Source organism: Mustelus asterias, chromosome X (assembly GCF_964213995.1).
Source record: "Mustelus asterias chromosome X, sMusAst1.hap1.1, whole genome shotgun sequence".
In the NCBI taxonomy this organism is placed as follows: domain Eukaryota; kingdom Metazoa; phylum Chordata; class Chondrichthyes; order Carcharhiniformes; family Triakidae; genus Mustelus; species Mustelus asterias.
Genome location: NC_135834.1, coordinates 1608724 through 1862307, shown reverse-complemented (window position 1 = coordinate 1862307; position 253584 = coordinate 1608724). Strand labels below are relative to the sequence as shown.

The 253584-nt window shown below is 46.1% G+C and overlaps 1 protein-coding gene and 1 pseudogene across 2 annotated transcripts; one reads left to right on the top strand and one right to left on the bottom strand.

Annotated features, from left to right (window-relative positions):
• The first annotated feature begins 28198 nt into the window (after positions 1–28198).
• On the top strand, positions 28199–196278 carry LOC144482009 (vitamin D3 receptor-like). Of its 2 annotated transcripts, XM_078201260.1 has the most exons (12): positions 28199–28310; positions 34591–34691; positions 40975–41053; positions 75876–76044; positions 97519–97649; positions 119786–119970; positions 124055–124187; positions 131644–131815; positions 138346–138497; positions 148045–148161; positions 152601–152699; positions 192692–193783. In XM_078201260.1, the coding sequence occupies exons 4-12, from the start codon at positions 75893–75895 to the stop codon at positions 193228–193230; spliced, it is 1680 nt and encodes a 559-aa protein (XP_078057386.1). In that variant the 5' UTR covers positions 28199–28310; positions 34591–34691; positions 40975–41053; positions 75876–75892; the 3' UTR covers positions 193231–193783. The 2 variants fall into 2 exon arrangements, with proteins under 2 accessions (XP_078057386.1, XP_078057387.1); XM_078201261.1 differs by lacking the exons at positions 28199–28310; positions 34591–34691; positions 40975–41053; ... (6 more) ...; positions 148045–148161; positions 152601–152699 and adding an exon at positions 184071–184181 and having other exon boundaries at positions 192692–196278.
• LOC144482047 (U2 spliceosomal RNA) lies at positions 81714–81923 on the bottom strand (annotated as a pseudogene).
• Positions 196279–253584: the final 57306 nt, after the last annotated feature.

Sequence of the window (253584 nt, the reverse complement as noted above, 5' to 3'; positions counted from 1 at the left end):
GGGGGGAGAGTGGGTGTTGGGTGGGGGGGGGAGAGTGGGTGTTGGGTGGGGGGGGGAGAGTGGGTGTTGGGTGTTGGGTGGGGGAGGGGGGGAGAGTGGGTGTTGGGTGGGGGAGGGGGGGAGAGTGGGTGTTGGGTGGGGGAGGGGGGGAGAGTGGGTGTTGGGTGGGGGAGGGGGGGAGAGTGGGTGTTGCGTGGGGGGGGGAGAGTGGGTGTTGGGTTGGGGGGGGAGAGTGGGTGTTGGGAGGGGGGGGGAGAGTGGGTGTTGGGAGGGGGGGGGAGAGTGGGTGTTGGGGAGGGGGGGGGAGAGTGGGTGTTGGGAGGGGGGGGAGAGTGGGTGTTGGGAGGGGGGGGGGAGAGTGGGTGTTGGGAGGGGGGGGGAGAGTGGGTGTTGGGAGGGGGGGGGAGAGTGGGTGTTGGGTGGGGGGGGGAGAGTGGGTGTTGGGTGGGGGGGGGAGAGTGGGTGTTGGGTGGGGGGGGGAGGGGGGGAGAGTGGGTGTTGGGTGGGGAGGGGGGGGAGAGTGGGTGTTGGGTGGGGGGGAGGGGGGGGAGAGTGGGTGTTGGGTGGGGGGGGGGGGGGAGAGTGGGTGTTGGGAGGGGGGGGAGAGTGGGTGTTGGGTGGGGGGGAGAGTGGGTGTTGGGTGGGGGGGGGAGGGGGGGGAGAGTGGGTGTTGGGTGGGGGGGGGAGGTGGGGGGAGAGTGGGTGTTGGGTGGGGGGGGAGGGGGGGGAGAGTGGGTGTTGGGTGGGGGGGAGGGGGGGGAGAGTGGGTGTTGGGTGGGGGGGGAGAGTGGGTGTTGGGTGGGGGGGGGAGAGTGGGTGTTGGGTGGGGGGGGAGAGTGGGTGTTGGGTGGGGGGGGAGAGTGGGTGTTGGGTGGGGGGGGGGGGGGGGGGAGAGTGGGTGTTGGGTGGGGGGGGGAGGGGGGGAGAGTGGGTGTTGGGTGGGGGGGGGAGGGGGGGGAGAGTGGGTGTTGGGTGGGGGGGGGGAGGGGGGGGAGAGTGGGTGTTGGGTGGGGGGGGGGTGTTGGGGGGGGAGAGTGGGTGTTGGGTGGGGGGGGGGGGGGGGGAGAGTGGTTGTTGGGTGGGGGGGGGGGAGAGTGGGTGTTGGGTGGGGGGGGGAGGGGGGGGAGAGTGGGTGTTGGGTGGGGGGGGGAGGGGGGGGAGAGTGGGTGTTGGGTGGGGGGGGGGAGGGGGGGGAGAGTGGGTGTTGGGTGGGGGGGGGGGGGGGGGGGGGGGAGTGGGTGTTGGGGGGGGGAGGGGGGGGAGAGTGGGTGTTGGGGGGGGAGGGGGGGGAGAGTGGGTGTTGGGTGGGGGGGGGGAGAGTGGGTGTTGGGTGGGGGGGAGGGGGGGGGAGAGTGGGTGTTGGGTGGGGGGGGGGAGAGTGGGTGTTGGGTGGGGGGGGGGGGAGAGTGGGTGTTGGGTGGGGGGGAGGGGGGGGAGAGTGGGTGTTGGGTGGGGGGGGGAGAGTGGGTGTTGGGTGGGGGGGGGGGAGAGTGGGTGTTGGGTGGGGGGGAGGGGGGGGAGAGTGGGTGTTGGGTGGGGGGGGAGAGTGGGTGTTGGGTGGGGGGGGAGAGTGGGTGTTGGGTGTTGGGTGGGGGAGGGGGGGAGAGTGGGTGTTGGGTGGGGGGGGGAGAGTGGGTGTTGGGGGGGGGGGGAGAGTGGGTGTTGGGGGGGGGGGGGGAGAGTGGGTGTTGGGAGGGGGGGGGAGAGTGGGTGTTGGGAGGGGGGGGGAGAGTGGGTGTTGGGAGGGGGGGAGAGTGGGTGTTGGGAGGGGGGGGAGAGTGGGTGTTGGGGGGGGGGGGGGAGAGTGGGTGTTGGGTGCGGGGGGGAGGGGGGGGGAGAGTGGGTGTTGGGTGGGGGGGGGAGGGGGGGGAGAGTGGGTGTTGGGTGGGGATTCTGCCGCCTTCTCTCCTCTGCTCTGATTGAGTCGGGCACAGAGGTTCATGGATGGCCTCCCACCCCTACTAATTAAGGTCCTCATTATGCAGTAGTCGGCATTAACCCTACCGGGTTTGCTTACAGGCTTCCATGTGCCATGGTGGGGAGTTGATCCAAAGAAAAAGGGACCTGTCATTGGGAAAGGCTGCCTGCTGAGAGCCAACCCCTGCCCTTGCTGCTGATCACCTGCAGCCTCCATCCTACCATGAGTCGTCTGTGGCCTGGGTCCTTCGATGAACCTGGGCCAGGCCTCAGCTGAGACCATTGCTGGCAGCAGCTGCTACACTGCCAGGTAATGTGCAACGTATTGGCTGGCAGCACTCGGAGGTGGGATTTCTGCACATACCACTCCTCGACCCCTTCCAAGGGGTCCACATTATGTCACTTTTTTTCTCCTGTTAAGGAGTTAACACTTTGCTCGTATCCCAACAATGCTTCTTTTAGCTTTGGCCAGACTTTGGATGGTGATTGGGAGGATCTGTCCTGACCCTGAGTACTCTGCACCAGATTTCAGCAGTTTGAATTGACTGGCCTTCGGGATTCGTTTCCACTTGTTGTCCGACTACGGTAACCCCTTGGGTTGTTCAGCTCCACTGATTAGGCTGACTAAGAATATGAGGGTCAAGTTACTTGACCTGTTCTTTGGATGAATAAGCGAGTGGAGATTTTCTGAGATACTGGAAGCCTTTTAAAGCCATCCTTGTCTTGTCAAATAATCATTTCCTCATTCTTGCTTCGTTTTAGGGCTACTAGTCACGATAGCAAAGTATTTCAAGCATCTTACCTGGAAACTGATTAAAGAGGCAATCTTCTTCCTGTACTTGTGTACTACTGATCCTGTACAGAATGTGCCAACTCCACACAATCACCCGAGGCCAGAATTGAACCCAGGTCCCTGGCGCTGTGACGACAGAATGACTTTGCGCTGGAAATTTAAGGTCTACTCTTCAACTCTTATTTAGGAAAGGACAAACGGCTGTAACTTACAGCTCTATCAACCTTTAGCGTAGGTTTTTTTGATGCACTATTTAGATTTGAATGGGGTCCAGTCGCCCTGAATAGAGACACCCCACAACATCAAAAGGCTGAATTAGAGAGTTGTCAAGAATCTTGCATCCAGCAGCTTGGAGCAAAATATTCACCGGAATGTAACAATATAATGGATACAGTGATCGGCATTCCTTCAGTTTGATTACTTTTTGTGTTCTGAATATTCCCAAATTTGATGCAATCCTTTTGCTTGTTTGGTAGAAATCCCCCTCAAAGCAAGAAAGCAAAGGATTTTCGTCCTTTTGCTTATCCCCAAGAGCATTGGAGGTCCAGCTATTTTTTTGAATTGAAGCAGTTAAAAACCTTACACAATACTGTAGTTAGACTCAGTCAGATGTGGGAAGCATGCCCAGAAGACTGGCTGACAGCCATAACTCTCAGAAGAAGCATGCTGAAGGAGGAGAATTTCCAGAGGTTCAGTGTCTGAAGTAAAAAGTTGCCAATATTGACTTCTTCCTTTCCTCCTTGTGTTGATTCCCACAATGTTTTCAGACATGTTATCTTAAAGTGGTGAGTGTTGTTAATTCTATCGTATGTGTGTGCTTCATGGGTTGACTTAACAGAAATCCATTCAAGGAAGAGAGACACAGCCTTTCCAGGACATTTGATTAAGTGCCTGTTTTGAAACACTTCAGAGTTTTGTATTTTAACAATGGACCCATTTACCGCAAATGATCCTGAAGAAAATAAGAAAATTTCAGCAGGAGAATGTTTGTGAATATTTTGCTCTATGGTCACAGCTGCTAGATGCAAGATTCTTGACATCTCTATGATTCCACCTTTTGATGCTGTGGTCGATCAGGTGCCTCTAGTCAGGGTGACGGGACCCCATCCAAATCTAAATGCATCTCAAAAAGCCTGCATGAAAGGTTGATAGAGCTGTACGTTACAGCTTTGTTGGCGGCACGGTGGCACAGTGGTTAACACCGCTGCCTCACAGCGCCAGGGACCCGGGTTCAATTCCCGGCTTGGGTCACTGTCTGTGTGGAGTCTGCATGTTCTCCCCGTGTCTGTGTGGGTTTCCTCCGGGTGCTCCGGTTTCCTCCCACACTCCAAAGATGTGTTGGTTAGGTTGATTAGCCATGCTAAATTGCCCCTTAGTGTCAGGGGGACTAGTTAGGGTAAATGCATGGGGTTATGGCCTGGGTGGGATTGTGGTCGGTGCAGACTCGATGGGCCGAATGACCTCCTCCTGCACTATAGGATTCTATGATTACAGCCATTTCAGTCTTTTCCGAAATAAAAGTTGGAGAGTAGACCTTAAATTTCCAGGGCAAAGTTCTTCTGTCCGTGCTTAATATATAAATGTTGTTGAATTTATATTTTGCAAACTCTCAATCTTGAGTTACTTCATGGAACAGCTAACTAATAGTTAAAATGACCATGTCAATTGAAAAACATTACCTTTTAAAACGTCTGCAGAATTTGCAGTACTCAGCATTGTTCACATTTTTGAAAATATAATTGGATTTGTGAACAAAACGGACTCGTTTGCGGCAAGTGCTCTTAATGTGAATATCTTTAAAATATTGATAGCTCTCAGATCCCCATCATACTTCAGATAGATTACTCTTGGGTCTGGCTTTTGAATGCATTGATGTAACTGTTGCACAGTGTACCATATGCATGACCCAATTTACTCATTAAGCAAATGTTTAGATCCATCTTGTATGGTATTTTTCTTTGCTTTTCCTGAAAAAGGAAGGCAAAAAAACATTGTGCCATGCAGATTTGTGAATTTATTCCCATAATTTGCTTTATTGCTGTTTGTTAAATTTGCCAAAGCGGCTAAATATTCTAAATGATGGCATTACTCTTTTTTTCAATCTAGAATGTGTTTGAATCATTCATAGAATGACCTCCTTCTGTGCTGTAGCCATTCAAGCCCATCATGTCAGTGCTGACTCTCAGCAAGAGCAACTCAACTGGTCCCACTCCTCCATCTTTTCCCCTTTGCCCCGCAATCTTTTTCCTCTTCACATTATGATCCCATTAAATCACGGTTGAATCTGTCTCCACCACACTCTCTGGCAGTGTATTCCAGATCCTAACCACTCGCTGTGTAAAAATGTTTTCCCTCATATCACCATTGCTTCTTTTGTCAATTACCATCAATCAGTATCATCAGGTTCAAGATTCATTCACCAATGGGAATGGTTTCAGCTCCAGATTCTCCAAACTATCCACATAACTCAAGCCCTTCATCCTGGAACCATTCTCATGAATCTTTCCTGTACCATCTCTAAAGCCTTCACATCCTTCCTAAATGGTCATGCCCAGAACTGGGTCCTTGGATTGAAGCTGAACTCATAACTTTATATAGGTTTAACATAACTTCCTTGCTTCTGTATTCTATGGGCAGAATTCTCCCATTTTGAGACCAAGTCCCATGGTGGGGGTGGGAATGTGGAGTGTTTCCCACTGCGGAGGCTGGCGGGAAAACTCCCCAAATCTTCCGGCTCGGACTTCTTCATTAATTATGCATCTGGGTATTTTATCTTGTATTTGGTGTTGGAACAGATCTGGATGGTGCATAGTCTGTCATCCTATCTGGGCGCCATATTGAAAAGGCGCCCAACATCACTGACCCACTACTGAGTGGACCTCCTGAAAATGAAGATAGATTTCCAGGAACATTCAGAGGCTGGAAGATGGACCCCCTCCAGGATACCGAATCAGGAAGGTCCATCTGCAGATACTCCCCTTACCCACTGTTGTGGTGTTCCAGGGTTGTGGGTGGCCTCCATCCTAAACTTTATAAGACCCTTGTCAGACCCCACCTGGAGTACTGTGCCCAGTTCTGGTTGCCTCATTACAGAAAGGATGTGGAAGCCATAGAAAGGGTGCAGAGGAGATTTACAAGGATGTTGTCTGGATTGGGTTGCATACCTTATGAGGATAGGTTGAGGGAGCTCGGTCTTTTCTCCTTGGAGAGACGAAGGATGAGAGGTGACCTGATAGAGGTTTACAAGATGTTGAGAGGTATAGATCGGGTGGATTCTCAGGCTTTTTCCCAGGGCTGAAATGGTTGCTACAAGAGGACATGGGTTTAAGGTGCTGGGGAGTAGGTACAGAGGAGATGTCAGGGGTAAGTTTTTCACTCGGTGGGTGAGTGGAATCGGCTGCCGTCAGTGGTGGTGGAGGCAAACTCGATAGGGTTTTTTAAGAGACTTCTGGATGAGTACGTGGGACTTAATAGGATTGAGGGTTATAGGCAAGTCTATTTATAAGCCTAGGTAGGTAGGGACATGACCGACGCAACTTGTGAGCCGAAGGGCCTGTTTGTGCTGTATTTTTTTAAATGTTCTACGTTCTAACTCTGGAAGCAGCCTCAGGCTTTGTTCAGATAAGTCCCAACATCTGCACACTATGTTGTTCTGCAAGTGTTTCATACCAGTGTGTTTTCCTGCCGGCATTGTGGAGAATCTTGTGTGGGAGGGGCAGGGTTGGGCTTTCATCTGCATCCCATTAATGGAGCGCAAGTTCATGCTGACCTCTGGTGGGTTTCTCATCCACCAGTGGAAGATCCCGCTGTAAATTCACATCGGCGTGAAATTAATTTGTCATATTCTCCCCCACCCCCCGCCATCGAACCTGCTGGCGAGGGCTTAAGCCCCATGTCCCTAGCTTTATGAACTGCTCTCTCAACCCGTTCTGCCACCTTCAACAGATTTTGCACATTTACTCCCAGGTCCCTCTGCTCCTGCACCCCCTTTCAAATTGTATCCTTTTATTTTACATTGGCCGGAATTCTCTTCACAAAGCAGTGCTGCAAGCAAAAGAGAAAATTCCAGCATCTGCAGTAATTTGCTTTTATCCAGTGCTGCAAGCAAATATTTCCCCATGCAGAGTCTCCTTCATCTTGCCAATTCATGCTTTGCCTTCTCATCATCAAATGAGTTGAATGGCTATTTGCCTCCCAGCAACTAAGAATGGGCAAGATGTCAAAGTATGGTGCAAAAGAATAACATTTAAGCAATTGAACTAAAGAACAAGAAGATATATTCACAATGCCCTCCAACATCAACAGGCTGCTGCTCAGCCAGCTCCCATTCTCTCTGCAGCCATGGTCAGTGCATCACAGATTGGTGCTGCTCAATGATGATACTTTTCATTGGCAGCCCCTAGGATACAACATCTGTGTCCAGCTGAACAGAGCTTGGAGAGGGCTTGGAGAGATGTGCTCTTTCTGTTGTTGTCCCTGTCTCCACCGGGTTCATGGAAATGAGCGGCAGCAAGTGAAAGCCTAACCATCTGTTTAGCTGGTCCCAGTGTGAGTATCTGAGCTGGCTCATGGTCAGCATGAGTCCTGGGACAGTACACTCTCAGAAGGAATCATTTCCTCTGGGGACCCATTATCCACTGACTGCTATTGCACATGTGAAGGCATTGATGGAGAAAAAAATATATGAATCAGTGCTGGCAAATATAGCAAATTATTGTTATGATGTAGATCTTATTTCACTCGCTGTTGAAATTGGGCAGCATGATTTGAGTGTTATGTAACGCATGTAGCTGCGAGTAGAGTATGCTGAAATTCCACTGATCTGCAGTTGTCAGCTGGTAGATCTGTGGGGGGACCACCTCTGGTACTGTCTAAGCCCCCTGTGTTCTGTGCTCTTTTCTGCAACAGGGGGAATTATATAGAGTAAGAAGTTTAACAACAACAGGTTAAAGTCCAACAGGTTTATTTGGTAGCAAAAGCCACACAAGCTTTCGGAGCTCTTAGCCCCTTCTTCAGGTGACTCACCTGAAGAAGGGGCTAAGAGCTCCGAAAGCTTGTGTGGCTTTTGCTACCAAATAAACCTGTTGGACTTTAACCTGGTGTTGTTAAACTTCTTACTGTGTTTACCCCAGTCCAACGCCGGCATCTCCACATCATGACTACCATCGACACCGCGAATTATATAGACCCATTGGTGACTGAAATGGCATGTGTTCACTCAGTGAATGCAGTGCATTTGAATAGGATGGCTATCTCGGAGAAGCATTTCAAGTTATTTAATGATGAGGGTGAGTGCTGGTGCTGGATGGGAACACAGGGATATATGGAATATACAGGGATTGGGAAGGGTGGCTGTTGATAGAAGGGTGGCGAGGTTTCGGGAGGAAATTCCAGAGTGTAGGGCTGAGATGGCAGAAGGTTAGCTGCTAATGATGGAGCGAAGGAATCGGGGGCTCATAAGAGGTTAGAATCTTCTTCCTTATCAAATCTCTCTCTGGCCTTGTGTCACCCTATCTCTGCACTTTGCTTCAGCCTTATTTCCTCTCCCATACTCTACTTTAGTCTTCAACTCCAGCTTTTGGTGGCAGCCCAACCTCCCTGACTGCACCATGAGTGAGTGATCCTTTAGCTTAGACTTGGCAATTCTTTTCCACATCTTTGTTTATCACCACTTTAAATCTTTAAATTAAACATCAAGGTTGCCCTCTCGCCCTGTCTCTGGAATCCCCCAGAGGGCCTATCTCTGGCACTACCAATCTTGCACAGCTCACGTGCCGGGGGCATCGCCATGTCCCTCGCCACCCAGGGGCTATACTCACGTCTGTATCCCCAGTGTGGTCGTCATGACTGTTTTTCATTTTTGAAAGGGCAGGGGAAGATCTCCAACCAAGATCTGGCCACCACAAAGTCCATTATGGCCCTCTCACAGGAGTTAGAACATAGAACATAGAAAGCCACAGCACAAACAGGCCCTTCGGCCCACAAGTTGCGCCGATCACATCCCCACCTCTAGGCCTATCTATAGCCCTCAATCCCATTAAATCCCATGTACTCATCCAGAAGTCTCTTAAAAGACCCCAACGAGTTTGCCTCCACCACCACCGACGTCAGCCGATTCCACTCACCCACCACCCTCTGAGTGAAAAACTTACCCCTGACATCTCCTCTGTACCTACCCCCCAGCACCTTAAACCTGTGTCCTCTCGTAGCAACCATTTCAGCCCTTGGAAATAGCCTCTGAGAGTCTACCCTATCCAGACCTCTCAGCATCTTGTAAACCTCTATCAGGTCACCTCTCATCCTTCGTCTCTCCAGGGAGAAGAGACCAAGCTCCCTCAACCTATCCTCATAAGGCATGCCCCCCAATCCAGGCAACATCCTTGTAAATCTGTGAGAAACCTGCTGGTGCCTTTGATCCCTGCCATAAATTCCATTCTTTGGCCACTGTTTTTGTCCCTGGCACCCTTTCTGAATCTGAGCCAAAACGTTTGCAACCTGGTGCTGTGTTTGACCCAGAGTTGAGCTTTCAATCGCCTCTACATTCCATCAGCAAGACTGCCTATTTAAACCTCTGAAACACTCTTACTCCAAACTTGACTCTTCCAACGCTCTCCTAGCTGGTTTCCCACTTGCTTATTTGAAACTGCTTAACTGCTGCTGATATGTTAACTCCCACCAAATCCTGTTTGTCCATCACCACTGTAACATTGACTCCTGGTGCAGTAATGCCTCAGCTGGAAATTATCATCCTTGTGTTCAAATACCTCCTTGCCCTCTCTGAATAACCTTTCCTCCAGCAGCACGGCCCTCCAATTTCACCTATGTGCTTCCCCAATTCTGCTCTCTGACACATCTCTGATAATCACTCCAGCATTGGTAGCCATATTGTCAGCCTGGATCTGAAATGTCTCAACTTGTTGAGACTCTGAATTGGATTTGATTTGATTGAATTGGAAAAGTATATTTTAAAAAAAGCTCAAAGCTCTGGACGTTCCGCCTGAAAATGGTCTTTAACTTAGCTCTGTCCTGATCTCACTTTCTGTGGCTTGGTATCAAAAGTATTGATAACACTCTTTTTTAAAAAAATTTTTTTATTAGTCACAAGCATTAACACTGCAATGAAGTTACTGTGAAACGCCCCTTTTCAATCACCATGGATGTTATGCTTTGTGAATGCAGATTGTTTTAACATATTCCCAGCCTAGCTGTTCCACCTTGTATGAATGTTCTCCCCTTCTTTCCTGGGTTTTCTTAACTGAGCCACAGTTCAACAGGAATAAGCCTCCCTGTAGTGCCTCAGCCAAAAAAACAGTCTTCATGTTCGAGCCAAGATCGTGTCAGTATGTTATGTGTGGAGGATGTCACTGATAACTTTGATTCTGTTGCACCTGTGGATAATGTGCTCTGAGTGTTTCCTTTCATTGCCCAATTTGAATAGTTTAATTTAAAAGTTGTCTTGTCATACCTCTGGGCTATGAAATAATTTGCAAGATGGATGGTTCCCCCTCAGTTCTGTCTCCTTCAAGCCTGCACCAGCTCACTATACTGAGTGGAAAACAAAAAAAGTTAATCTCCTTTAACAAACAGTTGATACAGTTTGGGTTTAAAAAAATCTAGGTGCTCTGTTCCTCACTCTTGGTTGTTATGAAAGGTGAGTGCATGATGCATCCCTTTCGGATAAATTGAAAACCAATTTCCTCATATGTTTGTTCTGGTAAAAGTTTACAACATTGCCCTTTGCTCCGTTTTCAGGTTTGTTTGAATATTGGCCTTCTCCCTAGCTATATTCATCACTGCTGGTTAGGAAGGCCGAAGGACAGCACTCATGTTGTGATGCATCATCCAGCTACATATTGTCCACATGTTTTGGTTCACGGAATCCCTACAGTGCAGAAGGAGACCATTCGGTCCATCGATGGCAGTCACACCCAGGCCATTTCCCCGTAGCCCCCCGTATTTACCCTGTTAATTTATCCTGCCCAGAACTGGGCACAGCATTCTAGCTGAGGCTGAACCATTGTTTTATAAAGGATCACCAGAACTTCCTTGCTTTTGTACACTCTGGCCCGATTTATAAAGCCCAGGATCATGTGCTTTATTAGCCGCTTTCTCAACCTGTCCTGTCCCCTTCAATGATTTGTGTACACACCCCCACAGGCCTTTCCTGCTCCTGCAACAACTTTCGAGTTCTATCCTTCATTTTACATTGCGCCTCCATATTCTTCCTGCGCAACTTCTGCATTCAATTTCATCTGCCAATTGAATTGATTTGATTTATTGTCACATGTATTAGTATACAGTGAAAAATATTGTTTCTTGTGCGCTATACAGACAAAACATACCGTTCATAGAGAAGGAAAGGAGAGGGTGCAGAATGTAGTGTTACAGTCATAGCTAGGATGTAGAGAAAGATCAACTTAATGCAAGGTAGGTCCATTCAAAAGTCTGACAGCAGCAGGGAAGAAGCTGTTCTTGAGTCGGTTGGTACGTGTCCTCAGCCTTTGTATCTTTTTCTTGACGGAAGAAGGTGGAAGAGAGAATGTCCGGGGTGCGTGGGGGTCCTTAATTATGCTGGCTGCTTTGCTGAGGCAGCGGGAAGTGTAGACAGAGTCAATGGATGGGAGGCTGGTTTACGTGATGGATTGGGCTACATTCACAACCTTTTGTAGTCCCTTGCGGTCTTGGGCAGAGCAGGAGCCATACCAAGCTGTGATACAACCATTGCCACTTCACTCCTGTTCCATTCCACCAGCCTGTCCAAGTCCTCTTGAATGTACCACTATATTCCTTCCACCTCACAAAGTTTTGTATCATCAGCAAATTTTGAAATTGTGCCCTATATACCAAGTCTAGGTCACTAATATAAATCGAGAAAAGCAGCAATCCGAACACCAACCCCCAGGAAACCCCATTATAAAACTTCCCCCAGTCTGGAAAACAAAGTACTCTCTCTTTTCTGTCACTGAGCCAGTTTCCGTGCTGATCCTGTCCCTTTTAAGCCACCTTGAAAAGGAATAAATTGGACCAGAATTTCTGAGCTGAAATAATCTCCTAGGAGTACTTCTATGTACTCTAGTACACTATGAACTAGTTGCAAGCAAGCATTGCTGTATGATCTGTAAGTGCCTTTTATAGATGCTGTGTTTCTGAGGGAATATTATACCTGCCTAACCCATTGCCGTTCCTTCACTGTCACTGGGTCAAAACCATCAAAGTCCTCCCCTAACAACACTGTGGGTGTACCTACACCATATGCAACGATTCAAGAAGGCAGCTCACCACCTTCACGAGCAACTATGGACGGGTAATAAATGCTGGCCTAGCCGGCAACACCCACACCCCGTGAAAGAATGGAAGAAAAACAAGAGGAGCTTGAAATGCTGACATTGACCTTGTAGCAGTAGGCTGGATAATGTCACAATAACTATGCATTTAAGGTATGTGATCAATAATCAATGTAATCAATACTGCACAAAAGTTGTGTATGGACTGTCACTCTGTGCTTGCTAACGTGCATCCAACAATCCTAAATTTAAAAATTCTCATCCTTCTTTTCAAAGCCCCCCCCCCCAATGGCCCTGCCCCTCCCTTCCTCTCTCATCTCCTCCAGCCGCACAACCTTCCAAGATATCTGTGCTCATCTGGCCCCTCAGTTTCTATTATCCCTCCATTGGTTATATGCTCTGGAATTCCCTACCTAAATCCTTGATCAAGCCATTGGTTATCTGCCCTAATTTCTCTTTAGTTGGCTTGAAACCTGTAGCACGACAGCAGCAGGGTGAATTTACAGTGGTCAGGTTGCGCCATGCCAATGTACGTCACATAACAACCAGATAGGAAAGAAACCAGTAAAGGGAATATTTTCTTGGTGTCTCTGGCAGAGAGCATGTGCGTGCAGCAAATATCTGATAATTGAGCTGGTCGGAGTGCATTCCTGAAAGATTCAGCTATTTTCTTTTATCGTTCAACTTGAGAACAAAGAACAGTACAGCACAGGAACAGGCCCTTCAGCCCACCAAGTCTGTGCCAACACAGGTGCCTCTCTAATATTTTCTTGCCTCTACATGGTCCATAACGTTTTCGTTAAAGAGAAGAAGGTTAAGAGGTGACTTAATAGAGGCATACAAGATGATCAGAGGATTAGATAGGGTGGATAGTGAGAGCCTTTTTCCTCGGATGGTGATGGCTCGCATGAGGGGACATAGCTTTAAATTGAGGGGTGAGAGATATAGGACAGATGCTAGAGGTAGGTCCTTTACTCAGAGTAGTAAGGGCGTGGAATGCTCTGCCTGCAGCAGTAGTGGACTCGTCAACAATAAGGGCATTCAAATGGTTATTGGATGAACATATGGATGATATTGGAATAGTGTAGATTAGAGGGGCTTTAGATTGGTTTCACTGGTCGGCGCAACATCGAGGGCCGAAGGGCCTGTACTGCGCTGTAATGTTCTATAACCCTCTATTCCCTGCCTATTCATGTGTCTATCCAGATGCCTCTTGAACATTGTTATAGAATCTGCTTCCACCACCTCCTCCAGCAGCGCGATCCAGGTATTCACCACCCTCTGTGTGGAAAAACTTGCCCCATACATCTCTCTCAAACTTTCCCCCTCTCACTTTCAACCTATGTCTCTGAGTAATTGACCCTTCGGCCCTGGGGAAAAGACTCTGACTATCCACTCTATCCAAGCCTGTCATAATCCTGTAAACTTCTATCAGGTACCCATTCATCCTCCGACGCTCCAGTGAAAGCAATCCAAGTTTGTTCAACCTTTCTTCATGGTCCATGTCCTCCAAACCAGGTAACATCCTGGTAAATTTCTTCTGCACCCTTTCCAATGCATCAACATCCTAGTGTGGCGACCAGAATTGTACACAATACTCCAAATGCGACCTAACCAAAGTTTTATACAGCTGCAACATGATTTTCCAATTCCTATGTTCAACGTTCCGACCCATGAAGATCAGCAATCCATATGCCTTGACCACCTGAGTTGTCATCTTCAGGGAACTATGGAACTGCACACCTAGATCCCTCTATGCTAATATTTCTAAGGGATCTACTTCTGCAGTAGACCTTCCAAATCATGTTACCTCACGTTTGTCCAGGTTAAATTCCATCTGCCCAATTCTTTCGGCCCAGGTCTCCAGTCGATTTTATATCTTGCTGTATGGTCACTATCCGTTACTCCCCCAAGTTTTATTTTCCTTCTATTTAAATGCAGATGGTACAATGTTAGGCAGCATCAGTGGACCGAGAAGAAGAGTTGTTGTTTCAGGTCAATAACCTTTCATCAGAACTGGGAAAAGTTAGAAATGAAATAGGGTTTAAGCAGCTGAAATGGGAGAGGGTGGAAAAAGGAACCGAATGGAAGATCTGTGATCGTGTGGAAGATTGGAAAGATTAGATGACAGAAGGGTTCATAGAATCCATAGAATTCCTGCAGTGCAGAAGGAGGTCATTCTGCCCATCGAGTCTGCACCAGCATCTTAACCAGATCCACCCCGCGCCCTATCCCAATTAAACCCACCATTTTACACCACTAATCCTCTAATCTATAGCATGGCCAATCCACCTCACCTGCACATCTTTGGACTGTGGGAGGAAACCGGAGCACCCAGAGGAAACCCACGCAGACACGGGGAGAAAATGCAAACTCCACACAGACAGTGACCCAAACCAGGAATTGAACCCGGGTCCCTGGAGCTGAGAGGCAGCAGCGCTAACCACTGTGCCACCATACCGCCCATCATGGTGCAAGGCTGAAGGAAGTCGTAATGGGACAAGTAAAGAGGGAGGGCAGGGAGAGCCCCCCAAAATTGTAAGTTGTAACTCCGCCTTTGATCGAGGTACTGTTTTTTAAAGGGCACCCCAATCTCAAATCAATGTTAAAGAGCCAAATAATTTTGGATGCACCTTACAGGAGCTGCTCAAAGGTAGCAACTGGTTTGGGGATATCAGTTCCATCCACATAAATCCCATGCTTACGCCGGAACTTATTTATCTTTTCTCATTGCTGATGTTCCAGTTCCTCGGCACTGGATTCTGTGTCCCCATTGCCAGTGTAACCCTTAATCTTCCTACCCAGTGATGACATCAACATTATCCCATCTTCATCCACAGTGTTGGCAAAAATGTCACATACTGTTTTGGTTTCTGTGTTCCTCTTTTTGTTCCTTTTACTCTTTTCTGATCGACTTGTCTCAAGTTTTTTTTTCCCGAGGGATATAAATGCATCATCTTCACCCTGTGGTGCTGCTTGACTTTGGTTAGGAAGGCCGAAGGACAGCACTCATGTTGTGATGCATCATCCAGCTACATATTGTCCACATGTTTTGGTTCACGGAATCCCTACAGTGCAGAAGGAGACCATTCGGTCCATCGATGGCAGTCACACCCAGGCCATTTCCCCGTAGCCCCCCGTATTTACCCTGTTAATTTATCCTGCCCAGAACTGGGCACAGCATTCTAGCTGAGGCTGAACCATTGTTTTATAAAGGATCACCAGAACTTCCTTGCTTTTGTACACTCTGGCCCGATTTATAAAGCCCAGGATCATGTGCTTTATTAGCCGCTTTCTCAACCTGTCCTGTCCCCTTCAATGATTTGTGTACACACCCCCACAGGCCTTTCCTGCTCCTGCAACAACTTTCGAGTTCTATCCTTCATTTTACATTGCGCCTCCATATTCTTCCTGCGCAACTTCTGCATTCAATTTCATCTGCCAATTGAATTGATTTGATTTATTGTCACATGTATTAGTATACAGTGAAAAATATTGTTTCTTGTGCGCTATACAGACAAAACATACCGTTCATAGAGAAGGAAAGGAGAGGGTGCAGAATGTAGTGTTACAGTCATAGCTAGGATGTAGAGAAAGATCAACTTAATGCAAGGTAGGTCCATTCAAAAGTCTGACAGCAGCAGGGAAGAAGCTGTTCTTGAGTCGGTTGGTACGTGTCCTCAGCCTTTGTATCTTTTTCTTGACGGAAGAAGGTGGAAGAGAGAATGTCCGGGGTGCGTGGGGGTCCTTAATTATGCTGGCTGCTTTGCTGAGGCAGCGGGAAGTGTAGACAGAGTCAATGGATGGGAGGCTGGTTTACGTGATGGATTGGGCTACATTCACAACCTTTTGTAGTCCCTTGCGGTCTTGGGCAGAGCAGGAGCCATACCAAGCTGTGATACAACCATTGCCACTTCACTCCTGTTCCATTCCACCAGCCTGTCCAAGTCCTCTTGAATGTACCACTATATTCCTTCCACCTCACAAAGTTTTGTATCATCAGCAAATTTTGAAATTGTGCCCTATATACCAAGTCTAGGTCACTAATATAAATCGAGAAAAGCAGCAATCCGAACACCAACCCCCAGGAAACCCCATTATAAAACTTCCCCCAGTCTGGAAAACAAAGTACTCTCTCTTTTCTGTCACTGAGCCAGTTTCCGTGCTGATCCTGTCCCTTTTAAGCCACCTTGAAAAGGAATAAATTGGACCAGAATTTCTGAGCTGAAATAATCTCCTAGGAGTACTTCTATGTACTCTAGTACACTATGAACTAGTTGCAAGCAAGCATTGCTGTATGATCTGTAAGTGCCTTTTATAGATGCTGTGTTTCTGAGGGAATATTATACCTGCCTAACCCATTGCCGTTCCTTCACTGTCACTGGGTCAAAACCATCAAAGTCCTCCCCTAACAACACTGTGGGTGTACCTACACCATATGCAACGATTCAAGAAGGCAGCTCACCACCTTCACGAGCAACTATGGACGGGTAATAAATGCTGGCCTAGCCGGCAACACCCACACCCCGTGAAAGAATGGAAGAAAAACAAGAGGAGCTTGAAATGCTGACATTGACCTTGTAGCAGTAGGCTGGATAATGTCACAATAACTATGCATTTAAGGTATGTGATCAATAATCAATGTAATCAATACTGCACAAAAGTTGTGTATGGACTGTCACTCTGTGCTTGCTAACGTGCATCCAACAATCCTAAATTTAAAAATTCTCATCCTTCTTTTCAAAGCCCCCCCCCCCAATGGCCCTGCCCCTCCCTTCCTCTCTCATCTCCTCCAGCCGCACAACCTTCCAAGATATCTGTGCTCATCTGGCCCCTCAGTTTCTATTATCCCTCCATTGGTTATATGCTCTGGAATTCCCTACCTAAATCCTTGATCAAGCCATTGGTTATCTGCCCTAATTTCTCTTTAGTTGGCTTGAAACCTGTAGCACGACAGCAGCAGGGTGAATTTACAGTGGTCAGGTTGCGCCATGCCAATGTACGTCACATAACAACCAGATAGGAAAGAAACCAGTAAAGGGAATATTTTCTTGGTGTCTCTGGCAGAGAGCATGTGCGTGCAGCAAATATCTGATAATTGAGCTGGTCGGAGTGCATTCCTGAAAGATTCAGCTATTTTCTTTTATCGTTCAACTTGAGAACAAAGAACAGTACAGCACAGGAACAGGCCCTTCAGCCCACCAAGTCTGTGCCAACACAGGTGCCTCTCTAATATTTTCTTGCCTCTACATGGTCCATAACGTTTTCGTTAAAGAGAAGAAGGTTAAGAGGTGACTTAATAGAGGCATACAAGATGATCAGAGGATTAGATAGGGTGGATAGTGAGAGCCTTTTTCCTCGGATGGTGATGGCTCGCATGAGGGGACATAGCTTTAAATTGAGGGGTGAGAGATATAGGACAGATGCTAGAGGTAGGTCCTTTACTCAGAGTAGTAAGGGCGTGGAATGCTCTGCCTGCAGCAGTAGTGGACTCGTCAACAATAAGGGCATTCAAATGGTTATTGGATGAACATATGGATGATATTGGAATAGTGTAGATTAGAGGGGCTTTAGATTGGTTTCACTGGTCGGCGCAACATCGAGGGCCGAAGGGCCTGTACTGCGCTGTAATGTTCTATAACCCTCTATTCCCTGCCTATTCATGTGTCTATCCAGATGCCTCTTGAACATTGTTATAGAATCTGCTTCCACCACCTCCTCCAGCAGCGCGATCCAGGTATTCACCACCCTCTGTGTGGAAAAACTTGCCCCATACATCTCTCTCAAACTTTCCCCCTCTCACTTTCAACCTATGTCTCTGAGTAATTGACCCTTCGGCCCTGGGGAAAAGACTCTGACTATCCACTCTATCCAAGCCTGTCATAATCCTGTAAACTTCTATCAGGTACCCATTCATCCTCCGACGCTCCAGTGAAAGCAATCCAAGTTTGTTCAACCTTTCTTCATGGTCCATGTCCTCCAAACCAGGTAACATCCTGGTAAATTTCTTCTGCACCCTTTCCAATGCATCAACATCCTAGTGTGGCGACCAGAATTGTACACAATACTCCAAATGCGACCTAACCAAAGTTTTATACAGCTGCAACATGATTTTCCAATTCCTATGTTCAACGTTCCGACCCATGAAGATCAGCAATCCATATGCCTTGACCACCTGAGTTGTCATCTTCAGGGAACTATGGAACTGCACACCTAGATCCCTCTATGCTAATATTTCTAAGGGATCTACTTCTGCAGTAGACCTTCCAAATCATGTTACCTCACGTTTGTCCAGGTTAAATTCCATCTGCCCAATTCTTTCGGCCCAGGTCTCCAGTCGATTTTATATCTTGCTGTATGGTCACTATCCGTTACTCCCCCAAGTTTTATTTTCCTTCTATTTAAATGCAGATGGTACAATGTTAGGCAGCATCAGTGGACCGAGAAGAAGAGTTGTTGTTTCAGGTCAATAACCTTTCATCAGAACTGGGAAAAGTTAGAAATGAAATAGGGTTTAAGCAGCTGAAATGGGAGAGGGTGGAAAAAGGAACCGAATGGAAGATCTGTGATCGTGTGGAAGATTGGAAAGATTAGATGACAGAAGGGTTCATAGAATCCATAGAATTCCTGCAGTGCAGAAGGAGGTCATTCTGCCCATCGAGTCTGCACCAGCATCTTAACCAGATCCACCCCGCGCCCTATCCCAATTAAACCCACCATTTTACACCACTAATCCTCTAATCTATAGCATGGCCAATCCACCTCACCTGCACATCTTTGGACTGTGGGAGGAAACCGGAGCACCCAGAGGAAACCCACGCAGACACGGGGAGAAAATGCAAACTCCACACAGACAGTGACCCAAACCAGGAATTGAACCCGGGTCCCTGGAGCTGAGAGGCAGCAGCGCTAACCACTGTGCCACCATACCGCCCATCATGGTGCAAGGCTGAAGGAAGTCGTAATGGGACAAGTAAAGAGGGAGGGCAGGGAGAGCCCCCCAAAATTGTAAGTTGTAACTCCGCCTTTGATCGAGGTACTGTTTTTTAAAGGGCACCCCAATCTCAAATCAATGTTAAAGAGCCAAATAATTTTGGATGCACCTTACAGGAGCTGCTCAAAGGTAGCAACTGGTTTGGGGATATCAGTTCCATCCACATAAATCCCATGCTTACGCCGGAACTTATTTATCTTTTCTCATTGCTGATGTTCCAGTTCCTCGGCACTGGATTCTGTGTCCCCATTGCCAGTGTAACCCTTAATCTTCCTACCCAGTGATGACATCAACATTATCCCATCTTCATCCACAGTGTTGGCAAAAATGTCACATACTGTTTTGGTTTCTGTGTTCCTCTTTTTGTTCCTTTTACTCTTTTCTGATCGACTTGTCTCAAGTTTTTTTTTCCCGAGGGATATAAATGCATCATCTTCACCCTGTGGTGCTGCTTGACTTTGTTACCCGCAGCCTCTTGGCATCCCGCTCGAAGTGGGTTCCGGCTCCCAGTGCCCGGAACAACTCCAGCGCCTTCATAGAGTGGCAGTCCCCCGTCCCTCCCTCCCTCCCCCACACACGTGAACAGAACCCCTGCTATGGGGTCGCCCACAGGCCCTGCCCCCTATAGGCCCCATCCCTGACATTGCTGGGTTGGCACTGCCAGTGTTATGTACCTGCCTATCCAGGGGCTACACTGGCCTCCAGTCCCTTGGCATGGTCATCACGTCTGGTCTCCCGTTTTTGCACACCAGCAGTGATTCCCGCCGGCATTACGTCACGTGAACATATGAAGTTCCTGGGAAATACAGCATTAAGCCAGTTTTGAATATTTAAATACATTTAAATGAATAGTGATCAGATGCTGATGTCGCTGGGAGGGGGGATCTCATTCTCATTTGAATTTGAAAGGGTGCGAAATGCCTATTCAAAAGATGAGGTGCTGCTCCTCAAGCTTACATTGGAGAGTCATAGAGAATCGTAGAATCCTACAGTGCAGAAGGAGGCCATTCGGCCCATCGGGTCTGCACCGACCACAATCCCACCCAGGCCCTATTCCTGTCACGCCATGCATTTACCCTAGCTAGTCCCCCTGACACTAAGGGACAATTTAGCATGATCAATCCACCTAACCCGCACATCTTTGGACTGTGGGAGGAAACCGGAGCACCCGGAGGAAACCCACGCAGGCACGGGGAGAATGTGCAAACTCCACACAGACAGTGACCCAAGCCAGGATTGAACCCGGCACCCTGGCGCTGAGAGGCAGCAGTGCTTGCCACTGTGCCAGCCGGTGGAGTCGAAATGTTAACTCTATTTTCTCTGTCCACAAAGGCTACCAGACTTGATGAGTTTTTCCAACGCTTTCTGTTTTTATTTCAGAATTTCCAGCATCCACAGTATTTTGCTTTTATTATATGGGAGTCCTGCAGGAAGCCAAGAACTGAGAGGTCAGAATGGGAGCAAGGTGGAGAATTAAGATGACAGACACCAGTGTCATGTTTTCTGAACAGAGGTGTTTCACAAAGCAATTGGCTAATCTGCATGTGGTCTCCCCGTTGTTGAGGAGACCACATTGTGAGCAGTGCACACAGTATACTGAATTGAAAGAAGCCAAAGTAAATCACCTGGAAAGAGTGTTTGGGGCCTTGGATGGTGAGAAGGGAGCAGATAAAGGAAAGGTGTTGTATCTCCTGTGCTTTGATGGAAAGGTGTCATGGGAAAGGGCATGATTTGAGAAGTGGACCAGAGTGCCATAGAGGGAGCACATTGTTGGATTCGATTTGTGCTGCTTTTTGTGTACAGGACATACCTGGGGAATTTTCCACATTACTGGGTAGTTGCCAGTGTTGCAGCTGTGCTGGAACAGCTTGGCTAGGGGAGCGGCAAGTTCTAGAGCACAAGTCTTCGATACTATTGCCAGTGTTTTGTTGGAGCCTACAACCTTTGCAGTATCCACTGCCTTCAGTTGTTTCTTTATATCGTGTGGAGTGAGACGAATTGGCTAAAGTTTGGCATACGTGATGGTGGGATCATCCACTCGGCACTTGAAGATCATTGCAAATGCCTTTTGCATTGGCATGTTGGCCTCCTCCTTCATTGTGGATGGGCATGTTTGTGGAATCTTCTCCTCTGGTTAGTTGTTTAGTTATTCACCACCATTCATGACGAGATGAGATAGGACCGAAGAGATTTGATCTGATCCATTAATTGTGGGATCACTTCGTTCCATCTCCAGCATGCTGCTTCCAGTTTTTAGCCTGTGTGCAGTACTCTGTTGTCGTTGGCACCTGTCGCTCAATTTGAGGATGATGTCTGCTCAGGGTGCAAGTTTGTACACGTGATACAACAGGCTAATTCTTGACCTGCAGATCTTTGAGCATATGGGGCCAGATATCCCACGGGGTAGTGGGATACGGTCCCACAAAGTAGAGGGACACGAGTGCAGAATTTGCTTTCTTTCCTTCTCTGCTGCTGTTCTCCCTCATCATTAAGGTGTTGTGACTCAAAGTGTGATGCAGTTTGATCGGATTTGGAAAGGGAAGAGTGCAGTTGCTTTCATGAGCAAGTTTTAAAAAATATTGCACCTAATCCGCAAGTGTCATAAAGTATATCAGTTTTACTTTGGGTCAGTTGTGATGTATTGCTTCTGTTAATTTGCTGCATAATAGTCATTGGTAAGCTATTGTGTTTGGGCTGCAATGGGCGGCACGGTGGCACAGTGGTTAGCACTGTTGCCTCACAGTGCCAGGGACCTGGGTTCAATTCCCGGCCTCGGGTCACTGTCTGTGCGGAGTCTGCACATTCTCCCCTTGTCTGCGTGGGTTTCCTCCTGGTGCCCCGGTTTCCTCCCACACCCCAAAGATGTGCAAGTTATGTGGGTTGGCCATGCTAAATTGACCCTTAGTGTCAGGGGGGGGCAGCTAGGGTAAATGTATGGGTTATGGGGGTAGGGCCTGGGTGGGATTGTGGTTGATGCAGACTCGATGGGCTGAATGGCCTCCTCCTGCACTGTAGGGATTCTATGAACATTAGTAAACTTGGGATTTGGTCCATTATAAGCAATGCTACAGGTGATCTAGTAACATTACATTGCAGGGAGCTGATCAAATAGCTGCGCGCTACAAATAACCTGAAAATTAGTGAAAAAGTTCCCTTTTGTTTGGCGATCTGACGACTCAACATTGAGCTTAGGGTGCACAGCACAGAAACAAGCCCTTCTCAACTGGCCTATGCCAGCATTTATGCTCCATGTGAATCTACTGCTACCCATCTTCATCTATCCCTATTAGCAAACTCTTTCATTCCTTTCTCCCTCCAGCTTCCTCTTCAAGCGATTATGCTGTTCACCACAGTGGCAGCAAGTTCCAAAAACATTTCTCCTGAAATCCTTATTGGATTGATTGGTGATTACTATATATTGTCGTACGAGGACCTTGCCTGCACAGGGTTAATATGGGACTGAGTACTATTCTGCCCACTCAGTGATGTAAGAAGGTACATGACCCACGCCTTGAGTCAGTGTGGTGTTGAGCAGAGACGTGTGAAGATCTAAACATGGGCTGGAATTCTCTGGCTGTTCAGGCCAGCGAGGGCAGAGAATGAAATCTTCGTTCACTGCAGTGGGACCAGAGAATCCCGCCCATGTCGATAGCTCCTTACCTGTACCCTTTATAATTTGCTGTTAACATACAGAAGACTACAAACACTTCCTTTACAGACATGTTCTGTAATCAATGTCATCACAACATGATCTCTGGTTTTGGTTCACTGAAAGTGAAAATGTTTACACCTAACAAGTGCTTCCATAATTTTAAAGAATTCTATTGGGTCACTCTTCAGCCTCCACTTTCCCAAATAAAACAGCACCAGCCTGTTTAGCCTTTCCTGATGGACATAACCTACCAGTTCTGGTATCATCCTTGCACATTGTTTTTGCATTTCTGCTCTGCCTCTGTACCTTTTGTAATATTGGAGGCCAGTCAGAATCCCTACAGTGCAGTAAAAGGCCATTCGGCCCATTAAGCCTGCACCGACTCCAAAAGAACATCCCACTGAGGCTTCCCCTCTGCCCTATCCCCACGCATTTGCCATGGCCAATCCACCTAACCTACACATCTTTGGACACTAAGGGGCAATTTAGCATGGCCAATCCACCTAACCTGCACATCTTTGGGCACTAAGGGGCAATTTAGCATGGCCAATCTACCCTAACCTACACATCTTTGGACACTAAGGGACAATTTAGCATGGCCAATCCACCCTAACCTACACATCTTTGGACACTAAGGGACAATTTAGCATGGCCAATCCATCTAACCTGCACATCTTTGGACACTAAGGGGCAATTTAACATTCCTGAGTAACATTCACTTCAACTGTCTCCAGTTTTGGACCTGGCCTAAATATAAGTGAGCTGTTGATATTCTGAGCTAAATGATCCCACAGTGAAGGCATCAGATCCAAGTTTGTAGTCGTGCTGCAGCCAATCATGAATCCTGGTGGACAATTAGACAACTGATGGAAGAACATAAGAAATAGATGCAGGAGTACATCATTTGGCCTGTTGAATCCTGCACTGCACTAGATTTGTGTGCCCAAGTTTCTGGGTGGCGCTTGAATCTTTGAACTTTTTGTGTCAAGAGGCTGCAAACTGAACCACAGCTGCTACTCACTCTGCTTCCCCCCCACACCCTCAGAACGCACAGTTTCAGAAGGGCTAAGCAGCTCGAAATAGACTTCCCAATGGTCATTATTCCATATGTTGTGCATAATCATGGAAGAGGAGCAAGAGAGGCAAGAGGTGACATGGCAGACAGCAATCATGATTGCCTCTGGGAGTAAAGCATAGCCACAGTTTTATGTTCATTTTTACGTTCTGGCATAGACAAATGATTGCTGCAGGATATTTCAGTGCAGGACTCGGGTGGAAAGATCAGCATAATTATTGCCTGAATAGCTCTTTGAATTTCCTGGCCAACAATGTGTGTGTGTACTGTATATCACAAGCTGCTGGTACTAACTGATTTTCAGTGTTTTGATTTAGGATTTATCGACCAAAAGGTAATAGTCATTTCAAAACAACCTTTTTCAAATGTCCGGGCCCCCAAACTTCAAACTGGGTAAGGCAGTTGATCATAGATATAAATGCAAATAGAACACAGATGCCTGAACTCGCTGCTGGATTGTCGAGGCTTGCACGCTGCATATGGCCCACTGACTGTAATTTTGACACTCCGGATTAAGTAATTCCCACCAGAAAGCTGAGTGTAGTTGGTTTATCGAGAGCAATATTCAATTAGCAGTGCAATTTCTGTCCTTGTAGGTGGACTGTCTGTACATGGACCCATGTTCTGCTTTTATTTCATCAGTGCCATCTCAGCCCGTATATTGCTCGCTGATACAATGCAACCAAACCTCTTTCTGGAGGTAGTAATTCAGTTGTGTAATCTTTTTGCAAATTGAACATATTTTATGTTTTTAATAATGGTAGTCTTTTTGAGTGAGATTGCACAAACATTCACGGGTTAGGCCACTGCCAAGGTTTGAAAAATCAAGAACTTGTGAGTTAAATAGCATCGAACTTTGGTACTAAATGCATTAGATTGTAGAAGGGCGACCAGGGACGGGAAGGAGTTACACAATTCTACATTTCTGAGCATGCGCTTTGATGTGGTGGCAGTGTGACTTTTGATTTCAATGTCATAAACATACAGCAACGTGGACATGTGTACACTGAGAGATTGGCAGGAAGAATCAGAAAAATAGCTCGGATTGAGAAAGATTGGATACTTCCATCCTTTCTTTTGGAAACCGAAGATAATGGTTTTTGGTGAACTGTGTGTCGAGCATCGCCTGATGTTGCTCAGGTACCCCACTCTGACATGGCGATCTCTGTACATTGGCTGCAGAGGAAGACAATGGATTGAGATGGTGTTAGATTAGCCAGCCTCTGATTTTCCTGGACCCTCTTTCTTGACGAGCTGTACTTTCTGTTTCTCCTCACCTCTTCAGTGCCCCTGCAAACAGCAGCATCCAGAGGTCATAGTCATCAGTCTCCCAGTTATGAATATCAATGTTCGCCATCTTCATATCTCACTTGCAGGTGTCCTTGGAGTGGAAATGTGGGCATGCAGCATGTCATTACCGAGAGGTCAGTTCACATACAGAAGATCTTTGGGTATACAGCCATCGTCCATCCAATGAACATGGCCAAGTCAGTGCAGACATCATTGGCTTTGCAATGAGTGCATGCTGATGGAATTAATATACTCCAGGGCCTCCGAGCCGATCACCTTGTCCTGCCAGAAAATGCTGAGGATATGTCTGAGACAGTGAATGTGGCTCAGCCTTTTGTCCTGCCTAGCTCATGTTGTCCAGAGGTGAGGTGACAGTAACTGTCCTTGACATCAAGGCAACATTTGACTGAGTGTGGTATCCAGGAGCCCTGGCAAAATGGGAGGAGTCACACAAGAGAAGATTGGTTAGTTGTTGGAAGTCAATCACCTCAGCTCCAGGAGTACCTCAGGGTTGTGTCCCAGGGCCAACCATCTTCAGCTACTTCATCAACGACCTGCCCTTTCATCAAGATCAGAAGTGGGGATGTTCGCTGATGACTGCACAATGTTCAGCACCATTCGTGACTCCTCAGATGCTGAAGCAGTCCATGTCCAAATGCAGCAAGACCTAGACAATATCCAGGCTTGAGCAGATAAGTGGCAAGTGGCATTCGTGACACAAGTGCCAGGCAAAGATCATCCCCAACAAGAGAGAATCTAACCATCATCATCCCTTGACATTCAGTGGCATTATTATTGCTGAATCCCCTGTGATCAACACTCTGGGGATTACCATTGACTAGAAACTGAACTGGACTAGCCATATAATTACTGTGACTACAAGAGCAGGTCAGAGGCTGGGAAACCTGCGGTGATTAACTCACCACCTGACTCCCCAAAGCCTGTCCACCATCTACAAGACACAAGTCAGGAGTGTGATGGAATACTCTCCACTTGCTTGGATGGGTGCAGCTCCAACAACACTCGAGAAGCTCAATACCATCTAGGACAAAGCAACCCACTTGATTGGCACCACATCCACAAACATTCACTCCCTCCACCATTGACGAACAGTAGTAGCACGTTTTTACATCTACAAGATGCACTGCAGCACTTCACCAAGATTCCTTTGACAGCAGCTTCCAAACCCATGACCACTGCCATCTAGAAGGACAAGGGCAACAGATAAATGGGAATATAGGGAGTGTATGGAAGGTGCTAGATTCTGTTGACATATCACAGCAATATTCAAGTCTTGAGCTTTAAATTAAAAGACAATACTGGATTACCATTGATCCATTCCTGCAATGGTAGAACATAAAGTGAATGGAAGGGTAAGCTTCATCATTTCTCCATTACACATGGGATACAAGTACTCAATAGAACCGTTGCAGAATGAGATATGCTTTGCATCAGCCAGAGTTGTTTCATTTGAAGTGATGATTTGGCCAGCTATATAAATTAAGTTCTGATCATGGCCTAATAAGTGGACACCTATATTGAAGAGCAAACACATTGCTTCGCCAGATATTTCTGTAATCTTCGTTCCTTGTGGTTTGAAGCGGACCATTTTTATCCACAGCTGTTGCTGCATCTGCTTTAGTACTGGCACAATAAATATTTCAAAGTAATTTTGTGTGTCGATAATCTCCATTGAAATATACCAGCAGCTTCTGTACTGTAACGGACTTGGTGGCTCAACTTTGACCTGGACACATGTTGGCCAGATTCAAAATTATTTGCTGAGTGTCTTCTCTGCTTTCCCACCATGTCTCTCCTAGCACCCGTCTTGTTATCCGGACATTTTTAAAAGAAATTAAAAAGGCATCATGCCATGCTTAGAATAGTCACTAGGGTGAGGTTGTGGAGAGCTGCCAAGTCCCTCTAGAACTACCCCACAATTATGTCTTCAGAAGAGTGAACATTTGCATTCAGTTTTTTAAGACCTAGAAATAAACCCTGATGTCAGTAAAAGAACCGTTAAAATCTCAAATACTTCACTAAGGCTTTTGGGAACGGAAGCCTTGCCTGTCTGGCCTATGTGATTGCAGTCGCACACCAACATTGTTGATTCTTAACTGCCCTTTGAAATCAATCACACTTCTACCTGGGAGGAGACTCAGGGTAATTAGGGATGACCAATAAACAGCAGCCTTGGCAATGAATGTTCCCTGAGAATGAATGTTCAATTGCAAAAAGAGTTTATCTTCAGGACTGAATGTGTCAAGATGCCGTTATTATAGGTAATCGAGGCTTTATTTTTATTTATGATGTTAGTTTTGAATTCTCTGAAGACTGGGGCACGGTTCTAAAACTTAAGTTCTATTCGCTGCCTTATTTATTTTGCTTGCTGCCTCTGCCGCTCCCCGCAGCTAAAGGAGAGGGAGTCTGGTTCTATACTTTGTTCCAAGTGAAGACCTGATGGTTTGGAAAACACAACATTTGGATTGTTTTTAGATAAATGAATACCCCTGATAGTCGGAATGCAAGTTGTGCCTTTCAGAATATGAAGGAAATTTGCACAAGTTGGCCGCAAGTCACAGTGGGAAGAAGTCTACCTCCTCCCCTCTTTCCACCTCCATCTCCCCTTTCCCCTGCCAAATCGCAGCATATAGTGGATAAAAGCCAACAATTCACTCCTAGCTGTATAAGACTAGTGCATGTACTTGTATGTCTACTGTAAAGAATCGCTGATATTTGAGAGGGAGAGAAGCAGTTCTGGTGATTGAAGCAGTCTAGCATTTCTAGTACAGCTGCTGTGTAAATAGTTTGCTGCTTCCATATGATACAGCAGTATCAGCTTCTATGCATTGTGCAATGTAACTGCCAATTATAAATAGCATCCACTGCAGACTAAATTATGCAAGCTCACCTTTATGCTTCTGCAAAAAGAGCAAGGACTGATGCAAGTGGTTGGATTATGCAACAACAGTCTCTGATAGCTCAGACTCTTTCAAAGAAATTCAATTTTTAATGTTCGGCGAGAATTATTATATACACCAATTTAAAATTGTGCGATTGATGTGAGATGGTGCAAAGAAATAGGGTTTGGTGAAATTTGGGTAGACCGTGATAGTGGATGTGAATTCAAGTTGTGGCAACGTTCTTATTACACCGTGGTGTAGCTAAAAGCAATGTTTTCTTTATTTGACAGGTTTGAGGTCACTGGTGTTAATATTTTAATCCAAAATCACAAGCACTTGAAGGTGAGCAAATCGTAATAAAGCAAATCGTAACACAGCAAATCAATCGCCTACTAAATAAAGGTAAGAATAATGAGAAGTCAAATTTCCCTCTGTTATTTAATAGTCTGGCTGATGGCAGAGGCTTTGTGCAAATACGGGGTGAAATTGGACTTGTTTACCATTTTTTTTTTGGATGCTATGAGGCCCTTAAAATTAGAAAATGGTGTCCGCGGCATGTGTGCACCCTTCTGGCGTGAAGTGTGCCAGATGCCAAGGTCATTAAAGGTGTGCATGTGCTACCCCCAACGTTCAGAAGTATGCAGAACAGGTAGAACATGGTGTTAGCCAGTGTGCTGCTAATTTGATGCCAGCACCGCCATTTTGGAACTCCATGCTACATCCTCTCTCCTTAGAATCATAGAAACCCTACAGTACAGAAAGAGGCCATTCGGCCCATCGAGTCTGCACCGACCACAATCCCACCCAGGCCCTACCCCCATATCCCTCTAACCTACGCATCTCCGGACACTAAGGGCAATTTTTAGCATGGCCAATCAACCTAACCCGCACATCTTTGGACTGTGGGAGGAAACCGGAGCACCCGGAGGAAACCCACGCAGACACGAGGAGAATGTGCAAACTCCACACAGACAGTGACCCAAGCCGGGAATCGAACCCAGGTCCCTGGAGCTGCGAAGCAGCAGTGCTAACCACTGTGCTACCGTGCTGCCTCTTAATTTCCCACAGCTGAACACACATTCAGTGACATGAGGGGCACCCCACCAGTGCTAGTCAAAGGGATCATCAACTACTTGCAGATTAGTTGCTGGCTTATTAATTCTGGTTGTTACTGCAATTCTCTGCATTTTAGATGCTTTTCCGTACTTGCTAAAAGTTTCAGTAGTCTACAAGGAGCAGTTTGGATAGTGCTGATATACTGTTTTGGTGACTTAAATGCATAAGCGCAAACTATGGGTGGCCTAGCAGGGCTTCCTCTTGGCATTGAGCTTGACCAAGGCAATGAGCAATGTTCACACGGAGCAGGACAAGCTGCTGAAAGCGGAAGGAGGAGGAAGGGAGAAGGGCCTCAGCAGAAGCCCATGTTGGCAAAGGGTCTTTAAGAAGCAGATATGTTGGAGAACAGATTGCAGAAGTGCTGTGACACCTTGCAAGCCCTTTTGCACACTGGCAACCAGAGCTATGACGGCAGCACTCTGAGCTTCCATGGCAGCAAGCTGAGATTGGAAGGCAGCAGTCTGAGCTGTATTTGTGCTGCAATGGATTTGACATTGGCTATCAGGTGCTGCATCATGGCTGGTTCCACAAGTATACTGCTGGAGATTGCCACCCATTTCAGGTTATAAAGGATGGAGCTGGAGACTGTCCACAAAGTCATGAGCCAAGTTGGGGCTTGACTCCTCTATGTTCTTTGGTGTTGAAGTGTACCAAGCATTTTAGTTTGTACTGTCATGAAATGGAGGCTGATCTCTTTCCCCCCTCCCCCACCCCCCACCTGAGAACTGACACCGAAACACCCAAAGAGGAGTGCCTCGCCCTATAATCTGTAAAACGTGTGTGGGGGAAGTGGTGTGACCTGCTCTTCAGCAGCTTCTCGTGGTTAAATAAAAATAAATCCCTGACACTGTCTCTAAAGCCAACACGTAACAATGTATTTATCTAACTGACAGTGAGCAAATTAACTAAACTATTAACAAACTGAATAAATCCCTTCTAACTATTAACTACTCCTGAATAAAACAAGATTCTAATGGAATGCTGTTCCAATAAATACAATTCCCACTCATTAACAAAATATAATTTAGTCACTCTCTAAATTACAACCAGGTTTTGTCTCTTCCAGAATATTCTGGGCTTTCTCTGTAGATTCTTCTGTCTGGAACTTCTTTCTTCTTTGGAACCTTTGCTATCTAGATGGTGCTTTCTCTGAGACATAGATGAAGCTATGAGAGCCAGCGATTCTCTCTTGCTTTCACTCTCTCTCTCGCTGTTTGGCCTTTCGATCCAAATGTTTCAGTTTGGGCTCTCTGTGTACTTGCATTTTTTTAACTCTCTAAGCACAGAATAAGCACCACCTTTTTAATAGGACCATGCAAAGCTTTCTCCCTAGCATTTTACAATTTTACCAGCACCAATCTAGAATTACTCTACCCAACTTCGCGACAGTACATCCATTGGTTTTCTTCTGTGCCCTGGCCCATCAAATTCATCATCTGATTCCTGCAACCTTACTCTCTGATGAGCTGGAGCCTTTGCTATCATTCTTCCGACTGCAGTCAATTTGTGTCTCACCACATGTCGATCCCTCCTCTGTCCTCGCCACTAAAATGCACACAATCTCAGTATCTGAGTGGGTGAAAGCAGTGAACCTTCTTTATCGCTGTCATGTTGCCCTTTCTCCACTGTCTGGAGGGATTGCAGTTCTTGGGTAGCTGAAATGAAGAAGGGACAAGGATTGAGTTGCAGGGAGGGGAGATGAGAAAGTAGGTGCACGCTGACACCATTAGCAGCTTGAGTCAGAAAAGATGAGATGAGAGAGGATTAGAGATGTGCAGATACCTTTACTATCAATTCCTCCAGCCCTGCCGTTGACTATAACTTCAATGCCCTTTCCCATAATGACCAGCATTTCTTCTCCATGGGAGTTTGGGTATGCAGATGCACCTCGCCCACCTCCAGTGAGTTCCTGCTGCCTCCTATTATGTGCCACCTTCTGCAAGAGAAAGTTCAGTGTGTCAGTGAATGTGTTGCAATGTGTTTGGGTGTGATGGCTAAATAGCTGGCAGTATCTGTTAGAGTTAAGTGTGTGAGGGTGAAGCATATGAATTCTGATTTCTGAGTTTGAGTTCTGATTGTTGTTGGGAGCTGAGTGATGGAGGTGTCGTGAATTGAGCGGTGACTGAGGCTGGTTGGTAGGATGTGATACTTGAAGATGCATTCACTGACCTCGGCCATTCATGTAAGGTCATTGAACTTCTCTCAGCACTGCATTTAGGTCCTTGGGAATAAGCTCTCAATGTTGACTTACACCGCTATCAATTCCCACTGCCTTCTCAACATGTATCTTGAGGGCCTCCTGCTTCATTGTAGATACAGGATATTTCTTCTCCTTACCACCACTTGCACCAAGACCCTCGATGCAGTGCCTGTGAATCCAGAGGCCTTCTCTCACCCATCAGCTTTACTTCACTCTCCCAGGTCCAATTCACTTGTAGAATGACCTCCAGCACCTACTCCAGTTCCAATGCACCTCCCCTTTGAGGTGCAGGTTGGTTTTAAGTAGTAACAATATGGACTGCACACATCAGCTCAATGAACACAACAAACAGCGCAATTCACACTGTTTGAATTGAGAGGTGCATTCTAATGAGCAAGTAGCACAAGTTAACTTACTGATCGGGCATGGGGTAATTGTGCATTGTGACCCCACACCCATTTTCAGAGGTTTTCCAATTTGTTTCTCAAAGACTTGAACCCAGAAGAATTCAAGTGGTGCAAGTTTCTTGTTTGCTGCATTCCTTGCAGTAGGTTCTGAAATGCTCTTCCAGTATATCAACAAATAATGAAAATCTTCAATGTGTGTAGGATACAGAATGGGGAGAGATGACCAAGTCATGTCAACCCTTGGAACCTCACAAATGTTACAGTTGAGAATAAACCATCCCTTTATATCGTGTCCTGTAGTTCCGCTACATTTGCTTTGGAAACCAGCGCCTTTTGATAAGTCTTGAGCAAATCATATAGTCCTCAGCTCCGTTTGGAAGGTTACAATCTCTTTTTGACTGAGTGGTCAACTGTGTAGTGAATTGCTGTCGTCAGTTCAGACTGGAGAAGTTTATACCAATTGTTTAGCCCTTTTAATACTGATAATTGAAGGTAGCTTAGAGTTAGGAAGCAGAGAACGCCATGGTTATTTATACTGGTTGGATGATAAGCAGTTGTGCAGTGTTGCCTTTCACAGAGATTGAATTGGAGAGTCCCAGTGTGAGGTAAGCATCCCTTGCACCTTCTATGAATAGCATGTCTAGATTTGGTGTCCCTGTAGCAGTTCAGGTCAGACTGTTGGTAAATAAGTGACTGACTAGGTATCCATGTATCAGTTCCAGTATGAACAAACTTCAGTCAATCAACGTACTAATACAGGTCTAACCACCTATCTTTGATAGGCCAAGTGTGAGCAGTGGGATTGAACACCCTCTGTGTTTTGCTATTTTAGAGCAAATGAAAGCATCAACCTTCATCCTGGCAGGTGTGAGTAAGACGCTGGTTAACGGCACCTCATTTGGACAGCAGTGATACTGCTTGTGTATTATTCGTATAATAAATTAACTGCTGACGGGAGTAAAGGTTGTGATAGATGTAGGCTCCATTTTGAACAACGTTCCTTCATATCTGTAATTTTAGATGGAGGAGGGCACTGGGATTTTTGAAATGCAAGCTCTTGCAGCTGTCTGCTTTGTTCTTTTTACTCAGATGTAGTGTGAATATTTTCTTTGTTCGCTGCCACAAAGTATTGTTGTGATGATTTCAATTTGTCAATCAGCCCCAGATTTCTCTCATTTTCAATTACATCATTTACTTTCCATTGAAGTAATCAACACTTCCTGAATTTCTGGCCTCAAAGGTATATGGGAACCTGGGCTTCATAAATCGGGGCAAAGGAACTTATGAATTGTAATAAAACATTGGTTTAGCCTCAGCCGGAGCATTGTGTCCAGTTCTGGGCACCATACTGTAGGAAGGATGTGAAGGCATTGGAGAGGGGCTTAGAAAAGTTTCATGAGAATGGTTCCAAGGATGAGCGACTTCAGTTACAGGGATAGTTTGGAGAAGCGAGGTTCATTCTCTTGAGGGAAGAGACTATTGAGAGGAGATTTGGTCGTGTTCGATATCATGAGGGATCTGGACCGAGTAGATAGAGAGAAACTGTTCCTATTGGCAGAAAATTTCACGGCAATGGGGTAAGGGCAGTCGAACTAGCTGAGTTGCTCTTGTTCAGAGTTGACACAAACATGAAGGACTAAATGGCCTCCTGTGCTACTATGATTCAATATGTGGTTGGCAGGACCCTCGATCATGTTTGACACATTTCCCGCACTTCTTTTCACCTCCCTCCCAAAACTGTGATAGGATTCCCCCATTCTCGCTTTCCATCTCATCAGCCTCCATATTCAAAGGATCTTCTGCCATTCTGCCACCAAACACACCACCACCTCCTCTGTCAGCATTCTGAAGGAACCCTTCCCTCTGCTACACCCTGGTCTACACCTCTATCACACACACACACACCCACACACACACCCCCACCCCCCTGGTCCAACACCTTGTTCCCTTCCCATGACAATGCAACACCTGTCTTTTCACCCCCTCTCTCCTTACTGTCCAAGGCCTCAAATGTTCTTTTTGGTTGAAGCACTGATTTGTACCTCTTTCAATTTAATGTGCTGCATGCGGTTCTTAGCATATGGTCTCCTTCACACTGAGACGACCAAATGCAGACTGGGTGAGCGCTTTTGGGAATGCCCCCATTCAGCCCAGATGTGTGACCCCAACCTCTCCTTGCTCCTGTGTGAACATTTCTCTGCTCTGCTTGCTGTAATGTTCCAATGATGCTCAACACAAGTTTCAGGAACAGCATCTCATCTTCTGATCACAAAGGTCACTTTACAGTCTTCGGGACGACATTGAGTTCAACAGCTTCAGACCATGAACCCTGTCACCATAAGTGGATTCCTTTATTTTTGCCTTGTGCCAGTCTGAATCTCGTTTCTCATGTCTACTTTCAGACAGAACTGTTCATTATTTTGCCATCAACATTCTCTGACTTGGGACAAATGCTTTGTTTCTTTACCACAACCCATACCACTTCCTTTGCCTTTTGTTTCCTGTCATTTTTGTCATTTAGTTATTTCTACCTTTTCACCCTATCCCATGCCCTTTTGTTCCTCCCCACCCCCTTTCAACAGCATTAAAACCATCATATTTATACCTTCCTTCAGTCCTGAAGAAAAGTAATATTCAGCTGAAAGCATTAATTCTGTTTCTTTCTCCCTGCCTCCCTCTGCGGCGGCGGTGCCCCCCCCCCCCCCCCAAATATGCCCCCCCCCCCCTCCCCAAGATGCTGCCAGACCAGCTGAGTATTTCTGTGATTCAATGTGGAGCATGGTGAATTTTAGTTGCCATCTGCCTGTCCAATTCCCAGGTATATTTAAACCTTCCTCATACTCATTCTGTTCAGCTGTGGAGTCGACCACCTCCATTGGCTTTGTATCCGGTGCAAAGTTAGCCAATCAATGATGTATTTATTGTGCAATGTTTTCACTGATTTTCCACTTATTTTCAGTATCAGCATCTCCAGCGGAATCAGAGGCCACACTGTCCTCCCGAGTCTCTCCACTGTCTTTTCCCTATCCAGCTCCTTTGTGAAATCCCCAAAGAAAACCAGTAAGTTAGATTGACAAGATCTGCCTATCATGAATCCATATTGTCTCCCTTTAATGATTGTATTTCTATCCACACACACTGTGAGCCTGGACAGAATTTTCCCTCTGTGGGGGCAAAGTGGCATTTAGCCCACCGGTGGAGATGATGGGTTTTTGCACTGTATTGTTTGCCACTTAGACAAAAAGATTTTCGGCTATGAGATTCACGCTGGCTCGATGGTGGGCGGCCTCTGATGGTCTGCCCCGCCATCACCTCCGCGTATTCATGATGAGGCAGCTCCATTGAAAAGCCACCCCAAAGCTCGCCAGCCACTTCTCCTTGGTTGATGTCGATGGATGGCTGCAAGGAAGCTGCCTCCAGGTTCTCTGTGATGCTTCTCCTGCCAAACTGCTGGATGCAGTGGAAGCTCGGTGTGACATCCTGTACTCGCGCACAGCTAGCAGGGATACCGACCCAGCACGGGAGGTGGCAGTGCTGGTCAGTGCCAATGCTCTGCAGAGGCATCCGATGCCACAAAGAGTGAATAATCGCCTCAGTTTTGCCAGGGTAAGTCACTCTTTATCACTCTCAGCTCACACCCATTACATGTCCACAGGGATCGCACTCACTGCCAGCTCAAGGGACATCACCACTCGCTCTCCCACACATCTTCATCTCCCCTGAGAGCTGTCTTCTCATTTGTTCACTGCTCCCACTCACCACCCACACATGCCAGGCATCCTCAGCATCTACTCTGGCGCACCTCCTGCTTGCACTTCCATCTGCTTCCATGCAGGACAAGTTAGCAATAAAAGGGGGAGATTCTAGATAAGTGGAGTGATGCCTGAGATTCAAGTCCTCACCGACTTCACTCTCCAGCTGGCCGGGGAGTAGTCGACCGCTCCTGCGCCAAGGATGAGGTGGGTGGTGATAAACCAAGTGAGGATCCAGCATATCACCATCCTGCACGCAAAGCTGACATAGTCATGTCTCCTGTATTGGGGGTCTCTATAATGAACTCTCCCTTCATTACAAACACATCATAGGAGTAGCCCAGGCCATCCACCAGCCAGGTCCAAGAAACCTCCAACACCAGCCCACATTATTACTTGGATGTGGAGATTGAAGAACCGTCACAGCTTTCAGCCGCACCCTCCACCAATGCAGGGACACGCATTTCAGTGGGACCCAGCTTTCGAGAGGCCTCAGGGTCACAAACTGGGAAGCACCTCGCTCTTTCTGATCCACAGCAGGCAGAGGCAGGGACAACCCACGGTAGTGGCACTCAGAGGATTGCTGGAGGCCAGGAATCTGCTGAGCTCCAGCGAGGTGACGAGCCTCTGGACTCGGATATGCCTCAGTTACTGATGCGTGACACCCTCAGTGGACTGTACCGCAGGACTCCAGCAGCCCAAGCCACGCACTGGAACCACATTTCCAGCATCCCAATGGTCTGATCCACCAAAGTGTGAGTTACAGCATGAGCCTCCGCTGCATTCTGGTCTGTACACAGGCATCATCAGCCTCTCCTCAGTGAGTATCTCCTGTCCCCAAGGAGCCAACCCTGTCGCTGCTGTGAGCCCTGAAACATGGCGGGGATCTGAGAGCAGCTCGGGATGTACACTGCTAGGGAACCCAGCTCACACCTGGAGGGTGAGCTTCATGTTGTCTCAGAGCAGCTGAACATTCCAGGAGCGGAAGCAGCTCATGAACTCCATTCCTTGATACCCAGGGATCGGAGAGCCACGTGAGTGCAGTCGATGGCACCCTATAGAAAGCCAGGTATCTACGCGAGTCTTGCATCCTGGCTTGCCCGATCTTGGTCGAAAAGGGTAGTTGTGTGCTGTGCCCTAGCGAAGAATGCGTTTGTCATTTCCTGGATGCACTTGTGTGCAGAGGGTTGCGAGATCACCTGTGGAGCCCTGGAAGGAACCAGTCACATCGAAGTTGAGGGTAGCTGTGACTTCCAAAGCCATAGGCAGTGGGTGCCCTACAAGTCCCCATGGCTCCAACTCCAGTAGAAAGGTGCATAGGTGAGCCAGCAGATCCCTTGGCAGGCAAAGTCTTCAGTGACGGTGGCCCTCGCTCATCTGCAAGAAGGTCAGGTGCCATCTGTAGACGCTGGGTCGAATGACTGCTCTCTGGATACCTCGTCTGCCTCAGAGCAGGCCCTGCCACCCCTTCCTCCTCCGGGTTCTCCTCTTGCCCCTGGAGAGCCACGTTTCTCCATTGACGTCTTCTCTCCCCTCTGAGCCAGAAGAATGATAGCCAGTTCCACAGGTTCCATATCTCCTTCGTGCTAATCACCGCAAAATAAAAGAAAGAGACTTCACAGTTAGCATGTCTCTCCATAGGGTGCACCGTTTGCCCAATCACCTTTTGGAGTTACGTTTCGCCGGCCACTGACTCGTGCTGGTCACCACATTGACCACTCCTTTATTCACTCCCTGAATGGACAAGACTCCACACCACTCTTGCCCCGTGCAACTTACTGAGCGTCCACAGCTTTGGCCACTCGACTGCTTCCTGAGTGCTCATCTCAGGCACAGGCATTGTCCCAAGCTTCATGCCAAGATCTTGCACTCCCCCCGGTCAATGGGGGGAATCTGTCAAAACGCACACCTTGTGGGTTGGAGTGCTCTCTTCAGCCAGTGTGCCTTTGCTCACTGTCGAAGGGGAAGTATGTGCTTGCCCAGTTGGACAATGGTGCAGGGAAGCCAGAGCAGCCGTTGAATCTGGGGGTCAGAATGCCAAGTGTTAAGTGCTGAGTGGCAATCGGTGGTGCACACACACGTCAGTGATGATTGAGAGGGCGTAATTTGGTGAGCAGTCAGACTCCAGGCGTATTAATTGAGTCGTAGCTGTACAATTTCAGCTACAATGGAATGTTTGATACTGACATGTCTCACCATTAGACCCGTCCTTATCAGTAATGAGCCTGCAGGAACCAACGAAATACAATTTGGACTTGGGATCCCTCCAGTGCAGAAGGAGACCATTCAGTCCATCGAGTCTGCACCAACCACAATCCCACCCAAGCCCTATCCCTGTAACCCCACATATTTACCCCGCTAATCCCTCTAACCTAACCCGGGACACTAACAGGCAATTTAGCATGGCCAATACACCGAACCTGAACATCTTTCGGACTGTGGGAGGAAACCCACGCAGACACGGGGAGAACCTGCAGACTCCGCACAGACAGTGACCCAAGCCGGGAATCGAACCCAGGTTCCTGGAGCTGTGAGGCAGCAGTGCTAACCACTGTGCCACCCATATGAAGTTATTGTGAAAATCCCCTAGTCGCCACACTCTGGCGCCTGTCCATGTACACTGAAGGAGAATTTAGCATGGCCAATACACCTAACCTGAACATCTTTTGGAGTGTGGGAGGAAACTGGAGCACCCGGAGGAAACCCACGCAGACACGGGGAGAACGTGCAGACTCCCAACAGTGATCCAAGCCGGGAATTGAACCTGGGTCTCTGGCGCTGTGAAGCAGTAGTGCTAACTACTGTGCCACCCACACTTCTCAAAATCCCAGCCCTTACCTTTAATAAAGGTTTCTATTAGGTTATCCACAGGTCTGTCATTTCCTGAGTCATTTTTGATACCTTTTCAAAAAATGGGAGTGTCATTTGCCTTTTTCCAGTATTCTGGAAATATGGAAGGTTTATGCCACATTCCTTTCTTCTCCCATTATTCCCTCAAGGTTCCTCAAATCTGACTGGACCCTCCAATGTATTAAGCTGAAGTTTGCATAGCTGTTCAGCAAAGAAACTGGTTGTAATGTGAATAGTGCCGCAACTTACCCTGCGACACCAAGTTAATTTTTTCAGGAAATCAGTATCTTTCCCTTCTGTGAAACTGAAGCCAAGGAATTTTCTCTGAGTTAGAAGGATTCAAATCCCATGCCAGAAACTGGTGCACAGAATCTCGGCTGATGCTCCAGTGCAGTACAGGTGAAGTGCTTCACTGCCTACTCTCAGGTGGACCTCAAATAGTCAATGACACAGTTGAAAATTAGCAGGAGATTTGGTCTGACCAATCATTATCCTGCAACCAACATGACTAAACAGATGATCCAGTTCCTTTTTTTTTGCTGTTTGTGGGATTGCTGCTGCATTTCCTACCACAGTGACTAAGTAAAGACTTTTCACAAGACACCAGATGTCTCGAAGCATTATGTAATAGAGGCACCTTTTGAAGTATAGTCACGACTGGAATAACTTCAAAGATGTGCGTCATTGTCTGTCGGGGAATTATACGCTCCCGTCACAGTGGGAGCGGGACTGTAAAATGTAGCAAGCCATTCAAAAGTCAATTGGTTTCAGCAAGACCAGAAAATCCCACCTATGTAAAATTCCACCCATAAAGTGTCCCGAGGGCATAAATAAATGCAAGCACTTTCTTTCTCGGCATTTGTTTTTAGCCTGTCATGCTCTCCACTCCTTATTTTCCTCTTGTATAACTGAAAGGACCTATTATCATCCTGCACTTTCTCTTGCCATATTCGGTTCCAAATTTGTCTTTGTCGTTTTGATGTGTTTGCACGTCAGGCATTTGTTTTTAGTGTTGAATCAGACATTTTTCTGTGCCTTTTTCTCTCATGACTCTGTTTTTCCCTTTTGAGCTGCCAGAGAGTTAAAGAGTCATAGAGGTTTACAGCATGGAAACAGGCCCTTCGGCCCAACTTGTCCATGCCGCCCTTTTTAAAAAAAACCCTAAGCTAATTCCAATTGCCCGCATTTGGCCCATGTCCCTCTATACCCATCGCACCCATGTAACTATCTAAATGCTTTTTAAAAGACAAAATTGTACCTGTCTCTACTACTACCTCTGGCAGCTTGTTCCAGACACTCACCACCCTCTGTGTGAAAGAATTGCCCCTCTGGACCCTTTTGTACCTCTCCCCTCTCACCTTAAACCTATGCCCTCTAATTTTGGACTCCCCTACCTTTGGGAAAAGATATTGACTATCTACCTTGTCTATGCCCCTCATTATTTTATAGACCTCCTATAAGGTCACCCCTCAGCCTCCTACGCTCCAGAGGAAAAAAGTTGCAGTCTATCCAGCCTCTCCTTATAACTCAATCCATCAAGTCCCGGTAACATCCTAGTAAATCTTTTCTGCACTCTTTCTAGTTTAATAATATCCTTTCTATAATAGGGTGACCAGAACTGTACACAGTATTCCAAGTGTGGCCTTACCAATGTCTTGTACAACTTCAAAAAGACGTCCCAACTCCTGTATTCAATGTTCTGACCGATGAAACCAAGCATGCCGAATGCCTTCTTCACCACTCTGTCCACCTGTGACTCCACTTTCAAGGAGCTATGAACATGTACTCCTAGATCTCTTTGTTCTGTAACTCTCCCCAACTCCCTACCATTAACTGAGTAAATCCTGCCCTGGTTCAATCTACCAAAATGCATCACCTCGCATTTGTCTAAATTAAACTTCACCTGCCATTCGTCAGCCCACTGGCCCAATTGATCAAGATCCCATTGCAATTGGAGATGACTTTCTTCACTGTCCACTATGCCACCAATCTTGGTGTCATCTGCAAACTTACTAACCATGCCTCCTATATTCGCATCCAAATCATTAATATAAATGACAAATAACAGTGGATCCAGCACTGATCCCTGAGGCACACCGCTGGTCACAGGCCTCCAGTCATGTTCAACCAGGCACTGGTGCCTTTACGCTTGGTATTTTTGTTTTGCTTTGCATGGGTACACATTAGTCCATTGCATTCAAAATCACCTCCTTGAAGGAACTCCATGGTTCCTCTACTCTCTGAGCCATATTCAAATCTGGAATGCACATTCTGATGAGATTCATGAAGTGTCGAAAGTAGATCCTCTTAAAATTTGAGAATTGTGTTTGGTTTTAGTAATCTCTCCAATTGTTGCAATGAACAGAAGTGATCGTATCATCATCATTAGCACTTAAAGCTGGGCCTATATTTGCATTGGAGTTTTGATCATCCTTCTTGATCAAACACAGGACATTTTCTCTCCTTTGACTTTCACAAACAGAGTCACAAAACGAGCTTCCATTAGCTCTGCAAATCCCTTCTCAGTCTTATCAGTAAATACTTTATTGTGGTTTTTTGGTACGTCGACATTTCCAAATCTGATAGATGTCCATTACCAGTTGCCCCTCTCCTCCCATCCCACAGTTCCCAGATCAAGGCTTTCACCCTAGCCTAGGGTCCAGTATACCTTCAGTCCAAGTTTAACACTGCTGCCATGCAGTCATTTTACCGTAAGTGATTCTTTGTCCTTTTTCTTTCAGGTTCTCTCTCACTTGTGCCTTGTCAAGGAAAGGGTGTTATTCCTGCTGCTGTCTAAACCATTCATTCTCTTCATTGGAGGTATGAGTCCACTTCCAGACATTGCCTTTCTGTTATGGATATACATAGAGTATGTTCAGAGAAGTCTGAACTGTAATAGCGATAGTGTGACATAGGTAAAAGACTACTGCAATCTGATTGTATTGCTAGTGGGATATAGAAGACTGGTGCACGACGTTATATATTTTGTTTTGCACATTGTGCTACCATGGCATACTGATGTAGTTTTTCCTCGGGACCAACACTTGCTAAGTAGTTGTCAATGCTTCTTTGTGAACCGTCTTGTTTGTCACCACACTGATCATTAGTATTGCTGTTGGCCAACGTAGAATAAAACTACCTCGTAAGCATTGCACCATTTTATTTAAAAACAGCACGTGGGTTGGTGCACATTCACTTCTGAAGTCGAATTGGAATGGCGGTGTGTGTACTTGGTGTGAAATATAGGCCAGGATTCTCCAATCTTTGTTCGCCCTCCCATTGCTGCTAATGAGAACACAGAATTTGGCGCTCGGCCAAGCCCAATTCACTGCAGTGGGACCAGACAATCCCAGCTGCGGGTGAGGGCGGAGGTTTCCGGCGATAATGTTTGATCTTTCTAGTCTGAAATGGTAAGGGTGATGAATATTTAAAATGGAGATTGGGTTTCTTTATAGAAAGGGGAGATCTAAGGCATTGCACCTGTAAGCCTCAGGATTTGTTTTACAAGTATTTTGGTGACCAAATTGCCCAATCGTAGAGTGATATGTTCACCAGTTTGAAACAATTAGTGTGTGTGTCGGGCTGTAATGGGAAAATATGACGTCCTAACCAATAAAAATCCTCATCAGAGGTAATGTACTACACATGAGTTGTCAGTGAAACACATGCCCTGCATATCAAATTTAACAAACAGATTATAGATGACATGTGTGTGCAGTTCCTGCCTGTAAAATTGGACTTCCAGGCAAATTTATTCTACCCTTCTTTTCCAACTGATTTGAATTGCATCCACATTTCTTCAACCTATGCAGGGAGGGGAGCGGGAGGTATGGTGGAACATGGAGGGAATTAAAATATTTGAAATGAAAAGACCTTGCTAAAGTACAAGGTGACGGAATTCAATGTTTATACCTGAGGGTCACTTGGTGCCCAAGAGAGGGAAGATGCTGCTCCTGTTCTATTGTTGGGAGCCATGGTGGCACAGTGGTTAGCACTGATGCCTCACCGCACCAGGGGCCCGTATTCCATTCCAGCCTTGGGTGACTGTCTGTGTGGGTTTCCTCCGGGTGCTCCGGTTTCCTCCCACAACGATGTGCAGGTTAGGTAGATTAGCCATGGGAAATGTGTGGGGTTATGGGGATGGGGTGGGCCTGGGTAAGATGCTCTTTCAGAGAGTCGGCGCAGACTCGATGGGCCAAATGACCTCTTGGTTCTATTCTGTGGAACAGAGTAGGCAATTAAAGACCGCAAAGTAGATGGGAATGGGAAATAGTGATGAAAGTGTCTGGTAAAGCAGTCCTCATCTGAATGTGGTTTCTCCATTGGAGACAAAAAATGTGAATTGCTGCTTTGTGTGGGAGGCATCATAGAATCCCCACAGTGCAGAAGGAGGCCATTCAGCCCATAGAGTCTGTGCTAACGCTCCGACACATCATCTTATCCAGGCCTACCCCCTGCCCCATCCCTGTAACGCCACACATTTACCATGGCTAATCCACATAACCTGCACATTTTTTGGAGTGTGGGAGGAAACTGGAGGAAACCCACACAGACACAGGGAGAACATGCAAACTCCACACAGACAGTGACCCAAGGCCTGAATTGAACCAGGGTCCCTGGCGTTGAGGCAGCAGTGCTAACCACTGTGTCGCATATTTGGGACTCTGACTATTGATAAAGCAGGAAGTGAATCACATGTGCTGTTTCTGCTATAGTTGCATTGGAAATTGCTCGGGAAGGATGGTTGGAAACAGGGGAAAAGTGAAAATAAGTATTTTGTGACGGGAATGGGTCCAATTCAAAAGTGAGGGGGGAAATGTGTTTGATTATAGGATTATGCTGTGAAACGGGCAAATCTAGAGGCTGCTGGGGTTGTAGTTGAAGACCAAGAAGTTTTGTTCTGAGAAAAGAGTGTGTGGATTGGGGTAAGGGGTGACAGGAAAAAAAAACAGGAACTGGGATGGATGTGGTGAAGAGCATTATTGCCGATTGTGGACTGAAGGACCCGAGTTCGATTCCCGCCTTGGGTCACTGTCTGTGTGGAGTTTGCAGATTCTCCCTGTGTCTGCGTGGGTGTCCTCCGGGTGCTCCGGTTTCCTCCCACAATTCACAGTTAAGTGAATTGGCCATGCTAAATTCTCCCTCAGTGTACCTGAACAGGTGCCGGAGTGCGGCGACTAGGGGATTTTCACAGTAACTTCATTGCAGTGTGAATGTAAGCTGACTTCTGACTAATAAATAAACTTTAAAAGATAACTCTAAGATCTGGTACAAGGGTGAAACCATCAAAGTAGAAGTGGCAGATACAAACTGGGGGGAAGGGATTGATCTTTTCGAGCAACAGGTTATGAATAAGTTACACTCCCAGGTAGTTATTGGAGTTTGTAGCACTGGCTATGGGCAGAGTTAAATGAATTTTTGTCTCCATATTCACAAAGGAAAGGGATGATGCGGGTATAATAGTTTGAGAGGAGCAGTGTGAAACATTGCATCAAATAATTATAGTGAGAGAGGAAGTGTTAGAGGAGTTGGAAACCTTGAAAGTGGATATGTCGCCAGGGCCAGATGGATTGTTCCCATAGATATTGAAGGAGGTTCAGGGAGGAAACAGCAGATGCTCTCAAGATTATTTTCCAATCTTTACTATACACAGGTGAGGTGCCAGAGGAATGCAAATGTGGTTCCGTTGTTTAAAAAAAGATACAAAGGATCTGGCTATTATAGGTCAGTTTGTCTGTCTTCGTTGGTGGGCAAATGGTTAGAATCAATTCTGAGAGATCCGGTAAACTGTCACTTAGAAAGACATAGTCTAGTCAGGGATAGTTTGCATGGCTTTGTTAAGGGAAGGACATGCCTTACAACTTTGATTGAATTCTTTAAGGAAGTGACGAGGGGGATGGATGAGGGTAGTGCAGTGGATGTTGTCTACATGGATTTTAGTAAGGCATTTGACAAGGTGCCACATGGCAGACTGGTCTAAAATGTAAAAGCCCATGGAATACAGGGTAATGTGGCAAATTGGTTCTAAAGTTGGCTTAGTAACAGAGGGAACCAAGAGTAATGGTCGATGACTGCCCTTGCGAATGGAAAGCTGTTTCAAGTGGTGTTCCGCAGGGCTCCGTTTTGGGGCCCCTTCTGTTTGTTTATTTGTTAATGATTAGGACTTGAATGTGGGGGCACAATTGGGAAATTTGCAGACGACACAAGAATTGGCTGTGTAGAGGATAGCTGTAAGCTCCAACATGATATAGATGGGTTGTGGAATGGGCAGTCAGGTGTGAGTTTAGTCCTGTACCTAGACTGCACACACTTTTGATCACCACATTGCAGCGAGGGTGTGATCACATTAGAAAGGGTACAGAAGAAAGTTGCAAGAATATTGCCAAAAATGGGAAAGCTTTAGCTATGTGGAAAGAATGAATAGACTGGGTTTGTTTTCTTTGGAATAGAGGAAGCTGAAAGGAGATTTAACTGAAGGGTATATAAAATTGAGCAGCTTGGGTAGAGTGGATAGGAAGGACCTATTTCTGTTAGAAAATAGGTCATTAACCAGGGGACATAGATTTTGAAGTGATTGGTGGAAGGATTAGAAAGGAGCGAAGGATCTTTTTCCTCCAGAGGATGATGAAGGTCTGGAACACTGCCTAAGAGGATGGTGAAGGCAGAAACACTCATTACATTTAAAAAAGAGAAGTGCTGTAACTTACAGGGGTATGGACCAAGAGGTGGAAGGTGCCATTAGATAGCTTTTTTTTTGGCCAGCACAGATGTGAGGTTTCCTTCTGTCATAAGTCTTTCTGTGTAAATAAAAGTAGAATGTATGACTTGAAAATGGAAAGAGTTATGTCTCCAAGCCCTATCTTAATTATCCACTGCTTAATCTGAATCTCTATAACCTCTATCCCTGCTTGACCTGAAGACCAGGGGGGCAATTCTCCCAAAAAAATTCTAAGTGTTGAATTTGTGGAACAATTGGAGCAATTCATGCTGTTTTTTTTTTCAGTGGGAGTTCACACTAGAATCTCTCACGCTCTGTGCACTGCGGTGACCACCAGTGTGAATATCATTACATTAAAGTGGGCAGGGAGCCCGGGACCCCCAGTGCTGCCCCCCATGGCCTGATCGCGCCCCCACCCCCGCCCCAGTGTCGCTTTTTTCCCCCCCCCCGATCACTGGCCGCCCTCCTGCCCCCACGTAGAGTGGCAGTGGGACTCCCCCACCCTCATCAATTGCCCCCTACATCCTACTCTCATAGGCCCCGCTCCATGGCACTACACCATGCCCAGTGGGCAGTGCCAAGGTGCCCCTGGGTATGGGCACCTTGCCCTTGGGCAGTGTCGGGCGCAGGCTGGCAATGCCAGGGTGCCCATGCCCAAGGGGCACCATCTCTCCCTCTGCTGCCCAACCCCCAATTGCCCCCCACCCCCCCATCATTCCGACGGGGCCATCCCGATATTTCCCCGAAAGTGGGAAGCTACTTTAAACCCTGCTGGAGTGAAATACTCTGATGGTGTGGGAGAGGCTCGAGGGCCCGGAGAATTCAATCCCGGGCCCACTAATCACATTAAAATAACTTCCCTGTCTTCCCTCCGGTTTCCAGCGTGGATCTGCCGGCACCGGCAATCTGGGGCTGGGAGATGCGTGCATGGCAGTAACACTTCCGTGAATCCCGTGCATGCCCGGATGCGAGATTCTCCCAGCCCATTGCACTGGGAAACTAGCGCGGCGGCGTGGGAGAATTGCCTTCGCACACTCGGCGGACAGAGGGGATTTTCCGCTCCTGTTTTTGTTGGGCGGGATTAGCAGCAGGGATGGAGCGTCATGCACGATATTCAAATCGCGTTTCACCCCGACATAAAGACGTGACGTGATTGTTCCCATCAGTAATGAAACAGGACCCCTGATGTTGAGCATCAATACATTCACATCTCATAATCAGACCTCTAACGCCTGAATAATTCCCCCTCCCCCCTCCCTGTAAGAAAATCCATTCACGTTAATGTGAGGGAAGGTTGGAGTGAATTACGACTGGTCTGCCACAGTGTGGACCTGGTGGGTAGACATCGCGGAGGAGCGCGGAGATGGGGGGAGCTGGGGGTCAAGAGAGTCGGCAGCGTTCCATATAAAAGCAATGCTACTGGGCCTGCCCCACCGACATGATGCCATGGGACCCACCCCTCGCCTTTTTTAATGTTCCACATGATACCATAGAATCCGTATGGTGCAAAAGGAGGCCATTCGGTCAATCCATCTGACCTGCACATCTTTGGACACTAAGGGGCAATTTAGCATAGCCAGTCCACCTAACCGGCACATCTTTTGGACTATGGGAGGAAACCGGAGCACTCGGAGGAAACCCACGCAGACACTGGGAGAACGTGCAAACTCCGCACACGCTGAACAGGCTGGGATTTAAAACAGAGGGCAGTGAGTCTTCCTCAAAAGACAGTGGAAACAGAGTTTTGAATGTTTTCAAGGCGGAGCTAGATAGATTCTTGAAAAGGTGGTGGTGGTGGGTAGCTGAGAGGTTTCTTATTGAATAGCCGAGAGCAGGCTCGAAAGGCTGAGTGGTTCACTCCTCCTCCCAATTTGTATGGTCATAAGAATTAAACCCTGAACACTTGGCTACATCTCAGGCAGGAAAATAAACATAGTTAACTGAGAGCAATCTGAGGAAACAAAATTTCCTCTGCACTTTCTCTCTGCATAAAATTTCCCCTGTGGTCCAAAGGTAGAAGTCCAACCGTCAGAGAGAGCAGCTGTAGCAGTGACTGTCCAGAAGTAACATTAAGAAGTTCTATTGGACAAATGTTGCCTGGAGCTGTCGCAAGAAAAAAGGTTACATGGGCTTTTCGTAGAATGAAGCAAGGCATGGCCAATTTATACATTATAGCCTTAATCTTTGTTTAAAATAATTATTCCATAGCTTTGACACATTAATTTATGTGCGTTCCTGTCCTGTTCTGCAGTCTTTCCACTCTGATACTTTTGCAACAATTCTGTGGAAAAGTTAAATCCTGAAATACTGTGTATAAATTGTACTTAAAGCCCTTTTAATATGCAAATTAATCTATTTTTCCTTGGTTTAACCAGATTCCCTTGATTTCAATAACTTGTATTATTAAAGTTAGTTTAATTTGTTCTATATATTGACTTGCGGTTACATACCCTATGTTTCATGAGAATATTCTCAGTAGCTCTGAGATGCAGGTGAAGCATTGTAGCATACCTAGGCCTGAATTTCAAGTAAAAATAAACAACTCTCATTTAAACCACTGAAGGAACAATAAAAGGGCTCCTACAAGACAACCGGGTGCCAGAATGAGAACTGAGAGTTACAGAGAATATGATTTAAAAACAAACCACTCTGAAAGGTGCACTAACATCACAGTCATGACGCTGTGTCTGGAGTATTATTGATCCTATGTATAACATTGCAGTATGCTGTCATGACCACAGAAGTAAAGGCGGAGGCGTGTTATATATTAAAATGGTAGCACGGTTGCTTTAAGAGCAATGATGGTGATGTCATTAGTGGCACCATTTTGATGGTGATGTCATTAGTGGCACAGGCTGCTGCTTTTCATTTCAGTTTGTACTCTACAGGCAAGAAGGCCTGGAATAAATTTGTTGTTGTTAGTTTGAATGTATGTGCGCAAGCCATGTATTTTTCTTTCTGTGTAAAACCCATAACAGAGTTGGTGGAGTCTGTGGCACCCAAAGTAAGCAATGTTACTTTGGTAATAAAATTTGAAGTGCCAACTCAGGATTCTGAGTTTTCGAAGACTAAGTTTTGTAAGGGACCTGTTTTCTGCTCTGAAGAATCATAGAATCCTTACAGTGCAAAATGAGGCCATTCGGCCCATTGAACCTGCACCGACAGCAGTCCCACCCAGGCCCTATCCCTGTAACCCCACGTTTGACCCTGCTAGTCCCCCTGACACTAAGGGTCAATTTAATGGCCAATCAACCTAACCCGCACATCTTTAGACTGTGGGAGGAAACCGGAGCACCCGGAGGAAACCCATGCAGACACGGGGAGAACGTGCAAACTCCTCACAGACAGTGACCCAAGTTGGGAATCGAACCCGGGTCCCTGTTGCTGTGAGGCAGCGGTGCTAACCACTGTGCCATTGCATGCTGTAGGTCTGAGACTTCACTTTAAGCGAGCACGCAAGTATGTGAACTAATCCTGACCTATTTCCAGAGTTCTAAAATTCTTACCTTGTCTTATCGAAGGTATGTATCTGTTGAGAGCAATGTATAAAATGTGGCAATCGCAGGATATATTCTGTCAAATATCAAACCGTGTTGGCTGAACGTATTTGGACTTGAATTTCTCTAATTGCTGGTGAAGACTCACTGTAGTAGTTCAGATCCATGCAAATAGGAGTTTGTTTAAAGTGCTTCCATCTGTGAATTTTCAGTGCTAAGCCAGTATGCGTATTTGCCAAGAACTGTTTCCATAAACCAACAAACCTCTGTCTGAACTTTTGTATAAACCAACAATTTTCCCATTAAGGTATGTAGGGAATGAATTCCTGGTGAACCTAATTTGCCTTAAACAGAACATTTCCATCAACCAGATGTCATTAACCCTTGTGTACTCTGATTATGGCATATTAGTATATATTGGAGTGAAAGCTACACAGTGTTTTCATAGTAATTCAGAGCTTTTTTTTATATAGCTTTTACTGAGAAGTCAAAGTGGAGAGGAAAGGATGTCATCAGATCAACATAGGGAATATGTTGTCATTTATCTCAAGAGGCTTGGAATACAAAAGCAGGGATGTACTTCTGAGGCTTTATAAAGCACTGGTTAGGCCCCATTTGGAATACTGTGAGCAATTTTGGGCCCCACACCTCAGGAAGGACATACTGGCACTGGAGCGGGTCCAGCGGAGATTCACACGGATGATCCCAGGAATGGTAGGCCTGACATACGATGAACGTCTGAGGATCGTGGGATTATATTCATTGGAGTTTAGGAGGTTGAGGGGAGATCTAATAGAAACTTACAAGATAATGAACGGCTTAGATAGGATGGACGTAGGGAAGTTGTTTCCATTAGCAGGGGAGACTAGGACGCGGGGGCACAGCCTTAGAATAAAAGGGAGTCACTTTAGAACAGAGATGAGGAGAAATTTCTTCAGCCAGAGAGTGGTAGGTCTGTGGAATTCATTGCCACAGAGGGCTGTGGAGGCCGAGACGTTGAGCGTCTTCAAGACAGAAATTGATAAATTCTTGATTTCTCGAGGAATTAAGGGCTATGGGGAGAGAGCGGGTAAATGGAGTTGAAATCAACCATGATTGAATGGTGGAGTGGACTCGATGGGCCGAATGGCCTTACTTCCGCTCCTATGTCTTATGGTCTAATAGAGGAGTTGTGAATTCCACCTACCACCCCAGGCAGCACGGTGGCACAGTGGTTCACACTGCTGCCTCACAGCGCCAGGGACCCGGGTTCAATTCTGGCCTTGGGTCACTGCCTGTGTGGAGTTTGCACGTTCTCCCCGTGTCTGTGTGGGTTTCCTCCCACACTCCAAAGATGGATTGGCCATGGTAAATTGTCCCTTGGTGCCCAAAGATGTGTAGGTTAGAGGGATTAGCCATGGTAAATGTGCAGGTTAATGGGGATTGGGCCTGGGTAAGATGCTCTGACGGAAAGTTGGTGCAGATTCAGTGGGCCAAGTGGCTTTCTGCACTGTAGAGATTGTATTGGATAAATTTGAGCTTATCCAAAGCTCTCCTGTATGGATCCTAGCACACCAATACTGTTCACCATCTCTCCTTTGCTCGCTGATCTATATTAGCTCTATTTTAGAATCCTCATCCTTGGCTTCAACTCACTCAATGGCCTTGCCCCTACCTATCTCTAGTCTCCTCCAGCCCCACATCCTTCTGAGATCTCTGCACTCCTCTAACTCTGGCCTTTTAAAATCCCTGATTTTAATCATCCCACGTTTGGTGGCCATGCCCCCAGCTGCTTACGACTTGAGATCTGGCATTTCCTCCCTAAATACACTTTGTTTCCTCACTTTCCTGCTTAAAATCTATCTCTTTGACCAAGCCTTTGGTCACTTGTCCGAATGTCGCCTTATGTGGCGCTGTAGGTATTTGTTCCTATTGGCTCATTACTACGTGACTACAGCAGGGATTCATAATGTCTTCGGATGTGGAGTGGGAAACAGAGGGAGAAGCAGCAACAATGGAAGAAATCACACCAGAAATAAAGACTCGGGCGAATTTTCCCGTCCTGCACACCACAGGAATGGGAACAGGCAAGGGGCGGACCATGGAGAGGTCAGTTGACCCCGGGCAGGATTTTCCGGTTTTGAGGCGAGCGTGGCCGACAAATCCCGCCCTCGTTTCATTTTTAACCCAGTGCTTCCAGTGCCATGTCTCCAAATGCACAACAAAAGCTGGCGACAAGGACTACTGACATGCACTTGCAGAGCTGCTCGAAGGTGTTTTAGCAAGGGAAGAGTTGGAAAAAGAAAACCTTTCACACATGCTTGCCGGAGAACTGGCGTGGACATGAGTAAAAGATGCTCTGTAAACAAATTCTCGAGCTGGTTGTAGCGCAAGCTCAAACTAGTACCTTGTGTGCAAAGAAAACGGAGGCAGCTGCTGGCAGTGTGGTTGTGAAATGTGCAGGTCGGAAACTGGCATTAGTAAAAAAAAATGGGGGGCGTTTTCGGCGTCATTAGAGCTCTTGACAAAAATGTGGAGCGATGGAGCTCTAATACCGAGCATTTGGACTATTTTGCGCAGGCAAATAAAATAGCTGAAGATGTTATGGTGCCCACTTTCCTGAGTGATGGGAGTAAAAAACTTTTATTCTCCCCCGCAGATTACTGCAACCTGATAAACCATACACTCAGACATGCAAGTAAATTGTGGATTTTGCAAGCACATTTTTCATCCAAACTCTTGGTGATAGCAGAGCGCTTTGGAATCCATAACAGAGAAGGGGCATCAATCGTGCAATTTGTGGCGGTGCTCAAGAGACTTGCAGAATATTGTGAATTTGGAGGCATGCTTAATGACACCATTCGTAGCAGACCTATTTGTGGTCTACACAGCGAAGCAACACAAAAACATCTGTTAACTGAGAGTAATCTCAGCCTGCAGAAAGCCATTGAAATCGCTGTTTCTGTGGAGCTAGTTGCAAAGGGACAAAAACGGAAAATGCTGGAAAATCTCAGCAGGTCTGACGGCATCTGTGGGGAGAGAATAGAGCCGATGTTTTGAGTATGGATGACCTTGACGACGGGTCATCTAGAGTCGAAACGTTGGTTCTATTCTCTCCCCATAGATGCTGTCAGACCTGCTGAGATTTTCCAGCATTTTCTGTTTTTGTTTAAGATTCCAGCATCGGCAGTATTTTGCTTTTATTATGGTTGCAAAGGGAGTCCAGTAATTGAGTTTGTGTACTCAAATATACGAAATGCCCCTTGAAATGGTTTCCTGCCACAGTCCTTACGCAGACTGGACCTGTCTCTTACACTGTCCAGACCAGGGATGACATTATCTGGAGGAGGCATGCAGACCAGTTGCTGGCTGGAAAACATATCTGATAAGAATGGAGCCTGTTGAAAATTCAGGTTCAGACTTGCCTAGTCAGGACTTTGCAGCAACACCAACGCCACTGGACATCATTGAGGAAGTCAATACCTCACCCTCTGTTCAGACGCAGCAACCTCGAGATCCACCGTCAGCACCTGTTAAAGCAACCACCGATGACATCACTGGGAAGATGAAAATGCCAGAGGTTCACCATCAACCGTTCTGAGAGCGATGACCTCCAGACTGTCTGACTTATTAATAGTGACTGACATTGACTGTTGTACATGTTGAACTTTTTTTGGGGATGTTTAAGTTAAGGGGGGAGGAAATGTTATGTATTTTTCCTATTGGTTCATTGTGAAGCCCTGCTGCCGTAATATATGCAAACGGTGGTGATGTCATAAGATATAGAGTGAGAAACAGAGAGAGAAGCAGCAACAAAAGAAGAGATCACACACCATAAATAGTCGGTTTATTTTTAACTCCGTGCTTCCAGTGTCACGTCTCCAGATACACATCTGGCTTGGTGTCTAATTATGCCTGATATTGCACATGCAAAGCACCTTGGGATGGTTTAACTTCATTAAAGACTTGGGTGCAATCTGTTTCATTTGTTTGATTTCATGAAAATCCATTCTGAAAAGTATAGAGAACTGAGGGACTTTGGACTGTATGTCCGCATATCCCTGAAGGCAGCAGGAGAGAGGGTAAGTTGATTAAGAAGGAATTATGAGCCAAGCATATGCGAGAGTAGGGACTGTATGAAATAGTAGACGTAGCTAGAGTACTGTGTATAGTTCTGGTCACTCTATCGCAGGAAGGATGTGCTCACACTTGTTTCCTTCTCTATGAACGGTATGCTTTGTATAGCGGCAGGGTAGCACAGTGGTTAGTACTGGTAATATCCTCGTAAATATTTTCTGTACCCTCTCAAGTGTTTGATTTGATTTATTATTGTCACATGTATTGGGATACAGTGAAAGGTTAGCTTGGAAGTATTGTGAACTGAGAGGAGGATAGTGATAGCCTTCAAGAGGACACAGACATGTTAGTGCAATAGGTGGACAAGTGGCAGATGAGATTTAGTGCAGAGAAATGTGAAGTGATTCATTTTGGTAGGAATAGCAAGGAAAGGTAATTTAGGTTAGTACACAGTTGTCAGGGGCGGCACGGTAGCACAGTGGTTAGCACCGCTGCTTCACAGCTCCAGGGTCCCGGGTTCGATTCCCGGCTCGGGTCACTGTCTGTGTGGAGTTTGCACATTCTCCTCGTGTCTGCGTGGGTTTCCTCCGGGTGTTCCGGTTTCCTCCCACAGTCCAAAGATGTGCGGGTTAGGTTGATTGGCCAGGTTAAAAATTGCCCCTTAGAGTCCTGAGATGCGTAGGTTAGTGGGATTAGTGGGTAAATATGTGGGGGTAGGGCCTGGGTGGGATTGTGGTCGGTGCAGACTCGATGGGCCGAATGGCCTCCTTCTGCACTGTAGGGTTTCTATGATTCTATAGTGCGCAAGAAACAATACCTTTCACTGTATCCCAATATATGTGACAATAATAAATCAAATCAAACACTTGAGAGGGTACAGAAAATATTTACGAGGATATTACCAGGAATGGAGAATTTAAGCAATTTGGAACGATTGGATAGGTTTGGTTTGTTTTTTAAATAGAGAAAGCTGGGGGGAGATTTAATTGAGGTATATAATTTTACGAGGGGCATGGAGAGGAAGGACCTATTTTTCTGAGCAGAGAGAGGCCAATAGCAGGGGACATAGATTTAAACATGGAAGAATAGAGGGTTCGGACATCTGCTTTTTGTGATATATATTAATGAGCTAGACTTGGAAATATCGGGCACAGTTTCAAAATTTGAGGATGACGCATAGCTTGGAAGTATTGTGAACTGAGAGGAGGATAGTGATAGCCTTCAAGAGGACACAGACATGTTAGTGCAATAGGTGGACAAGTGGCAGATGAGATTTAGTGCAGAGAAATGTGAAGTGATTCATTTTGGTAGGAATAGCAAGGAAAGGTAATAGAATTTAACCCGTTACTTTATAAGAGGGGTGCAGGAGCAGAGGGGTGAGTGTACACAAATGACCGAAGGTGGCAGAGGAGGTTGTGACAATAATTAATAAAGCATACGGCATCCTGGGTTTTATAAATAGGGGCACAGAGTGGAAGAGCAAGGGAGTTGTGATAAATTTAAAAATACACTAGTTCGGCCTCACAGAGAGAATTGTGTCCAGTTCTGAGCATCACACTTTAAGACGGATGTGAAGCCATTAAGAGTTTGCAGAAAAGATTCACAAGAATGGTTCCAAGGATGAGGAATTTCAATTACAGAAACATAAAAAACAATGGGAGCAGGCGTAGGCCATTTGGCCCTTAGAGTCTGCTAAACCATTCATTCTGATTATGGCTGATTGCCCAACTCAATAACCTAATCCCACCTTCCCCCAACCCCCCAAAACCTTTTGATTCCTTCAGCCCCAAGAGCTATATCTAACTCCTTCTTGCAAACATACAGGGGGAGATTCTCCCAAAAACGTTCCAAGTGCTGAATTAATGGTAAACTGATGTAAATCACGATTGTTTTTTCAGTGGGAGTTCAGACTCATCTCCCACACTCTGTGCACTGCAGAGGTCACAATCAGGAATATCATTAAAAGCTCGGGGAGCGGGGCCTATTCACACCAGAGTCTGACAGTTCTGGGCCTCTGCGCTTGTGCAGTGGCCTCTATCTGTCAGCCTGCACTTTGCTGGGCAGCTTGATTGCTGACCAGCCCAGGACTCCTCCCCCCCCCCCCCCCCCCCCCGGTCAACCTCCCTCCAGCCCCGACCAATCCCAGTGGCAGAGAGTCCCCCCTTGGCACTGCCCCATGTCTGATGGGCAGTGCCAAGATGCCCCCTGGGCATGGGCACTTTATCCCTTGGGCAGTGCCGGGGGCACAGGCTGGCACTGCCAGGGGGCACCATCCCCCCGCTGCCTGACCCTCAGGGGGGTCCCCGATTGCCCCTCCCTTCACTCCAGCGGGGTCTCCCGCTAGTTCCCTGAAAATGGGGAGCTCTTCTAAACCCTGCCAGAGTGAAATTGTACTGACGGGTGGGCGATCTATCAGGCCCGGAGGATTCAGTTCCAGGCCCGATAATTACATTCGAATAACATTTAAATAAGATTGCAATTATGTGCCTGCTGTTCCCACCAGTTTCCAGTGTGCCCCCAACAGTGGCGGATATCCGTCACTGGGAGATGCACGCGCGAATCAGCGCACGTGTGATTTTCCCGGCCCGACCTGCAAAAAATTAGCGGGTCGTGATCGGAGAATCGCGGCCACAATGTTTTGGCCTCAACTGCATTCTGTGCAGTTGACACAGCCACCATCGGGAACGTAGATTGGAGAAGTTCATCGCTCCTCGGAGAAGAGAAGGTTAATGGGGGATTTGTTAGCGATATTCAAAATCACAAGGGGGCTGAACAGAATAGAGAGAAAAAACTGTTCTTGTTAGCAGAAGGATCAGAGGGACATACATTTAAGGTGACTGGTAAAACGAGCAAAGAGGAAAAACATTTTTACGCAGCGAGTGGCTAGGATCTGGAATGCACTGTCTGAAATTGCAGATTCAATCAAAGCTTTCAAAGCGGAATTGAATAATTACATGACGAAAGGGAAAATTCCAGGACTACGGGGAAAGGTGGAGGATTGGGTCCAGGTGAGTTGCTCTTTCTGAGAGCTGGCACAGAGAAAATGGGCCAAAAGGCCTCCTCCTGCATTGTAACCATTCTATAATTCTAGAGAATTAGCTGAGGAATAGCTTTTTCACCCAGTGGATCTCATAGCCACTGCCTGAAAGGATGATAGAGGTAGCATTTTTACAAATTGCATTTAAAAAACACTTGGTTGTGCACTTGGGATGTAACCTACAGGGCCAAAGACCAAAGGTGGGATTAAACTAAATGATTCTCATTTGGCTGCCACGACACTGGGCTGGATAGCCTCCTCCTGTGCCATATATCTTCTTATGTTCAGATATGTTGTTTAAGTGTTCTGCATTGGTCACCATAGCTTTACATTGTGAACAGATGCAAAGTAGAATCCAGTTTTCAGAAGCAGTGGAAGCATAACTCTGTGTGAGCTCCCTGTTTATACTGGAACTTGGGTTTGTGCGTGTGTTTTATGCATGTCTTACTTTTAATTGATGCATATGAATGCCTGCCAAATCTTGATCAAATGAACCACTTCACAAGTTACCTTTGCCCTCATCCAAAGGTTTTATTTTCCCCGTGTATGATGCCTCATTTTTCCCTTTGAAAATGACTTGTGGCAAGCCAGACGGCAGTGTTCATGTTTGCACTTTCCAAAGTGAAGCAGTTTTCCAGGACGTCATGGTACAGAGTACACCTTTTTCCCTGTGCAACTATACTCCTCTCTCTCTCCCCCCGCCCCCGTTCTTCTCCTCCTCCTCCCTCTACGTATTTGAATCCCTGTGGACTCTAGATTGAGAGCTGTGTTTCTTAATTTGCAATACTGTGTTTACCAGTTCAGTTTTGATTTGAGTTTATAATCTGAGTGAGTAATCCATCTGAATTAACTGACCTCTTTCTGCATTGGTGACTGTAAAAGCTGCAGGAATAATTTGAAATGGAAGGTAGCTCTGGTTATATATGGAAGTACAGATAACACATTTACATACAGGGGACAGCCAAGTGAACCTGGAAAGGAAATCTGAAGGGCATCACATATGTGAGTCATTTCAGTCACTCCAGCTCCCTAGAGAAAGGAAAGCTTTTAATTTTTCTGCGTACTGACTGCCACTCCTGCACACGCAGAGCAAAAGATTGAAATTTACAGGAGGCAGCGGGTGACTGGGTGACAGAGCGTGCTGCTGAAGAGTCCATAACAGAGGGGAAATTGGGACCAGGTGAGCTGACTTCTCAGTACACAGCTACCCATTATCCTTCATTGTGGTGTGCATAGAAAATGACTGTACCTCTCAACTTTCAATCCCCAAGCAGTGACTTGAATTTTCAGCCTAGTTAAGTGAATGGGCATAGTATGGGCACAGTGGTTAGCACTGCTACCTCACAGCACCAGGGACCCGGGTTCGATTCCGGCTTTCACTTCTGGGTGACTGTGTGAAGTTTGCACGTTCTCTCCGTGTCTGCGTGCGTTTCCTCCGGGTGCTCCGGTTTCCTCCCGCACTCCAAAGATGTATAGATTAGGTGGATCGGCCATGGTAAATACACGGGGTTATGGATATAGAGCGAGGGAATGGGCCTGGGGCAGATGCTGTTTCCAGAGGGTCAGTGCAGACTCGATGGGCCAAACGGCCTCCTTCTGCCCTGCTGGGTTTCTATGGTTTAGTGCAATTATTTTAACTATATGTAAGCACTCGTATGTGTGAAAGAGAAAGTGAGAGCAAATGTTGTGAACTTGACAAAGCAGTAGAACCTCTTCCACGATTTCAGAAAAGGTTGCAGACTTAGGGCTGGAGTTCTCCAACCTCCCCCACAGCTGGGGTTCTCCAGTCCCGCCACAGTGAATGGAGTTTTGGCTGAGTGCCAGATTCTCTGTTCTCATCGGCAATGGTAGCGGGAACAGTTGGAGAATTCCGGCCTTGGCTTCTATTCCTTTTTCTTATTCCTCTCAGTGGGTCTCAACATGGATTGTAAAGAGAAATAAGTACAACTGTTATATAGGGAGGAGGAGGCAGCAGGAATAAATGTTGCACTCATGAGAGTGGCACAGTGGTTCGCGCTGCTGCCTCACAGCGCCCAGAACCAGGGTTCAATTCCCGGCTTGGGTCACTGTGCAGAGTCTGCACGTTCTCCCCATGTCTGCGTGGGTTTCCTCCGGGTGCTCCGGTTCCCTCCCACAGATGTGCAGGTTAGTTAGACTGGCCATGCTAAATGCACAGCGTTATGGGATTAGGGTGGAGGGGAGGGCCTGGTTAAGATGCTTTTTCGGAGAACTGGTGCAGACTCAATCGACCAAATGGCCTCCTTCTGCACTGCAGGGAATCTATGGAGATGGACAATATGCTTTTGTATAATGAATCGCTGCTTAATTCTTTGTATTGCTCTGTCTGTGTGCTCTGGGTTGGGATTTTCCTGCCGAAATTCCTGCTGATAGTGGACCTTTTGCTGGATCGCCTAATTTTCCATCCTGCTCATGACGGATCCTGCCACAGGCAGGACCGGAAAATTCTGGCTCTAATCTGCTGATTAGTATGGTACTGTGATTCAGCGTTTTCAGACGCCTCAGAAAATGGTTCTGTTTGCTCTCTGTAATTTGCTCTGAATTGGATTTACAGTGAGCATGAATAGGTTCAGCAGTAATTATCAGCACCATAAAATTAGCTTCAATCCTGAAAGGGGTTTTCAACTAAATGACTTGTTTCTTCTTTCCCCTGAAGGTCGAAAGTTGATGATTTAAGGAATTATGTATGAGAGAGGATTTTAAATTCTAAATCCTGCTCGACTTAACATGAGAAGAATTGCTCATACCCTTTCCTATTTGCTGAGCAGGTATATAGGACAGAAGGAGTTACTTAAAATGCTGCCTGCTTGCAGATGGCTGCTTATTGCTTTGTCAATTTGACTCAAAGAACAAAGAAAATTACAGCACAGGAACAGGCCCTTCGGCCCTCCAAGCCTGCACCGACCATGTTGCCTGACTTAACTAAAACCCCCTACCCTTCCGGGGACCGTATCCCTCTATTCCCATCCTATTCGTGTATTTGTCAAGACTCCCCTTAAAAGTCACTACCTTATCCGCTTCCATTACCTCCCCCGGCAACGAGTTCCAGGCACCCACTACTCTGTAAAAAAAATCTGCTTCGTACATCTCCTTTAAACCTTGCCCCTCGCACCTTAAACCTGTGCCCCCCAGTAATTGACTCTTCCACCCTGAAAAAAAGCTTCTGACTATCCACTCTGTCCGTGCTTCTCACAATCTTGTAGACTTCTATCAGGTCTCCCCTCAACCTCCGTCGCTCCAGTGAAAACAAACCAAGTTTCTCCAACCTCTCCTCATAGTTAATGCCCTCCATACCAGGCAACATCCTGGTAAATCTTCTCTGTACCCTCTCCAAAGCCTCCACATCCTTCTGGTAGTGTGGCGACCAGAATTGAACACTATATTCCAAGTGCAGCCTAACTAAGGTTCTATAAAGCTGCAACATGACTTGTCAATTTCTAAACTCAATGCCCTGGCTGATGAAGGCAAGCATGCCATATGCTTTCTTGACTACCTTCTCCACCTGTATTGCCACTTTCTCAGTGACCTGTACACCCAGATCCCTTTGCATATCAATACTCTTGAGGGTTCTGCCATTTACTGTATATTTCCTATATGTATGAGACCTTCCAAAATGCATTACCTCACATTTGTCCGGATCATAGAATCCCCACAGTAATCCTAAAATCCCTACAGTGCAGAAAGAGGCCATTCGGCCCATCGGGTCTACACCGACCACAATCCCACCCAGGCCCTATCCCCATGCATTTACTCTAGCCTAGTCCCCTGACACTAGGAGTAATTTAGCATGGCCAATCTTACACATCTTTTGTACTGTGGGCGGAAACCAGAGCACCTGGAGGAAACCCACACAGACACTGGGAGAACGTGCAAACTCCACACAGACAGTGACCCAAGCTGGAAATTGAACTCAGGTCCCTGGAGCTGTGAGGCAGCAGTGCTAACCACTGTGCCACCGTGTAATGTTTGTTCATGGAACAAAGACTTTAAATGAGGTTTAATGATGCATAAATTAGAGGGATTAGCGGGTAAACATGTGGGGGTAGGGTCTGGGTGGGATTGTGGTCGATGCAGACTCGATGGGCCGAGTGGCCTCCTTCTGCACTGTAGGGTTTCTATGATTTCTATACAGGTTGTATGTTCATGTTCCTGGATACTCTGCATAATCATTCACGGTGTAAAATCTAATGTGTGGGCCACACTCCTGGAATATTACATCTTCAGTTAAAACCAGAAGTTATCGTAGATACCCTACAGTACAGAAAGAGGCCATTCAGCCCATCGAGTCTGCACCGACCACAATCCCACCTAGGCCCTACCCCCATATCCCTACATATTTACCCACTAATCCCTCTAACCTACACATCTCAGGACACTAAGGGCAATTTTAGCATGGCCAATCAGCCTGACCCGCACATCTTTGGACTGTGGGAGGAAACCGGAGCACCCGGAGGAAACCCACGCAGACACGAGGAGAATGTGCAAGCTCCACACAGACAGCGACCCAAGCCGGGAATCGAACCCAGGTCCCTGGAGCTGTGAAGCAGCAGTGCTAACCACTGTGCTACCGTGCCGCCCGATGATGATTTGTCGGTTCTTCAAATGTGTTTGAAGGATACAAGAATATGCACAAGTTATCATTTCACACACCAGGGGCTGGATTCTCATGGAGTTGGGGTGACTCTATGGAGGAGTCTAACAATTGGCAGCCAGGATCCAAATCGGCAAGAGCTGTTAATCATATAACCATACCAAATAGAAGCAGCTGTCGGCCATTCGGCCCTTCGAGCCTGCTCCACCGTTCAGTAAGATCAGGGTTGATCTGCTTGTGTTTGCACCGACCACAATCTCACACAGGCCCTATTCCCATAACCCCACATAGAATCATAGAATCATAGAAACCCTACAGTGCAGAAGGAGGCCATTCGGCCCATCGAGTCTGCACCGACCATAAACCCACCCAGGCCCTACCCCCACATATTTTACCCGCTAATCCCTCTAACCTACACATCCCAGGACTCTAAGGGGCAATTTTTTTAACCTGGCCAATCAACCTAACCCGCACATCTTTGGACTGTGGGAGGAAACTGGAGCACCCGGAGGAAACCCACGCAGACACGAGGAGAATGTGCAAACTCCACACAGACAGTGACCCAAGCCGGGAATCGAACCCGGGACCCTGGAGCTGTGAAGCAGCAGTGCTAACCACTGTGCTACCGTGCCGCCCTCTATTCATTATCATCATGGCTGATCGTCCAACTCAATAGCCTAATTCTGCTTTCTCCTCATAACCTTTGATCCCATTCGCCCAAAGTGCTATATCTAGCTGCCTCTTGAATATATTCAATGTTTTGGCATCAACTATTTCCTGTGGCAATGAATTCCACAGGCTCACCATTCTTTGGGTGAAGTAATGTCTCCGCATCTCTGTCCTAAATGGTCTACCCCGAATCCTCAGACTGTGAGCCCTGGTTCTGGACACTCCCACCATCGGGAACATCCACCCTGCATCTACCCTGTGTAGTCCTGTTAGAATTTTATAAGTCCCTATGAGATCCCCCCCCACCGTCTGAACTCCAGCAAAAACAATCCTAACCTAGTCAATCTCTCCTCATACATCAGTCTCGCCATCCCCAGAATCAGTCTGGCAATGGCCATCTCCAACAAAAAAAACACATAACCATCACCCCCTGACATTAAAATGGCATTACCATCACTGAATCCCCATCAACAACTGGGGGGATATATTTACAATGCTAACTCCCCCTGACACTAGGGTCAATTTACCATGGCCAATCCACCTAACCCGCACATCTTTGGACTGTGGGAGGAAACCGGAGCACCTGGAGGAAACCCACACAGACACGGGGAGAATGTGCAGACTCCACACAGACAGTGACCCGAGGCGGAATTGAACCGGGGTCCCTGGAGCTGTGAGGCAGCAGTGCTCACCACTGTGCCATCAGCCGCCCCTTTAGACCACTCTCACTCGAGATGTCTTTCCCCTACTAATCCACCCAAATTGATGCTAGATCCTGATCTCTTAACCAACTATTCAAACAATGCCATTCAGCATTAACAGTGCTATCCCTCTACCTTTACCTAGCTTCCTATTCTTCTTGAATGTCATATGGCCCTCCATATTCAAGAGCCAATCCTTGTGATTCTGCAGTCACGTCTCCATAATGGTTATCAGCTCCACGTGCACTATCAATTACTTTGTTATGAATATTACATGCATTCAGATACAGAATCCTTCAACTGAGTGGCCATTTCCAAGGGCAGTTGAGCGTCAACCACGTTGCTGTGGGTCTGGAGTCGCATAGAAACATAGGAGATGGGAGCAGGAGGAGGCCATTTGGCTCTTCGAGCCTGCTCCGCCGTTCATTACAATCATAGCCGAACATCCAACGCAACGTCCTAATCCTGCTTTTTCCCCATAACCTTTGATCCCATTTGCCCCAAGTGCTCTATCCAGCCACCTCATGAATACATTCAATGTTTTGGCATCAGCTACTTCCTGTGGTAATGAATTCCACAGGCTCACCACTCTTTGGGTGAAGAAATGTCTCCTCACCTCCGTCCTAAATGGTCCACCCTGAATCCTCAGACTGTGACCCCCTGGTTCTGGACTCCCCCACCATCGGGAACATCCTCCCTGCATCTACCCTGTCTAGACCTGTTAGAATTTTATAAGTCTCTATGAGATCCCCCCTCATTCATCTGAACTCCAGCGAAAACAATCCTAACCTAGTCAATCTTTCCTCATACATCAGTCCCACCATCCCCGGAATCAGCCTGGGGAACCTTCGCTGCACTCCCTCGAGAGCAAGAACATCCTTCCTCAGAAAAGGAGACCAAAACTGTGCACAATACTCTAGGTGTGGCCTCACCAGGGCCCTGTATAGTTGCAACAACACATCCCTGTTTCTGTCCTCGAAACCTCTCGCAATGAAGGCCAACATGCTAGAGGTACCAGGTAAGGATGGCAGATTTCCTTCCGTAAAGGATGTTTCACTCCAGTGGAGTTTAGAGTAGCTCCCCACTTTTGGGGAGTTACCGCCTGACCCTGCTGGAGTGAGGGGGGGGGGGGGGCAGCCGAGGCCCCCCCGGGGGAGGGGGGTCGGGTGGCGGGGGAGGTGGTGCCCCCGGGGCATTGGCACTCTGGCAGTGCCAGCCTATGCCCCTGGCACTGCCAAGGGACAATGCTCATGCCCAGGGGCAGTTTGGCACTGCCCACCGGGCATCATAGTGCCTGGGGCCTCGGAGGTGAGCCTGGGGGGGGAACTGATGAGGGGTCAGGGCCTCGGGGTGGCTGGGGGGTCCCGCTGCCACTCTGCATTGGGATCGATGGGGGCCGGAGGGAAGCACATGTGATTGGGGCGGACTGGGAGGGGGTGGCTATCTGCATTGCGGGGGCTTCGGGGGGGGGGGGGGGATTGACACTGGAGGGGGTGGGGGGACTGGAGATGGGGGCTGTCCGGGGCGGGGCCAGGAATGGTTGTTGCCGGGGGGGGGGGGGGTGCTGGGATCGGGCTGTGGTGGGGTTGCAAGGGGTAGCACTGTGGGGGTCCCGGGCTGGCCAGCGATCGGGAGGCTGACAGTTTGGGGCCACTGCGCCTGCAGCTTTCAGCCTCCTGGGCGGGAATAGGTCCTGCCCCCTGAAATGAAATGAGATTCACGCTGGCGCCTCTGCATTGCACAGAGTGTGGGGGATTCATAGAATCATAGAAACCCTGCAGTGCAGAAAGAGGCCATTTGGCCCATCGAGTCTGCACCGACCACAATCCCACCCAGGCTCTACCCCTATATCCCTACATATTTACCTGCTAATCCCTCTAACCTACGCATCTCAGGACACTAAGGGGCAATTTACCATGGCTAATCAACCTAACCCACACATCTTTGGACTGTGGGAGGAAACTGGAGCACCCGGAGGAAACCCACGCAGACACGAGGAGAATGTGCAAACTCCCCACAGACAGTGACCCAAGCTGGGAATCGAACCCAGGTCCCTGGAGCTGTGAAGCAGCAGTGCTAACCACTGTGTTACCGATTCTAGTGTGAACTTCCACTGGGGGCAAAAAAACAGCGTGAATTACTCCAGTTTTCACACAGATTCAACACTTAGAATTTTTTCTGTCGAATTCTGCTCCCTTTTTAAATACCAGATGTAGCTGAATCCTTTGACAATTGGTAGCTTGATTCAGCTAATTATGGAAGGAAAATTGATTAAGGTTAGAATTGCAGCTTGAAGTATGTATGTAGCGGTGACCAGATGCTTTTTGTGGCGATTAATTTTCCTCGTGGTTTATAGACTGTCCACATATTCTTTCGCACTTAAAATATGCTGTTGTCAGGTACCATATAATGCACACTGCTGTACTCGAGTGGCAAGGCCTCACAATGCTGCACTTTATGATGCACTACAGTGCGCTATTGGTTCAAAAACATGCATATGATTTAAATAAGGCAGCATTTCCATGCCGATGTCAGAAGTAAAACATACGTATCTGTTTATTCCCAGAATGTTCGAACCTTAAGAAATATGTACAATTCTGTAGTTTCTCACACCTAATAGTCAGAAGGTTCAGAAATTCCTTGTCTGCATGATGTGAATGAAAATATTCAACTTGTCACTGCCTGAAATAAATCCCTGAAGATTATTCTATTTCCAAAGTCGCCACTTGAGAGTTTATCCTGCAGAGATGCAGCTGCCTGTGGTTATTTCCACAGGTGAGAACTTAGAGTGACATGTCATTTGACTTAAACTTTATTGGATTAATTTTAATATGGGCTATTTACCTAATGCGTTGATAGTGTAATGTCACTTTTCCAGTTTGACATGCTTGTGTTTCTTCAGGTTTATGCATACGTGTGCTCTCCCCAAGTGACTGCTTAAGAGTTTATCAAAAACAGTTTTTTTTTTGCCACAACCTTTCTTTCTGAGTTGGGGAGAGAGAAAACCTGTATTCCTTCATGTAAATGACACATTAATAACTCATAGCGCTATTCATGATTGCATAATGGGTTTTGTGAACAAATAAACTTTCCTGAACACTTGTCATGATGACTGTGCATCACCCCCGCGAACAAAATATTCCTACAAACAAGCCTCCTCTTCTCCTGGTCGACAAGCATGTGACCTTGAATGAGTTTGCATGTTGTGCAGGTTTCATGTGGCCCTTTTGGATTGGCTCAGAAAAGCATCAAGCAGCTGGGTCCCCATTTCGGCAATTAGCCAATCTATATCTGAAATAGTATCTTTTAAGATGCCCTACATGTGTGCAGTTGCAATGCCGAGGTATTGTGCGTAGACACAAAACTGGAGACATATAAAGACTTCAGTTATTGCCAATTCAAGATCTTGATTAGTTTAATTTCATATTTTGTTCTTGTATCTCATTTATATGAATTCTGGTTGTTTTAATGGAGAGCCAGATTTGCCAGTATGATCCAGGTCCTTGCATTCCGAAATTACTCTGCTTTGTACTGCAGACTGGATTTAGTGCAGTTCTTCAAGTGCGTATGTGGAATTCAAACGTAGCAAACCTGTTTGAAACTGTGCAAGGTGATCATACAGATAGCAGGCAATGTCTGTGACTATACTACCTGTATGCAGCGTAATGTCGGGAAAGTTGCATGCAGGCCAGTAGTATTTATCCCATGTTGCTGGACTGTGTGACTGAATTCGGCAGCCACAATAAAATGGTTGACTCAATAATTAACGGGGGGAAGAGTCGACTTCAATGAGGCAAGAACATAACTGGGCCGGTTAGACTGGCATGAAAGACACCTATGTCATACTCCTATATTGACTGCAGCTCAGCCTTCAACACCATTATTCCTACAAAACGCATCCCCAAATTCTGTGGCCTGGGGCTCTGCTCCTCTCTCTGTGGCTGGATCCTAGACTTCCTAACCCATAGACTGCAATCAGTAAGGATAGGCAATGACACCCCCTCCACGATTATCCTCAACTCTGGTTCCCCACAAGGCTGTGTTCTCAGCCCCCTCCTATACTCCTTATACACCTATGACTGTTTGGCCAAATTCCCCTCCAACTCCATTTTCAAGTTTGCTGACGACACCACTGTAGTGGGTCAGATCTCAAACAATGACAGAGTACAGGAATGAGATAGAGAATCTGGTGAACTGGTGCAGCAACAATAATCTCTCCCTCAGTGTCAACAAAACAAAGGAGATAGTGATTGACTTCAGGAAGCATAGTGGAGGGCATGCCCCTGTCTATGTCAACAGGGCTGAAGTGGAAATGGTCGAGAGCTTCAGGTTTCTACGTTTCCAGATCACCAACAACTTGTCCTGGTCCCTCCACTCCGCGCTATAGTTAAGAAAGCCCACCAACTGAGGAGGCTAAGGAAATTTGGCATTTCTGCTACGATTCTCACCAACTTTTACATTTGCACCATAGAAAGCATGCTTTCTGGTTCTATCACAGCTTGGTATGGCTCCTGCTCTGCTCAAGACTGCAAGAAACTACAAAGAGTTGTGAACAAACCTCAGTCCATCACACAAACCAGTCTCTCATCCACTGACTCCGTCTACACTTCCGCTGCCTCGGAAAAGCAGCCAGCATAATCAAGGACCCCGTGCACCCCAGACGTACTCTCTTCCACCGTCTGACAACACATACCAACGGACTTGAGACAGCTCTTTCCCTGCTGCCATCAGACTTTTGAATGGACCTACCTCATGTTAAGTTGATCTTTCTCTACACCCTAGCTATGACTGTAACACTACATCCTGCACCCTCTCCTTTCCTTCTCTATGTACGGTATGCTTTTTCTGCACAAGAAACAACACTTTTCACACCAGATGTCAAAGTAGGTGGATGAGCACAAGACTGATGGGCTGGCAGGACTTGGTCTGAGTTAGAGTAATGGGCAGCAGAGTTTTGGATGAATGTTTGGCCAGGAGAGTGTGGAGTCGTCATGTCAAATGGTATGACTGCTGCCTTTTTGAAATCCTGTTTCTTGATCTATTTCCCAGCAGCCTCTCTGCAGGATTTGAGTCCCTTCTGTATGTCACTGAATTCAACATGAACAGCCTCTGGCTGGTGTCTTTTCCAAGATTTTCTGGATCGGGTTCATTATGTCTGAGTGCCAACGTACCCCTGCTCCATGTTGCTGCTTGTGATTTCTTCCCGATGAGTTGATGCTCTGGCAGATGATTACCCATCCCCTTGTCTCCCTGTCTCTGTCCAGTTCTCGGTGATCACCTCCTACAACATGTGTTCTGGGAAGCCTGCCTCCCTCCCCGTACGGTGCAGAGTGTCTCCAATTATTTCTGAAGCTCACTAACATTGTGAGTCAAATGAAACCATCTGGAACCATTTCCTCTACACCTGTGGTTGTGCTGGACACTTGCCGGAAAGCCTCTATGCTGTTAAAACTTTGCACCACCACTGCCTTGCCATAATAAGTGGACTCAAGCTCATAGGTGAAAGTATTCAGCCAAGTACGTTTTTATATGATATCGGAGTATGATAACCTGTGCGCAGTGCCTCCCTGAAATGTTTGTGACTTCTCATTTGTGCTGAGACTGGAGCATACTTCTGCAGTTCCATTTCAACTGAAGAATGCAGACTGCTTTAGTCAGCATAAGTAAGCATAGGTAATCTAGGGGGGTGCCGAGGTGTAGTGGTATTGTCACTGGCCTAGTAATCCAGAGACCCAGGGTAATGTTCTGGGGACCTGGGTTCAAATCCCACCACAGCAGATGGTGAAATTTGAACTCAATAAAAAATCTGTAATTAAAAGTCTACTGATGACCATGAAACCATTGTCAATTGTCGGAAAAACCCATCTTGTTCACTAATGTCCTTTAGGGAAGGAAATCTGCCGTCCTTACCTGGTCTGACCTACATGTGACAGTAAGAAGTCTCACAACACCAGGTTAAAGTCCAACAGGTTTATTTGGTAGCAAATACCATAAGCTTTCGGAGCAGAGCTCCTTCGTCAGATGGAGTGGATATCTGACGAAGGAGCTCTGCTCCGAAAGCTTATGGTATTTGCTACCAAATAAACCTGTTGGACTTTAACCTGGTGTTGTGAGACTTCTTACTGTGCTTACCCCAGTCCAACGCCGGCATCTCCACATCATGACTACATGTGACTCCAGACCCACAGCAATGTGGTTGACTCTTAAATGCCCTCAATGATGGGCAATAAATGCTGACCCAACCAGCAACGCCCACATCCCATGATTGAATTTAAAAAATCTAGCTTTGTTCCAATCCTTGTCGAGATGATTAAACAAAAGAATAAGAATCACCAAGTGGCCACCAGAAAAAAATCGATAAACGAGATTTCACCTTTTTGTATTTTAATTTCATTGCCAAATCAAAGTCAATATGAATGATTACACAGTGGATAGAACAAAGTTAGATCTTGCTTTATTCAAAAGTTGGAACTCTGTGGTGAATGTTCCATTGCAATTATAGGCCAAGTCCAATACGTCCAAAGCACAGGCAAGATGAAACGGACCCAAAACCTCCCAAGGGCACAAAATGTCAAATGTCATCACTGCGATTTCCCAGGTCAATCTTTAAAAATAGTGCTCAGCGTCCACCCAAATAGGTATCACAATCCAGTGGTATTCACAGCCACAGGTAAGTGTCAATATCCATGCAAAGAGCATGTCTCCCACGCAAACTGACAGTTTCACAAACGGGCAGAAATTCTGATGACTTTTTTTCAAATATAATCGACAAAGAGTAGTCTCCGCCATGGTCTGAGTGCTATCAGTGTACTGACCAACCGAGGGTGTACTGACCAACCGAGGGTCCACTGCCTCTTTAAATAAATTGTAACATGCATTGCAATGGGTCAAGGTGTAACAGTTTCTCTTCCATCCAATTCATGGCATCAGGAGTAAGGTACAAGGACCTCTATTTACAACCAGTATATGCCTCTTCTAATCGCTGTTGAATCCCCACTGTGTAATTCATTTCAGCATTGACTACATCGCTTTGTAGCATATTAATAAAATGGGCTTTCACCACACCTTTTGGGCGAAATTCTCTGGTCCCATCTGTGGCAGGACCTGTTGCAAGTGAGAATCAAAAATTTGTGATCCAGCCACAACTCCATTCACTTTCAGCGGCACTGCAAAATCCCAGCCACGAATGAGAATAGAAGATTTTGGCCATTGTAACCAAACTTGATGTTGATACGTAGGTTTTTCCATCTGCTTATTTTCAGCAGTCCCGTTCCCTCAGCAACTGCTACCACTTTAGAAATTCCTGAAGTGAGAAATTTGGGTTCAATGATTGAGCTAGTATTGTTGGTTAGAACCCTTGTGCAGATTTTTAGTTCTGCGTTTGAGTAGGAGTATTTTTTTCAATTAAATTAGTAAAACTAAATCTTTGCATTATACAAAATAGCAGCCTTGCTTTCAACACACTTACAATATTTTCTGCTTTGACAAGTTGCCAAGGAGTTAAAGATTCAGCTCTGAGTTGTTGTTCTGGTGCATTCTATTCTGGCCCTGTACGTTCAATTGTTTGTTCGCCTCAAGAAGGGCACAGGGAACTGAAAATCACTTTGCACGATTCTGGAAGAAAATGCTGTTTTATTGACGTGCCTGATCTCCAGAGGAGCAGCTGTGGGTGTGCTACACTGTCCCATCCACTAGGAATGGGAGAAATCAGCCATGGGTTCTGCTCCTTTCCAATGTCTAATGATCAGGGGGTGGCACGGTGGCACTGCTGCCTCACAGCGCCAGGGACCCCGGTTCGATTCCTGGCTTGGGTCACTGTCTGTGTGGAGTCTGCACGTTCTCCCCGTGTCTGCATGGGTTTCCTCCAGGTGCTCTGGTTTCCTCCCACAGTCCAAAGATATGCGGGTTAGGTGCATTGACCCGAACAGGCGCCGGACTGTGGCGACTAGGGGAATTTCACAGTAACTTCATTGCAGTGTTAATGGAAGCCTTACTTGTGACTAATAAATAAACTTTAATTTAACTTTAATTAATGATGTGTGTATGTATTGGGCATGGGTATGGTATTTCTTTTGTCTCAGTCTGTTGTTATTCACCTCAGTACAGAATCATAGAATCCCTACAGTACAGGAGGCGGCCATTTGGCCCATCAAGTCTGTACGGACCACAGGCCCACCCAGGTCCTATTCCCATAACCCCACGCGTTTACCCTCTAATCCCCCTGACACGAGGGGCAATTTACCCACGCAGACACAGGGAGACCGAGCAGACTCCACACAGACAGTGACCCGAGGCCGGGAATTGAACCCAGGTCCCTGGCGCTGTGAGGCAGCAGTGCTAACCACTGTGCCGCCCAGATGTGATAAAGATACAGATGTGAAGAATAGGTAGGTCGATGAAAGATTAGAATGTAACTGTCACCTGGAACTACACTGCAGCAAAAATTACTGCCTTTGGGCAGAAAATTCAAGTGGGTGGGGGACAAATTAGAATGGAAAAAATACATATTATTGGAGAATGTGATTGAACAATATTCTTTATGGAGAGCGTGATGAGCCGAGAAAAGAGACAGGCAGGGCCTGAAAATACCAGCGCCTGCCAGTGTCTGCTTAGCAATGCCATTCCTGGCGCCAGTAATGTTCACCAGGGTGGGGAGGAGAGTATGACAGTGATCCCATCCACTGGCTGATTGAAGCCAATTCAAGTTACTAAAGAGCGCATGATGAATTTGATAAAGGGAAAGATTGGAATTTTTATGGGATGCAAGGGTTATTTGTGCTGCCTGTTGCTGACCAGATGAAGCGAGGTGGGGAACCAGTTGTGACCACCCCAGGCACATAAGAGGTCCAGGGGGGCAGAGAAACGTTTAGCCTCTGGAATGGAGGTGTCCTTAGCAGGAGGAGAGTGGACAGTCAGTGTTTTGGCATTGAATGTGGTTGTCTCACTCCATCGCAGGGCCAACGAAACATGAGGTAAGGCTGCCAATCGCAATACGATGGCCACCTGTCTAACGGAAGCTGGCAGTGGAGGCACGACTTTCAAATTTTGGGCCCAGTAGCAACGAGGAGCACTATGTGGGAACCCTGAGCAGCAGGGAGGCATGGGAGAGGATGGAAGGCAGGGAGACCCTGGAGGCTAAACCTTCAACACAAAATCTAAAGCAGATGATCAGAGTCTTGTGTCCTCGTTATCTCACACTTCAGAGCACTGGTCACCATAATTGATTTGTTTCAGGAGACCAGCCTGTTCCAACCAACTCGATAGGACCTGAACTAGGAGACCCCCTCAAACCAATGCAGTACATCACATATGTATTTAATTGTTGCGTTGCCTTTTCTTTTATTCTTCACCTTGGCCCTGAAGACGAAGTCTAAAAGAAAAATTAAATCTCTAATCGTGTTAATAACATAATCATAATCTATCCATAATCTTTTCAAAGTTCAAATACATTTTATTACCATTTGTTACAGTCTGATTTTGATTTGATTTATTATTGTCACATGTATTGGGATACAGTGAAAAGTATTGTTTCTTGCGCGCTATACAGACAAAGCATACCGTTCATAGAGAAAAAAAAACGAGAGAGCGCAGAATGTAGTGTTACAGTCATAGCTAGGGTGTAGAGAAAGATCAACTTAATGCAAGGTAGGTCCATTCAGAAGTCTGACAGCAGCAGGGAAGAAGATGTTCTTAAGTCGGTTGGTACGTGACCTCAGACTTTTGTATCTTTTTCCATGAACAAGTAGTCTTCTGATAATGAGGGGGCTCTTCTAGCTATTGTGTTGGTCATGTTCTTGATTTACTGCCAGCCTTTGAGTGTATTCATTACATTTTGTCGGGACAGTCGACAAGATCCTTGCAGCTGCTTCAACTTGTGTGTTCCACAACTCATCCACAGGCACATCTGCTTGGGAATATCTGGTAGCTTCACCCACTGATCCACAGCAACTGGTACTTTGGTTCATATCTCACAACTGTGCTCCCCATTTCCCAACGAGTCTTGGTCGTAAACAGTGTACAAAGTACCTCCAATTATCCCAACCTTTGTAAAGAACCTGTTGGTTGTGAGGAAAGTGACCGCCATGAGCAAAGCTGCTGCTCCCGCTGAATCATAGAATCCCTACAGTGCAGAAGGAAGCCATTTGGCCCATTGAGTCTGCACCCACTCTTCAAAAGAGCATCTTACCCAGGCTCACTGACTTCCCCCCTCCTATCCCTGTAACCCTGTGCATTTACCCTGGCCAATCCACCTAACCTGCACATCTTTGGACTGTGAGAGGAAACCGGAGCACCCGGAGGAAACCCACGCAGACACGGGGAGAACGTGCAGACTCCACACAGACAGTGACCCAAGCCGGGAATCGAACGGGAGTCCCTGACGCTGTGAGGCAGCAATGCTTATGAGGATAAGGTGGGAAAGTGGAGTTGAGGATTGTTGTAATCATGATCTAATTGAATGGCGGAGCAGACTCGATGTGCCAAATGGCAGCCTTCTGCTCCTATATCTTATGGTCTTATGAAGTTGTCTACTCTCAGTGGAAGAGCTCATGTGCTCAAAGCTCTGAGTCATTGTGGATGGACTCTGCCATTTTCAGCCCATGACCCGCACTGCCTCAGGGAACTCTGACATGTGGGAACACGGCTCCTGCTGCTAATCTAGTTAGAGTCTCCTTTGCAGTAACTCCTTGAGTCCCTGGACTGACATCCAGCTCAGCAGGACTGTGTCTGCCTCCATCCTCTGAGGAGGACTAAGCACGGCTGCCTCTGCCTCTGGCACCTCCTCCTGCACGTTACCCTGTGCTGTCATATCTATACACACACGAGGGCCCACTGAGGTGAATGTATCTCTGCGGGTGAGCTGACTTCTTCAGCTGTTCTGGGCCCGTAGAGGGATGGAGAGAGGCTGCCATAGATTGGATTACTGCTCCTGTGGGAGACACAGAATGATGAGAGCTAGCTTAGGAGAGTAGAAACTGCAGTGAGACTTCCCAGGGATGCCTATTAGATGGGATGGAGTGCTCTGCACCCCCTTCGTGACTGCTTTGCCCTGTGTAATCACCAGGTTCACCCGTTTCACCTCCCCTTCCACTACTCCCGTCTATGTCCGTCGCTGCCTGCTCCATTTGGGATGATGATGTGTTTGAAGAACATTGTTCCTCATTGGTCTGAGCCCTTTGCTGGACATTGTGCACCCATTTCTCCTGCAAGGACAAAAGGGAGTGAGATAAAGCATTGTTGTTCTCTCTGGGCAACATTATCGGCCCCTGTTCATTTGGAACTGCATGTCCCAGTGGTGACAGGTCATCAACATCACTCCAGCTGTGAGCCATTCTGAGGGGTCAGTAAGTGCCCTGGACACACTCCTTTCACATTCAGTATGTACCTGAGATTACTCAGGTGGCGTGCCTGCGGAAAGCTGCAAACCCTGACAGCTCCCTGGAGGGTCGGGGTTGCACTAATACCTTGCCAGAATCTCTGAGGTTGTTGAACCTTTTGAGCTTAGATTTTACAGTCTTACTTCTGCCAATAACAGAGGCAGCTATATGAATTCAGGCATTTACAGTTTCAGCTGAGGACCTCCATCCTCTCCCTTCCAAATGTCCAACATTGCACCGAGATGGACATTGATGAAGTGAGTAGACACACTGCCCTGGGTAGCAGACATCCAGCTCCCCTATGCCATCTCGTTTACCTCTGGTGCTTTTGCATAAATTTCAGTTATCTCCCTTAGGACAACCAGCAGCCTATGGGGAATCAAAATCAGTCCCACACTTAGAATCATAGTGCAGAAGGAGGCCATTCTGCCCATCGAGTCTGCACCGACCACAATCCCACCCAGACCCTATCCCCACGCATTTATCCCAGCCAATCCCCCTGACGCTAAGGGGCAAATTAGCATAGCCAGTACACCTAACGTACACCTCTTTGGAAGGTGGGAGGAAACCCACGCAGACACGGGGAGAACGTGCAGACTCCACACAGACAGTGAGCCAAGCCGGGAATCGAACCCGGGCCCCTGGTGCTGTGAGGCAGCAGTGCTAACCACTGTGCTGCCCAACTCTGTTCCTGCCCCCCTACTGGCTCCAATTGGACAGGAATTCTGTCTCCATAGTATTAGGAGCTCACCCCTGTGCAAATTTCCCACCAGAGTTGAGTTCCTGACCCCAAAATGAACCTGACTCTTGTTTCCTGCCTCTGTGGGGAAAATTCAGCCTCGGATGTTGACAGAAGGAAAGTCATAAATATATGCGAGACAGAGATCGATTGCTTCAGGCTTCTCCTGTCCATCTGTATAAGTCATTTGGACTTTGCCCTCCTGAGTTATTCATGCTGTGAAAGTTAGATCATTAGCACTCCACGATACGATGTACTTTTCACCTTAGTTTTCATATTATGTCCTTGATCTTCCGACGATCAGTTACAACAGATGGAATTAAAAGATCCTGTGTCTCGAGGATAATGTCGAGTCCTGTGGTGTTCATTAAAATGCTTGGACATGTTTATGTACAGCAAGAAGTGAGTGTTTAACAATAACAAATCAGATGGTAAATCATAATTAGTGCAGACAGCCATTTGGTGCAAATAGCTTCTGAATAGAAAGCAAATGAACAATCGAGCCTTCGCAATAAGCAGTAAGGATTGTAAGCACTTAGTAGCAATTATCCCAAGGATTATGTGGGACAGTCTGTGATAAGGAATATTGTAGAATGATTTAAGGGGAGAGAAAATGGAAGCTGTGTTATTGGGCAGAATACACTCTCATCATTTGGGGCGGCACAGTGGTTAGCACTGCTGCCTCACAGCACCAGGGACACGGGTTCAATTCCGGGCTCTGCTGACTCTGTGTGGAGTTTACATTCTCTCCATGTCTGTGTGGGTTTCCTCCGAATCCTCTGGTTTCCTCCCATGGTCCAAAGATGTGTGGGTTAGGTAGATTGGCCATGCTAAATTGCCCCTCAGTGCCAAGGAGATTAGCACGGTAAATACGTGGGGTTACGGGGATGGGGCCTGGGTGGGATTGTTATCGCTGCAGACTTGATGGCCGAATGGCATCTTTCTGTATGTAGGAATTCTCTTCTATGACCAGGGATGAAAGCAGATTAAGAAACACAATGAATGGGAAGGCAAGAACCATACTTGCCTTAAACCAGGATGAACCCTCATGATGTAATTGAGGAAAGGGTACCTGAAAGCAACAGCTGGAGCTTGTCAATCCAAGGACGGACGATGGTGGAGTTTTGAAAAATGATGGACTGGTGCAGTATTGAGGAAAATACAAATAGGATTAAAATAATTAAAACTCTGGAACATTTAAGCCCTGGAACTCGCTCCCCAAACCTGTCTGCCTCGCTTTCCTCTTGACAGAACATTTGGGCACTTGTCCAATATCTGTTATGACTTGGTGTCAGTTTTTGTTTGATCACGCTTCTGTGAAGTACCAATGGAGAGGGTTTCAGTGATTTCAGCTTACTGGGAAGCTTCAGCAGCTTCATATCAAAGCTGTGTGCTTACGTTGGGGCTGAGTGCACGACATTAATGTGTACATCTAGGGCAGTACTTCCAAAACCTTTTCTCACTGTTTCTCACTATTTTAATGCTCAGGCTTGGTGCGACCCCACAATTAGTGAGGGAGGGGAGGGAGGCGGGGGCAGCACCAAAATAAGGCAAAACAGCAAGATAGTAACCGTCCTTAGTTTATTGTTACTGGAACAAAGCAAGCAAGCCTTTGGTACTGGATTATTGAAGTAAACAAAACAGCATATAAGAGACTTTGTTACTGTATCAAAGTGTCACAATAAAACAAAACTGCACAATTGTCTTTACTACTCTATCAAAGTGTCAAAATGAAACAAAATAGCAGCATGTAATAGCCTCCAGTACTGTAATATTGACGGGAAATGAAGAGCAAGGAAAGGCAGAGAGGCAGCTCCAACTGGTGCTGATGAGATCACGCACTCTCCATGGCCCCAGCACACAATGATACTGAAAGCAAAGGGAAAGTTTTGACACAGCGTTGCAAAAGCAAAAGAGTTCTGAACGAGACAGCCATTTGTATTGAAACACTCGTACTGTTCAGTTGGAGATTAGAAGCACAAACTATTATCAGATGAGTTGCAGGTGCAGGTGTGACAATCTGGGTGGGAGGGAGGGAACTCTGCAGGGGTCAGTCTGTTCTGGATTATTCCGTTAAAAGGAAGCTGCATGTTCGCAGCTACCAGCAGAGGACCCGACACAGCACCACACTATATTCTACAGGATAACCTGCCTTGTAACTACATTTTATCTACAATTCACATTTTGTAACTGTTAACATCCATTCTTTTATTTAAAAAAGGCCTATTTTTCTTTTTGCAGTAACAAGAATTGTAGAGATGGAACAGATGGCAGAGAGTTCATCTGCATATCAGCCTGAAGATGACGACTTTGATAGAAATTGCCCACGGATCTGTGGGGTTTGTGGGGACAAAGCGACAGGTTTCCATTTCAATGCCATGACGTGTGAAGGCTGTAAAGGCTTCTTCAGGTAAGATACTTTGTTACCTACTAAATGGGAGCCATCCATTGTCAAAAGGAGCTTTCTGAATTCAGTCTATCAAAATGATGGTTTGAAACAATGTTGGATTGCTGTATTTACCAAAATATGATTCCAGATCTGTGAATTCCAGAGTGCTGAGGGGGCTGACGACCACTGGGACAATTTAATTCCAATTTGGAAATCTCAGTGTTCATGAAAGAGTGCATTACAAAAATGTCAAAAAAGAAAGTCTAATTTCAGAATATGATTTTGTTGCCATGTTCCCTACTCCCTGCTCAATCAGGATTCAGTTTGTCTTTGGATAGCTGAGCTGAGCTGGCATTTACTGTATCAGATCAAGAATTCTATAGAGATCAGCAAGTGGCATTCACATTAGATTATGTTGCATTTTGGTTGCTTAACTGAACAATAGAGGAGCTCTTTTTATGTGTTGAAGCTTGAATTGGAATTAACCAGTCAATCAGAAAGCTAGATTGTTACAAGTTTGCTGTAAAAAGCTGGTAATGTCGGGCACTGGAATACATACTGCCGCTGAGCAGTGTATTGGTAAAGACTCTAACTGAGTCTAACAAACCCATTTTTGCAGAATTCTTCAGAATATATGCAGCTGGCAAAATAAATAGCCCAGGCCTCTGGCTAGTTTCTTGATTCTTGCTGAAAACAATTATTGCCTTCACAGTAAAATGTCACGAAAATATATTTCTGCCAAACTCATACTTGCAGTAACTTGCTCTTTCAAGTTCTGTTACCCTAAAGTCTGAGCCTTTAAGAAAGGAATAATTACTGTATGCATGCCTTGGACAAGATAAATGGCTTAATCTGGGGAGATGCAAAAGCAGTAGTTCTCTGCAAATTGAAAAGTAAATCTAATATTTAACTGTCGAAAAATTATCATTTCCTTGCTTATTGATTGTGTATATTAGTAATGAGGGAATAGGGTATTAGTCAGCACAGTGCACAACTTCCAGCATATTTGGTCAGATTGGTAACCTTCAGAGTCATAGCCGCAATCTTCAAATAGTATACTCCTGACCTTGGAGCTGCCAAGCACCTGTTTACTGTTCCGCATGGAAAAGTTAGTAAGTCGATGCAGAAGTTACTCTGTCTGGGCTGCCATTGTCGATTTTCTTACTACCTGGTCACAGGAGGGCAATGGCAGAGGTCGCAAGCAAGCAAGACTAAATCGGTTAGGATTATGTTCACTAGAGTTTAGAAGAGTGAGAGGGGATCTAATAGAAACTTATAAAATTCTAACAGGGTTAGACAGGGTAGATTCAGAAAGAATGTTCCCGATGGTGGGGGGAGTCCACAACTCGGGGTCACAGTTTGAGGATAAGGGGTAAACCTTTTAGAACTGAGGTGAGGAGAAATTTCTTCACCCAGGGAGTGGTGAATGTGTGGAATTCACTCCCACAGGAAGCAGTTGAGGCCAAAATGTTGTGTGATTTCAAGAAGAAATTAGATTTAGCTCTTGGGGCTAAAGGGATCACGGGATATGGGGGGAAGGGGGGAATCAGGATATTGAATTTGATCAGTCATGATTAAAATGAACAGTGGAGCAGGCTCGAAGGGCCGAATGGCCCACTCCTGCTTCTAGTTTCTATGTTTCTTTGCAAGTTGCCTGCCAATCTCACAACTGGGTAAGGTACCTGGCATGGTGATACCAATGTGGGAAATTAGATCGCTAAATTGAAAAATGTCTTGCTTGTAGATGTCTCTGTGACTTCCCCTGGAAAACCATCATTTCAGTCGAAGATCAACAATCTGTATCAATATATCCCTCTATGTAAATGAATTAAAGGACAAACCAGTGCTAGAGAGGCAAAGTACTCTTCCACTGTGAAAATGTAAAATAAACATATCTGCTCTTGCAAGAAATTTGATATTGATCCTGCAGTTCAGATTTCATTCCCTCCAGAACGAGTCCAGTGAGGTCACTTATCGTCCTGAGCTGGCAGGGTGCATTGCTCAAATAGCCCTCCAGTTCGAGTGTGAAATGGTGAAATATGGGTGCAACACGAGGTAATTCCCTCCCGAACTCGTAAAGAGGTTCAGATCAGTTATGCCCAAAGTAGGATCTTGAGTTTCGATGCAGTCTGTTGAAGTTGCTTGCCACCCCTGATTTTTAAGACAAATATTGAATTTCGCCATTGCGCTAGCAATAATATATCTATCATTCGTTCTATAATTCTGGTATCTAAATCAGAGTTGATCTGCCCCACTGTTTAAAAGCATGGTCACAAGATGCAAGGCATGCTGATTACAAGTCATAAAGCCATGCAGCACAGAAACAGGGCCTCGGCCCATCATGTCTACGCCGACCATCAAATACCAATTTATACTAATCCCATTTCCCAGCACTTGGACCATAGCCTAGTTCTGTTCATCGAAAAACCTGCAGCCCTGTATCTTAACTCTCATCAGGACCAACCCACCTACCATCCTTTATTCTCTGGCCCACAATGGCTCCAGATCTGGCAACGCCTCAATTCATTCTTTTTTTCCCCCCAAATACTCCATGGCCTCACTTCTCCCTATCTCTGTAACCTCCTCAAGCCATACAACCTTCCCAGATCTCTGTATTGCTCCAAATCTGGTCTCTTACATAACCTCTCTTTTAATTTAACTTTATGCAACAACCTACCATGCGGCACCTTGTCAAAGGCCTTGCTAAAGTCCATGTCGACAACCTCAACTGCACTGCCCTCATCTACCTTCTTGGTTACCCCTCCAAAAAACTCAATCAAATTTGTGAGACATGATTTTCCACTCACAAAGCCATGCTGACTGGCCCTAATCAGTCCTTGTATCTCTAAACGCCTGTAGATCCTGTCTCTCAAAATACCTTCCAACAATTTACCCACCACAGATGTGAGGCTCACTGGCCTGTAGTTCCCAGGCTTTTCCCTGCAGCCCTTTTTAAACAAAGGCACAACATTTGCCACTCTCCAATCTTCAGGCACCTCACCCGTGACTATCAATGATTCAAATATCTCGGCTAGGGGACCCGCAATTTCCTCCCTAGCCTCCCACAACGTCCTGGGATATACCTCATCAGGTCCCGCAGATTTATCTACCTTGATGCACTTTAAGACTTCCAGCACCTCCTTCTCTGTAATATATACATTCCTCAAGACATCAATATTTAATTCCCCAAGTTCCCTAACATCCATGCTTTTCTCAACAGTAAATACTGATGAGAAATATTCATTTAGGATCTCACCCATCTCTTGTGGATCCGCACATAGATGACCTTGTTGATCCTTAAGAGGCCCTACTCTCTCCCTTGTTACTCTTTTGCTCTTTATGTATTTGTAGAAGCTCTTTGGATTCTCCTTTGCCTTATCTGCCAAAACAATTTTGTGTCCTCTTTTTGTCCTCCTGATTTCTCTCTACTCCTACACCCCCTATATTCTTCAAGAGATTCACTTGATCTCAGCTGCCTATGCATGTCATGTGCCTCTTTCTCCTTCTTGACCAGGGCCTCAATATCCCGTGTCATCCAGGGTTCCCGACTTCTGCCAGCCCTGCCATTCACTCTAAGAGGAATGTGTTTACCCTGAACCCTAGTTAACACACTTTTGAAAGCATGCCACTTACCAGACGTCCCTTTTCCTTCCCACAGACTCCCCCAATTAACTATTGAAAGTTCCTGCCTGATACCATCAAAATTGGCCTTGCCCCAATTTAGAATATTAACTTTTGGGACAGACCTATCATTCTCCGGAGCTATCTTAAAACCAATAGAATTATGGTCACTGGTCCCAAAGTGATCCCTCACTAACACTTCTGTCACCTGCCCTTCCTTATTTCCCAAGAGGAGGTCAAGTTTTGTCCCCTCTCTAGTCGGGCCATCCACATACAGAATGAGAAATTCCTCCTGAATACACTGAACAAATTTCTCTCCATCCAACCCTCTAATACTATGGCTGTCCCAGTCAATGTTGGGAAAATTAAAATCTCCGACTATTACCACCCTATTTTTCTTGGAGCTATCTGTAATCTCCTTACATATTTGCTCCTCAATTTCCCGCTGACTATTTGGGGGCCTATAGTACAACCCTATCAAAGTGATTTCCCCCTTCTTATTTCTCAGTTCTACCCATATAGACTCAGTGGGCGAACACTCGGATATTATCCCCTCTCAGTATGGCCGTGATGCTTTCCCTAATCAAAAGTGGAACTCCCCCTCCTCTCTTACCTCCTGTTGTATCTTTCCTATAGCATCTGTACCCTGGAACATTGAGCTGTCAGTCCTGTCCCTCCCTTAGCCATGTTTCAGTAATTGCTATAATATCCCAGTCCCACATACCCACCCATGCCCTGAGTTCATCTGCCTTGCCCGTCAGGCCTCTTGTATTGAAATAAATGCAGTTTAATCTGGACTTTCCTTGCTCTCAGTCCTGCTTTTGCCTGATCTGTCTGGTACTAGGATTACTGACACTGCCTTTATTACTTAATGTGCTCTCTTTAACTTCTGTGTGGTTCTCAAACTTCTCTTCTGTCTCCCTACTGCTTTGGATCCCACCCCCCTGCCAAACTAGTTTAAACCCTCCTGAGTGGCTCTAGCAAATCTCCCCGCCAGGATGTTAGTTCCCCTCCAGTTCAGGTGTAACCTGTCCCTCTTGAACAGATCAGCCCTTCCCCAGAAAAGATCCCAATGATCCAAAAATCTAAATCCCTGCCCCCTGCACCAGCTCTCAAGCCACGCATTCATCTGCCTAATCCTCCTATTCCTACTCTCACTAGCACGTGGTACCGGTAGTAGTCCTGAAATTACTACCTTCGAGGTCCTGCACGTTAGCCTTCTGCCTAACTCTCTATATTCACATTTCAGGACCTCATCCCTTTTCCCACCTATGTCGTTGGTACCAATATGTACAACGACCTCTGACTGCTCACCCTCCCCCTTAAGAATGTCCTGCAATCGCTCAGAGACGTCCTTGACCCTGGCACCAGGGAGGCAACACACCATCCTGCAGTCTCGATTGCGGCCACAGAAACGCCTGTCTGTGCCTCTAACTAGCGAGTCCCCTATTACTACTGCTCGCTTGCTCTTTGCCCGACCCTGTCCCACAGCAGAACCAGCTGTGGTGTCACAGGCCTGGTTACTGCTGGTATCTCCCCCTGACAGGCTCTCCCCCTCAACAGTGTCCAAAACGATAGACCTGTTTGAAAGGGGAATAGACACAGGAGACTCCTGCACCACCTGCTTGCCTCTCCTGGTAGTCACCCATCTACCTGTCTGAACCTGTGGTGTGACAACATCCCTGTAACTAGTGTCTATCACACTCTCTGCCTCCTGTATGCTCCGCAGTGCATCCACCTGCCGCTCCAACCGAACAATGCGGTCTGTGAGGAGCTACAACTGGACACACTTCCTGCAGACAAAGTTGTCAGGGAGACTAGATTGCTCCCTAATTGTCCACATCTGGCAGGAGGAGCATGCCACTGCCCTAGCTGCCATTTTGCCCTTATACGGATAAAAAAAAATTGCAACTCCCCTCTCCCTTGCTTGTGGTCCTCCTGTCGACTTTTGTTTTGTACTTTTCCAATTCAATCAAATCAAATCCAATTCAGAGTCTCAACAAGTTGAGACATTCCCGATCCAGGCTGACAAGACAGGGCGAGCGACCAAACCACCCTGTCCTGGGCCTGATCTACATGAGCCAAGCTGATTGGAGAAGGGGGAGGTTCCTCCTCCAAGGCTTGAGCTCATTTGCATCTTAGCCAAAAGGCCGAGATGCCGCTTTTAAAAATTGCTTCATATGAAACATATGAAGCTTCAATGTAACCTAATGACCTCAACCAAGTGCAGCATCCAATCCATACTACACTTGATCTTAGCCAAAAGGCCGAGAAGCTTTTTTTTTTATTTCAAAAATATACTTTATTCACAAAAAAAACTTTCAAATACGACATTTCAAATGACAGATCCAATAGTTACAAACAGTCCAATAAATTAATCATTTTTACCCTACAGTACAGTGCTTATTTACAAAACATTACATTTCATTACTTAAAACTATGTACATACGTCGTCAGAGTTTACTGTGTGCCGTTATTTTTCAGATTGGCACACAGTTACGCAGGCCGAGGGTATTCTCAGTTACCCGGCCCTCGGTCTGCCTCGGTTGAGACGCTTTACACGGTGGCCTTTCCCCATTGTGCCTTGGCGGCGGCTGCCCCAAGCTTGAGCGCGTCCCTGAGCACGTAGTCCTGGACCTTGGAATGTGCCAGTCTGCAACACTCGGTCGAGGACAATTCTTTCAGTTGGAAGATCAGCAAGTTTCGGGCGGACCAAAGCGCGTCCTTCACCGAGTTGATGACCCTCCAGCAGCAGTTGATATTTGTCTCGGTGTGCGTCCCCGGAAACAGCCCGTAGAGCACAGAGTCCTGCGTCACCGAGCTGCCCGGGACGAACCGCGACAAATACCACTGCATCTCACTCCAGACCTTCTTTGCAAAGGCACATTCCACAAGGAGGTGTGCGACCGTCTCATCAGCCCCGCAGCCGCTTCGAGGGCAGCGTGCGGTGAGGTTGAGACCCCGGGCGTGCATAAAGGATCTGATGGGGAGTGCCCTTCTCACCACCAGCCAAGCCAGGTCTTGGTGCTTGTTTGTGAGTTCTGGTGATGAGGCATTCTGCCAGATGACGCTGACAGTCCGCTCAGGGAGCCATCCGACAGGATCTGCCGTCTCCTTTTCTCTCAGGGCCTCAAGGACATTACGTGCTGACCACTGCTTGATAGCCATGTGGTCAAAGGTGTGTTTCCGGAAGAATTTCTCCACAAAGGACAGGTGCTGCGGTACGGTCCAACTACTTGGAGCGTTCCGCGGCAATGTGGCCAGACCCATCCTCCGCAACACTTGGGACAGGTAGAACCTCAAAAAATAGTGGCACTTGCTGTTCGTGTACCGAGGGTCTACACACAGCTTGATGCAGCCGCACACAAAGGTGGCCATCAGGATGAGGGCGACGTTGGGAATGTTTTTCCCTTTGGTTGAGGAGGAGGGAAACACTAAAGTAGTGTTTGGGGTTTAACTGTCCCTTCACAGCAGCTCCTCCACAAACCATCTTCTGGTCACAGTGACTGCACTTATGCAAATGTGACCTGCAACCGCCAATCACCTTCCCCAGTAAGTTAGTTTTATACTCAGTTATGCTCAGCTCCGCCCTCCGACCGCTCCCTGCAGACTAGGTACAGTCACCATTGGCGACTGTACTGTAAGCTGTCCAAGCCCTAAGCTCTGGAATACTTTCCCAGGTGGAAGTGCGAGTTGTGAGGAGAATGCAAAGGGGATTTGACGAGGCTATGTAAGTGAGCACAACATTGGAAGATGGAATGCAATGTGAAGAAATGTGAGGTTTTGCACTTCAGTGGGGAAAAGAGTAAAACAGAGTGTTTCTTAATGATGAGAGGTCAGAAGTGCCAAACTTCAAAGGGACTTGGATGTCCTTGTTCACAAGTCACTGAAAATGTAGGTACAACAAGCAATTAAGAAAGAGAATGGTATGTTGGCTATTATTACTCCGATACTCAAATCCTCTTGTAAGATGTCTTACTATAATTATATCGGGGGCTTATATAGTCTTATCCAAAAATTCTAAGTGCCAAACGAGCGTGGAGGCGGGAGAGAATCATAGAAATCATAGAAACCCTACAGTGCAGAAGGAGGCCATTCGGCCCATCGAGTCTGCACCGACCACAATCCCACCCAGGCCCTACCCCCACATATTTTACCCGCTAATCCCTCCAGCCTACACATCCCAGCACTCTAAGGGGCAATTTTTTAACCTGGCCAATCAACCTAACCTGCTCATCTTTGGACTGTGGGAGGAAACCGAAGCACCCGGAGGAAACCCACGCAGACACGAGGAGAATGTGCAAACTCCACACAGACAGTGACCCGAGCCGGGAATCGAACCCGGGACCCTGGAGCTGTGAAGCAGCAGTGCTAACCACTGTGCTACCGTGCCGACTTATTGGGCGCGCTTCCAGTACAGCATTTGGAGAAAAATAAGAGCTCGGATGCGATTCTCGCCAGCATGAGGGTGTGGAGCCTACTCATGCTGGGAAGCTGGCTGCTGAGCTCCAGGGGCACCATTGTGCAGGCACCCTGATCTCACTGGGAGATGTCACACCAAGGTTCAATACAGTTTAGCATAACTTTCTTATTCATTCATAGCATGTGGGTGACACTAACTAGGCTAGAATTTGTTGTCCGTCCCTAATTTCCCTTGAGAAAGTGGTGGTGAGCTACCTTCTTGAATGCTGCAGTCCATCTGGTGCAGTTTGGGTATCATCTTTCACCCTTGTGAAGCTGGTTACATGCCTTTCTGCGCCCTCCTCATTCATGCACCGTTCCTTGCGTGATCCTGCTGCCCCTCTGGATATTGCAGCTCTGCCCCAATTGCTGTGCCTCTCTCACTCATGCTCCTCTACATTGGTCTGAAAACTGAAGAACAATTGTTCCCTGTAGTGTTCACTTCTCAAGGTCTCTCACTCCCCTTGCTCTGCAGATGAAAGTTGCACCTCAGAGCAAACACTCTCAGTCAGTGTATGCCTCTGATGTGCTTACCAAGTTTGCCCAGCCTCCAGCCTGTCACTCCTGCATTTTATTCACACTGACCCTGCTTGCACTAAAATAGCTGCCGAGCTCCTGTCTCTTTATGGGTGGTGATGCTCTGAAGCTTCATCCTTCATATGCACCCTGGTAAAGTTTCACCTAGGTACCTAGGGACCGAGGTGTGCAAGTCCACAAATCCTTGAAGGTGGCAACACAGGTGGAGAAGGTGGTGAAGAAGGCATATAGAACATAGAACATAGAACATAGAACATTACAGCGCAGAACAGGCCCTTCGGCCCACGATGTTGCACCGACCAGTTAAAAAAAAAACTGTGACCCTCCAACCTAAACCAATTTCTTTTCGTCCATGAACCTATCTACGGATCTCTTAAACGCCCCCAAACTAGGCGCATTTACTACTGATGCTGGCAGGGCATTCCAATCCCTCACCACCCTCTGGGTAAAGAACCTACCCCTGACATCGGTTCTATAACTACCCCCCCTCAATTTAAAGCCATGCCCCCTCGTGCTGGATTTCTCCATCAGAGGAAAAAGGCTATCACTATCCACCCTATCTAAACCTCTAATCATCTTATATGTTTCAATAAGATCCCCTCTTAGCCGCCGCCTTTCCAGCGAAAACAATCCCAAATCCCTCAGCCTCTCCTCATAGGATCTCCCCTCCATACCAGGCAACATCCTGGTAAACCTCCTCTGCACCCTCTCCAAAGCCTCCACATCCTTCCTGTAATGTGGGGACCAGAACTGCACACAGTACTCCAAGTGCGGCCGCACCAGAGTTGTGTACAGTTGCAACATAACGCTACGACTCCTAAATTCAATCCCCCTACCAATAAACGCCAAGACACCATATGCCTTCTTAACAACCTTATCTACTTGATTCCCAACTTTCAGGGATCTATGCACACATACACCTAGATCCCTCTGCTCCTCCACACTATTCAAAGTCCTCCCGTTAGCCCTATACTCAACACATCTGTTATTCCTACCAAAGTGAATTACCTCACACTTCTCCGCATTAAACTCCATCCGCCACCTCTCGGCCCAACTTTGCAACCTGTCTAAGTCTTCCTGCAAACTACGACACCCTTCCTCACTGTCTACCACACCACCGACTTTGGTGTCATCAGCAAATTTGCTAATCCACCCAACTATACCCTCATCCAGATCATTAATAAATATTACAAACAGCAGTGGCCCCAAAACAGATCCCTGAGGTACACCACTTGTAACCGCACTCCATGATGAATATGGTATGCTTGCCTTTATAGGACGGGGTATAGAGTATAAAAGCTGGAGTCTGATGATGCAGCTGTATAGAACGCTGGTTAGGCCACATTTGGAGTACTGCGTCCAGTTCTGGTCGCCGCACTACCAGAAGGACGTGGAGGCGTTAGAGAGAGTGCAGAGAAGGTTTACCAGGATGCTGCCTGGTATGGAGGGTCTTAGCTATGAGGAGAGATTGGGTAGACTGGGGTTGTTCTCCCTGGAAAGACGGAGAATGAGGGGAGATCTAATAGAGGTGTACAAGATTATGAAGGGGATAGATAGGGTGAACAGTGGGAAGCTTTTTCCCAGGTCGGAGGTGACGATCACGAGGGGTCATGGGCTCAAGGTGAGAGGGGCGAAGTATAACTCAGATATCAGAGGGATGTTTTTTACACAGAGGGTGGTGGGGGCCTGGAATGCGCTGCCAAGTAGGTTGGTGGAGGCAGGCACGCTGACATCGTTTAAGACTTACCTGGATAGTCACATGAGCAGCCTGGGAATGGAGGGATACAAACGATTGGTCTAGTTGGACCAATGAGCGGCACAGGCTTGGAGGGCCGAAGGGCCTGTTTCCTGTGCTGTACTGTTCTTTGTATCCTCTGCCAAATACCTGATAATTGGTTCCTTAACTGGATCAATTGCCGACCAAAGACCGCAGTCTCCATCCATCAACCTAGCAAAATTCACCAGCCGCATCAACAAGTTTGAGTCCTGCACTAATGCATTCCTTTGCCATTTTGCATTTCCACTCACCTCCCAGCCCGTTTCCAAGGTGCAGGAAGATTGGAGGCAAGTACACCCTTTTCCCACTGCACCGAATTTCTACTCTTCCCCAAATTCCCAGCTTTTACATCATACAAAGATGCCGGAAATCCGAAAAAAAAAAAACCTAATAGGTGCTGGAAATGCTCAGCTGGTCAGGCAGCATCTGTGGATAGAAACATGGTTAACCTTTCAGGATGAGAGGAAATTTCATCAGAACCAATGTTTACACACTCCAATCACAATGCAGTGCAGTTACAGCCAGTGTGTGCATCAGCAGGTACGGTTTACGTTTGTACCCTTTTCAAGCCATCGGCAGATAGGTGATAAACGCTTCTCCTCACACTAACACCTAATCAAGCAATCACTGAAAGCTGATTGTCTGGTAACTGCCACTGACGGGCAGTTTCTTTTCCAGTTTTTAAAGTTCCAAGTTAAATTCAAAATATTAAACAAAATTTCAATTTAAGCCTATTTACCCACTACTTACCAAAGAATATCAATGTCCCTTATTTATTTCATTCTCTCATGGGATGTGAGCATCGCTGACAAGGCCAACACTTGTTGTTCAACCCAATTGCCCTTAAGCTGGTGGTGGAACAGCTTTCACAATCTACACTACACTGTCTGTTCTGATGCACTCTGTCTATACAACCCCTGTTAATCTTCGGCAGCCTAGTAAAGTGTGCCTATTACTGTTTTAAACCCTTGAAATGCTGTTTTGTGTTCTGCAGTCCCATCTATCTGGCATTTGAGAGCCTTTCTCTGAGACGGGTAGATTTTCGTCATCTCCCTCGCCTGTCTTTACCTTCTTGCTCTTACTAACCTCATCCTTTTCCAATCACCATTCAGTGCCTGAGCAGAGTGAGCCAGGCAACCTGCTGCCATCACTCATTAGCTGCTCAGCTAGTCTGGAGTGACTTGCCGAATGATTCTTGGAGAAAATCGGGAAGTACCTTCTGTCCCTTCCTCAAACACTCACACAGCAGTCACAGGTTTGGCTGGTAGTAAGTTTTGCACCAAAAAAGTCAGGGTATTTCTTAAATTCTCAAAAAGTCAGGAACAGTGGAGGTTCAAAGAGATTTAGGAGTCCAGGTACAAAGATCACAAAATTGTCATGGTCAGGTAGAAAAGAAATTGTCAAAGTTGTCAGCCGTGGCTCAGATGGTAGAACTCTCGCTTCTAAATCACAAAGTTGTGAGTTTACGTCCCACTTTATTGAACACAAAAATCAAGGTTAACATGCCAGTGCAGTACTGAGGGAGTGGTACACTTTCACAGGTGCCATCTTATAGATAAGACATTAGACCAAGGCCTCATCTGCCTGTGCAGGTGGATGTAAAAGATCCCATGGACTATTTTGAAGAAAAGCTATTCTGTGTTGTGGCCAGTAATTTGTCCCTTAATCGCCATGACAGAAGCCCAGGTTATCTGCTCTTCTTGTATCGCTGTTTGTGGGAGTTTGCTGTGCACAAATTGGCTACTGCATTCCAATAACGATTACACTTCAAAAGGTATTTCATTGGCTGTAAAGCATTATGAGACTTCGAGAGGTTATGAAAAGCACAATATCATTGCAAGTCTTTCTTTAAAGGTGGTATGGGATTGTTAGCTTTTATAACTAAAGGACTAGTATATAAAGGGGAGGAGGTTTTGCTGACGCTATACAAAGCCTTGTTCGACCACATCAGGTGTACAGTTCCAGGTACCACACCTTAAAAAGTATAGATTGATCTTGGAAGGAGTGCAGTGCACAGCTGGTTCACGAGAATTTTACCAGGACTGCAAGGGTTAAAATATGAAACGAGATTACATAAACTAGGCCTATATACCTCGGAATGTAGGATATAGAGGGCTGATTAGATTTAAGGTTTCATAAGGATTTTCAAAGGAATTGTTGGGATAGAGAGAAGCTTTTTTTCTGCTGACAGGGTAGTCTAGTACAAAGCAACATAAACGTAAAATCAAAGCCAGACCATGCAGAATCATAGAATCCCTGCAGTGCAGAAAGAGACTATTAGGCCATCGAGCCTGCACCAACTCTGACAGAGTCTTGCCTAGGTGCCCTCCCCTGCCCTATCCCTGTAACCCCACAGATCTACCATAGTTAATCCATCTTGGGACACTAAGGGGCAATTTTGCATGGCCAATCCACCTAACCTGTATGTCTTTCGGACTGTGGGAGGAAACCGGAGCACCCAGAGGAGACCCGCACAGACCTGGGGAGAAAGTGCAAACTCCGCACAGTCACCCAAGCTGGGAATTGAACCCGGGTCCCTGGCGCTGTGAGGCAGCAGTGCCAACCACTGTGCCACCATACACTGTTAGAAAACATTTCTTCACACAAAATGTGGGAGAAGTGTGGAACTCTCTCCCACAAAATGCAATCAGTACGAGCCCAATTAATCATTTTAAATCTAAGATTGATCGAGTTGGGTATTTGTGATAGAGAGCCAAAGTGGACAGGGTATGATTGAATGGTGGAAGAGTCTTGAGGGGCTGAAGGGCCTACTCATGTTCCCATGTGCTTATTATCAAGCCTGGCACAAGTTGAGCCTGTCGCAGGATATACTATGACAGCACTTGGCTTAAATTCAAGGATGTTCTATGGAAGACTTGCACTTGTGTTCAGCAAATTATTTATGGCACTGTCTCAGCTCTGACTTTTCTGGGTGGCATTCAATTTCCTAGAAGACTGGAGAGGTGCTGTTGCAATTACTCATGCAATAATTATCGAATTGCATAATGTTTACTAGTTAGTAACTACAGCACATTAAATACTGGCGAAGATCCAGGCTACTCCCACTGTCTTGGGTATCTTGCATTAGAATCCATTCAACCGAACTTTCCGTGTGGCATTTTACCTGCCATAGTGCTGTGCCACTCCTGTTACGCAGAACGCCACACTGCTGGGGCAGAATGGTTGGTGTTTTCCAGTTCCATGCCAACATTGCCTATAAGGACGGCACGGTGCTACGAGACTTGGGCAGCCTGCACTTCAGACATTGATCATTACTGCGCCTGGAGTTGGGGAACGCAGGTTCTACAAATTATTATTCACAAATAATGAGAGGCAATGCGGGCACGCCTGTGCTTGTCCCAAGATCTTGTACATCGCAAATGTCACATTCTTCATGAAGACCTGATACCACGTGAGGCTGGAGGCTTCCCTTTGCCAGTGGCTTTGAGAGTGACGGTAGTGCTCAATTTTCTTGCCTCTGGGTCTTTCCAGTCACCAACAGGGGATCTGTGCGGCATCTCTCAGTTGGCAACTCATCAGTGCCCTTTGCAGGAAGACACGTCACGATGTTAGATTTGTTCTGGATGAAGTTAGCCAGTCTCTCAGATTCACTGGCTTTGCAGCCATGTCAGGCTTTCCAATAGGCTGCACCCATGAGGTTGTAAGGGCTGCATGGCAGCAGCCCTTAATGTTTATAAACCCACAACGGTGACCATTCCAACAATATGTGACCTTCGGAAGCACACACTACGTTTATGCACCGTATCCTGGGAGTTGCCACGACTCCTACATCCTGAGCCACTCCCAGATGCCCGAGATGAGCTGCCAATACATCTGCAGGGATGGTTACTGGTGGATAAGGGGTACCCATTGAAATGATGGCTCCGGTTTGTTGGCCTCAGAGTTATTCCAAGCAGAAGTACAATGTTGCTCAGAGCTCCATACATCACTCATCGAGCAGACCATCGGATTTCTAAAGATGCACTTCAGAGGCTTGGACTACTCGGGTGACTCACTGCAATACACTCTGGAGAGAGTTTCGCACATCATCGCAGTGTGTTGTACCCTTCACAATCTGCTATGAAATCAGTGAACGGCAGAGGATGAGAGCTGATTGGAAGATGAAGATGCAGAGGTCCAGGAAGCTGAAGGGGCTGCTGAGGGACAGTGAGATTGCGCCCTGGAGGAAGGAAGATGTGGGAGACCCGCCTGTGATACTTGTCAGTAATTAAAGTAAGTTAAGGGTCACATCTCTCTGAGCCCTCTGCCATTCCCTTTCATTTCAAGGGATGTCCAAGCATTCGCAGTGAGAATGAGTCTCGCATTCGGATCTGCACATTCTGGCCTGATGACTCGCTAGGTCATGACCTGCGCTTCAGCAATGCCCTGTGAATGTACTCATTCTGTGAACTCAAAGTCCATTGAGGAACAATAGTGCTGTAAGACAAGACCTGATGCTTCTGCCACCATCGAATGATGCTAACACTTACGTGACTGAGATGAGGACCAGCCAAGGGATCTCACCAAAAGTGCATGTCTTGGGATTGGGCACTACTGCTCAGGAGACCCAATGCTGCTAGAGTATCAGTGATGATGAGCTTCCCTTACTCATTGCTGTCCGTTGAGGAAGAAAGATTCAAAACAGTTCCATCATACACTTTGAATAAAGATTCAAACACACTTGCCACAGTCATGTCTGGAGACTAGTTGCACTGAGGTTGACAGCACAGTCATGGTAATCTCCGAGTGGGACGCTATCCCACTATCACTCTGAATGGCAGGATGGCTAAATCTCGAATAAGAGAATTCATAATACCTTCAACTGACCAGAACGTTCACCTACCCAGCAAGTGAGAAAAGTGCCATTTATTTACAGTGATAGTATGCCTGTAAACCAAAAGTGACATCAACATGTTTTAACTTGCCTAACCCTGCCACTGCACCTTGGTGCAACTCCGATATCCGTCTGCTGACTTTGCTATGTCCTGGTTCTTGTATTGACCTTGGCGAATGTCCTCAGGTGGCCCGAGGCCTGGAATGCCCCAGCCTGATAAGGATCTCCTGCTCAGGGACAGAAGGACCCTTGGCAGCTTGCACTGCTGGAATGGGTGTAGGCAGAGGCAGAGGGGACTCTGTGCGGCTCTATTGTCCTGAGGGGAGGCCCCAGGGATATATGGCTGACACTTATCCTCCCTGTGGGTGCCACAGGACCCTGGCCTGACTCCTCCAGGTGATGGAGCACCTAGAGGGAGGTCAAGGTGCCCGGTCTCCATGTCACTTACATCCTGATGCTGCCCACCAGGGTTTGTGGCCATGGAGTGCAGAGACAAGCACAAATCCAACAGGACCTGCTGGACCAAGGTCTCCATCATAGTCACCCATGCTGGCCTCGAGGCGCTTGCATGTTGCAGCCACAACATCAGACAGACTTCCCCCTCGTTCACCCTAGTCTGCCGAGAAACTCTCGAACCTCTGCCTGATGTTCTGCTGCCTGCTTTTGTACCTCCAGCAGTTTCAGCTCAGCCACTGAAACTCTGCTGGAGAGTGTGAATGAGCACAGCGACAGCTCTTCATTAACACTCATTCTCCAGCAGTGATCTGGCAGTCACTTCCCGAGGCTCATTATCTGACTGGGACTGAGCAGGTGACTAGTCTGCAGCTGCCCCTCCCTCCGAGAGCCAGAGAGCTGGACTGTCCGTGTCTCTGGGACTGAGCAGGTGACTGGTCTCCCTCCGAGAGCCAGAGAGCTGGACTGTCCGTGTCTCTGACTGCTGTGGGGACATGTCTGGGATGTAATCGCCAGAAAGTGATTGAGTCTGATCTGGAGCTACATCCCATTGAGATGTGTGTGTCTCTGTGCTGCTGGAGAGTGAATGAGCACAGCGACAGCTCTTCATTAACACACACATTCTCAGATGGCCTCGGGGCTTGGAGAGCTGCTCAGCTGTGTGGATGGCCTCCATTTGCTCGTGTGGAGAAGAATAAGAGTTTCAGTGGCTGAGCTGAATACACTTGACTGACTTTGATTGTCGGGATTTGATGGAGTTGAGATCCATACTGGGTTGTTGGGAGTGACCAATCTGTGCTTCCCTACAGGAGCGATCACTATCGTCCCCAGCAAGCTCCCTCCTCGGGTTCGGTGAGGGTGATGATCTCTGTTGTCCCTGCCCAGGTCTGGATTCTCTCCACTTGTTGTGTGCCAGCTTGCCCTGGATGAAGATGAAAGAAAGGCATGTGATCAGAGGAATGGGGCAGAGGGTGGGTCGGATACATGTCCCCTGTGTGTGGTCAGCCCTCCCCAGAAGCGCCAGAGGATGGAGTGTGAGCAACATGATAGCTGGTGGTGATGTGGAAGTGTCTGTGAGAGAGTGAGTGGTGATATGTTTCCCCTGCTAATGGATGTGTGAGATCCGTGAAGATGCCATGCTGAGAGTTTGATAGTGGAGAGAGCTGAGAGGGGATTTACCCTGACGGAGCAATGAGATCATTTACCCGCTTCCTGCACTGCATGGCACTTTGGGCGTGGTTGCCAGCCACACTGACCTCCCGGTGATGGCCTACCAGGCTGGAGATGAGAGGTTGTTGTACTTCTTGGAGCCATCCCTTGGGGTCGAATGCCTCTGCCCTTGGACATCTCGAATCAAAGCCTCGAGGGCTTGGTGGCTGAATTGGGGTGCAGACTTCTTCTTGAGGCTTACTGGTCTTTTGCCTCTGGCTGAATGCCATCTTTAACAGTCTCATAAAGACATGAGATGTACATGCTGGACTGACCTTTAAATATGGCGCCAGGTTCTTCGAAGCCACCAGCTGACAGATGGGTGGACGAGTGAGCTCCCAGACTTTCATGTGATTTGGCCCACTAGTCACCTGCCCACAGTTGATTCCGAGAGTGGAATCGGGCATGCGTTCCTGCCATTCCAGTCGGCAGGCAGGGCACTGCCGGAACCACCCATCACACACTTCAACAAATAAATGCAAAAAAAATTCCACCCAACAAGACTATTTTCCCTAGTTGGCTCACCCCTCACACCCTTTCGCTCTTGCCCTCACCCTTATGCATGCATGTGTGCCCATGCCCCTCCCCTGCCCTCTTGCACTGCCCTCTCTCCTTCATGCTATAATGCTTCCATGTAACAGCAGCAAATATGATTCTTTTCGCATAATGAGTACTAACTATTGGCTTCTCCATGTTGTAGGCCCACACACACACAAGCTGGTAAGAGGACTGTTTTGTCACTCGCACTATTATCAGCCTCCAGCTAGATATGTTAAAACAGCTCGAGACAGAACAACAAAGAAAATTACAGCACAGTAACAGGCCCTTCGGCCCTCCAAGCCTGCAGCGACCATACTGCCCCCGCCTGAACTAAAATCCTCTACCTTTCCGGGGACCATATCCTGCTATTTCCATCCTATCCATGTATTTGTCAAGACGCCCCTTAAAAGTCACTATCGTATCTGCTTCCACTACCTCCCCCGGCAGTGGGTTCCAGGCACCCACCACCCTCTGTGTAAAAAAAAAACTTGCCTCGTACATCTCCTTTAAACCTTGCCCCCTCGCACCTTAAACCTATGCCCCCTAGTAATTGACTCTTCCACCCTGGGGAAAAGCTTCTGACTATCCACTCTGTCCATGCCTCTCATAATCTTGTAGACTTCTATCAGGTCGCCCCTCAACTTCTGTTGTTCCAGTGAGAACAAACCAAGTTTCTCCAACCTCTCCTCGTAGCTAATGCCCTCCATACCAGGCAACATGCTGGTAAATCTTTTCTGTACCCTCTCCAAAGACTCCACATCCTTCTGGTAGTGTGGCGACCAGAATTGAACGCAATATTCCAAGTGCGGCCTAACTAAGGTTCTATAAAACTGCAACATGACTTGCCAATTTTTAAACTCGATGCCCCGGCCGATGAAGGCAAGCATGCCAAATTCCTTCTTGACTACCTTCTCCACTTGTATTGCCACTTTCAGTGACCTGTGTGCCTGTACGCCCAGATCCCTCTGCTTATCAATACTCTTAAGGGTTCTGCCATTTACTGTATATTTCCTATCCTTATTAGACCTTCCAAAACGCATTACCTCACATTTGTTCGGATTAAACTCCAGCTGCCATCTCTCCGCCCAAGTCTTCAACCGATCTATATCCTGCTGTATCCTCTGATGGTTCTCATCGCTATCCGCAATTCCACCAACCTTTTGTGTCGTCCACAAATTTACTAATCAAACCAGTTACATTTTCCTCCAAATCATATATGCATATATATACAGCAACGGTCCCAGCACTGATCCCTGAGGAATGCCACTTGTCACAGTCCTCCATTCAGAAACGCACCCTTCCACTGCTACCCTCTGTCTTCTTTGACCGAGCCAGTTCTGTATCCACCTTGCCAGCTCACCTCTGATCCCATGCGACTTCACCTTCTGCACCAGTCTGCAATGAGGAACCTTGTCAAAGGCCTTACTGAAGTCCATGTAGACAACATCCACTGCCCTACCCTCATCAATCATCTTCGTCACTTCCTCGAAAAACTCGATCAAGTTCGTGAGACACGACGTCCCCTTTACAAAACCATGTTGCCTCTCACTAATACGTCCACTTATTTCCAAGTGGGAGTAAATCCTCATGACGAATCCTCTCCAATAAATTCCCTACCACTGACGTAAGGTTCACCTGTAATTACCTGGATTATCCTTGCTACCCTTCTTAAACAAAGGAAATGTTGTTATTTTTTTTCTCAACAACCTTTTTTTAAAAATTCATTTGATGTGGGTGTTGCCGGCTGGGTCAGCATTTATTGCCCATCCCTAATTTCCCTTGAACTGAGTGGAAGGCCATTTCAGAGTCAACCACGTTGCTGTGGCTCTGGAGTCACATGTAGGCCAGACCGGGTAAGGACGGCAGATTTCCTTCCCTAAAGGACATTAGTGAACCAGATGGGGTTTTACGGTGATGGTTTCATGAATTCCAGATTTTTAAAAAATTCAATATCACCATCTACCATGGTGGGATTCAAACCCATGTCCTCAGAGCATTACCCTGGATCGCTGGATTCCAAGTCCAGCGGCAATACCATTATGCAACTGCCTACCTGATCAGTAACTTGCTCTGTGAATATTTGCAGTTAGGAGGCCACTGCCTGTGACCACTCCACGGCACTCTTTGACATAAGGGCGGCACGGTAGCACAGTGGTTAGCACTGCTGCTTCACAGCTCCAGGGTCCCGGGTTCGATTCCCGGCTCGGGTCACTGTCTGTGTGGAGTTTGCACATTCTCCCCGTGTCTGCGTGGGTTTCCTCCGGGTGCTCCGGTTTCCTCCCACTGTCCAAAAGATGTGCGGGTTAGGTTAATTGGCCAGGTTAAAAAATTGCCCCTTAGAGTCCTGAGATACGTAGGTTAGAAGGGTTAGTGGGTAAATATATAGGGATATGGGGGTAGGGCCTGGGTGGGATTGTGGTCGGTGCAGACTCGATGGGTCGAATGGCCTTGTTCTGTACTGTAGGGTTTCTATGATAAGTTGTTAAACTGAGACCATGGGAGCGAGTCTCCCAAAATAATTCTAAGTATCAAAGTTGCATAAAAATTGGATTAATTTTTTTCAGTGGGAGTTTCAAAATGAATGTCCCACACTCTGTGCATCACGGAGTGCACTAGCGTGAATCACGCTAAAAATCTGTGGCCGGGGCCTATTCCCACTGGAGTGGTGGCAGCATAGTGCTCAGCAGGCCACTACATATGCGCCGATCTGTAAGGGCAGAGATCGGCGCGTTTGTAGTTGCCCGCACGCCAGCCTCCCAATCACTGGCCAGCCTCACAACCCCGCATCGCTGCCTCTCCGACCCCCACACGGCCCGATTGCCCACCTATGTCTGCCAATCGGTGTCTCAGCTGAAAGACAGCACCTCCAACACTGCACTTCTCCCACGGTACTGTACTGAAGTGCCTGCCTAGATTATGTGTTTAAATCTCTAGAGTTGACTTTTAGGAAATCTGCTGTCCTTATCCGGTCTGGCCGACATGTGACTCCAGACCCACAGCAAAGTGGTTGACTGATCACGAGGGGTCACGGGCTCAAGGTGAGAGGGGCGAAGTATAACTCAGACATCAGAGGGACGTTTTTTACACAGAGGGTGGTGGGGGCCTGGAATGCGCTGCCAAGTAGGGTGGTGGAGGCAGGCACGCTGACATCGTTTAAGACTTACCTGGATAGTCACATGAGCAGCCTGGGAATGGAGGGATACAAACGATTGGTCTAGTTGGACCAAGGAACGGCACAGGCTTGGAGGGCCGAAGGGCCTGTTTCCTGTGCTGTACTGTTCTTTGTTCTTTGACTCTTAACCGCCCTCTGAAATAGCCGAGTGCGACACTCACTTCAAGGGCAATTAGGGATGGGCAACAAATTCTGCCCCAGCCAACCACTGCCCACATCCCATGAAAGAGTCAAGAAAAAAATCTAAAACAGGCTAAACCAGTCATGTGGGAATTATATTAAGCATTAGGTGACGTACAAGTTGGGATTGTTGATGTGAATCAGCAAGTTGTAAGTGACTGTAGAGTGTAGTTCATTGTAAGAAATTTGTGGCGTAATGAGACATTAAATAAATTCAATTCCTTCCAGTTTGTCTTTTGAGTAACTGGTGGTACGGCAGCTAAATTGGATTGGCTTCTGTCACTCACTCGCTCATACACAGCTCAGCAGAGGTCACTGGGATACCTCTTCGCTTTCCCAACATTTTGTGTTCAGCTGAGACCTGGGGCGGAACTTTACAATCTCGCTCAAGTGAGACCAGAAATCCCCACCCGAGGTCAACAAACATTTCTGTTCCCGGGCCCTCGCCCGCTTTGATTCCGTGGCGGGCGAGGCGGGAGAGTTCCGGCGCTGGATCTCACTGGGGAGTTGCTGTTGTTTATTCCATCCGAACATTTTATGGTTTAATTGTTGATGCTTCCTGATTGTCTGGTATCATGTTTTTCATATATTGCAAAATTGTAGTCACAATCCTCAAATAAGGATATTAGTGTTGGACTGTGCCTGTCCTTCGTAATTGTTTATTTGTCGCCTAAATCACTGAGTTGTTTTTTAACTTTCCTCCCTCACCAGGAGAAGCATGAAGAAAAAGGCCAATTTTACCTGTCCTTTTAATGGCAACTGTTCAATTACAAAGGATAACAGAAGGCATTGTCAAGCATGTCGACTCAAGCGGTGCCAGGATATTGGCATGATGAAAGAATGTAAGTAAACGCACTTGGAACAGAGGGGAAGCTTTGAATGAAACTGAAACTGAACTTATGAATGAATACTCAGTTGAACTTGTTCTTGAGAGACACAATTTCCAATAATCAACTGTATTTAATGCAGAGGCAGTGGCCCTATCACCAGCTGGAAAGGGGGTGATGACCATGCCATGGTCATTTCCAGGAGCCCCAAATTAATGGCAATCTGCCGCCTGCAATCGGGTTTCCTGAAGTCTCAAAGGGGAAGATCCAGCTTCCAAAAGCTGTCTGCCGATCCGAGGAATGACAACTCTTCAGTTCCAATAGTGCCACCAGGAGTGGTGGCCACTGCTTTGACCGCAGCAGTCCCCAGAGCAGAAACGTCACTGGAGGCCCCCAAAGAGAGGCGAGTAGGGTGGGCTCACTGAGGCTTGTCAGACCGGCCCGAGTGATGGGACTGAAGGGAGATTAATGTGAAGAGCAGGAGATCTTCCTGCAGGGCAGTGGCTGTAACTGGCTAATTACGGACCTGGGGACAGGAAGGCTGACCTCAACCTTCCCTGCCCCGACTTAATCAGGGGGTGGGGAATCAGAAATGTGATGGGGTCTCCACCCTGTGCCTTGCTGCTTGATTATACATACCTCCTAGCCCACTCCCAGAGAGAGGAGAGGGCTATTAAGTTCCACCCAATATTTTAGTTCCAATTGCTGTAAGATGGAATCCAGAATATTATGTGTAACGGTCACTGTGAATCAAGGCAATGTTCTGATCACCTAGCTGAAGAAACACAGCTCTGTACTGGATAGAAATCTAGCTCTGAAGAAGAGTCATAGGGTCTTGAAACTTTAACTTTCTCTCCACAGATGCTGCCAGACCTGCTGAGCTTTTCCAGCACACTCTGCTTTATATCTATGATAAATGGGTTTTATTGCTAATTTTGATTGTTAGCTGATCTCGGCAAGGGCATAACAATTGGTCTTTGTTGCAATTTTAGTTTCTTCACATGTTTTCTCATTGATCAATCAGCAGATTCTATAGGTGGAATTTGACCCCCTATGATCTGGGAGGAGAACGGTTTCTCTGCACTGGCTTACCTGAGAGCTGGCAATTACCCCATGTTCAGTAATCTGCTGAATGAACCTTATGCTGTTTTGCACCATGCAGTCAAATTCCCTTCAAACTGATCGATATTGCCACACAGATCGCAGAGTAAAGCCACTGTTACTGCTGTACACTTGAGCAAGAACTTTGTACCTCAGATTGGCAATTCTAGTTTCCTCTTGTTTCCCAGGTGGTTTATTTTTCGGTGATCATTCCTCCTTCATGGATGCTGTTCGATCACCATGTGTCATCAATACCGAACTCCTAGTCTAACTGTTGGTCCCAACCCTGTTTTGGCTTCTGACCACGACTGGGTCTCTGACTTTTTCTAGTTTAAACCACTAATGGGCCTCACCACCAGGGAGCTGAGGAGGAGAGCTACAAATCAGGAGGTGACCTGAGTTGAGTTTGCAGCTAAAATGGTAGCTGTGATGGCAGAACTCATTTGGGAGAGGGCTTGAACCTCAGGCAGCTGAAAACCTCTCTTGCACATTCTGTTCTCAGTTGCCTTGTGGCTGGTTTGAATAAGTTGCTGCTCTGTGAGGGAAAAGAGGCTTTTGTAAGTTTTGTCAAGGGTTAACAGTGCAATCTGAATTGGCAGAGAGGGAGAGGTACGTAGCAGTTGGCCGGGTCTGGGGATCACCAAAATGCAGATGTTCATTCTGGCACTTCTGCAGCAGTCCTCCTGATCCTTCTCAACCTCCTCCTGCCTCCTGAAAGTAGAGGAACAGGAGATGTCCTAAGGTAGAACCTATGATTTGATTTGATTTATTATTGTCACAGGTATTAGTATACAGTGAAAAGTATTGTTTCTTGCGCGCTATACAGACAAAACATATCGTTCATAGAGAAGGAAAGGAGAGGGTGCAGAATGTAGTGTTACAGTCACAGCTCGGGGTGTAGAGAAAGATCAACTTAATATAAGGTAGGTCCATTCAAAAGTCTGACAGCAGCAGGGAAGAAGCTGTTCTTGAGTCGGTTGGTACGTGACCTCAGACTTTCGTATCTTTTTCCCAACAGAAGAAGGTGGAAGAGAGAATGTCTGGGGTGCGTGGGGTTCTTGATTATGCTGGCTGCTTTCCTGAGGCAGCTGGAAGTATAGACAGAGTCAACGGGTGGGAGGCTGGTTTGCGTGATGGACTGGGCTTCATTCACGACCCTTTGTAGTTTCTTGCGGTCTTGGACAGAGCAGGAGCCCATACCAAGCTGTGATACAACCAGAAAGAATGCTTTCTATGGTGCATCTGTAAAAGTTGACTGATCAAGGAGATTTTTAAAAAGCTTAAAAAGTTAAAGATTTGTTTAAAACAAAACTGAACCAACAAAGCAACTTTTATATGAAAATACTCTCGACGTTCTGACACTTCTTTCTTTTTGGTTGCTGTTGTACTTTGTGACCTTCTGCTGTTTGGCACCTCTGGGCCTCCAAATGAGACTCCAATGCATCTGTCCCAGAGGCACTGTTTATTTGTTGCATATTAATTGGATTTAATTGTATTCAAGTTGTGGGAATTCTCTTGTCCATTTGTATGCAAGAGTAGATTGAAACTGTGCATGTTGGTTTAGGAAATGTATGTCTTCGAAGTGTGCTTCCATTCTATCCTGCCTCGCTATCAAATAGAATACTGTTCATCATGACAACAATCGGATGGTAGAGGATGAAAATAGGCATTGTAGAAACCACCATCTATCCAACATCATTTTCCAGCCCACATTTGGTTTGACTTTGTGATGGAAAACAGAAAGCACATGTTTGAGTGAAGTGATGATTTGTGGAAAGCTGTTTTGGGAAAAGCAGTACCTACAGAAGAGGCTTTATTTAACATTTTAAACTTTACAGAGTGAGCTTACCTTGATTCTTTCCATCTGTTTTTGACTATTAAAACGTTTGATATTTCTTGAGCTTTTTCTCAATCTCCACCGAGGGAAATCAAGGGAATGTTATGGCAATGAGGCTAAGCCAGAGTCTGCAGCAGTACATTTTCCATTAAAACCAACTGGCCAGCATGCTGCACATGCTCTCAAATACTGACAGACCCTCTTTCCTGTTATTAGCGTAAGGCGATGCTTTGGATAAGCTTCTAACTCGCAATTCGATATCTCCCATTTAAAATTTGCACAATGATGCGTTCACAATTCTGATGAGGGAGTTGAGGGGCAGCCACACAGTCCAAAGATGTGCGGGTTAGATGCTTTGGCCATGTTAAATTTCCCCCTGGCGTCCCAGGATGTGTAGGTTAGAGGGATTAGTGGGGTAAATATGTGGGTTTACGGGGATAGGGCCTGGGTGGGATTGTTGTTGGTGCAGATTTAATGGGCCGAACGGCCTCTTTCTGCACTATAGGGATTCTATATTTCTATGATTGTTAGGTGTTTAGTTTAGCCTCCCAGATAGCGAGATATTGAGGAGCAAATATGGCCACAATTCACAGAAGTGTGCAAAAACAATAATAATAGGCTAATTATATGAGGTGATTTCAACTTTAGAAGCATTAACTGGGATAGTCATTGTGTTAAGGGCTTGGATGGAGCAGATTTCTTGGACTGTGTACTGGAGAACCTTTTAGATCAATATGTGGAGGGTCCAACATGGGAAGGAGCTGTGCTGGACCTAATTCTGGGGAATGAAGCCAGACAGATGGTTGAAGTGGTGGTGGGGGAGCATTTTAGTGATAGCGATCACAACATGGTACAACTTAAGCTTGTTATGGACAAGAAAATAGACAAGTTGCAAAAAAAGGTTTTGATTGGGGGGGCGGGGAGAACGGATTTTAGTAATACAAGGCAGGACCTGGCCAAGCTAGACTGGGAACAGCTATTAATGGGGAAATCTGTAGAAGAACAGTTGGGGGGCATTCAAAAAGGAAATGGGTAAGCTCAGCATGTTCCCTCTCGGGAGATAGAAAGGAGTAACTAGCCCAGAGAACCATGGCTGACCAGAGATATTCAGGATACGCTGAGAAAGAAAAGAAAAGCTTTTAGCAGATACAAGGGGAGCAAATCAGGGGAGGCATTGGTGAGGTACGGAAAGCGCAGGGTGGAGCTTCAGAAAGCAATTAGGAAAGCAAAGAGGAGATATGAGAAAGCTCTGGCTGGTAAAAGTAGGGAAAATCCCAAGATATTCTATAAGTATATCAATGGGAAGAGGATAACCAGGGAAAGTGGGGGGCCCACTAGGGAACAAGGAGGCAATCTGTGGGTGGAGCCCGATGACATTTGTAGAGTGTTGAATGAATATTTTCCATCCGTCTTCACCCAAGGGAATGAAGGTATAGAATTCAGGGAGAAAGACTGAGAGATTCTTGAGCAAATTGACATAGGGAAGGAAAGGGTTTTGGAGATGTTGGCAGCCTTAAAAGTGGATAAATCTCCAGGTCCAGATGAATCGTGCCCTAGGCTGCTGTTGGAGGCCAGGAGATTGCAGGGGCTCTGACCCAAAATTTTCAATCCCTCTCTGGCCATCTTTGTCAGAGGGAGGTCATGCCTAAAATAGTTGATTTAGTTTTTTGAGGTGGTGACCAGGTGTGTAGATGAAGGTAGTGCAGTTGATGTAGTTTATATATATAGTTTATACATCCCAGGGTATTGAAAGAAATGTCAGAGGTAATAGTGGATGCGTTAGTGATTATTTATCAAAACTCGTTGCATTCTGGGGTAGTGCCGGTTGATTGGAAAACGGCTAATGTTACGCCGCTGTTTAAAAAAGGAAGGAGACAAAAGGCGGGTAACTCTAGGCCGGTCAGCTTAACGTCTGTAGTAGGGAAAATGCTGGAATCCATTATTAAAGAGGAGATAGCAGGGCATCTGGATAGAAATGGTTCGATCAATCAAACGCAGCATGGATTCATGAGGGGAAAGTCGTGCTTGACGAACATGTTGGATTTTTATGAAGATGTGACTAGGGCGGTTGATGGAGGAGAACCGGTGGATGCGGTGTTTTTGGATTTCCAAAAGGCGTTTGATAAGGTGCCCCATAAAAGGCTACTGAAGAAGATTAGGGCACACGGAGTTGGGGGTAGTGTGTTAAAGTGGATTGGGGACTGGCTATCCGACAGGAAGCAAAGAGTCGGAATAAATGGGTGTTTTTCCGGTTGGAGGAAGGTAACTAGTGGCGTGCCGCAGGGATCGGTACTCGGGCCGCAACTATTTACCATTTATATAGATGATCTGGAGGAGGGGACGGAGTGTAGGGTAACGAAGTTTGCAGACGACACAAAGATAAGTGGAAAAGTGAATCGTGTGGAGGACGGAGAAGATCTGCAGAGAGATTTGGACAGGCTGAGTGAGTGGGCAAGGATATGGCAAATGGAGTATAACGTTGAGAAATGCGAGGTTATACACTTTGGAGGAAATAATAACAAATGGGATTACTATCTCAATGGAAACAAATTAAAACATGCTACCGTGCAAAGGGACCTGGGGGTCCTTGTGCATGAGACGCAAAAGCCCAGTCTGCAGGTACAACAGGTGATCAAGAAGGCAAATGGGATGTTGGCCTATATTGCGAGGGGGGTAGAATATAAAAGCAGGGATGTCTTGATGCACCTGTACAGGGCATTGGTGAGGCCGCAGCTGGAATACTGTGTGCAGTATTGGTCCCCTTATATGAGGAAGGATATATTGGCATTGGAGGGAGTGCAGAGAAGGTTCACCAGGTTGATACCGGAGATGAGGGGTTTGGATTATGAGGAGAGGCTGAGGAGATTGGGTTTGTACTCGTTGGAGTTTAGAAGGATGAGGGGGGATCTTATGGAGACTTATAAGATAATGCGGGGGCTGGATAGGGTGGAGGCGGAGAGATTCTTTCCACTTAGTAAGGAAGTTAAAACTAGAGGACACAGCCTCAAAATAAAGGGGGGTCGGTTTAAGACAGAGTTGAGGAGGAACTTCTTCTCCCAGAGGGTGGTGAATCTCTGGAATTCTCTGCCCACTGAGGTGGTGGAGGCTACCTCGCTGAATATGTTTAAAGCGCGGATGGATGGATTCCTGATCGGTAAGGGAATTAAGGGTTATGGGGATCAGGCGGGTAAGTGGTACTGATCCACGTCCGATCAGCCATGATCTTATTGAATGGCGGGGCAGGCTCGAGGGGCTAGATGGCCTACTCCTGCTCCTATTTCTTATGTTCTTATGTTCTTATATGGGTTTCAGCAAAGACTTTGACAAGGTCCCACATGGGGAATTTGTAAAGAAGGTAAATGCACATGGGATACTGGGTAAGTTGATAATGTAGATTTGAAATTGGCTCAGTTGGAGGAAGTTTAACAACACCAGGTTAAAGTCCAACAGGTTTATTTGGTAGCAAAAGCCACACAAGCTTTCGAGGCTCTGAGCCCCTTCTTCAGGTGAGTGGGAATTCTGTTCACAAACAGAACTTATAAGACACAGACTCAATTTACATGAATAATGGTTTGAATGCGAATACTTACAACTAATCCAGTCTTTAAGAAACAAAACAATGGGAGTGGAGAGAGCATCAAGACAGGCTAAAAAGATGTGTATTGTCTCCAGACAAGACAGCCAGTGAAACTCTGCAGGTCCACGCAACTGTGGGAGTTACAAATAGTGTGACATAAATTCTGATTCTAGACGTGCCGGATCATCGACACGGATGCCATCATCTCACGTGAGAACACCATCTACCAGGTACACGGTACATACTCTTGCAACTCGGCCAACGTTGTCTACCTGATACGCTGCAAGAAAGGATGTCCCGAGGCATGGTACATTGGGGAAACTATGCAGACGCTGCGACAACGGATGAATGAACACCGCTCGACAATCACCAGGCAAGACTGTTCTCTTCCTGTTGGGGAGCACTTCAGCGGTCACGGGCATTCGGCCTCTGATATTCGGGTAAGCGTTCTCCAAGGCGGCCTTCGCGACACACGACAGCGCAGAGTCGCGGAGCAGAAACTGATAGCCAGGTTCCGCACACACAAGGACGGCCTCAACCGGGATATTGGGTTTATGTCACACTATTTCACATAAATATTTCTGCTTTTTTCCTCCTGAGTCTTTATCATGCGATCCTAGAATCAGAATTTATGTCACACTATTTGTAACTCCCACAGTTGCGTGGACCTGCAGAGTTTCACTGGCTGTCTTGTCTGGAGACAATACACATCTTTTTAGCCTGTCTTGATGCTCTCTCCACTCCCATTGTTTTGTTTCTTAAAGACTGGATTAGTTGTAAGTATTCGCATTCAAACCATTATTCATGTAAATTGAGTCTGTGTCTTATAAGTTCTGTTTGTGAACAGAATTCCCACTCACCTGAAGAAGGGGCTCAGAGCCTCGAAAGCTTGTGTGGCTTTTGCTACCAAATAAACCTGTTGGACTTTAACCTGGTGTTGTTAAACTTCTTACTGTGTTTACCCCAGTCCAACGCCGGCATCTCCACATCAGTTGGAGGAGACAGGGTGATGACAGAAGGCTTCTTTAGTGGCTGGAAGCCAGTGTCCAGGAATCTGTGCTGGGTCCCTTATTATTGGTCATTTATATAAATGACATAGATGACTATGTGGGATTAAGTTTGTGGATGACACAAATGCGGCGCTCCGAAAGCTTATGGTATTTGCTACCAAATAAACCTGTTGGACTTTAACCTGGTGTTGTAAGACTTCTTACTGTGCTTAAATAGTTAGCCAGGAAATGTTAGACTGAAAAATCCTAGTCTAACTCCTGGGTAACCATATCTGATTTCCCTTTCTGATCCGCCTACCCACTCTCACTCATTAGCCATTCTACCCACCTCACCCACCGGCCGCCCTATCTCCTTATCACCTACTCATTCACCCATTCACTCACCAGTTCACTCAGGCACTCTTACACTAGCACACTGAACCACTGTTTAAACGTCTCAGCTTTTCAGTGTGTTTATAAACACTTAACAGAATATGGCAACGGAGAACAGTTGGATTTCAGGTCTGCATTTCTGAAGAAGCTGGGATATCTCCTACCCCCACCGCCGGCAACATCATCGAGGGCTCTCTCTCTTTGCCCCCGTCCCCCAATACCATGAAAGTATTGATGCTGTTCCCCACACCCTCCCATATCACACGTAATGGGATACCCTCTCCCGCAATGCCACTCCCCAGAGGGCCCACACCTGGCACTGCCCCTTGGCATGGGTTGGCACTTCCAGGTTGGCGCTGCCAGGTTTGCAGTGAGATTTGAATATTCAATGGGGGGGGGGGGTAATTACATTGCAATGTATTCCAATTCATTAAAATTAGGTTCTCGCCTTCATGCGTGTGAACCTTGTGACATCACTGGCGAGGGGTGGGGTAAATCGGGAAACGCAATTCTCACTGAAAATCAGCCCCAATATTTCTTTCTGTATGCTTTGCCCTACATTGTGGGGTACAGTTCAGTGGCCTGCAGACCATTCTCACGAGAGACTTCTTCCTGTTCCTCATCTCCACCCAAACAGATTCTAGGGGCACCATCTTCCGGCTCTTCACACTGGTGAGATCTTCTGGTCACGCCAACAGTGCGCCGCGCCGTGTGTTTCCCAGTGGCATGGAGTGCGATCAATGGGAAGTCTCTCTGACAGCATCTCCTGCTGCTGAGAAAAAGACTGCGGGGAAGCCAGAAAATCTGTTCTCCTGCACCAATGCCATTCTTCATTAAAGTAAAGTTTATTTATTAGTCACAAGTAAGGCTTACATTAACACTGCAATGAAGTTACTGTGAAAATCCAGTGATAGTGCTATCCCTCCACCTTTACCTAGCTTCCTCCTCCTCTTGAGTGTCATGCACACTTCAATATTCAATCCTTGTCATTCTGCAGACACCTCTCCAGAATGGTATCAGATCATATTTATTTGTTGCAATGTGTGCTATCAATTCATTGACTTTGTTATGAATGTTATAGATAAAAGCCTTTAGTTTGTCTTTTTGCTATCTTTCTAACACCAGGTAACACATCTTTGAATACACCGGTCTTGACGCCTGGTGTATTCTTTGGTTTTATTTCTCTGTCCCTTTCTGCTATTCTATGATCCTCATTCCCCATAATATTATTGTATCCTATCTTGAATCTATGTCTTGATTTGCTACACTTGCCCAAGCTAGATCCCTCCCCTCCTTTTATTTACTTTAATCTTAGTTCAAAGTACAATAACCTGCTGATGTTGCGGTAAAGTCCGTTTGCCGATCCCATATTTTGTTTTCTCCGGGTCTACGATTAAAAGCAGAGCTCAGTGCTACTAGATCGCCAACCCCTCACAACAAAAGTAAAAGCTAAAGGAAGTGTCACAGTGACTTCCTGAAACCCGATGAAATAGCCTCGGTTACCTCAGCCGCTTTTTTTGTTCCCCCTCTTTTTAAAAAAAATGCCATAATGCTTTGGAACAACTGAGTGGCTTGCTTGACCATTGCCGAGGACAGTTAAGACTCAACCACTTTATTATGGGTCTGGGGGACACCATGTAGGCCAGACCAGGTAAGGGCGGCAGATTTCCTTCCCCAATGGATATGAGTGAGTCAGATGGATTTTTACAACAATCCAACAGCTTCCTGGTTACCATCACTGAGAAAAAGTTTTAATTCCAGATTTATTAATTCATTGAATTGAAATGCCACTAGCTTCCATTTGAACCTGTGCCCCTCGAGCTTTACCCTGGGTCTGTGGAGCATTACCACTACCCCACAGTCCTTTTACTGTAGCTTGAACTCCCTCCCTAACAGCACTGTGGGTGTACCTACACCACATGGCCTGACTGATGTCCAATAACAATCCTGGAACTCCCTCCCTAACAGCACTGTGGGTGTACCTACACCACATGGACTGACTGATGTCCAATAACAATCCTGGAACTCCCTCCCTAACAGCACTGTGGGTATACCTACACCACATGGCCTGACTGATGTCCAATAACAATCCTGGAACTCTCTCCCTAACAGCACTGTGGGTGTACCTACACCACATGGACTGACTGATGTCCAATAATAATCCTGGAACTCCCTCCCTAACAGCACTGTGGGTGTACCTACACCACATGGCCTGACTGATGTCCAATAATAATCCTGGAACTCCCTCCCTAACAGCACTGTGGGTGTACCTACACCACATGGCCTGACTGATGTCCAATAATAATCCTGGAACTCCCTCCCTAACAGCACTGTGGATGTACCTACACCACATGGACTGCAGTGGTTCAGGAAGGCAGCTCACTACCGCCTTCTCAAGGGCAATAAATGCTGGCCCAACCAGGAATACTCGCATTCCCAGGAAAAATTAAAAAGAGAGAGCTCACAAAAGATCAAAAGTGAGAGAATCTGGTAAGATGTTTAAGAGATCAACCCAGGTATTTTACCATGTCCCTTGATTTCTTCCTGGGAGATACATGACATGTTTTCTATTAACATGGGTTTCATGAGACATTGGAGAGCGGGTAGGTCATTAAGCACCTCAAGCTTTCTCTGCCATTCAGTATGATCATGGCTGATCGTTGCCCTCAACTCTACCTTCCTGCACTATCCCCATATCCCTTCATTCCCTTAGCATTCAAAACTTGATTAGAACGATAGAAAAGTTGCAGCACAGAAGAAGGCCATTCAGCTCATCTTGTCAATGCCAGCCCAAAGACACCCAGGGCCGTGGATGTCGTCTATATGGACTTTAGTAAAGCGTTTGACAAAGTCCCTCATGGTAGGTTGGTGCAAAAGGTTGGATATCATGGGATAAAGGGGGAGGTGGCTAGATGGGTGGAGAACTGGCTTGGTCACAGAAGACAGAGGGTGGTAGTGGAAGGGTCTTTTTCTGGCTGGATGCCTGTGACTAGTGGTGTTTAACAACACCAGGTTAAAGTCCAACAGGTTTATTTGGTAGCGTGTGCTTTTGCTACCAAATAAACCTGTTGGACTTTAACCTGGTGTTGTTAAACTTCTTACTGTGTTTACCCCAGTCCAACGCCGGCATCTCCACATCATGACTAGTGGTGTTCCGCAGGGCTCTGTATTGGGACCTCTGCTGTTTGTGATTTATATAAACGATCTGGAAGAAGGTGTAACTGGGGTGATCAGTAAGTTTGCGGACGACACGAAAATGGCTGGACTTGCAGATAGTGAGGAACATTGTCAGAGGCTACAGAAGGATATAGATAGGCTGGAAATTTGGGCAAAGAAATGGCAGATGGAGTTCAATCCAGATAAATGCGAAGTGATGCATTTTGGTAGGACTAACGTAGGGGGGAGCTATCCGATAAATGGCAGAACCATAAAGGGTGTAGATACGCAGAGGGACCTGGGTGTGCAAGTCCACAGATCCTTGAAGGTGACGTCACAGGTGGAGAAGTTAGTGAATAAGGCATATGGCATGCTTGCCTTTATAGGACGGGGCATAGAGTATAAAAGTTGGGGTCTGATGTTGCATAGAACATTGGTTCGTTGGTTTGGCCGCATTTGGAATACTGCGTCCAGTTCTGGTCGCCACACTACCAGAAGGATGTGGAGGCTTTAGAGAGAGTGCAGAGGAGGTTTACCAGGATGTTGCCTGGTATGAAGGGGCTTAGTTATGAGGAGAGATTGGGTAAACTGGGGTTGTTCTCACTGGAAAGACGGAGGATGAGGGGTGACCTAATAGAGGTGTATAAAATTATGAAAGGCATAGATAGGGTGAACGGTGGGAAGCTTTTTCCCAGGTCGGTGGTGACGTTCACGAGGGGTCATAGGTTCAAGGTGAGGACGTATTTTACACAGAGGGTGGTGGGGGCCTGGAATGCGCTGCCGGGCAAGGTGGTGGAGGCGGACACACTGGGAACATTTAAGACTTATCTAGATAGCCACATGAACGGAGTGGGAATGGAGGGATACAAAAGAATGGTCTAGTTTGGACCAGGGAGCGGTGCGGGCTTGGAGGGCTGAAGGGCCTGTTCCTGTGCTGTATTGTTCTTTGTTCTTTGTTCAGGTGCCCCTTCTAATCCCACCTTCCTGCACCTGGTCCTTTTCATAACGTTATTGACCTCTGTTGGAAATACTCAATGACTGGGGTGGAGAATTCCAAGAATCCCTTTCTAATATCTACTAATGGTAAATAAATTACATGCATTCCTTACTTTTATGGGTCATCTGATTTGTAATAAAAGAAGTACCAAGAGATATAAAAAGCAGCAGCTGAGTGCTGCCAGAAAACATTACTTCAGCATCCATGTTTAAATCAGTACTGTTTAGAACACCCCTCCTTTAGAACTTGATATTTATCCGACAGTGTTTGTTTATCAGCTCTGAGTATAAATATAAAAAATCCAGCTAACGTAAGAATGTACTTTTGCGTTATTCCCATTTGATCTTTCTCTCAGCTGTAGTATTGTACTTGCTGAGTGTGAGAGATCAGACAGAAAATAGTTCACATATTTATGCTTTCAAAGTTACCTCAGAAAGTGCTGGAATTTATGCAGTCCCTTGTTCTAATTGTTATACAAACAAATTCTGGTAACATTTCTCAAATAAAAGTTATTCGGGGATGGGGGCAGTTATTGTCAGTAATTTTGCATTGGAGGGGGAATAATTTCTCAAAGTAATAAATATAGTCATATGCATACCAGCTGTTACCCTAGCAGGCGATTTTGCACTCGCGCTATCTGGCAGCGAGAATGGCGATGTGCAAAATATCGCAAGAGTTGGGAAACACGATTCTCGTTGACAAGATCGCATTTCCCCATTGGTGACATAATGATGGGGACCTCATTTAAATGCATCTAAATACATTTCCATAACATTAACGGGCCTCCCTGCCACACGACGCCCCCCCCCCCCCCGCAGAACCCAATTGGGAGGGGTGGTGGGGGGGGGGGGGGGGGGGGCGGGGTGGAAGACCGCCGAGGCCTTTGAAGCGATAAGGGTGCGGGTAGAAATCCTGCCCTTCACTGCTTCATTGTGAATGCGGTCATTTTAGCCCCCTCTATCTCCATGGACTCGAGCCCATTTTTTAGGAGACATAGCTCACGGCACCTCAAGGAGTCTAATCTGGAGTCAGGAATCTTAATAACAGTTGAATTAAAAAGCTTTTCACAACTTCATATGTTATTTTAAAGTAAATAATATAATTATGTATGATAAGTTACATACATTTTCAGTGTTACCATTAAATTGATCAACATTATGAAAGTGTTCAGGTACATTGGAATACTTTATCCACCGGATAAAGTGCTCTTCTGCATCAACAATATTGAGACTAAGATCTTAAATTATCATCTGGACCTCTTGGTTTGATTTTTGCATTGGTTTAAAGTCCAAGCATCTGTTGAACTGGGGCAGACCAGTCCCTGCCCTCCATCTCTATGCTGCACTGGTCTTCATGGACAGCACCATGCTGCTAGACCCATGGACTCTCCTGTGTCACCATCTCTATTCAGTACTGTGCCTGGCGTTGGGGGAGTCTCCTTCCCCCGAGTCTCCTGGTGCCACACACTAGTGTCTATCTGGCCAGCACTGTGCTGTGGGACTCATGCAGCCACCGCAACATAGGTCCGAAGTTTGACCGGGGCTGTAGTCCGGGGGTGTAGTATGAGGTCAGGAGGGGGGGGAATTAGGGGGTGACGGCCTGACAAAACAAGGGGGGGTGGTGCAAGGCGGAAGGAGGACTGTGCAAGGCGGGGAGGGTATGCTGAGGGCTCATGATGGCATGCAGAGGGGCAAGGTGGTGGATGAAGATGATGAACAATGGAAGGCAGAGGGAAGACCGAGGGGAGGGAAGCTGGATCCCAACAAGGCTGCATGAAGAGCTTACAAGCCAGGGGTCAAAATGATGCCATTTGGAAGGGAATGGATGAAGACACCAGAGATGGTGGGTAAAGGTCCAAGTTAGGCATGGGCGCCTCGCAGATGGGCTCAGGAAGAGGGTGGTTGAATTGAGAGGGTAGCCTTTTCCCTCTGGGTTGCTTACATCCTGCGTGGTCTGGTGAAGACAAGTGGACTGGAGAGAGTGATTTGAATGATGCTGGACTGGTATTTAAATATGGTGCCGGGACCTTCAACTCGTCAGTTGATGATGGGCGGACAAATCAACTGCTGGCCAGCCAGGAGAGTCAGCGGGAAACTTGCATAATTATTGAGGTTCCAGGTGCAGAATCAGGTGCGAGATCCTGCCATTCTGGTTGGTGGGATAAACACAGCCAGAGCCATCTGCACTTAGCCTCAAAATGGGAGAGTTCTCCCTTTGGTTCTGATTTCCAATTGGGATCTTAATTTATCTTCAGCAACTTAATATTGCTAGTGTTTAAATATATGAGGTTATGACAACATAGAAACTAGAAGCAGGAGGAGGCCATTTGGCCCTTCAAGCCTGCACCACCATTCATTTTCATCATGGCTGATCATCAAATTCAACATCCCGATCCCCCCTTCCCCCCAAATCCCTTGGTTCCTTTAGCCCCAAGAGCGATATCTAATTTTTTCTTGAAATTGGACAAAGTTTGGCCTCGACTACTTTCTGTGGGAGTGAATTCCACACATTCACCACCCTCTGGGTGAAGAAATTTCTCCTCACCTCAGTTCTAAAAGGTTTAACCCTTATCCTCAAACCATCACTCCCTAGTTCTGGACTCCCCCCACCATCGGGAACATTCTTTCTGAATCTACCCTGTCTAACCCTGTTAGAATTTTATAAGTTTCTATGAGATCCCCTCTCGCCCATCTGAAGCTGTACTTGTTAGTGTTATTTTAGCTTGTAAGGTTAGTGAACTGTCGGGCATTATTGTTGATCAGTCATATTTGCTATTTTGCTAGACCGGTCTTTCGAGCTTAGCTGAAGTGTATGTCTGATGGTGCTTCTCATTTTCATTCAGATCAAAATATTGTTCCATTGTTTTTTCAACCAGTACATAAGTCATATGTAAATAGTGGGGGAAAAAAAACGTTCTCATTATTTGTGCGGCACCAAGGTTTTATGTGTCCCAGGCAGATTGACTTTATGATTGACCAAGCTCGGGTCTCTGTGGCGGCTGTCCATTTCTTGGCGCTTGACCAAGCTGTAGTTCACTTGGTGCTGAGTTATTTAAATATTTAGTTAATAGGTCCTTTGATCAATTCAGCATTAAGTTGCAAAACTGTTGGCATAGCTTTGGTTGCTTCAATCACACACATGTCTCCTACTCAACAGCAAAAATGGAAGTGAACAAGATTAGAGTGCAGACTACAGTATCTTCATTCTTCAGAGATTGATATTCTCTGATTGCAGACATGTTTCATGATGCCAGATCGAGAAGGCTGCTCAGCAGACGTCACACGGCAGGCTTTTCACAATTAGTTGTCTCTTTTTTTTAAAGAAATACTTGGCAGCTAACTTGGAAAAAGGTTATTTAATACTCTATAGCAAGGCATTGTGGTTGAGATGTCATGTGTAATGTATACGAGAGGCGTGTTAGCATATTTTAGTTAGAGAGCCAAGAACTAGAATATCTCTCAGGTCTATGTGGGAGGCAAGCAGTTGCCGATGGTGATTTGCTGCAAAGTATACAAGAGGTGTCAAACTTGCATATGTGTGTGTTTGTGTTCAATCCAGTCTGTGACTTCCCAAAGTAATTTAATGTTACATGAGCCATGAGAGATGGTTGCATTGTACAGTGTACATGCACCATGGCTGCTATGACGACCACAAAGGTCATCAATAGATCTACCTGTGGGCTTTTTCTGGAATATGAGCTGCGTTGTTGAGCGAACGGAGGCTCATCCAATGGGAAATGGGTGGGGGGAGGAGGTGTGGTGGGGGGGGGAGGAGGTGCGGTGGGAGGGGAGGGGGAAGAGCTGTGTGTGTGTGTGTGTAGGGGGAGAGAGTGTGTGTGTGTGTGTGTGTGTGTGTGGGGAGGGTGTGTGTGTGTGTGTAGGGGGAGGGTGAGGGTGTGTGTAGGGTGAGTGTGTGTAGGGTGAGGGTGTGTGTGTGTAGGGTGAGGGTGTGTGTGTGTAGGGTGAGGGTGTGTGTGTGTAGGGTGAGGGTGTGTGTGTGTAGGGGGAGGGGGGTGTGTGTGTAGGGGGAGGGGGGTGTGTGTGTAGGGGGAGGGGGTGTGTGTGTAGGGGGAGGGGGTGTGTGTGTAGGGGGAGGGGGGTGTGTGTGTGTGTAGGGGGAGGGGGGTGTGTGTGTGTGTGTAGGGGGAGGGGGGTGTGTGTGTGTGTGTAGGGGGAGGGGGGTGTGTGTGTGTGTGTAGGGGGAGGGGGGTGTGTGTGTGTGTGTGTAGGGGGAGGGGGGTGTGTGTGTGTGTGTGTGTAGGGGGAGGGGGGTGTGTGTGTGTGTGTGTGTAGGGGGAGGGGGGTGTGTGTGTGTGTGTGTGTAGGGGGAGGGGGGTGTGTGTGTGTGTGTGTGTAGGGGGAGGGGGGTGTGTGTGTGTGTGTAGGGGGAGGGGGGTGTGTGTGTGTGTAGGGGGAGGGGGGTGTGTGTGTGTAGGGGGAGGGGTGTGTGTGTGTGTGTGTGTGTGTGTGTAGGGGGAGGGGGGGGTGTGTGTGTGTGTGTAGGGGGGGGGGTGTGTGTGTGTGTAGGGGGAGGGAGTGTGTGTGTGTGTGTGTGTAGGGGGAGGGGAGTGTGTGTGTGTGTAGGGGGAGGGGAGTGTGTGTGTGTGTAGGGGGAGGGGAGTGTGTGTGTGTGCGTGTGTGTAGGGGGAGGGGAGGAGGTGTGTGTGTGTGTGGCGGCGAGGGGGAGGAGGTGTGTGTGTGTGTAGGGGGAGGGGAGTGTGTGTGTGTGTAGGGGGAGGGGAGTGTGTGTGTGTGTGTAGGGGGAGGGGAGTGTGTGTGTGTGCGTGTGTGTAGGGGGAGGGGAGGAGGTGTGTGTGTGTGTGTGTGGCGGCGAGGGGGAGGAGGTGTGTGTGTGTGTAGGGGGAGGGGAGTGTGTGTGTGTGTAGGGGGAGGGGATGTGTGTGTGTGTAGGGGGAGGGGGTGTGTGTGTGTGTGTGTAGGGGGAGGGGAGTGTGTGTGCGTGTGTGTAGGGGGAGGGGAGGAGGTGTGTGTGTGTGTGGCGGCGAGGGGGAGGAGGTGTGTGTGTGTGTAGGGGGAGGGGAGGAGGTGTGTGTGTGTGTGTGTGTGTGTGTGTGTGTGTGTGTGTGTGGGCGGCGAGGGGGAGGAGGTGTCTGTGTGTGTGTGTAGGGGGAGGGGGGTGTGTGTGTGTGTGTAGGGGGAGGGGGGTGTGTGTGTGTGTGTGTAGGGGGAGGGGAGTGTGTGTGTGTGCGTGTGTGTAGGGGGAGGGGAGGAGGTGTGTGTGTGTGTGTAGGGGGAGGGGGGTGTGTGTGTGTGTGTGGCGGGAGATGCGGTGTGGGGTGGGGGGGAGTTGCAGGGGGTTGGGAGGGTTGGGGTTTCAGCTTCTAACTTTACCCAGGTAGGTAGAAAAATCTGATGCGTCTTCATTTTAACATGAACGAGATGGGGAGAAGAAGCCAGCAAGATGGAATACTCGAAAATCAGGAGGGGAGAATTCCGAGTAACTGTCCGTCTGGATTAGGAAAGTTGCAGTGGCAGCAAGAGATTTGAGATGAGGATTAGCTGTTGGAAGGCCTGCTTTTGCCTGTATCCTTTCTCAGATTGGGGTTTTCGAGAATTATCGAAGGGAAACAGAAAGCCAACTTTTCATTTGAAACAGTTTTTTTTTCTCTGCAGTTGCTGAGCAGAGTCTGAGTTGAAACTGTCCAAATAGTTTCCACATAAGATCCTTACACCTGGCAGAAAGAGGAACCTTCCATTCCATGATTTTGAACTGTGTTGCATTTCAAAGGATCAGAAATTGTTCAGTTGCAAGACATTCCTGTCACAAAAGGGAGAGAGAGCAATCACTTCCATTTTGTTTGTACCTTGGGAAGGAGCCAGGAAATTTCAACACCTGGCAAGCTGCAGAGAAACCTTTAACCGCTAATTGACCTCAACAAATGTCTATTTTAATCAATTAGACTTTGTAACCTGAAAGGGACAGGCAAGGTTACATTCAGCTGAATTTCAATAGCAGAATAATGTGTTGCAGTGTGACACTCCTTATCCTGTGACCAACCATACCAGATTCATTCGTTCAAGGTCTAAGATGCTAAAAGAATATTTTCCACAGGTTGAGTGGAAAAGTTTTTTTTGATCACCTGGTTAATTATTTATTGTTTTTGAGCTGTTCTTGCACCAGATACAATTTTCTCACCTTGTAACAAGTATCTTTCATAGAATTCCCATCAATCAAGTGAATATGGTTTCTGGTTTCCCCAGGTTTGGTGGGGAACTAAAGCTCAAATAGTTTGCATATTCCAGCATGTGGTCGTCACAATACAGAGTGCAGGAGGACATGCCAGGAGCAACACCAGGCATGCCTAAAAATGATTCATAGAAACTCATAGAAACCCTACAGTGCAGAAGGAGGCCATTCGGCCCATCGAGTTTGCACCGACCACAATCCCACCCAGGCCCTACTCCCCAATATTTACCCGCTAATCCCTCTAACCTACGCACCTCGGGACTCTAAGGGGCAATTTTTAACCTGGCCAATCAACCTAACCCGCACATCTTTGGACTGTGGGAGGAAACCGGAGCACCCGGAGGAAACCCACGCAGACACGAGGAGAATGTGCAAACTCCACACAGACAGTGACCCGAGTTGGGAATCGAACCCGGGTCCCTGGAGCTGTGAAGCAGCAGTGCTAACCACTGTGCTACCGTGCCGGAACTGAGCCAGGGTGGTGACGGGGGTGCAACTGGATAAAGAAAGTTTCCTTGTGTCTGCTGTGCGCTGGGGTGGTCTTTAAAAATGGTGCCAGCATAAGTGATTCACTGAGTTGATGATGGGCCGGGCAAATTGGAGGCCGGGATGGCTCGTGGGGGACAATCGATACCTGCTGAGGACTTGGTTGGGGGCAGGTTGACATAGGGTCCGGTGGGTACTGGGGATATCAGGGCAAGCCGAAGGGCCTCTATTGCACAGCACGATACTCTGTGCCTCTATGCGTGCGGTCGGGATACGGTCATCCCTATTGGTGGGGGGGGGAGAATCACAGTCCGGTTTAGTCACAGATATGAAGTGCAGTAACATTTATTCGTGAAGCTAACAGTACAATAACTGAAGGGGTGATATTTAACTGTGCGATGTAACAGGTGTGTGATTATATTCAGTGCCGAGTGTCCTTAACCTCGCCATTGCAGCCCTTCACCCGTGCCCTCTTGGTGACCCTGTAACTTTTTAATCTTGTGAGGCCTATTGCTGTGTCTCGATGTCTCTCCAGATGTATATCGAAGGGGAGGCACTCAGCTGTGTTCTGTGCCCTGTAGCCTGTGCTGCCCTTGGCGCGCGTCCCTGGGGGGCTGAGACCTGGAGGGCCCCGGCCAACTTAGGATGACATTGATGTATGTGCCACCCAGCTCATTCAGCTGGCCCTGACATGCTCCGGTGTGAGGAAGGGGGAATCGGAAGGTCTGTGGATGTCTGGTGCCTCTGGGTAATCTCCAGCCTTACCTGGCTCTGCCAGATCCCAACTGCGTCTGTCCCATGGTGTGTGAGCCCCTCAGCGATGGCCCTCTGAGACTTGACCGATCGCAGAGGCCAGGCACCTGGCTTGGGGTCAGCTGAATCCTCGCCTCCGGCAGACCTCTGTGTGTCCGAGGCCTCGGACACTCCCGCCTCCACCCGATGTAAATCTATGGTTTTGTTGTGCACACCAGTAAGTGACCCAGAAGCCTCACCGCTAACATGTCCCACCGTGGTGATAGTATCCACGCTGGTAGATTGTGTAGTGGATGCCTGTGTTGAGTGAATTGTGCTGGCCTTGGAGATAACTCGGGCCATCACAACTAATTTGGTGGATTCTTTGAGGACATTAAGAGCGCGGTGGACAATGGTGGATGTGGTGTATCTGGATTTCCAGAAGGTATTTGACAAGATGCTGCACAAAAGGCTGCTATGTAAGATAAAGGTGCACGGTGTTACAGGTAATGTATTAGCATGGATAGAGGATTGGTTAACCAACAGAAAGCAAAGAGTGGGGGTAAATGGGTGTTTTTCTGATTGGCGATCAGTGTTGGGACCACAATTGTTTACGATTTACATAGATGATTTGGAGTTGGGGACCAAGTGTAGTGTGTCAAAGTTTGCAGATGACACTAAGATGAGTGGCAGAGCAAAGGGGGTGGGGGGACAACGGAGATGTCTGTTGACCCCGGATGAGAATTTCCGGTCTCGCTCAAGTGAGGCCATAAAATCCCACCTATTGTATTTGAGTCACTATTCTTGCAGCACCTGGAATAGATGATCATTTCTCCCTCTTCTTGCCCTTCCTATCAGCCTTTCTTTTTTATGATGTGTGTTGTGATCAACAGGTTATGTTTTTTACGTCTCAAATATTGTAAGTGAAGAGAATGTAGAATCATAGATCCCGACAGTGCAGGAGGCCATTCTGCCCATCGAGCCTCAATTTTCTCAATAAATCTCTGTGGGCGAACTTGAAACTGGGAGATTTTCAGACGCACCTTTTGGGTGTGTTTTCAGCACCTCCCCCCCCCCCCCCCCCCCCCCACGGGAGCTAGTGCACACGTGCAGGCCTCTGATGCTGCACATGCGTATTAGCAGGAGCAGGGGTCTGACAGAAAAGAGAGAGCTGTCAGGCCCCTGCTAGTGCAGGCTGCCTGAAGCAGCTGTTCCCCCCCCCCCACTCCAATCACGGGGCCCACGGCCGTAGATGCTGCCCCCCCACCCACCGGCCAGACATATCCCCTCCCCCACTGAACATGGCCCGCTGCCCTCCCTCCACCGATCGCTGCAGAGTGGCAGTGGGGCCCCCCCATTAGCCCCGCCACCTGTCACTGGCCGGTGGGCATTGCCCAGGTCCCTGACTGGCAATGTCTAGGTGCCAGGGTGGCACTGCTAGACTGGCACTGCCCATGGGGCACCCCACCCTTGCCCTCGGCCGCCCTGGGGGGCTCAGTGGCCTCCGGTTCCACCGGCGAGGCCAAGTCGACCACTTTCTAGGAAGCACTTAGTAATGACAGGATTGCGAAGTGCTGTATAAATAAACAATCGTAATCCTTCCTTTGAAGGAGGCCGTAGCTCTAACTCCAGGGCCTTGTAAAAGTTAATGAAATAGAATGTAAACAAAGCGCTTCAAAGTTTTTACAGCAACCTAGCCAGTGCACCCTGACACATCTTTGAAATTGACTTGCAGAGTAGTTTAAATGTTTTACAGTGCACAGAGAGCAGACTAACCACGTGGCCTCCATCCCAGGGGAGATTCCCAATCTGAATCCCTTCAGTCCAGCCTGAGTTCCCCTCCCCCAGCTCCCTTCGAGGACCCCTCTCTGCATCTTGCATCAGATGCTTTGCCCTTGGGCACCTGAGCGATACTCGCCCCCTTGCAGTCCATGGCACTTGATCCATGTTTTTTCGGACCTATAGTGATTTGTGCCCATGTTACTTCCCAGTGGTGAAGTCGCGGGGAGGGGGAGATAGTCGGGTGGGAACATACCTGGAGCCTGCTGCATTTGACTTTAATTTCACCAATGAGATTAGAAGGTATACGAAGGAGGTCAGATCAGGTTCTTGCCCTTTCTGGGCGAGATTCACATCACACCAGCTGTAACGGAATGGGGGCATCGGAAATTGATTTCCACCCAGGCGTTTTAGCCTCTCGCCAAATTCACCGGTCCAGCAGGATTTGCGCCTGGGGCTAGCAGGGCCAGAGAATCACCCGCCATTGAGTCCTCGAGTGTTGATCTTATAGTTGTCTGTATATATATCGGACGTTTAGGATGGGTATGGGCGGCACAGTGGTTGGCACTGCTGCCCCACAGCGTCAGGGATCTGGGTTCGATTCTGGCCTCGGGTCACTGTCTGTGTGGAGTTTGCATGTTCTCCCCATATCTGCGTGCGTTTCCTCCGGGTGCTCCAGTTTCTTCACACGGTCCAAAGATGTGTGGGTTAGATGGATTGGCCGTGATAAATTGCCCCTTGGGGATTAGCAGGGTAAATACATGGGGTTATGGGGATAGGGCCTGGGTGGGGTTGTTGTTGGCGCAGGCTCGATGGGCAGAATGGCCTCCTGCACTGTCGGGGATTCTATGATTCTACATTCTCTTCACTTACAATGTTTCCCTTTTATCTGCCCAGTTATTTTAACAGATGAAGAAGTTCAAAGGAAAAAGGAGATGATTTTGAAACGGAAGGAAGAAGAAGCAATAAAGGAGGCTCAGAAACCAAAGTTGTCCGATGAACAAGAACAGCTTATTGCCTTGTTGGTTGATGCCCACCATAAAACCTATGATCCTTCATATTCAGACTTTGCCCAGTTCAGAGTACGTATATGGTTCAAGACCAGACACGCAACAAAACTCCTCAGTGTCAATATATCTTTGATAGAGATTACAGGCAGAATCTGTAGGGATTTGACTGATCGAACTGTCTGAAGTATTTCCACACACGAGCATTACACATTGATCTGGAGGGTTGAGTTTGGAGGAGGAAAAAGCTTGAAATCTTACTGGCGATAGTTTTGCGTGATGATACAAATCCCTGTAAAGACCATTAACATTTAAAAAAGACATTTGAACATCCAGTAACCATCTGAAACACATGACACCTCAAGGTTTCACATTTTTTAATAAAAACAAGCTTTCTGAAAACACAAACATAGCAAGCACTACTATCAGAACATGTCAAAACTATAAACTCAGTTCCAGAAATTCAATCACTTTAATTTGTCATCAGTCTTCCAGCTATTGTCCAAGGTGCAACGTTTCTGAGGAATCCTTCCGTTGTCTCTTGGCTAAGCACTCAACAGTACTGTAACTTTTCTTTGAAGCTTCATGACTGTGGCCTTCTCAGCTCAAGCTTGGGTCTCACTATATTTGTGCTCAGTGATTTAATATCAGGAACACCCTGGTTCCTGATATGCTCCATGTCCTGGTGTAGACCAGACACCGTCGCTTGAAAAATTTCTCAATCTATCTGTCTGTCTGTCCATATCTATTTCTGTCTCTTTCTATTTTGAATCTCTTATTTCTATCTCTTTCTATTTCCATCTGTCTCTGGGCACAATTCTTCTGAAACATTTCTGTGTGATCTCCAGCGGGAAACGCAGTGCGATTTCTGCCCTGTGGGTCTGTGGGATTCCGATCTCAATCCACCCACACTTGGGCATTTTTTTTTTCAGAGCTTGGGGTGATTTGCGCCGTAGGGACATCAGCAGGACCCAAAGACGGCAGCAGGACCAGCTCCTCGGAGATGAGGGGTACCCCGAAATAAAGTTGAAGACCCGTGCCCTCCCTGCAAAGCATTGCAAACCCCACACACAAGGGGGACGCCCCCAACCTTTGGCCACGGAGGGGCAACCTCCACCCCCACCACTAAATGGTTGGGCCACTCCCGCCACATAGAATCATAGAATCCCTACAGTGCAGAAGGAGGCCATTCAGCCCATCGAGTCTGCACCAAAAACAATCCCACCCAGGCCCTATCCCCACAATCCCACATATTTACCCCACTAATCCCTCTAACCCACGCATCCCGGGACACTAAGGGGAAATTTAGCACGGCCAATCAACCTAACCCGCACATCTTTGGACGGTGGGAGGAAACCAGAAAACCCGGAGGAAACCCACGCAGACATGGGGAGAACATGCAAACTTTACACAGACAGTGACCCGAGCCGGGAATCGAACCCAGGTCCCTGGAGCCGTGAGGCAGCAGTGCTAACCACTGTGTTGCCCCCTTTTTTTTTTTTGCAGGCATCAGGGTAACCTGGCCCCTCCCCAATTGTTGCCAACATCAGGCCCACCCCAAGTGAACGACCCACTATGGGTCATCATGGGCTGCCCCCCCCCCACCACCCTCAGGTCCCTCCTTCAGGTGCTGTCCCGGCACACTAATGGTTGGCGCTGCCAGTGTGCCAGGAGCTACTTCAGACTTGAAAAACATCCACTTAAAAAAAAACTGGGGTCAGAAAGAATACCTGCTCTTTCTAGGAATTACTTAAGAACAGAGAGAAACCCCCCCTATAAAAAACAAACTGCAGTCAAACAGAACACTTGCTCAAAGGAGGAAGCACTTCAGAGTTAATGGACCATGAAGTGCTATAAAAACAAACAAAGCTAAATTATCCTTTGAAATAACCTGGACATGTCAATCAAAAGGCTTGTAAAAGGTAATGCACTGTGAACGTGAATGAAAACAACGCAGTTTTGGCAGCTCAGCAAGCAGAGAGGCTTTAAAAAGTTTAAGGGGCAGAAACATGCAAAAAGCACTTCTAAACTTTTTGCCACATCAGAGAGAAAGCTTCTAACTTCAACCTGACAGCTGGTTGAAATGGACAAGCTAAAAGCGGGTTCAAAGATTTTCAATGCTTATAGAGAGAAAACTATAGATGGGGCGGGGGTTCCCATATCTGTAGCTGAAGGGGATACATTTTTTTGAACTGCAATCCCTTGCCAGCATTGCCACGGTAACGGCGAGCACCACACCTCCAGACTTTTTGTGCACAGTGTGCCAGAATATCTAGAGGGAGAACCCGGCAGCTGGAGAGCCGCCCATTTGTTTTGTACCTCAGTCTATACTCTGTGCATTGGGTGGAAAATTACACCCAATTGCCAGCGTTCTTTGGCTTCCCCGCAGTGTTTTCCTTGGTTTTCCTGGTTCTGCCGCTGTTAATGAGATTGATCTCACCCTACGCCGCGACGAAACGTGTGGTGGGGATGCGCCATTGGTGGGACCACAAGAACCCGCCAGCGTGAAGAGCCAGTAGATCAGACCCATGATCTCAAATGGAGTTAACAGCCTCTTCTTCAGACTTGCTGCTCCCACCGCGAAACTCCCTTATTTACAATGGTGCTTTTAGCTTCTTTGTTCTGGGAACTATATGAATAAATTAAACCCCTCATGAAGGCTGCTGTAGACTTCCTGTCCCCACCAAAAGATGGGTGGAAGTTTCCTGCCTCCCAACTCTGACCTTATTGAACTGTAAATGATCTGAGGACTGTTTGAATTGCACTTATTTCAGTGTTGTTTATCAGTTTCCCGATCAGATGTTTTCATTTATCTTACATTTAACACTTCAATCTCTAAAACTAAAAATTAGACCTCTAAAACACATGAATTATGGAAACAGATATTCGCAACAATGAAAACTTAGTAATTTTATTCAAATTAGAATGCTTTTAAAAATAACTAAAGTATTTTGATTTTCTTTTTGATATTAAAATAATTTGCAGTAAGTAGCAAGTGGCATGAAGGGTCCTTACTGGGAGGAATTAATGCTGAGGAGAAACAGAATTGGCACACACCTTCTAAATGTCACGGTCCTGTCTTTGGACTTGATAACAATTTAACCACTCCGTGATTGAGACTCCTTGAGAAAAATTCCCAGCTCACAAAATCAAAGAAATATATATATTTTCTCCTGTTAAAGAGTAGGATAAAAACTACTTTGTTTCCTAAAGGACACTAGTGAACCAGATGGGTTTTTCTAACAATCGCTGATAGTTTCCTGATCACCATTGCTGACACTAACTTTCAATTCCAGATTTTATTGAATTTAAATTGCGCCAGCTGCTGTGGTGAGACTTGAACCCATGTCCCCAGAGCATTAGTCTGGATGACTAGTCCAGTGACGTCACCAGGACACCGCTGCCTCCTTCTTTGTTATCAGAGTCACAAATAACAAGCTATGTGACTGCAACAATGGTAAACACTTCCTTTTCCAATACCTCTGCTCCATTATTCAGCCGGGTGTCATTCAATCGTAGTTGGGGCCAGGAGGGGAGAGGGAGTGAGTAGAACACACTACAAAAATCCAACACCCCTGCCCACGCACCATAGAAATCAGCCCTCTGCTTTTCAGATGAGGCACTAGATTGAGTCTCTATGCGCTTGCGCAGGTGAACACCGAGGGATGCCCTCACAGGCACTATTCAAAGATCAGGTGTCTTCTCCGAATGTCCCAGCCAACATTCATCCCTCGAGCAGTACCACCAAAAAACAGATTCATCAATCGTTCAGCTCATTGCTGTTTGAGAAATCTTGCTGTTCACAAACTAACTACTTACAAAACAAAATTGACTTGTGAGACGACTTGGGGAGCCATGGGACATGAAAGGCATTATATAAATGTAACTTTGTACATCTCCAATGATTCTTGATACAGCAGGCAAACGGAATAAACTATGGCCAGAATTCTCCGACCTCGCCCGTGACTGGGATCCCCCGATGCTGCTGCAGGGAACAGAGATTTAGCTGAGTGCCAAATTTTCCGTTCTCACTGGCAGTGGGGTGTACAAAACCAGAGAATTCCAGCCTACATGTCATTCTGACAGCCCCTTTTCCCTACTCCCATAAAATGTGGGTGATAACCTTGGAAATAACATTGTGTCTGTCATTCTATTACAGCCACCAGTACGGGATGATTCTAAAATGGATGAAGAGTCCTCTTCTACTGATCCATCACACAATCTCTGCTCACCAGATTCTTTTGATTTTAATTTCTTCGAGCCCTCCTCGGAACATTGCAGCCCAACCATGGGTATGTCCTTTTTACAAAGTATTTGTAGCATAGAAACAGTCCATTTAACCCAGCAGGTCCATGATGGTGTTTATGTTACACACAAACATCCTCCCACTCTTCTTCGCGTAACCCTATCAGCACGTCCTTCTATTCCTTTCTCATTGAGTGCTCATCTAACTTACCCTGAAATGCATCTATGTTATTGACCTCAACCTTTCCCTGTGGTAGCAAGCTCCATATTCTGATCACTCTCTGGGTAAAGAAAATTCTCCTGAATTTCCAATTAGATTTATTTGTGACTATATTATATTTCATGGCTCCTAGTACTGGTCGCACCTACAAGTGGAAACATATTCTATGTGTCAATCTTATCAAACTCCCTCAAATTCTTAAAAACCTCTTTTAAGATTTATTTTCAGGTAATTTCTTTGTCTTCACCTTTCTAGAATAAAGACCAGCCTGTCCAATCTCTCCAGATGGGTATAAGCTTTGAGTTCTGATATCATCTTTGTCAATTTTTCTTGCACCTTCTCCAGTGGCTCTATGTCCTTTCTATAATATGGAGACAGAACTGTTTACTTTGCTCCTGTGGTCCAACCAATGTTTTATACCGCTCTGCTTTTCAATGCTATCCCTTCAGAACTGAACCCCAGTGCTTGGTTTGCGTTGCTACTTTTAGAGACTGGGGGGCAATTTTCCCATCCCATTGCGCTAATTTTCTAGCGCAGCGGGCCGTGAGAGTCCCGCGTCGGCTGATTCGCGGGGTTCGCGCGAGCATTCGCACCCCGTTTGCGTCTCCCAACCCAAGTTTTATGGCGGTGATGGAACCACACTAAAAATCAGTGTAACCGTTATTTGCATGCTTTTACATACCTTACCATCTGGTTAGTGGGTCCAAGACAACAATCTTGAACAAGTTTGATGGAGCTGCAGCCCCTGGAGTGCTGGGGAGGTTGGAGGTAAGACCTGGTGTTTTGCTGCTCGCTGTGGGGAGCTTCCTGCCGATGTTCAGGTGCTGTGTCCTGGCCCTGTGGGGTAGGGTGGGGCCCTTAATGGACTGCTGACCAGGCTGTTCTTTGCAGACACTGTGCTGTTCCTCTGGGTTGGGGTATGGTGAGGGACTGGACTGAGTGCTGGGGTTTTAGGGAGCGGGAGTGGGGGGGAGTGCACCATGTGCTGCTTGAGGGCTCATCAGTTGAAGCAGCTGCTGCTCCAAGCAGGGGCGCTCAGGTTAACACAGACACCCATACTGCATATACTCTGCAGTGAATGGGAACCCATCTTGTCACAGTCGGGAGTTGTTCCCTGCCCCGCGTCCCTGACCTGCAACACATGCCTGGAAGGGAATGCTGTAGTTACACTCATGGCAATGGCTCCAGGGGGTGCAATGGCCACGCCCGCACACCAACCTGCATACTCTCCCTGCCAGCCGTGCTCACGATGCCAATGGCAGGCAACCAAATCAGCTGATGCATGGCACCACAGATTGTGTTGTATTGCCAGCATCTACAAGTGGGGGTACTGGACCCAGTGAGGGATTGGAGAGGTGGTGGTGTTGGGATAGATGCAAGCAATGACTTGTACCTATCATCTTTCTCTCCCTGAACCCCACTGTGCAGAATGGATCTGGGACTGGCTGATTTAGAGCTGGCCATCATGGTGGCGGCTGGGGAGGAGGCGGCGGCTCGGGCGGTGGAGGGTGTGGGGAGGCCACCACAGGAGCAGCCAGTGGCAGGCCCTCAGGAAGGAGGGGAAGGAGCTGCCGCTGTCGGCCATGAGGTGGGAGAGCAATCCCTCGAAAGGGTGGCCAGGAGAAGGAGGATGCAGAGGTTAAGCGGCACCAGACCTGGCATTCATTTGAGGGGCTGTCGGTGGTTATGTGCCATCGCCAGCTCAGACTATCCAAGGGCACAGCCCTGGCGCCTGTGTGAGGTGCTCGCACACCTGGCACCTGAGGTGAGGGACGGCAACCCGCTCCCAGTAGAAGTCAAGGTGACGGCGGCACTTCTACGCAACAGGGTCACATAGCAGTAAAGGTTGGGAACACAAGTGTGTGGGGCAGTGGGCCGGGGCGTGACTCTGGGGCGGGGGGGGGGGGGGGGGGGGTGCACCTCGATGCATGGGATTGGGGAACACTCAGCTCTGTGGGGGGAGAATCAGAGATAAATTAGTCACTGCTGTGAGGGGCAAATTATAGCTTATTATGCTCTTCACATTAAACAAAACTTAACCCTGACTGCTGCTGACCTTCACCATGTCCTCTTAGTGAACCTCCTACTTTCAGTTCTTGTGTGACCTACTGCTTCTTCCAGGTGTTCCCCCAGTATGTACATCGGAGGTGGAAGTCCCTGGCATGGGCTCTAGCCCTTCCTCTTCCCTCAGGGTGCCGAGAGGCCCCCGGGACACTCCATGGGACGCCAGGGTAGCTGGACTGAGCTCCAGCGTCACCTGGCTCTGCCCTTCAGGTGTCTGTGCATGGTTTGACATGGTTAGTCCAGCACATGTGCAGGGTAACACAGAGCGGCGACAGTTTAAAGAGCGGGAACACAGAGCGGCGACAGTTGGGAGTTTGGGTGGAGAGGATGGCAGTTAGGGCAGTTCAATGCTCCTCTTGCAGGATGTGGGAGGCAAGGATCACCATTAGTGACCCTGCAGACTTCACCTGTGGGAGGTGCACCCAGCTCCAGCTCCTCACAGACCCGCCTTAGGGAATTGGAGCTGGAACTGGATGAACTTCGGATCATTCGGGAAGCGGAGGGGGTGATAGATAGCAGTTATCGGGAAGTGGTAACACCTAAAAACGAAGCTAGCTGGGTGACAGTCAGGAGAGGGGAGGGGAGGAAGCAGTCAGTGCAGGGATCCCCTGTGGTTGTTCCCCTCCAAAATAAGTATACCATTTTGGGTACTGTGGGGGGGGATGACCTTCCAGGGGTAAGCCACGGTGACCAGGTCTCTGGCACGGAGTCGGGCTCTGTGGCTCAGAAGGGAAAGGGGGAGAATAGGAGAGCAATAAGTAGTGGGGGACTCAATAGTTAGAGGCACAGACAGACGGTTCTGTGGGCGCGAACGAGACTCCAGGATGGTAGTCTGCCTCCCTAGTGCCAGGGTCCTGGATGTCTCTGAGCGGGTGGAAAGCTAAAAATGGAGGGTAATCAGACAGACGTCATTGTCCACATTGGTACAAATGACGAAGGCAGAAAGAGCAGGGAGGTCCTGCAAGAGCAATTTAGGGAGTTAGGTAGAAGGCTAAAAAGCAGGACCTCTAGGGTAGCAATCTCTGGATTGCTCCCCGTGCCACGTGCTAGTGAGGCTAGGAACAGGGAAATTGTGCAGCTGAACACGTGGCTGACGAACTGGTGCAGGAGGGAGGGTTTCAGATTCGTGGATCGCTGGGAAGTCTTCCGGGGAGGATGAGACCTGTACAAGAAGGACGGGTTACACCTGAACTGGAGGGGCACCAATATCCTGACTGGGAGGTGTGCTAGTGTGGTTCGGGTGGGTTTAAACTCATGTGGCAGGGGGGTGGGGATCAGAACAATAGGTCAGCAAGCATAGAGACTGGGGACGAGGTTGGGGCCAAGACGAGGCTATCCAAGAGGAAGAGCAATCTAGGGGAGGATGAACTCAGTGGGCCTGGAGGTCTGGAGTGCATCTGCTTCAATGCAAGGAGTGTAACGGGCAAGACAGATGAACTTAGAGCCTGAACGCATGCGCGGAACTTGGATGTGGTTGCAATGACAGAGACTTGGTTAAAAGAAGGACAGGACTGGCAGCTGAATATTCTGGGGTACAAGTGTTTTAGGCGAGACAGAGGAGAGGAGAGGTGGGAGAGTAGCAATGCTGGTTAGGGAGTATATTACAGCGGTACAGAGGGTGGACAATATGGAGATTTGATAGAGGTGTATAAGATTTTGATGGGTATAGATAGAGTGAATGCAAGCAGGCTTTTTCCACTGAGGCTAGGGGAGAAAAGAACCAGAGGGCATGGGTTAAGGGTGAAAGGAGAAAAGTTTAAAGGGAATATTAGGGGGGGCTTCTTCACGCAGAGAGTGGTGGGAGTGTGGAATGAGCTGCCGGATAAAGTGGTAAATGCGGGGTCACTTTTAACATTTAAGAAAAACTTGGATAGATACATGGATGAGAGGGGTGTGGAGGGATATGGTCCAAGTGCAGGTCAGTGGGACTAGGCATAAAATGGTTCGGCACAGACAAGAGGGGCCAAAAGGCCTGTTTCTGAGCTGTAATTTTCTATGGTTCTATGGAAGGATCATGTAACGAGACACTGTGGGTGGAGCTCAGAAACAGGAACAGGAAGGGCGCAGTCACTATGCTGGGGGTATACTACAGGCCTCCCAACAGCCCACGGGAAGTTGAAGAATGGATATGTAAGGAGATTCTGGACAGGTATAGAAAAAATAGGGTTGTTGTAGTGGGAGACTTTAATTTCCCTCATATAGACTGGAAATCCCTTTGAGCTGGAGGTCCGGACAGGGAGGAATTTGTAAAATGTGCCCAGGAAGGTTCTTTGGAACAATATGTTGATAGTCCAACTAGAGATGGGGCTATACTGGACCTAGTACTAGGGAATGAGCCCGGTCAGGTCATCAAAGTTGCAGTAGGGGAACATGTGGCGAACAGTGACCACAATTCTGTAAACTTTCGGATAGTCATGGAAAAGGATGAGTGTTGTCCTATGGGTAAGGTGCTGAATTGGGGGAAGGGTAATTACAGCTGGATTAGGCAGGATTTGGTGGCTGTTGATTGGGAGAGGCTGTTCGAGAGTAAATCCACATCTGGCATGTGGGAGTCTTTTAAGGAGCAGTTGATAGGACTACAGGACAGGCATGTGCCTGTAAAAAGGAAGGACAGGAAAGGTAGGATTCGAGAGCCGTGGACAACCAGGGAAATTGTGGGTCTATTCAAAAATAAAAAAGAAGCATACATAAGGTCCAGGCAGCTAAAAATGGATGAAGCACTGGAGGAATATAGAGAAAGTAAAAAAGAACTCAAACAGGGAGTTAGAAGGGCAAAAAGGGGTCACGAAATGTCCTTGGCAGACAGGATTAAGGAGAATCCCAAGGCATTTTATACATATGTTAGGAATAAGAGGGCTGTCAGAGAAAGAGTCGGACCTCTCAAGAACAAAGGAGGGGAATTATGCTTAGAACCCAAGGAAGTAGGTGAGATCCCAAATGAATACTTTGCATCAGTATTCACAAAGGAGAGGGACACGTTGATTGGTAGTGTCTCAGAGGGATGTGTAGACCCGTTAGAACAAATCGCAATTACAAGGGAGGAAGTGTGAGGTGTTTTAGGAAGCATTAAGGTAGACAAACCCCCAGGGCCAGATGGCATCTGTCCTAGATTACTGAGAGAGACAAGAGATGAAATTGCTGGGCCTCTAACAGAAATCTTTGTTTCTTCATTGGACACAGGTGAGGTCCCAGAGGATTGGAGGATAGCAAATGTGGTCCCATTATTTAAGGAGGGTAGCAAGGATAACCCGGGCAATTATAGGTCAGTGAGGCTTGACGTCCGTGGTAGGGAAATTGTTGGAGAAGATTCTTAGAGATAGGACCTATACACATTTAGAACTGAATAGTCTCATTAGCGATAGACAACATGGTTTTGTACGAGGGAGGTCATGCCTCACAAATTTGGTTGAGTTTTTTGAGGAGGTGACAAAAATGATTGACGAGGGAAAGGCCGTGGATGTCGTCTACATGAATTTTAGTAAAGCGTTTGACAAGGTCCCTCATGGCAGGCTGGTGCAAAAGGTTAAATCTCATGGGATCAAAGGTGAACTAGCCAAATGGGTACAGAACTGGCTTAGCCATAGAATTTCCACATTTCCACCCCATCTGACGAAGGAGCAGTGCTCCGAAAGCTTATGGTATTTGCTACCAAATAAACCTGTTGGACTTTAACCTGGTGTTTTTAAAACTATTACTGTGTTCACCCCAGTCCAACGCCGGCATCTCCACATCTTAGCCATAGAAGACAGAGGGTAACAGTGGAGGGGTCTTTTTCCGGTTGGAGGTCTGTGACTAGTGGTGTTCCGCAGGGCTCTGTACTGGGACCTCTGCTGTTTGTGATATATATAAATGATTTGGAGGAAGATGTAGCTGGTCTGATTCGTAAGTTTGCGGACGACACAAAGATTGCTGGAGTTGCGGATTGTGATGAACATTGTCAGAGAATACAGCAGGATATAGATAGGCTGGAACATTGGGCGGAGAAATGGCAGATGGAATTTAATCCAGATAAATGCGAAGTGATGCATTTCGGTAGATCTAATGCAGGGGGAGCTATACAATAAATGGCAGAACCATCAGGAGTATAGACACACAGAGGGATCTGGGTGTGCAAGTCCACAGATCCTTAAAGGTGGCAGCACAGGTAGAAAAGGTGGTGAAGAAGGCATATGGCATGCTTGCCTTTATTGGACGGGGCATAGAGTATAAAAGTTGGCATATGATGTTGCAGTTATATAGAACGTTGGTTAGGCCACATCTGGAATACTGCGTCCAGTTCTGGTCGCCACACTACCAGAAGGACGTGGAGGCTTTGGAGAGAGTGCAGAAAAGGTTTACCAGGACGTTGCCTGGTATGGAGGGTCTTAGCTGTGAGGTGAGATTGAGTAAACTAGGGTTGTTCTCCCTGGAAAGACGGAGGTTGAGGGGCGACCTAATAGAAGTTTATAAAATTATGAAGGGCATAGATAGGGTGAACAGTTGGAAGCTTTTTCCCAGGTCAGAAATGACAAACACAGGGGGTCACAAGTTCAAGGTAAGGGGGGGCAAGGTTCAATATGGATCTGCGGGGGACGTATTTTACACAGAGGGTGGTGGGGGCCTGGAATGCACTACCAAGCAAGGTGGTTGAGGCAGACACACTAGGATTATTTAAGACTTATCTAGATAGCCACATGAACAGACTGGGAATAGAGGGATACAAACGGATGGTCTAGTTAGGAACACATGATCGGTGCAGGCTTGGAGGGCCGAAGGGCCTGTTCCTGTGCTGTATTGTTCTTTGTTTCAGAATGAGATGGTCACTCATCCTTGCTGCCCGAAGAAGGTCATTCAGTTTCTTTTGCCACTGTTCCCCGGATCAAGGTGTCAAGGTCCTGGAATTAACTGCAGCTGCCACCTCCTCCCACAATGCCTTTGTGGCGTGGCCCCTGGGGCGATGTCCCTGAGTGGAGAACAGCAGCTGGTGCCTCTCCTCCATTGTGTCCAGCAGGCGGGCCTGGTCAGCCTTGGAGAACCTCAGGGCAGGTTTCTTTCCAGCCATCATCCTGGCGTGACTGGCTGTGTAAAAATGGCGGCCTAGTCTTGGAACAGCGAGGTTGGCTGGCAGGTTGCCCGCTATGTGTAAATTAGCATCTCCCAGCTGATAGACGCTGATACAGATGTATCAAGGCTGTTGCAAGGATAATGATCTATTGCATTTTACTCCCTGATTTGCACAGATATGTCAGCGTTAACAAAATCTGATTTCTCCAACATCTTCGGGACATTTCAAAACGGCAGTGGAAGTTCCAAGCAGCCTGAAGATTTACCCATGCTGCCTCACTTAGCTGACCTAGTCAGTTACAGCATACAGAAAGTAGTTGGCTTTGCAAAGGCCATCCCCGGATTCAGGTATGTTATTTTTTCCTGATTGTTTCCGTGTGATTATTAATACAGTAAAATCTACCTGTGAACGCCAGATCTGAAGTCAAGGGACCAAGGAGAGCGATCTGTAGCCAATGTCTAGTTAAGAATGTTTGATGTTGCTTGCCTGGTTGGGCCAAGCAAGAATGCCATGCCATTATGCCGAGGAATCGAATAACAAAGCACCATGTTCTCACTACCCTTTCTGAAATCTGTTATTGGGCCAGTTTATTGACAAAAATCACATGTTTCGTGGTAAATCCAAGCTGCTACCTAACAAACATCATCATAATTGTCATCTTGTTGTGTGACAGCCATGACTCAGTTAGTAGCACACTTGCCTCTGAATCACCAGGTTCTGGGTTTAAGTCCCACTTTGATACTTGAGCACAAAATTCAAGGGTGACACTCTAATGCAGTACTGATTGAGCATTGCACTGTCAGAAGTGCCATCTTTCGGATGAGGCGTAAGCCAAGGCCCCATCTGCCTGCTTGAGTGGACATAAAAGACCCTGTGAAGAAGAGCAGGGGATTCTCCTCGGTGCCTTGGTCAATATTTATCACTCAATCAATGCCACATTAGGCTGGGATTCTCTGACCTCGCTCGTGACTAGGATTCTCCGCTCCCACTGCGGTGAATGGAGATCTGGCTAAGCGCCAAATTCTCCATTCTTGCTGGCAGCGGCGACGGGGCGTGAATGGCCGGAAAATTCCGGCCGGTATTTGGTCATTTATCACTTTGATATTTGTGGGAGTTTGCTGCACCTAAAATGAGCTGCCACATTGTCTGCATTAACAACACTGATTACACTTCAAAATGTACTTCATTGGGTAGCTCTTTGAGACATCTAGTGGCCATGAACAGCGCAAAATAAATGCAAGTCTTTTCTTTCTTTGAATATAATGAACTGCCAGGGGGTTGTCAGGGGTGAATTGATCAGCATGTTGGATCAGCACACACGCTTTTCACATTTAAGTTACATTCGTTTAGCATTCCTGCTGTTTGAGTCAGGAGGTACTCCTCCAAGTTTGCCATCAGTCGCAAATCTTGCAATTTTGCACTGTACTCTGGTATCCAAGTCATATATATTGCAGCAGTGGTTCCAGCACTATTGAAGAAAGAACAGGAGTTCTCCCACATGTCCCAGTCAACATGCTTTCCTCAGCCAGCACCATCCAAAGCAGATTTATTGGTCATTCATCTCATTTTCTGTTTCTGTGACTTTCTTGTGAGTAAATTGGCTGCCACCCTTGCCTAGTTCACTATTGACTTTCCAAAGTCAATAGGTGCAAACTAATTGCAAGTTATTTATTTCTTCCATCTCTGGGACTTGGTTCAAATCCAGCCTTAATCAGTGAGGTGAGGCATTCCTCTCTGCTGGTTACCTTGGAATGATCCAGGGCTTATTCACTATTAATGGCCCCTGATCCATTTCCTGTCCATCCTCACCTCAACATTGAAGCATGCAATGATTTATTTTGTCTTCAAAAGCTTCCTCCCATTCTGCCTAAAATTCTGTAGTTTCTCGCCAGCGCACATCTTATCCATGACATCCAGCTCTTGCTCCCTTGACTTCTTACCAATCCAATCCTTAATCACTCAGTTGCCTCTCCTTGAACTCATGAATGCTGACTTTACAGATGACGCTCTTTCCAAATGCATTGACACCATCTTTCAAAATTGCCTTTATAACCCCTCTTTAAGAAGTCTACTTTGGCCCTTCCACCCTTTCCAACTACTACACTAACCTTTTCCTCTAAGGTCCTCAAATATTGTAAGTGCTCACCTGTCCTATACCTGCCTGTTATAATTCCTGCAGTCTAGTTTCAGTTCCACACCCACAGTGCCAAGACCGCTCTGGACAAAGTCACCAATGACATCCCCTGTGATAATAAACTCAGTGCATTATTCCTTCTTGTTTCTTTTTAAAACTCCTCCATAGCCTTCAACATGTTTGACCATTCCACTCTCTTTCATCCTTTCTCCTCTGCACCTAATCCGGCGCTGCAACCTTCAGTCCCAAATTCCAGTTCAGCTGTACCACTCTTATCGACTGTGCACCTCCAGTCTCTTCACAATACCATTGGTACCTGAGCATTTGACAACACCACTTTCAAGAATCTCCTTTAAAGTTTATCATTCAAACCAAGCCATAGGTCATCTCTCCTAAGGCATGCTTGGTGCCCGTTCTTCTTGCCTTTTGGAATGCGTCTTTGAATGCTTTGCCACATTAAAGGCGCTATGCAGTGCAAGTTGTTGTTGTATGAGCTCAACATGGAATACGTGTGGCCTGCCTCAACCAGTTTCCATTGGGTGATGGTCAGTACATCAAACCGCATGCAATTTAGCAATAACAGCTCTTGAGTGACAAACATAAAGAATAAATCACCATTTTGCAACGAAGTGTATGATTCTGATGTTGGTAAGATGCTGCAAAGTACAATTGACAGTGGAACAAAAGAGATCTGTTGATGATTTCCCCACCTCAGTGAGCAAAATAATTCCTCACCCCTTTCAGAAAACCTTGGTCAGAAATGTTAATAGGTTGCAATCTATTGACTAGATGCAATCACATTTTGCAAATGATCATCACTTGCTCAACAAAGTAGAATAAATTGATAACCTCATAGTGAAGGCACTCCTCGGTAGCAGCAATAATAATATGATTGAATTTTACATGAAATTTGAGGGAGAGAAGAATGTGTCCAAGACTAGTCTTTTAAACTTAAAATAAGGGCAATTATGAGGGCATGAAAGCAGAGCTGGCTATAGTGAACTAACAGATGTGCTTAAGGGTTAATTCAATAGAGATTCAGTGGCAGACATTTAAATGGATACTTCAAAATACACAGAATAGACACATTCCAATGAGAAAGAAAAGTTCTGAGGGGACCTGTGGATAACGAAAAAAAACTTAAAGACAATATTAAACTTAAAGAAAAAGTATAAATTTGTGCAAAGGTAGATGACAGGTCAGAAGATTGGGCAAAATATAAAGAACATCAAAAAATGAAAAAAGATTGATAAGGAGGGAAAAAGTAGAGTACGAGAGAAAGCTAGCTTACATAAAAACGGATAGTAATTTCTATAAATATTTAAATAAGAAAGAGTTAACAAAGTGAATGTTGGTCCTATAGAAAGTGTGTCTGGGGATTTGATAATGGAAAGCAGGACGGTGACAGATGAATTAAACAGGTATCTTGCATCGGTCTACAAGCAACATCCTAGAAAAACTTCTAAATCAGGACATAGAATCCTAGAAGGAGGCCATTCGGCCCATCGAGTCTGCACTGACTACAATCCTACCCAGGCCCTATCCCCATAACCCCATGCATTTACCCCCTGACACTAAGGGCCAATTTAGCATGGCCAATGCACCTAACCGGCACATCTTTGGAGTGTGGGAGGAAACCGGAGCACCCGGAGGAAACACACGTAGACACGGGGAGAACGTGCAAGCTCCACCCAGACAGTGAGCCAAGCCGGGAATCAAACCCGGGTCCCTGGTGCTGTGAGGCAGCAGTGCTAACCACTGTGCCACTGTGCCGTCCCTGACATGGAAGGGAGGGTGGAACCCAGGAAAATTACAGTCACCAGAGAAGTAGTATTGAGTAAATTGTTGGAGTTGAGTGCTAACAAGAGTCCAGGTCCTGACGGACTTCATACTCGGGTCTTAAAAGAAGTGTCTAGCGAGATAGTTGATGCATTGGTTTGAATTTTACAGAATTCCCTAGATTTGGGGAAAGTCACATTAGATTGGAAGGTAGCAGATGTAACTCCATTGTTCAAAAAGGGAGGGAGGCAGAAAGCAGGAAACTCCAAGTTAGTTTGTCTAACATGTGTCATCGGGAAAATGTTGAAGCCATTATTAAAGATGTTATAGCAGGGCACTTGGAAAAGTTCAAGGCAATCAGGCAGAGTCAACATGGTTTTGTGAAAGAGAAATCATGTTTGACCAATTTATTGGAGTTCTTTGAAAGAGACACGTGCTGTGGATAAAGGGTAACCGGTAGATGTACTGCACTTAGATTTCCAGGAGGTATATGATAAGCTGCCACATCAAAAGCTATTGTGTAAAATAAAAGCTCATGGTGCAGGGGCTAATATTTGGCATGGATAGAAGAAGATTATCTTGCTAACAGGAACTAGATATCCATAAATGGGCCTTTTCCTGGTTGGCAAGATGTGATGAATGGTGTGCCACAGGGATCAGTGCTGGGGCCTCAACTTTTTGCAATTTACATGAATTATTCAGATGAATGGACTGAAGGTATCGTTACTAAGTTTGCTGACGACACAAAGGTAGGTAGGATAGTAAATTATGAAGAGAACAAAGCGGCATAGATAGATTAAGTGAGTGGGCAAAATCTTGCAAATGGAGTATAATATGGATGAATGTGAAATTGTCCACTTTGGCAGGAAGAATAAAAAAGCATATCCTATCAACAGTGAGAGATTGCAGAGCTCTGAGATTGCAGAGCTCTGAGATGCAGAGGGATCTGGGTGTCCTAGTGCATGAATCACAAAAGGCAGGTACAACAAGTAATTAGGAAAAATAATAGAATGTTATCACTTACTGTGAAGAGAACTGATTAGTGGGGAGGTTATGCTTCAGGCTATTGGTGAAACCACATTTGGAGTTTTGTGTACAGTACTGGGGTCTCCTTATCTAAGGAAAGATGTAAATGCATTAGAAACAGTTCCGAGAAGGTTTACCAGACTAATACCAGGAATGGGTGGATTGGCTTATGAGGAAAGGTTGGAGAGGTTAACTTTGTATCCACTAGAGATTAGATGTAGAAGAGGCAAATGGATCGAAACCTTTAAGATCCTGAGGGGCAGAGGGTGGAAGTGGAGAGGGTGTTTCCCCTTGTGGGAGAATCTCGAACTAGGAGATCACTGCTTAAAAATAAGGGCAGTAAGAAGTCTAACAACAGCAGGTTAAAGTCCAACCAACCTGGTGTTGTAGGACTTCTTATTGTGTTTACCCCAGTCCAACGCCGGCATCTCCACATTAAAAATAAGGGATCAGAGATGAGGACAAATCTTTTTCTCCGACAGAGCCATGAGTCTCTGGAGCTCTCTTCCTCAAAAGGCAGTGTAAGCTGGATCTTTGAGTATTTTTAAGGCAGAGCGAGATAGATTCTTGATTAACGAGGAGGGTGAAAAGTTATCGAGGGTTTGGCGGGGATGAGGTTACAATCCGATCAGCCACGATCTTATTGAATGGCAGAGCAGGCTGGAGCGGCCGAGTGGCCTATTTCTGCTCCTTGTTCATTTGTACATATGCATGTGTGTAATCTTTTAGAATAATACTTGATACGCAACATCACTGAGCGCAAGAATTGGCTGCTATTTGCTGCGTAATTGATGATTGCAAGAAAGCTAACTGAAAATCCATATTTTTCCTGATTTTGCAAAGCTGCCTGCAAAATTCCCAACTTCTAACTTTGCCTTACTGTAAATTGTAATGTCTGTGAAAGAGCTGTCAAACAAAAAGCAGCCACCACCAGCTTATTTGTGTCCTGTCCGCTCAAGCTCTCCTTTGCCCTTCTCTTCCATCACTTAAATGGCTTTATAATGCGCTGTAAAACTAAACCAAATAGTTTTGTTTTCATTTTGCACCTTCCTTTCCTCAGGGCAGTGACCTTTGCTGGGGGTCAGTTCTGCTGCCACTGGTAGCCCTTCAACTCCTCACAGAATTGAACCTAGTTCACTGTGTGATCCGAGACAGCAAGTAACACAAAATTAATTGTGAAAGCATCATGGCCAAGCCTTATTGTGTCCTCCCTGACCATTCCTACACACTTTGACAGTGGGACTCAGATTGATTTCTCTGCTCCGTAGCCCATGGACACTGATGCTAATTGTAACACTCACACTGCCGCCCCAACGGAAATGAGCTCACTCAATATAGGAGCTGACCTGGGACCTTGTTGATGTGTGTGGCTCAGTGCCATACCACAAGCCCATTTCACCTCTTATGGCTGGAAATCTCCGACCTCGCCCGCAGCTGGGATTCTCCGGTCCTGCTACAGTGAACGGAGATTTGGCTGAGCGCCAAATTCTCCAATCCCGCTGGCAGTTGGGGGGAGGGGGATGAGACCAGAGAATTCTGGTCTAAATGTGCATTAAGCCTGTTATTTTACATATCTGTGTTTCTGATTAGCAAATACTGAACAGTAAGTAACCCACACAATGAGTGCATTTCAGCTTTGAATGACACCCCTCCACTTCCCAAGCCCTAGTACTCCAACCCTGAGCTGCACCACTCAGAGACTACATCATTTCTCTGAAAGAGGTGAGGGAAACAGAAAATTAAATAGAGACCATCCAGTCAAGGAAGACACTGGCAAAGGAAACAAAATGGCCACCTGCCCTAAGTGACAGAGATATGGGACCTAATGATGGAGAGAGATGTATGCCCATTACTGGATAAATATCAATAAAAATTAACTTGCAACAGAAATTTTGATGCGGAAATATTTACTAAGGAGACAACTTCTTCAATCTGCAGGGAGTTGTCTGCGGATGACCAAATTTCCCTTCTGAAGTCAAGTGCAATTGAAACTATTATGCTACGATCAAACCAGTCCTTCACATTGGAGGATATGTCCTGGAACTGTGGAAATGATGATTTCAAATATAATTTAAGTGACGTCACCAAAGGTAAGCAGTTAAAGGAAACAAAAGCATATTCATTCTACATCCTCCACACACAAGTGCAACCGGGCTTTACAGATTCTGGGAAACCACATGTTGAGAACTCGCGATGACATTGTAGATGCACGGGGTCACCCATGTTCCCCTCCAATATTGTATAAAGTTCCCAGGACTCGCACCTTTGTGTGAGTTCACTTCTCCCTAGCTAATGGTTTTGTGCGACTGGCATTTAACCCCTCATTTTCAGAATTTCAATACAAAGTTTCCAATCTTTTACAGAAGTAGGGTAAATGAATCAAACATGCCAAATTTGTTTTCTGTTCATTTGATCTGGCCTGTCTTGTTTTTTATCTGTTCCTAAGAAGAGTCAAATTGGACTCAAAATGTTTCACTTCCCACAGATGCTGCCAGACCAGCTGAGTATTTCTAGCACTTTTTGTTTTGATTTCAAGTTTCCAGCATCCGCGGTATTTTGTGTCTGTTGTTCTTGTTGCTCTTCCAGATTTCCCAGGAGCCAGTTGGCACGTTCCGACAATTAGTTGTCATTATCAAGACAAAAGTTAGGAATCCTACTTCCCAGCGCTAATGGTTGCTGGCTGTGAAAGTCTTCTACCCCAATCGTCCTACACTTGCACTTGCGACAGAAAGGACTTATCTTTTCTGTGATTCCAACAGGTGAAACTAGGCCCGTACTTGGATCCTCCAATCTGAGTGGGACTGGGCAGAAGGCCTAAGGCGCGCTTCTGGGTGGAACTCTAAATGGACAGCCCACCTCCCATGCCCCACACCCTCTCCATCTCCAGACCACCCCCAATTAGATAGATTGAATCTTTCTTATACCTAATATTAGCAGAACCATTTCTTTGTCACACATGAACCCCCCCCCCACCCCTGCCCCGCACCCAACATCTTCCCATTCCATCGCCACCCCACAAGAAATTCCTGCTCAATGCAAAGGGGTGGAAACTGACGTAATTGGTTTACAGAATAACAATTGTTATAGCACTGAAGGAGGCCATTCAGCCCATTGTGTGTGCGCCGGCTCTTCAAAGGAGCAATTCACCTTGTGCTACACCACTGTCTTCTTCCTGTAACATGCTTCCTTTTCAGATACTCATCCAATCCCCTCTTGAAAGCCTCAATTGAACCAGCCCCCACCACGCACTGCGTGAAAAGCTTTCTCCTCATGTCTCCATTGCTTCTTGCCAATTACCTTAAATCTTGTCCTCGATCCCTGGACCTGCAGCAGAGGAAAATCAGCTGTGTGCACTTCAGATCATATGCTAATACCAGTAGCCACTCTTGTGATTCGTGCAAGAAAAGGTTTCCTCTGATCATTACTTGGTGCGAGATCATGAATCTGTTCTAAAAGACTGAGGGTGGGATTTTCTGCCCCCTGTCCATCCCCATGGCATGTTTTGTGGCAGCAGAGGCAGCCCACCATTGGCTGGCGGTGAGATCTTCTAGTCCCACTGCTGTCAGCGGGGTTTCCCAGTGTTTTCACCCCCTGCCACCAGGGAAGCCATGGGAGAGGGGGAGGTGGGGAAGGAGAAGGATGCGGCGTCGACGGGAGAGGAAGATCCCACTAGGAGGAACAGCTGGAAAAGGAACCGCCTTTTCCCAGAGAGGACACACATTGCTGGCAAAATAAGGCTCGTGTTCGCATAAAAATGGCAATGCAAAAATGAGAATTCTGCACTCTAGGTTTTGCTCCATCTGCATCCTAAGGGTTAAATGGCCCACCCTTTAGCATTGATCCATGCAATACATTGCCTGCAAAGCAAAATCACTGTAGTTGGAGCAGCGTGTCTGAGAAAGGCTTTAAATATTGTGCAAAATGCAATAGCAAACTCATAATCGCTGATGCTTATAATCATGTTGTCCCCTAAAAGCCAGATCACAAATTGCCAGTTTGTCTTTGCTTCAGAAAAAGTGCTTATACAAAATGGACGCAGTTTTCTACATTATTCAATAAGTCTTGAGAAATCCAACCAAGCTGAGTTGGCCTTTGCAAGTTCATGAGCAGAAGCCAGTTTAGAGGAAATGCTAATACAGTCCTTTCGCGGACTCTCCAAAGATCCTTGGCACTGAATTCCATATAAACCAAGGACAGATTACACCAATCTTTCCAAGTCTCTCCCCCCCCCCCCCTCCCCCCTCCCCCCCCAACCCCTCTACTTCGAGCAGGAACTGCTCATCTTGAACTTCCGAGCTCTTCCTTGGACAGTACTCGTGAGGCAATAGTTTTAGTGGTCAGCACTGGGTACACTGCATGATAATCAAACAAATATCACCCTGAGGGAAAGTACCATGCAATGGGTCTGCCTCTGTACACCTCTCCAACCAGGGGCTGCGTAATCCATTCTGCTTCAGTGGGTATGACTGTATGTGTACCAAATCCTTCTGCAATATCCACAGACTCCAGTGGAGAAGGGTATTAAGAAGCAAATATGACACATGGTGTATTGCATGTTGATTAAGATGCATCATTCCAGCTTCAGGGATGCAAACTGGGCACCCAACCGAGTTTGGCCAAACCTGTCTATCTGCTCATCTTTAGGCCAAGCTGCAAGTATGCAAGCGTATATTCAAATGTCACTCACAGGTATTGGCACCAGGGATCGCTAGCCCCAGAGTGGAACTGTTCCTCCAGATATTACATAGAACATAGTATTACTGTTCATGGGATTAATCATGGCTGCATATCTCATTTGGGTAGGTAATATAGCAATAGATGTTCCTAGTTGTCTCGTTGTTCATTGCCATTAGCAAGAAATGAATGAGAAGATGGTTCAGGCCATCTTCAGGCATTGGGCATCTATGGACGAACCTGTTTGCCTTGACAAACAACAATCAACTCCAGTGTTTATAGTGTCACAGGCCGCGATTCTCCCGAATCAGGACTAAGTGCCCATGCCAGCAGCAAAGCCGGAGTGTTTCATGCTGGTGCTGGCAGCTGTATGCAAATGTATGCGTCCCACGAATCTTGCCGGCCAGCCGGCTTTAAAAAGTACGCCCTGATCTCCATGGTTGGAGACGGGCACTGACACCCTGGCCTGGCACCTTGGACTCCAAGGGGGGGGGGGCGGTCAAGGAGGTAAGTCCAGTGCTCATAATGCCATCTGCCGTGGCAAAGCTGCAGATGAAAGATCCCCCAAGGGTCCTGGGTTGGGTATGCTTGGGCTCAGGACAAGGTGTTGATCTTGGTACTGTCCCTGCGATGGGGCTTCCATGGCTGGACTCCTTCTAGCCCGAGCAGACCTGAAGACCACCCCTGGCATGGTGATTTCATGATGTGGAGATGCCGGCGTTGGACTGGGGTAAACACAGTAAGAAGTTTAACAACACCAGGTTAAAGTCCAACAGGTTTATTTGGTAGCAAAAGCCACACAAGCTTTCGAGGCTCTAAGCCCCTTCTTCAGGTGAGTGGGAATTCTGTTCACAAACAGAATTTATAAAGACACAGACTCAATTTACATGAATAATGGTTGGAATGCGAATACTTACAACTAATCCAGTCTTTAAGAAACAAAACAATGGGAGTGGAGAGAGCATCAAGACAGGCTAAAAAGATGTGTATTGTCTCCAGACAAGACAGCCAGTGAAACTCTGCAGGTCCACGCAACTGTGGGAGTTACAAATATTGTGACATGAACCCAATATCCCGGTTGAGGCCGTCCTTGTGTGTGCGGAACTTGGCTATCAGTTTCTGCTCAGCGACTCTGCGCTGTCGTGTGTCGCGAAGGCCGCCTTGGAGAACGCTTACCCGAATATCAGAGGCCGAATGCCCGTGACCGCTGAAGTGCTCCCCAACAGGAAGAGAACAGTCTTGCCTGGTGATTGTCGAGCGGTGTTCATTCATCCGTTGTCGCAGCGTCTGCATAGTTTCCCCAATGTACCATGCCTCGGGACATCCTTTCTTGCAGCGTATCAGGTAGACAACGTTGGCCGAGTTGCAAGAGTATGTACCGTGTACCTGGTGGATGGTGTTCTCACGTGAGATGATGGCATCTGTGTCGATGATCCGGCACGTCTTGCAGAGGTTGCTGTGGCAGGGTTGTGTGGTGTCTTGGTCACTGTTCTCCTGAAGGCTGGGTAGTTTGCTGCGGACAATGGTCTGTTTGAGGTTGTGCGGTTGTTTGAAGGCAAGAAGTGGGGGTGTGGGGATGGCCTTGGCGAGATGTTCGTCTTCATCAATGACATGTTGAAGGCTCCGGAGGAGATGCCGTAGCTTCTCCGCTCCGGGGAAGTACTGGACGACGAAGGGTACTCTGTCCACCGTGTCTCGTGTTTGTCTTCTGAGGAGGTCGGTGCGGTTTTTTGCTGTGGCGCGTCGGAACTGTCGATCAATGAGTCTAGCGCCATATCCTGTTCTTATGAGGGCATCTTTCAGCGTCTGGAGGTGTCTGTTGCGATCCTCCTCATCCGAGCAGATCCTGTGTATACGGAGGGCTTGTCCGTAGGGAATGGCTTCTTTAACGTGTTTAGGGTGGAAGCTGGAGTAGTGGAGCATCGTGAGGTTATCCGTGGGCTTGCGGTACAGTGAGGTGCTGAGGTGACCGTCCTTAATGGAGATGCGCGTGTCCAAGAATGCAACCGATTCCGGAGAGTAGTCTATGGTGAGCCTGATGGTGGGATGGAACTTGTTGATGTCATCATAGAGTTGTTTCAGTGATTGTTCACCATGAGTCCAAAGGAAGAAAATGTCATCGATGTATCTAGTGTATAGCATCGGTTGAAGGTCCCGTGCGGTGAAGAAGTCTTGTTCGAACCTGTGCATGAAGATGTTGGCATATTGAGGTGCAAATTTGGTCCCCATGGCTGTTCCGTGTGTCTGGATGAAGAACTGGTTGTTGAAGGTGAAGATATTGTGGTCCAGGATGAAGCGGATGAGATGTAAAATTGCATCTGGAAACTGGCAGTTGTTGGCGCTGAGTACTGAGGCAGTTGCAGCAATGCCATCGTCATGGGGGATGCTGGTGTAGATGCTGATGTCCCGAGGCATGGTACATTGGGGAAACTATGCAGACGCTGCGACAACGGATGAATGAACACCGCTCGACAATCACCAGGCAAGACTGTTCTCTTCCTGTTGGGGAGCACTTCAGCGGTCACGGGCATTCGGCCTCTGATATTCGGGTAAGCGTTCTCCAAGGCGGCCTTCGCGACACACGACAGCGCAGAGTCGCTGAGCAGAAACTGATAGCCAAGTTCCGCACACACAAGGACGGCCTCAACCGGGATATTGGGTTCATGTCACAATATTTGTAACTCCCACAGTTGCCTGGACCTGCAGAGTTTCACTGGCTGTCTTGTCTGGAGACAATACACATCTTTTTAGCCTGTCTTGATGCTCTCTCCACTCCCATTGTTTTGTTTCTTAAAGACTGGATTAGTTGTAAGTATTCGCATTCCAACCATTATTCATGTAAATTGAGTTTGTGTCTTTATAAGCTCTGTTTGTGAACAGAATTCCCACTCACCTGAAGAAGGGGCTTAGAGCCTCGAAAGCTTGTGTGGCTTTTGCTACCAAATAAACCTGTTGGACTTTAACCTGGTGTTGTTAAACTACTTATGGTGATTTCAGGCAGCTCTGTGACCAACATTTTCATTCCTGTCAACTGTGAAAATTCTGAAGTGGCCAGGTCATTTTAACCTCCATGCCCCCAGTCACCTGGCAGGATGTTAAATCATTGCAGCACTACATTCTGCAGCAGAGATTTCCCTTCCTCCCTGTCATAACCCCACACCTTTACCATGGCCAATCCACCTAACCTGCACATCTTTGGACACTCGGGCAATTCCGCATGGCCAATCCACCTAACCTGCACATCTTTGGACACTCGGGCAATTCAGCATGGCCAATCCACCCTAACCTACACATCTTTGGACACTCGGGCAATTCAGCATGGTCAATCCACCCTAACCTACACATCTTTGGACACTCGGGCAATTCAGCATGGCCAATCCACCTAACCTGCACATCTTTGGACACTCGGGCAATTCAGCATGGCCAATCCACCTAACCTGCACATCTTTGGACACTCGGGCAATTTACCATGGCCAATCCACATCTTTGGACACTCGGGCAATTCAGCATGGCCAATCCACCTAACCTACATATCTTTGGACACTAAGGGGCAATTTAACATGGCCAATCTACCTAACCTACACATCTTTGGACTGTGGGAGCAGCTGGAGGAAACCCACGCAGACACAGGGAAAATGTGCAAACTTCACAGACAGTCACCCAAGGCCAGAATCGAACCAGGGTCCTTGGCGCTGTGAGGCACAACGTCTGACTGGCCTGTCTGTATCACCCTGTCATCTAAGGCTTTCCCCCTCGCTATATACCACACCACCAATTTTCATGTAATCTGCGAGCCCCCACATTCCCATCTGGATCATTAATGTACACTACAAAAAGCAAGACACCCAGCACTCATCCCTGAGGTACACCACTCGACACAAACTTCAGTCACAAAAACAACTTTCAACCATGACCCTCTGCCTCCTACCACTAAGCCAATTTTGGATCCAGTTTGCCAAATTGCCTTGAATCCCATGGGTTTCTTCATTTCCTCCCGCAGTCCAAAGATGTGTGGGTACGCTTGATTGGCCATGCTAAATTTATCCTAGTGTCAGGAGGATTAGCAGGGTAAATGTGTGGGGTTACGGGAATAAGACCTGGGTGTGATTGTGGTCGTTGCAGACTCGATGGGCTGAGTGGCCGCCTCCTGCACTGTAGGGATTCTATGATTCATCAGTTTCCCATGCAGGATCTTGTCAAAATCCTTACTGATGTCCATGTCGACTACATCAACTGCACTGCCCCCATCTACACATCTAGTCATCTCCTAAAACAATTCAGTCAAATTTGTTAGAGAGAATCTTCCCCTGACAAAGCCACGCTAGCTGTCCTCAGTTAATCCTCAGAGTTTTTTCCAATAATTTCCCTACCACTGATGTTAAACTCACTGGTCTGTAATTACCTGTTTTTTCCCTACTTCCTTCTTGAATAATGGTACCACATTAGCTGTCCTCCTGTCTTCTGGCACCTCTCCTCCTGTCTTCTGGCACCTCTCCTCCTGTCTTCTGGCACCTCTCCTGTAAGAAGTTTAACAACACCAGGTCAAAGTCCAACAGGTTTATTTGGTAGCAAAAGCCACACACGCTTTCGGAGCTCTAAGCCCCTTCTTCAGGTGAGTGGGAATTCTGTTCACAAACAGGGCATAAAAAGACACAGACTTAATTTACATGAATAATGGTTGGAATGCAAATACTTACAGCTAATCAAGTCTTTAAGAAACAAAACAACGTGAGTGGAGAGAGCATCAAGACAGGCTAAAAAGATGTGTATTGTCTCCAGACAAGACAGCCAGTGAAACTCTGCAGGTCCAGGCAACTGTGGGGGTTACAAATAGTGTGCCATGAACCCAATATCCTGGTTGAGGCCGTCCTCGTGTGTGCGGAACTTGGCTATCAGTTTCTGCTCAGCGACTCTGCGCCGTCGTGTGTCGCGAAGGCCGCCTTGGAGAACCTTTCGTCGTCCAGTACTTCCTCGGAGCGGAGAAGCTACGGCATCTCCTCCGGAGCCTTCAACGTGTCATTGATGAAGACGAACATCTCGCCAAGGCCATCCCCACACCCCCACTTCTTGCCTTCAAACAATCGCACAACCTCAAACAGACCATTGTCCGCAGCAAACTACCCAGCCTTCAGGAAAACAGTGACCACGACACCACACAACCCTGCCACAGCAACCTCTGCAAGACATGCCGGATCATCGACACATGCCATCATCTCACGTGAGAACACCATCCACCAGGTACACGGTACATACTCTTGCAACTCGGCCAACGTTGTCTACCTGATACGCTACAGGAAAGGATGTCCCGAGGCATGGTACATTGAGGAAACTATGCAGACGCTGCGACAACGGATGAATGAACACCGCTCGACAATCACCAGGCAAGACTGTTCTCTTCCTGTTGGGGAGCACTTCAGCGGTCACGGGTATTCGGCCTCTGATATTCGGGTAAGCGTTCTCCAAGGCGGCCTTCGCGACACATGACGGTGCAGAGTCGCTGAGCAGAAACTGATAGCCAAGTTCCGCACACACGAGGACGGCCTCAACCGGGATATTGGGTTCATGTCACACTATTTGTCTCAAATAGCAGCACTCTGAGCAGGTGCTGCTTATCAAGCAGCACCTGCTCAGCAATAACCTGCTCAGTGACGCCCAGTTTGGTTTCCGCCAGGGTCACTCAGCTCCCGACCTCATTACAGCCTTGGTTCAAACATGGACAAAAAAGCTGAATTCCAGAGGTGAGGTGAGAGTGACAGCCCTTGACATCAAGGCAGCATCTGTCCAAGTGTGACATCAAGGAGCCCGAGCAAAACTGGAGTCAATGGGTATCGGGGGGAAACTCTCTGCTGGTTAGAGTCATACCCGGCACAAAGGAAGATGGTTGTGGTTGTTGGAAGTCAATCATCTCAGCTCCAGGACATCACTGCAGGAGTTCCTCAGGGTTCGTGTCCTAGGCCCAACAATCTTCAGCTGCTTCATCAATGACCTTCCCTCCATCATAAGGTCAGAAGTGGAGATGTTCACCGATGATTGCACAATGTTCAGCACCATTCGCGACTGTGTAGGAATCCAAAGGCTCCCACAGAGGTTCTACACAAGTTGGCTCCCTTTAAATTACTGCTTATGCACAGCCACACAGAAATGCGTAAAGGGTCCACGCGCTTAAGTTGGCTAAATGCTAAAAGAAAAATTAGAGTGTGCAATTCTTGGGAAACCTGGCAGTTGAAGAGAGACGGGAGCTGTCAGATCCAGAAGGTAAGTGCACTTCCAGCACTGCTTGTGGGTCAGGTGCAGGAATGCTTTTCCCACTCACCCAAGCAAACTTTCAGCTAATATCTCGACCTCCCCTCAATCCGCAGTGCCTCCCTCTTTCTGCCTGGTCCCCACAAGCTTTCCCCCCTTCTTGCAACTGTGCTCTGAGCCCACCACACCAACCTCTAATCCTTCTATCTGGTAGCCTGCCAGCCTCTCTGGCTGGTTGCTCGCTGGAAGCAAAGGAAAGGAATTCTAATGAGCGTCTGCCATGAAATTCAGCCTGACCTCCATGCTCCTGGCAGTTCCAAGTTTCTCACCCACAGACACATGCACCAACTCCTTAGAAATACTGGGGTCTAAGTTTCAGTTCATCTCAAGTCAAAGCAAGCTGATGCAATGGGATTTTGAAGTCCATTGCAAAGGGAGGATTCTACATGTTCAGTACATGACTCTTATCAAGTCAGGCAGTCTGCAGGAACAGAAAATGATTACAACTTCTTTTATGATCATTTATTTGAAGGATTATTTGAGTCTTCCAACCGAAAGTCAAGGAATGAGGGTGAAAGAAGCACAAATTAATGATTCACTTGGAACATTGGCTGACTGATTTTCTTCCCAGTAAAATTTAACTTTCAGATGTTTCCCTAGTTTTTGTAAAGATTGACATGTGTATCCAAAGAGAGCTTCACTTTCCTCTTCTCTTTCTAGCTGGTCATTCCGAGGAGTTGCTGGAGCCACTGATCAAGTTTCAGATTGGCCTGAAGAATCTGAATTTACATGAAGAAGAACATGTTCTTCTGATGGCGATCTGCATTCTCTCACCTGGTAAGGATGATAGCAAAGCTTCAATAACAAAGCAGAAATACTGCCATTAACACAAAATACAAGGTTAGTATGGAAAGCAGGGCTGCTTGCCCCTGATGGCGGAGTGACCCACATAGACCAGGCAAGTGTGAGAGACTGAGAGTGTGGGCGGAGGGAAGTGTGAGAGACGCCCTCGCGCTCCCCCTCGCGCGCGCACCACACCCCCCTCTCCCCGCACGCCCCCCCCTCTCCCCGCACGCCCCCCCCCTCTCCCCGCACGCCCCCCTCTCCCCACACGCCCCCCCTCTCCCCGCACGCCCCCCTCTCCCCGCACGCCCCCCCCTCTCCCCACACGCCCCCCCCTCTCCCCACACGCCCCCCCCCCTCTCCCCACACGCCCCCCCCTCTCCCCACACGCCCCCCCCTCTCCCCGCACGCCCCCCCCTCTCCCCGCACGCCCCCCCCTCTCCCCGCACGCCCCCCCCTCTCCCCACACGCCCCCCCCTCTCCCCACACGCCACCCCCTCTCCCCGCACGCCCCCCCTCTCCCCGCACGCCCCCCCTCTCCCCGCACGCCCCCCCTCTCCCCGCACGCCCCCCTCTCCCCGCACGCCCCCCCTCTCCCCGCACGCCCCCCCTCTCCCCGCACGCCCCCCCTCTCCCCGCACGCCCCCCCTCTCCCCGCACGCCCCCCTCTCCCCGCACGCCCCCCCTCTCCCCGCACGCCCCCCCTCTCCCCGCACGCCCCCCTCTCCCCGCACGCCCCCCCTCTCCCCGCACGCCCCCCCTCTCCCCGCACGCCCCCCCTCTCCCCGCACGCCCCCCCTCTCCCCGCACGCCCCCCCTCTCCCCGCACGCCCCCCCTCTCCCCGCACGCCCCCCCTCTCCCCGCACGCCCCCCCTCTCCCCGCACGCCCCCCCTCTCCCCGCACGCCCCCCCTCTCCCCGCACGCCCCCCCTCTCCCCGCACGCCCCCCCTCTCCCCGCACGCCCCCCCTCTCCCCGCACGCCCCCCCTCTCCCCGCACGCCCCCCTCTCCCCGCACGCCCCCCTCTCCCCGCACGCCCCCCCTCTCCCCGCACGCCCCCCCTCTCCCCGCACGCCCCCCCTCTCCCCGCACGCCCCCCCTCTCCCCGCACGCCCCCCCTCTCCCCGCACGCCCCCCCTCTCCCCGCACGCCCCCCCTCTCCCCGCACGCCCCCCCTCTCCCCGCACGCCCCCCCCCCCTCTCTCACACACACACAGTCTGCTACTTGATCTGTCCCTCTTGTAACTAAACTTCCTTTCACAAGTTCCTGATCCACTGTCTTGAATATTTTCTAAAAATGAAACTACTCCACACTTATGAGTTCACCATTATCTACCCTGCCAGTTCCAACCTCAAAAAACTCAAGCAGATTTGTCAAACACAATTTCCCTTTCAGAAATCTGTGTTGACTCTGCCTTTATCATATCACGATCCAAGTTACCGCATCGCAGATTCCAGCTTTTTTCTGACTAATTCTTCTTTCATATGGCTGGGTACAGAGCAACCGCTAGAATACTTTTACATCAAGCTGGTCAAGCCAGGAGATTCCATCAGGAGTGTATCACTGTCAGGCCTGAGTCGGGCATTGAGTCACAAAAAGGATTTTTAATGTTCCATTTGTGTATCAGCTATCCCCGTCTGCCATGCTTTGTACAGATGGGGTGTAGGAATGCCCATGAACTTGATGGGAGGTTGGAACCAGGGACCTTGTGTGCCGGGTCTTTCACAAGGCTTTAGTTTCTGATTTGTGAGGACCATTTGTTTTCCAGGCTTCTTCAGGGTTGAAATTGCATTGCCTGAGGTTGTGTACATGGGTTCAAAAGGGGCTAAGTGACTTCAAGTGTAGATGAAGAGGCGTTGGGGAGGCCCTGGGGGATGGGGAGGCATTTGTTTTCCTCAGTTCGCTGAGCGTCACAGCAGATTGTGGGGTGGGGGCACAATATAAGCCACCACAAAGAGCCAGGGTGTTCGGATTGACTTTACGGTTCCAGTGATGCATCTCATTGCAGTGTTCAGTTGTACATCAGCCAGTCAAGTGTGGCGGCTACTTGTCCATACTGGTGAACAGTACTCCGCTGCAGAGTAAATGAGAGCCATCACTGAAGCCTGTAGTACTGGGGCATCGGGGGGGGGGGGAGCTGATTAGGGTGTGGGGGGGGGGGAGCTGATTAGGGTGGGGGGGGGGAGAGCTGATTGGGGTGTGGGGGGGGGGGAGAGCTGATTGGGGTGTGGGGGGGGGGGGAGAGCTGATTGGGGTGTGGGGTAGGTATACTGGGAGATCGGGGTGCCCTTAGTGCTCAGCAGCTGGCCTCACAGGCAAGCTGAACCTCTCCGCTACCACCACCACGCCCCACGCCAGTGGGAGCCGCACGGGGTGGGGGTAGGGTGGAATTCATTTGTATATTGCGGCGGCCAGGGAAGAAAATGGGAGCTGGGGGTGCCAGCAGTGACCGTTTGAGCAGGGAGATGGGTGCTTGCACTGACTGTGTGGGTGGGGCTTGCCAGGAAAGGGGTCTGATGTTCAAGAGGAAGGACTGTTGGGGGAAAGAGAGGCCGAATCTGAGGCGGCAGAAGGGGTGTCGACTCCGATCGGGCGGGCAGGACGAGGGGAGGGTGTGAATGCCAGCTCCAGTCAGGAGGGTGAGGGCATTGAATTCTGACTCCGATTAGAAAGTTAAAGTTTATATATTAGTGTCACAAGTCGGCTTGCATTAACACTGCAATGAAGTTACTGTGAAAATCCCCTAGTCGCCCACACTCCTGTTCGGGTACACTGAGGGAGAATTTAGCACGGCCAATCCACCCTAACCAGCACGTGTCTCGAACTGTGGGAGGAAAGCAGAGGAAACCCACGCAGACACGGGGAGAATGTGCTGAGTTCAAATGAATATAGTCGAAGGCTAATTTTAGCTTAAGTCATAGTATCTTTAACACATTAAAGCCAGCCTCTCCCAGAATGGAATGGAATAGAGTTGCTATTCTGGAAGAATGACACTGAAGTTCCTCCAAACCCAGCCCCTGTTTTTAGCTTTTTGATGCCTTTTCAGTTATTTTTGTCCAACCATAATTGCTGATGCAGAGCTTTTCACAAGTGGGTGAAGAAATAGAAATTGCGCCCGTCACAACTTCGGGATGTTCCAAAATGCTTCACACCCAATGAAATACTCTTCAAGTGTAGACATTGGAGGCAATCTTACCAGAACTTGGCCAAGTGTCAGCTCTGGCGAGAGAACTGGCGCCAAGCTCTCCAGTTCCTCGGACCAGTTTTGCCTCCAGATTTTGAGCCTCCATGTTTGGGGAATAAGGGTGGGTGTGGTTTACTCTGGTGAGGCGGAGACTCTTAACGGTAAAATTCCGCCCTCTGAGAGCCGGCGACAGGCTCCACTGAGATTGAGGGTGCCCCGATCAGAACACAAAGCTTACTCCCCCTCCCCCTCCACACGATCCTCGCTAGCTGGTTCACGCTGAGGCAACCCTACTGTAAACAGTTTGAAAACTTAGTGGGAGGGATAATTTGGCCATGGGAGGCGGGAGGGGGGGTGGATAAATACATGCATATTTATTAAAATAGAGTTTTCGCCCATTCTGTGCATGAACTTGATTACGTCACCAGCGAGGTACAGGGAAAATCGGGATTTCGCCAATGAGATTTGCGATTTCCAGTTTTTGCCGGACTTTGAGCCCCATCCAGCAATCTCGCGCACGGAAAGTGTGGGCTCAAGATCCTTCCCAATGTTGTAATGTCAAAAACGCAATAGTTAGCTTCCGCACAGCAGGATGGGGGGGCGGGGGCGGGGGGATCTTGAGCCACGTGTGAATGCCAGTGGGGGCTTAAGATCCAGAAATCACAGTTCTTGATGCGAGAGCATGATTTCAAATCTTCTCCACTCCTTGCTGGTGACATCATCAGGTTCACACCCATAATGGACGTGAACCTGCTTTACACGGATCTGAATAGGTTTTAATATAATTAACCCACCTTTTGCCAGATATTGACACAGTGCCGACGTGACATCAGGTTCACCTAGGAACAGTCCAGTCATGGGGTCTTCCTGGGGACATCAAGGTAATTATAGTCCCCAGAGTAGAGGGACATGGTCAGGTAGAGCCCTGACACTGCTCCTTGGGCATAGGTTGGCACCATGTGCATGCCAACCTGTGCGAAGGGGCAGCTCACAGTGGGTGGCCTCTTGGCGGGGAGGGAGAGATTCATGTAGATGTGGTGGGGCTGGGAGCGGACAGAGTTGCTGGGATGCCAGCGATGACTGTTGAGGGGCGAGGTGGGAGGGGCTGGGTGGAGGGTGGGTGCCGGCTCAGACTGAGGGGTGACAGCCTCCTGGTTCATGGTTGTCTCTGTGACCTTCTCTGTGCTTTGGGCTGTTTATGTCAGCGAGAGATCTGTTTCCATGACCTTTTGTCCATGCACTTTCAGATCGTCCCGGGGTTCAGGACCGCGCTCAAGTGGAGCGTATTCAAGATGGGTTGTCCGAGACTTTGCAGTCATACATCCGAGCGAAACATCCTCCTCCAGGTAATCGGTTGTTGTATCCGAAGATGATCCAGAGGTTGACAGACCTCCGGAGCCTGAGCGAGGAACATTCCAAACAGTTCCAGTCTTTGTCCTTCAATCTTGAACATACCACGCAGCTTACACCACTTGTGCTCGAGGTATTTAGCAATGATGTTGATCAGTGAAACGCTTTCTTTTTCTGTAAATCTATTAGCTTTGCACAGGTTTGGTGGTGCACACGCAGCATTTCCTTTGAAAAATTAAGTTTCCAAATGTGGTGCCGATGGAGCAGCTCTAAATTATCAGACCACTGATTTAAAAAGAGGAGGAGGTGGTAATTGCAGCTTTCCTGAAAAGGTTCCCACTTGTACACGTGTTGGACAAAATTGAGGCAATGATGGAAAGTGAAAGTGGTTATTTTCTCCTTTGCTGATTTGTAACTGTATCATGGAAATGTGCGGACAGTGATGGCCAACATTTTAATTACCTAATGAATAATGAATGAATACAAGCATATATCTGATATTTTAATTAGACATGCAAAGTAGGTGACGCCCATCATTGTCTGAAAATCCCCATGTTACAGCTACAAGTGCAGTTAAGAGGGAAATGACCATTCTTGGCTTTAATCTCGTTCCATTTTGCCGTTTCAAGAGTTGTTTTTACAGTCACTTCAATATTTATGAAATGTTCTGAGATGATCCGAAGGCACAGTCAGCAGGGGCAATGATCCAATGCTGTCAATGGCTACAGCCAGCAATGTCCATCGCTAATATGGCAAGTACTGAACTACTACATGCAGTTTTGGAAGCCTTCGTCCTACTTCCCGCTGCTCCGAGAAGTATCCACTGCTTGGTCTGCGAGTGGTCAGGACATATCGATCACTAGAGGTGATGAATGGGGAACTGGCCATCATCACAACCTGCACTAAATTCAAATTCAGCAAGTTGCAGTTACCACCACTCCTTAGTGTTTGCACATGCCCTTAGGAAGAAGGGACAGTTTTCAGTGGTCTTTTTTTCACTAAACTATACGCAAGTACAATTGATTTTTGAGCTTATTTTTTTAAATCAGTTCAGGTTACAGAAGTGTGCAGCAATGCCAGTTGCATTTGGAGCTCTCACCGGCACTGTTCACATTGAGGGCAGAATCTTCCATTCTGAAGTCTCGGGTCACTGGTGGGAGCAGAAGCCAGAGTGGTTTCCACTGGTTGGGGGGGATGTAGGGGGGTGCGTGGGCGGGAGGGCTGACCGTGTGCGATCGTGCTCTGTCCCGTTCATCCGTGGAGCGGTCAATGATCCTCATGGTGGGGGAAGGCAGGAATTAGTCGTCCCCACTGTTACTTAATGGGGTTGAATGTCCAGACATCATGTTTGAAGGGGACCTTGGCAGCTTGCACCACTCTTTCGACCTTTGCCCCCTCGCTAACCCTTCCTCCCTCCCCTTGGGGCATCCTCCACACAACTTGCACTGCCACCACCTGCTCTCAAGCATAGTTTGGCATTTATAGACAATCCCCAAGAGGACAATGTAGCAACTCATTGTTAGTCATACAAGTCTACCTCACCAGGTGCACGCCAATTATGTGCCGTTGTAAATGTGAAGGGTCTAATTTCTCGCTGGCAGGGAATTTAAATTAGAGGGGGAGCTTAATTCCAGCAATGTGGCCTTTTAATGAGCATGTGTGAGATCCTGAAACATCAAGAAACTCAACCTGCCTTTAACCCACCTTTAAATTCCCGAGAACAGAATTCCAAAAGTTCATCCTGATGTCGGGGAAACTGATTTTGGTCTCTCGCCAAATTAAGTTTCCCACCCAGCAAACTGCCCACTGCTGGTGGAACCGGAAGATACCGCCCTATTCCCAGGAAAACCTGGCGTTGTAGCAGCCAGGAATTAGAATTTCTTAAATTACTAATAATTTAAACATCAAATCTGGATTGTATGTCACACCTGCTGTGTTGAACCTTCTTTATTTTTATGGTTCTCATTTGAAAATTATGAATTGGAGCTCCCAGATGTTTCAGGAATTTATCCATGGAATGGTTTATTCATAGAAGGTAGGGTTTGTGTTCCATCTGTGCTAAGTTAGTTGATCTCAGCCAGTTTGGCAGTAGGAGTATTGAGCACTCTTGGGTAGAGGAGGGGAAAATCAGCCTAAGTGCCTGCTCCTGATCGCTATACACTCCTGCTGGAATAGCATATGTGTTTATTGGGTGAAGACACAATTTGACTTGGATATGATACCATCATGGTAGAATTCCTTGTTAACACACTATATAGGCTCCTATATGAAGAATGGTCACTTGATTGATGGAGTGCCTGTGGAACTGTATCTCCACATGAGTTAACGCCTTCAGAAGAAGGGTGCAAATTGTTGGTTAAGGGAAAAAATATAGTTGCACCACTTCCCTATATTTGGAGAACCCGTGGTATTAAAACAATTCTCTATTTCACTAGATTTTAGAATGTATTGGAAATGCTGCAGTGACATCAGCCTGACCTGGAGAACACATTGTGATCTTATTATCTGTATATTGCAGTGTGCACTCTGTACACAGTCGTAATACTTAGATCTATTTGTGAGTAATTCACTGTCAATCCCATCCTGTTATTCAGCCCGAATTCTTGGACACCGCAGCCATTTGATGCACTTATTCTCTGGAAGCAAGTAACATTGTTTCATACTCAGGAAATCTGCATTCCCTTCAGGTTTTAAAGAAAATTGAGATGTTTAAAAGAATTTGCTTTGGCCAGTGTGGCTTTAAGATATACCCCAGTACTGTGCTGAATCCAGACCTGGGCAGATTGAAAAGACACTTGTTTGATGCCAATGGTGTCACAGGTTCCCAGAGATCTGAATTTTACTGATTGCAAAAGACAATCCTTCCCATCTAGTGTCCCAAACTGGTGGATGCTAATGTGGATGTTCTGTAATTGCCTCAAACTTATTTTTTGAAATGAATTACAGGTGATAGAAGTGATGATTCTTATTGCCTTAAAATATATGCAATAGATGAAAGCAAGGATTCTGAAGCAAAATAGAAAATTGAGTAGCACTTGTAAATGACATCAAGATAACGCATTTACTTAATTAAATGAGCGAGCAGCATTTATGGAAAGACGGGCAAAGGTTTTCAACGATTATCGAGACAGAAGATTGTAAATGTTTGTATTGTGTGTAGCACAACCCTGAAGAAGCAATAATACATAGCTGGGTAAAAGCAGATGTGTTATGTACATCACATTGGAGCTTGCATGTCATTTATACAAAAGTATACGAGGTTTGGACAGGATGTGTCTCTTTCACAGGGTTCCTATATCTGTCTTGGTTGTCAAACATGAGCACTGGCTCCTTTGCCACTAATGCAGCTTGCCCAATTCCAAGTTTTGGTTGCTCTGTTATAATGGACACTGCGTTTATCGGCAAGTGTCTGAGCCATCCAGTACTAACTGAGGATGTATGTTACCTCTTTATCCAGCCTTAGACCAGGACGTTCTGGGATAAGAACAGATTTACCAAATGGAAATAAGGAAGATAAAATTATATTTTGTAAATGTACAGTTTTAGCTTATTATGCAACTAGAAGCTATATTTTGCAGAGGTTTGTGAATTATCATTAAGAAAGATAATTGTGTTAGTCTGGTGACTGCACCCCCACCTACTAAAAATACAGTGGCTTTATTTGTGAGCCCAGTTCTGTGGGTGTAAACATACGTCATATTGTTATCGGTGTTGTAGAAGAGGCTTGAGTGCAGGGTCATTTGTTTATGTTGAAGATGGGCAATGCTGTGTGGTTAATTGTCCTGTTCATTTGTACATAAGGCTGTTCCGAATGGGCTGATTGTAATCTATAACTTCTACATCTTTCACCACTCCTTCCCTAAAACTCCACAATTTTTCTATTTTCCTTTAGAAAAGAGATCTGATACATCATTTATTAGCTATGCACTGCATTAACTCTTGTTCTTGTGGACTATGTCTTATCTCAGTTTACACGTTAGAGTAGGGATTTAAAAATGACTTAGCAGCAGATTACTATGTGGGTATTCCTGTTCTGGTCAGGCCATTTGTCTTTCAACACTAACTTATTTCAATGCATTGAATTTTCAGTGTCAGACCTTTAAGGAATGCTTATATTGCATCGTTCCACAAAAAGCAGATGCACAGTACCATTAATGGTCTCACGCTTTAAGTTAAACTGTGAGAACATGACTAACGGACATGAGTTCAGACTAGCAAAACGTGAATTTAGGCCTCGTATCAGAATTTTCAATGTGGGGAATAAATTTCCTGAAGGAGTAGTAGAGACTGAAACCTAGAAATCATTGACTTTACAATACACCGTGGTCTTCCTCGGACAGGATTTTGAGGTCCTGTAGTGATGAGGAGCAACTTCCTCTGCAGGATGGGTAGAGCCACAGGCGTCATGAGAGGAGGAAGGACTCAGAAACCGTACCCTCTATAGGATCTACTGGTGAAAGCAGAGCTGCCTGGAAATGACCAAGACCCAGTATCACAGTGGATTGCAACTCTCCAGGCAGACCTCGCAGTACTGTTCCCCATTGCCCTGGCAGTAACCTTTAATGCCACTGCAGTATTGAATTCTGGCTCCTTCCAAGGAGCAGCTGCGGACATTGGTGGCACCTCACAGGCATCATCACATCACTGCATCTCGCTGGTGACAGATGTCCTTTCTGACAAAGCTGAGCAGTTCATACAGTTCCAGGCACGCACAGCCTCACAGATCTCAGAGCGCAGTGAGTTGCGTCTCCATCGCTGAATTCCCCCAAGTGCAGGACATCTTCAGTTATTAGCATGTGACCAGCAAGACATCCAGTAACCGGCCAGTGAAATCTATCAACAGGAAATTTGTTCACTCCATTAATGGTCAGCTGGCCTGCAGCAACAACAAGAAGTTTCCTCTCAGCGTGTGCTCGCTATGCTGGTGACGGCCAGGATCTTTCATCCTCCAGTAATCCAGAGAGCCTCAGGTCTACACTCCACCACCACTGCCACACACACCCTTCAAGCACTGTGGATGGATTATAGAGGACAAAGCAATGGTTACTCAACCCTTTATATGACTTGGAGACACATAATTACAGCCATGCCCTCTGCTCACTAGGCCATCAGGCTTCTGAAGATGCAGTTTTGATGCGTGGACTGGTGGAGTAGCACCCGGCAGTACACACCTGCAAGGGTCTCACTCACAGTGGTGGTCCGCTGCATTTACTATAACATGGTCTTCCAAGAAGAGTCGCAACTTGCAAAGACTGAGTCCCTGGAACAAGATAGTTCTTTGGAGGAACAAGAGGTGAAAGAGAAGGAGCATCCAAAAACACACACAGCCTATTGCACAGGGTGGTGGCCAGGGCTGGAGAATCTCCTCAGCGTGCCATCAACGTCTAGGATTGTCTGATTCAGGCTTGTTTCAGCTCAGCTGCTCTGACTGAGGAGGAATGGCATGATGTGCAGCTCGCTTGAGATGCTTGTGAGAGCGTTTCTGGTGCTCTGGTTGCCTGGAAGGGGGCAGCAGCTGGGGTTCAAGTGGCATCCCCTCCAGACATCAGCGCCACTGACCAGTAAAGGCCACGTGCATCCTATGGGTATCGGTGCGTACTTCCTGCATGCTACTGAGTGTTGCTGCATATAGCTCGACATGACATTGTCCGCTCAGTGGAAGAGCTCTGAGTCATTGTGGATGGACTCTGCCATTCTCATCCCATGACCCGCACTGCCTCAGGGAACTCTGACATGTGGGAACACGGCTCCTGCTGCTAATCTAGTTAAAGTCTCCTTTGCAGTAACTCCTTGAGGCCCTGGACTGACATCCAGCTCAGAAGGACTGTGTCTGCCTCCATCCTCTGAGGAGGACTAAGCACGGCTGCCTCTGCCAACTCCTGCTGCGCACAAGTGCTGAGCTCATCTCCCAGTGCCACACTATCTAACTGCACCTGAGAACTATCTGCGCTGGTGGAGGTGTCATTGTCAGGTGTGATGGTGCTTGGTCTAAACTCTGCTGTGGCTGCATTTCACCCAGTGATGGTGAGGAAGTAGATCTTATTTCACATCTGCAGCTTTGGAAAAAAGCAAGAAGAGCAGAAACAGCTGAGGGCCCCCCCCAAATGGAACTCGGCTGTCAGCCAGGGTGGAGTGGACTACACCCCCTTTAATAAACACATTGCACTCTCGAATCAGCTTCTTCATCTTGGTGCTCAACTCCTCACTCAACTTCCTTGTGGTCAGTGACCCCAATGATCCTCCATTGGGCTGGTAATGTTTAGGAAGGGGAGCCCCTCCTCCAGTCTGGGCCTTTATGCTGGAATTCTGTGCCCATTTCTCCTGCAACGACAAAAGAGAACAAGATAAGGCACTGCTGCCCTCTATGAGCAATAGAAGCTATATATTTCTGTGCTACAAGATCCTCGGCAACTTGCAAAGACTGAGTCCCTGGAACAAGATAGTTCTTTGGAGGAACAGGAGGTGAAAGAGAAGGAGCATCCAAAAACACACACAGCCTATTGCACAGGGAGGTGGCCAGGCCTGGAGAATCTCCTCAGCGGCGGCACGGTAGCACAGTGGTTAGCACTGCTGCTTCACAGCTCCAGGGTCCCGGGTTCGATTCCCGGCTCGGGTCACTGTCTGTGTGGAGTTTGCACATTCTCCTCGTGTCTGCGTGGGTTTCCTCCGGGTGCTCCGGTTTCCTCCCACAGTCCAAAGAAGTGCGGGTTAGGTTGATTGGCCATGCTAAAATTGCCCCTTAGTGTCCTGAGATGCGTAGGTTAGAGGGATTAGCGGGTAAAATATGTAGGGATATAGGGGTAGGGCCTGGGTGGGATTGTGGTCGGTGCAGACTCGATGGGCCGAATGGCCTCTTTCTGTAATGTAGGGTTTCTATGATTTCTATGAACACTCTGACTCTGAACCATTCTGAAGGGTCAGTAGGTACTCTGAGCACACACTCCTCCTTAGAGAGCAAAGTCCCAGCGGCCTGTCCTAACAGGGAGGTTGCATTCATCTTCCACAAATGAATCAGGTCATTAAACCTCTTCCTACACTGGGCCCAGTTCCTGTAGACCAAACTCTCATGTGCGCCACTTCGATCCCGGCCTGCTTGATCTGTTTGGTTAGCCTCCACCTGCCACTCTTGGAAAAAGGATCTTCCTCCTCTCCCTTGTTGCCTAGACGAGGGCTCCAGGCTCATGTCCGTGGCTACCCTGCCCTGGGTCCCGAGCCTCTGTCTCTCCTGAGACATTATTCCAGCAGCACGTAAAGTACTGAAATGGCAACCACAGTAATGACTTCTGTCTTCTGTTTAAATCTGAACTGTTCTCTCTCCATCCCACCTGGAATTTCCCCATGACCACTAATTGGCCATCCAACTCTAGCTAATAACACTTCCCTAAAGTGTTGAAAAACCTTCAGAAATATCTTGCCAGCCTGTTCTTTAAACACAAGAATCCACAATTTTGATGAGGAACATTGGGACTCACTTGGAACTTTTACCTAAAACTACCTCCCAAGGCTGAGTGGAAAGACTTGTCTCGTTTTATCCACAGCCACACTAGCCAGACCTAGAATGTCATTTTCACTAGGTGCCCACAAAGTCCACAGTCTTCTGCCTCTTGCAAAGAGCAATTTAGGAATTTTGACATATATAGTTTCTGTCGCGTAAAGAGCCAGGCAGGCCAAAAACCAGAATGGTGCGGGATTTTCTGGCTGCGTTCACCCCAAAACCGGAAAATCCTGCCTGAGGTCATGCATGGTCCATCCCCTCCGCCCGCTCCGATTCCCGTGCTGGGCGGGAAGGGACATCCCCACCCCCTGAGTGTGTCTTACATTGTTGCCATTGTGCAAAGAAGCTCTGGGCGGCATTTTGGTTATTCCCATCATTTTACAGGTTTCCCATTGCTGGCAATTGACTAAGCATTGCTGTCGAGGTTTAGCTGCGGTGTAGGACAGTGCTTTGGCAGCTCAGCCTGACACAATTGATGCTTTAGCTTTTTGAGATTCTTCTATCTTTCCCCATTCTATGTTTCTGTACTGGTTTTAGTATGTGAAGTGTGAGTGACATGCAGTCTCGACGCACGATAATCCTAATCATTTGTACCCACAAACCGTGCAGATTGTAATGTTCCTTTGTTATTTATGTTGTCCTGCTTCAGATTAAAAAGAACTTGTGCCACAATGCTGGTCCTGAAGCTTTATATGAAAGTAGAAAATGGGTAAATTACCAATCTATAATCTCTCTTTTGTTAATGGCAAACGGTTTCTGCAGAGCCTATTGAATTGGGAGATATTCTGTACTGCAGACTGTGGGAGGTGCTGTAAATTGGTTTTATATTTGGGGGGGTGGGGTTGTTACTGGTCTATCTTCTGCAAAGCTGATTTTATATTTTAATGAAAAAAATATCTAGTGGAGATGAGTTTTAATAAAACATGGTACAAATATTCCAATGCGCTCCAGGTTCTATTGCCCTTTCCAATTAACTTATTAACCAAACATCAGAAAAAGACCGAACAAAGACAGCTGCAACAACATGTGAGCCCAGCATCCCCTTTCATAATTTCCTCACGTTTTCTAACGTCAGGACGAAAGTTGAGTCCAAGAAGGAAGTCTGTCCCCCTCCACTGTAACAGCTCCAAATTCACCTTCTCAAGGAACTCCTTTGTTTTGTGGAAATATGTCGGTGGTTTTGAGCAATTCTGCTGTCACAGTAGCGGCCAGATTTTCACCTATGGGAGCAGAGGCAGGCTTTAAAAATAGTGGGTGGGACCCTATGCCAAAATTCCGCTGCCATTTAGTGACACAGGATAAGGATGCAGGTAGTGAACCCATGCACAGCACTCCCGACCTTGCCAGCTCCATGGCAGGGCATGGCATTTTAGAACCCCTGCTATTTTCATGGGCCCCTTTTTGTAGGTGATGTGGCTCACAGAATCTCAGAGGAATCGTGAACCATCGAGAAACCCTAGTCTGGAGTCAGGAACCTTTTGGCAAGTAAATTCAAAGGTGTTGCCAACTTTGCATGTCCTAATCTAATGGTGTTTGATAAGTTGAAAGGTTCTTAACACATTGAATTATGGTAAGGTTGAGCTTAGAACAGGTAGGTAACCATTAAATTGACCAGCATTGTGAAAGTGGAAAAGTTTTCAGACACATTTGAGTGCATTAGCCACTGAATAAAGTGCTCTTCTGCATTTAATGGTTTTGAGATTCAGGTTTTACTGTGTCAGTTTCACCCTATGCATTTGTTTTCACTGATTGACAGGTCAGACACATGTTCAGTCTTTGAAGCAATGCAACAGATGGCCATCTGTTCCACGACTTTAAAGGATTTAATGCTTCAGCTTCATGGGGTTTTCGTGAATACTTGGTGAGCTCCATAAATTTAGTCAGCAGGTTTTGTAGATGCAGCTATCAAGGAGACTGTGAGCTTTGTTTTGACTGACAGTTTTATGAACACCTAAGAGGATTAGATTTTTTTCAAAAGGACTTTGAAAGAGTTGTTTATTTTCAGTTTCATTAGAATCTCAAAAGACTTCTTAATTCTATGGTACCACTCATGCAATTTGTCCATATTGGGAACTAGGCGAGTGGGCATGGAGATATGTGGACAGTCCAGGGGGCTATGCATAAGACATGGGCGGTGAGTGAGAGCGCATCAGCATCTGTCCCCGGCAGGAGGTGGGTTCGTATTATCAGAAAATGGACCCGACTCATGATTCCTGCCTCATTGCTGAAAATCGGGCTGAAGTCTCTGCTCACAGAAATGTTAATAGAGTGCTCTTATTATGGGCAATAAAAATGCTGGCTGGCTAGCCAGCGACACCCATGTCCCACGAATGAATAAAGAAAAAGCTCTATAAACTGAAGCTTCAACTTTGACATTAACCTCTACAAACAGTTCATCATTCTCTCCACAGATGGTGCCTGACCTGCCGAATACTTATCTTTTATTTTTATTGGGTTCATTATTTAAAGACTCGAGCTGTGACTTGGCAGTAGCACACACCGCAGGCCCCAAAAAGGAACATGTCAGAACAATAGAATAATATATGGGGAAAAACGTCCACCTACCTTTTTGCCAGTGCCTTAATTTTACCATTTTGTGTGAGATGTAATAGAATCAATACAATCATACAAATTAACCTCACCCATACTTGTTAGGTAATAAACTTGTATCAGATCAAATTGTTGACCCCAGTTGAAGTATGTGAACTGAAGCCCAGATCCTTCTCAGATCAGAAACAGATAACTTGGTTATTCATCCCACTGCTGTTTATGAAATTGACAGCTGTGTTTGCCTACATACCAGTGAATACAGTTCAAAACGACTAAATTGGCTTTGAAGAGCTTTGGGATATTTTGAGGATAGGAAAAGCTGCTGTATTAAAGCAATTTACTGGCTCATTCTCATGCTCTTAATATCTCCAACCACTTGTGTGCTCTGTTTTGCGTTTCTTCTCTCTCTCGAAACACTGTCCCAGTTGGGGACTACCAGCCGGGATTGCTACAGAATCCTGTGGAGTTTCTAAGATTCCTGCTTTCATTTTAAGGTCTTCTGCCCTATTATTGTATTCCTAATTAAAGATTGTTTCAGTACGAATTGTGTTAGTGAAGAGTTAAAATTTTGGTTCGCATTTATAACTCTCTGGCTATTCCGAATGGAAAGTTTAGTGGGTATCATTAGCTGCTGGCCCAAGCCCACAACGTGGACAGCGTCACCTAACCACTATTTTCCTGTCAGCATTTATTGGCCACTATTGCTATACCAAGGGCACAACTCTCCAAAAAAATGACTTGTCATCTCTGGTGAGAAAAGTGATGTGATTCCCACCAGATGGCCGGCACGATTCCAAACCTCCCCCACTTAGTCATTTTTTTCAGAGGGGTAGGTGATTTGCGCCGTGACTGTGAAGGTAGGGACTACAGATGCTGGCAAGGTCTGCTGTCAAAGATTGGGGCGCTGTTTTAAAAGGGTGCCCCGATCTCCGATTAACCTATAAGGTGCGCCCCCCACCCCCCCACCAACTTAATTGTCAGCATTGTCAGGCCCCCCCACCCTCATCACTGGCGTCAAAGGGCCCCACCCCCACGTGTGCGGACCCCCGCTATGATCTCGCCTATAGGCCACCCGTTCAGGCCCCATTCCTTGGCAGGGCAGAGGTGTCCCTGTTAGATATATGAAGCTTCTACTATCCCACCACTGAGCATGACACCCAGCATTCACCATGTCACAATCCATGTTCAAGAACTGATGACTTTTGAGTGTCACAGGATGTGGAATCCTCAGTGAGTACAGATGTTTATTTCAGGGTAGTCTCTGAGCATACTACATTCTACCTCACCTTTAGTCTTTTTCAGGAAAAATGTAGACATTGAGCAACAAGTTGATGTTTGAACTATTTTCATTCAAAGGCTTCAGCCAAGAGAATATTCTCTGGTTACCATGCGATGTAGCAGAACCCAGATTAGAGCAGATAGCCCAGTGATGAGAGTGAGGCAGGTTCACACTCCTCCAATCCAGTCAGCAATGTCTTTCTAGTTAGAATTCACTGCATCTGAATATCCTAATGTGTCTTTTAAATTATTTAAATCAAGAATTTAATAACATATTATAGACTGAATTTTATCAGGCACAGGTGGCAGAAACAGTTGAGGGGCAGGTGAAAAAAAAGCAGGGAACTGTACCAGGACAGTCGTAGCACAGTGGTTAGCACTGCTGCCTCACAGCACCAGGGACCTGGGTTCAATTCCAGCCTCGGGTCACTGTCTGTGTGGAGTCTGCACATCCTCCCCGTGTCTGCGTGTGCTTCCTCTGGGTGCTCCAGTTTTCGTTCACCATCCTTGTAGTTTCTTGCAGTCTTGGACAGAGCAGGAGCCGTACCAAGCTGTGATACAACCAGAAATAATGTTTTCTATGGTGCATCTGTAAAAGTTGGTGAGAATTGTAGCGGACATGCCAAATTTCTTTAGTCTCCTGAGAAAGTAGAGGCATTGGTGGGCTTCCTTAACTATAGTGTCGGCATGGAGGGACCAGGACAGGTTGTTGGTTATCTGGACACACAGAAACTTGAAGCTCTCAATCATTTCCACTTCATCCCCGTCGATGTAGACAGGGGCATGTCCTCCACTATGCTTCCTGAAGTCGATGACTATCTCCTTCGTTCTACTGACATTGAGGCATGGTAAATTGCCCCTTCGTGTTCAAAAATGTGTAGGTTAAGTGGATTGACCACGGTAAATTGAGGTTATGGGATAGGGTGGGAATGTGGTCATAGTAAGATACTCTGTCAAAGAGTTGGTACAATCTCGATGGGCCAAGTGGCCTCCTTCTGCACTGTAGGGATTCTCTGCATTCTAGGACAATTCCCTGACTGTCATGTTGCCGAGGAAGCTTCCTAGCAGTGGGCAGGAAGCAGGCATATTGAACAACTTGAAGTTAATTTGCCGAGCCAGTCTTGCAAGTACAAACTTGGGGATCCATTTTCACCCCCAAGTCGATGTCCTGAAGCCCATGGTAAAATTCAGCCCTTTAACTTTCCTCTGATTTATTCTCAAATATTGCCCGTGGTTTTCTGGACACTGGTGAATCGAAGCTGCCCACAAAAATCTGATCGTCTCTGTGGTGGGAACTTCTCCTTTCCTGGGGTGGGGGTCTAGAACAAGGGGTCACGGTCTCAGGATACAGGTAGGCCATTTAGAACTGTGATGAGGAAAGATTTCTTCACTCAAAGGGTGGTGAACCTGTGGAATTCTCTACCACAGAAGGCTGTGGAGGTCAAGTCACTGAATATATTTAAGAACAAACTAGATAGATTTCTGGACACTTCAGGTGTCAAGGGGAGTGTGAGAGTATGGTGTTGGGATAGAGGATCAGCCATGACCAGAAAGTCAAAACCATTTAAAAGTTCCTCACTTTTAACTTAATTTTTCAGACAGTGAAGTTAAAATAAAAATAAACTTTTGAAAGGATAAAAGTTTATTTTACTCTGGAAAATATATGGATGTTTATTCTATTGTGGAAAAAATTTGTCATTCCACAATTGTGAAATTGCTTTTCAGGAACAGTTTAGCAGTAAATTTGAAGTTGGTAGGCTGTTAAAAACCAAGTTACAGGCGTAACCTTTTCAAGGGCTTTTACAGCGAGCCTGTATAAGTTCTCACCAATTCAGGATTGCAATGGAGGTAACAGTGTGTGGGAACCTCCAAAATGCCAACTATCAAGGAGTGTGGCATCACTGACAGCCACTTTTGGATTTCCACATTATTTTGCATATGGCTAGTCTCTGAAAATTACTGTCAGTTTCAGTGATGAGTGTCAACAGTTTTGACATTATTACTGCAGCAAAACCTGGGCCATTGTATATTTGAAGAAAGTTGCAGTGATTGATGCTTGCACATAATGTTACTGAGTAGCTGTGTATCTTGTTGGTGTCGTCTGACATGCAGTTGTGTTCCTGTGCACATTTACTCCACAACCTTCCAGTTCCATCACACTATATGAAGCAGTCACCAGTGTATAAGCGAGATTACTCAATTTGCCTTTTTACACAAAAACTGAAAACCACTCTAAAGCTAAAACTCATGGTGCCAACAGCTTGATGGAATCTGTAAAATACACCAGGGTTAGGATAACACATACTCAGCTGGTTTCTCTCTTTACATTTCCTCCCCACCTCAACTCCTCTGTTTCTTTTCTGTCCTACCCTTTTTGAAAACTGCATTCACCACAAGCCAGCCCTCTAGTACCTCAACCAAATGCTGTTTCATCACACGCAAGTCATTGGGTGTTATCAAGAATGTAATCCCTGTAATTACATTATCCATTTTTTATATTTGGTCTTGGGATGCGGGTGTCACTGGCTGGTCCAACATTTATTGCCCATCCCTCATTGCCCTTGAACCGCTGAAGGATTTTATGAGTGCTAGTGAACAATTTGTGATGCAGGATTATGATTGGGTCGCATTCCAAAGTGTACTGTTTCTTTTGATGCCTAATGCAAGACTGTCTTAGATAAGATCATACAATCTTTGAAATGGATCATCTGAAAATGATGCCTACAATAAACTCCTCTTATCTCTCACCTGTTAAAGGCCAAAGAAAACATGAGTTGAAAGAACCGATGTGATGAAAGAAATCTAGATACATTTCTCAGTCTATAAACTAACAGCAACTTTTGATATTTCATATTTCAGAATAAAACAACCCATTAACTTGTAAGAAACTAGTCTATTGCTGTCCAAAGGTTTATAGGTTTACAAAAGGAAATATGTTACTATAACTGAGCAACTTACTTTCTTGTGTGTATATATATATATATATATATATATATATGGCCTGAACTTTTTGCCCGTCAGACACACCCATTCGGCAGGCGCAAAATGTCTTCTGGGTTGTAGTCGACCCTGGGGCGCAATTTCACAATTAACAGGCATCCAGTATGAACCATTCTCTATGAGAGGCTGAGCGCTGCCCGGGGAGGGTGGGATGAGGGGGGCACTGAGAAAAGGGATGGTGCGGGCTGATGTTTCTGATGTACTCCCTCAGGGGGACAGTGGCTGCGGAGCTGTCTCAGGGGACTGCCGGCCTGTGCAGAATAAATAGCGATGGAAAAACAGCACAATGTCTGGGCAGCACATTCAAACACAAACCTCAGTCCCCAGACACTCTTTTTAAATTTGATTTCAGCTCAAACAGTTCATCCCGCCCTGGATCGAGGTTGAAGCTCACACGTAAAGGCCACCTGGCCAGTCAATCCGCCCGACAACTGTAAAAGCAGACCTCGCAATATTGGGTTCACTTGGCCTCTCAATGGGCTGTATTGCCTGCTTGTTTGCCCACAGAGCGAAATATTGAGCGAGAGTGCGATGACATCAGGACGCATGAACTGACATCTTTTCGTGCAGTTTCACGCACTGCTGGGTCGGGCAATGCGCCCGGCCAAGCAATGTAAAACTCTGGCTTATGAGCACAATCTTCTGGCTTTTCACACCAGTGGGATCTTCGAGTCCCACCAACAGCGCACCCCCGCCACATGTTTCCCAGCAGTGTGGGCTGCAGTGAATGGGAAATCCCATTGACAGCAGCAGGACCAGAAGATCTTGCTGCCGGCCAACTGCGTATGACCTCCTGCCACCGAGAAAAAGGCTGCGATGGAGGCCAGAGAATCTCAGCCTATATCTTTTTCAACACTACTTAAAATAACAGAAAGGAGGTATTTTTCTTTCCCAGGTGCATTTGCATATGAAAATAAATCATTTTCTCCCCTGTGTGTTTAGAGGAATCTGCAGGTGATGCAGCTTGCAGGCACAGGGGAACCTCACAGAATTCTTACAATGCAGAAGAAGGCCATTCAGCCCAATCTGTCTGCAGCAGCTCTCCAAACGAGCATTATGACTTAGTGCCATTCCCCTGCCTTTTCATTGTACCCCTATACATTGTTTCCATTTAAATAATCATCTAATGCCCTCTCGAACCCCTTGATTGAACCTCCCTCCAGCACACTTCCAGGCAGCGCATTCCAGACCCCAACCACTCGCTGTGTGGAAAAGCTTTTTCTCACATCACATTTGCTTCTTTTGCAAATCACTTTAAATTTGTGCCCCCACGTTCTTGATCCCTTTACTCCTCGTGTAGGCCAGACCAGGTAAGGGTGGCAGATTTCCTTTCTAGTGAACCAACTTGGGATTTTACAACAATCAGTGACAGTTTCATGGTTATCAATCAAGCAGAGAGTGCCTTTGAACGAGGGACTCTCCTGGAAGCCCGCTAACAACCGCAAAAGGGCTTGTTTTTTGGACTTCGCACATGGCAACTGCCTCACCCACCGCTGGGTGAATACTAGCAGTGGCAGGATGAGGGCATTTATTGCCCACTTAAGGGCCTCAATTAGCAGTGGGGACTTAATGAGGCAGAGATGAGATCGCAGCAGGGTCCCTCCCACCACCCTCCCACAGATGAGATGTCTCCCCACCACCAAACTCAACTCGGGAGGGAGTTAAATTCCACCCTGTGGGCAGGATTTTCCAACCGCGCTCGCCCCAAAACCGGAAAATCCCGCCGGAGATCGATGGATCTTTGCGTGGTCCGCCTGCTACGATTCCTGTGGCGGGCAGAATGGTAAAATTCTCCCATGTGTCAAAATAAAGAAGTTTCTAAAACAAACAGTAAGATGACTGTTGGGTATTAGCTACATTATAAAAAGAAATTGAAAATAAAATTGCTGCAAAATACGATTTCATTTGTGTTGTCGAGAGTTTGCTGATGCACTTTATATATAAATATAAATAATCTATTGTAATTGAAAGAAAATTTAATTGATTTCATATTTTTCAATCTTTCTTAATATCCACAAGGTGATTGATAGTATATTAACTTTTCCGTGGCAATTGCAGATCTATTTTATACATTTCTTGATTTCAAATATACTTCGAAATGTGTTTGAACAAATTGAGAATCACATCAAACAGATAGGCATCTAACTTATTTGCAGATGAACCAATTAACCATGGAACTGGTTGGAGAAATTATGTCGTTACCTCAACTTTAATGAAACACTGGGCTGGGTTTAAGAAGATGCCAAGTCTCCCCCACACCCCCTGCCCCCCACCCAACACCCCCCAACGGTTGCCCTACTGATATTTATCAGCTGTTTGACTGCTATATAACTTGAGGTGGGACCTCTACCCCTCAGCAACAGGAAGTGCCATCTCAGAAAACTGTTCGCCAATCAGAAGCTGGCAGCTCTCAAGTACGGGCAGTATCACACATTCACGACTGGTACTGCAGCAAGGACAAAAGAAAAACCTGCTGTGCTGGATCTGGGGACCAGAGGTAAGTCTGGGGGTCTTGCCAGGGCCAGGCTTGCAGGTGCTGGGATTTGGGGGGGGGGGTGCTGTTACCAGTTTAGAAAGGTCTGGAGAGGGTTGAGGGGAAAGTTGCACCTTGTAGTGGGCCCTGGAGTTCTTCCCTGCCAGGGAACGCTGCCAGGCTGCTTAAATCCTAGTGGAAGTGAGGTGAGGCCCTTAAATGGTAATTTATTGGCCACTTGTGAGCCTCAATTGGCCCACTGGCAAGCGAGTCATTCAAAGCATCACCCTCTCCATCCCCCCCATCCTCTCCATGTCACTGGTAAAGTTGAGTTCGGGGGTAAGTAGCACCTGCTCTCCCCCAAAACTGGATTTTAACACCCGCCTCCACTTTATTTGAAAATTAGATGGATTTGAATGATATCAGGTCAAAGTGATCATCGAGGTGGGCTTTCTCCTTATTGGTGTCAACTGTTGATACAAGTTGTTTGGGAGGTGCGGGGAAGTGTAATGTGTAAAGGTACCATTTGTACAGTTATCGGGAATTGGAATCAAATATGTACTGTATATACGGAAAATTATTCTACAATGTTGCCTTTAGAAAATAAACTGGAGAAGCCAAAGCATTGTGTAATTCTCCAACGAGCTTGATGGAATGGGAGTTCCCCAGACTATAAAATGAGCAGATCAATCAGGTCACTTTCAATTTGGTGATCATGTTTTCTTGCTTTAGATAATTTGTCTGAAATTTTAATTGTTATAATTGTAGTCGCGGTAAGTCCAGTGAGATCTTGAACTGAACCATTGGTTCGGTCCACTTATTTGCATGGCCGTCTTTTGTTTGACCATCTGTGGCATGTCGAGATGAATTGAGGAGCACAGACTTCAACCTGGATTTGAGGTAAACACCGAGAATTGAATTAGAAGCCTGACATTTTCTTCCCTTGTACTTATGTCTGTATTCTCTCCTCAAATTGCAAAGCTGGAATGAATAATCCTCAGGAAATGTGCACTTTTCTGAAGCGGTGGAATGTGTAATGAACCTACAGGCTTGCTTATTGAATGAACTTGAAAATATCAGCTTTAACTTGTTAATTTAAAAGAATCTAACTCGAGAGGAATATTTTGTGATGTCGTACAACAGAGATTATACATTATGCCAGTATATTACTGTACATGCAAATGATTGATTACGATTTGAAAGTTTATGGTATTTCAGTAATATGAGGGAAATTTTGATTGGATTATATGAAATGGAAACTGACAGTGGACGACATACATATCCATGCATTGCCATCAATGCCCATCCAGGAAGTTTGTATGGAAGCTTTATCAAACTCGTGTGCATCATAAAATAGTTTGCGGGAGGAAAGCAGGTATCAGAAAAAATAATACTGAAACACTGGAGGAGGTCTGAAATTAGTGGTGATGCATATTGAAGTTTAGTCACATTACTGGAGGTAACACATTTCTGTAAATACTGGTAGAGGTTTTTGTACATTTTATCTACCCCTAGAATCAAGCCAGAGATAAATGCCCACGAGTTGGATCTTAATGTTCTTTTTGTCGACAATTGTCATTGCATTTCTTGGAGGGCCAAAGGGCCTGTTCTTGTGCTGTAATTATATTTAAAATATGCCCATATCTTGTTCTCATTATTTCCGATTGTCTTCAGATTTTCTTTTCCTTTAACAAGCTACAGCTGAAATTTTCAAGTCATTCAATAAACAGGTCTGCAGTTTAATTCCACATCCAGGGATATGTGTTACCGTCATATCCTGCAGAATGTGATTGTCCTGCTGACAATAGGCAGGTGCAATCTCCACGGCCAATCAGGAGAGAATTTGGCCTGATCCGTCATAAGAATAGTGAATGACAATTGAGGCAGCGTGTATTTATGCATCATATTTAACTGTCCCAAGGCAGTTCACAGGAAGGTGAACAAACAAAAGTTGACACAGTGACAGTTAAGATATTAGGGCAGGTGACGAGAAGTTTGGTGAAAAAGTTACGTTTTAAGGAGTGTCTTAAAGAGAAAAATAAGGCAGAGAGGAAGAGGGAGAAAATTCCAGAGTTTAGGGACTTGGCAGTTGAAGGCACATCAGCAAATGGTTCAGTGATTAAAATTGGCTGTTAAATGTCATTGGTGGAGGAAGAAAAGAATTTAGCAATAACCTACCTCATACATAATGTGAAAGAATTAGAAATTACATTTGTAAGCATTAGCCACAACATCCTGCTTGTAAATACACAACCAAACTATATTAACCTATTTAATATACACACAAGCCGTTTGGCATGTACAGAAGATTATGTACATTTTTGAGATAGGAATATTGACACTTCAATTGCCGCAATGAGGTGTGCTAGCTCGGGCTAAGCAGATTTAACTTCTGTAGGCTGATCTTTTTTTAATGTAGCCCACAGAGTTCCTTGCAGCAACAATGCTCAGTATGGTGAACAGCAGTTAACTTGGTGACTTTTTAAAAATCTGCCTCTGTCCAATTATGTGAATTGAATCCAGGGATCTCCTGTTTGACACTTGCCACAGAGAACTTACTGACCTCATTTATAATTGTAACTAGGAATCAGAACTCATATCAGCTGCCTCTGGACATTTCCCATCTTTCATTACGTTATATGCTTTTTTGATCCCTTTTGGCTCGAATGCTGTCCCAAATACGAATTAGGAACACATGAATTTGGAACAGGAGGACCATTCAGTCCCACGTGCCTGCTCCACTATTTTTCCGAATATACATATATCTTAGTCTAGTTTCTGACATTTTCTCAGGTATTCTCTCTCACCAGCATAATCCACAGCTGATCTATTAAAGCCTGACTTGCACCAATTTCCAACTCCCTTTGCATTCCCCATTTCCTTTGCGTGTGTTATCAAAGGATGTCATTCATTAAGTGCCCTTGATCATAAACTTCTTAAACCCCAAGTTAGGGACTGCAAAGCTGTTATTACTGGGTAGGGCACTGCACTAAATGTTCCCTTCCTCCTAATATTATGCTGAGAATGGGCTGAATGGTCTCATTTTGCACTGTAGGGATTCTACGATATTGATTTTAAAATAACCAAAGTTCAGCACAATTCCAATGCTGAATAACTGAAGTCTTTGGAAAGAATGCTTGACCTCGAGTCATCGCTAGCCTCTGAGAGATTGAATGTTATGTTAACACTAACTGTTAGAGCTTAACACCTTTGTAATCGGGGGAATGGCTCGATTATCAACATCAAACCGTGGGAAGTAAAATTCAGGGCAAATCCCCACCCCTGATGGACAAATATACCACATGCTACAGTACTGAGCCAAAAGGACCAGGTCTGATTCTTGATCTGTGCTGAAGTAGGCTGACCTTGTCAGGGATAAGAGTAGTCACTGCAATGAGCCTCAACTTAATGGCTTTGGTAGGGCAATAAATGAGTCTGACTCCTGGTTCTTGCTGGATGAGTATACATGTGGATATATCTCTTGAGAATCAGTTTGGGATGGGTTTTGATGATTCCCACAGTTAAGTAGTCTACTGACATTGCAGACTTGCATCATACTCCGTTACAAATTTGCACTTTTAAGAAGGGTGGGACAAGAGGTTAATAATTTAAGAGTACTGTTCTATAGAATGTTCTTTGGATAAAGAATTGATGAGTTACAGGATGCCATTGTTTTTGAATAGGACTGAGTTTGACTTCTAGCCTATTAAATTTATTGTTGCAAATTTTGGAGTTCTGAAACTCAAATATCCCATCCCACAATGGCTTGTCTGTAACTGCAGCATCTATTTATGTTTTCAATTTTCTGTCCTTGTATTCCATTTTTTTTTTATTTCGCCAAAAGCAAAATACCACAGATGCTGGAAATCTGATATAAAAACAGAACATGTTGAAACACGGGTCAAGCAACATCTGTGGAAAGAGAAACCAAGCTAGGGCGGATTTTTCCAGCCGTTCACGCCAGCAGGATTGTCCGGTCCCGCGGCAGTGAATGAAGATTTGGCCGAGTGCCAAATTCTCCATCCTCGCTGGCAGCGGCGGAGGGGCGTGAACGACTGGAAAATCCCGGCCTCAATTTCTTTTATTCAGCATTGCCATTTCATCTTATAGCAGTCGGGTGTTAAAATGGTACGTAGAGATGGTTGGTCCCCAGCACTGCGCAAATTGATGACTTGTTGCTAACTCCTTATTCCTGTAAAGAAAACAGCCGGAATTCTCCAGTCTCTCATGCCCCGCTACCGCTGCCAGTGAGAACACAGAATTTGGCAGTCAGCTAAATCTCCATTCACTGCAGCGGGACCAGAAAATCCCAGCCACAAGCGAGGTTGGAGAATCCCGGCTAGTGTTAGATTTTTGGTTTGTTTTACACTTGAGTCATTAAGTGTTGAAACTCTACTTTCTGATTTGAGCTGAGTTGGTTTTGTTCATTTTAACTTGTTCTTGTTTGAGAAAAATGTAATTGCCCAGTCTTTGTATCTCCTCCTTGTTCTGTTCTACTTTATTGTATCAAGAATTATTGTACAGAGAATGTAATTTGAAACTCTATTAAAGATATATGAAATACATATTTGGCTCTCATTTCAGTTTTATTATTGACCCCACTTTAAAGTTGCTTTTCCTTGCATTTAGGTTCTCTGGATCTCCACACACTGCAGTTTTCCAATGTATTCAGTTTTAAGGTGTATGGCAGCTGTCCTGATATGGCTTGTTCTTTGATCTTTATTTACACACATTCTACCTGCAATTAAATGCTCATCCTCTCCAGATCATTCACCTTTCCCAGCCCAGCTGAAATCAGGAACACGTGATGGGAATTACATATGTGAAGCTGATACTTGCCACTCGCATAGGAAGAGGGATAGGCCATTCGATCCATCGAGCCTGCTCCGCCATTTAATTTCATAATGGCTGATCATCCAGCTTAATGCCACTTTCCCAGACTAACTCCATAGCCCTTGATGTCATTAGTATCCAGAAATCTATTGATATCTGTTTTGAACATGTTCAATGATTGAACCTCCACAACCTTCTGGGGGAGAGAATTCCAGAGATTCACCACCCTCTGAGTAAAGAAATTCCTCCTCATCTCAGTCTGAAATGGCCTGCCCCTTATTCTGAGATCATGTACCTTAGTTTTAGACTCACAAGCCAAGGGAATCACCTTGGCCAGAATTCTCTGACCTCGCACGCAGCTGGGATTCTCCAGTTCTGCTGGAGTGAATGGAGTTTTGGTTAAGTGCTGAAATTCCCTGTCCTTGTTGGCAGCAGTGGCAGGGCATACGAGATTGGAAAATTCAAGCCCTTATCCACTGCCACCCTGTCGCACCCTGTAGGAATTTTGTAAGTTTCAGTGAAGTCATCCTTCATTCTTCAAAACTCTAGAGAATACAGTTCCTCTTTCCTCAAGCTCTCCTCATGACAATCCCATGGTGAACTTCCATTGCACTCCCTCTACGGAAAGTGGATCCTTACTTAGGTAAGGAGACCAAAACAATACTCCAGGTGCTGCTTACCAAAGCTCTACATAACTGCAACAAGACATCCTTCTGTACCCAAATACCCTTGCGATGAAAAGTAATGTACCATTTGATTTCCTTCAATTGCTTGCTGCATCTGCATGCTAGCTTTTACTGACTCATGAACAAGGACACCAAGATCCTTTGCACTTCTCAACCTCTCACCATTTAAGAAATATTCTGCCTTTTTTTCCTACCACTTATCTAACTTCACACTTATTCACATTATATTCCATCCGCCATGTTTTTACTCATTCACTTTGCCCGTTCAAATCTTCTTGAAGCCTCCTTGCATCCTCCTGACAACTTACATTCCCATCCAGTTTGGTGTCATCAGTAAATTTGGAAATGGTACAGCTGGTCCCCACATCCAAATCATTTATGTAGATTGTGAACAGCTATGGACCTAGCTTTGATCCTTGCAGTACCCCACAAGTCACAGCCTGCCATCCTAAGAATGATCCATTTATTCCTATTCTCTGCTTTCTGTCTGTAACCAATTCTCAACCCCTAACAGTATATTACCCCCAATCCCATATGCTCTAATTTTATTTACTAACCTCCTGTGTGAGACTGTCGGAAAATACAAATGCACTACATCCACTGGTTCTCCTTTATTCATGCTACAAGTAATATCCTCAAATCTCCCAACAGGTTTGTCAAACATGATTTCCCTTTCACAAGTCCATGTCGATTCTGCCCAATTTTACCATTCTTTTCGAAATGTCCATTTATCCCATCCTTTATAATAGATTCTAACATTTTCCCTACAATTGATGTCAAAACATATTTTCTGCGGTTTCTCTCTTCCTCCTTTCTTAAATAGTGGGTCACGTTTGCTACTTTCCAATCTGCAGGAACCTCTCCAGAATCTATAGCATTTTGAAATGCATTCACTATCTCTCCTTTGACACTCTCTAATGAAGCTCATCTGGTCTAGGAGATTTAGTAATCTTCAATCCCGCTAACTTTTCAATCATTGCCCCTCGGAATTCACCCTCCACTGTTGATTTGGTTAATCCAGTCCATGTGGAAATTGAAATCACCCATTATTACTGCATTACTCATGTTATATGCATCTCAAATTTCCTGGTTTATACCATGCCCAACCTTGCCACAAGAGATTGCTACCAACTCTTAAACCAATATTTGCTGCCCCTTGCTGTTTCTTAACTCCACCCAAACTGAATCTACCTTTTAATCTAATCTTACTAATGTACTGATCTTTACCCTTAGGAGTGCTTCCCCATCTCCTTTCCCTTTTCTTGCCTATCCCTCTGACATGCAGAATATCCTTGGATATTCAGTTCCCAATCTTGGTCACCCTGTAGCCACGTCTCCATAATGGCAATTAAATCAGACCCATTTACCTCAATCCGTGCATTCAAACCATCAACCTTTTTGAAAATGCTACATGTATTCCGATAGAGGCCGGAATTCTCCAGCTGTTCATAGCCGGCCGCTGCTGTAAGCGAGGCCAGAGAATTTGGAACTCAGCTGAATCTCTGTTCGCTGCAGTGGGATCAGAGAATCCCGCTGGCATGAACGGCCGGTAAATTCCGGCCAGAGTGTCTTTAATTCTGCTTTCTTAATATTATTCTCTATTCTGATCATGTCTGATGCTTGTCAATGCTTTTCACTACTTCCTTTTATCAGTTTTGCTTCCCTCCAATTTGAGCTCCCTCTCAGGTTCCCATTCCCCATGCCGATCTCGTTTAAACCCTCCCTAACAGCACTAGCAAATCTCCCTGGAAGGATGTTAGTCCTGGCCCTACAAAGATGCAGCCCATCCACCTTGTACAGGTTTCACCAGCCCCAGAACTGGTCCCAATGCCTCAGAATTCTGATGCCCTCTCCCTAACACCAGTTCTCCAGCATGTGATCAATTACTCAATTCTCCTATTTCTATGCTCACTGGCATGTGGTATTGGAAGTAATCCTGAGAATACAGCTTTAGAGGTCCAACTGTTCGATCTCCCAGCTCCCTAAAATCTGCTTTCAGGATCTCACCCTCCCTTCCTACCTTAGACGTGGACCATGACCTCGGGTGTTCACCTTCCCTCAGTAAAACGTCCTGCAGCTGCTCCATGACATCCTTGACCCTGGCACCAGGCAGGCAACATAGCATCTTGGAGTTACGTCTATAGCCACGGAAATGCCTGTCTGTTTCCCTAACTAACGAATCCATCACTACTGCGGTCCCCTTTTTCCTCCCCTCTTGTGCAGCTGAATCATTTATGGTGCTACGAACTTGGTTCTGATTAGACTCCTACAAGGAACCAATGCCCTCGCCAGCATCCAAAACAGAGAACCAATTAGTGAGCAAGACTTCAGGGGACTCTTGCACTACCTGCCTGACTCTTTTGGCCTGTCTGGTGGTCACTCATTCACTTTCTACCTCCATGTTTCTAACCTGTGGTGTGACGATCTCTCTGCATGTGCTATCCACGTAGATCTCAGCTTCGCGGATGCGCCACAGTGAATCAAGTCCGAGCTCACGTTTCCACACCTGGTGACTCTTCATGCTTATGTGGTCATCTAAGTCATGGTGTCCATGATTTCTCACATGCTACAGGACACGCATTCAACGCGCCAAAGCGGCCCTGTCATGCCTGAACGTTACTTCAATTGCATTAACTTTATTTTACTTTGAGTTACTTAAGTTAACTTTATTCTACTTGGGCTCCAACTGAATAAACCTTACAACTGTGATAAACCTTACTGTACTGAAAACTCCAACTAATAGTTAAAACATTTCAACTATCCAGCAATTATTTAAAACTTTGTTTTTCTAATTTCCAGCTCTTTCTACATGAGCGTGAAATAGCAGCACATATAGGCCATTTGACTCCTCAATCTTTCAACACCATCATGTCTGATTTTGTGTTTTGAATTCTACATTTCCATCTACCCCCCCGATAACATTTGATTCCCCTGTCTAACAAATATCTACCTCCGTCTCAAAAATATTCAATCACCCCGTCTCCACTGCCTTCTGAGGCACCCTCCCGAACAGCCAATCAAATAATTCCGGTGATGCCACTGTTCACTTTTTTTCCCCAAACACCGCGCGTTCCCAGATTCTTGGAAGTTCTACTGCCCGCTCTTGAGAGTATCTCCCACAGGTCCATCTCTCCGCTCTGAGAGTATCTCCCGCAGGTCCATCTCTCTGCTCCTCTTACTGAAAGTGATGTAAACTGCACTCCCTGAGCTATATTTATCCACTTCCCACTCTGTGAGTATCTCCCACAGGTCTGTCTTTCCGCTCCTCTTCCTGAAGGCAAGTACAGCAACAATACACATCAATATTGAGTTTGTCTTGGTACCATATATTTGCCATTTTAGATGCTTGCTGCTGCTTGTCAGTATCACTGATTCTCTCCAATGGGAAGATTGGGGCTACAAAAGTTGACCGCTGCCTTTGGTGCCGAACCATGATTGGCTAACATGCAGTCATCTTTCACAGGGTGGAATAGCTCGACATTCTCCTCCTTTTGTGTGGGTTTCCATGTTGCATGTGGGAGGTGAGTGTTAGGACAGGAAGTGGCAGATTTCACAGGTGTCATTTCCTGATGTATAATCAAACACTTGTAGAGATTCCACCAAAGTATGGCAGCTAGCACCATCGAATGGGAAGTTCATCTCCCAGTTGCCCAAGATGAGCTGTTTTTCTTGAAATTTTAGTAAGCATTCTATGACACAAAATAAGAAACCGTTTTGGAAATCGGCCCCACGCCCTTTAAATATTAATTTCTTAATTTAAACATAATTAGAGAGTTCCGGACGCAATCGTCCAGACTCACGTGTCCTTACTTGCTTGCCGGTCGAGGTCCTCACTGGCGAGGATCACATATGATCCCCACAAACAAGGATCTGACGTGATGACCTCGTTGGGGGGGTCTGAGGCCATTGAGACCCTCTGGGTGGTCAGGGGCGGGGCCAGAAAGTGCCCCTTGGGCACAGCCAGTCTGGCATCCTGGCACTTCTGCCAGGCAGTGCCAAGAGGTGGGTCCTGAAGGGGTGGGCCCATGACCAGTTTTGGGGGGGGGGGGGGGGGGGGGGGTGTGGGAGGAATCAGGGCACCGGCGCAATGACGCTCTACAACTCCGCAGCCGGCTTTCTGCTGGGAACAGGCTCGTCCGCTCCCTCTGCTGGCAAGAATCACAGTTGTAAGTGTGGCACTCCACTGTGAAAATGATACAAGTCTTGCAGCACCAACTCTAGAACGATAACCCCCAGGCTTATATCAACAGAGTGAAATAGCAAGCAAGGATTTTTCTGAACTGCAGATTTTTTTAAAAATTGAACAGTAGGAGATATCAATGCACTAACAGTTCCTATGAGTTTATCCATTTTTTTAGACACATTCATGTCCACTCTAACATCCTAAAAGGCACCTGACCTTTGCTAAAAGGATACCCTACCTCTCTGAGTAACTCCAGTAGGTTTAGACTTTAGACATATAATCCTGCAATGCAGAAGGAGGCTATTCGGCCCATCGAGTCTGCACTGACCACAATCCACCCAGGCCCTATCCCCATAACCCCATGCATTTACCCTAGTTAGTCGCCAAGGCACTAAGGAGCAATTTAGCATAGCCAAGCCACCTAACCAGCACACCTTTGGACTGTGGGAAGAAACCGGAGCAGCTGGAGGAAACCCACGCCGACACGGGGAGAACATGCAAACTCCACACAGACAGCGACCCAAGCCGGGAATTGAACCCGGGTCCCTGGCGCTGTGAGGCAGCAGTGCTAACCACTGTGCTACCGTGCAGCCCAAAATCCCCTAGTAGCCACACTCCGGCGTCTGTTCAGGTACACTGAGGGAGAACCTAGCACCGCCAATCCACCCTTCTTCGGAAAAGCATAAAGCCCACAATTTGTATTCCAGAAAGCTGTGCAATGAAAGTTGCATCGGATTGAAGGCAGCTGCACTTCTACATGAGCAGCTGTCTCCGTGATCCACGGATGTGCAAACTACAGTCTACTGCCATTACCCACCCCCACCTCGCCCCTAACAGCCTTCTCCACCTCGACAAAGATTCAGGCCAGAATCTCGCTGGTAATAATTGTCTGCTTATATGCCAATTGATGTAGGGTCAAGCAGATTAGAGGATTAAGCGTGTGGCTAAGAGTGATGTCGAAAACTGAGGTTTCAATTCATGGGACACGAGCATCAATACTCAGGAAAGAGGGAGCTGTTCTGTTAGGATGGGTTCCACTTAAACCTGGCTCGGATTAGTGTCTTGGCAAATCATACAATGAGGGCTGTGGACGATTGGCAGCAGGAAATTACGTCAGCCTCAAACCTGTTTGAAAATGTCCGACGTGCACTAGTCAAGACCTCAGTTCACTCGTGACTTTGAGGTGAATGCAACATACATAGCCTACCTCTCATTGAAATAAATGCCACACTGCTGGGGCTGTAGGTTTAGTCTGTTCCTGCTCTTTGCTGACATTGTCCACAAGGACACCACTACACTGCAGTAATCATGCAGAACGACACTTTCAGACACTAATCAGTACTGCGACCACCGTTGTGGAGCGCAGGCATCTTCTGTTCCGACTGGCTGACACTTGTTGACAAGGACACCACTGTGTAGCGGGGACTCGGGCAGAACTCCACTTACAGAATCAAACATTCCAACAAGGGTTGGGCGTGAGGAAAGGACGGGGATGATGAACACTGGGAGGGACAACATGGTAGGAAGCTCTTCAAGGGCTGAGTGGGGGGGGGGGAAGGGGGCACGATGGAAGGCAGAGGAGCAAGGAGGATGAGGAACACTGGAAGGCAGAGGGAAACTGGAGCTTCACAAAGATACATGAAATGCTGACATATAAGGGAGTCAATAGCACATTTTTGACTGAAAGAGGATTCACATGGACTTTGGAACAGCAAAGGAGGGGTTGTAAGTGTGACACATGAAGGATGGGTGGTACGGAAAGTCAGAAGTTAGTGGCGGGGGGGGGGCTGATTTGAGGGAGGACGGTACTTAATTCTCATGGTAATGGGGAACTCTGTGAAAGGTACAAACTCCTTGGTTTGCAATCAGATTACAAACATTCCTGTGGTGATGTGGAAAGGAGTTACAGATTAGCCATGCAAAATGTGTAAGGCTACAGGGATAGGGTGGGGCAGAGTTTAGAACATAGAACATAGAAAACTACAGCACAAAACAGACCCTTCAGCCCCACAAGTTGTGCCGAACATATCCCTACCTTCTAGGCCTACCTATAACCCTCCATCCTATTAAGTCCCATGTACTCATCCAGGAGTCTCTTAAAAGACCCTATTGAGTTTGTCTCCTCCACCACTGACGGCAGCCGATTCCACTCGCCCACCACCCTATGTGTGAAAAACTTCCCCCTAACATTTCCCCTGTACCTACCTCCCCAGCACCTTAAACCTGTGTCCTCTCGTAGCAGCCATTTCCACCCAGGGAAAAAGCCTCTGAGAGTCCACCCGATCTATGCCTCTCAACATCTTATATACCTCTATTAGGTCTCCTCTCATCCTACGTCTCTCCAAGGAGAAAAGACCGAACTCCCTCAGCCTATTCTCATAAGGCATGCCACTCAATCCAGGCAACCTCCTTGTAAATCGCCTCTGCACCCTTTCAATCTTTTCCACATTCTTCCTGTAATGAGGCGACCAGAACTGAGCACAGTACTCCAAGTGGGGTCTGACGAGGGTCTTATATAGCTGCATCATTATCCCCGGACTCCTAAACTCAATCGCTCGATTGATAAAGGCCAGCACACCATACGCCTTCTTAACCACCTCCTCCACCTGCGGGGCCGATTTTAGAGTCCTATGGACCAGGACCCCAAGGTCCTTCTGAGCCTCTACCGTACTAAGAGTCTTTCCCTTTATATTGTACTCCTTCATCCCATTTAACCTGCCAAAATGGACCACTACGCATTTATCTGGGTTGAAGTCCATCTGCCACTTCTCCGCCCAGTCTTGCATCCTATCTATGTCCCTCTGTAACTTCTGACATCCCTCCAGACTATCCACAACACCACCAACCTTCGTGTCGTCGGCAAACTTACCAACCCATCCCTCCGCTTCCTCATCCAGGTCATTTATGAAAATGACAAACAGCAGGGGTCCCAGAACAGATCCCTGGGCACACCACTGGTGACCGACCTCCATTTAGAAAAAGACCCATCTATACCCACTCTCTGCCTCCTTTGGGCAAGCCAGTTCTGGATCCACAGGGCAGCAGCACCTTGGATCCCATGCCCTCTCACTTTTTCTAGAAGCCTTGCATGGGGGACCTTATCGAACGCCTTGCAAAAATCCATATAAACCACATCTACCGCTTTCCCTTCGTCAATGTGTTTAGTCACATTTTCGAAGAACTCCACCAGGCTTGTAAGGCACGATCTGCCTTTGACAAAGCCATGCTGAGTATTCTTGAGCATACTAAACCTCTCTAAATGCTCATAAATCTTGTCCCTCAGGATCTTCTCCATCAGCTTACCAACCACTGAGGTTAGACTCACTGGTCGGTAATTTCCTGGGCTATCCCTATTCCCCTTCTTGAAAATAGGAACCACATCCCCAATCCTCCAATCCTCTGGCACCTCTCCCGTCTCCATCGACGACGCAAAGATCATCGCCAGAGGCTCTGCAATTTCTTCCCTCGTCTCCCAAAGTAACCTGGGGTACATCCCATCTGGACCCGGCGACTTATCTATCTTGATGCCATTCAAAGATTCCAGCACAACCTCTTTTTTAAAGTCCACATACTCAATCTTTTCAGTCCACCGCACGCCCACAGTACATCCACCCATGTCCTTCTCCTCTGTGAAAACCGAGGCAAAATACTCATTGAGCACCTCTGCCATGTCTACTGGTTCCGTACTGATTTTCCCGCCTTCACCTTTTATGGGCCCTATTCCTTCACGTCTCATCCTTTTACTCTTCACATATTTATAGAACGCCTTAGGGTTCTCCTTAATTCTACTTGCCAAGGTGGGGTAGGTTCTGGGAAGATATTCTGTCAGAGTTGGTTCAGACTTGATGGGCTGATTCTGCACTATAGGGATTGCATGTTAATGTGCAAACAACCTGAGGCTGGAATTGAACCCAGGTCACTGGTGCTGTGCTGACCCAAGTTTCACAGAATCCCTACAGTGCAGAAGGCCATTCAGCCCATCGAGTCTGTACCAACAGCAATCCTATCCAGGCCCTATTCCTGTAACCCCACACATTTACCCTGCTAGTCCCTTTGACACTAAGGGTCAATTTAGCATGGCCAATCCACCTAACCTGCACATCTTTGGACCCCATGGTTATCAGTAGATTCTTAATTCCAGATATTTTTTATTGAATTTAAATTCCACCATCTGCTGTGGTGGGATTTGAACCCGGGTCCCCAGAACATTAGCTGAGTTTCTGGGTTAATAGTCTAACGATAATACCACTAGGCCATCAAGGACTTAACTGCCCTACCAACCCAGCCACTCAGTGAAGACCATAAGACATAGGAGCAGAATTAGGCCACTCAACCCATCGAGTCTGCTGCACCATTCAATCATAGCTGATATTTTTCGCATCCCCATTCTCCCCATAGCAATATTAGCACTGGGCCATCGCCGCTGTTGTTGTGATGCGCTGGGAGAGTCAAGCTGTGCGTTGAAACTCTGAGTGAAGCTGGGGAATGGCGCTCTGGCAACTGCAGTTGTGATGTGGAGATGCCGGCGTTGGACTGGGGTAAACACAGTAAGAAGTTTAACAACACCAGGTTAAAGTCCAACAGGTTTATTTGGTAGCAAAAGCCACACAAGCTTTCGAGGCTCTGAGCCCCTTCTTCACCTGAAGAAGGGGCTCAGAGCCTCGAAAGCTTGTGTGGCTTTTGCTACCAAATAAACCTGTTGGACTTTAACCTGGTGTTGTTAAACTTCTAACTGCAGTTGACCAGCAGCCAAACTGCTGCTCACCCCCAATATCGCGCACGATCACGCCCTGACGCCGCGCACGATCACGCCCTGACGCCGCGCACGATCACGCCCTGACGCCGCTCTGGCTGCGCGCGGACGCTCCGCTTGGCGGGACGTGAAGATGGCGGCCGTTTGGCGGCTCTTCCGAGGAGCTGGAGCCGGGGGATTGCTGCTGACGAGGACGCGGCCTGGCGCCAGGGAGCTTCCCAGACGCTGTGGGTATTGATGCTGGTCTATATGAAGCTCAGTGCGACCGCAATTTGCAGAACTTGAAGAGCCGAAGCTGTTCGGGAATTGTTCAGCTCGGCGGTGGGTTAGGGGTGAAGGGGTTAAGATTGAGGTAGGGGTCGAGGGGTAGGAGTCAAGGGATTAAGATTGAGGTAGGGGTCGAGGGGTAGGAGTCAAGGGGTTAAGATTGAGGTAGGGGTCGAGGGGTAGGAGTCAAGGGATTAAGATTGAGGTAGGGGTCGAGGGGTAGGAGTCAAGGGGTTAAGATTGAGGTAGGGGTCGAGGGGTAGGAGTCAAGGGATTAAGATTGAGGTAGGGGTCGAGGGGTAGGAGTCAAGGGATTAAGATTGAGGTAGGGGTCAAGGGGTAGGGGTCAAGGGATTAAGATTGAGGTAGGAGTCAAGGGATTAAGATTGAGGTAGGGGTCGAGGGGTAGGAGTCAAGGGATTAAGATTGAGGTAGGGGTCGAGGGGTAGGGGTCAAGGGGTAGGAGTCAAGGGATTAAGATTGAGGTAGGGGTCAAGGGGTAGGAGTCAAGGGATTAAGATTGAGGTAGGGGTCGAGGGGTAGGGGTCAAGGGGTAGGAGTCAAGGGATTAAGATTGAGGTAGGGGTCAAGGGGTAGGAGTCAAGGGATTAAGATTGAGGTAGGGGTCGAGGGGTAGGAGTCAAGGGATTAAGATTGAGGTAGGGGTCGAGGGGTAGGAGTCAAGGGATTAAGATTGAGGTAGGGGTCGAGGGGTAGGAGTCAAGGGATTAAGATTGAGGTAGGGGTCGAGGGGTAGGAGTCAAGGGATTAAGATTGAGGTAGGGGTCAAGGGGTAGGGGTCAAGGGATTAAGATTGAGGTAGGGGTCGAGGGGTAGGAGTCAAGGGATTAAGATTGAGGTAGGGGTCAAGGGGTAGGAGACAAGGGATTAAGATTGAGGTAGGGGTCAAGGGATTAAGATTGAGGTAGGGGTCGAGGGGTAGGAGTCAAGGGATTAAGATTGAGGTAGGGGTCAAGGGGTAGGAGTCAAGGGATTAAGATTGAGGTAGGGGTCGAGGGGTAGGAGTCAAGGGATTAAGATTGAGGTAGGGGTCAAGGGGTAGGGGTCAAGGGATTAAGATTGAGGTAGGGGCGAGGGGTAGGAGACAAGGGATTAAGATTGAGGTAGGGGTCGAGGGGTAGGAGTCAAGGGATTAAGATTGAGGTAGGGGTCAAGGGGTAGGAGTCAAGGGATTAAGATTGAGGTAGGGGTCAAGGGGGTAGGGGTTGGGGGTCAAGGGGTGGGTCGGGATCAAGGGGTGGGGCTCATGATTTGGTGTAGTGGTCAAGGTTTGGTGTAGGGGTCAAGATTTGGTGGAGGGGTCATGATTGGGGTTCAGGGGGTAGGGGCCAACGGGGTGGGGTAGGGGTCAACGGGGTGGGGATGGGGTCAAGGGGGTGGGGATGAGGATGGGGTCAAGAGAATGGTGTCAAGGGGTAGGGTAGGGCTCACGGGGTGGGTGATGAGGGTGAGGTTGTGATGAGGTTGGGGGTGGGGGTAGGAAGGGGGTTATAGATGCAAGAAGACCAAATTTCCAGGAGAACAGGACTTTAATATGAATTCAGCGCTAACTCTCTTTCTCCACAGATGCTACCAAACCTGCTGAGTGCATCCAGCATTTTCTGTTTTTATTTGAGAAACGTCGGGGGCTGATTGGTTGACAAGTTGGCTGATATTGGTTGAGACATTGCTATGTCGATGCACCAGGGAGCGCTTGTCTCCCACTTATTTTTTATTTAGAAAAAAATACATTGCTTAGACATTTTGCATTTGCCTGCAGGGAACATGGCCCTGCATAAGAATATGTGATGATGTGGAGATGCCGGCGTTGGACTGGGGTAAATACAGTAAGAGTTTTAACAACACCAGGTTAAAGTCCAACAGGTTTATTTGGTAGCAAATACCATTAGCTTTCGGAGCGCTGCTCCTTCGTCAGATGGAGTGGAAATCTGCTCTCAAACAGGGCATACAGAGACACAAAATCAAGTTGCAGAATACTGATTAGAATGCAAATCTCTACAGCCAACCAGGTCTTAAAGATACAGACAATGTGAGTGGAGGGAGCATTAAGCACAGGTTAAAGAGATGTGTATTGTCTCCAGACAGGACAGCCAATGAGATTCTGCAAGTCCAGGAGGCAAGCTGTGGGGGTTACTGATAGTGTGCCATAAACCCAACATCCTGGTTTAGGCCGTCCTCATGTGTGCGGAACTTGGCTATCAGTTTCTGCTCAGCGACTCTGCGCTGTCGTGTGTCGTGAAGGCCGCCTTGGAGAACGCTTACCCGAAGATCAGAGGCTAAATGCCCGTGACCGCTGAAGTGCTCCCCCACAGGAAGAGAACAGTCTTGCCTGGTGATTGTCGAGCGGTGTTCATTCATCCGTTGTCGTAGCGTCTGCATGGTTTCCCCAATGTAGCATGCCTCGGGACATCCTTTCCTGCAGCGTATCAGGGAGACAACGTTGGCCGAGTTGCAAGAGTATGTACCGTGTACCTGGTAGATGGTGTTCTCACGTGAGATGATGGCATCCGTGTCGATGATCCGGCACGTCTTGCAGAGGTTGCTGTGGCAGGGTTGTGTGGTGTCGTGGCACCATCTACCAGGTACACGGTACCTACTCGGCCAACACTGTCTACCTGATACGCTGCAGGAAAGGATGTCCCGAGGCATGGTACATTGGGGAAACCATGCAGACGCTACGACAACGAATGAATGAACACCGCTCGACAATCACCAGGCAAAACTGTTCTCTTCCTGTGGGGGAGCACTTCAGCGGTCACGGGCATTCAGCCTCGGATCTTCGGGTAAGCGTTCTCCAAGGCGGCCTTCACGACACACGACAGCGCAGAGTCGCTGAGCAGAAACTGATAGCCAAGTTCCGCACACATGAGGACGGCCTAAACCAGGATGTTGGGTTTATGGCACACTATCAGTAACCCCCACAGCTTGCCTCCTGGACTTGCAGAATCTCATTGGCTGTCCTGTCTGGAGACAATACACATCTCTTTAACCTGTGCTTAATGCTCCCTCCACTCACATTGTCTGCATCTTTAAGACCTGGTTGGCTGTAGAGATTCGCATTCTAATCAGTGTTCTGTAATTTGATTTTGTGTCTCTGTATGCCCTGTTTGAGAGCAGATATCCACTCCATCTGACGAAGGGGCAGCGCTCCGAAAGCTAATGGCATTTGCTACCAAATAAACCTGTTGGACTTTAACCTAGTGTTGTTAAAACTCTTACTAAGAATATGTGTACATTCTAGCAACCATAAGCTACATTGTAAGACAGCTGATAATCATAATTGCTGCTAGTGTAATTAGCACACCTTCCAAACCTGTGACCTCTACCACCTAGAAAGACAAGAGCAGCAGGCACATGGGAACATCCCAACCTGGAAGTCATCCATTATCCTGACTTGGATATATATCACTGTTCCTTCACTGTCGTTGGGTCAAAATCCTGGAAATCCCTCCCTAACAGCACTGGGTTTACCTACACCACATGGACTGACTGATGTCCAATAACAATCCTGGAACTCCCTCCCTAACAGCACTGTGGGTGTACCTACACCACATGGACTGCAGCAGTTCAAGAAGGCAGTTCGCCACCACCCTTTCGAGGGCAATTGGGGGTGGGCAATAAATGTTGATCTAGCCAGCGAAACAGATATCCCATGCAAGAACAAAAAAACAATACACTTAGGATTGTTCAGCAGGTGCTGCCCAATCACACTGAAAGTTAGATGTTATGTTCTGCGTTTTGCCAGCACGGGTTAAGTGTGGCCAGTATTCTGCTGATTCTGAACATCTGAAGAAGCGTACTGTTTGATACAATCCGCCAATCATTGGGATGTTCAGGCTACAGACCTGGCATCTCACAGGCATTGAAATTCATACAACACATTACTCATATGTGTGATAGACAGTCCTTTTGGTTTGACAGCAGCATCCTATTAGTGGAAAACACCGCTCATGTTTGTAGCAGCATGAGAGGCCTAAATTTACCTGTTGCTCAAGTATTTGAGGTATTTTACCCTTCCGGGGTAATTTGAGGTAGACTGGGCACTTTTCAGGTCCAAACATGATGTCCTTAGGCCTGTTCATGAGGATGTGTGATATGCAGCAAGCAGTGATCTGATCGGCGTAGCCGTTATTTCAGGATAGCTTTGATGTGCCTTATTTCAGTGTCAAACATGTACAGTGAGCATCCAGCCTTATTTACAATCTTGCAGTGCATGGTGTAGGAATCCCAATGTGTATATTGACCAGTGAAAGTAGGCTTGTGGTAAACAGCAGTAGAGAACCCATTCACGGATTTCTTAACGTTGAGGAACAGGAGCTTGTTACACTACACCAATTTAAAGATGAATTTGAATGTAGGATGGAAGCATTAAGGTTTAGAAGGAAATTTTTGCAGATTCAAATATAGGAAACATATCAACTACCTATTGGAAATATGCAAGGGAGTAGGAGCTATAGGGTAATTCTATCAAAAACTTGTTTCTTATGGAAACCAACAAAAATGTTGGTGCGATCTGGGCCCAGAACCCATAGCCATCTATTTGGGCAGACATGGTTGTTCAAGCTAAATTCAACTGTGCGAGTTATTAAGTTCATAAGTTCAATTAATACAGATTCCGAGAATATCTAGATTGTCATGATATTGTGATGTGACGCAAATGTCCGTGGCTTCGTAGAGTGGCATATTGGTGAATACGGTTGCAAAGTCAAACGTGTACATGGCAGAGTGTTCCTGTTGATAGGCAGGTTGCATATAGTCTTTGCAAGAGGTGACATTTGATTATCAGTCAGTCTCGCAATGTGGCTTACCTACACTTGCAAGAAGATGCACACATTCACGAGCAGGGACCTGACCTGTGCAGGCTAAAGGAACATGTCCAGGCATTCTGTATGTTTGAACATGAGTAGTTCCCTCGGGTATTCTCTATGGCAACAACTTGTCCAATTCGGGTCAATTTGCCAACCAATCATCCCCTTTTCTCATGCAGTATAAATTGTAGCTCTCTTTAAAATTTGGCATTCTTGCGTCTGTCCTGATAAGTGCAAGATGAAAAGCTTTGACAGCATGTCTCTTTTTTTCAATGATGCTCGTGCCAGTTAGTTTGCTACTTGGGGCCATATTGCGGGGACCGCCAGGATGTTACCAGCTGCAGACGGCTCCAGGCTGTGGGCAAAGCCTGCTAGGTCCCTGGAGACAGCTTCCCAGCATCAGGCCAGGGGGCCAGCAGAGCGTTCTCTATTTATTCCAACCCAATCCCCACTGCCACTTCAGTTACAGAACCACAGGCCGTCCTGTCGAGTCAGGGGATTCTCCCTCCACAGATAATTTAAACTTTCCTTCATCTTTAGGCACCGCACTCTACCCTGCCTCCAGCAACACCCAGCAGTGGCACTGCCAGCTGGACAGCTTTGTGGCTCAGTAAAATGCACATTCTGCCATTAATGACGGCACTCCTCAATTGACCACTTTTGGTAAGATGCACAGGTGGGTGCGGCTGAGCATCGCCAGTGGGGCAGGGAGCCCCAGAAAATCTTTAAAGATGCTGAGATTCTGCCCTTTTGTGCGGGGCGGGACAGTGGCTCCAGCCTCCCACCTGGTTCCTGCTGCATTGCCAGCTCCCAGAATTCTCACCACTGGTCAGCTGGGCCAAGTGCCTGTTCTTTGCGCAAATCCTGCCCTCACTTCCAGTGTTCCCAAAGAAAGACTTGCATTGCTGTAGCCCCTTTCAGGGCCTCAGGACATCCCAACAAGGCTTGCAGCCACTGCAGCACTTTGGAAGTGTGGTCACTATTGTAGGAAATTTGTGTACGGCAAAACCCCAGAACAGTGAAATAATGCCCAGCTCATCAGTGTTGGGTAAAATACGTATCTCAAATCCTGAAAGCACTCAAAAGTCAGTCAGCATTTGTGGCGAGAGAAACAGTTAAAGGTTCATTGTAACTTGTTGAGGTTGTGCAATAAATCACTAATGACCAGGACACTGGAAGAACTCCCCTGCTCGTTAAATAGTGGTCATTAAATCATTTACATTCATCTGATGGGGGAAATGTGGCCTCAGTTTAACATCTTATCTGAGGGACAGTGCAGCGCTCCCTCACTACTGCACTGTAGCAGTATTATGTGCGCAAGGCTTGGGTGGTCACAAAAGTTCCCAGAACATTTTTCAGGGAGCAGGGTAGTTCTCCTGGTGTCATTCTTGGAAATGTTAATGGTAATCCTTTTACCTTGCTGATCGCTAACTCTAAAACCATAGCCTGGATTCTCCTGCACTGCCCAAGGTGTAGTCAGGCTCATCAATCATTCCCACATTCAATAAGCCACATCTCTCCCCATCTCCTCAGACTCTGCTTCCATGGGAACTGGGCAGCGTGATAAGACTAAATTCATTCTTAGAGTTCCGACATCAAAACTGGTTAGCACAGACTGGGCAGAACCAAATCAAGAGTGAATACAGAGGCAGTGAGCTTGGTATTTGAACAACAAAGAACAAAGAAAATTACAGCACAGGAACAGGCCCTTCGGCCCCCCAAGCCTGCACCGACCATGCTGCCCGTCTGAACTAAAACCCCTTACGCTTCCGGGGACCATATCCCTCTATTCCCATCCTATTCACGTATTTGTCAAGGCACCCCTTAAAAGTCACTACCGTATCCGCTTCCACTACCTCCCCCGGCAACGAGTTCCAGGCACCCACCGCCCTCTGTGTAAAAAAACTGCCTCGTACATCTCCTTTAAACCTTGCCCCTCGCACCTTAAACCTGTGCCCCCACGTAATTGACTCTTCCACCCTGGGAAAAAGCTTCTGACTATCCACTCTGTCCATGCCCCTCATAATCTTGTAAACTTCTATCAGGTCTCCCCTCAACCTCCATCGTTCCAGTGAGAACAAACCAAGTTTCTCCAACCTCTCTTCATAGCTAATGCCCTCCATACCAGGCAACATTCTGGTAAATCTTTTCTGTACCCTCTCCAAAGCCTCCACATCTTTCTGGTAGTGTGGCGACCAGAATTGAACTCTATATTCCACGTGCGGCCTAACTAAGGTTCTATAAAGCTGCAACATGACTTGCCAATTTTTAAACTCAATGCCCCGGCCGATGAAGGCAAGCATGCCATATGCCTTTTTGACTACCTTCTCCACCTGCATTGCCACTTTCAATGACCTGTGTACCTGTACACCCAGATCCCTTTGCCTATCAATACTCTTCAGGGTTCTGCCATTTACTGTATATTTCCTATCCTTATTAGACCTTCCAAAACGCATTACCTCACATTTGTCCGGATTAAACTCCCATTTGCCATCTCTCCACCCAAGTCTCCAACTGATCTATATCCTGCTGTATCCTCTGACGGTCCTCATTGCTATCCGCAAATCCACCAAATTATGTGTCGTCCGCAAACTTACTAATCAAACCAGTTACATTTTCCTCCAAATCATATATACGTATATATACAGCAAAGGTCCCAGCCCTGATCCCTGAGGAATGCCACTTGTCACAGCCCTCCATTCAGAAATGCACCCTTCCACTGCTACCCTCTGTCTTCTTTGACCGAGCCAGTTTTGTATCCACCTTGCCAGCTCACCTCTGATCCCATGCGACTTCACCTTTGGGGGATATCTGACAGGACCCATCCATCAATATTTATAAACCACTCTAGACTTTGATCAAAAAATATTCAAAGAACAGCACTGCATGAAATAATTCAGCCCCCAGTTCTTATTTAACCCTGATTGCCCAGATCCTGTCATATTTATCCTTCACGATTATTTATCCCATTTCGACTGAAATGATGTTTTTTTTCCACCTCAATCACCACATGAAGCACCGCACTGTCTCTTAGCTCTTATTCACGAACCTTTTATGTTTTTTTATCGAGTGAGGACCCTAATTCATTCACTTTGTCCACCAATGGATACAATCTATCACTGTTTACCCACAATGAAGTCCCCTGGTTTCACTCTTCACTCCCTCATTGCTGCTGCTTCTGAGAAAAATGCTGGTTCCACGCCCATCTTCTGCTCCTTGCTCATCCAGCCCTTTCTTTCTCTCTCCCCGCTCTCTCCCCCCCCCCCCCCCCCCCCCCCCCCCATCCACCCAAGCTAAAATGCCTCAAGTTCCTACTCTCTTTTCTCCACCCCATGTTTCACCACCCCCACCCCGAGACCCAACACCAAGATTCTAGTTTCTCCCTCTCCCCAAGCTCCAGTCACATTCTCATTCCCTGTCTGACCACTGTTCCTCCTGACCTCCCCTCCATTTAATTCCTTGCAAACCTCTCATTCCTTTTGTCCCTCTCCCCCACATTAAGCCTCAACAGTTTGTAATGAAGCTGATTGATGAGAAATCTTTGAACCTAAGATTGCTTGCCCCTGACTAACTGGAAATGTCTCCTAAGCAATATATCTTAAGGAGCACTGTGTAGCATTGTGTTTCTTTTTCATTTATAGATTTAAATTTCAAACTGGATGAAAAGACAGCCCATAGTTGCTTGGACCTTTTCAAAAAAGAGACGGGAGTCATCTACCGCATGATTGGTATTGACCCAAGTAAAGTGCCAAAAAATCCTGAGCGTTTCAGAGAGTGGGCTGTGGTCTTGGCCGATGTGACTCTTTCAACTGGGAGGCATTACTGGGAGGTCACAGTGAAGCGGTCACGGGAGTTTCGAATCGGCGTGGCAGAGGCAAGCATGTCACGAGAAGAATGCATTGGTGCCAATGACTGTTCCTGGGCGTATGCTTATCTCCAGCGGAAGTGGTACTCCATGACGTCCAATGAGATGGTGCCAGTTGACTTCTTTGGGAAGCCTGATCGAGTAGGCTTTCTCCTGGACTGTGACACCAGGAAGCTCAGTTTAATAGACATTGAGAAAGCGGCTGTTGTGAGCACAATAACAGCGGAGTTCAACATGCCGCTAGTTCCAGCCTTTGCGCTATGGAATGGAGAGCTCTTAACACATTCAGGCCTGAACGTTCTGCAGGGCATTTGATTCTCTCCAGTTAAGATCCCTACTGTCCAGACTTCATTCGGTTCACTATTTGTCGGTCACTTTTGAGAAGTTCGTTCTTTCAACATAGACACAGGCTTTGACGTTATCCTTTCATCCTCTCGTAAGCATTATTTGAACCTGTGGTCGTGTCCAGTCCAGCTGTGAGCAACATGCGATTGCTATCATTGTGATTCATGTAATCTGCTGAAGTTACACAAGTACCCTTTCCTGTCCTTAAAATATGGAAGAGAATTTTGCAAGAAAGCGAATGTTGACGGTGAGGCCACTTCAATTTCTTGCTGGTCTTGTGAAACTATCTTCACATTGGGTAATTGCATCATCAGCTCTCAAAATGCCAAACAGTAACTCCTGTTACTGCAACTTGAGATTTTTTTCCTTTTTTTTGTCGAGACCCCCGTATCTAGACCAAGCAGATCAATGGAACAGTGGAGGGGGCTGGAGTTAGAGTAATGAGTATTCGATCTGTATTCTAAAATTTTAATAAAATATGAATGCAGTAACAACTTGAGCAGCTTCACTGTTCTAAAACATCACAAGACAGGACCATCGTCCAAGGATGTATCAGGCAGATAAGCAAAGATCTTGTTAAAGCGCGAGGTTTGGAGAAGGTTCTTCAAGGAAGAGAGAGCGAGGTGAAATTTTGGAGACAGAAGTTCAGACTGTAGCCCAGTTGGTACACCAGAGATAACAGTTGAGGAAAGGGAAGAAAAGCCACAGTAAGGACAGAATCCCCGAAAGTGCAGAAGGAGGCCGTTTCAGTCTGAAAAGATGTTTCGAAAGAACATCTTTATCCAGGCCCAGCACTCCGCCCTATCCTCCTAACCCCACATATTTAGCATGGCTAATCCACCTAACCTGCACATCTTTGGACACAAAAGGGACAATTCAGCATGGCCAATCCACCTAAACTGTATATCTTTGGACACTAAGGGACAATTTAGCATGGCCAATCCACCTAACCTACACATCTTTGGACACTAAGGGACAATTCAGCATTGCCAATCCACCTAAACTGTACATCTTTGGACACGAATGGACAATTTAGTATGGCCAATCCACCTAACCTACACATTTTTGGACAGAAAGGGACAACTTAGCGCAGGGAAATCACCTAACCTACATATCTTTGGACACTGAGGGACAATTTAGCATGGCCAATCCACCAAGCCTACACATTTTTGAACAGGAAGGGACAATTTAGCATGGCTAATCCACCCAACCTGCATATCTTTGGACACTAAGGGACAATTTAGCATGGCCAAACCATCTAACCTACACATTTGTGGATGCTAAGGGGCAATTTAGCATGGCCATTCCACCTAACCTACAGATCTTTCGACAGTAAGGGACAATTTAGCATGGCTAATCCACCTAACCTGCAGATCTTTAGATGCGGAGGGGCACGTTAGCATGGCCAAACTACCTAACCTACACATGTTTGGACACTAAGGGAAAATTTAGCATGGCCAATCCACCTGACCTACACATCTTTGGACACGAAGGGGCAATTTAGCTTGGCCAATCCATCTAACCTGCACATGTTTGGATACTGAGGGACAATTTAGCATGGCTAATCCACCTAAACTGTACATCTTTGGACAGTAAGGGACAATTTAGCAAGCCAAACTACCTAACCTTCACATATTTGGACACTAACAGACAATTTGACATGGCCAATCCACCTGACCTCCACATCTTTGGACACTAAGGGGCAATGTACTGTGGCCAATCCATCTGACATACATCTTTGGATACTATGGGGCAATTTATCATAGCCAATCCACCTAAACTATCTTGGGCCACTAAGGGGCAATTTAGCATTGCCAATCCACCTAAACTATATCTTGGGCCACTAAGGGGCAATTTAGCATGGTCAATCCACCTAACCTGCACATCTTTGGACAGTAAGGAGTCTAACAACACCAGGTTAAAGTCCAACAGGTTTATTTGGTAGCAAACGCCACTAGCTTTCGGAGCTATTTATGTTCAAAGGAAGGCTGTAATGAGGAAGTGAGCAACTGTGGAGGCCGGAACGCAGGAGGCTGATGCCCACTGCTGCAGGAATGCTGCACTGTTGAAGCTGCACTCCTTCGAATGAAACCTTAAACCAAGGCGCAGTCTAGTGAATGTGTCAGATCCGCTGGGAATATTTCAAAGGAGGCCGTGTTACTAATACTTGGTGTCCTCGACACAATCAAAGCTTCATTTTAAGTCAACAACAAAGGTTGTTCATTTCTCATCCTGTTGTCTTTTTAATATCAATTTAGCACAAAAATGCTTGATTAAGTACACATGAAGATATGGAACAGGAGCAGGTGAAGGACATTCGGCCCCTTCAACCTGTTCTGTAATTCGTTATCACCATGACTAATCTGACCGTGGTCTCTGTTCTACATTTCTGCCAGTACCTGTGACCTTTCACTTATAACTGAAAATGATCATAAAATCCCTACAGTGCAGAAAGAGGCCATTCGGCCCATCGAGTCTACACCGACCACAATCCCACCCAGGCCCTATCTCCATAACCCCATGCATTTACTCCAGCAAGTCCCCCTGACACTAAGGGGAAATTTAGCATTGCCAATTCACCTAACCTGCACCTCTTTGAACTGTGGGAGGAAACCGGAGCACCTGGAGGAAACCCACGCAGACATGGGGAGAGCGTGCAGACTCCGCACAGACAGTGACCCAAGCCGGGGATAGAACCTGAGTCCATGGCACTGTGAGGCAGCAGTGCCAGCCACCGTGTCGCCCAAACTCAAAGATCACTACAGTCCATGACTGGCGCGAGCTTCTTGAATATTTCATACACCCAAACAGCATGTACACTGTCAACAACAAACACACAAAATGCTGAAAAATCTCAGCATGTCTGACAGCAACTGTGGAGAGAGAGTACAACCAATGTTTCGAGGATGGATGACCCTTCAGATAATAGCTACATTGAATATGCTATCTAATACATTGCGACAGGATCTATATGTTGTGCGCCAGCATTATGCAGAATAAAGTCACAGTTTAACGTTGTATTTGGCTTGCTAACAGTACTGAGGTTAATACTTCAGAAGTGTAGTCACTGATGTAAGGTAGGTGTCGGTGCAGTTCATTTTCACACAACTATCTTCTCCCCAATTCAGCAATTTCTCTATTTCTGCCTTCACCTTGCATTCTAATGGCAGCCATCCTTCATTTCACCCATCCTCTGGAAGACATCTTTTGTTCCTTTACTTCTTCACTTTCATCTTAGAATGTGAAATTTATTTGACATTTAACCTCTCGAGTCCTTGGCCCAATCTCCGACTTCCCTTTTGTGCTGCGCACTAAACTCTTCACTATTTAAGTGTTCAGGGCCGACCAGTTATCTAATTTCGGCCATTTCTGACAAAAGTCATGGACCTGGAATATTAACTCCGCTTCCGCCTTCAGAGCTCTGAAGAAGAGGCGTGTCTACTCAAAAGGTTAACTCTGTGTATCTGTCCACACATGTTGCCAGACCTGTTGGGTTTTCCAGCGTAAAAGCAAATTACTGCAGATGCTGGAACCTGAAACCAAAAGAGAAAATGCTGGAAAATCTCAGCAGGTCTGGCAGCATCTGTAAGGAGACAAAAGAGCTGACGTTGAGTCCAGATGATCCTTTTTGTCCAGCTGGTGAAGCAATCAATCAGGACTACTTGCATGCGAAACAGCATAAACCTAAAATAGACAGAGCCAAGCGATCCCCAACTAATGGATCAGATCTAAGCTCTGCAGCCCTGCCACATCAAGTCGTGAATAGTGGTGGACAATTAAACTCACAAATATCGCCATCCTCAGTGATGGAGGAGCTCAGCACAAAGACCAGAGTGAAGCTTTCTAAGCAATCTTCAGCCAGACGTGCCGAGTGGATGATCCATCTCGGCCTCCTCCAGTGTTCCCCAGCATCTCAGATGCCAGTCTCCAGCCAATTCGATTCAATCCACATGATATCAAGAAACGGTTGGGGGCACTGGATACTGCAAAGGCAGTGGGCCTGATAACATGCCGGCAATAGCACTGAGGACTTGTGCTCCAGAACTTGTCGCTCCCCTAGCCAAGCTCTTCCAGTACAGTTACAACACAGGCATCTGCCTGGCAAGGTGGAAAATTGCCCAGATATGCACTGTACACAAAAGGCAGGCCAAATCTAACCCAGCCAATTACAGCCCAATCAGTCTACTCTCGATCATCAGTAAAGTGATGGAAGGGGTCATCGACAGCGCTATCAAGCAGCACCTGCTCAGTGACGCCCAGTTTGGGTTCCGCCAGGGTTACTCAGCTGCTGATCTCATTACAGCCTTGGTTCAAACATGGACAAAAGTGCTGAATTCGAGGTGAGGTGGGAGTGACAGCCCTTAACATCAAGGCTCCATTCAACCAACTGTGGCGTTAAGTAGTTCGAGCAAAACTGGAGTCAATGGGCATCAGTGGGCAAAACGCCACTGGATGGAGTCATACCTGACACATCGGAATATGTTGTGGTCAGTCATCTCAGCTCCAGGATATATCTGCGTGAGTCCTTCAGGATACTGTCTAGGTCCAGTGAGTTTTTAGGTGTCCATGTGGGAGATCTTGGGTACCAGTAACCTTAGGCACTCTTAGTTGACTTGGGTACAGACAGTGCTAGACACCATAATCGATATTAGGCTTTTAATTACTTGTGCAAAAGGAGAAACAAGCTCACATCCTTCCTGTAAGTGTTTGTGAAGTTACACACAAACAACTTGGCAATTATAGTCAATTACAACAAATCAGAAACAAGCAATTTTTAAAATCCTTTATTTGCATACATATTCACCAATTATATCCTGGCTTTTTGTCCTTGCTTATTCAATTAAATACTGTCTCCTACTAATCCTTCATTTGCATAGCATGTCCCCACATCTTGCCTTTGGTATTTGTTATGGAAAACTCTGATCTTGCTCATCCTTTGGCGAAGGGCCAAAAACAGAATGTTGTGGGGCCTACGCAGATGAAGATTAGCCTGTTCATGCTGAAATAGCAGACACTGACCCCATTCGAAGTTCTGTAAGCTGATAAACATTTTCCATTACTGTACAGAGAAAACATGAAACTTTAATTTGAACAACTTAACTCCCACAATATGAAACTTTAATTTGAACAATTTAACTCCCACAATATGAAACTTTAATTTGAACAACTTAACTCCCACAATATGAAACTTTAATTTGAACAACTTAACTCCCACAATATGAAACTTTAATTTGAACAACTTAACTCCCACAATATGAAACTTTAATTTGAACAATGGAACCCGGGCCCCTGGCGCTGCGAGGCAGCAGTGCCAGTCACTGTGTTGCCGTGCTGACCCTTACTCATCTTAAAAGAAAAAACATGTGTCAGCAACTCCCCAAAAAGCTTCATGTACAATAAGTTACTTTGAAGTACAGCGATCGTTGTTCCGGCAAAATGAACTCCATTGGCTTCAGTGTTGAAAGCTCTGCCTAAGGTTGCTGTGTTCGGAATGAGCACACAGGGGATGTTAGGTGGTTACTCTCACAATCTGACAACTCATTGATCATTCTCACTGTATACACTCTCGGGCTGAGATATTTACTCCAGGTCTATAAGTAACATGTGGAAACAAAATTTAAAATGTCAGTTTATCCACTCGCCCTGTGTAAACGTTCTGACAGCAGCTGGTGAAGTTTCAGCAATAACACAGGGCGATCCGTAGAGCTTCTCGTGAGAAAAGACAGAAAGTTGTGTGTTTCAGATCTTCCCTTGTGCAGAGAGAGGCGCTGTTGCCTTGCGTTGGCCTCCACTGCAGTCACCTTATCCAGCACGCACCTACAACCCCATCCAGAGAATCACTGGAACAGGAGGAGGCCATTCAGCCCCTTCAGCCTGAACCACTGCTATTCAATATGATCATGGCCGATCTTTAGCCTCATTCCATTCACCAACCTTTGTCGCATATCCTTTGTTTTTTTATAAATTTATTTATTATTGTCACAAGTAGGCTTACATTAACACAGCAATGAAGTTACTGTGAAAATTCCTGAGATGCCACACTGGTGCCTGTTCGGGTACACTGAGGGAGAATTTAGCATGGCCAATGTACTTAACCAGCACGTCTTTTGGAGCGTGGGAGGAAACCCACGCAGACACGGGGAGAATGTGCAAACTCCACACAGACAGTGACCCAAGCCGGGAATCGAACCCTGATCCCTGGCGTTGTGAGGCATCAGTGCTAACCACTGTGCCACAGTGCCGCCCTATGAATGACAAAAATTCATTGCTCTTAAAGTTTACAACTGACCCAGCGTCGATTGCCATTTCTGGAAGAGATTTCTAAAATTCTCCCATCCCTTTGTGTGAAGAAATGGTTCCTAATTCAGCAGCACGGTGGCACAGTGGTTAGCACAGCTGCCTCACAGCGCCAGGGACCCGGGTTTGATTCCCGGCTTGGGTGACTGTCTGTGTGCGGAGTTTGCACGTTCTCCCCGTGTCTTCGTGGGTTTCCTCCGGGTGCTCCGGTTTCCTCCCACACATAAGAACATAAGAACATAAGAAATAGGAGCAGGAGTAGGCCATCTAGCCCCTCGAGCCTGCCCCGCCATTCAATAAGATCATGGCTGATCTGACGTGGATCAGTACCACTTACCCGCCTGATCCCCATAACCCTTAATTCCCTTACCGATCAGGAATCCATCCATCCGCGCTTTAAACATATTCAGCGAGGTAGCCTCCACCACCTCAGTGGGCAGAGAATTCCAGAGATTCACCACCCTCTGGGAGAAGAAGTTCCTCCTCAACTCTGTCTTAAACCGACCCCCCTTTATTTTGAGGCTGTATCCTCTAGTTTTAACTTCCTTACTAAGTGGAAAGAATCTCTCCGCCTCCACCCTATCCAGCCCCCGCATTATCTTATAAGTCTCCATAAGATCCCCCCTCATCCTTCTAAACTCCAACGAGTACAAACCCAATCTCCTCAGCCTCTCCTCATAATCCAAACCCCTCATCTCCGGTATCAACCTGGTGAACCTTCTCTGCACTCCCTCCAATGCCAATATATCCTTCCTCATATAAGGGGACCAATACTGCACACAGTATTCCAGCTGCGGCCTCACCAATGCCCTGTACAGGTGCATCAAGACATGCCTGCTTTTATATTCTATCCCCCTCGCGATATAGGCCAACATCCCATTTGCCTTCTTGATCACCTGTTGTACCTGCAGACTGGGCTTTTGCGTCTCATGCACAAGGACCCCCAGGTCCCTTTGCACGGTAGCATGTTTTAATTTGTTTCCATTGAGATAGTAATCCCATTTGTTATTATTTCCTCCAAAGTGTATAACCTCGCATTTCTCAACGTTATACTCCATTTGCCATATCCTCGCCCACTCACTCAGCCTGTCCAAATCTCTCTGCAGATCTTCTCCGTCCTCCACACGATTCACTTTTCCACTTATCTTTGTGTCGTCTGCAAACTTCGTTACCCTACACTCCGTCCCCTCCTCCAGATCATCTATATAAATGGTAAATAGTTGCGGCCCGAGTACCGATCCCTGCGGCACGCCACTAGTTACCTTCCTCCAACCGGAAAAACACCCATTTATTCCGACTCTTTGCTTCCTGTCGGATAGCCAGTCCCCAATCCACTTTAACACACTACCCCCAACTCCGTGTGCCCTAATCTTCTTCAGCAGCCTTTTATGGGGCACCTTATCAAACGCCTTTTGGAAATCCAAAAACACCGCATCCACCGGTTCTCCTCCATCAACCGCCCTCGTCACATCTTCATAAAAATCCAACATGTTCGTCAAGCACGACTTTCCCCTCATGAATCCATGCTGCGTCTGATTGATCGAACCATTTCTATCCAGATGCCCTGCTATCTCCTCTTTAATAATGGATTCCAGCATTTTCCCTACTACAGACGTTAAGCTGACCGGCCTATAGTTACCCGCCTTTTGTCTCCAAAAGATGTGCTGGTTAGGTGGATTGGCCATGCTAAATTGCCTCTTCGTGCCCCATGATAAGAGGAAAAATGTTTCTATGGGATAGGAATGGTGGTGTCCAATGTTATATATAAATAGAATTAGTATAAAATGTGAAACTCTAGATTCACGAACTATGGATCTAATAATATAATGAAGTTAAGGTTCTTTTTAAAAAATGAAGCCATCTTTTCATGATGATGGGAATACCAATAGGAATCGTGTATAGAAAGATACAAAATTAGGCGATGAGAGCTGAAGATTTTCAAAACACAGAATCAGAGAAAACAAATACACAAGAAAAGCAACACACATCTTAAGTCAAAAATTGTTATGCATTGCAGGAAGAGCGGACACACTTCCAGAGATTGTCTGAGCAAATTCGGGAGAGGTAGACAACAATGTGATAACTGTGGTAAAATAGGTCATAGCATGTCCAATTGTTGGGCAAAAGGAGGAGGCAGTGAAGGACAGACAACCAGTAAGTTAAATGCAGTTTAAAAAGTTAAAGCGTCTACAGGGACACAAGGAAAAGAATCAGCAACATTCAATATAGCCACAAAGAGATCCGAAAACTGATAAACCCACAATGACTGTTTGTGCCCTGAGAGTTAGAGGATGTGAAAGGTCCCCGAATGTATGTGGAAACGGTATTAGGAGGACAAAAATGTAACATATTGATTGATACAGGAGCCACCATTTCATTAACTAATTTACATTTACTGGCAACAGATCAAATGGTACAGTTACATGGAGTGACAGGTGGAATCAAAACTGCTACATTGAGTACTCCTACAAGGTTAGAAATAGAAGGGAAAGAAGAACAGGTTCAAATGTGGATATGTCAAAACAGAGAAAGAAACATTCTGGGGATAGATTTATTAGAACAGCGAGGGGAAAAATTGATGTTGGAGCAGGAGATGTTAGATGGCACAATGCATTCAAGCAGAATAGATGGGGGACAAAAGAAAAGTTGTAGCATTCCTAGGATAGCAGCATTTAAAACAGATTGTGAAAAGGACCAGTTTGGGAAAAACTAGCTGCACAACATCCTCGAATTTGGGCTATAAATAAACATGATTCCGGAGTTCTAAATGTCGCACCAGTGGAGATTCAAAGAGAAGTTCATCCTCCTCACAAGCAATAATCCTTTGAAATCAGAGGCTGTGGAAGCTTTCAGATCTATCATCAGAATTAGAGAAACAAGGTGTAGTGACAAAAATATCATCTCCTACCAATTCCCCTATATGGCCAGTTAATGAAAGAGATGGAAGTTACAGATTAACCATAGATTACACATCTTTAAACAAATATACCACACGAGCACATTCCGAAGTAGCAAGCCCAGCTAGCATCCTGAACACAATTGGGATAGATCAGATGATCTTCACTGTTCAAACGTTGCTAATGGATTCTGGTCTATTCCAATCGCAGAAAAACATCAGTACAAAGTTGCCTTCACAATAGGAAATCAACAATACACATGGACTCATTTGCCACAAGGATTCCATTATACACCAGCCATCTTTCATAAACACATGGCACATATAATTGAACCTATCAAATGATTAGGTACAGTCATCTTACAATACATAGATGATGTTTCAGGGGGGTTTAAACTAATTTGTCAGGGGAGTGGGAAAAGGAGTTGTAGTCCAGAAGTCAGTGAGGATGGTGAGGTATTGGGGAAGGTATCAGGGTCAAGGGTGGTTACCGGTAGACAGGAAGGTGGGTTGAAGTGTGTCTACTTCAATGCAAGGAGCATCCGGAACAAGGTAGATGAACTTGGGGCGTGGATTGGTACTTGGGACTACGATGTTGTGGCCATTACGGAGACGTGGGTAGAACAAGGACAGGAATGGTTGTTGGATGTTCCGGGGTATAGATGTTTCACTAAGTGTGGGGAAACTGGTAAAAGAGGTGGAGGAGTGGCATTGTTAATCAAGGATAGTTTAACGGCTGCGGAAAGGCTCTTCGAGGGGGATCTGCACACTGAGGTAATATGGGCTGAGGTTAGAAATAGGAAAGGAGCGGTTACATTGTTAGGAGTTTACTATAGGCCCCCAAATAGTAATAGAGATGTGGAGGAAGAAATTGCTAAGCAGATTATGGATATGTGTGGGGGTCACAGGGTAGTTGTCATGGGGGACTTTAACTTTCCAAATATTGATTGGAACCTTTGTAGGTCAAATAGTTCAGATGGGGCAGTGTGTGCAGGAGGGTTTCCTGACACAATATGTGGATAGTCCGACAAGAGGTGAGGCCACATTGGATTTGGTACTGGGAAATGAACCGGGCCAAGTGTTAGATTTGGTTGTGGGAGAGCACTTTGGAGATAGTGACCACAATTCGGTGTCTTTTGTTATTGCAATGGAGAGGGATCGGGTCGTACGGCAGGGCAAGGTTTACAATTGGGGGAGAGGTAATTACGATGCGATTAGGCAAGAATTAGGGGGCATAAGTTGGGAACAGAAACTGTCAGAGAAAGGAACTGATGAAAAGTGGAACTTTTTCAAGGAATAAATACTGGATGTCCTTGATAGGTATGTCCCTGTCAGGCAGGGAGGAAATGGCCGAGTGAGGGAACCATGGTTCACGAAAGAGGTGAAATGTCTTGTGAAAAGGAAGAGGGAAGCTTATGTAGGGATGAGGAAACAAGGTTCAGATGGCTCGATTGAGGGTTACAAGTTAGCAAGGAATGAGCTGAAAAAGGGGCTTAGGAGAGCTAGGAGGGGACACGAGAAGTCCTTGGCGGGTCAGATCAAGGAAAACCCCAAGGCTTTTTACTCTTAAGTGAGGAATAAAAGAATGACCAGGGTGAGGTTAGGGCCGGTCAAGGACAGTAGTGGGAACTTGTGTATGGAGTCAGTAGAGATAGGCGAGGTGATGAATGAATACTTTTCTTCAGTGTTCACCAAGGAGAGGGGCCATGTTTTTGAGGAAGAGAAGGTGTTACAGGCTAACAGGCTGGAGGAAAAAGATGTTCGGAGGGAGGATGTCCTGGCAGTTTTGAATAAACTGAAGGTCGATAAGTCCCCTGGGCCTGATGAAATGTATCCTAGGATTCTTTGGGAGGCAAGGGATGAGATTGCAGAGCCTTTGGCTTTGATCTTTGGGTCCTCGCTGTCCACGGGGATGGTGCCAGAGGACTGGAGAATGGCGAATGTTGTTCCTCTGTTTAAGAAAGGGAATAGAAATGACCCTGGTAATTATAGACCGGTTAGTCTTACTTCGGTGGTTGGTAAATTGATGGAAAAGGTCCTTAGAGATGGGATTTACGACCATTTAGAAAGATGCGGATTAATCCGGGATAGTCAGCACGGATTCGTGAAGGGCAAGTCGTGCCTCACAAATTTGATAGAATTTTTTGAGGAGGTAACTAAGTATGTTGATGAAGGTAGGGCAGTTGATGTCATATACATGGATTTTAGTAAGGCGTTTGATAAGGTCCCCCATGGTCGGCTTATGATGAAAGTGAGGAGGTGTGGGATAGAGGGAAAGTTGGCCGATTGGATAGGTAACTGGCTGTCTGATCGAAGACAGAGGGTGGTGGTCGATGGAAAATTTTCGGATTGGAGGCAGGTTGCTTGCGGAGTGCCGCAGGGATCAGTGCTTGGTCCTCTGCTCTTTGTGATTTTTATTAATGACTTAGAGGAGGGGGCTGAAGGGTGGATCAGTAAATTTGCTGATGACACCAAGATTGGTGGAGTAGTGGATGAGGTGGAGGGCTGTTGTAGGCTGCAAAGAGACATAGATAGGATGCAAGGCTGGGCTGAAAAATGGCAAATGGAGTTTAACCCTGATAAATGTGAGGTGATTCATTTTGGTAGGACTAATTTAAATGTGGATTACAGGGTCAAAAGTAGGGTTCTGAAGACTGTGGAGGAACAGAGAGATCTTGGGGTTCATATCCACAGATCTCTAAAGGTTGCCACTCAAGTGGATAGAGCTGTGAAGAAGGCCTATAGTGTGTTAGTTTTTATTAACAGGGGGTTGGAGTTTAAGAGCCGTGGGGTTATGCTGCAACTGTACAGGACCTTGGTGAGACCAGATTTGGAATATTGTGTGCAGTTCTGGTCACCTCACTATGAGAAGGATGTGGAAGCGCTGGAAAGAGTGCAGAGGAGATTTACCAGGATGCTGCCTGGTTTGGAGGGTAGGTCTTATGAGGAAAGGTTGAGGGAGCTAGGGCTGTTCTCTCTGGAGCGGAGGAGGCTGAGGGGAGACTTAATAGAGGTTTATAAAATGATGAAGGGGATAGATAGAGTGAACGTTCAAAGACTATTTCCTCGGGTGGATGGAGCTATTACAAGGGGGCATAACTATAGGGTTCGTGGTGGGAGATACAGGAAGGATATCAGAGGTAGGTTCTTTACGCAGAGAGTGGTTGGGGTGTGGAATGGACTGCCTGCAGTGATCGTGGAGTCAGACACTTTAGGAACATTTAAGCGGTTATTGGATAGGCACATGGAGCATACCAGGATGATAGGGAGTGGGATAGCTTGATCTTGGTTTCAGATAAAGCTCGGCACAACATCGTGGGCCGAAGGGCCTGTTCTGTGCTGTACTGTTCTATGTTCTCCCTTCACAGACTCTGTGAGGCTTGTTTTCATTCAATGAAGACCATAAGACAGAGGAGCAGAATTAGGCCACTCGGCCCATCGAGTCTGTTCTGCCATTCAATCATGGCTGATATTTTTCTCATCCCCATTCTCCTGCCTTTTCCCTATAACCCTTGACCCCCTTATTAATCAAGAACCTATTTACCTCTGTCTTACAGATACTCAACGACCCGGCCTCCACAGCCTTCTGCGGCAAAGAGTTCCACAGATTCACCACTCTCTGGCTGAAGAAATTCCTTCTCATCTCTGTTTTAAAGGATCGTCCCTTTAGCCTGAGGTTGTGCCCTCTGGTTCTAGTTTTTCCTATTGGTGGAAACATCCTCTCCATGTCCACTCTATCCAGGCTTCGCAGTATCCTGTAAGTTTCCATAAGATCCCCCCCTCATCCTTCTCAACTCCAATGAGTACAGACCCAGAGTCCTCAATCGTTCCTCATACGAGAAGCTCTTCATCCCAATGAAGAATTAAACAAAAATGTGTTCACTTCATGGCAGGGAATCAAACACGGGCCACAGTGCCGAGTCCTGATCACTCGACCCCCAGTGAAGCTGATGTGAGATATTTGCACTTATTTGACCATCATCTGTCTCCATTGTCTCATTTCAGGCCACATTCACTACACTACAGACATGGTCACACTGTCCTTCTACCATCTTATAACCAATAGCAGCAAAATAAGTCTTCTCCCCTTGTGTCCAGATCCTTTCACCTCCTGGGACGGGGCAAATTCCACCTTCACAATGCTCTGTTTCCTTAACTGTTTGTCGCCCAGCCCGGGATCTGGAGGCGAAAACATTGACCACCATCATTCCTTGTGTCAGTTAATCGATCCTGCCTTGCTCTCTATCCCAGAACTTCTCTATTTATCCAGTGATTCCTAACTTTAAAATCAGAAAAATGCTGGGAATACTCAGCGTGTACACTGTCAACTCTCATTATTCTAATCTGCAGAGAAAACAGGCCAACCCCACTGAATATCAAAGAACAAAGAACAAAAAAACAAAGAAAACTACAGCACAGGAACAGGCCCTTCAGCCCTCCAAGTCTGCACCGACCATGCTGCCCGACTTAACTAAAAACCCCCTACCCTTCCGGGGATCATATCCCTCTATTCCCATCCTATTCATGTACTTGTCAAGACGCCCCTTAAAAGTCACGACCGTATCTGCTTCCACTACTTCCCCCGACAACGAGTTCCAGGCACCCACCACCCTCTGTGTAAAAAATCTGCCTCGTACATCTTTAAACCTTGCCCCTCGCACCTTAAACCTGTGCCCCCCGAGTAATTGATGCTTCCACTCTGGGAAAAAGCTTCTGACTATCCACTCTGTCCATACCTCTCATAATCTTTTGGACTTCTATCAGGTCTCCCCCTCAACCTCCGTCGTTCCAGTGAGAACAAACCAAGTTTCTCCAACCTTTCCTCATAGCTAATGCCCTCCATACATATCGCCTCCTGTGACAACCGTCTCATTTTAGGGATCAATCCAGTGAACTTTGTTTGCACCCAGACAGCGAGAGAATAGAGGAAACGAAGAGCAGAGCATCATTATGGCACAGTGCTCAGCATTGCCGCTTGACAGTGCCAGAAAGCCGGGTTCGATTCTAGCGCTGGATGACGGTCTGGATTTTGCATGTTCTCCCTGTGTCTGTTAGTTTTCCCTGGTTTCCTCTCACAAATGTGTAGGTTAGGTAGATTGGCCCTCAATCCCAAAATGTTCAAGAGATTAGCGGGGTAAAAATGTGAGATTCATAGAATCATACAGTGCCAAAGGAGGCCATTCCGCCCATCGAGCCTGCACCGACCACAATCCCACCCAGGCCCTACCCCCATACATTTCCTCTAGCTGACCCTCCTGACACTAATGGTCAATTTAAGCATAGTAAGAAGTCTCACAACACCAGGTTAAAGTCCAACAGGTTTATTTGGTAGCGCAAGCCACAAGCTTTCGGAGCGCTGCTCCTTCATCAGGTGAGTGGGGGTTCTGTTCACAAACAGGGCATATAAAGACACAAACTCAATTTACAAGATAATGGTTGGAATGCAAGTCTTTATAGGTAATCAAGTCTTAAAGGTACAGACAATGTGAGTGGAGAGAGGGTTAAGCACAGGTTAAGAAGATGTGTATTGTCTCCAGACAGGACAGTTAGTGAGATTCTGCAAGTCCAGGCAAGTCGTGGGGGTTACAGATAGTGTGACATGAACCCAAGATCCCGGTTGAGGCCGCCCTCATGTGTGTGGAACTTGGCTATCAGTTTCTGCTCAGCGACTCTGCGTTGTTGTGTGTCGTGAAGGCCGCCTTGGAGAACGCTTACCCGAAGATCAGAGGCTGAATGCCCTTGACTGCTTTGAAGCATGGCCAATCCACCTAACCCGCACATCTTTGGACTGTAGGAGGAAACCGAAGCACCCGGAGGAAACCCATGCAGACACGGGGAGAACATGCAAACTCCACACAGTTAGAACTGAAACACTTCAAATGTGAACCATTTGCTCTCAAACTTAAGATTTTGCAGTTATAAAAACACCATTCTAGTGAAAGTCCTCATTCCACTGATCATCGCCGGCTTGCTGTGTATTTTCTGTTATGACGCAATCTGTATTTATAACACAAAGAGTAGATGGTAGATATTCTCTGCAGGTTTGGCAGAATCTGTGGTCAGATAAGATGATGTGGAGATGCCGGCGTTGGACTGGGGTAAGCACAGTAAGAAGTCTCACAACACCAGGTTAAAGTCCAACAGGTTTATTTGGTAGCAAATACCATAAGCTTTCGGAGCAATGCTCCTTCGTCAGATGGAGTGGTCTCTGTTCTCAAACAGGGCACAGACACAGAAATCAAATTACAGAATACTGATTAGAATGCAAATCTCTACAGCCAGCCAGGTCTTAAATGCACAGACAATGTGGGTGGAGGGAGCATTCAACACAGGTTAAAGAGATGTGTATTGTCTCCAGACAGTACAGCTTGTGAAATTGTGCAAGTCCAGGAGTCAAGCTGCGGGGGTTACTGATAATGTGACATAAATCCAACATCCCGGTTTAGACCGTCCTCATGTGTGCGGAACTTGGCTATCAGTTTCTGCTCAGTGACTCTGCGCTGTCGTGTGTCGTGAAGGCCGCCTTGGAGAACGCTTACCTGAAGATCCAAGGCTGAATGCCCGTGAAGATCAACACCAGGTTAAAGTCCAACAGGTTTATTTGGTAGCAAATGACATTTGCTACCAAATAAACCTGTTAGACTTTAACCTGGTGTTGTTAAAACTCTTACTTTGATCATGACCAGAGTTTCTTTAGTGTATGAGTTAGTAGCATTTTCATACCATACACGATCGGCTCCCCGATTCGAAACGGGGTCGAAACATTATTGAAATTTACTGTTATGAAGTTCCCCAGTTCCAGTTCGTTGTTGAATGTGAACTGGACATGCATCAATCAAAATATTAATTTGTTCTTCACCATTTATTTAAAAGATGCACTCAGGAAAATCGCCACTGCTATCTTGTTGCTTTTTTGCTTTCACTGTCTCACTCACGGTGCAGCTGACGTGGGTTCGCTGGATTAACACAGTAAGAAGTTTAACAACACCAGGTTAAAGTCCAACAGGTGATCTGTAGTCCTTTCGGTATCTTGTCTGCTTTCGGCCTTTTGGCTAAGATCAAGTGTGGTGTGGTCGGCAGCCCATGGTCGGCCGCACTTGGTCGAGGTCATTAGGTTACATTGAAGCTTCATATGTTTCATATGAAGCAATTTTTAAAAGCGGCATCTCGGCCTTTTGGCTAAGATGCAAATGAGCCCAAGTCTTGGAGGAGGAACCTCCCCCTTCTCCAATCAGCTTGGCTCATGTAGATCAGGCCCAGGACAGGGTGGTTTGGTCTCCCGCCCTGTCTTGTCAGCCTGGATCTGAAATGTCTCAACTTGTTGAGACTCTGAATTGGATTTGATTTGATTGAATTGGAAAAGTATTTTTAAAAATCTTGTCTGCTTTCTTGCATCTGTTGGACTTTAACCTGGTGTTGTTCAACTTCTTACTGTGTTTACCCCAGTCCAACGCCGGCATCTCCACATCATGACTTAAATGGATTAGCCATGGTAAATGTGTGGGGTTACGGGGATAGGGTGGCCAAAAATGCCTCAGTCAGGCACTCCTGTCTCCCGTTCACTGGAGAATATGTCAGCCATTTATCACTGAGGTACAGAGACATTTCTCCACGAAAAGATTTGTTAATCTTTGGAATTCTGTAGCCGCCTAAATGTCTGTGGATCCTCAATCGATGAGGATAGTGGAGGTTGAGGTGGAGAGATTTTTGGAATCTAAGGGAATGAGGGGTTTTCGGGATAAGCTGGGAATTTGAGTTTGAGGCTCTGGATCTGAAATGATTCAGTAGTGGAGGAGATTCAATGGGGTATGTGATCCAGTCCTATTCCATTGATTCTGTTCCCTGAAATACCAGATCAGGCACAACTGGCTTCTGCTGGTAGCGTTGATGTGTTGTCTCAGGCACTGAATTCAGGGTAATAACATTGGTTGAGGCGTGCGATCAAAGCCCATCACTGCTAAATGTTCAGTTAATTAACTTTAAAAGTCACGAATTACCTTTTGTCGAACATTTTATCACACGAATGTCATGCAGTAGAATGTATAGTTCGGCACTTTGACTGGAGACAATGTAAATGTCAATTGCTCTGGGCAATAGACAGGCTTGTAGAAACAACTTCAAGGCCTGCTGAGCACAGTTTCGGTAGTGTTGTGGCTATCACATTCGCCTTACACACGCAAAGTCCAGGGCTCGAACCCAGTTGGAAGTATTCTCAACAAAAACAGAAAATGCTGGAAAATCTCAGCACGTCTGACAGCATCTGTGGAGAGAGAATAGAGCGCGTATTTAAAGTGTGGATGACGCTTCTTCAGAGCTCCAGACTCGAAACGTTGGCTCTATTTTCTCTCCACAGATGCTATCAGACCTGCTGAGATTATAAAGCATTTTCTGCTTTTGTTTCAGATTCCAGCATCCGCAGTATTTTATCTTTACAAAAACATTTCCTGAGGCTTTTAGTTTCAGAGTGATTCGGATTTCAGAATTATTCGTGTGTTTGTTATTAAACACTTACTGAGCTGCTGAATGCTTCCAACATTTTCAAATTGTCGGTGGCACAGTGGTTAGCACTGCTGCCTCACAACACCAGGGACCCTGGTTCAATGCCCGGCTTGGGTCACTGTCTGTGTGGAGTTTGCACATTCTCCCCGTGTCTGCATGTGTTTCCTCCGGGTGCTCCGGTTTCCTCCCACAGTTCAAGGATGTGTAGGTTAGGTTATTTGGCCATGCTAAATTGGCCCTTGGTGTCGGAGGATTAGCAGGGTAAATGAGGGTTACGGAAATAGGGCCTGGGTGGGATTGTGATTGGTACAGATTCGATGGGCCGAATCACCTCCTTCTGCACTGTAGAGGTTCTATCTATGAAGTCAGGATTCACTCTGTGAAAAGAACCAAGTGAAGATCTGTGATAGGGAGCAAGGGAGGATGGATTAACTGACACATTGAGCTGGTGATGGTGGAGCCCGGGTGGTCTAGTGGTTCAGAGACAATTCTTTCACCGCCAGGACCCGGGATTGAGGATAAACTGTTAACTATATACAGAACATTTTACTCTGCACATACTCAATTTCTGGAGGTGAAAACAAAGGAAGAAAACATCATTTGCTGCAGTTGGTTACATAGAACATAGAACATTACAGCGCAGAACAGGCCCTTCGGCCCACGATGTTGCACCGACCAGTTAAAAAAAAACTGTGACCCTCCAACCTAAACCAATTTCTTTTCGTCCATGAACCTATCTACGGATCTCTTAAACGCCCCCAAACTAGGCGCATTTACTACTGATGCTGGCAGGGCATTCCAATCCCTCACCACCCTCTGGGTAAAGAACCTACCCCTGACATCGGTTCTATAACTACCCCCCCTCAATTTAAAGCCATGCCCCCTCGTGCTGGATTTCTCCATCAGAGGAAAAAGGCTATCACTATCCACCCTATCTAAACCTCTAATCATCTTATATGTTTCAATAAGATCCCCTCTTAGCCGCCGCCTTTCCAGCGAAAACAATCCCAAATCCCTCAGCCTCTCCTCATAGGATCTCCCCTCCATACCAGGCAACATCCTGGTAAACCTCCTCTGCACCCTCTCCAAAGCCTCCACATCCTTCCTGTAATGTGGGGACCAGAACTGCACACAGTACTCCAAGTGCGGCCGCACCAGAGTTGTGTACAGTTGCAACATAACGCTACGACTCCTAAATTCAATCCCCCTACCAATAAACGCCAAGACACCATATGCCTTCTTAACAACCTTATCTACTTGATTCCCAACTTTCAGGGATCTATGCACACATACACCTAGATCCCTCTGCTCCTCCACACTATTCAAAGTCCTCCCGTTAGCCCTATACTCAACACATCTGTTATTCCTACCAAAGTGAATTACCTCACACTTCTCCGCATTAAACTCCATCCGCCACCTCTCGGCCCAACTTTGCAACCTGTCTAAGTCTTCCTGCAAACTACGACACCCTTCCTCACTATCTACCACACCACCGACTTTGGTGTCATCAGCAAATTTGCTAATCCACCCAACTATACCCTCATCCAGATCATTAATAAATATTACAAACAGCAGTGGCCCCAAAACAGATCCCTGAGGTACACCACTTGTAACCGCACTCCATGATGAATATTTACTATCAACCACCACCCTCTGTTTCCTATCCGCTAGCCAATTCCTGATCCAATTTCCTAGATCACCCCCAATCCCATACATCTGCATTTTCTGCAGAAGCCTACCATGGTGAACCTTATCAAACGCCTTACTAAAATCCATATATACCACGTCCACTGCCTTGCCCCCATCCACCTCCTTGGTCACTTTCTCAAAAAACTCAATAAGGTTAGTAAGGCACGACCTACCTGCCACAAAACCATGCTGACTATCACCTATCAATTCATTACTCTCCAAATAACTATAAATCCTATCCCTTATAATTTTTTCCAACATCTTGCCGACAACAGAAGTGAGACTCACCGGTCTATAATTCCCGGGGAAGTCTCTGTTCCCCTTCTTAAACAATGGGACAACATTCGCTAACCTCCAATCTTCTGGTACTATACCAGAGGCCAACGACGACCTGAAGATCAGAGCCAGAGGCTCTGCAATCACTTCTCTTGCCTCCCAGAGAATCCTTGGATAAATCCCATCCGGACCAGGGGATTTATCTATTTTCAGACCCTCCAGAATATCCTGCACATCCTCCTTATCAACTGTAATACTGTCTATTCTACTCCCTTGCAACCCAGTGTCCTCCTCAGCTATATTCATGTCCCCTTGCGTGAACACCGAAGAGAAATATTGGTTCAATGCTTCACCAATCTCCTCCGGTTCCACACATAACTTCCCTCTGCCATCTATAACTGGCCCTAAACTTGCCCTAACCAACCTTCTGTTCTTGACATACCTATAGAACGCCTTAGGATTCTCTTTAACCCTATCCGCCAAAGTCTTCTCATGTCCCCTTTTAGCCCTTCTAAGCTCGCTCTTCAACTCCCTCTTAGCCAATCTAAAGCTTTCTAGTGCACTACCCGAGTGCTCACGTCTCATCCGAACATAAGCCTCCTTTTTCTTTTTAACCAACAAAGAAACTTTTTTGGTGCACCACGGTTCCCTAGCCCTACCAATTCCTCCTTGCCTGACAGGGACATACCTATCACAGACTCGCAGTAGCTGCTCCTTGAAAAAACTCCACATGTCGGACGTTCCCAGTCCCTGTAATCTCCTAGTCCAACCTATGTTTCCTAATTCTCTCCTAATAGCCTCATAATTACCCTTCCCCCAGCTAAAACCACTGGCCCGAGGTTCATGCCTATCCCTTTCCATCACTAAGGTGAACGTAACCGAATTGTGGTCACTATCACCAAAATGCACACCAACTTCCAAGTCTAGCACCTGGTCTGGCTCATTTCCCAGCACCAGATCCAATATAGCCTCACCTCTAGTTGGCCTGTCTACATACTGAGTCAAAAAACCTTCCTGCACGCTTTGAACAAAAACTGACCCCTCTAACGAGCTAGAGCTATAACAATTCCAGTCAATATTAGTCAAGTTAAAATCCCCCATAACAATTGCCCTATTACTTTCACTCCTAAGCAGGATTGACTCCGCAATCCTTTCCTCAACCTCTCTAGAACTTTTAGGAGGTCTATAAAAGACTCCCAACAGGGTGACCTCTCCTCTCCTATTTCTAATCTCCGCCCATACTACCTCAACAGATAAGTCCTCATCAAACCTCCTCTCTGACACTGTGATACAATCTCTGACCAATAATGCTACCCCTCCCCCTCTTCTACCTCCTTCCCTACTTCGACTAAAACATTTGAACCCCGGGACCTGCAGCATCCATTCCTGCCCCTGCTCTATCCATGTCTCTGAAATAGCCACAACATCGAAGTCCCAGGTACTGATCCACGCTGCAAGTTCACCCACTTTATTGCGAATACTCCTGGCATTGAAGTATACACATTTCAAACCCTGCTCCACCCCACCTCTGCAATGCCGTGCATTGCAGTCCCCATCCATGCATCCCTCACTTTCAGCCCCACTACTCAGGATCCCTCCCCCCCCCCCGAATCAGTTTAAACCTCCCTGCATGGCCTTAGCAAATTTACCCCCCAGGATATTGGTCCCCTTCTGATTAAGGTGTAGACCATCCTTCTCATAGAGGTCACACCTTCCCCAGTACGAGCCCCAATTGCTTAAGTACCTGAACCCCTCCCTCCTGCACCATCCCCTCAGCCATGAATTCAAACCTTCCCTCTCCCTATTCCTCTCTAAACTATCCCGTGGTACAGGCAAGAGTCCAGAGATAACCACTCTGTCAGTCTTGGCCTTTAGTTTCCACCCCAACTCCATAAATCCCTGCCTAATATCCCCTTCCCCTATCCTCCCTATGTCGTGTGTCCCCACATGTACAATAACTTGTGGTTTATCTCCCTCCCCCCTAAGAGTCCTGAATACCCTGTCAGACACATCCCGGACCCCAGCCCCTGGTAGGCAACACACCAACCCTGAGTCCCTACCTTTAGTTCCGACCCTCCTATCTGTCCCCTTAATTGTGGAGTCCCCAATCACAAGGCCCAGTCTTTTACAGCCCCTAACCACCTGAGCTTTCTCACTCGGCTCACCCCCAGAGATCTGCTCTCTATGCTCAGTTGATTCCTCCTCAACTGTAGCCTCCAGCACCGAAAACCTATTATGGAGGGGAACCGCCCCAGGGGATTGTCTTCCCGATTGCTTCTTACCCCTCCTCCTGGCATTGACCCAAGCCTCATTTCTAGGAGTTACTATTTCTCTATAACTCCTATCAACTTCCACCTCCGCCTCCCGAATTATGCGGAGTTCCTCTACCTCCCCCTCCAGCTCCTTTACACGCTCCTCCAGAAGCTGCAATCTAATGCACTTCTTACAACTAAAATCTCCTGAAACACTACTGGATTTCCTCACCACATACATCCCACAGGAGATGCAGCATACTGCCTGAACTGCCATCCCTGAAGCCATTACCAGCAAGAAAAAAAGAAAACAAAAAACTTCCCCACACTTATAATTAGGTTAGAGGAGGATGGAAGGGTGGGATCCTCTACCAGTGTAGAGGATCGGGTATCTCCTCTGCACCAATTTATAGGGCTAGGGGCCCGAGAGAAAAAAAAAACTACTACTGAGGGGGAACCACCCAGGTAACTGACTTTTAAAGTTAAAATAAAAACCCTTCCCAGACTCCTTTGCTGCCCACTTCTAGTTTTCACTTTAAACTTGAAAAACTGCTGTTAAAGTAAAGGCCAAAAAAATACACACACTAGCTGACTAATTAAATAAATAAACAATTCAATTAATCCAATTAATCTCTTACCAGCACTGCTGCTTTTCAATCACCCCTCTCAGCTTGCTCCAGTGGATCAATGAGGGGGAACCTCCCAGGTAACTGACTTTTAAAGTTAAAATAAAAACCCTTCCCAGACTCCTTTGCTGCCCACTTCTAGTTTTCACTTTAAACTTGAAAAACTGCTGTTAAAGTAAAGGCCAAAAAAATACACACACTAGCTGACTAATTAAATAAATAAACAATTCAATTAATCCAATTAATCTCTTACCAGCACTGCTGCTTTTCAATCACCCCTCTCAGCTTGCTCCAGTGGATCAATGAGGGGGAACCTCCCAGGTAACTGACTTTTAAAGTTAAAATAAAAACCCTTCCCAGACTCCTTTGCTGCCCACTTCTAGTTTTCACTTTAAACTTGAAAAACTGCTGTTAAAGTAAAGGCCAAAAAAATACACACACTAGCTGACTAATTAAATAAATAAACAATTCAATTAATCCAATTAATCTCTTACCAGCACTGCTGCTTTTCAATCACCCCTCTCAGCTTGCTCCAGTGGATCAATGAGGGGGAACCTCCCAGGTAACTGACTTTTAAAGTTAAAATAAAAACCCTTCCCAGACTCCTTTGCTGCCCACTTCTAGTTTTCACTTTAAACTTGAAAAACTGCTGTTAAAGTAAAGGCCAAAAAAATACACACACTAGCTGACTAATTAAATAAATAAACAATTCAATTAATCCAATTAATCTCTTACCAGCACTGCTGCTTTTCAATCACCCCTCTCAGCTTGCTCCAGTGGATCAATGAGGGGGAACCTCCCAGGTAACTGACTTTTAAAGTTAAAATAAAAACCCTTCCCAGACTCCTTTGCTGCCCACTTCTAGTTTTCACTTTAAACTTGAAAAACTGCTGTTAAAGTAAAGGCCAAAAAAATACACACACTAGCTGACTAATTAAATAAATAAACAATTCAATTAATCCAATTAATCTCTTACCAGCACTGCTGCTTTTCAATCACCCCTCTCAGCTTGCTCCAGTGGATCAATGAAGATGGTAGAATGACTGTGTGACTCTGTCGCGAAAGTGACAGGAAATGAAGAAACAGAGACAGAGACGGTCATCAAGGAACTACAAATCTCTGATATTAGCTTCCCTGTGCGTCTCGGGGACAGGATTCGGTGCTGTGTCCCAGGTTTCAGTCCAAGCTACAGAGTGAATAACTTTTTTATTTAATTCCTCATTAAATGAAAATACACTCTGCAGCATCTTTGTGTGTCCCTGCATCAGTGTGCCCTTGGATCTGTGAGTGTCCCTGTATGTCTGTGTGCCCTGCATCTATGCGTGTGTGCCCTTGTATCTGTGTGTGTATGTCTCTCTCTAAGTGTGCCCTTCTATCTGTGTATGTGTATTTGTCCCTATGTCTGCTTATGCGTATGTCCCTGTATCTGTCTCTGTGTGTCTATTTGTGTGTCTCTGTATCGTTGTATGCGTGAGTCATTGTATCTGTCTGTGTATGTGCCCTCTATCTGTTTGTGTGTGTGTGTGTCTCCCACTGCCCAAAGATCTACAGGTTAGGTGGATTGAATTGGTGGTGTTAAATTGACTTTGAGTGTCCCAAAAAGGTGCAGGATAGGCGGATTGGTCATGCTAAATTGCCCCTTATTTTTGGAAGATGTATTATGAATGCATAGGGTGAGGGTGGTGGGTGGGCTCAGGTAAGACACTATGTTAGGGACCGAATGGTCACCTTTTGTAGTGTAGGTATTTAATGACTTTGTGGTGTAATTTGGGAAATCAAGAGAAGGGGACAATACACAAATAGCAAGACAAAAAGACAATAGTATGAAGGTGAATTTTCATATCTTTCAATGTGAAAGTAATGAGTGAGGCGGGGAGGGGTGGGGGTGTGGGGGGGGAGGGGGGAGGGGGGGGTGGTGGCAAAACACCAGAGTCAAAATCCAACACGGGATGTTCTGAAACCTGAGTTGTTTTCATCTATGAAAAATCTCAAACAACACCACGATAAAGCAGAGTTTTTAAATCTGTAGAAAAATCAACTCTGTATTTGAGTTTGGAGTTTTTGATCAGCAGCATAGATGAAGACTGAATCCCTGGAGTGTAGATAATGGGGCGATTTGTTCAATCGATTCAATACAATACTGTAATGGAACTGGAAAGGGTTGAGAAAGAACAAGTATTTCCTCTTGCTGGGGAGTTCAGGTTGTGGTTCACCTTTCATGATTTTAAACGACTCGATCAAACCTACTGCTTTACTGCATTTTAATGGGGAAAAAATCCCCAGTTTCACCAGTCCCCCCCCCCCCCCCCCCCCGCCCCCCCCGAGAGATGTTCATCATCCACTAAGTTTGTTTATTGAGGAAAGTGTTCAGATCCTTCACAAAGTGTGGTGTCTAGAAATTGCCAAAAGTTTATTTTATAAAGGTTCAGGATTATTAGCACTCTTTCCACGTGTGTGCGTGCTTGTGAGTGTGTGTCTATGTGTGTGTTTCTGTGTGGGTGTGTGTTTAAGTGTGCATGTATGTGTGCGTTTGAGTGTGTATGTGTATGCGTGTGTTAATCTTTTTGTAGGTGTGTGCGTGTTTGTAATAGATTGTCTACTTCTCTCTGTGTCTGCTCCTTCGTGTGTGAGTGTGTGTTTATGGGTGGGTGCTTATAAGTGTTTGTGGGGGTGTGAGACAGAGAACGAGCGAGAGGGAGTGTATGGCAGCATGAATATGTCAGAATGTGTCTGGATGTGAGGATTGTGTGTGTGTGAGGATATCCTTTTGTTTGAATGAGTGTCAGTGTTTTTGTGAGATTGAATCTGTGAAGCAGAAACACATTTACCTTTGGAACAGAATCACTTTAACCAACCTCTCCATTCTGGATGTTAACAGTCCCAGAAGTAATTGAAGTATCATTTAGCCACTGTGTTTATTATGCGTTAGGGAGCGGTTCACCTTTTTCCCCAGAGACAATACCGGAACCTAATAAATAAGTGTGAAATTTTGTTGAGGTTTATAACTGGCAGGGCAAATGGGGGCAAGAGGGCAGGTGGAGAATTTTGATACCAATTCAGCTGCTTTCTCTGTATCTCCTTAACCTGTTGAATTGTAGACTAATATCGGCAAAATGGGAAATTTGTATAGCTCCCCTGTAAAGATGTAAAAATAATAAAATTTGTGCCTTAAAATGGTTGTGTTTTCAATCGTTAAGGAATCACTGTGTGAAATTGAGACAATTATATTGGAAACATTAAAATGTCTTCAGAAGGATCCACTGTGTAAGATTATACATTGACAATATCTGGTAGAGGATTACAGAGGGCAGCAAAGTTCACCTTCTCCCATTCTCAATGTGATTAACATTTTTTTTCATTCGTGGGACATGGGGTGTCGCTGGCTGGGCCAGCATTTATTGCCCATCCCTAGTTGCCCAAGGGCAGTTGAGAGTCAACCACATTGCTGTGGCTCTGGAGTCACATGTAGGCCAGACCGGGTAAGGACGGCAGATTTCCTTCCCTAAAGGACATTAGTGAACCAGATGGATTTTTCTGACAATGGTTTCATCAGTAGATTCTTAATTCCAGATTATTTTTATTGAATTTAATTCGAACCCGGGTCCCCAGAACATTGGCTGAGTTTCTGGATTAATAGTCCAGCGATAATATCACTAGGCCATCGCCTCCCCCTGATAACATCTGATAACTGCACCAAATGTACACATTGCAATTTGAAATCATCCCAGCTTCAAACTCCAGCCGATGTCTCCCAATGGGCAATGAGGAACAGAGTTCATGTGCGGTGTCTGGTTATAAAAGGGCGACTGCACCAGCCGAGATCCTGCTGTAAATTTAAATCCTGCACAGTATTTACAATTTATCCCCAAGCGCAGCCATCGAGATATGGAACAGTGCCTGCAGTATCTATGAGCTGCCAGCAGATGGCGGAATTGTATCACTTTAATCACAAGATAATGAAACCGGTTTGAGGTGATTTTTAGGATAAATTTAATTCCTTGTTTCCCCAGACAGGAAATAATGAGCAAAACAGCGACATCAATATCTCTGTCAGTAATATTCACAGGGAAAGAATCGTGAATGCAATGCTTGCATTGATATTTGTCTTCCTGCTAAAAAATGTCATATTATTTAATTGATCATTTTTCAATGTTTTCAAAAGTTGTTTATTTGTTAACTAAAATTTAATTAAATATTGTTTAATTATAATTGCACACATATCTATTTTTTTCTCCGAATTGCCAATTCTTCAGCTACCATTTGTTTCTCAGTCCCTTCACAAATCCAGCTCGCCCCTGCCTGTACTCTGTTCCCTCTACATTTAAAGTGCATTTTTTTATTTGAAATTTCCACTCGAGCACAATTAGGACCCAACTATAACACACACTGTAAATTCCATGGGCGCTTCATAATAATTTTTAAAAAGTTTGTTTGTTAGTCACAAGTAGGCTTACATTAACACTGCAATGACGTCAGTGTGAAAATCCCCTGGTTGCCGCACTCCTGTTCGGGTACACTGAGGGAGAATTTAGCACGGGCAATGCATCTAACCAGCACGTCTTTCTTACTGTGGGGAGGAAACCGGAGCACCCCAAGGAAACCCACACAGACAGGGGGAGAATGTGCAGACTCCAAACAGACAGTGACCCGAGGCTGGAATTGAACCCGGGTCCCTAGTGCTGTGAGGCAGCAGTGCTAACCATTGTGCTACCGTGCTGCCCAAATTGCTCCGAGTGCTTTGTTAAATGATGACCCTGGACTTTATTAAATGTCATTGCAACCATTCCAATATCCTGTCCCGAGCTGCAATCTGACTCTGACTGTGACTCCATGGGAGAGGAGTGGGATGAAGGTGTGTCGGGCTTATGGTGGCGGTGAGAGTGGGGGTGCAGTGAGAGTTCGGGGGAAGGTGAGATTGAGGGCTGTTTTTGTTGGGGTGCTGTGTGGGGCTGAAGTTAAATTTGACAGTCACGAACCTCACACCCAAGTTAACAAGGAAACATTATACACTGGAGTTCAATGTGTCCAGTCGATGCTGAAACAAATGATTTAACTGATTGAAATCCAGAGTTCCTTGGAACTGAATGTGTTTACTGTTCTATTTCTGTTCATGGTTTTATCAGGATTAATAAAGTAAAACCAACCTCACTGTGTGTGCCTCACTGCGATGAGGTTTTGCGCAGAACACCAGATACACACGATGAGATGATGAAATATCTGATCACTGTTTAATGAATCTCACTATTCTAGTAAATGATCATTTCACCAGATTCTCAAATCCTCTCTGAATTGTGTCTGCATCACGGCATAAATGCATGTGCTGGTGCAGCAGCTCAGGAGTTGGAGCATAAATCCCAGTTCCATTACAAATTCTGGTGGATTGAAAGAAATTAAAGATAAATCATACAGTCATTCACTGAAAGAACTGAACAGGCACAAAGGCCATAGAGGACAAAATTTCCCAATAGAGCAAACAGCAAGATTATTGATTTCCTTTGCTTTTCTATCTCTGGGTCATTTGGACTCTCCACCCTTATGGGTCCGAAGTCTCCTACGGACTTTGCTCGACACAACAATATGTTTGACGGTTAAAGCATTGAGCAGCAGAATCAACAAGAAAGGAACAAACAAAGGGTTAAAATATAATGTAGATTTTCAACTGCTCCCCATGGTGGTGAATAGATGACATCAAAATCTATATCACAGAAATAAGGAATATTGGAAAGCCAATATCTATCTGCATACATGAAATACCAGAAAGTGTTCTTTATACTGAACAGCCCACTCACTGTTCCGAGAACCACAGCTGCCGTTTTCTCAGTGCAGTATTTCATTTTCAGCTTCTGACAAGTAATGGCCACGAATCGATCAAAGGTGAAAGTGACAGTCAACCAGACAGAACAACCAGTGACTGCGTAAAGCAGGACGGCATGGATATTACACACTTTAATGTGAGCAATGAAGAGAAATTGGTACCTAAAAGAGATAGGAATTTGCCTCAAGATGAGATCGATGATAACGACCAGTAGATCCGCTACTGACATGGAAATGAGGTAACGTGTGACACATTTGGAAATCCCACACCTTCCTCGAGACAGGATAAGAATCATCAATAAGTTCACTGTAAGGAAGAGAGACACAATGAACTCATATTTCAGACTGAAAACAGGAGCAGCGGTCTGTCATGGTCTTCTGGAACAGCTGTAGCATTTCTACTGAATCCAGCCTCAGAATAGAATGGCATCATCTGTTCTGGTTGAGGTAGGGAAATGCCGCACCAATGGAACAAGAAAGCAAATTAATGAAATGTCCCGAATGCATGAGGAGATACACAACAGAAGGTTTATCAGCACCAAGTGCAGCGAGGAGCGGGTAGTAAATCCTTTGGATATCGATAATTTCGCAAAATATATGAACCTCAAGTGGAAGAATGCAGAACATGGTTGGATTGACTATGAGATTGAATGATCGTCATCTGTACTGAAGACCACTCTCAGGCAGCAAACACTGAAACATTCGCTATTCACAGAGCAAGCAATGTCCCCAGTGAAACAATTAAACTTCGTGCTGACTGGCATGAATCACAATCACTGAAAAATCAAAATGTCTTCAGATTTGTTTTGTTAACGACATGTTTATTGAAAATCCTTTGCACTCATGCTAAAGGATGTGACTTAACGCAAGGACAGTGCTCCAAATATTTTGGTGAAATGTATGAAAATTGATTAACACCATGTTACTGAACTGGAGTCAAAGAGTCATACAGGTTTGCAGCATGGAAACAGGCCCTTCGGCCCAACTTGTCCATGCCGCCCTTCTTTTTTTTAAAACCTCGAAGCTAATCCCAATTGCCCGCGTTTGGCCCATATCCCTCTATACCCATCGTACACATGTAACTATCTAAACGCCTTTTAAAAGATAAAATTGTACCCGCCTCTACTACTACCTCTGGCAGCTTGTTCCAGACACTCACCACCCTCTGTGTGAAATAATTGCCCCTCTGGACACTTTTGTATCTCTCCCCTCTCACCTTAAACCTACGCCCTCTAGTTTTAGACTCCCCTACCTTTGGGAAAATGATGTTGACTATCTACCTTGTCTATGCCCCTCATTATTTTATAGATCTCTACGCTCCAGAGAAAAAAGTCCCAGTCTATTCAGCCTCTCCTTATAACTCAATCTATCAAGTCCCGGTCGCATCCTCGTAAATCTTTTCTGCACTCTTTCTAGTTTAATAATATCCTTTCTATAATAGGGTGACCAGAATTGCACACAGTATTCCAAGTGTGGCCTTACCAATGTCTTGTACAACTTCAACAAGACGTCCCAACTCCTGTATTCAATGTTCTGACCAATGAAACCAAGCATGCCGAATGCCTTCTTCACCACCCTGTCCACCTGTGACTCCACTTTCAAGGAGCTATGAGCATGTACCCCTAGATCTCTTTGTTCTGTAACTCTCCCTACCATTAACTGAGTAAGTCCTGCCCTGGTTCAACCTACCAAAATGCATCACCTTGCATTTGTTGAAATGCAGTGAATTAAATCACTTATGAATATTTCTATCACAAAGTGTCAGTTGACATTTTCAGAATTCCAATCGTTTTGTACGGTGAATTTAGTGCGGGGGAATAATGTTGATCCTTCTGTTAATACAAGAAAGGTGCCAGAAGCAGGATGATTGGAAATATTAAACTTCTGCTATTCAGCATAAAACAGTCTGAACCCGATAAGACAGGCATTTACCCTCACATTGTTGGCAGATATTATTTTGTGGAGATTATTTTTATTGGGATTAATCTGAGAGGGTGATAAGTCACGCGTCCAACCTTCTTTCCAAAATACATGTAAAATTTCCTGTATCTTTGGTGATAAGTGAGAATGTGTCCAGTGTCCTTCACACTTCCTTACATCGTCTTCCTCATACTTTGCTTCTTCCAGTCTGTCTGAAAGCAACTCCTTCGATCTGGAGGCGTTACCATCTCGAAAGGTCTTGAACTTTCAAATCACTCTACCTAGTAATATTTCGTAATTTCTATTATTTTTGCTCGGAGTTAAAGAAAAATATTAGTCCAGCCAGATGTGTAAACTGGCAAAAAGGGACAAGATTTAGCCTGCATTACAACCGATTTAATTTTTACATACACCTTCAGTTGTACAAAACTCTGGTGATAAATACAACAATATAAAAGTTATGGTGCGGAAGAGCCCGTTCAGCCCATTGCGCCAAACACACAGAGAAAAATGGATCAAAGCAAAATACTGCGGTTGCTGGAATCTGAAGAAAAACAGCAAATGTTGGGAAATTTCGTCAGTTCTAACAGCATCAGTGGAGAGAGGATAGAGCCAACATTTAGAGTCAGGGGTCATCAAAGGGTCATCCTGACTCGAAACGTTGTTTCTAATGTCTCTCCACAGGGCAAATGAAACTAGTCGCTCCAGGGAAGGTTTACTGGACGAATATCAGGAATGGGTGGGGTATTTTATGGAGATGATTGCAGACAGTAAATGTGTACCCATTCACTTCAGAGGGAGACGTGGTGGAGAAATTTAAGATCGAGAGGGATCTTGGCATTGTGGAAATGCATAGAATGTTTCAACTTTGGGAAGAATTCAAAGCAAGGTGAGTTTTTTTTTAAATAAGGGGTCGCTCATTAAAGACGATGAGGAATGTTTTGTCTCTCAGAGCTTCGTATGAACAAGAGAAAGGGGAACATGGGTAGGCCATTCAGCCCCTCGAGCCTGCTCAGCCATTCAGTAATATTGTGGCTGATCTAACACTCATTAAATCCACGACTTAATCTTCATCCTCTTACTGGTTAAACAATTATGGATCCTAGCGTTGAAACTGTTCATGGTCTCGGCTTCCACACCTTTTCGGGGTAAAGATTTCCAAAGATTCACCAGATTTTGAGAGAAGACATTCCCCTCAAATCCTTTAATGATCACCTCCTTATTCTGCGACCATTCCCTCTAGTTCTACATTCGCTGAGGAGTGGGAACATCTTCCCAAAATTGATCCTGCCTAACCCCCTAACAACCTTATATGTCGTAATCATACCACTTTCTATTCTCCTGAGTTCCAAGTACAGACCCAACCTGTTTAATCTTCCCTCATCTGCCAATCTCCCCATACCCTGAATGATCCAACTAAATCTCCTTTGTATTGTATCTTGTGATAATATATTTTTTCCTTAATTTTCTCTGAGGTAAAGTCACATGATTTCTATTTTAACTGGCCGACCGCTTATTTTTAAACAATGGCACCTATTTGTTGATTCCCTCACAAGATTAATCATCCTCCCCACATCGGCCCTATAAAAATCGCTCAGGATCATCTAGGTTCGAAACAAGTCCCATCTTATTTTTCTAAAATTCAGTGGCTACTCGACTCGCCTGTACAACCTCTCATCTTAAAACAGGTCGCTTATTCCAGCTATTAGCCCAATAAACATCCTAAAAAAAGGACATTCAATGTTTTACATCTTTCCTTAAGTTACCAGAGGTTCACAATGGTATCCCGTTCTATCTGTTCATATTCACTCGCATTTCCAAGATGGTATTATTGTTAGTGGCATTGAATGGAAGTTACGGACAGCGATTGAGTTGAAGATATGTATCTTCTACACATCATCCTTCCTCCACAAATTTATGGAAGAAATTTGAATCATAGAATCCCTATAGCGCCGAAAGTGGCAATTCGGCCCATTGAGTCTGCACTGTCAACAATCCCACCCAGGCCCTCTCCTCGGCCAGAATTGAACCCGGGTCCCTGGCACTGTGAGGCAGCAGTGCGAACCACTGTGCCAATGTTTCCTTCATACGAACGTACAGATCCACAAATTACTGAAATGACTGGGATGTTAGGCCCCTGTATAATTCGTTCATCATTCAATAAGATCACACCTGCTCTGAATGATCGCTTAGCTCATCATTCCCGACGATCCCGATAAAATTTCCCCTTTTTGCTTATCAAGATCCCACCTGACGTATAAATGAAATACCAAGACTCTGCTTCCATGGCCTTTTGAGCAAGTTTTCCAAAGAATCACAGCCAAATCAGTGAAAAAATATCCTACTCATTTCTGTCCATATGGATGCTTCTCATTCAGAAAAGATGGACACCTGGTTCCAGAATCTCCATCAAAAAGAATCATCCACACGACTTCAATTCTGTCAGGAAACCCCAGGATCTCAAATGTTTCAGTCAAGTTGCATTTTCCCCTTCTAAACTACAGTGGATGTAGTCTCATCCTCCCCAAAATGGCCTGATAAGACAACCCATCCATTCTTGCAATTATTCGAGCGAACGTTTTCTTAACTTCATCCAAGGCATATCCATCATTGTGGAAATTAGAGACCAACACTGTAAACACACCTCAGGATATTGTCTCACCAGTGCCCTGTACAGCAGAACTCCATACTCCATGATTTAGTATCCAATTCCACTCTCAATAAACTACCACATTCTACCAAGAATCCTAGTGACTTGCTGTCCCTGACTTAAATGACTCATGCACGAGGACACCAAGATATGATATATTCTACAGCTCAGCAATTTCCAATATTTACCGTTTATGCTTATTTATATCATTCCTGATAAAATACACAATTTGACGTATTTCGAAGATTATATATCATTTTCCAAATCAGTGCTCACTCACATATCCTATTTATTTCTATTCAAAGGCTTTATTTTCCTTATTCAGAACTTAATTTCCCACCGATCTTTGTATCATTAACACATTCAACAAGAAACTTCTGATCCCTCCGTCTAATTCATTTGTCAGCTTGTAATATGTTGAGGCGCCAGCACAGTCTGCCATCCAGGGCATGGCCCTTTTGGGCCTACTGTCAATTTCTTGTTAACTAGCTAATCTCTGATCCAGGCTTTTGCTGTTGACCCAGTACTTGGTGGAAATGTGAGTAGTGAGGAGGAGGTTAAGAGATTTCAAGGTGAGTGTGCAAAGGTGTGATGGATGCATTATAACATGGATAAATGTGAAGTTATCCACTTCCAATGGAGAAACAGAATGGCAGAGTATTATTTAAATGGTGACAGGTTAGAAAATGTTGACCTACAAAGGAACCTATTGGCCTTAGCACAACAGACACTGAAAACAAGCATGAAGGTACAGCAAGCAGTCGGGAAGGCGGGTGGTATATTGGCCTTCATTGCAAGAGGACTTGAGTACTGGAACAAGGATGTTTTACTGCAGCTCTGCAGGGCCTTGGTGAAATCGCAGTTGGAAGTTTGGTCTCCTTGTTAATGAAATGATATTCCTCCCATAGAAGAAGCGCCAGAAAGTTCACCAGACTGATTCCTGGGATGGCAGGATTGTTGTGTGGGCAGACATTGTGCCGACTGGGCCCGTAATCACTGGGATTGAGAAGAATGAGAACGGATGCAATTGAAATGTATTACATTCTGACAAGGTTGGACAGACTTGATGCATAGATGTTACTTTGCCTGGCTGTGTGGTCTAGAACGGGGAGGGGGGGGGGGAGCGGTCACAGTTTCAGGATACAGTTTGGGTCATTTAAGACTGAGATGAAGAGACATTTCTTCATCAGAGGTCGGAGAACCTGTGATATATTTTAATATATAGAAAGCTATCTGTCTCAGTCTTGAACATTATAAATGACTGATTCGCCGGAGCCCTCTGGGATGGAGAATTCCAAATATTCACCACACTCTGAGTGAAGACATTCCACATAATATTAGTCCTTAAAACTCTGCCCACTTGCTCTGAGACTATGTCCCCTGGTTCTAGACACCAGTAAGAAGTTTCACAACACTAGGGTAAAGTCCAACAGCTTTATTTGGCAGCACAAGCCACTAGCTTTCGGAACGCAGCCCCTTGATGAAGGAGCAGCGCTCTGAAAGCTCGTGGCTTGTGCTGCCAAATAAACCTGTTGGACCTTAACCTGGTGTTGTGAGACTTCTTACTGTGTTTACCCCAGTCCAATGCCGGCATCTCCACATCTAGACACCAGCCAGAGGAAGAAACCTTCCTGTATCTAGCCTGGTGAGCCCTGTAAGAATTGTCTAAGTTTGAATGACATCAGATCTCGTTCTTCTGAAGTGCTTAAAATAAAGGCCGAGTCTATTTAATAGAAGCTCGGCGGACAATCCCAAAAGTTATTCAGTCATTTGCTTTTGAAGGCAGGACCAAATATTACTTCCGTCGTTTTTTCTTCTCTTCCTAACCTTGAGCCAAAAGTAAGTGAAGAGAATGAAAGAAAATCATTGGATTTTGGGCAGAACATTGATCAATGTGGCCAAACGGGCCATCTAAAATGGCGGTTTGCAAAGCACTCTGGGACAATTGGGCAAGAACTAAAACGACAGGCTGCAGTTTAAAGACAGAGAAAAACAGGCTGCAACCCTGACGGGTGAATAAACAGGATATGGGTCATCTCCAGGATGAAAGAGGCTTTATGGTCGCACTGGGTTGTTTCATCTCCAGGATGAAAGAGATTTTCTGGTCACACTGGGTTGTTTACCAGACATAAGGGCACCATGACCCCTTATTTGGGAGGGGGGTATGTGACCTATGTGCCGCCAGCACCTACAGACATGGTCGTTGGGGACACACCCAGGGATCGGTGTGGCAGCACCTGATTGGACTCTTATCGATCAGGGTGATCAAGTCCTGATCGATTGATTGGCAATGGCCAAAAGGGGCGTGAAACCCAACGGGGTATAAAGGGTGCTGTGCAACCAGGAATCTCTCTCTCTCTTTCTTTTGCTCTCTCTCTCTCTTTCTTTCGCTCTCTCTCTCTCTTGCTCTCTCTCTCTCTCTTTCTTTCGCTCTCTCTCTCTCTCTCTCTCGCTCTCTCTCTCTCTGACCCTACGAACGAGCTACAACACCAGTGAACATCGCCAGTGGCGACCAGCACGAGGAGAGCCACCACACCCGAGAAGGAAGGAAGACCAGAGCCAGAGTGCCAGACCAGACCAAAGGACCAGACTACACAGAGGACGATCGAGACCAGCGCACAGATAAAGGCCAATATCTGCTTGGGTACTCGCCAGTCACGCAAAGTTAAGTCAAGGTCTAGTATTGGACTTGAATTCTAGTATTTTCCTGTAAGATAACTTATCGTTGGTTGGGTGGGTGATTGTTGCTTGTGTGGGTTTAAATAAATATTGGTTGTACAAATAAGATGTCTACTCGTAGTTATTTGTCCGCCGTATAAGGGTTAAAACAGACTGTGCGGCAGATAAGAGGCAACAATTGGCGTCCCTGGGTGGGTTCGAGAAGAAGTAACTTTGTTGCTCCGATATCGAACCCCGCAGAATCTATATTGAACGGTTATTTAAAATTCAGAGCCGACAGGTGGAAACTCCTTATTGGACAAATAACTGTTTTAGGGAAATTGTGTACTGTGCATGTCTTGTTACTAACAAGGAGGATAGGATAAACTCTGTAGGTTTGTATTAGAACCCAGAGGGATTAGGACCGGAACATAGCCCAAAGCCGTACCCGCAGTCCGATCGACTCCCTACCCCTTGTTGTTAAATATGGAATGGCAGGAAGCAGTATAGAGACAGAGAAGTGTCCCATATGGGAAAAAAGAATCAGGGACTATATTAAGAAGAAAGGGTGGCCCCTATGGGCAGAACCTTGTGCCAATACTGAGACGGGACCGGGATCCCTAGGGCAGAAGTATTGGGATGATCCTTAGTTAATCTAGAAGTGAGATTTTGAAGTAAGGTTAGTCAAGGGGAAGGGTGAACTCTATTGTCGACCATGAGGCAAGGCTCAAACCTAACTCTGGAGTAGAGAGGGGGTGTTCATCATACCCTTGATACCAACTGACTTAGAGGGACTGATTGGTAAATTACAGGCACTGTACCCTTTCAGTCACTTCTTGTTCTCCTGGCACTACGCCTAGAGAAATGGATAGAATACTACAGTGAGTTTTTGGATCTGGGATCCGTGAGTCAGAGATGATTTAATGAGAGAAACAGATATAAAGGATAATGTTTGTTGAAATTGAGTAGAGCTATTGTGATTATTAGTTTAGAAGAGTTACAGAGTGAGAAGTCAGAGAAAATGAAGTTAAAAGATAAGTTAGAAATTATGAGAGTTAGTTGAGAAGTTAAGAGAAGAAAATAAGTAATTTTGTGGAAAAGTAGATAAGCAGGAACAAAGCAATGAAGTAAATATGTTGTCTATGAGTCAGTTTAAAGTATATCAAGTTAGTGAAAAGAATCAAAGTTCTGATTACTCCACATTCCAGCAGGAGATTAATCAATTAAAATCTCAGTTGCCAATGCAGATAGGGATGTTGTCTATATTTGGGACAGTTGAGTCTGAGGGAGATGGTGTTTAAGGATTGGGTTGTGGATTGTATCTGGAAAAGAATGCCCATTTTGCACGTGACATTGACTGGGGACCCCCACCTCCTTTTCCGGAGGCACCTAATCCCACAGTAAGTTTAGAATTTGCCCCTTGTCTGATGAATCCTGTGACTATTAGTTGCAAGGAGGGCACAGAATTACCAGGAGATATTGATTGAGAAGGATGCCCATGAACCCCATTAAGCAGACTATGTGGGGTAAGGAGCTTACACTCTCACTAACATCACAAAGAACCCCAAGTTGTCCTTTGTTTTTTTTAAAAGGAGGGAGTGTGCAGTGTGTGTTACAGAATTTTGAGAGAAAGGAACTATGTTCTCTCAACTTACTCGGGAAATATTATAAATTAATTGGCAAGATGGAAAATTGATTGGAGAAAATCTAAGATTGAGCTAATAATTTGAGTAGCTTTTGTATTTCAGTGTGTTTGTGTGGTCTGGTTGCTTGTCGAATGTAGGTGGTTGTTGTTGCATTAGATTGAGAGCAGGAGTTGTTAAAGCCTGTTTGTTCTTGTGGAGTATTTATTGCGGGCAATAAATGCAATGCTTTACACTTTGGTTTAACTTCAAAGGGGTTGAGGAAGTGTTAAAACTGTTAATATTTAAGTATAAGATTTCTTGAATTTACTTCTGTTTTTGAGTTTAATTACAGTTTGGAAGAAAGAAGAATGAAAGCGACTGTCTTAATCAAATTTCTGTATTTTCTTTAAATGTTTTATCTTCATCCCAGTTTAAAATGTTAAGTTTGAATGAAAGAGGAAGTGCTGTGGAATGAATGTTGGAAGCTTCCATGTGTGTCTGTGTGTGTTTAATAAAGTGGTTGCGTGGATGTTTTGTTGTTGTTTGCTTTAATTTTTGGTGTTCTTCCCCCAATTGTGATTTTACAACAGTGGGTTTGATACAGAGTTTAAATAAAAATTGGAAATTGGGATTGGATTAAATTGAAATAAATTTTTGGAATTCTTTGACCTTTTGAATATAATCTTTGGCCATGATTGTGCTTAAGAGGTATAGAATATAAATACATAAATAATATATATATATGTGGGACGTTACTTTGAACACAATTTTTGGAAAGTAAATTGAAATTTCAAAATCAAAGTACATAAATTGAAGTTTGAAATAACCAATTTGAATTTTGAATAATCCTGGGTTCAAATTTTGTTAAGAAAGGATTTAAACCTTGGAGGGAACCATGTGCTCTTTCTTTCCTTTGTCTTGAAGAAATCGTGACATCATCACATTGGAATGTGTTTTATTTCTTGTGTTTTTTTAACTGGCAGAGATTTCACCATCTTCACCATCTTCTGTTCCTAATTTGGCAATTAATCAATTGTATACATTGGAGGTTGTAAATTTTAATTTTTGTTTTTGTTTTTAATTTGACAGATTCTGAGACCAAATTAATTCATTTGGCTCCAAGCCGAATGTATTTTTTGTGTTTTGTTTTAAATAGATGGCTCGTGAATAACAAGTCTCGCAGCTTCAAGACTCCAAGACTGTTTATCACAACCTAGTGATAATTGAGACTTGAAGAGTTTGGCTCAGTCAGATTTGCTCACTGTTAACTTTCAAATTAAAGTGTTTGGTTACGCTTAAGCATTACAGTTTCTGACATTTAATAGATAGAATAAATTGAGCGCACAAAATAACCAACTTATAAATGGGAAGTTGCCTAAATTCTAAAGAGGTGAATCAGTTTAATTTTGACAAAAAAAGGGTAATGGAAGGAGAGTCTGTATGGGTTTTGCGTTTCAAAGAGGGATGCATTGAAACATATTCTCAGTTTATGATGTAACCATTTGAATGTGAGATAATTTTACAAAGTAATATCTGTTTGTTTTGTGACTTTCCTATACTGAGTAAATGTTATCTGTGGTAATCCTCATGTTCACATGTAAAGTTTGTTCGGTTCAATGTGTGTAAATGCTAATAAATTGGGAGTTAATTTTTCTGAAAAGTTAAGGGTTCTGGAGAGTGTCAATGACTTTACAACAGATGACAGGATTTTTCCTAGTACTTAGTTATTTGGGGTTACAAGAGTTAAAATGCTTAAAAGAGGAACAAATAAACTATTTGTGCAAATCATGTTATTCATAAATAAAATTGGTAAAGTAGGCAGAATGATGGAGGAGTTTCCTCTATAATTTGTTAAACTGGTAGAAAATCATTTGAATTACCTCGAACTTGTACTTTGATTACATTGTGTTAATTGGGTCATGAAAGAACAGCATGTGGATGCTAGAAGGAGATAGATTTTGAGCTGTGACTGTGGAAGTTTAAATCTAAAATGGTTACTTTGACAAAAAGTGTTTATTATGCAAATTTGGATCATTTTTAAATAACAAATACTTTGGAGAGTTAAACCTATCTCTTCAGCACTTTTGGTGCATGACCCTCCAAAATCCAAATTTAAATGTTATTTCCCTTTTGCATCTGTGTCAATGATTTATTATTGTCCTGAGCATAACTCTGAACCTAAAATGGGGTTTGGAATAGCTGATTGTCTGTATTTGTGGGTAACTAGCTTATTGTAATAATGGGGCTTAGAATATGTGGTTGTTTGTATTTGTAGAGTGTTGTTGTCTGTAGCTTCTGGAATATGTTGTAGGAATGTATTATTACTGTACATGCCAATGCCTGGGCCTTGCTTGACTGTTGAGTGACTGGGGAATTCCTGACAGATGCTGGTCCTGAGTTTGTGATCCATCACGCTTCGCGTTCAGGATCAAAGGGGGGACTGTGGCCAAACGGGCCATCTAAAATGGCGATTTGTAAAGCACTCTGGGACAATTGGGCAAGAACCAAAACGACAGGCTGCAGTTTAAAGACAGAGACAAACAGGCTGCAAACCTGACGGGTGAATAAACAGGATATGGGTCATCTCCAGGATGAAAGGGACTTTCTGGTCACACTGGGTTGTTTCATCTCCAGGATGAAAGAGATTTTCTGGTCACACTGGATTTTCTGGTCACACTGGGTTGTTTACCAGACATAAGGGCACCGTGACCCCTTATTTAGGAGGGAGGTATGTGACCTATGTGCCCCCAGCACCTACAGACATGGTCGTTGGGGACACACCCAGGGATCAGTGCGGCAGCACCTGATTGGACTCTTATCGATCAGGGTGATCAAGTCCTGATCGATTGATTGGCAATGGCCAAAAGGGGCGTGAAACCCAATGGGGTATAAAGGGTGCAGCGCAACCAGGAATCTCTCTCTCTCTCTCTTTCACTCTCTCTCTCTCTCTGACTCCACGAACGAGCTACAACACCGGTGAACATCGCCAGTGGCGACCAGCACGAGGAGAGCCACCACACCCAAGAAGGAAGGAAGGAAGACCAGAGCCAGAGTGCCAGACCAGACCAAAGGACCGGACTACACAGAGGACGACCGAGACCAGCCCACAGATAAAGGCCAATATCTGCTTGGGTACTCGCCAGTCACGCAAAGTTAAGGTCTTATATTGGACTTGAATTCTAGTATTTTCCTGTAAGATAACTTATCGTTGGTTGGGTGGGTGATTATTGCTTGTGTGGGTTTAGATCAATTTTGGTTGTACTAATAAGACGTCTACTCGTCGTTATTTGTCCACCGTATAAGGGTTAAAACAGACTGTGCGGCAGATAAGAGGCAACATAAAGATATCAGAGGGAGATATTATAGGAAATTTAAACGTTTTCCCATTCTCAGAGTGTGACCAATGAAAACAATGGGGTATGTATTGGGAGTGCAGCTTTCAAATATGTTTCTCAACAACTAAGCTGGAGGACTGCAGAGAAAGAGATTCAAGATTTCCAAATACACTAAATTACGTACTGCAGCATATAATGTAGTTTGGGACAGGAAAACAAAATGAGACTTTTGATGTTTTCAGCAATTAGGAACTTTTGGATTCAGCCACAAGAGAGTGGAATGGTGGATCTGGAAGGAACGGGCAGATCAGCAGCATCTCCATAAATCCCGATGCCTTTGTTCAGACAGATGTATAGAATGGGGAGTTGTTTCAGCACAGATTCAACAAATTGATACCAACCTAACAGCTTTAAAATTGTGGGGAGAGAGTGATTGATTAGGCTTGTTTTATAATAATCGCATATATTTCCGAAGAATCCTATTCGAGCTGTTTAAGATCATTGATATGTATACTAAAAGATCATTTAAGATCATTGACATGTCACTAAAATTTTTTGATGTGGCAAGGTGGCACAGTGGGGTGGCACTGCTGCCTCACAACGCCACAGACTCAGGTTCGATTCCCAGCTTGGGTCACTGTCTGTGCGGAGTCTGCACATTCCCCCCGTGCCTGCGTGGGTTTCCTCCGGGTGCTCCGGTTTCCTCCCACAGTCCAAAGATGTGCGGGTTAGGTTGATTGGCTATGCTAAATTGCCCCTCTGTGTCAGGGGGATTAGCGGAGTAAATATGTGGGGTTATGGAGATAGGGCTTGGGTGGGATTGTGGTCGGTACAGACGTGATGGGCCGAATGGCCTCCTTCTGCACTGTAGGATTCTATGATTCTATATAAAACCGATATCGAGAGAGACTACATGCTCTGATGAGGATTAGAGAATGGATAAGAAGGCTTAATTAAGGTTAATTTAGCGCTAGGCATTTCGGGTTGATGTCAGAAAACTTTTATTGGCAAAAGGGATATTGGAAATCTCGAAATTCCCTGCCTGAAATCTATGCAGTCTAGAGGCCAATTGAAACTAAATCACAGCTGAAACTGATATGTTTCCATCGTAAGATCGTTGTTAGATATGGAATAAAGTTGTGTATTGAGTTAAGATGCGGATCAGCCAGTGTCTGTCTGAGATTCATGGATTTGAATGACCTTCCTATGCTCCTGTGTGACTTCAGATGGAATTTTAACACTTTTTAAAATTTTGTTTTAACTCTTATTTCTTTAAGCAACTATAAAACATATGAGTATATTTTTCACATCGCCATGATTAGTTTCCTCCTTGAAGTTGCATTTTGCAAATATTTGATATATTTGCCTGGCTTTTTTTAAATAAATAATGCTGTTTGCCGTCAAAGTTTTTATCACCCCATGGTTATATCATGCTTCATGCCACGGTGGTGTTGTCACCGATCCTGGGTTTCCCTTTCTGAGGTTGAGTATTTCATGCCCACTGATGATCTTCTTGAAGAAACTATATTGTTGTCAGATCTATTTATCAAATAGACTTTTCTTACAGGCTTCTGGCATCATTGTTTTAATCATCCATTCTCAGCCACCCAAAGCCCATCGTTCAAGAATTAATTGTTTACCCATCTATCCACCGTAATTCCTCTCCATACATCTTCACCCAATACTTCCCTAATTACTTCACAGTGTGCCGCCTGAAATAGCAAGCAAACTCAATCCTTCATACTGTTCATGCTTGCTATTTTTAGAATGTGTGACCATTACCATTAGGGTTGTTAAGAAGGCGTACGGTGTGTTAGCTTTTATTGGTAGAGGGATTGAGTTTCGGAGCCATGAGGTCATGCTGCAACTGTACAAAACTCTGGTGCGGCTGCATTTGGAGTATTGCGTACAATTCTGGTCGCCGTATTATAGGAAAGATGTGGAAGTGTTGGAAAGGAGATTTACCAGGATGTTGCCTGGTATGGTGGGAAAATCGTATGAGGAAAGGCTGAGGGGCTTGAGGTTGTTTTCGTTAGAGAGAAGAAGGTTAAGAGGTGACTTAATAGAGGCGTACAAGATGATCAGAGGATTAGATAGGGTGGATAGTGAGCCTTTTTCCTCGGATGGTGTTGGCTCGCACGAGGGGACAAAGCTTTAAATTGAGTGGTGAGAGGTATAGGACAGATGTTAGAGGTAGGTTCTTTACTCAGAGAGTAGTAAGGGCGTGGAATGCCCTGCCTGCAGCAGTAGTGGACTCGTCAACATTAAGAGCATTCAAATGGTTATTGGATAAACATATGGATGATATTGGAATAGTGTAGATTAGAGGGGCTTTAGATTGGTTTCACTGGTCGGCGCAACATCGAGGGCCGAAGGGCCTGTACTGCGCTGTAATGTTCTATGTTCTATTACCAGTTTATTGCCTTCTTTTCTATACTTCTCACCACCACAGTCTACATTCCATTCTAGTCATATTCTGATTCATTCATGCCACGTTCATTTCGGTCCATAATTAGTCTGTGCAACATCTGGGAGGAAATCAGTGTTTCCCCCTTTCCATTTCTTTTCTCATTCTGGGGGAAATTGGGGACTTGCAGCAACTGAAGGGAAAGGAAGTGAATCCAGTCTGTATATTCCACACATTTTAATCCAGTCAGAAAGACATATATCTATCTGGCAGCTTGCATGGAGATTTTCAGCTCTTTATGTCCAGGACAGGAAGCAGTGAGCATGGATCTGTCAATCAGCCTGAATCAGCACCTTCAGGAGAATTTGGAGAGTGAATAATAGATACAGCAAAGAGTGATGGGTGGCACGGTGGCACAGTGGTTAGTACTGCTGCTTCACAGCGCCAGGGACCCAGGTTCGATGCTCGGGTCACTGTCTGTGTGGAGTTTGCACATTCTCCCCGTGTCTGCGTGGGTTTCCTCTGGGTGCTCCGGTTTCCTCCCACACTCCAAAGATGTGTGAGTTAGGTTGATTTGCCATGCTAAATTGCTCCTTAGTGTTAGGAGAGGGCCAGGTGGATTAGTAGGGTAAATATGTGGGTAAGTATGATAGGGACTGGGCGGCATTGTTGTCGGTGCAGTCTCGATGGGCCGAATGGCCTCCTTCTGCACTGTAGGTATTCTATGGTTCTATTCTTCTGAGAAGTCATCATGTTCAAGATCTTTATTGAACAGGCCAATTAAGAGATTTAACCGACTAATGTCTGATATCTTAGGAAGAATTCTTCTTCTATTTGTATATGTTGCTCATTATTGGATCTTTATCCACATCTGAAGTTTTAAAGTTTATTTATTATTGTCACAAGTAGGCTTACATTAACACTGCACTGAAGTTACTTTGAAAATCCCCACACTCCGGCGCCTGTTCGGGTACTCTGAGGGAGAATGTAGCCTGGTCAATCCACCTAACCAGCACGTCTTGTGGACTGTGGGAGGAAACCGGAGCACCTGGAGGAAACCCACACAGACATGGGTCAGAATGGGCAGACTCCACACAGACAGTGACCCAAGTCGGGAAATGAACCCGGGTCCCTGGCGCTGTGAGGCAGCAGAGCTAACCATTGTGCCACCGTGCCATTCATCTGATGTGTTGACACCGCTTCTCATAAATTTACACCATCTTCCGGTGCTACTGAAATCAAATATTACCTTAAGGAGGGTTACAAATGTGCTGTACGCCATTCTGAGAGCAAATAGGGTGACCAAGGAGATCACTGTTAATGTCGTGTTGGGATCATCATCGACATTTTCTAATCCTTCTCATTCGACCTCGTAATCTTCACTTTACTTCATTTCTAAAACCAATGGATAGATATTGTTGTAAATGTCTTCATGTTGAAACCATTGTAGATACAAATACGCTGTAACTACACAAAACGCATTAATCGCGGGGTCACAATGCATCAGACTTTGAACTGACCGGATACAAAAATCTAGTTAATACGATAATTATCCCAATGTTGATGAATGAAATGGACAGAACAAAGAATGAACCATTTTTTTGGTTGTAGTACAGGGCATACAGACAGGGAGTGTGTGTTTCTATAAACATTATTACCTGGGGTAAAATTACAATGGTGAGGAGAGTGCGATTAATATCTTCTGGCAGCTGAAACAATGAAAGAAAACACATTGAAAAGAATGAAACTCGATAGCACTCTGAGGAGCAGTGTGCCCTAATATAGGGTTAAGTCACTCGCCCATTATATGCTAATTCGGTAAAAGAGATCGCCTGGAAAATTGGAGCGGTGATGTGCGGGTGGGAATATGGTGTCAAGATTCGGCTAAGTGTTCTTTCTCATCCTTTATCTTTGGTTACTGACATCTATCGACATGTTTTGGTGAAGTAAATGCACAGTGATTAGCACTGCTGCCTCACAGCGCCAGGGATCCGGGTTCCATTCCCGGCCTCGGGTCCCTGTCTGTGTGGAGTTTGCACATTCTCCCTGTGTCTGCGTGGGTTTCCTCCGGGTGCTCTGGTTTCCTCCCACAGTCTGAAAGACATGTTGGTTAGGGTGCATTGACCCGAACAGGCGCCAGAGGGGAATTTTACAGTAACTTCATTGCAGTGTTAATGTAAGCCTTACTTGTGACGAATAAATAAACTTTACTTTTGTGGTATTTCAATTGTTTCACCTGGAAATGTTTACTGTTTCGTTACATTATTCGCAGCAAGTTCTTGAAGTTAAGATGCTCAACGAAGATTACCATTGAATGCAAATCTTTGAATCATAATTGTTGCAGATGTAACCTTATTCAAGGTTATTAAAAGTGCGATCATACTTCACTGTAATGTAATCAAATACGTTTAGCTCTGTGGACATAATTTCTGAATAAATCTATCCTATAAATTAAAGAATTTCAACTCAGTCTTAAAACTTGAGGGAATTCCATGCTATAATGCCAATGCCAATCCAATACATATTTACCTGTGAAATAGCGGAGTTTTTTTTGTTTAATTTACGTTGGGATCGGAGGCTATCAGCAGCATTTGCATTTTAAACTTCAACCATTTTGAAGTTTTCAATGTGTAGCGCCAGCATTGTCTCTCATGCAGTTAAATATTGATAAATATAGCGGACTACCAAGTATGAATACAACTTTTTTTTACAATAATAGGGTATTAATATAACATGACAAAAATTCAACTATATGGGGGAAGCGATAACCTAGTGGTGTTATCATTAGATCATCAATGCAGAAACTCAGCTAATGTCTTGGGGACCCCTGCTCTAGCGGCATTTCAATTCAATAAAAGAAATCTGGAATTAAGAATCTACCGATGACCATAAAACCATTGTCGATTGTTGGAAAAATCAATTTAGTTCACTAATGTCTTTTAGGGAAGGAAATCTGCCATCCTTACCCGGTCTGGCCTACATGTGACTCCAGAGTCACAGCAATGTGGTTGACGCGCAGTTGCCCTCGGGCAACTAAGGGTGAGGAATAGGTGCTGGCCAACCCAACTGTTTTACAGTTGACTGAGGGAGTCCAAGTTGTCGTTGCATCATTCACCTTTACATGGAGTTTGTGCTCTGGAGTTATTGACAGTGAGAACTGAGGATCTGCAGTTTTGTTTCTGTCTCATGATGGACGAAGGAACACTCCTACTCTGAACCCCTGCCATTAGTGTATTGGAAGTATTTTCTAGATCAATGGGGGATGAAGCCAGACAGATAGTTGAGGGGGTGGGGGAGCATTTTATTGATAGCGATCAAAATATAGTACAATTTCAGCTTGTTGTAAACAAGCTGCAAAAAAAGTTTTGGATTGGAGGACAGAGAATTTTAGTAAATTAAGACAGGATCTGGCCAAGGTATAGGGAAGAGCTACTAACAGGATAATCTACAGAAGAACAGTGGGGGACATTCAAAATGGATATGGGAAGGGTGCACGCCCAGCATGTTCACTCTAAGGTGGTGGGTAGGAATGACAAGGCCAGAGGACCAGGGATGATCCGAGATTTTCAGGATACAATGAGAAGGAATGGAAAGGCTTTTAAAAAGTACAAGGTGTGCCAATTAGTGGGAGCATTCGTGAGATATAGCAAGTACAGAGTGGAGCTTTAAAAAGCAATTAGGAAAGCAAAAAGGAGATATGAGTAAGCTCTGGCTGATAAAAGTAGGGAAAATCCCAAGATAGTCTATAAATATATCAATGGGAACAGGATAACCAGGGAAAGAGTAGAGCCCATTAGGGAACAAGGAGGCAATCTGTGAGTAGAGCCAGATGATATTGGTAGAGTGTTGAATAATTAGTGGTTATTTATCAAAATTCGTTGGATTCTGGGGTAGTGCCGGCGGATTGGAAAACAGCTAATGTTACGCCGCTGTTTAAAAAAGGAAATAGACAAAAGGCGGGTAACTACAGGCCGGTTAGCTTAACGTCTGTAGTTGGGAAAATGCTGGAATCCATCATTAAAGAAGAAATAGCAGGCCATCTGGATAAGAATGGTTCGATTAAGCAGACGCAGCATGGATTCATGAAGGGAAAGTCATGCTTGACGAACTTGTTGGATTTTTATGAAGATGTGACTAGTGCGGTTGACGGAGGGGAACCGGTGGATGCGGTGTTTTTGGATTTCCAAAAGGCGTTTGATAAGGTGCCTCACAAAAGGTTGCTGAAGAAGATTGGGTCACACGGACTTGGGGGTAGGGTGTTAGCGTGGATTGGGGATTGGCTATCGGACAGGAAGCTGAGAGTCAGAATAAATGGGTGCTTTTCTGGTTGGCGGATGGTAACTAGTGGCGTGCCGCAGGGATCGGTACTGGGGCCTCAACTATTTACATTTATATAGACGACCTGGAGGAGGGGACTGAGTGTAGGGTAACAAAGTTTGCAGATGACACAAAGATAAGTGGAAAAGTGAATCGTGTGGAGGGCGTAGAAGGTCTGCAGAGAGATTTGGACAGGCTGAGTGAGTGGGTGAGGATCTGGCAGATGGAATATAACGTTGACAAATGCGAGGTTATTCACTTTGGAGGAAATAATAGCAAATTGGATTATTATCTAAATGGAAACAACATGCTACTGTGCAAAGGGACCTGGGGATCCTTGTGCATGAGAAGCAAAAACCCAGTCTGCAGGTGCAACAGATGATCAAGAAGGCAAATGGGATGTTGGCCTATATCGCAAGGGGGATGGAACATAAAAGCAGAGATGTCTTGCTGCATCTGTACAGGGCATTGGTGAGGCCACAGCTGGAATACTGTGTGCAGTATTGGTCCCCTTATTTGCGGAAGGATATATTGGCCATGGAGGGAGTGCAGAGAAGGTTCACCAGGTTGATACCAGAGATGAGGGGTGCTGATTATGAGGAGAGACTGAGCAGATTGGGTTTGTATTCATTGGAATTTAGAAGGCTGAGGGGGGATCTTATAGAGACCTATAAGATAATGAAGGGGCTGGATAGGGTAGAGGTGGAGAGATTCTTTCCACTTAGAAAGGAAGCTAGAACTAGAGGGCACAGCCTCAAAATAAAGGGGGGTCAGTTTAGGACAGAGTTGAGGAGGAACTTCTTCTCTCAGAGGGTGGTGAATCTCTGGAATTCTCTGCCCACTGAAGTGGTGGAGGCTACCTCGTTGAATATGTTTAAATATGGATAGATGGATTCCTGATCAATAAGGGAATTAGGGGTTATAGGGATCAGGTGGGTAAGTGGAACTGATCCACTTCAGATCAGCCATGATCTTATTGAATGGCGGGGCAGGCTCGAGGGGCTAGATGGCCTACTCCTGCTCCTATTTCTTATGTTCTTATGTTCTTAATTACTTCTCATCCATCTTCACCTAAGAGAATGAGGACAATGGTCTGGAGTTCAGGGAGAGAGACTGTGAGGTTCTTGAAAAAAATGACACAGGGACGGGGACGGTATTGGTGGTTCTGACAGCCTTAAAAGTGGACAAATCTCCAGGTCCAGATGAATTGTGCCTGAGGCTGTTGTGCGGGCCAGGGAGGAGATTGCAGGCGCTCTGACCCAAATGTCCAGACACGGCGGAGATGCCAGAGGACTGGAAAACACCTAATGTGGTTCCACTATTTAAGGAGGGTTTTAGAGATGAACCAGGAAACTACAGACCAGTGAATCTCACCTCAGTGATAGGGAAACTATTGGACAAACTTCTGAAGGGGAGCATCTGTCTCCACTTGGAGATGCAACACTGGATCAGGGATAGTCAGCATGGCTTTGTCAGAGGAGGTCATGCCTACCAAATTTGATTTAATTTTTCAAGAAGGTAACCAGGTGTGTAGTCGAGGGTAGTGCAGTCGATGTAGTTTATTTGGATTTCAGCAACGCCTTTGACAAGGTCCTACATGGGAGACTTGTAAAGAAGGTAAATGGACATGGGATACAGAATAATTTGATAAAGTGGATTCAAAATTGGCTCAGTTGTAGGAGACAGAGGGTGATGACAGAAGTGAGCGGAAGCCAGTGTCCAGTGGTGTATCACAGGGATCTGTGTTGGGCCCACTTTTATTCGTCATTTATGTAAATGATATAGATGGATGATTATGTGGGGTGTAGGACTAGTAAGTTTGTGGATGACACAAAGATTGGCTGGGTGGTTAAGAGTGAGGCAGAGTGTCTTGGGCTACAAAATATTATAGATGGAATGGTCAATTGGCAGATGGAATTTAGCCTTGAAAATTATGAGGTGATACACTTTGGAAGGAGTAATTTGACAAGGAAGTACTCAAAGAATGGTAGGACACTAAGAAGTTATGTGGAACAAAGGGACCTTGGTGTGTTTGTCCACCGATCTCTGAAGGTGGCAGGGCATGTCAGTAGGATGGTGAAAAAGGCATTTGGGAGACATGCCTTTATAATCGAGGCATAGATTACAAAAGCAGGGAAGTCATGTTGGAGTTGTATGGAACTTTGGTGAGGCCACAGCTACAATACTGTGTGCAGTTCTGGTCGCCACATTCTAGGAGCGATGTGATGACACTGGATGGAGTGCAGTGGAGATTCACCAAGATGCTGCCTGGGGTGGAACACTTAAATTATGAAGATAGGTTGGGTAAGCTTGGGTTGTTTTCGTTGGGGCAGAGAAGACTGAGGGATGATATAATGGAGGTGTACAAGATTATGGGGGACATGGACAGAGTGAATAGGTAGCAGCTGTCCCTCTTAGTTGAAGGGTCAGTCATGAGTTCAAGGTGAGGAGCAGGACGTTTAGGGGGGTTACGAGGAAAGAATATTTGATCCAGAGGGTGGTGAGTGTCTGGAATGCGCTGCCTGGGAGGGTGGTGGAGATGGGTTGCCTCACAACCTTTTAAAAGTATCTGGATGAGCAATGGGCACATCATAACATTCAGGGCTATCGGCAAAGTGCTGGAAGATGGGATTAGGTGGGAGTTCAGGTGTTTCTAATGTCTCGGTGTGGAATTGGTGGGGTGAAGGGCGTCTTCTGCACTGTATGATTCTATGAATGCATTTGAGATATAAGGATAGACTGGATGTGCTTGGATTGTTTTCTTTAGACCAGAGAAGGGTGAGAGGGGACATAATTGAAATGTATAAGATTTTGAGGGGTATGGACAGCTTAAATAGGAAGCAGCTCTTCCCCTTTGTTGGAGCGGCAATCACGAAGGGCATTGTTTAGGGTAGGGTGCAGGAAATTCAGAGGGGAATTGAGAAACAAAGTAAGTCTTTATTGAGAGGGAATGCACTGCCTGGGAAGGTAGTGGAGGCCCGAAACCTTTAAGAAGTATTTGGATGAGCACTTGACACATTATAACTATCAAGGAGATGGGAAAAGTGCTGGAAGAAGGGATTGATGTGACGTTACTGGCAGTTATCGTTGGTGCAGATTCCATGAGCCAAAGGTGGCAGAGTGGCACAGTGGTTAGCACTGCTGCCTCACAGCGCCAGGGACCTGTGTTCAATTCCCGGCTTGGGCCACCGTCTGTGTGGAGTTTGCACTTTCTCCCTGTGTCTGTGTGGGTTTCTTTCGGGTGCTCCGGTTTCCTCCCACAGTCCAAAGATGTGTAGGTTAGGTGGATTGGCCATGCTAAGTTGACTCTAGTGTCAGGGGGATTAACAGGGCAAATGTGTGGCATTGCGTGGAATTACGGTCGGTACAGACTCAATGGGCCAAATGGCCTCCTTCTGTACTGTAGGGATTCTATGATTCTTTGCCTTGATGACTCTATAAGATAAATGCAAAATACTGTGGCTTCTAATAATCTGAAATAAAACTAGGAAGTGCCGGGTGACAAACACTCATCATGTCGGCAGCATCTGTGGCGAGGGCATCTGAATTACAGTTTTGAGGCCAATATCATTGTGTTTCTGAAGTGAAGAGAGGGAGAAATTTGATGGCTTACCTTGGACTGGAAACAATAACACTATTTCCCTGCCACGCTTGTTGTCGGAACTGCTCAGTTTCTTTTCCTAGGACTGCTTTCATGACATTTTCAAACTGTTTGGCTGTGTTATAAATGCACCTTCCTTGGTCATCAAATCTCCGGGTGTAACTCTAGTAAGAAATTTCTGGCTCACGGGAAGGGCTGCTACCAATGCGCCACAATAACTCCCAAATTAATTTTGGCATGCTTTCCAAAGATTTTCCCAACCTGGTGGCACCAAGCAATATCTTAGTGTTCTATCCAGCAATAACTACATGGTCCTCGAACATTGGCTGAGAGATTCATTGAATAAATTGATGAGTTCAATTTGTAGGTTACATCAACGCTGTGTGTGTTTAAAATACATACAGTGATTGGAAAAGAGACTGAAACGGAATGACATCTACAAACTAATTGACTGCCATTTCATAAACAACGGTCTTTCAACCTCAGTCTTTCAATGCATCATGAAAATATAATTACAAACAAATGTGTGTTCAGTTTCTGTGTGTTAAGCATTTTATGTGACTCGAGAATGATCTTCCTGGCAATGGTGAGGTGGGGTGGCACTGTCGCACAGTGGTTGGCACTGCTACTTCACAGCACCAGGGACCCGAGTTCGATTCCTGGCTTGGGTCACTGTCTATGCAGAGTTTGCACGTTCTCCCCGTCTTTGCGTGGGTTTCCTCCGGGTGCTCTGGTTTCCTCGCACATTCTGAAAGACGTGCTAATTAGGTGCATTGATCCGAACAGGCGCCGGACTGTGACGACTTGGGAATTTCACAGTAACTTCATCGCAGTGTTAATATAAGCCTTACTTGTGACTAGTAAATAAACTTTATATATTTGAAGGCTTCGACTGTCTGAGAGAGAGTGGTCTCAGCGTCGGAGGTTTTTGTGGAAGGAGGCCTATTTAGCTAATGGAATGCATCTTTTCAAGGTTCACAGGGATGCCACTCTGCAACTACTGTGGAGAAAGTGAATGCTTAAGATGGTGGATGTGGTGTCCATCAAGCTGGCTTTTATTCACCGGGAATATATCTCATTTATTGAGTGTTGTTGGGACTGCAGCACTCAGAGAAGCGGGGAAGGGGAACCATTGTCACATTCATAAAGTGTGCCCTTCAGATGGGGGCAGGCTTTAGGAAGACAAGGCCAAAGTGGCTCAGTGGAAAACTCCCAAACCTTGATCTCCCTTTTTCGTCCTCGTACATCTAGGCTGCTTCAGTTATTCTTCCCGTCAATGCTGTTGTCTGGGATGGGAGCAAGTAAAATGTCGCGGATTCCAGGCTAAAATAAAAAAAGTGACATAACTAGGGTGCATACATGTATCCCAGTCATAGTTTTATGTGAGAGAGGTAGTGACCACCACCGCCCATAGCCAGACCTCGAGATACAAGCAATTAACAATTTATGAAAAACAAGTAACTAGGTTCATTCTCTGGTTTCTGGTTAAATTTAGAGACAAGTCATGAAAAAGCAACCCCTGTGTTCAAAAACTGAGCAGCAGGTGCACTAACCTGTTATCTTTTAGTAAATGCAATTAAGAGAAAAGATGCAAACAGTGTAATTAACTCCCCAGAGGCTGGGATGTTGTATAAGTATGACCACGTTCCAGTGAATTGTAGGAGAGGCTCAGAACCCCTGATAGAAATGCACGGAGTACCGACAGGCCTGTTGTTTGCCATTTATTATCCTGTCCTTGCAGCCATCGGGGTTCCAGGTAAAAGCTATTAATTATTTCATAACTTCAGGAATGTAGGATCATAGAATCCGACAGTGCAGAAGGAGGCCATTTGGCCAATCAAGTCTGCACCGACAGCAATCCCATCCCAGGCCCTATCCCCACAACCCCACACATTTACCCCACCAATCCCTCTAACCAACACATCCCAGGACACTAAGGGGCAATTTAGCACGGCCAATGCGCCGAACCTGCACATCTTTGGACTGTGGGAGGAATTCGGAGCATCTGGAGGAAACCCACGGGGAGATTATGCAAACTCCACACAGACAGTGATCCAAGCCGGGAATCGAACCCAGGTCCCTGGAGCTGTGAGGCAGCAGTGCTAACCACTGTGCCACCGTGCCACCCTAACCGCTGTGCCACCATGCCACCCTAACCGCTGTGCCACTATGCCGCTAGGGTTGACGGTTTTTTTGAATTCACATTTTAATTGCTACACATCTCCACGATAAAGAGAATTTTTCTCCCATTTTAAAGAGATTTTGTTTTCCTCTTCACCGGTATATCTCCTTTAACTGGTATTGTTATCTTTGAATTTCTATTTTAACGGTATTAATTCGCCATTTTAACGACACTTTCTTTTTCATTTTAACCACATAATTTGCTGAAACAATCTGATCTGATTTATTATTGTCAGATGTGTTGGTATATAGTGAAAAGTATTGTTTCTTGCGCTATGCAGGCAAAACATAACATTCATGGATTACATAGGGGAGAAGGAGAGGAGAACGGGCAAAATATAGTCTCACAATCATAGCTAGGGGTAGAGAAAGAACAACTTAATATGAGGTAGGTCCATTCAAAAGTCTGATGGCAGCAGGAAAGAAGCTGTTGGTTGGTATGTAATTTCAGACTTCTGTATCTTTTTTTCCCGACGAGACAAGGTGATAGAAAGTATGTCCAGGATGCGTGGGGCCCTTGATTATGCCGGCTGCTTTTCCAAGACAGCAGGAAGTGTAGATGGGGTAAATGGATGGGAGGCTGGTTTGCGTGATGGTTCACAACCCTTTGCAGTTTCTTGCGGTCTTGATCAGAGCAGGAACTACACTAAGTTTTGATGCATTTGCAAAGGATGCGTTCTATGATGCATTTGTAACTGTTATTGAGAGTCCTAGCGGACGTGCCGAATTTTCTTATATTAATGCTGGAAATTATCCGCTTTCTAACCAAGTATTCCTTACGTTGTACAATTTCCCCTCTTTAATTGCATATTATCTTCTGATCAGAGGAGCCATTTCACTGTTTTAATTATATACGTTCTCTCATTCACCGTTACCTATCTGACAATGTTAAGGAATTTATATTGTGCTATTGTTGCTATCTCTTGTTGTAGATAAATGCAATTCAAGTTCAGGCAAAATGCAATTCTATTATTGTTGCTGAGACGACGGATGGATAATTATATTGTAATAACAGAATTACTATGGGTGATATACCAAAATGATGTTACAGGGTAAACAACATTTTGTTTTGTTTTTGACACTGCTGCGAGGCATGAAATATCACACTTTTGTCACAATGTAATTGTAATTCCACTGTGCTACTCATATTGTTACTGTGGGTGAATAATCATACTGTTATCACAGCATGAATGTAGTTTGGTTGTGCTGTTAATAGTATAATGTTCCTGTGGGTTATAGAGCAACCTGTTATATCATAGAATCCCTACAGTACAGAAGGAGGCCATTCAGCCCATCGAGTCTGTACCGACCACATCCCACCCAAGGCCTTTTCCCGTAACCCCACACATTTATCCTAGTAATCCCCCTGACACGAGGGACAATTTAGCATGGCCAATCAACCTAACCCGCACATCTTTGGACTGTGAGAGGAAATCGGAGCATCCGGAGGAAACCCATGTAGACATGGGGAGAACATGCAGACTCAGCACAGACAGTGACCCAGTGAACCTGGGTTCCTGGTGCTGTGAGGCAGCAATGCTAGCCACTTTGCCACCACATGAGTGCAAAGATTTTTCTTTTGCGTTAGTTTCGTTAACAGCGATTGGAATAAATTCCAGTAATTATTTAATGGTTGGGAAGATGATCCCTTTGAATATTTTGTGATAGAGTTTAATGAATGAATTTGTTTGATTCAGCACTGATTCGCTGACATAGATCTAAGCACTGTGAAAGTGGATTTTCGAAGCATGATTTGCATTTGTTTGAAACTATTATTTTTGGTTTATCAATCTCAAACAACTTGAGCGGGCGCAATTCCCACTCTTGAATATTTTTTCGATGATGTGGAGATGCCGGCGTTGGACTGGGGTAAGCACAGTAGGTAGTCTCACAACACCAGGTTAAAGCCCAACAGGTTTATTTGGTCAGTACTTCACTTACTAAGGTCGCTATTGATCCGTAGCACGATACACTCAGTGGTTAGTTTCCACAATTATTGCAACACCTTTAATATGCATCTTTATATTCAGTGATACTTTGTCCATACGGCTGAAAATCTGTTTCACTTTTTGTCTGTTTGATGCCCCTATATAGGTGCAAAATGCTTTTTTTCGTTGATGACTTTATGTTCGCTTTTACATTTCAGTATCTCATTCTACATTCCAAATGCGATTACCTCTTTTGGTATCAGGATGATTATTTCCAACTTAGAAACAATTTTCCAGACATTGAGGGATAATTTGAAACTTAAAGCTATGCATTACATTTATCAAATCGCGCAGATTTCTACAAAACACAAATGTTTTTTCTCTTGCTGAGGTGGGGAAGGAAGAGTAAAGTCATTGACACTGTGCACGGTAGCACAGTGGTTAGCACTGCTGCTTCACAGCTCCCGGGTTCGATTCACGGGTCGGGTCACTGTCTGTGTGGAGTTTGCACATTCTCCTCGTGTCTGCGTGGGTTTCCTCCGGGTGCTCCGGTTTCCTCCCACAGTCCAAAGATGAGCGGGTTAGGTTGATTGGCCTGGTTAAAAATTGCCCCTGAGAGTCCTGGGATGCGTAGGTTAGAGGGATTAGTGGGTAAAATATGTGGGGGTAGGGCCTGGGTGGGATTGTGGTCGGTGCAGACTCGATGGGCCGAATGGCCTCCTTCTGCACTGTAGGGTTTCTATGATTCTATGATTCTAATTGCTCTTGCTCTCTCCCAAGGTCACTTGCTTTCGATTTCCCTTTCTCGCATACGTTCTCTATTTTTCCATTTGTTACAGCTAACGTGGGAGTGATTGTGATTCTGTCTCGAAGAAGATGTGGTCTCTCCAGATGCATCATTTATTACCTGGTATCCATGGCAGCGACTGATCTCCTGGTCATGATCACTGCTGTGATATCAAGCCGGATTGCCGGGATTTATTTCCCATCCAGTTTTTTGTCCATCACACCAGTGTGCAGTCTGCGAACATCCTTAATCTATGCAGCCATTGATAGTTCGGCCTGGCTAACTGTTGTTTTCACCTTTGATCGATTTGTGGCTATTTGTTGCCAGAAGTTAAAAATAAGGTATTGTACTGAGAGGACTGCGGCGCTGGTGATAGGGATTGTGTGCATACTGAGCTGTGTCAAAAGTGCATTCATGTATTTTGCAAATGAACCTTTGTACATTATTAACAATGTGCCCTGGTTTTGCAATTTAAAATCGGAGTATTACACGTCTCCTGCCTGGGCTGCATATGACTGGATCCGTTCCATTATAACCCCTTGTCTGCCATTTATTCTGATTCTATTGCTCAATGCTCTGACTGTAAGGTACATTGTGGCGGCAAACAGAGCCCGCAGGAGACTCCGGGCACAGAACAACGAAGATAATCAGAGTGATCCCGAGATGGAAAAGCGGAAAAAATCCATGGTTTTACTCTTCGCCATCTCGGGCACTTTCATCCTGTCATATTTCTTGTTTTTTATAACTGTGTTCTATGTTCGAATTGCGAATATCCCTTACTTCTCAGGTTCCGATTCCAATAATTCCGCATTTATCCTGGAGGAATGTGGTTATATGTTTCAGTTCATGAGTTCCTGCATCAACCCATTCATTTATGCTGGAACACAGAGTAAATTCCGAGCGGAGATAAAAAATTCGTTGGGTTATCCAATGAGTTTCATTGTTAAAATGTGTAAATAATAAAAAAACAACAAAAGCTAGCAGGAGTCGTTTATAAAATTCCAACATTGTGTTCCTTATTGAGTGTGTCACATATACTCTCCCTTCCGAGGTGCACTTGCTTTCAGCTTCTTACCTGGCGCGTCAAAATTAGAATGTATACGGAAGAGGAACATAGGAAAATAGGAATTAAGAGTGAGACATCCTTGGAGCCTGCTTCGCCATTCTATATGAACATGGCCGATCTCCATCTCATCTTAACTCCAATTCCCTGCCTTTTTCCCCATATTCCTTTACCCTGCTTTTGATCAATATTTATCTATCTCTTTATTAAATTCATTGATTGATTTTGCACCCACTGCACTCTGGGGCAGTGAGTTCCATAGATTCACAGCCCCCTGTGTGAAGTAGCTTCTCCTTATCTCTGTCTTTTAGCTCCCCCCTCTTACTCTACAACTATGACCTCTTGACCTAGACTGTTCTAGAAGGGGCAACATTTGCTGAACTTTTACTTTATCAGTCCGGTTGAGTATTTTATATACATCAATCAAATCCCCCCTCATTCTTCTGTTCTTCAACGTGTACAAGCCCAAAGCTACTCAACCACTCCTCACATGGTAGCCCCTTCAAAGCTGGAATCAATCCAGTGAACCTTTTCTGAACCACCTCCAGTGCCACCACATCCTCCCTCAAAGAAGGTGACCAAAACTGAACACAATACTCCATGTGTTGTCCCACCAATGCCTGAAACAATTTTAACATAACTTATCTACTTTTATACTCTAGACCCTTTGCAATAAATGCCAAGATTCTATTTGCCTTCCTTATAACATTCTGCTCCAGCCTACCCGCTTTCTGTGACTCATGCACAAGGACACCCAGATCCCTCTGCACAAACACCTTTTGAATCTGTTTCCCAGTTAAATAGTAATTTACCCTTTTATTTTTCCCGCCAACATGGATAACCTTGCATTTATCGACATTAAACCCCATCTGTCAGATTTTGTCCCATTCCCCGAGCCTTTCAATTCCATTTGTAAACTTTTTTATCTCCTCATCGCAGCCTGCTGCCCCACCTATTTTCCTGGCATCAGCAAATTTTGTTATGTCATACTCTGTCCCTCTTGACATTGATGGCAAACAGTTGTGGTCCGAGAAATGAACCCTGCGGGACCTCACGAGTCAAAGATCGCCAACTGGAGAAGGAACAATTGATCCCAACCCTCTGCTTTCCATCAGTTAGCCAATCCTGAATCCAAGCCACTACGCTACTCCCAATGCCTTGGGATCTAACTTTCTGGATCAGTCTATTGTGTTGCACCTTATTAAGAACATAAGAACTAGGAGCAGGAGTAGGCCATCTGGCCCCTTGAGCCTACCCTGCCATTCAATAAGATCATGGCTGATCTTTTTGTGGACTCAGCTCCACTTACCCGCCCGCTCACCATAACCCTTAATTCCTTTACTGTTCAAAAATCTATCTATCCTTGCCTTAAAAACATTCAATGAGGTAGCCTCAACTGCTTCACTGGGCAGGGAATTCCACAGATTCACAACCCTGTGTGTGAAGAAGTTCCTCCTCAACTCAGTCCTAAATCTGCTCCCTCTTATTTTGAGGCTATGCCCCCGAGTTCGAGTTTCACCCGCCAGTGGAAACAACTTCCCTGCTTCTATCTTATCTATTCCCTTCATAACCTTATATGTTTCTATAAGATCTCCTATATGTTTCTGTACAATCTATAAGATCTCCCCTCATTCTTCTGAATTCCCATGAGTATAGCCCCAATCTACTCAGTCTCTCCTCATAAGCCAACCCTCTCAGCTCCGGAATCGACCTAGTGAATCTCCTCTGCACCCTCTCCAGTGCCAATATATCCTTTCTCAAGTAAGGAGACCAAAACTGTACACAGTACTCCAGGTGTGGCCTCACCAGCACCTTATACAGCTGCAACATAATCTCGCTGTTTTTAAACTCCATCCCTCTACAATGAAAGACAAAATTCCATTTGCCTTCTTAATTACCTGCTGCACCTGCAAACAAACTCCTTGAGATTCTTGCACAAGAACACCCAGGTCCTTCTGCACAGCAGCATGCTGCAATTTTTTATCATTTAAATAATATCCATTTTGCTGTTGTTCCTCCCAAAATGGATGACCTCACATTTACCAACATTGTACTCCATCTGCCAGATCCTCGCCCACTCACTTAGACAATCTATATCTCTTTCAGCGTCCTCTGCACACTTTGCTCTGCCACCCATCTTAGTGTTATCTGCGATTTTTGACACACTTCACTTGATCCCCAACTCCAAATCATCTATGTAAATCGTAAACAATTGCGGTCCCAACACTGATCCCTGAGGCACACCACTAGTCACTGATCACCAACCAGAAACACACCCATTTACCCCAATTTTTGCTTTCTGTTAGTTAATCAATCCTCTATCCATGCTAATACGTTGATATAGTTAAGGATCCACTTGGAAGGAGTGATAAATGCCGTCTCGCAGTCCCAGATGGATCACATCCACATGATCCACATTATCTACCTTGCTGGTTACATCCTCAAAGAACTCTAGCAGGTTTGTCAAACAAGACTTGCTCTTCACAAAACCGTGCTGACTGGTGAAGTGAGCTTTGTTCTGCAGATGTGCAGTCACCTCCTCCTTAATGATTGACTCCAGCAACTTTCCTGCCACAGAGGTCAAGTTGACTGAACAAAGAACAAAGAACAGTACAGCGCAGGAAACAGGCCCTTCGGCCCTCCAAGCCTGTGCCGCTCCATGGTCCAACTAGACCAATCGTTTGTATCCCTCCATTCCCAGCCTGCTCATGTGACTATCCAGGTAAGTCTTAAACGATGTCAGCGTGCCTGCCTCCACCACCCTACTTGGCAGCGCATTCCAGGCCCCCACCACCCTCTGTGTAAAAAACATCCCTCTGATATCTGAGTTATACTTCGCCCCTCTCACCTTGAGCCCGTGACCCCTCGTGATCGTCACCTCTGACCTGGGAAAAAGCTTCCCACTGTTCACCCTATCTATACCCTTCATAATCTTGTACACCTCTATTAGATCTCCCCTCATTCTCCGTCTTTCCAGGGAGAACAACCCCAGTTTACCCAATCTCTCCTCATAGCTAAGACCCTCCATACCAGGCAACATCCTGGTAAACCTTCTCTGCACTCTCTCTAACGCCTCCACGTCCTTCTGGTAGTGCGGCGACCAGAACTGGACGCAGTACTCCAAATGTGGCCTAACCAGCGTTCTATACAGCTGCATCATCAGACTCCAGCTTTTATACTCTATACCCCGTCCTATAAAGGCAAGCATACCATATGCCTTCTTCACCACCTTCTCCACCTGTGTTGCCACCTTCAAGGATTTGTGGACTTGCACACCTAGGTCCCTCTGTGTTTCTATACTCCTGATGACTCTGCCATTTATTGTATAACTCCTCCCTACATTATTTCTTCCAAACTGCATCACTTCGCATTTATCCGGATTAAACTCCATCTGCCACCTCTCTGCCCAATTTTCCAGCCTACCTATATCCTGCTGTATTGCCCGACAATGCTCTTCGCTATCCGCAAGTCCAGCCATCTTCGTGTCATCCGCAAACTTGCTG

Coding starts and splice junctions, on each gene's coding strand:
- LOC144482009 (XM_078201260.1), top strand. CDS start 75,893: ATGGAACAGATGGCAGAGAGTTCATCTGCATATCAGCCTGAAGATGAC. Junction 124,188..131,643: donor ACATTGCAGCCCAACCATGG/GTATGTCCTTTT, acceptor TGATTTGCACAG/ATATGTCAGCGTTAACAAAA. Junction 152,700..192,691: donor AGCGAAACATCCTCCTCCAG/GTAATCGGTTGT, acceptor TTTCATTTATAG/ATTTAAATTTCAAACTGGAT.